Raw genomic sequence first — 288,358 nt, 5'->3', positions numbered from 1 at the left:
TTCTGTACATTCTAATTCCGTTGTTTTCATTCAAAATCTGTTCTGGACATTTCAATTCTGGTTTTTTTATTCTAATTCCGTTGTTTTCATTCAAACTCTGTTCTGTACATTCAAATTCTGTTGTTTACTTTCAAACTCTGTTCTGTACATTCTATTTCCGTTGTTTTCATTCAAACTCTGTTCTGTACATTCTATTTCCGTTGTTTTCATTCAAACTCTGTTCTGTACATTCTAATTCCGTTGTTTTCATTCAAAATCTGTTCTGTACATTTCAATTCTGTTTTTTTTTATTCTAATTCCGTTGTTTTCATTCAAACTCTGTTCTGTACATTCAAATTCTGTTGTTTACTTTCAAACTCTGTTCTGTACATTCTACTTCCGTTTTTCATTCAAACTCTGTTCTGTATATTCTAATTCTGTTGTTTTCATTCAAAGTCTGTTCTGTACATTCTAATTCCGTTGTTTTCATTCAAACTCTGTTCTGTACATTCTAATTCCGTTGTTTTCATTCAAACTCTATTCTGTACATTCTAATTCCGTTGTGTTCATTCAAACTCTGTTCTGTACATTCTAATTCCGTTGTTTTCATTCAAACTCTGTTCTGTACATTCTAATTCCGTTTTTTCATTCAAACTCTGTTCTGTACATTTCTATTCTGTTGTTTTGATTTAAATTCCATTGTTTTTATTCAAACTCTGTTTTGTACATTCTAATTCCGTTGTTTTCATTCAAACTCTGTTCTGTACATTCTAATTCCGTTGTTTTCATTCTAATTCTGTTGTTTGTTTTAATATTCCATTGTTTTCATTCTAATTCTGTTGTTTTCATTCAAATTCCATTGTTTTGATTCAAATTCAGTTCTATTCATTCTAATTTCATTGTTTTCATTCAAATCCCGTTTTTTTCATTCAAACTCTGTTCTATACATTTCAATTCTGTTGTTTTGATTCAAATTCCATTGTTTTCTTTCAAATTCTGTTCTCTACATTCTAATTCCGTTGTTTTCATTCAAACTCTTTTCTGTATATTCTAATCAGTTGTTTTCATTCAAACTCTGCTCTGTACATTCTAATTCCGTTGTTTTCATTCAAACTCTGTTCTGTACATTCTAATTCCGTTGTTTTCATTCAAAATCTGTTCTGTACATTTCAATTCTGTTTTTTTTATTCTAATTCCGTTGTTTTCATTCTAATTCCGTTGTTTGTTTTAATAGTCCATTGTTTTAATTCAAATTCTGTTGTTTTCATTCAAATTCCATTGTTTTGATTCAAATTCAGTTCTGTTCATTCTAATTTCGTTGTTTTCATTCAAAGTCTGTTCTGTACATTCTAAATCCGTTGTTTTCATTCAAACTCTGTTCTGTACATTCTAATTCCGTTGTTTTCATTCAAACTCTGTTCTGTACATTTCAATTCATTTTTTTTCCTAATTCCATTGTTTTCATTCAAACTCTGTTCTGTACATTCTAATTCTGTTGTTTTCATTCAAAGTCTGTTCTGTACATTCTAATTCCGTTGTTTTCATTCAAACTCTGTTCTGTATATTCTAATTCCCTTGTTTTCATTCAAACTCTGTTCTGTACATTCTAATTCCGTTGTTTACATTCAAACTCTGTTCTGTACATTCTAATTCCGTTGTTTACATTCAAACTCTGTTCTGTACATTCTAATTCTGTTGTTTTCATTCAAATTCCATTGTTTTGATTCAAATTCAGTTCTGTTCATTCTAATTCTGTTGTTTTGATTCAAATTCCATTGTTTTTCCATTGAACTGAATTTGAATCAAAACAGTGGTATTTGAATGAAAACAACAGAATTAGAATGAAAACAATGGACTATTAATACATTCTAATTCCGTTGTTGTCATTCAAACTCTGTTCTGTACATTTCAATTCAGTTTGTTTTATTCTAATTCCATTGTTTTCATTCAAACTCTGTTCTGTACATTCTAATTCTGTTTTTTTCATTCAAACTCTGTTCTGTACATTCTAATTCCGTTTTTTTCATTCAAACTCTGTTCTGTACATTTCTATTCTGTTGTTTTGATTCAAATTCCATTGTTTTTATTCAAACTCTGTTTTGTACATTCTACTTCCGTTTTTCATTCAAACTCTGTTCTGTATATTCTAATTCTGTTGTTTTCATTCAAAGTCTGTTCTGTACATTCTAATTCCGTTGTGTTCATTCAAACTCTGTTCTGTACATTCTATTTCCGTTGTTTTCATTCAAACTCTGTTCTGTACATTCTAATTCCGTTGTTTTCATTCAAACTCTATTCTGTACATTCTAATTCCGTTGTTTTCATTCAAACTCTGTTCTGTACATTTCAATTCTGTTTTTTTTATTCTAATTTCGTTGTTTTCATTCAAACTCTGTTCTGTACATTCTAATTCCGTTGTTTTCATTCAAAGTCTGTTCTGTACATTCTAATTCCGTTGTTTTCATTCAAACTCTGTTCTGTACATTCTAATTCCGTTGTTTTCATTCTAATTCCGTTGTTTGTTTTAATAGTCCATTGTTTTAATTCTAATTCTGTTGTTTTCATTCAAATTCCATTGTTTTGATTCAAATTCAGTTCTGTTCATTCTAATTTCGTTGTTTTCATTCAAAGTCTGTTCTGTACATTCTAAATCCGTTGTTTTCATTCAAACTCTGTTCTGTACATTCTAATTCCGTTGTTTTCATTCAAACTCTGTTCTGTACATTTCAATTCATTTTTTTTTCTAATTCCATTGTTTTCATTCAAACTCTGTTCTGTACATTCTAATTCTGTTTTTTTTTTCATTCAAACTCTGTTCTGTACATTCTAATTCCGTTGTTTACATTCAAACTCTGTTCTGTACATTCTAATTCCGTTGTTTACATTCAAACTCTGTTCTGTACATTCTAATTCCATTGTTTTCATTCAAACTCTGTTCTGTACATTCTAATTCTGTTGTTTTCATTCAAATTCTGTTCTGTACATTCTAATTCCGTTGTTTTCATTCAAACTCTTGTTAAGGTTCAAAATATTGGGGATGGACACCAGAGCAAAACCCCACAATAATAATACTGGTCCGGCCGGGTTGAGTCAAACGATGATTTAATGATCACACACGTGGGAGATGGACACTGTATGCAGACAGTCTCAGATCTCGTCTCAAAAAACACATCACCATAGTTTCATGAAATCAGGGTATTAGAACGCCCCTTCATGCGTAGTGACAGGTGTAATACAATCAATGTTGACAATTTTATTTAACACAAAGAATAACATTGTCTCCTTCCCGAGGGCAGACGCTGACTGCCCCCGTCTCCTGGAACCGTCTGTACCCTGCTAAGACACAACATGGCAGCTACAAGGACTCTCTCATTTATTAAGACCATCAGTGTGTATTGCTCTAAATCAAGTATATAATATTAACTGAATATTGCTGGATCAGCTATTTCTACTTAAAACATATTAAAACATGACTAAGCACAAAATCACCAAGAATAACATCTTATAAGTGCTGTGTAAGCGCGTGCGGCCTTCCAAGCTCAAAGCCTTTGCCCTCCATAGATCAGCCAGACTCGCGCTGGCTGTAGCTTTTAACCTTTAATTAACTTGAGCACAACTCTAGAATAAGCAACGAACTGCAATGTGTATGGAATGATCATGGTTACATCTGCAATGGAAAATCATGTTATTATTCTGGTACCTGTAAGGAAAAGATCAAACTAAAGTTATAACAATCACTGTAATGCAAAGGATAATGTAAGGTCAATTTATGTTTAATGCAAAGCTGGTTATATACTTCTGATGAACTAATAATGCCATATTAAAATATTAAATGATAATGAGAAAAACATCCCCTCCTTATTCTACAATTCCCTCTGTTGACCTCTGGAGAATCCAGAGGTCACAAACAGTTGTGTCCCTCCTTGGCCTACACATTCAGTTCTACATGCATCATTGACATCATGGACATTGGAGTAATGACTCCAGGGTCCACTGCCCTCACAGACATACTTTTGACCATTCTTCTGGCACAAGGGATGAGACAACAACAACAAATAACCATAATACCCACCACAACAGACAAAGAAAACATGACCGAAGCGATAACCCCCTTCCACCGTCCGAACACTGAGGTCAGCCAGCCTTCCAACGGACTATCAACACCGGAGTGATCATGCATAGTTTCAGAAAGGCTCTTTAGGCCCTCCAGAGCCTTGGTTTCCGACTCATCTGGAGCAGTGTTATTTGGAATAAAGGTGCAACACTGATCGGCAAACATAGAACAAATGCCCCCTTTTTCCGCTAACAACATATCAAGGGCCATTCTATTCTGCACTCCCATTAACGAGGTCGGACCCACCTGCTCCGCCAACCCCTCCATGCCGTCTCTGGTCAGGTTCGAGAGTCTCAGTACATTATAGTGAACATAATTGATCCTATCTACGTTCTTGCGTTCTTAATCCTTTTGGATCAACCCCCGCTGTTTCCACCCCCAGAACCAAATACATAGATTGTTTGCGATGCCAATTCCCCAATGATAAGGTTAACGCGTTTCCAGAGGGGCTAAAATCCCTCTGTAGTTTAAGCTCGTTTTCTGATCCTAATTCTAACGGTTCCCTTACCTGGTCCCAATTACGGCACCAGCTGTCATATGGACGATTTCCCCTCTCACAGTGCGTACTCACTGAAACTCTTCTTTCATCACCAGTGTCTGATTGTTGTGATGGCATGGTTGTATGTGAATGTTATGGTGTAGTAAAAAGTTCAAAGCCCTTTATCAGAGCCTCTCTCTTGTTCTAGGTGTTCAGTGTGGTACCGCTCCTTTTCGTTGGCGCGGCGATCTCCTCCTAGGCTGCTCTTCTTTCTTCGACCTTCCGGGTAGACCACCGGTCGGCCCGTTGCACAGGTGTGAGGGTTTATTCTGCCTCTCAATTTCACCTGTGATGGGTGGAGATTGATCCTTCCCCACCAAGCCCTCGTGCGCGGCCGCGCACTGCGTCCAGTGATACCAGGTATCGCCTTTCCCCTTCAGTTGGACCGCTGTCGCCGTCCGAGCCGATACCTCATATGGCTCAATCCAGCGGGGTTCCTTCCACTTGCGTTTGATGACTCTCAGCCACACTGTTTTCGCGTCCGGGACCTCTCCTTCTCCTGTGGGCCCTTTTACAAGCCGCCTGTTTTGTGAAATTGGACACAAGCGCCTTTAACTCGTTCCAGTAGTCTGCGTGGGACCGGTTCCCCTTTTTGTCCCGTTCAACCGAGCCCACCGTCCAAGGTGCCGGAAACTGTCTCCCTGTTTGCAGCTCATATGGTGTAAAACCTGTGGATTAATTAGCAGAACATCTTATGGTCATCAACGCAACCGGCAGGGCTGCGACCCAATTTAGCCCTGTTTGCGCGCAGATTTTTGCCAATTTGTTTTTCAAATTTAGGTTCATTCTTTCTACTTTTCCCTGAGACTGAGGATGATAGACCGTTCCAAATTTATGCTGGACGCCCAACATTTTTCTACTTTTGCCAAATCTTGATTTTTAAAATGGGTTCCATTATCTGATCTAATTCTTTTGGAGAACCCATGACGGGGAATGTAATGATTGATTAAACACTTAATGACAGTCTTAGCATCCTCCTTTTTTGTAGCCCAGGCCTCTGGCCAGCCGGTCAGAGCATCAACACACACTAACAAATATCTTACACCGCCAGGCCCGGAATCAATCATATCAGTGAAATCAATAACAATCTCCTTTCCCGGCCTCTCAGGGGGCCGAAACTTACCCACTTCCGGTTTTACTGCTGGCTTAGGCTTGTGTGCCCCACAGATTAAGCACATCCTGGCTTTTTCTCTTATCATTCCTCGCAGCTCAGGATGCCACCAATGACACAAGTTTCTCTCCATCTGGGCAATCCCCACGTGGGCGAGTCCGTGGGCTTCATCCACCTTCTGTTCTGCCATTTTGGCTGTCAGCACGGGGCGCCCGTCTGGCCCCCTCCACAAATGTCCATCCTGCCAGGCTCCTTTGTTTTTCCACACCCCCTTTTCCTCTGGGGATGCCTCCTCCTGGGCCTGTTTGACTTCCCCAATCAGGTCAACAGATATCTCCTCTTCTGGAGTTACCTGTATCATTTGTCTCCGTCCTTTGTAGCCTGCGGCCTCCTTCGCGGCTTCGTCTGCTCTCTGGTTTCCTTTTTCCACCATGCTGGTTCCTTGGGAGTGAGCTTTGCATTTTATAATACTCACCTCCTCTGGGTCAGCCAAGGCCTTTTCCAGTTCCTCCATTTCATGTTTGTGGGAAATAGGTGCATTGGTTGCTGTTCTGAATCCTGCTCTTTTCCACTGAGGCAGCTCCACATGCGCTGCTCCAAATGCATATGCCGAGTCGGTGTAGATGTTCACTCTCCTATTCTTGGCTAATCTCAAAGCTCGAGCAAGGGCTATCACTTCAGCTCTCTGGGCCGACTGCTTTCCCTCAATCCTTCCTGACTCTCTGACCTGATAATCTCCTTCTACTCTGCAAACCACCGCGTACCCTGCTTTCAGTCCTCCTTCGTCTCGGTGGCAACATCCATCGGTGAACCAGTCCTCAGTTCCCGGTATGGGTTCGGCCTTCAGGTCCTCTCTAATCTTTTCCTCAATCTGTGCTCTTTTGGCGCAGTCATGTGGTTCCCCTACTCCCATTAAATCTGCCATGTTAATTCCTTCATGTGTGAATGTCAAATTTTGGGGCCTCTAAGACTTTGCTCAGTCTCTGTTGTGCCCGTGGTGACATACAAAATGCTTGTGAATTCACGTATGCCACTATGCTATGTGTAGTAAGTATTTTTAGTGGGTGTTCTCTCACTACATGTGCTGTTTTTTGGATAATTCTAGCGACCCCTGCTGCATGTTGTGTGCATGTAGGATGCTTTGCTTCTGTTGGATGTAGTTTTACACTAACATACATGAGCACCTCTCTACCCCCCCCCCCCCCCCCCTTTTTCTGAAACAACACTCCATTTACAATTGAGTGTGTTTCAGAAACATCCAATTAGAATGGCTCATCATAATTGGGTGTGGCTAAATCTGAGGCCCTTGACAAATCCTGTTTTACCCTAATAAATGCGGCTTCAGCTTCAGGCGTCCAAGGCAGCTCAGCCTTAAGGTTTCGAACGCCAACTTGCTTCATTAGGCCCCTTAAAGGGGCAGTTTTGCCTGCATAATCCGGAATGAACTGCCTGCTGTAACCTGTTAAACCAAGAAAAGAAAGCATTTCTCTCACAGTTCGCGGTTTTGGGTGTGTCAGAATTTGGTCTCTGTGTGTGTTCATCAAACCCACTGATTTGTGTGTGATTACCCGGCCCAAAAAGGTCACTTCAGGGCAAACTAACTGCAGCTTGTCTTTACTTACTTTAAAGCCGCACTCCGCCAACGTATTCAACACAACGAACGACGCCGCTGTACAATCCGCTGCTGACGGGGCTGCAATGAGAAGATCATCAACATATTGTATTAATGTACAATCATCAGGCAAATTACATGACGACAGGGCGTCGTTGAGCACCTGATTAAAATGCCTGGAGAAAGTGCAAAGCCTTGTGTCAACCGTGTGTATCTGAGTTGTTGGCCTCTGTATGTGAATGAAAAAATGTCTCTGAGTGACTCATGCAGAGGAAGACAAAAGAATGCATTTGCCAGGTCAATGCACGTGAACCACTTTTGGCCACATGTGATAGCTGATAAAGCTGTGTATGGATTTGGTACTGGTGCAGTGGTGGAGAGTAATATTTCATTAATGGCTCTCAAGTCATGTGCCATGTGGTATCTTCCTGTTCCATGTTTCTCCACTGGTAGAATTGTTGTGTTCCACAGTGAGGGAGAGGGCTCTAACACCCCGGCCCTTAACAGGCCTTCTATTGTTTCTGTAATTCCTTCCTCTGCTTCAGGTTTGTGTTTATACTGTGGTCTATTGATTGGTGCGTGTGACTTGAGCTGGAACAAAACAGGAGGACACTTAGCTAGGCCAACGTCCGTGGGCCCTTTTGACCATAGACTGTCGGGCAGATTTGACAGTCCAGCAACTGCGTGAGGATGATCTACTCTCTCCTCACCATGTGTTTTTGAAATTTCTTTATGTTCCAAGATCACTGTATCATCACAGGCACAAGTTATGCAATAGGTTTTACAATTTCGAGCATAAGATAAGTTAGGAATTTGGGTTCTTTGCCACCCTGTGTCGTCCAGTGCTCGCCTGACCATCGGACCTAGATCACCTGCACCATGGCCTTGGTGGATCGCCAATGTAATGTGAGGGGTTGAATTTTCTTCCACATTGTACCAAAGCAGTTGTTCATCAGTTAATTTCACAGCCGCGGCTACACCTGTCATGGTTGGCTGTGTGGCAGGCGTGCAAGCAGGAGTGGTGGATCCAAAATGCAGGACTCAGACACAGAAGTTCAACTTAAAGCGCAGCTTTATTGCTGGAAACCCTCTTACTAACTAAAGGCATCAAAAGACAAACAAAAACGCTGGTGGACTAAAACACTGAAGCAGAAAACACTGAACTGGAACTGGAAACAAAACACTGGTAACACGGAGGCAAAACACACACAGCTTGTTGAGGGTACGACGCCACACTGACACAGAGAAACACAGGGTCTAAATACACTGGGAAGTAATGAGGAGAATGAGACACAGAAGGAGAGCACAGCTGGGGGAAATTAGAACTGACGAGACAAGCAAGGCAGGACACATTCACATAAGTCACGGACCTTCAAAGTAAAACAGGAAGGATCACACAGAGACGCGAACTTGACACAGTGGAGACAGCAACTAAGAAACACAGAGACATAAACCATAAGGCAGAGGACTCTAAGAACCGAGAGGCACAGAGGGGAACTCAAACATGCAGACACAGACTTACACAGAACAGAGGGGACATAGAGAAACATGAAGGGCAAGGGATCGAAACTAGAAACTCACACCAAGTACAATAATACAAAAATCACAAAGAGCTAAAACGCTGGGTCAGGAGACCCAGGACCCTGACAACACCTTCTGGTCCGATGTAGATGTCATGTGTTTGCACATTCAGAATCAGAATCAGAATCAGAATACTTTATTGATCCCTGGGGGAAATTATTTTTTTGTTACAGTGCTCCATTTTAAACCAACATTAAGACAAGACAGACAATACGCTAACTAAGAATAGTACAATATATACATATATATACATACATACATACATAAGTCACTTATAAATAAATATTTGGAAAAGAAACATGTGTAGTTGTAGCAGCAAACAGTGTGTTAAGTGGATGCGTTGTACAGGGAGATGGCCACAGGCAGGAATGATTTCCTGTGTCGTTCAGTGGTGCTTTTCGGTAATCTCAGTCTCTCACTGAACGAGCTCCTGTGACTGACCAACATGTCATGGAGTGGGTGGGAGGTGTTATCCAACATTGTCTTTATCTTGGACAGCATCCGCCTCTCCGACACCACCTTGAGGGAGTCCAGCTCCATCCCCACAACATTGCTGGCCTTACGGATCAGTTTATTAAGTCTGTTGGCATCTGCGACCCTCAGCCTGCTCCCCCAGCATGCAACAGCATAGAGGATCGCACTGGCCACCACAGACTCATAGAAAATCCTCAGCATTTTCTGGCAGATGTTGAAGGACCTCAGTCGCCTCAAAAAATAGAGACGACTCAAAAAATAGAGACGAGGAGGAGTGTGTAAGCTGATTGGAGAGACGTGTTGTACGTTTATCCCGGATGGATATACGACTGGAGGAGACATCTATGAGGCACTGCAGAACTTAACTGCTCTGCAGAAATATGTGGCAGACCACACATCAGGAGGAGACGCGTCACAAGGCTAGATAGCCTGGTTGACATCTGGACCATGGTGGAATATGTTCTTACGGTTTTTGACTCCCATTCTTACATTATTGGCATTGCTTTGCTTGTTTACAGGTTGCATTTTGCCATGTGTAAGATCGATGGTGAATAAAATGATTGCTAACACCTTTACCAATTACATACTGTTGCAGCAGAGTGACATGGATACTAAGGCTGATATGTGTGTATGAAATGAAGCCTGCACTGAAAATGTTGACAAGTGGTGTAGAGCTGAAGATATATATATACGCCGTATAGCCTTAAAAAATGACAATACAGGGTGGTGATGTTGGGTTTAGATTTTATTATTGTCATTTGTATTAGGAAACATTTAACCATATATGCTTAGAGGTGTATAATCAATTGTGTAGTGATAAGTTGTGTGATCTTTAACAGGCTACAGAGGCTTGGTGTGTATTCCACACTGGAATGCACACCTGCATCTTGGGGGCATGGGAAAAGTTCGCATCTTGTCTTATTGTTTTATGGTAGGATTAACGTAGCTACGTCTGTTCTAGTCTGAGTGCTTTTCTGTTTAGATGTGTCACGATCCTGGGTCTTAGGACCCAGTGTTTTGAGTTTTAGTTCATTTTGATGTTTATAGTATGTTTAGCTCATTAGGCCTCCTATGTTGATTTGCTTATTAGTTCCCCCTTGTGTTTCAACCCATGTTAAGTCTCCCCTGCCCTTCATGTCTCTCTGTGCCCCCTCTGTTCTGTTTATGGTGTGTCTTTGCATGTTTGAGTTTCTTGTTTTCTGTCACCCTGCATTGTGCATTATGTTCTCATGGTTGGTCTTTTGTTACTCCCTCTAGTCTAGTCTCTTGTGTTCAAAGCTGAGTATTTCCCTCTGTGTATTTTGGTTCTTAGACCTCTGCCTTGTGGTTTGTCTCTGTTTCTTAGTTGCTGTCTCCACTGTGTCTAGTTCGCGTCTCTGTGTGATACTTCCTGTTTTACTTTGAAGGTCCATGCCTCATGTGAGTGTTTCTAGTTTTGCGTCTCTGTCTCGTCCAGTCCTGATTTCTCCCAGCTGTGCCCTCCTTCTGTGTCTCATTCCCTCGTTATCCCTCTGTGTATTTAAGCCCTGTGTTTCTCTTTGTCAGTGTCGTAGTCTCCATCATAGCTGTGTGATTTTTCCCTGTGGCTCCTTGTGCTTTAGTTTTTCCAGTTTAGTTTATTTTGTATTGTTTTTCGTGTCCCACTCCACGCCAGCAATAAAGCTGTGTTTTTTGAGTTTACCTTTTGTCTCTGTGAGTTTGCGTTTGGGTCCTCTCCTGCCTGCCACACAGCCGAACCATGACAAGATGAACTGCTGGACTTCCTTACCGGGGGGGTCTAGTCTACCCTCTTCCTGACCAAGGATGTTTGATGCTTTCATGTTATATGACCCTTTTGACCACACACACACACACACACACACACACACACACACACACACACACACACACACACACACACACACACACACACACACACACACACACACACACACGTGGTGGAACGACGCTTGGCTCCAGCCAGGTCTCCCTCATGCATGAGTAACCAGAGAACTTTGGTGCCTTGAGTCTTGTTTTTTGCTGTGTAGCAGATTGTCCTTAACGTTCCAGTGAATAGATTTATGCTACAAACCTATCAACTGAACTTATGTGTCTTGAGTTTCAGTATGTTTCCATTATTTGCCTGTAAAATGAATGTGTGACAGTCACAGTAATGAGTGCTTCTATTTTTGTAGGACACAGAGACGACCACCTGGTGGAGGCAGGTTAAGGCTTTTGTCGGAGGAGCAAGAGAGGGAACTTGTAAACATGGTAATTGCAAATAATGTAATCCGCCTGCAAGAGATTCAAAGGAGAGTGATTGAGGATGATCATCTTTTTCGAGGCATAAATGCCATCAGCCTCTCCACAATTGACCGCATCCTCCGAAAGAATCAATTCCGGATGAAACAGGCATACCGAGTCCCTTTCGAACGAAACTCTGACAGAGTGAAAAACCAACGTGTGGAATATGTTCAGGTATGAGTTTTGATACTGTATAAAGTATTGTGTACCATCACAGCATGGCAGTTTATGCTGCCATTTCAGCACTCTTGAACTGTGGTTCAGGGTACCGATTGACTCTACTGTGTTATGTGTTTTGCAGAGAATCTTTGAGATTGAAGGACGGCCTGTTCCCCATGAAATAATCTTTGTGGATGAGGCAGGTTTTAACCTGACCAAAAGAAGGAAAAGGGGGAGGAACATAATTGGCCATCGGGCTATTGTAAATGTCCCTGGTCAGCGTGGGGGGAATGTCACTATGTGCGCAGCCATCAGCCAACGAGGGGTACTCCACCGCCATGCCGTACTAGGACCCTATAACACTATGCTTCTCCTTGCTTTTCTTGATGGTTTAAGACAACATATGTTCCAGCTGGACTACAGGGAACCAGCACAGCCAGAGCAGCCTCACTACGTTGTTGTGTGGGATAACGTCAGCTTCCATCGCGCTGCTCTGGTTCGTGACTGGTTTACCAAAAACCCAAGGTTTTCTAATATCTTTCTGCCTGCATACTCTCCCTTTCTAAACCCGATAGAGGAGTTATTTTCGGCATGGCGGTGGAAAGTGTATGACCGAGAACCTTATGTCCGTGTTCACCTCCTTCAGGCCATGGAAGAGGCCTGCCTAGACATATCAGTAGATGCATGCCAGGGGTGGATCAGGCATGCAAGAGGATTTTACCCCCGCTGCCTGGCTGGGGCCAATATAGCCTGTGATGTGGATGAGATTCTCTGGCCTGACCCAGACCACAGACAAGATGCTGAGGTGGGATAATGTTTCTGGTGTGTGTTGTACTGTATAGTACATGAATGACAATGTGCCACTGTACATACATTGGTTGCATCTTTTGTGTTTATCATGTGACAAGGGTTTTGAAGGGGAGAACCATAAGCAACCTATTTGTTTTGGAACTATTGTTTTGAATTAATTGTACCAGTGTGCAAAACTCTGTTGTAGTGTGTGTGTTTTTGAGGGCTTGTGTTTGATGTCTGAGGGCAAAGTTTGGTTTTTCAGCAGGAGTGAATAGTTTTGGGTGTAGAGCTTCATTTTGACCTGGAAATAGGATGTCTGGGAAATTGAGTGAGATGTTATGAATTTGTGTTTACTGTTGTGAGGATAGGAAGCGTAGTTTCAAGAAATGTGCTTTAGCAATCGAGAAAAACTGTAATATGCCTCTGCATCTCTGCACTAAACTTCCTGTTTCTCAGTCTGGCTGAGCACTTGGTTTGTGGGTCAAAGCTGGCCTTCTTTTATACAGGCCTTTATTATTAAAATACATAAAACAATATAATCAGAAAATAACCACTGAGAACATATTTATTCTTTAACAGCATTTTTGAAAACACAGCTGTTTCTATGCGTTTGGGCCTTTTGTCCACACGTAAACGGCGTTTCCAATCACCCAAAACTGAGGACGTGTGGACGAGGAATACAGAGTTCGTCAAGCAACATCACAGGTACGTGGCTTTTTTAAAGTTTTTAAGTTTTTACTGTTTGTTATTGTTTACATGAGATGAATTGCAGAATGGCAGATAGAGACAAAATACTGTTACTGTTAATCTTAATATCTTCAGTTTTTACATGCTTACATATAGACTACACATGGAGTTACTGTCCTTCCATTTTGAAAGGCAGAGGCGTCATGGTGTAATTATTTTACTTGCAGTTGTTTTCTCCTGTGTAATAATATTCAACATTGCTATCAATACCTTTTTTTTTCAAATGTGTCTGTGTGCAAAATGGGTTCAAAATCATAATATATAACTGTGGGGTCCTGTTTGTCCATAGTTTGGACCGGGGGAACAAATCGAGGCAGGATCAGCCTGATATTATCTGTATCCCACTATAACTTTACTGTATAAAGAGCTAACATCCCCAAAATATCCGGAGTAGTTAGTCATTACAAGAAGTGTTTGTGCACTAAAAATCTAGAATGTGGGATACTGTTTGTCCGTGATTTGGAGAGCCCATCACGTGCTCCCAACAGGGAAAACTAATTCTGCAGGGAGACCTACCTTGGATCTTGTGCAGGTGAAGCCAAATGGAAGATATGCTTCACCATATTTTCTAGTCTTTGGCTTGGAAGAAAATTGGTTTGGAAACCAATGCTTCATGTACTGCTTTGCATTTGGGAGCCACGTCAAAAAAACCCGTCTATTATGCTAGCAGTGTCCAAGAGTTGTTTTTTTTACCCCCCCACCCCACACACACACACACAGGCTGACATCTGGGGCCAGAGCTAAGAGTGTTGTGGGCCAGCAGTGGACCACCTCTGGCAAACATAATCTGAGCCACCTGAGGGCCATCATTCTTTGCGGTATGTGGGCCAGATTACGTGTAGATGTGTAAGCACATTGTGTGGGCCAGATCTGGGCCATACCAGTTTTGCTATGTGGGTCAAACAGCTGGCCTTACCTTCCCAAACGGACCAAACTTCATGAGTGAAGGGACAGAGGTCTTACAAGAGTCGAAGATTCCCACTTGATCGTCGTCTGTCAACTTTGGCAAAAAATTAATGGGACTGATGTTGAAATTCGGCTCGAAGGATCAAACTGTTAGAAACATTCTCTTATAAAGTGAAACACACAGAGTAGTGAGCGCCAACACATTTATTTTACTTGCAAGGAAGCAAAAGCACACACTTTGAATGTCTATCCAATTGCTTGCCTGGGAAATCCCATGAATTTCATTTATACAGTTCTTTTAATGTTTCCCTTGGAACAGATATGCGTGTGTGACACTTTTACAGATACATGGTGTACTAGTACATGAATTGAATTGTACTGTGGATAAGAGATAGCAGAGGAGCCACAACAAGGCCTGAAAAGAGGACAGATTGAGAGAGAGATTCAACCTTTCAGCTTATCAAAAAGTGTGTCGTATAGCTTTAATAATTTTCCTATCAATGTGAAAAGGAGAAATCTGACTAAAGGCAGAAAAGTCACAGCTGAGCAGCTCCTGTCACAAAGGTGCTCACCGACCTGAGTCTCACATATGTAAAATGTTTTTTAGTGACTGCTCGGGGCTCTCCCTCCCTCACTGAGCTCCATTCCCTAATTACTATTCCAGGAACTTGCCAGCTCTGTTATATCACAAAAACACATTCACTGCTTGATTGATTGAACCATTAGACTCTGAAATGCTGAGTGTTTTTTTTCATACCGTTGTAAGCTTTATTTGTGCTCTATGATTTTAAAAAAATGTATGCTAGAGGCATACATGCTAATTCTGTAAAAACGTTTTTGTGCATTAAATAAAATGGGAAGCGGAGTATCACACATCAATATTCAAGGTGCTCGTCTATCATCAGGTAGTTTTCCGTTGCTCATGCTTTGATCTAAGTACCCCTTGAATGTCGACTGTTGACGCTTTAGGTTCATGTGCAACTATTGAAAATAGATATGTATAATATCCAGACTATGGATAGTGGGAGAGAACTATAGTTTTCATTAATGATAAGATTCTTTATTTGCAGGCTTTTTATGAATAAGTACAGTGATCAGCTATATAAAATTTTCTACAGTTTTTGTGTGAGCGCACAAAGGTATTGTATTCCTGAGGTGTTCTAAGATGGCTTAGAACAGCGGTCCCCAACCCCCGGGCCTCGGTCCGTGAGTCGTTTGGTACCGGGCCACGAGTGTTGAGGCTCAGGTGTGAAATGTATGGTTTGCAGGGTTTTTATCGGTTTCCAGCGTTATTTTGTTATCGTTTTTATCGTTAACTCGGTTTTCCTGAGTCTTTTCACGTGTGTTATGAATAAATCTTCTTTTTTCGGTACCGGTACTAGTTTTATTTTGTTGTATTTATCCACGACACCTTAAAGGCCGGTCCGTGAAAATATTGTCAGGCATAAACCGGTCCGTGGCACAAAAAAGGTTGGAGACCGCTGGCTTAGAATACCTCAGGACACTCCAATAAGAAATGGAGGATGTCATAAGGAAGATAGATCTCATAAGAAATGTTTTGTGCAATCACAACCCAGATCCGGAAAATAAATATATGACTATTGTTAGTCATGAGCATTTCTGCTTATCGCACACCTCTTGCCATTATCCAAACAGCTATGAATAAGTACCCAGTATTTATTTCACAATACTGCAAAACAACATCAAACACCTGAGTTTCTCAGTATCAGTTTTCTGAAGACAATTTTAGTCAAAGGCATTATTGACCACAGAAAGCAATACCATTCCTATTCTGGCAAGTAGAACTGATAACCTAAGCAAATTTAAACGTTTGAGGAAGTGAAATCAAGGAGCAACGATCTGAATGGTGTGACTGGTTAGGGCTGATGAGAAGAGAAGAAAAAAGGGGGAAAATAGAGCACAGGGAGACAATTAGTTATTATGTGGAAATTATTACTACAGATTTTTTTCCTAATTTATCTTATATGACGAGGACATAGATTTGTGAGCTGAATGACAAATATTAAATTAAATTTTGCATTTGTGTTAATGTAATCAGCATTAACCCAACACTTCAGAGCAATCAAAGTTTGCCTTTTTATATCAAATATTATGTACTTTGTTTAACAAGTGTGACGCTTGTTGAATGAACTAACTGCATGGTCACAACATCATGGCCCTCCAGGCAGACGTATTTGCTTGCTCTGCTATCAGTTTTGATTGGCAAGCCTCAGTCCACCAGGATCAGCAACAGGACTTCAGGCAGCATTATCACAAACACTGACGTCCCACAGGGTTGTATCCTCAGCCCAATCCTTTACATCCTGTTCACCCACAACTGTGTCACCTCCAACAAAGAGAACACCATACTGAAGTTCACGGATGACACTGCAGTGATTGGTCACATCACTGGAGGGGACAAAGCGGCTTATAGGAGAGATAGCCGGTCTGGTGTCATGGCGTGAGGACAACAACCTCACCCTCAACACTGATAAGGAGATGATAGTGGACATGAGGAAGAAAAAGAGGCCTCACCAGCAGCTGTTTATCCAGGGGCTTGAAGTGGAGAGGGTGAGCAGCTTTAGGTACCTGGGCATCTACATCTCTGAGGACCTCACCTGGACACTGAACACCACACAGCTGGTCAAGAAGGCTCAGCAGCTGCTGTATTTCCTGAGGAGGCTGAGGAAATTTGGTATGTCGGCCAAGATCCTCAGCAGCTTCTACAGCTGCAATGTGGAGAGCACACTGACCAGCTGCATCACTGCATGATACAGCAGCACTACCTCTGTGGACCGCAAACGCCTGCAGAGAGTGATAACACCTGTGGAGAAGATCATCAGGACCCCGCTGCCCTCTCTGCAGAGCAGCTACCATCACAGACTCTGGAGGAGAGCTGCCTCCATCCTCAAAGACCCCACACACCCACAGCATGGACTGTTCACACTTCTGCCCTCGGGATGAAGGTTTAGAAGTGTGAAATCCAGAACATCTCGACTCAACAACTCCTTCTTCCCCACTGCTGTCAGACTCCTAAACAGCTGTCCTATTCTAACAGTGATAATTTTTAACAGTAATAATTTTTGCATATCGCATCATCTTACATATTAAGCTCATAGCTCTTTTGCATACTGTGGAGTATACCAGGCCCAAGCACACACACACGCAGATCCGTATTGCCAAGGACCACATTTATTGATGTTTACACAGCAGACAATATGACGCACAGACTGACAGCTCTCGATCCCAGCTGATGTGTGTCTCTTTTCCCTTAGCTCTCTTCCACTCCTCTCCGCCTCACTATATAAAGGGAAGGAAAACCACCATCAGTCCAAAATCGCCTCCTCCCCTCCAGCCGCGCCCCGGACCACACCTCCGCCACACACCCCCACCGCCCGACTGAGGCCGGGAAGCCCACCGGCCGAACCTACTCCCCCCCCCCGCGAGCGAGAGAGGAAATCGGCCACTGCCATCTGCACCCCTGGCCTATGGACCACCTTGAACTTAAAAGGCTGCAAAGCCAGATACCACCGGGTGATCCGGGCGTTGGCATCCTTCATGCGGTGGAGCCACTGTAGCGGGGCGTGGTCCGAGCAGAGGGTGAATGAGCGCCCCAGGAGGTAATAGCGAAGGGAGTCGACCGCCCACCGGATAGCCAAGCACTCCTTCTCCACGGTGCTGTACCGTCTCTCGCGTTCCGCCAGCTTCCGGCTGATGTGAAGAACGGGACGGTCGGCCCCCCTCACCTGCTGGGACAAAACGGCCCCCAGCCCTCTGTTCGAGGCGTCAGTCTGCAGAACAAAAGGGAAGGAAAAGTCAGGAGTGTGAAGCAGCGGCTCCCCACAGAGCGCCTTTTTCACCTGCACAAACGCCGTCTGGCACGGCCCCGTCCACTGGACCAGATCTGGAGCACCCTTCCGGGTAAGATCGGTTAAGGGGCTGGTCAGCTGCGCAAACCCTGGCACGAACCGGCGATAGTAACCCGCCAGCCCCAGAAACCGTCTCACCTCCTTTTTAGTCTTGGGGCGCGGGCAGGATGCGATCGCTGCCGTCTTCTCCACCTGTGGACGCACCTGCCCGCCCCCCAAGTGGTACCCCAGATACTGCACCTCCCTCCGTCCAACCGCACACTTCTTCGAGTTGGCCGTGAGCCCCGCCTGCCTCAGGGACTCCAGGACCGCGGCCACCCGCTGCACGTGCTCCGCCCAGGTGTTGCTGTGGATGATCACGTCATCCAAGTAGGCAGCAGCATACGCAGCGTGCGGGCGCAGCACCCGGTCCATGAGGCGCTGGAAGGTGGCAGGGGCCACGAACAAGCCGAACGGAAGCGTAACGAATTGGTACAAACCGTACGGAGTGGAGAAGGCCGTTTTCTCCTTGGACTCGGCAGACAAGGGAATCTGCCAATAGCCCTTGGTTAAATTCAGGGTTGTGAAAAAACGGGCCTTGCCCAGCCGATCCAGGAGCTCGTCGACCCAGGGCATGGGATAAGCATCAAAACGTGACACTGCATTCACCCTGCGATAGTCGACACAGAACCATATAGCCCCATCCTTCTTCACCACCAGAACGATGGGGCTACACCATGCGCTGTGCGACTCTTCTATCACTCCCATCCTCAGCATATCAGCCAATTCCCTCTGCACGATTTGCTGTTTATGCTCAGGAAGCCTGTAGGGCCGTGAACGCACCGTCACGCCAGGCTGCGTTACAAAATGATGCTCAATGAGAGACGTCCGGCCGGGCAGGGGGGAGAACACGTCAGCAAAACGCTGTTGTGGTAATTATGTTTTACGGAGTCGTGGCTCAGTGAGGACATCCCGGACTGCGCGCTCAAGCTGGAGGGCTTTCATCTGCTGCGCGCGGACCGGCAGGCCGCTCTCTCCGGTAAAACCAAAGGTGGAGGTGTCTGCTTCTACATCAATAGTGGCTGGTGCACAGATGTAACAGTGATTGCTCAGCACTGCTCTCCCTCTCTGGAATATCTTTTTATTCACTGCAAACCGTTTTATTCTCCGCGGGAGTTTGCTTCATTCATCCTGGCCGCTGTTTACATCCCGCCAGACGCGGATGCGCAAGCAGCTCAGTGCGCACTCGCAGAGCAGATTCTCCACACGGAGCGGACATACCCGGACTCTCTCATCATTGCTCTTGGGGACTTTAACAAAGCCAATCTGAGCCATGAGCTTCCGAAATACAAGCAGTATATTAAATGCCCGACCAGAGAGGAGAGGACATTGGACCACTGCTACAGCACGATCAGCGGGGCCTATCGCGCGGTGCCGCGCGCTTCACTCGGACTTTCTGATCACGTCATGATCCACCTAATCCCCGCGTACAGACAGAGGCTGAAGCTCTCCAAACCTGTCGTGAGGACCAAAAAACTGTGGAGCAACGAGGCTGTGGAGGAGCTTCGCACGTGTTTGGAGACCACAGACTGGGACACATTGAAGGCTGCTTCTAACAGCTTGGACGAGTTTACGGACACTGTCACCTCCTATATCCACTTCTGTGAGGACAGCATTGTGCCATCACGCACCAGGGTGAGTTATAACAATGACAAACCCTGGTTTACCCCTAAACTCAAAAAGCTGTGGCTGGAAAAGAGTAAGGCGTTCAGAAGCGGAGACAGGGACTGCTACAGAGAGGCCAAGTACAAGTTCACTAAGGAAGTGGACATTGCCAAACATCAGCACTCTGAGAAGATGCAGCAGCAGATCTCAGAGAATGACTCGGCCTCTGTGTGGAAAGGTTTTAGGAATATTACAAACTACAAGCCTAAAACCCCCCACTCCACTGACGACTTGCTCTTGGCCAACACCCTCAACGACTTCTACTGTCGTTTTGACGAGCCATCAGGCAGCCTTCACAGCTCCAACGACCCCAACAATAGAGGCACTTTGGACACCTCTTTGGACACTTTGGACACCCACCTCTCCCCCCTCCATAGAGCCATCACCACCTTCAAACTGTTCACCTACAACACCCCCCTCCTCACCCCACACAAAAGAGGATTTCACACCACCTCCTCCGACCACAACTCTTCATATTCATGAAGCAGATGTGAGGAAGCAGTTTAAGAATCTGAATGCTCGGAAAGCTCCCGGCCCAGACGGTGTGTCTCCTGCCACCCTCAGACACTCTGCAAACGAGCTGGCCCCAGTGTTTTCTGGCATCTTCAACTCCTCACTGCAGGCATGTCATGTGCCTGCCTGCTTCAAGTCCTCTACCATAATCCCTGTCCCCAAGAAACCTAGGATCACTGGACTAAATGACTACAGACCCGTGGCTCTGACATCTGTGGTCATGAAGTCATTTGAGCGCCTAGTTCTCTCCCATCTCAAGACCCTCACGGCCCCCCTCCTGGACCCCCTGCAGTTTGCATATAGAGCCAACAGGTCTGTAGACGACGCCATCAACATGGCCCTACACTTCATCCTGCAGCATCTGGACTCCCCAGGAACCTACGCCAGGATCCTGTTTGTGGACTTCAGCTCTGCCTTCAACACCATCCTTCCAGACCATCTCCGAGGCAAGCTTTCCCAGATGAATGTGCCTGATCCCATCTGCCGGTGGATCACTGACTTCCTGACGGACAGGAAGCAGCACGTGAGGCTGGGGAAGAATGTCTCGGACTCCCGGACCATCAGCACCGGCTCCCCTCAGGGCTGTGTTCTTTCTCCTCTGCTCTTCTCCCTGTACACCAACTGCTGCACCTCCACCCACCAGTCTGTCAAGCTAATCAAGTTCGCAGATGACACCACCGTCATTGGGCTCATCTCTGACGGGGATGAGTCTGCCTACAGGAGGGAGGTTGAACGTCTGGTGTCCTGGTGCAGCCACAACAACCTGGTGCTGAATGCCCAGAAGACAGTGGAGATTATTGTGGACTTCAGGAAGCACACAGCCCCACTCCCCCCCATCATCCTGACTGACACCCCCATCACCTCTGTGGACTCATTCCGCTTCCTGGGTACCACCATCACCCAGGACCTGAAGTGGGAGCCCACCATCACCTCCGTCATCAAGAAAGCCCAGCAGAGGATGTACTTCCTGAGGCAGCTGAAGAAATTCAACCTGCCAACACGGACGATGATGCAATTCTACACTGCAATCATCGAGTCCATCCTCACCTCCTCCATCACCGTGTGGTACGCTGGAGCCACTATCAGGGACAAACAGAGACTGCAGCGTGTTGTGCGCTCTGCTGAGAAGGTGATTGGCTGCAGACTCCCATCTCTGCAGGACCTGTACACCTCCAGGACACTGCGGCGTGCAGCCCGGATCTCAGCTGACCCTTCTCACCCTGGACACAGTCTGTTTGACCTGCTCCCCTCAGGCAGGAGGCTCCGGTCCATTCGCACCAGAACCTCTCGCCACAAGAACAGTTTCTTCCCCTCTGCTGTTGGACACATGAACAATAACCACATGACTGTCCCCGCCACTAACACATGACCCTACGCTGTGTCACTGCATCATTTCATGTCTGGCACTGATCACCACCTGCACTCATGTATATATCTTTCTACGTAGCACTCATAATTCTTATTCTCATGTATATATCTCATGTATATCTCATGCACATATCTTTCTTTCTACATAGCACTTTAATTCTTATTGTTTGCACTGAAGCACCGCAGCAATTTCCTAATGTTGTAAACCTCAACATCTGGCAATAAACCCATTCTGATTCTGATTCTGATTCTGATTGTAACACGACAACGTCCGCTCTCTGGGCCTGTGTGAGATGGTCATCACAAGGGAGGGAGGCGGGGATGATGGAATTTGGCACCTCCGGCCCCAACTCATCTCTCTCCTTAACCAGGCTTACCAGAGAAGCGGTTTCAACCTCTCTCCACGCTTTAAGGAGATTGAGGTGATAAATCTGCGTGGCCCCTCCCCTGTCCGACCGAGCGACCTCATAGTCAACGTCCCCGACTCGCCGTGTGACCACAAAGGGTCCTTGCCACTTGGCGAGCAATTTCGAGCTGGAAGAAGGGAGTAATACAAGCACTTTGTCTCCCGGTGAAAATTGCCCGAGTCTAGCCCCTCTGTCATACAGGCGTTGCTGACGCTGCTGAGCCTGGAGCAAATTCTCCCGTGACAACCTCCCCAAAGTGTGGAGTTTAGCTCTCAGGTCCAACACGTACTGAATCTCATTCTTGGCGGGGCTCGGACCGTCCTCCCAGCTTTCTTTAATCAGGTCAAGCACCCCGCGTGGCCTCCTGCCGAACAGCAGTTCAAAGGGAGAAAATCCCGTGGAGGCCTGGGGCACCTCCCGCACTGCGAATAACAGAGGGTCTAGCCAGTGATCCCAATTGCGTTCATCCTCGTTAATGAACTTACGAATCATGGACTTTAAGGTCTTATTCAGCCGCTCCACCAACCCGTCCGTCTGAGGGTGGTAGACGTTGGTCCGAATAGATTTAATGCCCAGTAATTCGTACAGTTCCCGCAGTGTACGAGACATAAACGACGTGCCCTGGTCAGTCAGTATCTCTTTCGGGATTCCGACTCGGGAGATGACCTGAAACAGTGCCTGCGCCACACTCTTTGCAGAGATGGTGCGCAGCGGGACTGCTTCCGGGTACCGCGTTGCATAATCCACCAGGACTAACACAAAGCGGTAGCCGCGTGCACTCCGGTGAAATGGCCCGATGAGGTCCATGCCAATGCGTTCGAACGGGACCTCTATGAGTGGAAGCGGACGCAAAGGCGCTTTTGGTATGGCCAGCAGATTAACAAGTTGGCAGTCCGGGCAGGACGCGCACCAGCGGCGCACATCCGCTCGGATGCCCGGCCAATAAAATCGGGCCGTTATTCGCTCCAGAGTTTTTTCGTATCCCATATGCCCTGCCATAGGGTTATAATGAGCCGCCTGGAAAATTGTTTCCCGGCGGCCCTGCGGCACCAACAGCTGGGTGTGCATCACCTCCGTGCGAGCGTCACGACTCACACGGTATAACCTATCTTTCGACAAAATGAAGCGTGGGTAGGTCCGCACGGCTTCAGGGCGCACCACGTGACCATCAATCTCAATCACTTGGTCAAAGGCTGAGCGTAGGGTATCGTCACGAGACTGCTCCAGTGGGAAATCACCCGTGGGGGGAACTTCTGGAGCCGGCGGGACTACCTGTGAAGGACCCGCCGTCTCCCCCTCCCCAGAGTCAGTGTCGGACGACCCCGCGTCACCACTGAGCGCCGCGCAGACACTACATGCTACTAGCGGTCGTGACCGCACCCCCGCGTACTGTCCCAACAGATGACAAAACCCCGGCCAATTCGTGCCCAGAATTAGGGGATGCGACAGGCGCGGGCTAACCGCAGCCGTTATTCTATGCGTTTTACCCTTATACTTCAATAACAGCGGCACTATGGGATACCTGTGAACATCACCATGCACACACCTCACCTCCACCCATTCTGCCTCCAGCAATGCCCCGGGGCGAACCAAACTTTGGTGCACGAGGGTCTGCATGCAGCCCGTGTCCACCAAAGCATGGCGTATACCCCCTCGAGTCCTTACCGGAATGCTGTATGTCCCTCCCGGACCGGGAGAGGGCGCTGGGGCACCGGCAACGCGGAACACCTGCCCCACCTTCATCAGAGGACAGTCCCTCCTCAGGTGTCCCGGCTGTCCGCACTTCCAGCACTCCTGCCCCGGCGTCTGTGCTGCTCTCCGTGGCTCAGGGGCAGCGCTGCTTAGGTCCGGTCCCTGGGAAGGCACAAACGCAGCAAAAGGATTAGTGGGGCTCAACGCCAGCGTCCGCTCTGCCTGCCCTGGCACAGGCATCCAGCGCCTCGGTGCCGGCACCAGGGCTTGTCTGTTCGGCCTCCGGCCGCTGTCCCCGGGCTCCCCCGCTCTAGCGGCAAGGTGGTCCTCCGCCAACGTCACCGCCACCTCCAGACTCGCGGGACGGTGGCACCTGACCCATCTCGCCGTCTCTGCAGGCAGCCCCTCCACGAACTGCTCCAGCACCACTTTGCCCACCAGCAGCGTCTCGCCTTCTGACGATCCCGGCTGCAGCCAGCGTACGGCCGCGTCATGCAGCTTCCGGGCCCAAGCAAACGGCCGATCCGCCACGGCCAGCCGACAGGCCCGGAATCGCCGGCGATGATCTTCAGCGGTGAGCCCCAACCTGTCCACCACCGCCCGGCTCATGTCCTGGAAGCTGCCCCTCGAAGCCGGCGGCAGACCCAGGGCCGCCGCCCGAGCCTCCCCTGACAACAGAGGAAGCAAACGCGGAGCCCACTCCGCCTGCGGCCACTGGCAGGCCTCCGCCGTGGCACGAAAAGTCTCCAGAAAAACCTGGGGGTCGTCCCCGTCCCCCATCCGGGGCACCGCCACCGACAGTGGTGGGGGCTTCGGCGGGGCAGCGGCGGCAACCAGTCGCTCCAGAACCAGAGTCTGCCGGTCCGTCTGCTCCTGCAGCGCAGCCAGGTGGGCCCGCTGGGCCGCTGCCTGGTCGTGGCTCATCTTTGCCATCTCCGCCAGCATCTGCGCCAAATACTGCAAAGGCTGGGCGGGCGGCGCAGCCTGCGGGTCGGACATCCCCACACCGGCAGGCTCCTGGGTTTCGGCACCACTTGTGGAGTATACCAGGCCCAAGCACACACACACGCAGATCCGTATTGCCAAGGACCACATTTATTGATGTTTACACAGCAGACAATATGACGCACAGACTGACAGCTCTCGATCCCAGCTGATGTGTGTCTCTTTTCCCTTAGCGCTCTTCCACTCCTCTCCGCCTCACTATATAAAAGGAAGGAAAGCCACCATCAGTCCAAAATCGCCATCAGCTGTTCTTACCAGCACCGCCCCGTCGAGCTCACTGCACCACTCCTCCCCTGCAGCCGCGCCCCGGACCACACCTCCGCCACACATACATACATCTACCTCACTCTGAAATTTTGCCTTCATTTATTTATACTATTTGTATTTTATCTGTTCTATTTGTACATATTAGCCGGGCTCTTGTTGTCTATTTTAGTGTGTGCATGTGTTTTTTTTCTTTTTTTACTTTGTAGTAGAGATGGCACGATACAACTTTTTTATGTCCGATACCGATATCATAAATTTGGATATCGGCCGATACCGATATGAATCCGATATAGTGTGGTTTTTAATCAATAAAACTGTTTTTATAATATCTTGCTACATTTTGTATAAGTTTAAAAAAAAACACTAAAGCTATTCTGTTATACCTGTATGCAAAAAATACACTGCACCCAAAATATTTCATAGTTCAGCAAAACTGATCAATCTAATAAATTTAAACCTGCTCCATCCTCCCTATTCTGGTATTTTAAAGAGTACGCGACCTAACTAATAAACTCCCAGCAAAAAAAAAAATAGGGAACCACCCCCCACCTCATGATGCTTAATCTATGTAATCAACTTTAATTTGATACAGTGTGAAAAAAATGCACAGAAATCATTTATTTATTTTTCAAGAATAATTAAATAGATTCAACATCTTTCTTCAACAGAACTGCACAGATGGTACCTTCCCAAAGGAAAAAGTACTATAGCTGGTATATTAGACTTAACAGTTACTATATATAGTAATGGACTTCTATACTTTTTACATCAGATTAAAACTTTGGGTGCAAGATTCAGATAATTATTTAATAACAGCCAGACATTTTAAATGAGAATAAGAAAGAAAAGTATGTCTTTGTGCCCCCTTTTCCCTGTTCCTCCCTTCCCTGCCCTATCGACCCCCCTGGCCAAACTTTGCTAGATCCGCCCCTGCACAGTTACGTCAGCTGCGTAGAAAAAGATCCTGGTGTAGAAAGTAATATTAAATAAATTCAAGCTTAAACGTGCTGATGTTGTTCAGCCGCTGCTTTCTGGCACGAAGTGGGCCAAAAACAAACAGGAGAGACGGACAGAAAAGCCGATCAGCTGATCATTAATCAGTTTCAGGGTTGAAGTAGCAGCAGGAGAGAGAGAGAGAGAGAGGCAGTCGCTCCATATATCGGTTGTTAAGCTTAACGCTGGAACGCTTCACAAACATTCAGAGATGGACTTACACACTTGCTTTCTTCTCTCTGGGATCACTTCCTCGGAGATGAAATGCTGGGTTGGTAGCGAGGCTACAAATACTCAACCAGACCGCCAACAGGTCTCGCACCCCACAGCCGCTCTATCACGTGACGCATACTGCTCCGACGTGCTATGGTTATGAGCCAAGTTACGCCATGTCGCAAGTTTTGTGAGGTGCTTTTTTGATATTTAATGGATCGGATTACATTTTTTATTTCTCTCCGATTTCCGATCCAGTAATTTAGGTCAGTATCGGACTGATAGCGATAGTAATATCGGATCGGTCCATCTCTAGACACATCTGCTTACCTGTATCTTTTGCTCATTTCTCCTCCTCTTCTTTTCTCTTTTTTCTAAACTGAGCACCTGATGGCTTTGAACTTTTCTTGTCCATCTTCCATTGGTTTGAATTTTGCACTCCAGTATGAACACAAATCCCCCAATCCCCGAGAATCACCACAACATAACCTAACAGACCTACACCTTAGTTCACAGATTCACTTTGTCTAAGGTTTATTTCTGAGATTTTGCACAACCCAGGATTCAAATCATGAACACATAATGGGCTTGGATTTACATCATTATGAATGAAATGTGCTCTATTTGGCAGCAGCCCCTCCCCCCCTTTCGACGGGTTGTGTGTGACTTTAAATCATCAAACTGTAAATTATAAATTTTAAATTGTTATTGATCCTTTACTCCTGGTCCTAAAGTGTGTATTTATTTTCTTACTCTTCTTATATTTATTGTTTGTTTACTTGCACTGCTGTAACTGGAGCCTCGTCGTCTCGTCTCTATATGCTGGACTGTCTGTAGCGGAGATGACAATAAAGTTTACTTTGACTTCAGCAGCGAGCAGGCGCACCGAGGGCTCTCGCGCTCACTTTTCGTGTAGAATTTCGAAAAAACATCGGTGCAAATTATAAGTCTGTATCATGATGTCTGGTGTTTTCGTGTTTGTTGTTTTGTTTTTATTTTGTTTTATTTTGCGAGTTGGTTATTAGATGCTGCTCCAGCCGGTCAGTGAATCCACTGCCGCCCCGCCCTCTCCTCCCTGTACCCTGTGAGTACGAGCAATTTTTTAAATTTTTTTTATTTTTTTTGCAGATGCCCGTATCGCCCATATCAAAAACCGCTACTGGCCATACTGATCCCTTGGATGACGCTGATTGGCTTTGGGTAACGCTTATTAGTTGTTAAAGTTTTTTCAGAATGAGATATGTACCCCCATGTTACAAGTCCATTTCTTGTCAAAGACCATGTTCATAAATAACTGAGCATGTCTTCAATTGCAGAATGCAAACACAAATTTTAATCAAAATTTACTTATGCTAAATATTGGCTGCGCTATAACCCAAATGTGGCTGAGAATAAATGTGCAAACTGGAGCTACACTACAGGATCAGACTGTGGCTCCACAGACAATGCTTCTTTAATCAGTAAGAGTTTATTTTTTCCCCTTATATTAACAGCATGAAATAAAGAGCATATAGACATGGCTGGAACGGTTGCATAACTGGCACTGAATATCAACATATGACTCTGGGCCAGTGACCTTTATTTGCTTACCCAGTCTACAGTCTCTTCAAGGTAATTTTCAAGGTAACTTTATTTCCAGGGTCCAGGACATTTCACCAAAGTATTGCCCCCCCCCCCCCCCCCCCCACACACACACACACACACACACAGCTGTAGTAGTCACTGCAGCCCCTTAAATATTCTAATATCTCTGCCATTACAATATACAATGTAAGAAATCAAACACAAAGCTGTAGTGAACAGTACAGCAGCGAAATGTCAAAGACCCTGGTGAAGACATGAATAAACACAGGAAACTAACAATATCAAAGCTAGCTTGCCAGTTAGTTTCTCTGAAACCCAGACCATCTCCAGTGTCAAAGATCTTGTAATAATACATTTGGTGAGGAAGGGTACACATGTTATCATGTGGTTACTACAGGGAGCAGGGAATTAACCCTTTGAGTTAAAGCTGAAAGTCTGCACTTCAATCACTATTTGATTGTTTCATTTAAAATCCACAGCGGTGCTGTAATTATTAAATTTACTAAAAGAAAAAATGCTAACTTTCACAGTCTTGAGAGTGTGTGAGGGATGTTCCTTGAGAAAATGAGGTCCTCTGCCCTCTTCCTTTGTGTAGGGCTCTGGTCAAAGAAGTCAAAAAGAAAACAAAAACACTTTTAAATAGTGTTTATGAAGCAGCTCCAAATTCACAGCTTTTTCCTATATAATTCCATCAATATATGATTATCATTGGAGATAACTGGGCCACTTACACCTGTCTTTCAATGTTTTAATATCTTTTCATTTGAATCTGGCTTATCAGGACATTCAAGTAGAATATGATATCCACCTACCACCAATATACACAGATTCTGTAAAAGTTAACACACTAAATGTCCAGTTGTGAAATATGATGACAGACTTTACTTATCAGCTTTCTTTCAATGAGTTCATCAGTTGAACTGGATAACCTCAAACTTAAACAAAGGAGAACATGTCGCAGTTGAAGACTTACATCATCATCGAAGATTTTATGAGCCTAGTCAGCCCTCCTATGCCACTCTTGAATTTGTACAGCTCCATGAACCTCTCCATATTGGTCAAGCACAGCAAAAAAGGAACCATTTCAGGTCAACAGATGTAAGACGGGCAAATTCTGCTTCAACCTGAGCAACAGAAGAAGAGGGGTGGTGAGTATAGGCAAAATTAAAAAAAAAAAAATGCTTTCAGACCCAAATTTAAGCAAACCGTCATCTGAGGACCCTTAGAGAAAACACAAACACACAAAAGTAAACAAGCAAAAAGATGCCCTTTACCTGCCGTTCAGCGAACAAGGAAGTTCAGAGAACAATAAGCTCTGTCTTGAAATCTTTTAAAGTAGAATGATTGTGAAAATGACTTATGTGATGTAAAACTTTAGTAAATCTGCGATGTAAAAGAACACTGAGTAAAAGGACAAGTAACAATTTCCTTATTCCTCAGATGTTTACCTTGATGAGCAATATACTGCTTTAGTCCAACTGCCTCATTAAAGTTATACAACAGGCTTTTTACATTAAAGCCAGCAAGTCCATTACATACTCCTTCTATGACCCCATGATCTCATAAATTAACTTGTAAGGCTTTTTTAGATCTGAAATACTGTGCACATTCTGTGTATATGCAGGGTAGTGGACAGCAATTTACACAAACAAAGTGCAAAGTTTGCAAGTCGACCTAATTTAAATGACAAAGACAGATGTGATCATCTACAGTAGATCTGTGAAAATAAATTAATGGCAAACCTTCATTTATGGATGTTATTACAAACACAACAGCCTAAACAGTCTGCTTTTGTTAATGCTTTTGTTGGTAGCATGTCTGAATATTTAGTTTATGCCACCTGGATGTGATTATCAATAGTGCAATGTTACTTCTTAAAAAGTACCTTGACACTACACAGAAAAAAACCAAGTGTCAATTTTACACTTAGAGTTGATTTTAACTCTTCTTCAGATAACATTTGGTCCCACTCAAAATTAGAGTTAAATGGCCAGTGTTAACTTTTCAGTGTTAATTGTACTCAATTTAGTGTCAAAATTAACAACAAAACATTATTTATTTTTATATTTAACACTGAGGGTTATTCACACTGTTTAGAGTAATTACACTTTATAGAGCTATTTTTCCTCCAAATTTAGTTTAATAATAACACTGATGTGTAATAATATATCATTTTTATTTCTCTGTAGTTTTATTTTTTCATATTCATCTTATGATGCTATATTACTAAACTGTGATCTATGCTATATTATGGAAATAACAACAAACATACAGGTTAAAGTAACAGCATTTATTCTGGGGGTGGCTGTAGCAGAGCAGGTCAGCCACTAATCAGAAGGTCGGTGGTTCGATCCCAGGCTGCCTCCTGGCTGCATGCCAAATATCCTTGGGCAAGATACTAACCCCGTGTTTGCCTACTGGTGGTGGTCAGAGGGCCCGGTGGCGCCAGTGTCCGGCAGCCTCGCCTCTGTCAGTGCGCCCCAGGGTGGCTGTGGCTACAACGTAGCTGCCATCACCAGTGTGTGGATGACTGGATGTGTAAAGCGCTTTGGGGTCCTTAGGGACTGAGAAAAGCGCTATACAAATGCAGGCCATTTACCATTTATTACGTTTCTCATTTCAGTGTTATTTAATTACCTTAACAAACCCTTACAATTCACATTAGCATACAGTTCTATGGTGCTCACTAGAGAAAGCAATATGACGTTTCTCCAATGTCATAGTTGTTTGCAGAAAAGTGAAAAAGTTGGTCAGGGATGAACTGTATGATGTACCACAGACATGGGCCCAACAAGTTCATCAAGGGCTCCTACTGAACCTGGCACTTTACATGGAAGTGCAAGCTTGTCAATCACAAGGTGTGAATGGTGCTTCTTGTGGATCCCTGACCAAGAAGGTAGGGCTGATGATGTTGTCTAGATGCTGCTGTACACTGGTTCCAGCCTACAACAACACATTAAACAACAGTATTAAGTGACTATCCTCTGACAGTAGATTAGCTCACCTCACTGTCCATGAAAATAGAGGTGATGGAACGTATATTTTAAACAACGCACCTTTGGGAATTTGATGAGGTTATCGACAGCTTGAGATGCAGACACCTTTCCTGGTCTCTTTCGCCTTTGTGCAGATGGTGGTAGCAGATGTAGCAGCAGCAAGATAGTAGACATGTCACTGTCCCAGACTACAGACGAATAAACAAAGAATTATTCCAAAAATGCATTCAATTGACAGAATTACCTATATAACCAACAATGGCAAATAAAAACAGTCACAATCATACCATTCTCAACTTCAGTACCTGACTCAGCATTGCACATTAACTCCAAGAGCTCTGAGGTGGGAACAAGTCCATGACTTTTCTTTACAACCTTTGCTTTGAGATTGATGGGCCACCTCTCCAAGAATTTGCTGGCAGTGACCTCACAAAACAGGAGTCAGAAATCTTGTTCTATCTGTATTGCAAAAATACAGAACATAGAGAGGTGCAATGAGTGACACTGCAAGCTTCATGGAATATTTCAGTGATTCAACAAATGAAGATGTCTTACCAGTCCTGGTGTGTCCAGAAACCACATCAGGCCTATGAAGACACCTGCTGGATTCTTTTCATTGCTGACCATTAAATGAAGGTAGCTTTCTTTTCACGGATGTCTTCATCAGCAGAGTGTCTCAAAAGAGCAATAGCTGCTCTTACATCCTCATCTGATAACACTGTCTCAGTGGTGAGTGGTCTGGATCAAACCATGGCCTGGCCCACCAACTTAAGAAAAAACAATTTGATTGAATCCTGCCTACAAATTACATCAGTATCATTTAAATCACGTGTCAAAGTCAAGGCCCGTGGGCCGCATCCGGCCCGGTGTACATTTATATCCTGCCTGCGAGATCATTTTATATAGATGTACTATTATTGTTATGCATGGCCCGGCGATATGAGGCGCTAATAATATACAAACTACAGATTCCATAATGCAGCGCTGTAGCCTCCTTGCTGAACGCTAGGCTACCTGGGAACATTCCCGCGTCAATCAAGTCAAACTTCTGTTATAGAGATTGACAGACCACGAGACTTTCACGCATTGCATGCCGGGAACTCGTGCCAAAACAATCCAAGTACCGGATCAAATGCAAGCAATTGCAGCACCACAAAACGTTCATTCTCCGGTTCCAATACCTTCTTGGTTTTTCTTTGCCCCCCAAAAAAGTTATGTACAAAACGAAGGAGAACTGTCACGGCTGGCGGGGTGAGCCGTGTGGTGTGGAGGAAAAGGAGGACCCAAAATGCAGCAGTGACTGATGATACGAGTGATGTTTATTTACAAAGTGGTAGTGGCAGAAACAGGCAACGAAGCATGAGAAATTACTAATGGAAACCTAAACTGGGAAACACTAAAGAGCAAACCTGAAATCATAACGGAGCAGAGAGACGTAGAGACAGGAACACCATAGAACGCAGAGATACATGGATGAATGCAGACGAGCCGACAACGAACACAGACCGACACCCACTAAATATACACACACAAGGTAATCGGGTAATCACACACAGGAGGGAAGAACAGCTGAACCTAATACACATGATGACCGGAGGAGACAAGCTGAACACCATGACAACAGACACAGACTTTCAGAACAATACAGGAAATCTAGAACCCGAACCGGACACAAGGAGGGAGGACACAGAATAACTAGAACAGAGGGACATAATCCTAAAACGCTGGGCCAACGACCCAGCACCATGACAAGAACAATGCCGGTCCGTACAAAGACAGACTTGATAAAAAGTCAAAGAAAATATACGAGGACAAAATCAAAGGAGTGAAAGGTTTAGACCCTTACGAGCACACAGAGGGACAAAATACGTCAGCGTGCTGCCCAACTTCACCACGATCAGATTTATAATTATACGGTTCTTGGAGTGAGTGCATACACTCATGAAGTTTAGTAACTTCAGGTCACTGCAACAAGCCCAGGTAGAGTTTACCGACGGATGGGTGCAGGACCTTGAAATGCACCGTGTAGAAAGTAAAGACCATCGTACGTATCATAAGTTTACCAGTCTCACAAATCGTCGTCATAAATACACATTCATTAACCGTTTATTAATAGGACCTTTGAGCTCAACGGTAATTAATTAGTAGTGGAAATAATTTCTGGTAGCATCACAGAAATGTAGCAGTGACAATAATATTGTATGCTGTAATCGCACTGGACAATTAGTGATACAAAACTACTGTTTTATCCTGTGAATAAAAGTATATGTTTTTGTCAGTGTACCATAATAACAGAAGCGAAACGCAATATTGTGTCAGGACAATTCACTGTTTATGCACAATAAACAAAGGAGCATAGCGCCACAATTTCTGTTCAGCGCCAGACTTGCACACAACCTATATCACCAATTATGTTATGAAAAATGACGTATTAACTACAACAGCAGACTGACCTTTGTGGAAATGCTTGGAGCAGACTAACCTGTGAGCTGGAGTGTTTTGGGACGTTATATTTGGTCTTTGAATGGCTGCAATCCAGTCGCCTCTTTGTTACTTCCAAAAAATATGATTGTTTGCTTGCAGGACACCAGGAGAGATGAGTCCTCCGTCACAGATGCTGCAGGTTCAAGCTCATTGCATCTCCAACCCACATCCACTGCCACTGTACTTAAGGGAAGTTAAAGACTTTCTTCTGCACCTATTTGGATCACCTCGATCCATGACAGTCATTCAGGCAGTAATGCCTGGACTGGAAACAAGCCATCCTTAAAATATTACAACATTCCAGCTCCTGTGTTGGAATGAAAAACAAATGTGTTGTTTAAATCAGAGACTGCACTTGTGACAGAACAACAAATATTTTATTTTGATTATATAAGTAATGCAAGTACAAAACAAACTTGTGGTAGGCCTAAACTTATTTTCTTAATAATTAAATCTGAGACTTTGTTTCATTGTAAGATTATAACAGTGATGGCAATCTAACTGTTTGTTGTTCAGCAGAACAGTGTCCAGTATGTTGGCTGTTATACTTTGTTGTGTTTGAAAATAAAAGTTGGGCTGATTTTAACATAATTACAAAAAGTGTTGTTAATTATATTTAATCATATTCAGGTTACCACACAGTTTTTTCATTTAGTTGAACTTGAAATGTTTGTCAGTAGGTAAACAATTAAAGTTGTACAGTCAGAAATATCAATTTATTCTTAATACTGCAGACTTGCAATGTGTAAGTTGTCCTAACAGTCATCTTAAGTAAACTTTACTTAGTTTTTTTGAGGCAACGAGTTTCCTCAATTTTTTTGAGTTCTGGGAACTAACAAGGCTGTACAGTGTACTCAAAATGAGTAAGTTGCCCTAACTTGGTCATCTTACGTAAACTTGATCCAATTTTTTTGAGTTCTGGGAACAAATGAGCTTGTACAGAGTACTCAAAATAAATAAGTTGTCCTAATTTAGTCATTTTGGAGCAGCAGCGCCTCTTCTTTCTCAGGAGACTGAAAAGATTCGGCATGAGCCCCCGCATCCTCAGGACCTTCTATCACTGTGCCATTGAGAGCATCCTCACTGGATGCATCACCACCTGGTATGGCAACAGCACCGCCTACAACTGCAAAGCTCTCCAGCGAGTAGTGCGGTGCTCTGAACGGATAATTGGAGGTGAGCTTCCCTCCCTCCAAGACATCTACAGGAAGCGGTGCCTGAGGAAAGCGGGGAGGATCATCAAGGACTCCAGTCACCCCAGCCATAAACTGTTCAGACTGCTTCCATCAGGAAGGAGGTTCTGCAGCATCCGGTCCCGTACCAGCAGACTGAGAGACAGCTTCTTCCACCAGGCCATCAGACTGCTGAACACGTCATAGACACCTCACCTCCACTACTGGAACTTTAACATTATGCACTCCATACTGTACAGTAATGCCACTGTTTTGCACATGTCTCAACTCTGTATATTTTATTTTATTTATTTTATATATTCTATTTATTGTTTACTCTATTTAATTTGTAAAATATGTGTACACACACACACACACACACACACACACACACGTAGAAAAATATTTAGTATACACATCCAGAAATGCATATACTATTATATATTGTACATATATTTATTAGTTTCAGATGTAGCCATTCTTGTATTTTGCTTGTTTACATTATTGTATTTGCACAGCTCTGTTGCTTGTGAAGCTCGCACACAAGAATTTCACTCACATGTGCTGTACCAATGTACCTGCACATGTGATGTGACAATAAAAATGATTTGATTTGATTTGATTTTTAGCTAAGCTTTACTCAATTTTTTTGAGGCAACGAGTTTCCTCAATTTTTTTCAGTTCTGGGAACTAATTAGATTTTACAGTGTAGCAGTATGTCGGTGAGTCTGGTGTAGAAAAACAGTCTTTGGTTCCGCTAACTCTACGGGTGAAACATTCATACTGGCTAACTTAGAGGAAATGCTGCGAGCGTTACAAGAATCTGATTGCTCAGGAACACAAAGATCGCTAGGTAGGACGGTCAGTGAATAACTTGGCACCGAGGTGTCACACGGAATAACGTCTTTAGAGTCCAAACACACAGTGGCGGAGTTATCCAAGTCAGGCAACACAATGGCAGGCAAAACAGAGTTACTCACAGTGATGGAACAGTCATGGGGTCCGGGATCAGAAAACTTGGGCTGGGTGTGTGACTCACAGTCACTCTCTCCCACGGGTGCAGCCAGCTCAGCTGTACTGCGGCGCTGAACTACTTCAAGGGGCTTCACTGAAGTCTGCACTGGCACAGGGGGCTGCACTGATGGCTGTAGCAACGGTTGTGGTGAGAGTGGAGTAGGTGACTGCACAGGAGATTGAACTAGAGGTGACTGCACAGGAAACTGAGCTAATGGTTCTGTTGCAAACTTAGTTGCTGCTGATGGAGCAAACAGCTGTGCTACAGGGAGCTGGGACACAGGAAACTGAGCTAGTGGTGGTGAGAGTGGAGTTGGTGGTAGAGGAGGAGACTGTGCTGACCGGACGGGAGGAGACTGGGCTATGGGCGACGGAGTGGCACACTGAACTGAAGGCGACGGAGCTACAGGGGACTGGAGAACAGGAGACTGAATCACAGGGGACTGGAGGACTGGAGACTGGACTGCAAACTGAACAGCAAGCGAGTGAACTGACTGGACTAGAAGCTGAACAGTAGGAGAGTTAACTGACTGGGCTGGCGAAGCTAATGGCTGAGCTGAGGGCAGATTGTAATCCACAGAGGAAAACATGGCTTTACTCTCGATGGGTATGTTATCATGATGTCTAGGATCTGAATGTTCGAGCGGAACGAGAAAAAGACAGTGTTATGATCCAATGTTGTCAGTGTTTGTTTTATGTGTGACTCCTCCCACCAGAGGATGGATGTGGGTTTTTTCCTCTCTCTCTTAGGAGGTGGACAGACCTGGGCGTGCCTGCTGAGTAGTTGGGTGGAGTCTCTTCCTGTCCTTGGATTGGATAATTGGCTAATCACCTCCAGTACTTAACTACCGGATGACAACCACCTGGTCCCCTCTCTACTAGCCTCCACCATCCAACAAAGAGCATGTGTTTTTGAGTCGTTGCTGTGTAGGGTGTCTGTGCCCAGTGATTTGCAAGTATAACCCTGTGTGTGTGTCTGGTGTTAGTATCTTAATTTTGTAAATAGCTGTAAATAGATTTGTAAAGTAGCAATTGTGTATATTGTTCACCTTGTATATATTCTTCACTGCAGCAGCCTAGTAGGCGTGAGAAGCCATTTTTGTTGATTAAGTTTTCTCCTGTTTTTCATTTAGAAAGTTAGGTAAGTGAATTGTCTTTTGTTTGGTTTTGTGTAGGAAAGCGTAGGGACCATTAGGGAGTTTTGTTTGTTATTTTTGGTACTGCTCACTGCTGAAGCAAATAAATGGCTGCTTAGCACTTTAAAAGATACGACTGTTTGTGTTCTTTCCTGGGTGGTGCGCAAGTGGGGCCAGTTTCTTGTTGCGTTCAATACACGCCTAGACAAAGAACGTAACAACAGTCACTCTCACCAACGGGTGCAGTCTGCTCAGCTGTACTGGAGCGACGGCGGCGTGAACGGCGTTTTTGCCGAGAAGGGGGAGGAGATGAACCGGGCCGCGAATCCTCCAGCAGACCGGGCTGAACATCCTCCGACTCTTCATACTGGAGACGCAGCTCCGGGCGAATGCGTACGGTGGAGACGAGGAAGTCCTGGATGTGGGGGTGTAGCGCGCCGAATAGCCATGGGAGTCCGGAAACCATCCTCTGTAACCGGATGGCTACGATCTCCCGATACTCTTCCCCTGGCAGCGCTACCCACTCCTGACAGTGTAGATTAAATCCACCCGGAGCTCAGCAGAGGGACTGTGAACTGCTGGGTCCAGGTCGTGGTCGCATTCTTCTGTCATGATTCGGCTGTGTGGCAGGCAGGAAGTGGACCCAAACGCAAGCTCACAGAGGCAGGAATGAACTCAAAACACAGCTTTATTGCTGGAGGGAAACGGCGAAACAAACTGATAAGAAACTACACTGGGAAGCAATACACTAGCACACAGAGGAAAATTCCCTTTTGCACAAGTATGTGGTGGTGAAAAGCATCCGAGTCTTGACAGTGTGAGATCACACTAAACAGAAAAGTGTGCAGCAAGAAAAGACAGAAAGACTTCTGTGTTGTTTGTGTCCAAAACCTTCCAAAGGTTTAACTTCTTTATCATGGCCTAAACTTTGTCTTGAACATTGAATATAGTTGCAGAAATGCCTTGCAATCCGAGATTGAGCTCATTCAGACAAGAAAATATATCACACAGATAAGCCAGGCACGTAAGGTACTCTTCATCATGCAAATGTTAAGACAGCTCAAAGGGATGGTCACTGAAGAAAACTTTAAGTTCATCCCTCAGCTCAAATAAACAGGTCAGCACTTTCCCTCTAGATAGCCAGCGAACCTCTGTGTGGAGTAATAATGTCTCATGCTCGCTGCCCATCTCATTGCACAACGCAGCAAATAAGTGGGAGTTCAGCAGCCTGGCTTTCACAAAGTAAACCATTTTTGGAAAGTTGGAAAGTTTACGCGCTGGTAAAACTTCAACAGAACTATCTTCATGTTGGCTTTATTAAAGTCACCAGCCACAATAAAAGCAGCCTCCGGGTGTAACGTTTCCTGCCGGTCGATAATGTCAGACAGTTCGTCCAGTGCCTGTGTGGTTTCAGCGTGGGGGGGAATGTAAACAACGGTACAGAATAGTGCTGTAAACTCCCTGGGCAGATAAAAGGTTCTGCATCTGATCATAAGGTGTCCAAGGTCAGGAGAGCACCCCGACGAAACTATCTGTACATCAGTACACCACCATTTGTTGGTCATTACGCACACACCACCTCCCCTACATTTTCCCGAGTCCCTTGTTCTGTCCGGGCAGTGAGTGGAGAGCTCCTCAAGGACAATGGCCATGTCAGGGACGGAGGGGTCTAGCCATGTTTCTTTGAAAACAAAGACGTTGCAGTTCTTAATGTCCCTTTGGAAAGTTATCCTGGCCCTTAGTTCATCCAGTTTGTTTTCCAAGGACTGGACGTTCGCTAGAAGAATGCTGGGAAGCAGGGTGTATGTTGTCTTTTCCTCAGCCTGACCAGAATCCCGGCTCTTTTTCCCCTTTTTCTCCAGCGTTACTTCTGCCCAGGTAGCCAAGGTGAGTCAGCACCATTCACAAAAAAGTTGGTTTGTGAAGGTCCGGATTGTGAGTTTTGTCGAATGTCCAGGAGAGTTTGTCTTCTGTAGGTGATAAAAGCATCACAGGTTGCAAAGAAACTAAGAAATAACATAACTAACATAAGAAAAATGCAAAATGTAGGGTACGCATACGCTAGTTTGGGAACTACTGCTATAGAGATTACATATTGGTTAAACGAAACACCTGGCTGTTTCTTTTGTTGCTTTCTGTTCTGTGATGGGGTGAATTTAAGTGCCAAAAGTTGTGAATCAAAATTAAATGTGTACATTTCACAGTTTGAGCACACGAAAACTGTGGAAAAATGTTGAGTTTGACAAAGTCGAGCCGAAAGCCACCTCAGAAACTACCTTAAACCCTCAAGTCATGCAGGATTTGGCACGACTCAGAGCTGTGCAATCAAAAAGGGAATTTATTTACAACATCGCGTTAGATATACATATAAACAGTGATCAAGCGGAGCGTTGCAGGGCTGGGGGGTTACACGCACACACTCCTCTTTGTACAGTCTGTCACACAAGCACACACAAATGTTCAGAGTTAGGCAATGTAAAGGGTAGCAGAGATGAATTTAAAGTTAAGCTGATGATGCTGAGATTTATTCACTGAAATCCACCAACTGCATGTCTAATATAAAGACAGCATAAACAGGTTACATAAAGTTTAACCTGTTTATCCTGCACTAAACTGCAGAGCTGCACAGTTACTGCCTCAGTTTGGTTTGCAGAATGTTTAACGGTATAAAAAAAACAATGTCACACATACTGAACTTAGAACTTAGTGAACTTTGCTCTCTTTCCTTTCTCTCCATGTAAAATACAGTAGCTGAACCTTTCGCTAGCAGATACACAGTGCGACAAACTCCATAGCAACAGTTTGTGTGTTTGTTGAGCTGGTAGAAATATTGCTCACAAAAAATATTGTTCACTTTATATTCACCCTTCTTCTGTAGGACTAGTGACCTCAACATCAAAAAAACACCATCCCACTGTAACCTGTGACTATGGAAAACAGTCTTGCCTCCTTTATCTCTCTTTATGTGACACCTCTTGGCGATTAATGTTCTTACAGTATTGTCTTTCATGCATTATTGTTTACATTCAAATCAGTTTGATGTTTGAATACCCAGAGTGACAAATAAGTAAGTCTCCTCAAATGTCTTTAAACCAAATGTAATGAGCCTATTTTGAAAATGTACGGAGTAGAAAGTACAGATGTCTGTTTAAAAATGTAGGTACTAAAGTAAAAAGTAAAGTACAGATATCTCAAAATTGTACTTAAGTACAGTAACAAAGTATTTGTTCTTTCTTACTTCCCACCTCTTCTAATAATAAGGAAGCAGGACTGATTTTAAAAGTATTGTCTCAGCACAGAATTACATGTCAAACCTGTATATGTGACTCACAGGTGCTTGCAGGTGGTTAGAGTCTTTCCCAGCTACCACTGGACAAGACAGAAGGTATGCTGTGGACCCCGTCTGCCACAGGACTGGACGCTGGTTTAGCTCACTGTGTTGAGCAAGCATGTGGGCGCAGCACCCCCAGGCTTGAGTTCGACCCACGGCCCTTTGCCATGTCTTCTCTTCTGTCTTCCTCTGCTTTCCTGTCAGTTCTTCACTGTCCCTATCAATAAAGTAAAAAAAAAATTCACAGGGCTGACACAGAGAGACAGAGAACCATTCACACTAACATTCATGCCTACAGGCATTTAGGCTCACCAATCAACCTAACCCTACTAAGTTCCTGTCTTTGGATTGTGGGAGTAACCTGGAGAAAGTGGTGGGTGGCCAATGGGAGCCTCTTTACTGTGAGGCAAAGTTGTGAGGTTAGGGTTAACCATTATTCCACCGTGCTGGCCTAAACGTCAGTCCATAAATTAGAAAAATGTACTGAGTTAAACAGGCAAGCCATCAGGACACGTCTCCTCTCCCTTATCGTAGTCCGGGTCTTCTCTCCCAGATCTCTCCATAGTTGCACTGCTTCAATCTTTGGGCTGAAGGTAAATTATGCCAGTAAAAACTGTGATTACCACCTGATCTATTTTCCTCTTTTCTGATGTGTTATTCTCAATCATATACTCAACTTGATTATTTCCCACCATTGGCCCTTTTTACAGGCACACATCTTGCTATAGTAAATAGAAAGTAATTAGAAAGTATTTTAACTTGTATGTATATAACTTGTATTTATTTACTTGTACTTTTTCACTGATAACAACCACAGTCTAGTGAATGTAAAATTGTGATCAACATAAAAAATGTGGAGTACTGTATTTGAGCTGCCTGAGCCAGTGATATCATTAAGTACATTATTGTTCCAATTGTAGAAAATTTGCAATGTGTTCTACAGTAGCAATAGAATAGAATAGTTGGTTATTGTCATTGTACGAAGGAATTTCAGGTGCTCCACACCAGCTGTGTGGCTATAAAATATAAATAGTAAGATAGCAGGAATAATATTAAACAGGATATATACATAAAAAATATAAACATAAGAATAGGAATATATACAAAATAAGAGAAGTATAAACAAAAGAAGACAAAGGCGCACATTAGAAGAACAGGTTAGAAAGTCCTTGGAATAAGTGCAAAAGGACTTGGTCTGAGTGTAGAGACCGTGTGTGAGTGGCCTCAGTGATGATGGCTATATTTCTTCAGCTTGCTGTAAATTGTTGTATAGCTTTAATTTGGACCATGATGCATAATTGTATTAATTTTTCTATCATGTCCCGAAGACACAAAGCCACTCCACCAACTGTTCCATATAAGTTTTGAGTGGGTCACTTAGCCTTGAGTGCTCAGTAAATTCATCATCAGCCACCCTTTATCTAATGCCATTCTATTCTGGTAAGTCATCTCAGAAGTTGCATGTAGTTGTTCAGAGAGCCCCTTCACTAGATCCCGAGGGTGATTCAGCAATCTCTATTGATTATAACAAAGAAAATTAATCTAATCTACAATTTTTTTCTTTTAAATTGTCAGCCACCAAAAAATGACTGACTGATGAGAAGTGGGCTACTGGAACAAGAAGGCATCAGTGGGCAAGAGACAAAAATTGGGCGCTGTTGGAGTGCGCTACACAAGTAGTAACCCCAGCAGAAGGGGTTACATGAATATGATGAGTGACCTATGGAATCTTCGATATCCAACATCCACACTGACGGCAAAACAACTAGTAGCAAAGATGAACAGGAACATGACTCAATACATAAGCGGGGCACAGAAAGGCATTGGCAAGATCACCAGAGACACAAAACACCAGCTCCTGGTAGACAAAGCAGTCCCCTGAGACTGCAAGACTAGGGTGACCAACAAGAAGGCCTGTGACTCAATGCCCCACACCGCATAGGCCTGAACCCCCTCAGTGAGATCATTGACAAGACTGGCTACAGATACTGACTACTGAATGGAGCAATTGTCAGCCACCCCCTGTACATGGATGGCATCAAGCTGTATGCCAGAAGTGAATGAGACATCGATTCACTGATCCAAAACACCAGGATATACAGCAATGACATGGAGCTATATCTATGAAGCGCCTTGAGGCGACTTTTGTTGTGATTTGGCGCTATATAAATAAAATTGAATTGAATTGAATTGAATAGAAATGTAGTCGGATAATAACAAACAGAGAGAAGGTAGTCAGAACTGAGGGGATCAAACTACCAGAAGGCAACATTGCATCCTGTGGGACTTCCAGATACAGACGGACAAAATGGTGGTGGCTAACCAACCGGACATAGTGGTGGTAGACAAACAGAAGAAGACGGCCGTAGTGATCGATGTAGCGGTTCCAAATGACAGCAACATCAGGAAGAAGGAACACGAGAAGCTGGAGAAATACCAAGGGCTCAGAGCAAAGCTCAAGAACATGTGGAGGGTGAAGTTAACAGTGGTCCCAGTGGTAATCGGAGCACTTGGTGCAGTGACACCCAAGCTGGGCGAGTGGCTCCAGCAGATCCAACATTGGAGATCTCTGTCCACAAGAGCAATCCTAGGAACAGCTAAGATACTACACAGGACTTAAGCTCCCAGGCCTCTGTTAGAGGACCTGAACTTGGAGGACAGACCGCCTGCAGGGGAGAGCAGGGAATTATATAATATACAAGCAGAGTCATTTGTGCTGGGCCCTTTAATTACTGAATGAATGTTTGATACCTGTGCTTCTATTCATTACACACATTTTAACAATAACTTAATCGCCATAATTCCAAGTGTAAAAAATGAATATTGTATATTATTTATGTTTTTATTTAATTATTATATAAACAATGCACAAATATCTTATTTGAATGATTGCTGTCATATAGATGAGAGAAAGTGAGGATAAAACACAGAATGAGCTCCACTGACTCATCTGAGCAGAGAGAGGCAGGCCAATACTGTGCTGTAAACTTATAGTGTAGTTTTCAGCTCTGACGCGGTCTGCTTTCTAGTTTTCTTTCCTCGTGTTCAACAGTTAAAACCGTTACATAATTCACCACCACAAAGAATATAAATTGATTTATTGTGAATAAGATGACCAAAACAGAATTAGAATTTTACACAAAAGCATTGAATGTTTATGTGTTTCACAAAGCCCTGCTTTGCCCATTACTGATAGAATAGAATAGAATAGAATAGAATAAACCTTTATTATCCCACGAATGAGAAATGTGGGTGTTACACAGCTCTTGTAGCAAGTGGAATATAAAATGTAGAAGGAAGAAACAAGGTGGTCCTATTTACATAAGCAACTGAAATTCATATATGCATATAACAATGTACAGAAATATGTATAAAAATAGTACAGAGTTGTGCACATAAGTGTGTGTGGGGGGTGGAGTGAATGATTCTGGTGAAATGTACAGTGAACAAACAAGCTGAGTGAGTGAGTGATGAGTGAGATAACCATGTGTTACAGAGTCTGACAGCTGCTGGTAAGAATGGCCTGCGGTAGCGCTCCTTCCTACACTGCCTACATGCCTAATCAGATATTTACAGAGAAATACTCGGTATTTAATTCAATTCAATTCAATTCAATTTTATTTATATAGCGCCAAATCACAACAAAAGTCGCCTCAAGGCGCTTCATAGATACAGAGAAAAACCCAACAATCATATGACCCCCTATGAGCAAGCACTTTGGCGACAGTGGGAAGGAAAAACTCCCTTTTAACAGGAAGAAACCTCCGGCAGAACCAGGCTCAGGGAGGGGCGGCCATCTGCTGCGACCGGTTGGGGTGAGAGAAGGAAGACAGGATAAAGACATGCTGTGGAAGAGAGACAGAGGTTAATAACAGATATGATTCAATGCAGAGAGGTCTATTAATACATAGTGAGTGAGAAAGGTGACTGGAAAGGAAAAACTCAATGCATCATGGGAATCCCCCGGCAGCCTACATCTATTGCAGCATAACAAAGGGAGGATTCAGGGTCACCTGGTCCAGCCCTAACTATATGCTTTAGAAAAAAGGAAAGTTTTAAGCCTAATCTTAAAAGTAGAGATAGTGTCTGTCTCCCGAATCCAAACTGGAAGCTGGTTCCACAGAAGAGGGGCCTGAAAACTGAAGGCTCTCCCTCCCATTCTACTTTTAAATACTCTAGGAACAACAAGTAGGCCTGCAGAGCGAGAGCGGAGCGCTCTAATAGGGTGATATGGTACTACAAGGTCATTAAGATAAGATGGGGCCTGATTATTTAAGACCTTGTATGTGAGGAGCAGGATTTTGAATTCAATTCTGGATTTAACAGGAAGCCAATGAAGGGAAGCCAAAACAGGAGAAATATGCTCTCTCTTTCTAGTCCCTGTCAGGACTCTTGCTGCAGCATTTTGGATTAGCTGAAGGCTTTTCAGTGAATTTTTTGGACATCCTGATAATAATGAATTACAGTAGTCCAGCCTGGAAGTAATAAATGCATGAACTAGTTTTTCAGCGTCACTCTGAGACAAGATATTTCTAATTTTAGAGATGTTGCGCAAATGGAAGAAAGCAGTCTCACATATTTGTTTAATATGTGCGTTGAAGGACATGTCCTGGTCAAAAATGACTCCAAGGTTCCTCACAGCGTTACTGGAGGCCAAGGTAATGCCATCCAGAGTAAGAATCTGATTAGATACCATATTTCTAAGATTTTCAGGGCCGAGTACAATAACCTCAGTTTTATCTGAATTAAGAAGCAGAAAGTTAGCGGCCATCCAGGTCTTTATGTCTTTAAGACATTCCTGCAGTTTAACTAATTGGTGTGTGTTATCTGGCTTCATGGACAGATAGAGCTGGGTGTCATCTGCATAGCAGTGAAAATGTATGCTATGTCTTCTAATGATGCTGCCTAAGGGAAGCATGTATAATGTAAACAGAATTGGTCCTAGCACTGAACCCTGTGGAACTCCATAATTAACCTCAGTGTGTGAAGAGGACTCTCCATTTACATGCACGAATTGGAGTCTATTAGATAGATATGATACAAACCACTGCAGTGCAGTACCTGTAATACCTACAGCATGTTCTAATCGCTCTAATAGGATATTATGATCAACAGTATCGAACGCTGCACTGAGGTCTAGCAGGACAAGCACAGAGATGAGTCCACTGTCAGAGGCCATAAGAAGATCATTTGTAACCTTCACTAAAGCTGTTTCTGTGCTGTGCTGAGCTCTGAAACCTGACTGAAACTCTTCAAATAAACCATTCCTCTGCAGATGATCTGTTAGCTGTTTGACAACTACTCTTTCAAGGATTTTTGATATGAAAGGAAGGTTGGAGATTGGCCTATAATTAGCTAAGACTGCTGGGTCTAGAGATGGCTTTTTGAGTAAAGGTTTAGATATTCATTGTTTATGTTTAAGTTCCTTTAGTCATCTTAAGCTCCGTTGTTCAGTTATAGTTCTTTGTTTATAAGATCCCTTTATTTCATCACCACCGTGGTTAAGTCTCCTCTAACCTGTCACGTGTCATGTCTGCGTGTCCTGTGTTGTCAAGCTCATGTCATGCCTGTATTCCATTGTTCCTATTTTACTTTGAAAGTTATGTTTCTATGTTCATCGTGCTTGGTGTTACTTTTCCCTATGGTGTCATGATGTCATTCCAGTCAGCTGGTCTCAGAGTTCTTACTAATCAGGTTCAGGTTCATGTTCCTGTTCAGTTCCATGTCCATGTCTTTTGTTGCAGTTTTCATATTTATTTAGTAGGGGTGCAACAAAACAGATCCACTGAGCACTCAACACAGACAGCATCGTCAGAAGAAAAGTTGATAAAATAAATTTAAAAATTTTGTATTGTTCGATACATATGCGTACCGAACCGAAAGCACTGTATCAAACGGTTCAATACCGATACATGCGCTCGACTACTCCGCCTAGGCTGCACTGTCGAGTGCAGATCCACTGAGCGCAGCACAAGCTAGCAAGACAGAAGCTAAGCTCGTTGCAACATGGCAACTTCCTCAACGCTACCCCAAACTGAACCTCCCCCACCCTCATTCAGATCTGGCGTTTGGAACTATTTTGGTTTTCATGTGACGTATGACCCTGATGGTAAGCGCGTCATGAACAAAAGTAAAACAGTATGTCGGATGTGCCACGCAATGCTCAATTGGTGGGAACTACTGCGTCAGCGCAGTTAGCTTGTTAACGTGTTGACGCCGTCCAGCCTCACGCACTGGGCGATCCGCGGTAGCTCGTTAACGGAGATTTGCCGTGTTATGGCGTTAATGTCATTTTATGAGATTAGTGCTGACAGCACTAGTGGGAACACAACGAATATGACTGCACATTTACTCCGACAGCATCCTAGTGCAAAGACAAGTGGAAGCAGACAAAAACAACAAGCAGGCATGCTACAAACTTTACCCGAGTGATTTAGACAGCCGTTAGCACAGGAGTCTCCTTATGGGGACCTGATATGTTTAATATGCTGCTGAGAATATAGCCCAGAAGAAGCGTATAGTAGAGCTTTTATTTTGAAAGAGCCATTTCTCTGTAATAAACTCTCTTTTCCAAAGATGAGGGATTTCTCCATCAGATAGATTTATTTTTTATGACTTTGTTGTTTCAGCAACATTAAATTTAAAAACTGTACTTTTGAGTTAACATATATATTTATAATTTTAATAAATGACAAATTAAAAAGGCATGAACATTTTTTTGTATCGAAAAAATATCAATCCAACCAACCAAAGTATCAAACTGAACCGTGATTTTTGTGTATCGTTGCACCCCTAGTATTTAGTTATCTCCCAGTTTAGGTGTCAAGTTAGGTTTTGCCCAGTTCGCTCTTGGTTTGTTTTTGTGTTCACATTTTGTCAAGCCAAATAAACGGCTCGCCTTTTGTTTAATCTTAGTTCCATCTCCTACCGTGTCTGCATTCGGATCTCAGTATTCACTTAAACGTATGCACTGTCATGGTCGGCTCCATGACAGGTGTTTGTTCCTCTGTTTTTAAGAGGGTTGCTGATGGCGGTTCTCTGCAACAGTATGGGGCAAGATGTAGACTTAGGCCTGGGGGGGCTTGAGTAATCATCTTGCAGCCTCACATAGATTTTTCTCTCTATTTTAGCTTGCTCATGTTTTTCAGCTTTTTCTAATTACATGTGCTCATCCATATTTATCTAACTTGCTCTCACTTTTGCTGCTTTATCCTTTATTTTCCCCACTGTTTACATTTCCAATCATCTGTCTCCTCAAACCTGAACTGTGTTTGCCTTAAGGGAAGAAGCACAACTTCCCCCCATTTTTTTTGTAATTTTATTTTTGTTTTAGTTTATTTTAGTTTTATTTAATTGTCTACTTTTTGAGTCACCACACTATTCTGTTTATGTATTTTATTTTATGTATTTATTTAATTTTTATTTGTTTTAGGATAGAGTTAAGAATGTCCTAAAGCCACCAAGAGAAACATGTTTTTAACCTGGTTACATTTCAACTGACTTTTTTTACTGAGTGAATGAACAAAATAATAAAAGAGGAAAAATAGAATAGAATAAAATAGAATGCCTGCTTATTGTGCGTGCTCCACACCAACTGTGCAGCTATAAAATATAAATAGTAAGATAGCAGGAATAAATATCAAACAGGAGATATATATATATAAATATAAACAAAATAGATATATACAGACAGGAGGAATATAAACAAAACAAGACAAGGGCACACATTAGAAGAACAGGTTAGAAAGTCCTTGGAAGCAGTGCAAAAGGACTTGGTCTGAGTCTGTGTGTGAGTGGCCTCAGTGATGATGGTTACTCAGACCATGGGTCAGATAGGTGAGCAAGGTGGGTGAGGGGGGTAGTATTTGTTAACAGTGTGAATGGAGCAGCAGCTGTTAGTGGGTCTGCAAGTGTGGGACCTGATTGACCTGAGGCTGATCATTTATCAGTCATTTGTTCATTATGTGCTCACAATAAAACAATCTATGTAGAGACAGTGGCACTCGAGTATAGACTATATTTGTTCTTTTTCAACTGAGCCACAGTATGTAGACTCATACCACTTCATATTCATTTTTGTGACTTTTGATTGAGAAACATTTTAAAAAACAAGCAAAAAAAAAAACCAAACAAAAAAACATTGGTGGTAGACATCTTGTAGTTCCCCATATATTGTTCCCATTTCTTACATAAGCTAGAACAACAGAAATATTGGTTGCATAATTCTAGAAGACAAAGAAGATACGTCACGTACAACTGTAAAAGAAAAAAGTCATTAAAGAGCTCAGAAGGGTTAAATATGAAATGTTTTCATATTGTTTGACCTTGGATGAATTTGTGATTGTATGTAGAACAAAAACATTAATCTAGATATCAAAATAACATTTTTTTTAAGTGAATACAATGAAGAATTAAAGATAAATGTAAAAGAAATGTGAGTAAAAAGCCATGACAAGTAAGCCATTCATATGGCTTGCCTGACACACCCACCTGAGCTACCGAACCAAAAAGCTCCGCCTCAGTCTTTATATCTTGAGGCTAACTTCAGGCTATAAAAAGAAGGATCAAACTGTAACAAGCGCACACTCTTTAAGTTTGCTTGGTGATCTCCTTTACAAGTAAAGTTAGCTTAATGCTTTAATTATTGAGAACACAGCATTGTTTCATTCGAAAGCATTGTTGAGCTTTTCTCTAACTTGCGACCTGTAAATCTCGAGCAGAACCATGGCAGGAGACCGGTCAGATCATCGGGTGCTGCAGTATGAACAAAGTCTTGTAAGTTTTCACTTGTCACCATATGAACTTTGTGCACTTTTCCCACAGTGCATCCACTTATGAGTGAAACGTGAGTAAAGTGTGATCAAAGCTGGACTAGAGATGTAATGAGTGAATTGTGATGCGTAACTTGTGAAAAATAAGTATATGCATGTACTTTTTGTCTGTGTGATTCTGACAACTTTTCTGGGTGATTGTATGTTTGAGAAATTATAAGTTTTAAATGATGCCCCACCTCTGGCTTTCGAGTAAAACGTCTGTGGAGCCATTTTGTCCATTTTTTCAGATTAACTGGTCTTTGATTAACTAGTGAGAGTGAAATGGATCAAAGGCATAACATCCAAAATGGCACAGGAGCCAGAAGAAACAAGAGTCCTTCTACATTAGAGAGTATGCATATATCCATACCTTAAAATGGACATTAATATCTTTAGGGCTAGGTTCTATCTTCTGAACCAAAAGCCCAACTTTGTTTAAGCAGCATATATTTTTCTTATGAAATCAGTTTTAGCCCTGCAAATATTCCTTTATTCATTTTTACTTTAATAGATTATCTAAATAATTTGATTGAAATAGGTAATGTTTCTAAAAAGTTGTCTAGAACTGGGTACGCCATGAAAATACAGTACTTGCCATTCTTGCAAAATACACATGAACCTGTTGACATCAACTATGCAGCAATTTCATTTCCAGCAAGTGTCTCACAGCCTACGTTGTTGGTGCGGTGACATTAAAAATGATTTTTAGCAAACCAAAGCAAAAAAGTGGTTCTCAAAAATGTAAAGAGACAAGAGAGCAGGATGAAGATACCACCAGGTGTACGGATCTGAGCAGTGTTGCAAGGCCCAAAGTTACAAAGTTCTGATTGGCAAGCAGTAGCAAACTTTGTGTTTTTGTAAAGGACTAAAACGTTGCACCGTTCATGTTGAAAATATGCACTCGTATTTTATTACATGCATGCGATATGTCGACAAGTTGGTAAATTGGAAATGACTGTTGAATGAGGAATTCTAGAAATCAGTTTGTTAGCAAGACTCAACCTGTTTTAGGCGTGTGGTAGCCTATTTGAAGAAGACTGTGTGAGTTTAAGAGCATAAGAGTAACTAAAGGTGTCCGTTCACGCAACCTCTGACTGAGGTGCTGATAAAAAGCATGAATGATGACAACTGCTATATCTTATTTATGCTCTTACAGTGTGAATGTAAGTGAGACAGAGAATGAGAGAGAGAATGTAAGATGGTGTGATTGCTCCTGTACAATGTGGCAGAGAGGGGCCCCAAAAAATATCTGCCCAGGCCCCAGAGACAGTTATGTCACAGAGTTTTTACTGTGGACTTGCTTTTCAGGAGCTGAAAAACAGAAGAAAAAAACATTGTGAACATATTTTCTTTAAAGAAATTTCAAGTTATATAGCTGAGACTGCAGCTACAGCACCAATGCCTGCTCATAATTTCACCAAAGCTAATTAAATCTTTGCAAAATGTTTTTGATGACACTAACACCGTTCACACACACTGTTATGTAATTTGAAGATTGTCATACAATTTATATTATCTGCACTCAAAGGGGCTGGATGCTGGTCCATTAGTGCTGCTGTGTACTCACTGGGCACCAGTGTTGGGTAAGTTACTTTAAAGTAGTAACTTAGTTACATTACTAGTTACTTCTATCAAAAGTAACTCAGTTACTTCAAGTTACTCGTTACTTTCAGAGTAACTAGTTACTAGGGAAAGTAACTTTGGTTTTACTCAGAATTCTCTTGTTAATGTGTTGCTTCCGTAACTGGATACTAGAGCAGGGCGATATGACCAAAAATATTTATCACGATATACATTTGAAAATTTGCGATAACGATATAATTGACACTAGACAAAATACTTTACAACTCCACAACTTTATTAGTGAAAAAAACCCATCAATGTATTTTCACTTAAACAAGCAGCTGTTTTTTATGTGCATAAAAGTTATATAAAAATGTAACAGTGCTAATTCCTTGCTGACAGTTTAACCAAAAGGCATTTCCAGTGGAAACTGGCCGACATATCCTCAGCATAACCATGTATAATATCCACAGAACTTAAAAAGAGGTTACACACACACAATACGGTAACATTATGTTGAAGCACAGTACGTATCACTCTGCGAGGCTCCGCCTACAATAGCCGTAATGCTCCGACAATCTATCAAGCGGTGCGGCTTCGTAGCTTAGCAAAGTCGTACTGAAACATCTGACAGATTTTCGAGCGCCGTGCACATAAAATCGTTTCGAGGTCAGTAAACACAACCAGAGTTCATACATAAGGCACACGGGATTATAAGGGGCTCTGTCGACTTTCAGAGAAATCAAAGGATTGATTTTAAGTGCCCCATATTTTCCAAACAACACGGTAATAACGACGGCCCGCTAGCATGCGCTACCAAAAATAGTGCTTTGTTGTGTATCTGACGGACGAAAGCTAAACCAGTTCCACACCAGTGAAGTTGCAGCATTTTTACAAACCAGTTCTGGTTCATCCGTTTCATTCATCGATCCACTTTCGCTCTTCTCATTCTGCGTCGCCGCCATGTGCGTATGTAAACCAAGGCACTGCGCATGCGCATTTTACCCATATTCTATCGCGATATGTCATTTTCCTATTGTTGCCCAAAATTATACCGGTATTACCGTAAACGGTATGATATAGCCCAGCCCTACTGGATACCCAGCCAGACTGCCAGGCTTCTAGCTTGCCTACTTGCCACAAGTGCACTGTGCCACCTACCAATAGAAAGAAAAAAAATAATGTGCACACTTCCACGAGAGAAATCCCACGCCTGGACCGTCGTTGACCGCTGCCATGATTCTATCCTAGCTTTTTACATCCAACACAAAAACTGCAGTCGTGGTGCTTTCGATGGTACTCAGAACTCGGAAATTCTGCCTTCTGAATAGGAAGATGTAGGTAACACCAGACTGCAGATGAGCTGCATACAGGGCTGGACTGGGACAGAAAATCGTCCCAGGCATTTTGACTAGAGACCGGCCCACCATTATAGGAAAAATCATAAAGCCTTTGAATGAAAACAAACACTGTTGTGACAGTGATGTTCACTGTTCTGATGGTATATATGCATCAATCTATCAATTGTTTGTTCTAAGATTCAGATAATTATTTTTTAAAAGTGAGACATTTTAAATGAGAATAAGAAAGAAAAGTATGTCTTTGTGCCCCCCTCTCCCTGTTAATGCCCTACATGGACCCCTGGCAACACTTTGCTAGACCCGCCCCTGCACAGTTACCAGCTGTCAGCTACTTAGAAAAGGATCCTGGTGTTATTTGTCTCTCAGAAACAGTTCATAACTTCCCTTCAACTCATCCATGTCACCTAAAAGGTAAACCTGTTTCTCCATCACCTGCTCAGCTCTGATGGTTCAGTAAGGACATCTCCTGGTTTCATCTTCATGTTTCCCTCTCACCAGATAACCAAACCGACATCATGACCAGCAGCTTTACAGCTGTGGCTCCAGCCAACATCAGCTGATACTAGAAATTAATATTAAATAACTTCTAACAACAGCTGATCAAGCTTAAACGTGCTGCTGTTGTTTAGCGCGACATCCGCTGGTTTCCTGTTTCTGGAGCAAAGTGGGCGATAAACAAACAAGAGAGACGATCAGCTGATCATTGATCAGTTTCATGACTGAAGTAGAAACAGGAGAGGGAGGGAGGGGAGAGAATGAGAGGAGAAGAGGCAGCTTTGTGTCTTTTTCATTGTAGCTGAAGTCCGGGACAAAATGTTCCTTTTCACCTCAATACGAAACCCGTAATATTTTCTCTGAATACCAGACGATTCTGTTTTTTACGGGACGGTTGGCAACTCTAATAATTAACCTACGAACAAAATAAAGTTCAACATCAGTAACATAGCACCACCCAGCTGTATAGAAACTCCGTCATGCTAGCTAGCACGCAGTACGAAAAAGTCAGCATAACGAAAATAAACTCGCCCTAAACTTGATTTATATGTGACTCAGATACACTGCAGGTCATAACTTCTTACCTGGAGTTCAGTTCACCTGACACTCTCGGACCAGTGGCTGCTTCGGGTCTCTCCTCTTGCCTCCCTTTTCCTTCATCCACCTGCTGGCCTCCACCACTTGCTAATGTTATTGAATCTGTGGAAGCTCCGCGATAGCCACCACACGAAGTAACGAGTAACGAGCCTATCTAAATCCCAGTAACGAGTAACGCGTTCCTGGTTTTGGCATAATAACTAGTTACCGTGCTTGTTACCACAATAATAACATAGTCACTGTAACGCGTTACTTCATAACGCGTTAGTCCCAACACTGCTGGGCACAAATCTGGACCTGTTTAGCTAATAATATGCGTTTTATGTTCAGTACATCATGTGCTCTGCTGCTCACTTATAAATAAACAAAACAGATACAATGTTAACATGAATTTATTTTCCTAGATTATTTCTTTCTTCAAAAACCACTTAGGAATCAATGTGCTACTGTTGGAGTATTTATTACTGCTGCAGTATGTTTATAGAAAAATTATAGACTTCAAATGAACAATGTAAATATGTAACCACATAATAGTAAAGAAAAGAAAAGAAAAGACTCTTAGCTAGAAGCCAAATCCCTTTCAAATTGTGTCAACTCTGTCTTGTCTTTTAAATGTTGGCCTATTCTTCACCTCTCCTGCTCTTTTATCACTCTGTGACACACTGAAGTCCCCAAGTGCAAGTCGATATCTGTTATAAGCTTCTTCTGCAGATGGGTTTCCAATTACGCAATTCCCAGTTAGTAGTTCACCTTTTCTTTGTAATTAAAAGCACCAATTTATAATGCAGAGATCGCACTGCAGAATTAATATCAGCTCAGAACAAAATCTACAGTTCCCATCTTTCTAGCTCAGTGAATGTGACCCACAGCAAAAACTGCATCGAGCCATTGGTCTGATGCCTTACACAGACATTTCCAGGTATAAGATAGGACATTAAGAAATGGTTTATACTCTAAATCGGTCATGTCTACACAATTCCAAATCCATTGAATCAAGTTGCAATTGGCACTCATTTTTCATACATGACTGAGCCTCCTGGAATTTTACTGAACTTAGTGACAAAACCTATGTGGCAATAGCGGCTAACCTTGATATAAACAGGACTTGCACAAGACTTCTCAGCTTGTAGTGAGGAGAAAAAGCAGGAGTCAACTTTTTTCCTGACACGAATGTAACAATAGACACAATGGGACCTGAGTCAACAAACAAATGTGACTCAAAGCTTCTTTGAACTAAATGACCTGAGTGTGTTTGTGGTTAAAACACACTCATGGATGAGTGTGTGTGTGTGTACCATGTTTATATATCTGTGGGGACTATGTGGTTTTAGTGTCAGGGCTACAGTTAGGTTAGGGTTAGGCATTCATTGTTGATGGTTAGGGTTAAGGTAGGTGGGTAAGGAAAGCATTATGTGAATTAGATGTCCCCAACAAGATATGAAAACACAACTTTGTGTGTGTGTTATTTAACGTGCATGCTGTGTCCTGTATGTTATCAAGGGAAACCTCTCTGTGAAGGAGCAGAACCCACTTTCCAAAAATGTGTAACCTGCTTAACAGGTACAGTACTTCGTTTCTGTCCGAAGTATAGATTCTAAGTACTTTAAATCTCTGCATTCAGTTGTTGAAACAAGCCAAACTAACACACAATGCAACCATGACAGCCACAGAGTAAATGGGAAAGTTCTATATATCCTTTTGCCACACCAGCCAATACTTTGTTTCATATTCAATGTTCCCATGCACAACCACTCACAAACAGGGTTGTAGTGAGTTTTACACACTTGTGAAACTTAAATCTATTAAGTTTTGACTAAATTACCTGAATTGTCATTATAAATTTCAGGCAACCCTGGTTTGAGCATTATAGACAAATTTGAACATAAGTCAGATCTGTATTGTCAGGACAATGAGTGAGCTGCAATATAAAGTACTGTGCAAAGGTCATGATCGATCCTTCATGTTTTTGTTTTTCTGCTTTCTCGGAGCCAGACTGTAACGAGTTCAAGGAAAAACGTGCTCTGTAATTCAACTACCACAAAATATTTCATAGGAAAATATTTATTATGAGCCTGCTGGATGGTTATGAAATTTATGGTTCTTTGGGGTTCTTAGAGGTTGGATTATTTTTAGCAGAGAAAGCATGTGGGGGAATATTACACAAATAATGCCTGGAGCAGGCTCTGACTCAGGCCCCTAGTGATCCTGCAGCTACTGTACCACTTTCACTATATTACATTTTCAAATAGTTACACAGTTATGGTTCTTGTTATTTAGGCTGGTGAAGTGTTACACCTTAACCACCACAATCAACTATAGCTCCATCCATGCAAGGGAGACCTCCTACCCTACGCAGGCGCGGTCCTAGCCTGTTTGGTGCCCTGGTTGAACACTCCCTCTCAAAGACTCATCTGTTTACCTGCATCTTTTGCCCGTTTCTCCTCTTCTTTTCTCTTTTTTCTAAACTGAGGACCTGATTGCTTTGACCTTTTCTTGTCCATCTTTCATCAGTGATTTTGCACTCCAGTATCAACACCCAACCCCACAACATACACTAATAGACTAATAGGCCTACACCTTGTATAGGGTTTCTTTTTTTCTGGGATTTCACACAACCCAGGAAAAATAATTGATACATAATGGGCTTGCATTTACAGCATTATGAATGAAATGTGGTCTATTTGGAAGCAGCCCGCCCCTCCCCTGTTGACAGGTTGTGTGTGAGACTTCAGCAGCAGCAGCAGGCGCAGCGAGGGCCCTCGTGCTCACTTTTCAATTATATGTGTGTGATAGAATTTAGAAAACACATTAATGCAAATTATAAGTCTGTATCATAATGTCTTCAGTGTTTGTGTTTGTTGTAGGGCTGTCAATGTTAACACGTTAATGTGATTACAATTTTTAACGCAATCAACCTATCTGCAGCACAGAAGGGACAAACTTTGGACAAACTGCCTGAAATGCGTTGACAGAGACATTTCAGAGATTTTGAGTCATTCTGCGCTCCAAATGGTTTAATTGTGTTAAAAATTGTAATCGCGTTAATCATTCAAATTCAAATTCAAATTCAAATTTTATTTGTCACGTACACAGTCATACACAGTACGATATGTAGTGAAATGCTTGGACAACTGCTCGTGACCTAAAGAAAACAAAAAAGGAAAAGGCAATGAATAAGATAGGAAATAAATATGAAAAATTAAAAAGGGTAAATTTAACTAGGAAGGAATAAAATATAAATTAAGGTTAAAAATGAAATAACTGTACAACACAAATTAGAATGAAGGGTAAATTTAACTGGGAAGAATAAGATAAAATATATAAATTAAAGTTGAAAATAAAATAACTGTACAACAAAATACACAATACACAATATAGAACTATATAAGAATGTATGAAGAAATCTAAGTATAAATAAATATATACACAATAACAGCAGCTGTACCAGTATTAACTGGAAATGAAGAATATAGTGACCAGTGTTGTGCAAAAACAAAGTCCAGAAAGTCCAGTGTGTGTGTAAGGACCATATGTGTGGGTCAGTACTGTGTGGTGGTGTGATTGAGAGACCGTATCGCCTGCGGGAAGAAGCTCCTCCTCAGTCTCTCTGTGTTGGTCTTCAGGGAGCGGAATCGCTTTCCTGACCTCAACAGAGAGAACAGTCTGTTGTTGGGATGGCTGAGGTCCTTCACGATCTTCCTGGCCTTGGTCCAGCACCGCCTGCTGTAGATTGAGTGCAGGTCAGGGAGCTCGGAGCGGATGGTGCGCTCAGCTGACCGCACAACCCTCTGTAGAGCTCGTCTGTCCTGCATGGTGCTGTTCCCGAACCAGGTTAAGATGTTTCCCGCCAGGATGCTCTCTATGGTGCACGAGTAAAAGTTCCTGAGCACCTTGGAGGGCAGTTGGAAGTCTCTCAAGCGTCTGAGGTGGTAGAGACGCTGTCGGGCCTTTTTCACCACGGTGTTGATGTGACAGGACCATGACAGGTCCTGCGTGATGTGAACTCCGAGGTATTTGAAGCTGTCCACTCTCTCCACTGGGCACTCGTTGATGACGGGGGTCTGGTAGTTCCTCTCCTGCTTAGTGCTGAAGTCCACTATCAGCTCCTTTGTCTTACTGACGTTTAGAAGGAGGTTGTTCCTCTGGCACCAGTTCTCCAGATTCCTAATCTCCTTCAGGTAGGCCGTCTCGTTGTTATCAGAGATCAGGCCCACCACGACGGTGTCGTCAGCAAACTTGATGATGGTGGTGGAGTTGGTAGTGGCCACACAGTCATATGTGTACAAAGAGTACAGCAGGGGGCTCAGAACACACCCCTGGGGGGCTCCAGTGCTGAGAGTGGTGGAGGCTGAGACATGTCCGCCCATCCTTACTGCCTGTGGTCTGCCAGTTAGGAAGTTGGAGATCCACTGACACATAGATGAGCTGAGTCCCAGATGCTCCAGCTTGGTGGTGAGTGTGGAGGGAATTATGGTATTAAATGCAGAGCTGTAGTCTATGAAGAGCATTTTAACATAATTCCCCCTTCTAGTGTCCAAGTGAGTGAGTGATGTGTGGAGGAGATGAGAGATGGCATCGTCTGTGGAACGATTTGGACGGTAAGCGAACTGTAGTGGGTCCAGTGTGTCTGGTAGTGAAGAAATGATGAAGTCTCTGACCAGGCGTTCAAAGCACTTCATCACTACTGAGGTGAGGGCTACAGGGCGATAGTCATTGAGAGAAGCAGGGTGGGGTTTCTTCGGGACAGGAACAATGATGGACTCTTTGAAGCATGTGGGGATCACCGACTGAGATAAAGAGATGTTGAATATCTCAGTGAAAACAGGAGCTAGCTGGTATGCGCAGTCTCTTAGGATACGACCTGGGATGCCGTCTGGTCCTGCTGCTTTCCTGGTGTTCACTCTCTTGAAGGCTCTCCTTACTTCATGCTCGGAGATGACGAGCACGTTTCCGGTGCTGGCAGTATCTTCCTGTCTGCAGCCGTTAGCGCCGCTAACACTAGCATTGTTGGAGACCTTAGCTGCAGCCTCGAAGCGAGCATAGAAAGTGTTCAGCTCGTCTGCCAAAGTCACGGCCGCGTTCGTCATACCGGTTGTTGGTGCTTTATAGTCCGTTATTGTCCTTAGTCCCCGCCACAGGCTCCTAGAGTCACTCTGTTGGAGTTGTGACTCTAGTTTCCTCCCGTAGCGCTGCTTCGCCTCTTTCACCGCCCTCCGCACGTTATATGACACGGCTTTGTACGGGTCCATGTCCCCCGTTGTGAGTCCCGTGTTGTAGGCAGCGGTGCGGGATCTCAGAGCGTCGCGGATGGTTTTATCCACCCACGGCTTCTGGTTGGGAAACGTTGTGATAGTCTTTGTCTCCACGGTATCATCCGCTAGTTTCCCGATGAATCCCACAACCGCTTCCGTAAACACGTTGACGTCATCGTCGGAGCTGTTTCTGAACATGCCCCAGTCTGCGTCATCGAGTGCGTCCTGTAACGCGGCCACCGATTGATCCGTCCAGCGCGCGACCTTCCTCTGAACCGGAACTTCCTGTTTCAGCCTTTGTTTGTATTTTGGCATGAGGAAGATGGCGGCGTGATCAGATTTGCCAAACGGGGGGCGGGATTGTGCCTTGTAGCCGTCCTTGACCGTAGTGTAGCAGTGGTCCAGTGTCCTTTCACCCCTGGTGGGGCAGGTGATGTGTTGATAAAAGTTCGGCGCTGCGCGTTTGAGGTTGGCGCTATTAAAGTCCCCCGTCACAATAAGCGCAGCGTCCCGGTGTTGTGTCTGGTGCTGTGTGAGTGCCTCATGCAGCTCGCATAAGGCGGTGACCGTGTCCGCTTGTGGTGGAATATAAACGGCACTTACAATGACCGATGTAAATTCCCGAGGTAGATAAAAAGGACGACACATGATGGACAGTAGTTCCAGATTTGGTGTGCAGGAGCGTGTGAGAGGAACAACGTTCGCACTGTTGCACCAGTTGTTGTTCACCATTAAACACACGCCGCCTCCCCTTGACTTCCCCGAGTCCCGTGTCCTGTCCATGCGGTGAACCGAGAAGAACTCGGCCGGCTGGATGGCGTGGTCCGGCACCGCTGGGTTCAGCCATGTCTCGGTGAAGCAGAGGAGATTGCAGTCCCGAATGTCTCTCTGGAACTTTATCCTGGCCCTGAGGTCGTCAAGCTTGTTCTCCAGTGACTGGACGTTGGCGAGCAGGATGCTAGGCAGAGGTGTGCGGTGTGCACGAGCTCTCAGCCTGTTCCTGACGCCGGCTCGCTTCCCTCTAGGCCGCCGCCGCTTCCCTTTGTTCTCCCTCGAGATCTCACTTTGATGATGACATGATGACAGCATTAACGTTGACAGCCCTAGTTTGTTGGTTTATTTCAGTTTAGTTTTGTGAGCTGGTTATTAGATGCCGCTCCAGCCAGAGAATGCCGCCCCGCTCTCTCCTTCCTGTGTGGCAAGCAGCAGGGGCACCTCGCAAACAGAGGGTGCCTTTACTCTCCGCAAAAGTACTCGGCCCTGAAAATCTTAGAAATATGGTATCTAATCAGATTCTTACTCTGGATGGCATTACCTTGGCCTCCAGTAACGCTGTGAGGAACCTTGGAGTCATTTTTGACCAGGACATGTCCTTCAACGCACATATTAAACAAATATGTAAGACTGCTTTCTTCCATTTGCGCAACATCTCTAAAATTAGAAATATCCTGTCTCAGAGTGACGCTGAAAAACTAGTTCATGCATTTATTACTTCCAGGCTGGACTACTGTAATTCATTATTATCAGGATGTCCAAAAAACTCACTGAAAAGCCTTCAGCTAATCCAAAATGCTGCAGCAAGAGTCCTGACAGGGACTAGAAAGAGAGAGCATATTTCTCCTGTTTTGGCTTCCCTTCATTGGCTTCCTGTTAAATCCAGAATTGAATTCAAAATCCTGCTCCTCACATACAAGGTCTTAAATAATCAGGCCCCATCTTATCTTAATGACCTTGTAGTACCATATCACCCTATTAGAGCGCTCCGCTCTCGCTCTGCAGGCCTACTTGTTGTTCCTAGAGTATTTAAAAGTAGAATGGGAGGGAGAGCCTTCAGTTTTCAGGCCCCTCTTCTGTGGAACCAGCTTCCAGTTTGGATTCGGGAGACAGACACTATCTCTACTTTTAAGATTAGGCTTAAAACTTTCCTTTTTTCTAAAGCATATAGTTAGGGCTGGACCAGGTGACCCTGAATCCTCCCTTTGTTATGCTGCAATAGACGTAGGCTGCCGGGGGATTCCCATGATGCATTGAGTTTTTCCTTTCCAGTCACCTTTCTCACTCACTATGTATTAATAGACCTCTCTGCATTGAATCATATCTGTTATTAACCTCTGTCTCTCTTCCACAGCATGTCTTTATCCTGTCTTCCTTCTCTCACCCCAACCGGTCGCAGCAGATGGCCGCCCCTCCCTGAGCCTGGTTCTGCCGGAGGTTTCTTCCTGTTAAAAGGGAGTTTTTCCTTCCCACTGTCGCCAAAGTGCTTGCTCATAGGGGGTCATATGATTGTTGGGTTTTTCTCTGTATCTATGAAGCGCCTTGAGGCGACTTTTGTTGTGATTTGGCGCTATATAAATAAAATTGAATTGAATTGAATTGAAAAGAAAACGGTTCGGTGCCTATGCAGTGCTCAAAATGCTTTGGCATGATGTCAGGGCAACATGGGTGCGAGCAACTTTTTTTTGCCGATGCCCATGATGCCGCCCCACCATGATACCGCCCCGGGCAACGGCTTATGTCGCCCATATCAAAAACCGCCACTGCCCCTATGCACGGGGGCCAAATATGGATTTTTGCAGATGGAAATGAATTCAGACAAGAAGTCAGAAGAAAGACACAATTCTGATTTACATCACACCGCCCATTTTTGGGACATGTTTAATGTGTTTGTCTTTTGAAAGCTAAATGGATGCCGGTGTTTTTTCGCAGATGTATGGGCGCTACACCCAGGAGCTCGGGGTGTATGCCAAAGAGGAGGCTACTCGGCTGAAGGAAAGTGGGGAGAAGGTCAGTCAGCGAAGCCGGACACTGGAACACGACAATGGACGCTGTGCCAAGTGTAAGAGTCAAACCACACAGCCAGCATGGAATATGAAGGACAAGCAGCAAGTGTTATTATTCCTGTTTCTGAAATTAGTGCTCGTTTCGTTATTTTATAGAAAACCTTCTTACCATTTCTAACCATGTGATGGACAAATGCCTATTCACACCACAATGAACAAAATTAGTTTAAAGAAAAGAAGTGCCGTGATACAGATTTTCTAAACCCTATTAAAATTTGGACCTTTTCATCTTTCACAAAAGTGTTCACACAGTCTAAATTCCTGTAGCGATAGAGAGCAGAGTCACCATAGCAATTTGTATATGGTAGAAATCCACACCGTGTATCTTGCCATTTGAATATTGGCATTACCACTGAATGAGGCTCAAGACTTAACTGTTCAGGTTTGCTTTTTGACCATTGAACTAAGCCTCCTGTAGTACTGTAAACATCATTGAACATGGTCATGTTTTACTGTAGTTTGGCCATTTGCACACTGACTGGATGGCGCTCAGACTGAACCAAAACCCCCACTGACAGCTCTAGTATGGAACAATTCCATTGTTATCAAATATGCATTACATGGTCATATGGGATTTTAAGTGGTAGAAAAACATAAAGGATTATTAACCAGTCTTTGGCGATGGCACAGCTCAGGGCAATCATTTCTTTTTGTTGTGAGTCCAGTTCAGAGAAAAAATACAAAGAGTACTCCGTGAATTGCTCAGAATCCAAGCCTTGAGAGAAATTGTTTGAACATTAGCTTTCCGTTAAAAATGTAATACTACAATCACTTTGATGTCTCTAAACTAAACCCTGTGCCTTAGGTGTTGCTTGGGAAGCATTGATCCTACTGAACAGTTAGATAAAGAAGCTAAACAATATCTGCAGTGTCAGGCAATCATGGCAAAAGCATTCCTTGCAGCATTTCATACAAATGATCCACTGCCTTTCTTACCGTACTGTTGGTGTTGTCAGGTAGCTACAGTAACGAGATTATGTAGGACTAAATGGGATGCATTGAAGCATAAAACAAACACAAGTTGGAAAGTCTCTGATGTTCAAGTGGAATCTCCAAGGCACACATAGACTGTCAGTTTTAGTCTGAGAGTCGACAGCTGTGACAGTCCTAATCATGGTGAAGCTTTAGTGATACAGATGTTGTCTAAATCCAGTATGCCTGGATTGAGTTGGATTTCACGCCCAATTCATCTGAGTCACCTACAGATGAGTTTGAACTCAGGATAAATTTCTGTCAGTGATCATTTTTCCACTTGTCCATTCATCCATTCTCTTCCACTTATACTTGTGAAGGTCGCAGGGGGGCTGGAGCCTATCCCAGCTGTCATAGGACGAGAGGCAGTGTATACCCTGGACAGGCTGTACCCTGAGTCTGTCGCAGGCCAAACATAGACAGGCAGACTAACCATTCACACCTAGGGGCAATTAGGAATTAGCATTTATTACCAATTACTGTGGGAGGAAGCCGGAGTACTTGAAGGGAACCAACGCAAACACGGGGAGAACATGCAAAATCCATACGAAGAGCCCCTGACTAGGTGGCTCCAACTAAGAACCACGCCACGCCACGCCCCTATTCACACCAACCCTATCCGTGTCCTCCTTCAGAGCATCTATGAACCTCCTCTGTGATCTTGCTCCCGTCCTACTGCATGGCAACTCCATGTTTGTCCAATATTTCCTTTATCCTTCCTGTAAGCATGGCCCGACCATCTCAGCCTAGAGTCTCTAACCTTGTCTCCAAACTGCTCAACCTGAGCAGTCTCTCTGTTGTAGTTAATTCTAATTCTATCCATCCTGCTCACTCCCAAAGAGAATCTAAGCATCTTCAGCTTGGACTCCTGTCTTTTAGTTAGTGCTTCATCTTCACTCTTTCCACTTTTGTTCTCTCACTTATCGCCACCACATTGTTCATTGCTTTGGATGTTTAACCCAGGTATTCAAAGTCATCTACTTTCTCTTTTTCTAATGCTTAAAGCTTCACTATTCACTTGCACCCAACTCTCACTAGATCATAATGTTGTATACAAACATCTTAATCCACCTTCCTCCACTCCTCCACACTTATTGCAAAATTCTCCCTCCTGTATATGGCAGTGGACACCCACCCAGCACCTCCTCATCACTTGTGTTCTCTTCACTTCACTTCCATTGTCTCCATCTTTGTAGCCATGTGTCAGTCTATGAAACCAGTTGGTCTTCAATTCTCCTGTCTCTTTCTCTCACTGCTGATATCACAAACTCCCAACACTCACACAGACATTTATGCAAACTCAGAATATGCAGCTGTGCCCAAAAAGGTGACCAGAGCTACATTTCTCTGCAATTTTGAGAAGCAACATGTAACATAGTGGATAAATAATATAGAATCAGTGTGTGGGGTATGGAGCCCCGCAAGACCTCGCAAAACAAACTCGGGATCTCGCAAAAGTTTTGTGAAAACGTCGTAGCACTTTTGCAAATATATGATGTCTTGTAAACCGAGCAGATATTTGATGTTTACACAGCTACATTCACGCCTCAAAATATCTTGAAAGTTTATTTTGTGACCCAGAAAGAGTAATATTGCAACTAAGTAGCAGCCGCCATTGTGGGAATTCAACTTTTGCGAGATCTCGCAAAAGTTCATCGTAATTCTTTTCTCCCATGTCCCTTGCGGGGCTCCGTAGTGGGGAAAGGTTTCAGAGAGCACGCAGAGGCATAAACACATCAAAGTGATAACAGTGTGTGCAGTGTGGTTCACAATGACCCTTTACCTGAACATATTTAACTGCAGCTTTCCCCTCTAACGTGTCCTGCATCTTTGACATTGTCACAGTGTCCCCGTTTTAGTTATTTTAAAAGTTTCAAATATCATCAAGGCAACGTACCAGAGAGTGGGCAATTGGATTGTGATACAAGATGCCCTTTACTTCGGTGTGGACTACATTTAACAAATAAGTAACTTGTACAGTTAATGGACTGCTCTTCCATTTAAATGCACTCAGCCAGCATACACACACACATACACACATATTATTACCTTCAGTTCTTGATTTGATGAAAGAACAATATGTTTGCAGTGTTGGGAGTAGCTGTGATTCTGATTACCGGCAGCTGATGCAGGGCAGTTTTCGAAAAGCAAATGAAGGACCTAATAAGTTAGGTTTTGAAATAAATGTTTGACAGGGAATTCTTGGATATGCTTAAATGAAAAGGCTGAATGCCATAAAAGTCAGCCACAGCACAATTATTTGGCGTATTAAAACATCGGCATTTGTTCTACAAGCTCAAGTGTAAAAAGGAAGCAGGGAGATGAAAGCAAAGTAAGTGACTGCACACTAGGGATGGGTATCGTTTAGGTTTTATCTGATACCGGTGCCAAATCGGTACTTTTGAAACGGTGCCGGTGCTCAAACGGTGCTCAAACCGGTGCTTAAAGAATGGAGAACACAAACTTTGTCCTAAACCTCTCATGTTTAACTGTTTTCCACTTTTTCTTTGGTCATTTTAGCCTTTTTGGCCAGGGTGAAGGGAGTATCTGCCATCAAACAAGAAGACAGCCGCATGTAGCTATGATGATGTTTGCTAGTTCACCTTACATGCATTAATGTAATAACGTGGTTAGCCTACTCAACGTAAATTACACACAAACAACATTAAGCTACTCGCGCAGAGAAGAACGGCTGCTGCTGCATCATCATCCTCATCATTTCTGCTACACTGGCAGGGCTAGGGGCCAGGACTCTCCTCTTCGGGTTTTTGGGGGATGTTGCTCCGGGTCCGATAACAGGCAACCCACCCGCAGTAGATGTGCTCGGTGTGAGGTCTCGCAGCAAGCTATCAAATACGGCGCATTTCTGGGCTTTTAAAAAAAACGCTATGCGTCGCCAGGTGTTTCATCAGATTTGAGGTGTTACCTCCTTTGACAGTATCACAGTATCAGCTTAAAGCACTTGTTGCTGCTGAGTTTGCATCTTTTGCTGTGAAGTACAGCCAGACTTTTGACGGCTTCGCCTTGGACATTTTTAATCTGTAGCTCTGCTCTAAAAGAACGTACGTACCTGGCCCCGCCTACTATCCTCGGAAACGTAAAATTATTGGCTAGAATCTAAAGTGTATCACAGCTCAGGAAAAAAAAGCACCGAAATAAAGCACCGAAATGTGCGCTGCTTTTCGGTCTGGTTACTACCGTTTGTCAGAACCGGTACCCATCCCTACTGCACACAATCGTCTTTTTCCTGCAAGTACGATAAGGGTGGGAAGAAAGAAATAAAGAGAAATGGTTTTCACCAGGAATATAAACTTCTGAAAATGTCTTCTTTATTTTTTACAAAAAATGCCCCAAAACAAATTCATAATTACTGAATTTCCCAGAGGAACGCACCTGAGAAATTATTAAAGATTTATCTGATCTGCTTCTTTGTTATTGGGCATGGATCTGTTTATATTTGGGCCAAAGATAAGAAATGTGGGATAAATTACAAACTTTTGCATCTCTGGTTTACTAACTTGTAAAATGCTATAGAGTACAGAGCAGTGGTCTTTTGGGCTAACAACATGTTTATTGCTGTTCAATATTTCAAAAGCTATTGTGATGAAACACAGCTGTTATTGGAAAATGTAGAATAAAGTGACCCGTACTAATCTCTGGGTGCTGTAGTCCTAATGTATTATGCTGTGTTCTTGATATCCCATTAGTCGGCCCATTTCGCTGGCTGAGGTTCCTGATCTCATTGATCGGGGAGGACTGGATCTTCTTCTTCCTGTTGGGGATCCTCATGGGCCTAGCCAGCTGGGCAATGGAACTGGGCATCAACATGCTCCTAAAAGGTGACAGAGAGACTGGGTTGGTTTTGTTTGTTTGTTTTTAAAAATGCAGCATCACTACACACTAACATAATAACACATTTTGGGAAGGAAGGAGGTAAGTAATATCCAGAGATGGGCAGTAACGCGTTATTTGTAATGCGTTACTGTAATCCAATTACTTTTTTCAAGTAACGAGTAAAGTAAGGGATTACTATTGCAAAAACGGTAATTAGATTACCGTTACTTTCCCATAGGAACGCTGCGTTACTGCGTTACTGCGTTACTAAAACCGTGATTTTTTGCGAGAATGTCTCACGACAGTGACGTAAGCGAGTGTGACGTTAGTGACAACAGCTGTGTGCAGATCAACAATGGATCACATATCGAGTGCAGGAGAGAGTATGAGCGTGCAGCGTTCAAAGCGTGCAAGTACTGACCTTACTTTGAGTTTGATTCCATAAAAAGTGACAAAAACATTAGTGTCTGTTGTGCGTGGGAAGAAAACTTCTTTTTACAGCGAAAAAACCCTAAACTTCCAACAAGCACCGAGTAGCTACGACGTAATGGGAAACTCACAGAGAAACTCGCGGATTCTTCCACTGACCGCGGCACACCTGCACCAGGGTAAACCTCCGCCTGCCCCACTCCTGCTTTACAGGTGAAAATAGAGCAACAGGACCGCTGAGTCTTTGACTTTATTTATTTTCTGCTGTGTTTTACTTGCATCTATTTGAAAGACTGAGTGTAAACGCAAAATTAAAAAAAATTATGTGCTGGAATGTGCAGAAAATAGGTTTAAATGTTAAACAAATTTCTTCCAGTCAGAGAATGTTGCATATAATTAAATTTTTGCTTGATGCATAAAGTTAAAAGATTAAAACTGATAAAACAAGTTTTAAAAAGAGACTTTTCCATTTGATTACATTTTGTATGATGGATTATGTAGAAAAAGTAGAATTGGGCTGAAAGATCTATCACTTTATCACCTACTCAGGTTGTAAATCGTGTTTTTAAAAAGTAACTAAGTAACTAAGTAATGAATTACTTTTAAAAATAATCAGTAAAGTAATGGGATTAGTTTTTGGGGGAAGTAATCAGTAATTAGTTACTGATTACTTTTTTCAAGTAACTTGACCAACACTGGTAATATCTAACAACTACAGGAAACTGATGGTGAGAGGAAAAGATGAGTTGATAGGATGGAGGTAGTGGTGAAGGGTGAGGTCAAAGGATGGAAAAGGGCTGAATTTATTTGAAGTCTTTCACATTCTAGTTCACATCAAATAGACATGTATCACATGTATGCAAATGTATACAAATCTATTCAGAATTTTAAAATCGGACAGTGAAAACACAAAATAAATTAAGAAAAATATACAATGGAATTAGACACTGGAGCAAACCATTAGATGTGGCACATATTGGAAAGGTTTTAGATTTACTTCTTAGTGATGGAGACCAATCTTAAACCAAGTTGACATAAAAAAAAATTTGGAATTTGACAAATGCCTGGCAGGAAACTTTGTGTTCAAGTAGATGCATTGGGAAAAAAGCTCTGTGATAGGGCAAAGCCAGACTGGGTAAGCATTTGAGAGAAACTAGAAACCACAAATAAATGGTAAAAAGCTTTGTTCTTATATAGCTTTAGCACTCATAGCACCTTAAACAACATGTTTCACACACACGCTTCTTTTCCTACACGTAAGTTCTTTCTATCTATGTGTAACACTCACACTCAGACAAATGCATCAAAGGAGCAATTTGGGGTTCAGTATCACATTCCTCTAGTATTACAATTCCTTACCATCCAATGCCATGGCAGAGCAGCTTGACTCCACCTCCAGTGTACCTGGCCTGGCCTTCAATCTGGTTTCCTGCACGCATAATGTAACGACCTTCGTTTTCCCCATCACTTCAGCCAAATCTCCTCTCAAGTTTTTTGACATATACACATATGGTAAGACATATGATGGTCTTACCAAAATAAATTATTTATTCTCAATGATCCCAACTAAACCGCCACAAGATTGGTTCAGATCTCTAGATTCATGTATGTCCAAATTCCTTTGGAAAAATAAACCCCCACGTGTAAGCTTAAAAACACTACAAAAGACCAAGGATAAAGGAGGACTAGAACTGCCTAACTTTCAGCACTACTTCTTAGCCAACAGGCTTCAGTTTATCTCAGGATGGCTAAAACACACCCTCTTAGATGAACCTTGGCTAGATGTAGAACAAGCACTCTGCAATAATCTAGAGATCTCAGACCTACCATTTATCAGCTCAAACATCCAACGACATGAATGCTTTAAAAGCATCAACATCAGCTCTTCTCTGACAGCATGGTGGGAGTTTCTAAAATTGACGGCGTCTTCATTAATCCCATGCAAACGTACACCTGTCTGGAACAACCCTGACATATTACAAAACAATAATATGATAAACTTTTCAGATTGGAGTGATAAAGGAATCAAATATTTAGAACATATACTAGAAGGAACAGAATTTATTTCATTTGACGGACTAGTTACACAATATGGGATCAACAAGAAAAGATTTTTAGAATATCAACAAATTAAATCCATAGTAAAAAAGAAATTTAAACCGGGTCAAGTTGAACTACAAACACCACCAAGTGTGGTTCAATTTCTTACTCTTAAACCCCCCAAATTACTATCCAAAATATACAGAATGCTTTCTAAAACAGATGAATCAATATCACTTCCTATTGCAAAATGGGAAGCGGATTTATCAGTTAACTTAGACCTAAACTTCTGGTCTCAGATTTGCTTAAAAACCTTTCATCTAATTAGAAATCCCAGTCTTCAATTAATTCAATACAAAATATTACATAGAGTGCACTATACAGGTCATCGGATGTTCAAGATGGGCTTTACGTCTACCAACAACTGCTCACACTGCCAAACCAATTCACCGGACAATTATATCCACGCTCTTTGGTTCTGTCCACCAGTTCAGAAGTTTTGGCGCGAGATATGTGAAGACTTATCGAAGTGTCTGAAATGTAACATTCCAACTTCCCCCTTAGTGTGTTTGTTGGGCAGCTTAGATAATGTCACTTCAGAAAAGAATATAGCCCATATGGTTTTCACTGCCCTATGCATAGCCAAGAAAACAGTCCTCATGAACTGGAAAAATAAAAATAATCTTAATTCTAACCAATATAGAAATTATCTATTAGATTACATTAGTCTCGATACAGCCTCTGCCACCACATCAGATCAATTGCTCTGGGCTCCTTTGATCAGCTCCATCACCTAGTGGGGGTGGGGGGGTCATAGTTTGGTCCCGCCTTCACTGTTGTGATTGGTGTGGGGGTAGGGACAGGCTTAGGGCGTCGGGGGGTTCCCCGGAGGCATCTTCCTTGGGGGGCTCAACCCGGGGTAGCGGTCATGTCCGGTTAGGGGCTCTGTTGGCTCTCAGGTGACTGTTTCCTCGCGGCTGCGTGCAGCGGGGCTAGGGGAGGGTCTGTGCTGACGGACGTGGGTTACTGACCTGGTAGTCTGGCTGCCCCTGGGTGGGTCCGGGATGGGCGTGAGGTTCTGGGGGCGCTCCGTCTCTGGGCTGGGACCCGGACCGGGCCTCGGGGGCTTGGGTCCTGGTTGGTGTGTTGCCGGGGTTGTGGGCGGGTGGGTGCATGGGGGCCCAGCCCTGGAGCAGGGTGCCGCCGGTGCGTCGAGCCACCTGGGGGGCTCTTCAACTGGTGGGGGAGATTGTCACATCTTGCAGGAGCTTTCCTCTCCTCAGGAGCTGCCTCTGCAGGAGGGGGAGATACAGGAGAGGTGGAGGAAGATCTCAGCCTGGGTGTTTATTGTCTTATGTAGTCTGGAAGATGAGTGGATGGTGGGGTGGGTGCAGTTTTCTCTGTGGTGGGGTTGGGTGGACTGTCCCGGGCTCTGTGGGGCCGGGCGGCGCTGCTGCACTGGGCCCGGTCTGGATGGGCCTGGGCCCCCTTTCCCTGGCGGGTCGCGGAGTATGGGGGTGCCTACTGGGGTCAGCGGGGGAGCTGGCCCCAGGGAGGGGTCACTTGCCCCTCCCTTCCTTCCCTCCCCATCTCCAGCTGCCTCCCTCTTCCCGCTCCACCACAACCACCCACACATGCAGGGCCTTGGAGTAGGGGTGTGTCACCAGGGTGCAGAGGAGGCTACCCCCCCCTCTGTCCCCTTCTGGCTGCCTCTGCCTCAATTTTATCCCACAACTTAGACATTCACATTACTCACACTCTCATTACACATACATATAGGATCTTGGGGGTGGGGACGATACACGGACTCCAAAGTACCATCAGGGTGTACACCCCACCCCTGGCATCGTTGCCCACCTCTCAATTTTAAATACACGTAGACATTGAGGGCTAGCAGGAGGGACCATGCGCTTACCTGCTGCTCTCTGGCAGGTAGCTCCATGCCCTCCTGGGTTTTAAATGCACCTTAGAACACACATGCATCAACACTACAATGAGCGGGTGGAGGGAGGTTCGGAGTCTTCTCTCACCCCCGTTCTCTGCGACCTGCTGGAGCAGGGGGGCTAGGACTAGGAGGAGGAGTTGGCCGTCCGACTGCGGTCTGGAGTGTGGAGCCTTCCTGCTGCTGCGGAGTCGGGGCGGTCTGCCTCCCCCCACCGCAGGGAAAAGGGAAACACCACCTGGGTCTGGGTGCAGTTCCCCCCTCCAGGGGCGGGAGCACCTAGACCCGGTTTGTAGAGTACGCTTGGGGAGTGTGATCGTGTGTACAACGTCTCTTTATGTCTGTCTCCACGTTGGTTGAGTGTGGAGTAAGTGCATATGAGAGCATGAGGGTGGGAATGGATGTTTGTATCTGTGTGTGCCTGTATGTCTGTGTCTATATGTCAGGTTGGGTGTCAGGCGCCACCTCTCTGGGGACATCTCAGGCCCTCCAAGGTTTGGAGGCCTATCTCCCCCTACCACCACTTCCCCTGCCAGTGGCGGACCCCCTCAGACATCGGTGCGTTGGTGGTTCTTTGTGTCCGGGGATGGGCGTCCAGGTACACACCGGCTCACTCCTTGGCGGCCGCTTATCGGGGCCTGGAGCCTGGGGCTCGCTCGGGCCACTTCGGAGGTGGGGTGCCCTCGGCCTCTCGGCCTGGGGCTTGGTCACTCAGGCGCAGCTGGCTGCCGGCGGAGCTCACGGGCGCGTCACTGCAACTCCCCCTGGCTTCTGCTCCGCGGCTGCTGAGTGAGCCCTCATCTGGGACTCTCCTCAGCTCTTTCTGGGACAGTGGCGCAGCTGCCCCTCTGTTGGTCTTCCTTGGTCTCTTGTGTTCTGGGGGCCTCTGGATGTCTGGAGTTTTGATCTCCTCCACACCTGCTTCATGCCCTGGAGGACGGGGCTGTGGCCCCCCCACACCCTCTAGCAGATTATTACATGAAGGAACCTTTTAAAAAAAACAAAAAACAAGCGCGTCCATGCTCACAGGTGTACACACGGGTGATCACACCCACAAACTACACCCTTTTTGGCTCCTACCTCAAAGCACACTGTGTTCTGTTGATCTTATGTGCTGCACAATAATGTTTAACATTTAGTATTTACTGTCATATTCCCATATATCATTGTGATGTTGTTTATTCTATTACTCTTGTTCTCTTCTGCTTGCTTTCTTTTTTCTTTCTCAGCAGGTGATCCAGGTGATTGATATATGCATTTTTTTTTCTCTGCCCGTTCTGTTGGTTTTTGTCTTTTGCCCTTCTCCCCCGTCCCTCTTCTCAGCTGTTTCTCTTTCCCTCTTTCTTTCTCCCCTTCTTTCCCCCAGTCAAGTCTGTCCCGTATTCAGTAAGTGAAAATAAAATAAACAATAAAAGGTGAATCAAATGGACCATTACGGCAAGGCTGGGATGGTCAGTTTGGTAAAGTAAATCCGTTGGGCATCTTTCTTTGCCTTTAGACAACAATTCTGATGGCAAAAGAGCCAAACGGGACAGGCCAAAAAAAAAAAAAAAAAAAAGACATATACATTTCTGCATTTCCTTTTTTCTCTCTGTACATCAGAGCACACATTGGAGGGGCATAGTCGATCAAAATGCAGAAACTCAGCAGTCCAAGGGGGGGCTTTGTCTGAGCCCCCCAATATTGTTGGGCAGATGTATGTTATGATACGTGGGGCGATTGTGGCTCAAGAGTTGGGTGTTCGTCTTGTAATCAGAAGGTTGCCGGTTCGGACAGTCTTGGTCGTTGTGTCCTTGGGCAAGACACTTCACCTACCGCCTACTGGTGTTGGCCAGAGGGGCCGATGGCGCGATATGGCAGCCTCGCCTCTGTCAGTCTGCCCCAGGGCAGCTGTGGCTACAGCTGTGGCTACCAGTGTGTGAATGTGAGAGTGAATGAATAGTGGAATTGTAAAGTGCTTTGAGGTTTCTTGAAAAGTGCTACATAAATGCAATCCATTATTATTATACCTAGACTACCCAACCATACAAAATCTATGTCTGACATACATGTAGATGCAGTTCTACATAAATATGTAAACAAAGGAGGCAAAAGCGAGGCTGCAGGGCAGGCCCACTAGCACAGCTAAAGAAAAAAAACACTGTTTCCTGTCCACATTAGATTCATAGCCAACAAAATTGACTGAAATACAGACTATAGTTCGGCTGTAAAATCTAGTATGGTAATCTATATTAAGTAAACTGAACTCAATTTTTCTCACGGTGTTATTAGAACTCAGTTTAAGAAAGTTACCAGTGTGTTTTATTCAAAAAAGCAAATCAAGCTCAGTAACTCTTTTTTGTGTGTTAAAGGTTCTCCAAGGGATAAAAACTAGAAGGTACAGTAGACAGGAATGAAAGAGGTATTTAACAGTGTAAAAAGGAAAAAGTTTGGTGTAAAGAAGTAAGTAAGTAATGAGAGCAAAGGGGACCAGGGAGGAGGAAAAATAAGTAAGCAAACTGTGCAAACCAGAAAGTTGAAATTAGACACCTGAACCTTTGAAATTCATCAGAAATGTCAAATCTCACAGGTTGAGAAATTCAAACACATTTCTCCGGCTGCGTGTTTTATACTTTCAGAAAGGGAAACTAACCTCGACCTGCCAGTTCCTGTTTTGTTGTATAGGTCTGTAACTGCACTGTAAATCTGTGAGGATGGTTTTACACATTGGGCCTGGTCTGTGTGGTTTGTGTGTCCACAGGACAGAAGTGGGTATATGGCAGACTGGACAGTAATGGGTTCCTGCAGTACCTGGGCTGGGTCGGCTATTCTGTTGCTCTCATCGTGTTTTCTGCCGGCTTCACCCAGATCGTCTCCCCACAGGCTGCTGGTATGTAAACAGATGTGGCAAAAGTACACACTTTCTTTACTTATGCAGAAGCACAGACACCAAAATGTAAAAAAAAAATACTCAACTACTGAAAAAAGTTCATTTCTCAAGTAAAAGTGAAAGAGTACTTGATCTCAAATGTACTCAAAGGAAAAAAGTAAAAGTATCTCTTTGAAGGATAATTCTACTAACCATTTTTGTACAAGGTAACTGAACCTTGTGCTATATTAATATACTGATGAAACAATACTACTATATAAGAATACAAATACTATTCAAAGCTAAATTCTACTTCCATTGACTGTGGTTAGTTTGATATGTAAGAAATAAAAAAATAATTTTCAGTTGGCCACATGGTGGCGGGTAACTTTGCCTCCACACCTGCACAACAAAATAAGAAAATTCAGTGGTTAAAGTGGGATTCAACAGGTGCAGGCACACTGGGATCTATGTAGTGTCTCGGCATATGAAAAGGAATCACAATTGTCAATAATTTCTAATGTAAGCTTCAGATTGTATTAGTGTACAGCTGAACTGCTGCTTTTTGTGGATGTACACAATTGAATTCAACAGGATCTTGGCTCATGTCCTTCCCCTACACTGACACTGTACTGCTTCCACTATTTTTATACAAGACATATGGTTTGGTATAAAGTTGGATTTCAGTGACTCTAAGCATCATCACCTTAAATTCAAATTCATCTCTGCTATACTTGATGTAACCTAAATCTAGCTAAAAGACTAGCTAGCAACTCATTGTGCGACAAACTGCACACATACATTTTTTATTCAAGTAAAAATCTCATTGAGATTCATTTTCAAGAGACACCTGGCATCATGTGTGATGTCTAGTACTTTTTCCATTAAAATAACATCTGTAAATCTTGTCCATTGTTGTTCATTGTAATGTAAACAATAATCTTTTGGGGTCTAACAGAAAGTTTTGACAATCAGCCAGCTGTAAGAGTCCGTTGTTGTCCCCTACAGGTTCAGGGATTTCGGAAATGAAGACCATTCTACGAGGAGTATTACTGAAAGAATATCTCACCTTCAGGACCTTCGTGGCTAAAGTCATCAGTCTCGCTTTTGCCTTGGGTAGTGGTATGCCCCTTGGCAAAGAGGTAAAATAGATGCATACACACAAATCAGCTGCACACTCTTTAAATGTCTTCATGTACTGTTGTATGTTGCTGTGGGTAGGCGTCCATTTTCTGTGTCTGTCTGCAGTCACCATCCAAACCATCAAATTGGGAATAATTACTCAGTAGTTTGAAGGATCTAACATTCTAAGAGCTACATGTCTTTATCAGTGAGTTTTTGAGGGGCAAAATCCCATTTATTTATGATTTTCAACAAAATTGAAGCTGGCCCCAGGGAGGGGTCACTTGCCCCTCCCTTCCTTCCCTCCCCATCTCCAGCTGCCTCCCTCTTCCCGCTCCACGACAATCACCCACACATGCAGGCCTTGGAGTAAAGGTGTGTCACCACGGTGCAGGGGAGGCATCCCCCCCCTCTGTCCCCTTCTGGCTGCCTCTGTCTCAATGTTATCCCACAACTTAGACATTCACATTACTCACACTCTCATTACACATACATATAGGATCTTGGGGGTGGGCACGATACACGGAGTCCAAATTACCATCAGGGTGTACACCCTCACCCCTGGCGTCGTTGCCCACCTCTCAAGGTTAAATACACGTAGACATTGAGGGCTAGCAGGAGGGACCATGCGCTTACCTGCTGCTCTCTGGCAGGTAGCTCCATGCCCTCCTGGGTTTTAAATGCACCTTAGAACACACATGCATCAACACTACAATGAGCGGGTGGAGGGAGGTTTGGAGTCTTCTCTCACCCCCATTCTCTGCGACCTGCTGGAGCGGGGGGGCTAGGAGGAGGAGTTGGCCGTCCGACTGCAGTCTGGAGTGTGGGGCCTCCCTGCTGCTGCGGAGTCAGGGTGGTCTGCCTCCCCCCACCGCAGGGAAAAGGGTAACACCACCTGGGTCTGGGTGCAGTTCCCCCCTCCAGGGGCAAGGGTACCTAGACCCGGTTCGTAGAGTACGCTTGGGGAGTGTGATCGTGTGTACAGCGTCTCTTTATGTCTGTCTCCACGTTGGTTGAGTGTGGAGTAAGTGCATATGAGAGCATGAGGGAGGAATGGATGTTTGTGTCTGTGTGTGCCTGTATGTCTGTGTCTATATGTCAGGTTGGGTATCATACGTCACCTCTCTGGGGACATCTCAGGCCCTCCAAGGTTTGGAGGCCTATCTCCACCCACCACCACTTCCCCTGCCAGTGGCGGACTCCCTCAGACATCGGTGCGTTGGTGGTTCTTTGTGTCTGGGGGTGGGCGTCCGGGTACACACCGGCTCACTCCTTGGCGGCCGCTTATCGGGGCCTGGAGCCTGGGGCTCGCTCGGGCCACTTCGGAGGTGGGGTGCCCTCGGCCTCTCGGCCTGGGGCTCGGTCACTCAGGCACGGCTGGCTGCCGGCGGAGCTCACGGGCGCGTCACTGCAACTCCCCCTGGCTTCTGCTCCGCGGCTGCTGAGTGAGCTCTCATCTGGGACTCTCCTCAGCTCTTTCTGGGACAGTGGCGCGGCTGCCCCTCTGTTGGTCTTCCTTGGTCTCTTGTGTTCTGGGGGCCTCTGGATGTCTGGAGTTTTGATCTCCTCCATACCTGCTTCATGCCCTGGAGGACGGGGCTGTGGCCCCTCCACACCCTCTAGCAGATCATTACATGAAGGAACCTTTTAAAAACAAGCGCGTCCATGCTCACAGGTGTACACACGGGTGATCACACCCACAAACTACACCCTTTTTGGCTCCTACCTCAAAGCACACTGTGTTCTGTTGATCTTATGTGCTGCACAATAATGTTTAATATTTAGTATTTACTGTCATATTCCCATAGATCATCGTGATGTTGTTCATTGTATTGCTCTCGTTTTCTTCTGCTTGTTTTCTTTTTCTTTCTCAACAGGTGATCCAGGTGATTGATAGATGGATTTTTTTTGTCTGCTTATTTAGTTTTTGTTTTTTGCCCTTTATCCCCGTCCCTCTTCCCCGCTGTTTTTCCCCCTCTTCCTTTCTCCCTTTTCTTTTCCTCATTCAAGTCTGTCCCGTATCTAGCAAGTGAAAAAAAAAATTATAAAATAAACAATAAAAGGTGAATCAAATGGACCATTACGGCAAGGCTGGGATGGTCCATTTGGTAAAGTAAATCCATTGGGCATCTTTCTTCGCCTTTAGACAATAATTCTGATGCAAAAGAACCAAACGGGACAGGCAAAAAGAAAAAAAAATTGACGTTTTGATCCACATTCTACTGTTGCTGACTTGCACGTTTTCAGTGAGTCACAGCATTAAGACACCACCACGAAGAGACAGCCCTTTTAATATGGAATGACAGCTTTAAGATATCCAAATAAAGAGTAAAGATCCCTCAGAAGACAGGCTTACACTCGGACCACATCTGGTCCTCAGAAACCCACACAGAGTAAATCGAAGCAAAGTGCTGGAACACCATTGTGCTTATATGAAATTTAAATTTAAATTAGATTTTCACCTGAGATCACTTCTCATATTCTGCAACTGGCATAAAAACCGCAACATGTGTATGTGTAACTGTTGACAGACCGTCAAACAGCAGCTAGAGAACCTGTTTTATGCCTTTATTTTTTCCTTCTGTCAGGCTCCCTTTGTACACATCGCCAGCTTGTGTGGCGCTCTCCTCTGCAAGTTGCCTGTGTTTCGAGGAATCTATGAAGTGAGTCTTACATCTTTTTCTTTCTCATGTTTTATTGAATTCATCCACTGTTGATTTTATTTTTTTTTAATGCTTTGCAAATGTCCTACACATATTTTTGCCTATAAAATACCAACAGTCATATTTCTATTCAGGCACTAGTGAACTGTCTCAGAGATGTACAATTATGGTTGGAGAGAAACTTATGGAGAGAAATTATTTTATTTGGGCATCCCAACCCATTTGACGGGTATGACAGTGCTTGGTGTGACTTTTGACTGTGCTTTAAAATTTAATAAACAGATCAGCTCTGTTGTTAAGACAAGTTTCTTTCAACTGAGTCTCCTCAGCAGGGTGAAGGCCTGCCTCCAACCACACGGCTTAGAGACAGTAATTCAGACTTTCATTTGCTCTCATCTCGATGATTGTAATTCTTTACATGCTGGCTCTGCTCAATCTTTACCTCGTCACCTCCAAGTCGATCAAAATGCAGAAGCTCGCTTTTTCACGGGAAATAAGCAGTGTGATCATATTGCAGCTATGCTGGCCTCCGTAGACTGGCTTTAGTGACTGTTTCTATTTAAAGAATACTTTGTGTAACCTTTTGTTGTTTAAAAACATGGTATGTAAATATACTTTGACTTGACTTGATTCATCGGTCAGTGTATACAGTGGCTAAATACAAAAGCATTTCATATCTATTTCATACTGTGCGCACAATATCAAAGAATACAAGCAGAAGTGTAGCTTCCAAAGTCGTGATGAATTTCTGATGATGATTGAGGAAACATAGTCTGTGTATAAGCTGAAAACTGATTCAGAAGCAATCTATGGTTTGGTGAAGATTTTAGCTATAATTTGCATGCTCTTTGAAGAATAAATGAATCTACCAGTGTTGATCAGCTCCAATGCCTTCTCTGGAACACCACGAGATTCTGACAAATTTAGTAAAACCACAATGACAAAACTGACTAAACACAGGAGAAAACACAAACACAGACTAGACCTGAGAGAAATAGGAGGACAAGAAAAAGTTGATAACTAACAATATCAAAATGAAAACATAAACTAGGCAAAAGTATATCCAGACTAAAAACAAGAGCAATTTCAAAATAGCTGGGAGAAAAGCCAGGATCATGACAAACAGATGTGCCAAAAAAGCTTCATTGTGTGGGGGTAAGAAAGTATAACATACTATGGCTATAAACTTGTGTGCATCAGTTTCATGTTTTATACTTGGACTATGTTACACTCCATTGTCCCTTTTAAATAAAGAATTATTATTAGTATTATCATATTTTACAATTTAATTTTTCGAACCTTTTTACCTTCAAAGCGAAAGAAGATACAATTTCATACAGCATATCTTTGAGCAGAGAATTACCGCTATTCATAGTAAACACTTAAAATGGTCTTCCACCTTCTTACGGTTACATTGTAATTGTAGCTAATTTAATGTAGTCTAATCTATCCAATATTGCCTAAATGGTGAGTAGGTTATTTATTTCTGTATTCCACATCTATTTATTCTAAAGCTGAAATGTAATCACTTCCGTGTGATTTCAGAATGAGTCCAGGTACAGAGAGATGCTAGCAGCAGCCTGTGCTGTGGGAGTAGGCTGCGTTCTTGCTGCGCCCGTAGGAGGTGAGGTTCATCAAATGTGACGTGGTAACACTCCGAAGTAAGCTAAATCTGCAAACACTGTTAAGGCTTTAAGTTGAGCAGTGTAATATATAACATGTAATATGATAAGCTTTATGTTGCTGAAATCTGTGGAGCAGTTTCAGTAATGTTTCACAAGCTATCTTGTAATTGAGGGTTTCTTTTTTCACGCCTATGTATCAGTGCCAATTTCTTCAAGTTCAAGATTTTTTTGAGCCTCTCTTGTTAAGTCATGTATATATACAGCTCGCCATGAGCAAATCTATCCAAGATGAGCTGGAAGTAAATGACACTGAGATCTGAGTGAAGATGCTGGCTAGCAAATTCAACAGACAAAAGAAAATATTGTTCTTCAGCACAAGTGCAAGACGGGTTTTTGAAAAGTCAGTGTAAGTTTCAGAATATTTTAAAAGTCAGTTCCAATGCTCATGCCTTGCGTTGTTTGTGTGTTTCAGGTGTGCTCTTCAGTATTGAAGTAACATTCACATTCTTTGCTGTGAGGAGCTATTGGAGAGGGTTTTTTTCCGTCACCATCGCTGCCTTCTTTTTCAGGGTATTGGCTGTGTGGTACAAAGACGAAGGTATGACTGTGTGGCCAGATGTTTTTACCAGGTGTTTTAAGGAATTCACAATGTCACACCTTTTAATACTAAAAACAGCATTGATCATTAAATGAAACCTTACTGCTTTCATAGATACAACAGCGCTAATTTATGTTGAATGAAATTGCAGGCTGTTTGCAGTTATGAATTCAGGAAAATGTGGACTCAAAGCTTGTTGGGACTTATGAATTCCTAATTTGACAGATGTAGTCTCTTTAAAAATGTCAATTTAAAAAGTAAATCACCAGACCCTGAACACAGAACGCATAAACAAATGAAGATGTGTCTCCACGTTACTAATACATGTAGCTGTGATTTGTATATTAAGATAAGATAAGATAACTCTTTATTGTCATTGCACAGTCATACATAGTACAGTAGTACAATGAAATTGGAAAAACTGTCCTACGTCGGCACTACATATAACACAACACGACACGATATGACACATCACAACGTAACAAACAACACAACACAGTATATTAACTTAGTATAAAAAAGAAGAATAAGTGTATGAGAAGAATAAGTGTATGATGGTATATTTAAGAGACAAGTCAAAGTAAACGCAGCAAAATGAATCACAGTGGAGCTGCAAGTTTCAGTTTCTAGTGTTCTTCCCCCATTATTTGTGTAGTATGATCAAACATGGCTAGGTTTTGAGGTTTGCTCAGTACTTTCTCAATAAACTTCAGCAGGATCATTTTTTATGCATTCACCTAACAAATGATAGATTACCTAATTTGTTTTTGGGACAAGACATACACCACATGCCTGTTGCATCAGAAAGAGCTGTTCACAATGCTCAGCCTGAAACTAGCTTTACTCTCCATTTTCCATCAGTTATTCAACATCTGTAATACCTAATGTTATTGCTAAAGTTTGGATACTTGCACCTCGAAGTTTTGATGACTATTCAGTGATACACTAGCTTGTCCTCTTGGTTTTGCTTTCTCTTGCACCAGAGACCGTCACAGCCCTTTTTAGAACCCATTTCCAGGTAGACTTTCCCTTTGACCTCAAGGAGATGCCTGCCTTCGCTTTGCTTGGGTAAGTTTCCATCTCTAAACTTGAAATGCAAAAATTTGCTTTAAAAATAGTAAAATTGAAAAATACCCACTAGTTCCAACTCATCAGCTAAGCATCAGGAAAAAGATGTGCATATGAAATACTTTTTGTTGACTGAGGTTTTTAGCAGTCATTTAAAAGCCATTTGTTCTGAAAGATATTCCAACATATTATGATTGCCGCATATATTCTGATATTATTAAGGAGCACTACTTAAGTAGGTTTGATTCAGTTTTATTTATGTATTCACAACAACAGTCACCTCAAAGTGCTTTATATTATGAGGTAGAGACCCTACATTAACAGAGAGAAAACCCCAGCAATCAGATGACCTGCTGCGAGCAAGTGCTTGGCAAGAGTGGGAAGAAAAAACGTCCTTTTAACAGGAAGAAACCTTCTGAAGAACAAGTCTCAGAGAGGGCAGCCATTTCCTGCTGACTCTTTGGGGGTGAGGGGAGAGCGTAAAGTGATGTTGAAGTGACATCTTTTATAAGTAAATTTGGACTGAAGGCTTTGTTTTGTAATGCCAGGCTTTGACCTTTTTTCATGTCTATTATACTTTATGTCACAGTTTGGCATGGCAAACCGTGGGGGGTGTGGGGAAGGAGGACCCAGGCGCGGTGCTCTATGTACAAGCAGTGCGTTTATTTACAGTGATGGAACTGATACACAACAATAACACATCCCCGTGTGCTCCCGACTTCCACTCCGTGTCTTCTCCCAGTGTTTGTGCTCATGTGTCTGCTCCCTCGTGCCAGTGCACTCTGTGACTGCTGCCCTCTCATCCAGCAATCCGTCCTGGGAAAATAGAGGCAGTAGTTAGCACCCTCAGTTCACTTGGCAAGCTCACACTCACAAACAGACCAGCTGAAGAACTGACGGGAAGTCTCACGAAATGATCCCGTGTCGGTGGGAGCTCCAAGACTCTCTTAAGTAGCTCCCCCGACGAGGCCTGATCAGCAGCAGGTGTGTGGCTTCGGGTATGGCCAGTCCGCCAGCAGGGCCACACCCACCAGGCCTGAAGGCGCCCGCAGAAACACATACACACACATACAAGCAGGGATAACGAGGGACGGCAATACAAAATATATATTATAATATTAGTCCATAACTGCTCAGGGATCCTGGGTCGCTCAGACACTTTATATTTATACGTTTAGTGTGACATCAGTAAGACCTCAGTATACGGGCTATTTATAGTCCAAATGTGGTTCCTGTGGATCTTTTCAACTCAAAACTAAGACTAATTTTAGACGTTTAATATTCCTGCATGCATAGGCTCTGTAGTCACATGTTTTCAGAGGCATGTTTTCTGTAGGGAAACAGTTATGTGTTGAATGCAGAGTGATCAGCATACAGTGATACAGCATACAGGGAGGGGCTACTTGCCATGTCCAATGTCTCCACCGCAGGGAAAAGGTGTTACGGTCATTGGGGGGACTCAAACGCAGGACTACTTGCTCAAAGGAAGAACAGAGGGTTTTATTCACAAACACCAGGTGAAGTGTGTGACAGTGACTAAGTGCTATATACAAGCGTGCAGGGATTAGGGCTCCAGGGAATCCACAGTGAAAAGCAGGGGATCACTATCACTCCTCTTCAGTCTCTCTTGGCGTCTCACCAGTCATCCATTCTTCTCTCGCACCAGAAACTCTGGACTGTGACAAAAGGGTAACATCTCCTGGGTCTAGGTGTGGATTCCCCTTCTAGGGGCGAGGGTACCTTGTATAGAGGCTGTTTGTGGAGTGTGATTGTGTGACAATGTCCATTTGTCTTTACGTTGGGTGAGTGCTGAGTAATTGTATATGTGTGCATGCAAGTTTGTGTCTGTGTCTATATGTCAGGTCGGGTCTTAGACTCCGCCCCTCTGGCAACACCTCAGACTCTCCAAGGTATGGGGGCACACTCCCGGCCTGGCGCCCGTGGCTCGGTCAGGCTCCAACCGTGGGTGGGGGGCTCAGTCCACTCTGGCACAGCTGGCTGCCGGTGGATCCCGCGGGCAGGCCACTGCAACCCCCTCTGGCCTCTGCTCCGTGGCTGCTGAGTGACCCCTCGTCTGAGGCTCTCCTAAGCTCTTCCCAGGAGGCTGGCACAGATGTCCCTCCTCAGCTCCTCCTTGGGCTCCCACACTCGGGGGCCTCTGGATGTCTGGGGCCTGGATCTCCTCCATGCCTGTTTCATGCCCTGGGGGACAGGGCTATGGCTCCCCACTAGCACATCGTTACATGGAGAAACTTTTTGAATACAACCGTGCTGATCCACACAGGTGTTCACAGACACAAACTACATCTTTCTTGGCTGCTACCTCACAGCACACTGTGAGCTGTCCGTCTTGACTGCTGCACAAAAAACTTTGAAAATTCAGTATTTACTGTTATTTACGCTTAGCTAGGTTAAGTGCTAAGTGGGTTGCAGTAGTGTTGTGTTTAATATGTTGCTCTCTTTTTGTTTGTTTCTCTTTTTTCATTTTTTTTCTCTCAACCGGTGATCCGGGTGATTTTTTTAAAGTGTCCTCTCTCACTGTCCCTCTTCCCCTCTGTTTTTTCCTTGTACTTTCTGTCACAACTTCTCTCAGTCCTACTTCCATCACAAACATACTCGCTTCCTATTACACAGTTCTTCACAATAAAACACGATAACAACCTTACTAAATTAAAAATGAACCACACATAAAGCAAATGCACTTTTAAATGTATTAAACACATTGTACTCCTTTGGCAATAATTACAGATTCTTTCTAAATACTTTAACCATTACTGTTTTACATTTTAACATGGATTTCAATGTGGTTAATATCTATTTATAACAGTTTTAACCGGTTACAAAAAAATCAGTTGATTCCCAAACCATAAAGTAATGCTTATCTGTGCCCAGGAAGCACTGTTGCTGTCTGAAGCTCAGTAAGGCCAAACACAGTCAAGTCAGGAACTTGTGCATAAAACGTGAAGTGTTATGCACAAAGATAAAACTTTTAGATATTTTGTTTTACATTTCAGTTCATAAGTGCACAGTCTGATTTACAGGTACAAAATATTTATGACCTGAATTTGAACCCATATGAAGAAAAAAAAAATCACACAACCTATTAGTTTTTCCAAAAATATATAAACTGAATTTTAAAAACTTACATTTTCTAATTGTGAATTGTGTATAATACACATGAAAATGAAATACAATTATTAGCAAATCTCAAATCAATATTTTATTCACAATATAACATTGAAAGTTATCAAATGTTATATGTATATATGTTAATATTTCATGAAACATGTTTCTTTTTTGGGTGGTTGGTTTTTGGGTGTCACTGTATGGGTAAACTGTTGTGAGGCATGACTCATGGGTGGGTATTACGCAGTACATGTGGGTGCACTCACCTGTTCACCTCGCCTGGTGTTTGATGAGGAAAAGGATAGGGTGAGCATGGGGTGAAACCTTCTGCTGACTGCAGTTTGATTCAGTGGGTTGATGTCGCAATTTGGTGTGATAATTGATGCAGCATTCTGTTGGTTTGTAGTTTGGTATGTTTGTGCAGTCTGTGCATTTGTGTGTTTTGTATCCCATGTACTGATTCATGGTTTGGACAGTGTAATGGTTAAATTAATAGAACAAACTCAGAATGGCATTTGATGTGTTTATTGGTGTGTTGTTTAGCCATTGGTTATGGAGTAGCTAAGCAATAGCTTATGTTGAAGTTGATAGCAGCTATAATTCTCAATTCCCGTGGTTGGAAAAACAAGTGATTAGTTTTGTTTAAGAATTAAAAGATCTCATCCAGGCAGTTTCTCTGATGTGAAGATGGGCAGAGGTTCTGCAAAACCGCAGAACAAGATTTAGTCCCTCAATATAAAAATCATATTTCTTAATGTCTTCAAGGCATTAACTTCTTTCTCTTTTTCTGCAGTATTATCAGTGGTTTTGGTGGGGCTTTGTTTGTCTACCTAAACCGACGGATTGCCCTGTTCATCAAGAAACAGAAGCTCTTCAACACATTCCTCATGAAAAAGTAAGTTGGGATTTTTTTAATATGAGGCAGTGAATGCAAAGCATTGTTGCAAATTTATGACAAGCATGTTAACTTGTCAGGAAAACTGATGCAGCCCATCTGCTTCAGTCTGCAGTCAACATGTTGTGCATTCAGACATGTTTTTCTGTAGACCTTTCTCTTTTTCATACCATTCTCTTTGAACCCCACAGATGTTTGTGTGGTTTAGTTCTATTACGTCAGCAGTTTCTGAAACACTCAGACTATGCCAGTCAAATTTTTTTAAGGAATTAAAAAATAAATAAATTCAGTATTCATTTACCGTAATTGTCGGGCTATAAGCCGCTACTTTTTGCACAAGCTTTGAACCCTGCGGCTTTTAGTCAGGTGCGGCTTTTCTATGGATTGTCTATGATTTTTGTGATATCGTAAGACGATTTGTTTTGTTTGTTCCGCTGTTGTACGGCACTACATTGCCTGGCGGAAGGATCGGGGTTCAAGAGTGGTATGTTGGTCACATGTCCGTCCGCCAGGCAACGTAGTGCCGTACGAAGTAGCGCGAAAAACAAACTTCAAAGTAGCGCTACGCGTTCAGCGGGAGGCGTGGATACTAATGTGCCACAAACAGGACTTTAATATCACCAACCATTCCCATGTTATTACGGTGTATCCATATAAATGGCCCACCCTGTACTTTTCAACTTCTTCTGTGTAAATGTCAGCTTTCAACAGTTCTGCACTTTTGTTTTCAGGTGAAAAATTCTGTATTTTCCAGCTCATTTAACATTTTTAACTTAACATTCAGCTATCAGCATCCACACTTCCATTTGATAAGAAAATGCATTTTATAGTTTCACTTGTAATTTACTCTTAATTTAACTACGTAACTCTAGAAGCCTGCACAGCACAGTCAGACATAATAAAAGGGACCCAACGTTGAAGCATAGGCTGAGACTTTAGGAAAGCATTTCCTGAAGCCTCCTAATGTTAGCCCACTTTACCCATTCCAAAACTAGTGTTGATGTGTGTTCACCGGGCTATATCCAGGTTTCATCATCATCATCATCATCATCATCATCATCGTTTATTTGTATAGCACTTTAAGAACACACCAGGCAGACCAAAGTGCTGAACAACACAGATCAAAACAACAACCAAATTAAAAATACCATAAAATCATTACATACAATAAAATAAATAAGAAGGTGTCAGTTTCCTACAGAGTTAAAAGCCAGGGAATAAAAATAGGTTTTCAATCTGGATTTAAAGACCTGGGCCCTATTTCAGGAAGCCGGTTTAGAGCAAAATCTGAGTAAGTATACCCTGAGTTAACGAAAACTCTGGGTTTTCGGTTTCACAAAGCGAGTTTAGATTAATTCTGAGCGAGTTACTATGACGACACACTCCGTGAAGCTAACCTGCCCCCTAGCAGGTTTACTACAACTAACCCTGACCTTCTCCGCCTCTTTGTCAGAAACCTGACTGTAGGAAGTGTCGGACATGGCGTGCCCCTTCCTTGAAGAGCCAGTAGATGTTGAAGCCCAAATTCTCCGCAGAGCTCTCCGCCGGGAGAGAGTGATTAGAGCGCATTTGGACATTTTATCATTTCCTGATGATTTCCTGTGTGAACGTTACCGTTTTTCAGCACAATCTATAATTTATTTGAATAACATCCTCAGGCCTAATATTGCTCATGTGACACATCGCGGACATTCTCTCAGTTCTGTACATATTATTTGTATTGCACTTCAGTTTTTTGCAAACGGGAGCTTTCTGTATAATATTGGTGACGCTGAGCACGTTTCCAAGGCTACCGTCTGTCGGGCAGTCAGGAATGTTACAGTTGCACTGAAACGTCTCGTGTACTCGTTTGTGGTGTTCCCCGGTCATAGACCCACAAGATTTATCAAAGAGGGATGCCACAAAATTGCAGGTAGCAGGATGAACGAAACTTAATTCATGATGTGGTGATACTTGAACTACTACTTAAATTTTACATTTATTCTCACGGTTCCCAGGCGTGATTGGCTGTATAGATGGCACTCACATTCCAATCATTGCTCCTTCAGTAAATGAAGGAGACTATGTGAACAGGAAGTCTTTCCACAGCATTAATGTACAGGTACATAGTTCCCTGTAGCATTTCAAACTAACAAATTATTTCATTATAGTAATCGATGATAATTTGTGTTCTCTGCACTGTGAAGATCATATGTGATGCTGCCAACATTATCACAAATGTGGGAGCCAACTGCTCAGCCTCTGTGAGTGGTGGTGGTGGACGACCTCCACCTGTTTTTCAGGCCTCCGCTTTTTTTCTGTTGGCTATAACGGGTCACATTTGAGCATACAGAGTAAGCAAATATGTACTTGTAATGTGCTCAGATAATTTCAATAAGTGCTTACAGAGGGGAAATTAATGTAGCCTCTAACTGCAATCGATTTACATCGGACAAACAGACCAAGCACTATGGCTCATAATACAATTACACCTTACCTGTTTGGACTATATTTTTATATTTCATTTTTACTTGCTGCCAGGAACGTTTGGGGCCTGTTGGGTTGCACCTGCGCTCACATCACATCACAAAATCAAATGTATGAAATAAAAAATAAAATAAAATATAATAAAATAACGTGTTAAATGGGTGGAAATCCCTAGATCAATGTTTAAATTAACACTCACGCATTGACTCTGTCGGCCATGTTTTGCCATGCATGCTCCCTTTCTTTTGCAGCTGAGGCTGTGTTACTTTTTTCCCGCAAAATTTGCATGTTATCGCCCACCCCCGTGACATCACGCTCCAAAGCCCTATACTGCCATCAGAATTTCGGCCTCAAGCGCTGTAAAATACATTGACCGCGCCTTCTTTCCCTCCGTCTCCATGGTGACTCGCTTAATCTGTACTCCACTAATCAGGGCTTTATGTATCCTCGTGTGCGCGCTTAACTTGGGGTTAAAGCAACTCTGCGTTGATTGAACTAATTGTTATCAGCCTTTCTGAAACCGAATATTCCGAGTTGGACAGTTCGGGGTTACTCAACCCTGAGTATCGTTTTTTTCACTCTGAGTTTTCTAAACCGGCTTCCTGAAATAGGGCCCTGCACTGATGACGCTTGTCTAATTTGGAGGGGAAGGTTATTCCAGAGCATCGGAGCTGCAATTGAAAAGGCTCGGTCTCCTCTGCATTTCAGCCGCGACTTAGGGACCGACAGCAGCAGCTGCTCAGCTGAACGGAGCGAGCGGGGAGGAACATGTGGCTTCAGCAAATCAGATAAATAGACAGGAGCCAGACCATTTAAAGATTTAAAAGCCAATAAAAGGACTTTAAAACGAACCCTAAATTCAATAGGAAGCCAATGCAAGGAAGCCAGAACCGGAGTGATGTGATCGAATTTCCTACTACCAGTTAAAAATCGCGCCGCCGCATTTTGAACTAACTGCAGGCGTGACAAGGTGCCCGACCCAACCCCTATTAAAAGGGAATTACAATAGTCCAGACGTGAGGTGATAAAAGCATGAATAAGAGTTTCCAAATTGGGTTTGGAAAGGAAAGGCTTAACCTTCGACAGGCGTCTGAGGTGATAAAAAGCTGATTTCACCACCCCACTTACATGACCTTCAAAAGTAAGCGCAGAATCAAGTTTAACACCAAGATTAGTGATTGAACTTTTCAGATGAGAGGTCAAATCATCAAAATCAACATCTGGAGAATCAGTAGAACGATGCGGGCCATATAAAATTACTTCCGTTTTGCGACCATTAAAATTCAAAAAATTATTTGCCATCCATAATTTAATATCGCTAAGACAGTCAAGCAGTGATTGACATGGGGAGGTATCCAAATGACTAAAAGGTAAGTAAAGCTGACAGTCATCGGCATACAAATGAAATGACACTCCGTGTTTACGAAAAATCGCACCAAGGGGGAGTAAATACAGCGAGAAAAGTAATGGCCCAAGGATAGATCCCTGGGGCACACCCCAAAGCAGAGGGGCCACAGAGGAAGCGGCCAGCCCCAGCTTGACACAAAAACTCCTTTCGGAAAGATATGATTTTATCCATGACAATGCCAGATCACAAATTCCCACACAGTGATGTAAGCGGGAGATCAGCAGGTCGTGGTCCACTGTGTCAAATGCAGCTGTCATATCCAATAACACAAGCACAGCATATTTACCACGATCAGTAGCAACAAGAATGTCATTCATAACTTCATACATCTGGCTATTGATTTCAAGAAGTTCAAGAATATGGAGGTAGTCCTCCTCCTTCATTATTCCACTCACTTTGTATAATGTACCAGTACCACTGGCAGCAAAACTACTGTACAGAGCCCCTCTGATGACATGGTCCAAAAAATAAATATCTTGTGGCCGCAAAATACTACTTCGTGGGCACGAAATGGGTATAACATGCCCACGAAATACTTATTTGTGGCCACGAAACACGTGACTGATAACCGTGATCCTTCCCAGGCCCTTGCAGTTGGTTGACAATAAAATCTATGTAAAGCAACTGGGCCTTCAATATCCTGTTTAAATGTCTCTCCATAATAATGGTTCCTTGCATTGCCAGGCTTTTCAAAATGCATTTGTAGCTCATCCCCAGCCTAAAATAAAACTCAATCATACTGTCTCTGTCCACAGTGCATAGGTTTAGCCTACTCTTATGCTTATGTCTCTACGCAGCTGTCCAGGAATTGTATCAATATGATGTGCGCACGTTATCTATTTCGTTGCCACAAATGCGTAATTCGTTGCCACGTTATACCCAATTCATGCCCACAAATTAGCATTTCGTGCGCACGTTATGCCTATAATACTACTACTAAATACCTATAATACTACTTCGTGCCCTCGAAATAGTATTGCGTGGCCACAAATAAGTATTTCGCGGGCACGTTATACTATTTCGAGGGCATAAAGTAGTATTTTGTGGCCACAATTTATTTACTTTTTGGACCATGTCATCAGAGGGGCTCCGTACAAAACAGACCCAGGGCATGTTTGACAGTTGGTGCAGTTCACATTAACTCCTTCAAACATACCGCTCGTCATTATAGCCAGCCAGTTCGATGTTTGGTCATCAGAAATTAATACTTTTCTCCATAAGGCTTTTGGCTTGTCCATGTGGTCAAGCTATAGATTTCAGTTAAGCTACCAAGAGTCTAGTCGAAGTTCAACTGTTAAAACACATTCGACCAAATATTAATAGGGGCATATGTATATTTGTGTCTCTGCATACTTTCGATCCTATGTGTATTAGAGAAAACCCCAAACACATTCAAACCTGTGCACAAAATTCCAGTTTCTTATATTCATTTAAAAGGAATAAATGACAAATCATAGATTGACAGAATGATATGGTAAAGCTCTAAACTCCACATGCATAAATACATTGAGCTGCTGACATGTGATTGGATAATTTGAGATTTGCCTTAAAAATAATTTTCATAGGTATACCCAGCAAGGTGGCCTGTAAGTGTATTATTTTAAGTTAAACAAACTTGAGTAAATAAAGGAAAAAATGTACCTATAAAAATTAATATAATATAGTGATTGGCTTCACGTTGCTTTTTCACCCATGCGTGAATAACTATGGTTTTCTCAGTAACTGTTAGACATGCATTATTCCCTGTTTATTGTTTTATGTTATTGTTTTAAAGCATTTCATTGTTTTACCCTTGCTTACTTGTTCTTTCTGTTATATATCTATGTTCTTAGATGTCTTGTGTATCCAGTGATGGTCTCTTTCCTCATTTCGTCACTATTGTTTCCTTCTGGTTTTGGACAGTTTATGGCTGGAGAGGTAGGTTCACAAAGCCCATGAACCATATATTATTTTTATTACATATACTCATCACTCTACAGTTATTACAGTAGACATCAAAGAATTCTTTAAAAAAATATGCAGGGCTTTTTCTCTTTATTCTAATTAAGCTAATTTTGAAATGTATCTAAAGATGGTTTACATATCATACATGTTGTATGGTTTGAAAACAGTCTTTATCCATCTTAAATCATTTAATTATTGATATACCAAATTATTGATATATCAATAAGACTTAAAATTCAGCCCGTTCTTGTTAAATTGAAGTCATTCATTATATAATAAAATACATCATCAACTAACTCAAAAAAATGAAAAAATTTTCTGTGGATTACACATCATGGAAATGCTAATGTTAAATAAAAGGATAATATTGAAACCATTAGAAATTATCTTCTAGGGTTTCAAGCCAAACACTGAATTTTGAATGAAATATGTCTGTGAAGGTTCTCAGTCATCCAGGTCATCGTAGTCAAAGGAGCTTGCAAAGAAAAGCGTCTGGGCTTCTTTAAGTTGCTTGAAGACGTTTCACCTCTCATCCAAGAAGCTTCTTCAGTTCTAAGGTCAAATGGTGGAGAGTCCCAGATATAAACCTAGTGGGAGTTTCCCCCCACAGAGGGACAAAAGGACCCCCTGATGATCCTCTAATCGCCTGAGCCAAGGTGTGAAACTGGGCGTGGGTCCCAATCAGCCAGAGTTTCGGGTGAGCTCATTGTAAAACCTGGCCCCACCTTATCATGTGATGTCCTGAGGTCAGATGGCCCAGGATGTGAGTGGGCGTTAAGGCGTCTGGGAAGGATCTCAAAACTGGATTATAAATGGCAGAGAGTTGGTGTCGTAAACCCCCGCCTCTGTTCAAAGATGGTCGCTCACAGTGGACATAGATGCTTCTTTCACTCCTCTTTCAAACCATCTGTCCTCTCTGTCCAAAATGTGAACGTTGGCATCCTCAAAGAGTGACCTTTATCCTTAAGATGCAGATGGACTGCTGAGTCTTGTCCTGTGGAGGTGGCTCTTCTGTGTTGTGCCATGCGCTTGTGAAGTGGCTGTTTGGTCTCTCCGATGTAGAGGTCTGAGCATTCCTCTACATGGACACCAACTATCTGTCATGTGTTTCTGTTTCTATTATCTGTGAAAGAGCTCCGACTCAGTCACAGTCGTAGTAATTGTATTTTTTTTATTTGTTTAATTTTCCAAATTTTCCAGCTGACACAGAACGAGGCTTTGGTCACATTACTGGACAACCGCACATGGACTAAAGACGGCATCGCTGAAGAGTTTGACTACATTGGAAACGCACGAGTCTGGATGCACCCACAAGTCACCGTCTTCGGCACACTGGCCCTTTTCACCATAATGAGAGTAAGGTGAAAATATGTGTACAAAGCTGTAGGTTTGATTTATGCTAGTAAATGTGTCTGTCTGCAAGTTTTCATAATGTATAAAATGAATTTGTCATTCTATGTAAAGTATGTTAAATTCATGCACAATTCCTGACAGGATTTATTATACATACACGGGGTGCTATCCCCCCTTTTTAATCCAGAGGTCCACATTTACTTACATGTGAATGTGTTATTAATGTCTTTTTAAAAGCTTTCCCATGTTAATTTTATTTGCTGGAAAGAAAATATGTCCCTCTGCTGGTGCTGCAGCTTACTGCGAGTGCAACTAGTGCATGCATGTCCATTTCATGCTTTGGAGAGGCAAAGTGTGAAATGGAAACAGTGGACTACTCTATGTATTACATGCTTTGCTTTGATACTAGGTTGGTCTGAAAGCTGCGTGTGCAGCACACATGCATTTAAAGAACACTGACGGTAGGACATGATTTTCTATCATGGTGTAGGAGTGTCAGGTGCACACTGATATTGGCTCTGTCACACCGATCTTGCTAGTGAGCTGATGTCAATGTTAAACGTATAAGCTGCATTCTTGTCTTTGAATAAGAAACTTTGAATGATTATTTTATGGTTAATGGTTCCAAACATCTTAACATAAGAAGATGATCCAGCTAGGCTATCATTTTGACTCTAAAGGGGTCGGCAACCCTGGGCATGCGTGCCACAGCTGGCACGCAAAGGGTTAGATGATGGCACGACACACAGTGAATTAATCTGAGAAGGTGCATTAAAAAATAATAATCTATGGACGGGCCACTGGTGCACATCACTAATTAGCTTACATTAGTTGTGCCACTTCCACATTCCAACACTTCAAACGTTCAAGAGCTGTCTGCTCAGCGCAGCATCAGCACCACGAATTCACAATGCAGGTGTTTGGACCAATGCTTTCTTTTCTGATTAAACCAGAAAGCTTTAATGGGCAGCTGGATTTGTCTCGTGCATTTTCACCTGCTGGACATCACTACCTGACAAGTGTAACTGTCTTCAGAGCATTGCACAGGCCTTATTGACAGTGTTTGGCTCCACATATCTGTGTGAGCAGACTTTCTATCACACAAATAATGTTCTCAGCACCTCCCATAGCCGTCTGACTGCCGGACACTTGGAGACCTGTGTCTCTGAGTGGGAGACCATAGACCACAATAACATGTATTAACAAACATGCCTTAGTATTTTTCCTTATCACTTTTGTGAGTAGACCATAAATAGCATTTGTATTTTCTGTCGTACAGTTCCTTTGCTGTTATAGAGTTCTTGTTTTGGATAAAAAGTGTTTTTTTTTATTTGCTTTTTGTTTAAAACAGCTGATCTGCACTTTGCCAACATCTGCGAACAAATATAGTTCTTTAAAATTATTCTATATAGCGTGGAACTGTTGAGCATGATTGCTAATGCAATGGTTGATATGGCACATTGACTTCTGAGGAAACGTTCTGATAATGCTACTCATTATCAGAACGGTTGCCGACCCGTGATTTAGACCAAGGGTATTCAACTGAAATTTAAGGATGTCTGGTCAGAGAAAACTTCCTCAGTCAATTTACTATGCAAGCTACAATGCATGTGACCAATTTGTGCATCTCCTGTGTTAGGGCTGGGCGATATATCGAGTTTTTTAAAAATATCTATTTATTTTCATGCGAGATATAAGATGTGACAATATCGTTTATATCGATATAGTCTATGTTACGTTATAATTATACTTGTGGAGCCGCAGGTTTGCCTCTTTCGTCCACTTTTGTCTCTACGCTGCGTTACTCGGCCTCGCCTCTCCTTCACTAAACACAACTCCCCCTCCCCCATAGCTTCACCTGCAGGCAATGACAAGATGAAAGTGGAAAATCTCCGTTAGCGAGTTACCGCGGATCGCCCCATGCATTGGGCTGGACGGCGTCAACGTGTTAGCGAGCTAACCGCGCTAACGAGCTAACCGCGCTAACGACATGCAGCCCACAGGGGCTGCACGGCCTAAAATCCTTTCATTTTCTCAAAAATCGACAGCGCGCCTTATGTATGAATTCTGGTTGTGCTTACTGACCACGAACTGATTTTATGTGGAACACAGCGCTCAGCAATCTGTCAAAAAATGTTTTAATATGACTTTGCTAAGCTACGGAGCTGCACCGCTTGATGGATTGTCGGAGGATTACGGCTACCGGGGAGGAGCCTCGCGGAGTGATACGTACTGTGTGTGTATAAGGACCATAAATGGCACCTGTTCAGAGACGTGGTGCAGCTGTGAAATCTGTCTTTGTTATTATGCTCAGCGTCTATTAGTTTACATTTTGACTGCATAATTGTGAGCTTTTTGTTATGCACAAAAACAACATTTTCTTTTATTTATGGACCATGATTATTTAATAAATACTGATAATTTATTTTTGAGTAATTTCTTCATGTACATCTACGCTGTATGTAAATAAAAGTGCCCGTGTGACAGCTGGGACACAGTGTGACTAAGAACTCTCTTTTTGTTCTTAACTTATGGCTTTAAAAAAAAATCGAGATATATATCTTATATCGCCATCCAGGTAAAAAAATATCGAGATATGCATTTTGGGTCATATCGCCCAGCCCTATCCTGTGTGCACACACTGGCTACAATAAGCCTATAGAAAAGAGCTGTGCAAATTAAAATAACCCTACAGTAAATCTAAAAAACTTTGAGCAGAGTAAAACAGAAATCGCGCATTGAAACCAAATAGGTCAAGGTCTGTATAAAGTAGCATCTGGGTTTAGACTGCGGTCTGCCTTGTGGTGAGCTGGAATCTAGAAACACACCAGATAATACCATGCAGCTCCTGGAATGTCACCCTATTCTTTCTGTTGATGTCTTCTTCTTCTTTTAGTTCTGGATGTGTGCCTTGGCCATCACCATGCCAGTGCCCTATGGAGCCTTCATGCCAGTACTTGTCATTGGTAAGATGTGTGTTTTTCTGTGAAGAAGAACAGATGAAACACATTTGAAGGCGTTAACACAAGGCTCAGGGGTGAACAGTCATTTGCCATGACTGTGAGGGGAGAGAAACAGGATAAAGGCACAGTTGAAGACAGCCAGAGATTAATAAATAAAAATTGTAGTTGTATATATACACACAGAATGAAAAGAAATGGGAAAAAGGAAAGACTCCCCCAGCAGGCTAGACCTAAGGCAGCATAACTAAGGAAGGATTCAGGGTCACCAGCCCTAATGATATGCTTTGGCAAAAAGGAAAGTTTGAAGCCTAATCTTGAAAGTAGAGATGACTAACTGAATGCTTATCAGGGAGTTTTTAGGACATCCAGATAATAACGACTGACAGCATTCCAGCCTAGAAGTAACACATCCATGAATTTGTTTTTCAACATCACTCAGACAAAATATTTGTGTAGCATGTTTAAAAAGTGAATAAAGGCAGACCTATATTTTGTTTAACATGTGCATTGAGTCAGTTTCCTCACTGTGTTACTGGAAGTTCAAGTAATGTCATGCATGCCTAGCTGTGAGTAATCACCAGTGGACAAAAGAAGTATTCTTGAAGGGTTTAGCTAGTGGTTGTGTGAAGTTGCTTGCTTGCTGTCATTATGCAAAAATGGTAACAGAGAGGTTTTTACGCCAATACTACAGAAAACATTGTGAATGATTTGGTTACTAGCAGATTGCTGGGGTTGACAGTAGTTTGCAGTAATGATAGTCAAGAAGAAATTGACTTGCCTACAAACATTTGCCAACTACCCATCGAGGAGCACTGAAACTGTAGAGTGGTAAGAAACCTCAAAACAGAGACCTTCAATACTCCTTCAACAGGCATCTCCGAGAACGTTAGAGCACTTTTGCAAATATGTGATGTCTTGATAAATCGAGCAGATATTTGAAGTTTACACAGCACCATTCTCGCATGAAAATATCTTAAAAGTTTATTTTGTGACCCAGACAGAGTAATCTTTCAAACTCTGCCACTCTGTGTTCCTCCGCCACTGCCTCGTTTGAGTTTTGGGCGAAATGGATTCTGGGATATTGCATTTCGTCATTTCAAGCTGATGGGCAAGCCATAGGCAACCGTGTCTTGGCTGGCCTCACCCTGGGGACCAGCATGGGTACTGGAGCAGACTGAATGGCAATCCCACCCGAGTAGGTGCGGGTGCAGGAGTAGGCTGCCCTCACATTGGAAGACAGGACAAGCACTGGCAACAGCTGGGCGTCAGCTGTCCCCGCCTGAATAACAGAAATGGGTGCAAGAATGTTTTTGAGCTGAGATTATTTCAATGATTTTGGTGTTTGTGAAGCTGACTGCAAAGTAAGTGAAATTATTGTCTCAGAATTGGACAATGTTCAAGGTGACGTTTAGGTCTTTGAGTCAGCAGAATATATCACTGGGTTTTCTGTTCACCAGCCCGGTGACACTTAACGCACTGTTTCCAGTCCTGTAGAGACTGAGTTCTTGGTTCCCCAGTCGGCCTTTTCCAAGACTAAAATCTGTGAACTCCTTCATTTTCCAGAGTTCTCCAGTGGACCACATTGGAGTCTTTGCAAGGTTCATTTTGGCCCCTGAACCAAAGTTTGACAACCCTATTTTAGATTACTGTAGTGACTGATTCAATAATGATTTCAAAACTCAATACTTTTTTTGTTTTAGATAAGTTTTATATTTTGACTTAGCAATTTATTTTTGTCAGGCTGATGGTGCTCAAGCCACAGTGATTTCAGTTTTCTGTGCACATGTTTGAAAATTCTTGCAAGTCTAAGAACTGCTGATTTTGATAAACAGCCACATACTGATTGTGAATCTCTATCTCCTTCCACATTTCAGGGGCCAGCTTGGGGCGTCTGGTTGGAGAATGCATGGCATACTGGTTCCCGGAAGGCATTCATGCAGGTCATGCTATCTATCCCATAGTGCCAGGAGGCTACGCTGTGGTGGGTAAGTTAGCGACTCTCTCCTGACTACATTCTACTTAAAATGACAAATACTTTCTTTGGTACAAAGTAAATAAAATAACATTCTTAACATTTTGGAGACCCTTGTAGCTCACAAAGAACCCTATGCACACACCTCGGGAGTTTCGTGAATGTTTCAGCACTTTTGCTTTCCAGTGGAGACACTGTAGTGGCGCATGATCTGAACAGAGGATAAAAGAGTCGCCCAGGAGGTAGTAATGAAGAAGGTCAACCAACCACTGTATTGCCAGATACTGCTCGTCCACAGAGCTGTATCTACCTTCCCGCTCAGATAGCTTCTGGCTTATATAAATGACCAGACAGTCAAACCCCCTCACCTGCTGGGACAAAGCTGCCTCAACTTGGAAGGCCTTAAACAGGCAGGGGTCTCAAACTCAAATGAGCCGCGGGCCACTTCTGGCACCGTCATCTCATTGGAGGGCCACTTAAGTGTCCAAGTAGTACAAAAAAACAAAAACACCCACTAATATTTCCTAAAATCTAGTGTGTTGTTTGTTTTATTTAATTCCAAATATTGTGTAACAAGACAAAATTGCAAACATGAAAACAATTTTTTTCTCACTCTTAACTATCTGAATCCTTTCAGTTTCATTTGTCATATGCAAGTTAGCACAGGGTCAGCATTGCAATGAAATGTATTTGACGAGTAGAAGACAGTCACCCAGCAGTATAGCACAGTATAGTACAGTAGTTTCAAATAAACAGCTCTTTCTGGCCAGACACGTGGCAGCACTTTTGCTATTTTGTTTGTATTTAACAAAATAAAAATGCAGGCATAAGCATACACATTAGTTTTCGACTACAAGTGAAAATTTTCCTTCCAAATAAATCTCTCACTGAACTAACACAGCCCTCAACATGTTTGCACTCTCTTGTTACCTCGGCCAGGCCAGTAACTAGCTTTACTTTGCTAGCGAGAGAAAGAAGCGTTGAAAGGCTGCTCCAGCAGAACTTTATTGTTTCGGAGGAAAACACGAACACAGTGTACAGTCGAGTCTTAATAGCTTACTGGGCTCGTCAGGCACTCTTTTTGGCTGCAGTGGTTATTTTTATATTTACATGCTTCCATCTCCCAAGCACCACCTCACCTCCTCTCTGGTCGTGCAACATGGGCAAGATACGATGGCTGTCGTTTTCTCTATCTGAAGGTTGCCTGCAGATAGATACTGTACCTCTGTCCAACTGTACACTTCTTTGGGTTGGCTAAGAGCCCCACCTGCCTCAGGCACTCCAGGACCATGGACTTCCATTGCATATGCTCCGCCGAAAACTGATCTGGTCTGTAGCTGTCCAAATGGAAATATTGGCTTCAGGCCCACTCCAACGTTCGAGCGGGGAGCTAGGGCTGGGCGATGTGACCCAAAATTCATATCTCGATATTTTTTAGCTGGATGGCGATATAAGATATATATCTCGATTTTTTTTTTTTAAGTTTTAAGTTTTAAGTTAAGAACAAAAAGAGTTCTAGTCACACTGTGTCCCAGCTGTCACACGGGCACTTTTATTTACATACAGCGTAGATGTACATGAAGAAATTACTCAAAAATAAATTATCAGCATTTATTAAATAATCATGGTCCATAAATAAAAGAAAACAATGTTGTTTTTGTGCATAACAAAAAGCTCACAATTGTGCAGTCAAAATGTAAACTGATAGACGCTGAGCATAATAACAAAGAGACAGATTTCACAGCTGCACCACGTCTCTGAACAGGTGCCATTTATGGTCCTTATACACACACAGTACGTATCACTCCGCGAGGCTCCTCCCCGGTAGCCGTAATCCTCCGACAATCCATCAAGCGGTGCAGCTCCGTAGCTTAGCAAAGTCATATTAAAACATTTTTTGACAGATTGCTGAGCGCTGTGTTCCACATAAAATCGGTTCGTGGTCAGTAAGCACAACCAGAATTCATACATAAGGCGCGCTGATTTTCCGCTTTCATCTTGTCTTTTTTTTCTTTTTTTTTGCCTGTCCCGTTTGGCTTTTTTGCATCAGAATTGTTGTCTAAAGGCAAAGAAAGATGCCCAACGGATTTACTTTACCAAATTGACCATCCCAGCCTTGCCGTAATGGTCCATTTGATTCACCTTTTATTGTTTATTTTATTTTCACTTGCTGAATACGGGACAGACTTGACTGGGGGAAAGAAGGGGAGAAAGAAAGAGGGAAAGAGAAACAGCTGAGAAGAGGGACGGGGGAGAAGGGCAAAAAAGAAAACCAACAGAATGAGCAGAAAAAAAAAATATATCGATCACCTGGATCACCTGTTGAGAAAGAAAAAAGAAAACAAGCAGAAGAGAACAAGAGTCATAGAATAAACAACATCACAATGATGAAGCAGGTATGGAGGAGATCAAAACTCCAGACATCCAGAGGCCCCCAGAACACAAGAGACCAAGGAAGACCAACAGAGGGGCAGCCGCGCCACTGTCCCAGTAAGAGCTGAGGAGAGTCCCAGATGAGGGCTCACTCAGCAGCCGCGGAGCAGAAGCCAGGGGGAGTTGCAGTGACGCGCCCGTGAGCTCCGCCGGCAGCCAGCTGTGCCTGAGTGACCGAGCCCCAGGCCGAGAGGCCGAGGGCACCCCACCTCCGAAGTGGCCCGAGCGAGCCCCAGGCTCCAGGCCCCGATAAGCGGCCGCCAAGGAGTGAGCCGGTGTGTACCTGGACGCCCATCCCCGGACACAAAGAACCACCAACGCACCGATGTCTGAGGGAGTTCGCCACTGGCAGGGGAAGTGGTGGTGGGTGGAGATAGGCCTCCAAACCTTGGAGGGCCTGAGATGTCCCCAGAGAGGTGGCACCTGACACCCAACCTGACATATAGACACAGACATACAGGCACAGACAGATACAAACATCCATTCCCACCCTCATGCTCTCATATGCACTTACTCCACACTCAACCAACGTGGAGACAGACATAAAGAGACGCTGTACACACGATCACACTCCCCAAGCGTACTCTAAGCCCCGGGTATAGGTACCCTTGCCCCTGGAGGGGGGAACTGCACCCAGACCCAGGTGGTGTTATCCTTTTCCCTGCGGTGGGGGGAGGCAGACCGCCCCGACTCCGCAGCAGCCCCACACTCCAGACCGCAGTCGGACGGCCAACTCCTCCTCCTGGCCCCCCCGCTCCAGCAGGTCGCAGAGAATGGGGGTGAGAGAAGACTCCAAACCTCCCTCCACCCGCTCATTGTAGTGTTGATGCATGTGTGTTCTAAGGTGCAATTAAAACCCAGGAGGGCATGGAGCTACCTGCCAGAGAGCAGCAGGTAAGCGCATAGTCCCTCCTGCTGGCCCTCAATGTCTACGTGTATTTAACCTTGAGAGGTGGGCAACGACGCCAGGGGTGAGGTGTACACCCTGATGGTAATTTGGACTCCGTGTATCGTGCCCACCCCCAAGATCCTATATGTATGTGTAATGAGAGTGTGAGTAATGTGAATGTCTAAGTTGTGAGATAAAATTGAGGCAGAGGCAGCCAGAAGGGGACGGGGGACGGGGGCGGGGGGGGGGGGGGGGGTAGCCTCCTCTGCACCCTGGTGACATACCCCTACTCCAAGGCCCTGCATGTGTGGGTGGTTGTGGTGGAGCGGGAAGAGGGAGGCAGCTGGAGAATCTTGTCATTGCCTGCAGGTGAAGCTATGGGGGAGGGGGAGTTGTGTTCAGTGAAGGAGAGGCGAGGCCGAATAACGTTGCGTAGAGACAAAAGTGGACGAAAGACAGGCAAACCTGCAGCTCCACAAGTATAATTATAACGTAACATAGACTATATCAATATAAACGATATTGTCACATCTTATATCTCGTATGAAAATATATCGATATTTTTTTTAAAAACTCGATATATCGCCCAACCCTACGGGGAGCCCCTCCACAAAGTGTTCGAGTACCCCCGTCTCCACCAGAGCCAGGGCCGGGCCACAACTATAGGGCGGTAGTCACCTGGCAACTGCGCCAAACAAGGCGTCTGGCATAAGAGTACGGCCGGTCCTCATGCCCCGTCAAGTCTCCTGTGAATCGTTGGAGGTGGTCCTTCAGTGTGAGCTCCAGCTGGTCAACATTTTCCCATTGGCCATCTGCAAAACAACCCCTTGCCATCACAGGTGAGCTGAGAGCCGCCAGCTGAGCTTCCTCATCAGCAGAGGCAGCAGCCACAGTGTCCAATCTTCCTTAAGTGCACCCTCTCCCATGTGGTATAGAGTCACCTCCACATTGGGAGTAGTGGTGGTGCCAGCAAGGAGCCAACCCTACAGCTAGGCTCTCCACCACATCCATCTGGCACTTGGACTAGTCCTGCAGAAGGCCACGAAAGTCACGCTGTATGGTCACCATTTGAACTAGTGCCTCAACTGGCTAGGCTAGTTGTTGGTCTGCCATGCTGCAACTGGGTTTTTGGCACAACTGTAGCACACAAACATTTAAGCAGTAATTTCTCTCGCTGTTCCTCTTCCCAACAAAAGGTGCTGCAGCTTTGTCCGGAGCAGTCAGCCACTCATTTTCCACCGTGGTCATGGTGCTTGAGTTGACTGGACAGATCTCCCACCTTCTGCCGGCCCTGATAGCAGTGGTCCTGGCCAACCTTGTGGCCCAGTCCCTGCAGCCCTCCATCTATGACTCCATCATCAAGATAAAGAAGCTTCCCTATCTCCCAGAGCTGGGCTGGGGTCAGCACGAGTATGTATACACTGGAGAAACACAAGCACACAACTGTCATGATAAATAGGTTTTGGCCTTTTGAAAAACTAGAAGTGGGAAACATCAAACAAGAATAATTTTAACTGTTTAATTATTAAAAGCTAATAATAACTGCCCCCCAAAAAAACAAACAAACAAAAAACTAACGTATTACGTAGGTAATTAAGAACATTTGGAAATGCTTGAAATCAATGTACATAAACAATACTAAGTTAATATCTGATCAGGTATTTGGTGACTGAAATGATACAAATTTCATAAAGTTGTCTTCTTCGATGTTCAAGTCGAAGCTGGTCAGTCACAGCGGTTGGCTGCTCCTCATTGGGCCCGATTCTCCTCCCATTAAAATGGAGCTGCATGGAATTAAACAAGAATCTATAAAAAAAAAATCTTCCTACAGAACTTTGTTGCTGCCATTTATTTCCCTAAAAGCATGCTCATGTTTTTCCTACTCTCGCGAGTCCTTCCTATCTACAGCAGATTAATAATCCTCTCCGTTCTCATTTCAGGGTGTATAACATTCGTGTGGAGGACATTATGGTGCGCGACGTGCAGTACATCACACTCAGCTGCAGCTACAGAGACTTGCTAAACATCCTAATGAAAAGTCGACTAAAGGCTCTACCCCTGCTCAAATCAGCTGGTAAGTCACTGCTACACACTGTGATGTTCATATAATAACTCACTACCCCCATGAATAAACACATACATGAACAATAGATACGTCTGTTTTTAACATGACTTTATCTATTAGAATCGACGATGTGTTGCACTGCATGAGGCAAATGGTGGTCACACCAGATACTGACCGGTTCTGGGTCCCCAGACCCCCAATAGCGCAAAAAACTGCACATTCCAGGGTGGCCTTTTGTTGTGGGCAGTCTGAGGTACACCTGTGCACTACTCATGATGTCAGATCAGCATCCTGATGTGGCACACCTGTGAGGTGGGATGGATTATCTCAATATAGCAGATGTGCCCACTACCACACATTTGGACTGATTTGTGACCACTGTTTGGGAGGGATGGTTATATTGTGTATCTGGAATGAATTTTAGGTCTCTACGTCCATCCCATGGGGAATGGGAGCAAAAACAAAAGTGTTGCGTTTATATTTTTGTTGAGTGTAAGAGGCAACTGTACAAGTGGAGGACGAAAGAAAAAGAAGCAGGCCTAAAAAATATATATATGTGACCTTAGGAAAGAGGACATGCCTCAAGGACATGGTTGGGATCGCCACAGTTAGCTCACTCCTTATTTCTAAAACAAGTTTACACACTCTTCCCTTATCTCACATAAAAACCTGCTCCTTCGCCCCTTTTTATCCTCCTCTCCCAGAGTCAATGATCCTGTTGGGTTCCATTGAGCGTACCCAGCTCCAGTCGCTGCTCTCGCAGCAGCTCAGCTGTGCCAGACGTCTGCAGTGCATCAAAGAACGAGGCGCTGAGGCGAAGAAGCTCCTCTCCACTGAGTCGAACCCACCCAGCAATAACAACAGCAGCCTGCAGACAGGCCCGGAGGAAGGCCACATCCAGGTGAGAGGTCACAGGAGGACGCATGCTTTGTGAAAGGAGCTCTAATATGAGTGACAGATTCAACATTTTCTTTCACCTGAAACATTAGACTTATCTGCATGTTTGTTATGTTCACCCATTCACCTGCTCATGCTTCATTGTTTTTTTCCTCAGTTCTCACTCTTCCTCTCGCTCCACACCCCGTCTGGTCCATTGCTTGCTCATAGCAATTGTTGTGTATCAAAGTGTTGAATTGAATGAATGCACGAGGTCATTTCTGTGTTTGCAGAGGAAATAAACTGAAATTGGCAGACAGGTTGCAGATAGATGTCTATAGATGAAAGATGTTTTGTTGCAGCTGCTGCACTGCATTGCTTAACATGAGTGAGTGGCTAAGCAGAACGTCCTCAGGCATGGATGTGGAAGTCGAGCAGTCTGCTGTGATACTGTCTGCTTTTGATTTGATATTGTCTGATATGTTGATAAGCATATTTTCTTGGCAAAACATGATTTTTTTTCTGGCCTTTTCAAAAATCCTCAGTATACGTAGAGAAGATGTTGTCAGGGAAAGGAAAGTCAGCAGGGGGACTGACTGAGGTCATACATTTGAGGCCAGACTAATATGAGAATTCTTAGTGTAGCTCTGGTGCTGCAGGTTTGCTCTCTTCATTCGTGTGCTCGTGTTTCTGTTGCATCAGCCCACAGTAGTGCACGTGATTGTGATTTTGTTTAATCAGTCTGTGTGTGTGTGTGTAGGTCACTAATGAGGAGCTGAACCCGCCGCCTGTGGTGGAGCGACCCACTGAGCTTTCCAACAGTAAGAACTACACTTACCTGTGCAAATACATGCACACAGCAGAGTTTCAGAAGACCAGATTGATGTGGCTCGAAACAAAAGGAAATAGAAATTCAATAGAAGTGTGGGTTTTGCTCTCTCTGTTCCTTATGTGACGAGCAGCTCCTGAAACTGTTTGAATTAAATAGGTATAAACACACTGGTTTTTCTAGCTCACACTTTAAATGTTTGCTTTGTGGCCACTGATTAAAAATACAAGACAAACCAGCTAATTTCACTCCCTGAGCTCACTAAGCTGGACCTCCTGACTATGTTGCGGTCTGTGTGTCTGTGTCTCTGTCTCTGATGCAGGCTCACGAGATGAATCAGGAGTCACACTGAGAAGCATTTTCTGTGCTAGTTCAGATGCAGAAGAGGTAAGAGAGTGACATCCCACCCACACACCCACACTTCCACCCTGCAGAAAGGTGTCCTAACATAGCCCGTCTCACTCAGACCTCTGGAGTATTTTGGCAGATTGCTGCAAAGCACAGCGTTGGTAGTTTGACACTGGACGTCATCATCAAACAGCATCAGCTTTAAGTTGCAATGTTGATGTCCTTGTAGTCACTCATTCAGTGACTCATGTCATTTTGTCCATCTTCTGTGCACAGACATAGTGCTAAATGTTTATGGAGGTAACAACCTGCTGAGGGCTGTTGTTTGCCTTTACCTGTGTTTGTGGCATTCACACTGAGTTGTGTTATTGGGTTCAGTGTACACGCTGACTATCGTTGCTTTCTGTTGCTTCTCAGGTACAAGATGATCGAGATGTTCAAGATCCCACTAGTGAGGTAAGATGTTCAGACAATCCACACAGACAGAGCAACCAATGAGCAGATCACAAGCGGTCGCAGTAGAGTGTTCGTTGCTCTGGGACATGAGAAAATGGGGGGACTACAAAGGTTTCCACCCAGCCCCCTGTTCAGATTTAGAAATGAGGAATTCTCTTGGATAAGAGGCGAAACATCTTCAAAAACAAGAGTTTGAAAAGAAGGTGATGGAACTGTTTTCAGATTGTCTTAAATGGTAAATGGCCTGTATTTGTATAGCGCTTTTCTAGTCTCTAAGGACCCCAAAGCGCTTTACATATCCAGTCATCCACACATTCACACACTGGTGATGGCAGCTACATTGTAGCCACAGCCACCCTGGGGCGCACTGACAGAGGCGAGTCTTAGCCAGCAGTGTGACAGCAAATTGCTCTGTTGGTGTTTAAGATAAGATGAGGCCTAATTATTCAAAAAATACACTTTAGGCCAAGAATGACAGGTTGTATTACTGTAAGCGAATCATTTATTACAAACTAAAGTCATCTTAAGGGAAAATAATGTAGATCACTAACTGCTATGAAGTGATCAATCCAACACGGGATGCTGAAAAGGAGTTTCACTCTTGTTGACTTGCAGATTACAGACTGGGAGGCAAGGCAACTTGATGAGAGGGTCAACTTCAACAACTGCAAGATTAACCCTGCCCTGATCCAGCTGCTGGAGTGTACATCACTGCATAAGGTTTGAATTCTGAATACTGCGACAGTCAGTCTGTATGTGTCTGTCACAGTGACAGCAGTATTTTCCAGTGTTTTAGGGTTAGGGGACAACGGTTGACTTGTATTTGATCCTTTAAAGAACGTACATATGATTTAAAATGATAAATCAATGCAAGGTGACCTAAAATGAAAAGATCCACAAACAGTTTGGCAGAACAAAATGTATATATTACATCCTATATATAATATTATAATACATATATAATATTACATCATGTCTACATATACACACTGCAATTTCAAACTGCACCATTTCTGTTACTTTCAAAATAAGTGTATTCCATAACAAAGCAATTGTGGCAAATGTTTTTTGCCGACTGGGTGATGGCTCAACGTTGTCCTAACAATGATCAATTAGAGAAAAACAAAGATTTGATGTTATAAGAGCAAAGTGAAAAAACAAAGGAAAAACAAATACATCTCAGATACAGATCAACTGCAAAGAAAAGGAAAAAGAATAACTATTGTTTTGCTGAAAAAGGAAGGTCCTTATGAAAACTACTAACTCCAAAACCAGCATGTGTCATTAACCAATATTAGTGCCTTCACAGATGTGTGCTAATGGTCCTCATCGAGCTGCCACTTTAACTGTCTGCTAACAGCCCTCGGTTATAGACAAACATGACCACGACTGAGAAGTCAACAGATTCTGCCTTTTAAAGTTGAAAGACATCATCCAACTTTCAGCACCACTTATTTAAAGATTTAAGTCGGTGTATACTTTTGAACACGTGTGGAGAAAATCCTAAACAGATCTGAACTTGTGCACCCAGTTCCTGCTTTTTAAAGACGCTGCTCAATCATTCAACAGTTCAAAGAAACCATTAAAAGCCACCATGATATTCATGCTCATGATGTGTTGTAAACTACTGACCACAGTTGTATGTATGCTAACCGCAGCCCATATTACTGCCTCACTAAACTTAACAAAATAGTAGCCTATATTACTTCCGTAACACACATAATACACCCAATAAAATCCTGTGTGCAGGTCACATGTGCAGATTAAACAAATGTGTTTTGATTAGCTTCAAACATTTCTTAAAGCCATCAAGTCGAGTTAATAGAGAGTCTTCTGTCCACAGGTGTACACGGCTTTGTTAAGCATGTCGGTTCCCCCTCGCAAATTTCCCACAGTGGAAAAAAAAAATCCCATTTAGCTGAAAATGTGACAGGTTGAATGACTCAAATGTGATTAGATATTGGTGAAGTTTGGATAATTAAGATCAGTGGTGCATTTTCCAAACTGGACTTTAGGTAAGAAGAAAGTTTTTACCTACAGACCTCTGCTGTTTTCCTACAGACCTACACCATCTTCTCTCTGCTGGGCCTCGACCACGCCTACGTCACCAGGATCGGACGCCTCATCGGGGTGGTTTCCATCAAAGAAGTAATAGTCTCTCTTTACAGGACTTTTGGGGTGTATGGGTTTGATCACTTAATCAGCTGCGCTCCACCAGCAGAGTTGGTAAAAGTACAGACATTCTGTACTCAAGCAGAAGTACAAATACTACTATTAAAAAATATTACTGTAAAAGTTGAAGTACAGAATCAACTTCTTTACTCCAGTAAAAGTAAAAACGTACAGGCTCTGAAAAGCTCTTTGGAGGATGTTTCTGTTTCTGTGCAAAGCTAACTGAACCTTGTGCTATATTAGCATAATATTAAAATAATATCAGTAGATGTTAATACAAACTTTATTAAACTCTAAATATTCTCATCTTGAATCTGAAGTAAATAGAAAGCAGCTCTATTTTCTTATGCCTACATTACAGTTGGGGACTGTAAACAGGGAAATGTGCACCGTCAGAGGTTAAAGTGGGGGAAACTAAACTAAACTAAACTGGTTGTAATGGTTCAGTGTGGGGAAAAGAATCAAACTCACATTCATTTCCAGTAGATTTTCTTAGTGTACAGGCTGTGATCAGCGGAGCTGCTGACACACCTGGATTCAACCAGATGTTTCCTGCACTGACTCTACACTGTTTATGCCGCCTTTACGTTAGACTGGATGAAGTTGGTGTGAAGGTGGAATTCAGTGAATGAATCTGTGCTACACTGTGAGCTAACTGTGACCACGAAACACAGCCACTGTGCAGCAGTCACTGTTCTTTACTTTAAACCAATCACAGTGCAGCAAACTAACCTGTTTATCCTGCACTGACCTGTGAGTGACAACAGTTAGTCTGCCCGTCGTTCTCATCTTTCTCCATCTCTGAGTGAAGCTAGCGCTCTTTCTTTTCTCTCCCTGTGAAATCCAGCAGCTGCACTTTAGCTGCAACACACTGTGAGACAAACGGCACACAGTTTGTGTGTTTGCTGAGTTGAAAAGTCACAATAACTTCACAATTTAAAAAAAAAGCTTATGCTCACTCCTCTTCTGTAGGGCTAGCTAGATGCCAAAGTATCACAACCGCAAATTATGGACCTGCAGTAGGGTTGCCAACCGTCCCTTAAAATACGGAATCGTCCCGTATTTCGAAACAAAAGTACACGTCCCGTATTGAGCTAATAAGGGACGCACTTTGTCCCGTAATACAGTGAGAATCAAAAGTAGTCTATAAATGTTTATGGAATTAACACTTTGTTTGAAAACATAATTCCCAGCCCCTCTCCTGCTTTGTGACCAATGAGCTGACAGCACACTTATGACAATTCGAGTATGACAATTCAGATTACCGCTCCTCTCATTGGTCGAGGAAAGGTCGGAGAAAATACCGGAAGACAACAGATGACCACAACAAGAAGCATGGTCAACAGGGGAACAAACGCCGACTCTGCGGTGCAAGTCTCGGACGACAGTAAACCTAAAGCTGGGCAGACACTGTGCGATTTTTTTCAGTCACGTTATTCAGCTCCTGCTCAAACTGCACGATTGACTCGCAGGGGTTAGAAGTTCGTATGTCACGATGTACTCTCACACTATACCGCCCGATGCTCTGATGCGACCTGAGTGCTCACACTGTGCCTCCATAACATGAAGGTTATAACAGAAAATCTGTCGCTCGCTCTCTCTGTCTTTCACTCACACAGACACACCACCACCATCAACTTTGCTAAATTGCTAATGAAAAACATTGATCAGCTGTGACTGAGCAGCATGTAAATCCAACTATTTTCACGGTTGTTGTGGTCGTGATAATTTTGTGATGCCACATCGAAAAGGCTCGGATGAGCTTTTCAAAGTTCTACAAGTTGTGCCTCCATCGCTTGTGTCCAGATCACACGCTGCACTGCCGTGCTGCTCCGTCTTTTTCACCAACGTTTACGTGTTTGCGCGTGAGCAGTGTGAGCGCCTGTGGTGACACCCTCACGAGCGATTGATGATCGGGAGCTGGTCGTGAGGTGTTAATCACTTCTCGTTACCCCACGTATACTACACGATGCACGATGAAGGCCAAAATCGGTCCGATCACTCAAAAATCGGCTCAAAATGGGCCAAAAATCGTACAGTGTGAGCCCAGCATTAGAGCAGCAATGTTTGTTCCCCTCAGAGAAAGGGAAGAATGGAAAAAGGAAAACACCTGGCTGGAAAACGTTAATATGGGCATGTGCAGTGAATATCAGCGCTATGTGGCCAGAAGTGTGATAATATAATTTATTTTGTGTAATAAACAACTGCAAGGATAGATGATTACAACAAATAGATGACTAATACATAAAAGTAATACATAGATGAATAATGATGATGAGTTATGATGCGTAATCATGGGAACAAGCGGGTTTACAAACAGGAGCAGCTGATTAGCATTAGAAAAGCTGAAATAATACCTCAACTGAAGCCAATTGTACTAAATGCACTAAATGTGCACTGTTACAAGAATATTTTTCTTTCTATTGTTTTCTATTATTTTAAGTTAAGCAGGACAGAGTGCTTTTAAAGAAAGATTTACTTATATTCTCAAAAGTTAAGCATGACAGGCTTCTGTTTAAGAAGGAGACCTGTTTTATGTGTTAATGTTGTCATTTTGAGCTAAAAATAAATGGCTAAATGATCATTTGTTTCACATGTGTTCATATCACAAAGAATAGAATATGCATCTACTTAAATCAACTTCAAGTCAAATGGTTAAAAAAATAATTTCACACACAAAAAAAGAGCTAGAAAATTCACCACACTGGGAAGGGTGAAGACAATTGGGTCGCCCGGCCCTGGCCACGAGGTGTCCCTTATTTATTTTTCAGGGAGTTGGCAACCCTAACCTGCAGTCGTTCCGATGTTGAAAGGAAAAAACAAACCAAAAACTCACCACCGTCCCACTTTTAAGCCCTGACTTCTCTATGACATTTCCTTGTGATTAATAAACAAACAGACATCCTTTCATGTGTTTCTGTTTAGACTCACACCAGTTTGGTGTTTGGAGGCTTGCAGTGATGTGAAATAATAACTCATATCTGTTACAGCAAAAGCAATGAGCCTGTTTTGAAAATGTAAGAAGAACAGATTTGTGTTTAAATATGTAGGGAGTAAAAGTAAAAAGAAGTCAGAAAATTAAGTCCTCTGGTAAAGTACAGATACCTAAAAATTGTACTAAAGTATAGTAACAAAGTATTTGTACTTTGTTCAATTCAATTCAATTCAATTTTATTTATACAGCGCCAAATCACAACAAAAGTCACCTCAATGCGCTTTATATTGTACAGTAGATACAGAGAAAAACAATCATATGACCCCCTATGAGGAAGAACTTTGGCGACAGTGGGAAGGAAAAACGCCCTTTTAACAGGAAGAAACCTCCGGCAGAACAGGCTCAGGGAGGGGCGGGGCCATCTGCTGCGACCGGTTGGGGTGAGAGAATTATGTCCCACCTCTGTCCAACAGCAAGAAAAAACACAAACCCAGTCAGGGCAGATAAACCCATCCTCTCCCAGTCTGCCCGTCTTTCACACAGACACTGTCACATCTCTGATCGACGGACGGCTAAACTCTCAGAGCACATTGACAGGATCTGCAGCACTTTTACTCACAACAGCCAAAACATCCCATATTTAAAAGAAGCCAATTAAAGGAAAAGCTCTGAAAGACCAAAACATTGAGGTACACCCTTTTTAATAAAGAAATTATACAGCTGAAAAAAAAGCATTCTTATTATGTACTGACAGAACAACACATTACATATGTTCCTTTAATCCGGGGATAATAGATTAATATGCACATAAAATGTACACATCATTGCTTTTATTAGATATGAATTTTTATGTGCTGTACATATAAAGTCTTCAGGCATGAGAAACTCTGAGCCTTAAAAAGCAGGTCGTGCAACTGGCACTACTACTACGTTGTTTCTTTCTCTCTACTGTCACCACCTCTTTCTCCCTTTAATGCTATATGACTATGGTGGTGATCTGGCACCATATAAATTAAACTGCAATCCAAAATAATAAGATAAGATAACCTTTATTAGTCCCACACGTGGGAAATTTGTTATGAGCTTAAAGCCTTGAGTTATGTTTGTGTTTGCATGGCTCAAACAACTTTATTGGGATGGTACTCACCTGGAATTGAACAATTCCTGCCTTCTTTCTTCATCTAGCTCCGTAAAGCCATAGATGGCTCAATGACTCTGAAAGGTGTGAAGGTAGCCCCCCCTATGGCCACCTTCAGGAACAGCAGCTTGAGCAGCAGCCAGAATGAGACCACCTATCTCCAAGCTGTGAGGCCACCAGAAGAGCACGTCACCGATGCACCAAAGCACGTCTGCTGACGTGACCAACGGCAAGTCTCGGGAGGAGAAGGAGGAAATGTCAAAGTGCTCAAGTCTTTAATCTCCCAAAGCTACACGTGCAAAAATCAAATACAGACAGTGCAATGTGTATAGGTCTGTACATTAGGGGGGCAGATGCCTCAGCTTTTGTGTTTTCCTGTTTCCACTCTCATTCCTTTCTTCTTCACTGACATACCTAATAGTCAGGTGTTAATTGTCATATATTATTGGTTATGTCTTAATAGTCAGGCTGAGAGCTGAACCTGTGCAAGCAGACGTGCTCCCTGCCAGTGATGGAAGCACCTTTAGCTAATTTCATCCTGTCGCCACAGCTCTCACAGGCATAGAAACACACCTGGATTGTTGTCCAAATGCTCATTTCACAAGTGCCTCCTCTTCGTTATCACCAGGAATAAGCAGAGAGTGTGAGTGTGATAAGTGAGGTTTTCCCAAAGGAGAGCAGGGGCGCGGGGAGTCAGTTTGACCACATTCCACTCGTACTAAAACTTTAACCACATGTGAATTTTCCACGTACTATGTAGTATGTTCAGATTAAGGCTTAACTGTTACAATTTCATTAAAGATGAAGGATTTGAACTAAAAAAAATTTGATGTGATATTTTTCAGTTTTCAGTTTTCAGTTTTCAGTTTTCAAAATAGTTGCTTCATATTTACTGAGGGTAAAAATTGCTTCTTTTTGTGTGGAGTTTAACCCTCACCCAACCAGACCGAGTCGAACAATATCCTGACCTATCTCACCTTTACACCAAAATCAGACATTGTGTTGTCAATCAACAGTGAATAAATGCATGACATTTTAACAAACCTCTGTTTTGTTTAAGAGTTCTTTCTGTCTCTACATTTTCATCAGGATTTCTGCAGCTGCTCGTCTTTGCCGTCTGCCCTCTTTCTACCCTGTAGTAACAGCTGGAGTGAAATTTGTCTTTCCAGATGGGTTTAAATGTGTTACGTCTAAAACATTTGCTGATACGTGTTTTCAGCAGTCATTCACACTTTTGCAAAATTTTGAAAGAAAAAAATTGTACATTAGTAAATCAAAAGTTGAAAGTAATTCAAAGCAGGACTACTTTGTCAGTAATGTCTTGTTCATTACCTTTTGCAATATTAAAGGATTATGATTGTAATAATTAACAGCTGCCTTGCTGCAGGCGGTGATTACAGAGAGTTCAGCAGGCTTGACTTGGATTTTTAGACACTACATGCTATTTCTGTCACAGTCTGTTTGGCTACACTCAAGCAGCAACCTTTCACTTGCTAACTGAATGCCTACACCACAACACTGTGGCGAAAACCACTTTGTATAACACTAAGCAGTCCTTAAATTGTCTCTTATGATCACAGCCATTTTTTATGAGTAAATATCACAGAAAAACCAAAAACTGCATCAGGAACTAGTTCTTACTCTGCAGCATGTGCACATCTGTGGCTGCTCCAAGTTTCCTGCAGCATTCTCTCCTTGTAAAGCAGTATTTCTAGGGGCCACTGGGAGGCAGCCTGTCATTGTCAACATGACAGCAAAAGTACTCCTCAGTTAGTGTAACTTTGACCTGTAACGCACAGGAGTAACACAACACCTGATTATAGTTGTGCCCAGACGTGCACAACTATAATCAGGCTGTCAGCTCACACTTTTTATACACCAAAGATACATCTGCAGACACTGGACTACATTCTTGCTCTTTCTGTTACGACCCGGCACAGGGGTAACAGGGACTGAACATGAAGCTGCAACTTCCCACTCCAACCACTCCTAAGAAATGCCAGCAATAAGGTAATTGAAGGAGCTAGCAGCAAATTATTTACTTCAGACGTGAGCCATGAAAAAAAAAAAACAAAACCCACCAACAACACAACAGACAACAAAAAGCTTTCCTATTAAAACAAAAGCAAACAAGACCATTTCTAACCTACTCTCCTATAAAAACATGGGGGAAAGGGTTCAACAAAAAAGGCCTTCTCACTCCTACTGAATCTGCTGCAGTGCTCAGTATATACAATGAAAACTAAATTACAAGCAATGGTTATACAACTATTTTCAGAAGGTGCTCTTCGCACAAGATGTTTCAGTTACTGACAGCTCACACCTTCCAAAAACACTGCAGCTCAGGTTTTCCACACAAAAGCTCAACTACAGAGAACCAACTGGCACTTTGTTGTTGGTAGCTGTCACGGTATGGCATGGCACACCGTGGAAGGAGTGGGGAAGGAGGACCCAGGCGCGGTGCTCTATGTACAAACAGTGTTTATTTACAGAGTGAAAACAACGTAACAATAAATCCTCGTGTTCTCCCAGACTCCCGTGTCGTGTCTCCCGTGAATAGTCCGTGTGCTCTCTGCTCCCGTGTCAGCACCCCCCGGTGCTCGCTGCTCTCCGTGCCTTCCACGCTCTTCCTGCGGGAAACAATAGCGCAGCTGTCAGGACACTCAGAAATGGCAGGCATACACTTTCTGACTAAACTTAGACAGGGTGACTAACGTGGAGTCTCAAGCAATGATCCCACGTCAGTGGGAGCTCCAAGACTCTCTTAAGTAGCTCCCCCGACGAGGCCTGATCAGTAGCAGGTGTGTGGCTTCGGGTGTGGCCAGTCCCCTTGCAGGACCACACCCTCCAGGCCTGACGCCGCCTATAAACAGGTGCTCAGCCACACACACACACACACATATATACACAAGCACAGAGAAGGGAAGCAACACCAAAATGCATATAATAATACTAATAATATAATTCATAACTGCTCAGGGATCCTGGGTCGCTCAGACCCAGGACCCTGACAGTAGCGGAGTCAAGGAGAGGGGCGAGGTGGCTGTCAGCTGGAGTTTAAGGTCAAAGGTCAAGGTCAAATTTATTTATATAGCACATTTCCACACAGACGATGCTGCACAAAGTGTTTAACAATATAAAAATGCCATTAAAAGGAAAAAGTGTAGAACAATAATAACAATATGAAACAATGATAGGACAATCAAAGAATTAAAACAATAACTAAGACGATCTAATATTTAGGGGGAGACCATTCCAGAGTCTGGGACCTGCCACAGACACGGCTCTATCGCCACGAGATGTGAGACTAGTCCGTGGGATGGACAGCATTAGTTTTGAGCTAGACCTCGTAGTTTTTCCTGGAGCATAAACAAAAAGGAGCCCAGACAGGTAAGAAGGGGCTCGGGCATTATGCGACTTAAAAACAGAAAGTAAAACTTTAAATTGGATCCTGTAGGAGACAGGAAGCCAGTGTAGAGAAGCTAAAACTGGGGTTATAAGCTCTCTCCGTTTGGTACCAGTTAGCAGGCGAGCAGCTGCATTTTGGACCATCTGAAGACAATGGATGAAGGCCTGGTTGAGACCAAAATACAATGAATTGCAGTAGTCCAATCTACAAGTAAGGAAAAGGTGAATGACACGTTCAAAGATGTTAGCCAGGAGGTAAGGCTTTACCTTCTTAACTGAAAGAAACAGGACTGGACTACTGCGCTCACCTGCTTATTCAATTAAGAGCCTGCTGTCCAGTAAATCATCCAACCCCAGGAGCACACACACACACACACACACACACACACACACACACACACACACACACACACACACACACACACACACACTAACTTGTCTTTCAGTTAACTACATCTGTGAACTGGCTAAACTCAAACACCAGCTGTACAGAAAGGTAGTGACTTTGTTGTAGACATGCTCACATTTAATCTAATATGAGGAAAGTGTTGTCAACAATAATGGAAGGCATCAGAGGGAGAGTACATGGATGTGCAAGGAAGAAGATAGGTAACGGTAGAGGGGAAGGATATGTACTAATAGGAAGGGAAATCATATGATCCCCTATGAGCAAGCACTTTGGCGACAGTGGGAAGGAAAAACTCCCTTTTAACAGGAAGAAACCTCCAGCAGAACCAGGCTCAGGGAGGGGCGGCCATCTGCTGTGATTGGTTGGGGTGAGAGAAGGAAGACAGGATAAAGACATGCTGTGGAAGAGAGACAGAGGTTAATAACAGATATGATTCAATGCAGAGAGGTCTGTTAACACATAGTGAGTGAGAAAGGTGACTGGAAAGGAAAAACTCAATGCATCATGGGAATCCCCCAGCAGCCTACATCTATTGCAGCATAACTAAGGGAGGATTCAGGGTCACCTGGTCCAGCCCTAACTATATGCTTTAGCAAAAAGGAAAGTTTGAAGCCTGATCTTAAAAGTAGAGATAGTGTCTGTCTCCTGAATCCAAACTGGAAGCTGGTTCCACAGAAGAGGGGCCTGAAAACTGAAGGCTCTCCCTCCCATTCTACTTTTAAATACTCTAGGAACAACAAGTAGGCCTGCAGAGCGAGAGCGAAGTGCTCTAATAGGGTGATATGGTACTACAAGGTCATTAAGATAAGATGGGGCCTGATTATTTAAGACCTTGTATGTGAGGAGCAGGATTTTGAATTCAATTCTGGACTTAACAGGAAGCCAATGAAGGGAAGCCAAAACAGGAGAAATATGCTCTCTCTTTCTAGTCCCTGTCAGGACTCTTGCTGCAGCGTTTTGGATTAGCTGAAGGCTTTTCAGCGAGTTTTTTGGACATCCTGATAATACTGAATTACAGTAGTCCAGCCTGGAAGTAATAAATGCATGAACTAGTTTTTCAGCGTCACTCTGAGACAGGATATTTCTAATTTTAGAGATGTTGCGCAAATGGAAGAACGCAGTCTTACATATTTGTTTAATATGAGCGTTGAAGGACATGTCCTGGTCAAAAACGACTCCAAGGTTCCTCACAGTGTTACTGGAGGCCAAGGTAATGCCATCCAGAATAAGAATCTGGTTAGATACCATATTTCTAAGATTTTCAGGGCCGAGTACAATAACCTCAGTTTTATCTGAATTAAGAAGCAGAAAGTTAGCGGCCATCCAGGTCTTTATGTCTTTAAGACATTCCTTGCAGCGGGTATCATAAGCTTGCTTCTGCCGGGAGCCTGCATCTCGGAGAGCCTGCCTGGTCAACTGATGCACCTCTTGGAGCCGGGCAAGGAGGTTGTGGAGGTAGTCCAACCCGGGGTCCCCGCGCACTTCCTGCTCGGGGGGGGGGGGGGGGGGGGGGGGATCCAAACACCAAGTCCACTGGGGTACGAAGCTCATGACCGAACATCAAGGCCGCTGGAGTGCACTTAGTAGATTCCTGGACTGCAGAACGGTAGGCCATTAGGACCAGGGTAAGGTGTTGATCCCAGTCACGCTGCTGGCGGGAGGTCAGGATAGCAAGGTGGGTGGCCAGGGTATGGTTGAAGCGTTCCACCAACCCATCGCTTTGGGGGTGCAGTGGCGTCGTCCGGGTCTTCGTGATACCCAGCCACTGACAGACCTCCTTGAAAACCGCAGCCTCAAAATTCCGGCCCTGGTCGCTGTGCAGTTCCTCAGGTACCCCGAACCGGCAGAACATCTCGTTGACCAGACGCTCAGCAGTGGTGACAGCTCTCTGCTCAGGGACTGCATAGGCCTCGGGCCACTTAGTGAAGTAGTCCATGGCAACCAGGACGTAGCGGTTCCCCTAGTCAGTGGTGGGGAAGGGTCCCAGGATGTCCACACCAACCCGCTCCATGGGAGCCCCCACCTGATACTGCTGCAAGGGGGCATGAGAGCGTTAGGAAGGCCCTTTCTGAGCCGTGCAGGCATCTCACCGATGGACATGGAGCTCTACGTCCTGGCGACACCCGGGCCAGTAGAACCGAGACCGAAGTCGCCGCAGAGTCTTGGTAACTCCAAAGTGTCCTGCCCCCGCCGCACCATGGACCAGCTAGAGCACCCTGGACTGCAACTGTTGAGGTACCATGAGCTGGAAGACCTCACGGTGACCCCTGGGAGCCTGCCAGCGGCGATAGAGGAGGCCGTTTTGGTTTGTGAGGTTGGCCCATTGGGAGTAGAGAGCCTTGGTCTCGAGGTCCAGTGCAGATACCTCTGTCCATGATGGTCTCTGACCGGCTCCAATCCAACACTGAACCTGGGAAAGGGCAGGGTCTTGGTTCTGGTCGTGTTGCAGCTGTTGGGGATCCATGGCCTCCAGACTCTCAGTATCCCCTGCGGTGGACTGGGCCTGAAGACTGCTACAATGCCCACCCGGAACAGAGTCATTCTCAGGGCCACCCTGTGGTGACGTGATCACTGAAGTCATGCCCTCCCAGTCCTCCAAGCGTTGGCAGTACCTGCACTGTTTTTCCTCACAAGGGCGTCGGGAGAGAGCATCTGCATTGGTGTGGAGACGTCCCGCCCGGTGATGAACCTTAAAGTGGTAATCTTGCAACGGGCTAGCTGTCCCTCCGGTTCTTTAAAGCTGAACAGCCAAGTGAGGGACGCATGTTCTGTGCGGAGGAGGAACTTCTTCCCATAGAGGTAGGGTCTGAAATGGCGGAGACCCAGGATGATGGCCAGCAGCTCTCGACGGGTGACACAATAGTTCCTCTCCGGTCTGCTGAGGGAATGGCTGTAGTAGGAGATGACCCGCTCCCCCTCAGGGCCTTCCTGCGACAGTACAGCCCCCACCCCTGTGTTGCTGGCATCGGTGTCCACGACAAAAGGGAGCTGGAGGTCTGGGTAGGCTAGCACCGGTGCCTGAACCAGTGCAGATCGGAGCCAATCAAATGCCACGGCACTGTCCTCAGTCCAGTGGAACTCCCGGCCCTTCTGTGTGAGCCAGTGGAGGGGGCTTGCAATGGTAACAAAGTCCTTGACGAAACGCCAGTAGTATGATGCCAGGCCAAGGAAGCTCCGCAACTCAGCAGTGTTGCTCGGAATGGGCCAGTCTTTCACAGCGGCCACCTTCGCAGGGTCAGTGGAAACCCCTGCTCCACTCACAACGTGACCCAAGAAGGTCGTCTCCTTTCGGAAGAGGTGGCACTTTTTGGGGTGGAGGCGAAGGCCAGCCTGGCGGATAGTATGGAAAACAGCAGTCAGGTTAGCCAAGGCTTTCTCGAAGTCTGTCGCATGGACAAGGAGGTCATCCAGGTAGACCACACAGCGGTCACGGGGAATGTCAGCCAGAACCCTCTCCATTAGGCACTTGAATGTGGCTGGGGCATTGCAGAGGTCGAAGGGCATCACCTTAAACTGCCACAGTCCCTGGCCAATGGAGAAAGCAGTCTTTGGGCGGGCCTCTGGCGTCAGCTCCACCTGCCAGTAGCCACTGCGCAAATCGAGGGAACTGAACCAGCAGGACCCAGCAATGGCGTCGAGGGCATCGTCTATCTGGGGCAATGGGTAGGAGTCCTTGCGTGTGATGCTGTTGAGTAGACGATAGTCGACACAAAACCGCCAAGTACCATCCTTTTTCCGAACCAGTACAGCCGGGGCTGCCCAGGGGCTGTTTGTGGGTTCGATGATGCCAGCCTCTGCCATTTCCCTGATCTTTTGCTCTGCTGCGGCACGCTTGGCAAGGGGAAGGCAACGAGGGCGGAGGCGGATGGGCCGTGCAACCCCAGTGTCAATGTCGAGTTGTACCAGGCTGGTTTGCATGCAGTCCTCATCCTTGGCCGCAAAGATGTCGGCAAACAAGTCAAGTATCTCTCGCAGCTGCCGTCGCTGATCAGCTCGGAGACCCTCGCAGCTCCTCTGGTATAGGTCCTTGACAGCTTGCTTGGTCTCTGTAGACAGTTGCGGTACTGCTGGTGAAGGGGAGGCCCCTTCCCCCACCAGCGGCGACAGGTCCTCAGGCTTTCTGACGCTGGCTGAAAAAGTGAAGGCAGGCAGCGGGACTTCCTTTGTGGTGTGGAGCTTCACAGCCTCCGTGCCCAGGTAAAGGATTGCTCGGGACACGTCCACTGTGACCTCCCATTTGGCTAGCAGGTCCAGACCAATGATGCATTGGTCCTGGATGCTGGCTAGCCAGAACTGGTGGTCCAGAGTGCAGTTACCAACAGTCACCGGGAGGGATCTTTCCCCCTTAACTTTGGCACGCTCCCCCGTGACTGTGGTGATGTGGAGCTGAGTAGGCTGCCAATCCTGTGGTCTTGGGCCATCGGTACCAGGGAGGACTCCAGCCTGTACCAAGGAAAGCGTGGATCCAGTGTCTATCAGGGCTCTACAGGTGGTGCCGGCAAGGTCACAGTCCAGATACAGTCCCCGTGTCTGGCCGAGCCGGCCAACCCGCAAGTGTGATTTGGAGGACAGAGTGGTGGCAGGGGGCAGTTCCTCCGTTGTGCCACCCCGCCTTAGTTTAACGGCAGCTGTGGCTGGGGTGCCAGGCTTTGTGGGCTTGGTGCTGGATAGTAGCGTGCGATGTGGCCTGGTTATCCGCACCGATGGCAGTTACCCCTGAATTGGCCTCCTGCTCGTCTATTCCCTCGCCAAGATCGCCAGGGGGGTGTGTTGGTGGTTTGGCGGGGCTCCTCCTCCTGGTCGCTCCTTTCGTAGTCCGTTTGGCGCACTTGATGACTTATGCCAGGGCTGCATGCACCTGGGCTGAGCACATGCTCCACTCTTTCGGCCTCAGTTAGAGCTGCCGCCAGGGTTTCTTGTGCATGCAGACGGATGTGCTCTTGTAGTTGTTTTGACTGGAGACCCCAGACAAACGCCTGGAGAGCAAGCTCTTCTTGTGCTGCAGCATCAAAAGCAGGGTACCTTCTACGTGCATAAAGATGTAGGTCGGCAGCATAGGCACCCAGACTCTCCTCTTGTCTCCGTGGGCGGCTAGCAAGTTTATCTCGGGCATCATCTGCATGTGTACGGAGGCCAAACCTGCTCTGCATTGCTCTGGCAACAGCAGGCCAACTTAAACACTCTTCTGGCTGAAGATCTGTGAGGATCTGCAGGGCCCTGCCTGCCAAGGTGAGGGCGACTTGGACAGCTGTCTCCTCTGTTGACCGTCCGTTTAGCTGAGCTGCCAGCTGTACCTGGATAAGATAGGTCTCTGGAGGTGCCTCCCCATTATAGCGTGGCAGCTTCATGCTCCCCTGGACAGGAGCCCCTGATGGCAGCGGCGGCTGCACTTGGTCCTGGAGACAGTTGGCCTTGTCCCCCTCAGCTGCCAGCAATGAGGGTGTGCTGCTCCCAGGCATCACCATGAGTGGAGGCTGGCTGGCTGCTCGTTCTCTTGGAGACTGCAGCATGCCTTGGCGGCTCCGACAGCTTCCCAGTGGGCGGGGGTGTGAGGCTCCATCTGGTGAGCCCCACAGATCTTTCCCTAGCTGGCTTGCTGCTGCCCGGGGCTCTTCCCGCTTCTTCGATCATGCTCCATTCAACGCTTCCAGGCGAGTGATAAGCTCCTCAATCTTTCTTAGCTCATTTTCCTCTTTCAGAATAGTGGCCATGCTCTTGGAATCCCACTTCTGACACCAATGTGGCATGCAGAGGAATCTTTACAAAGAAGCTCACAGAGAGCGACTGAGCTTGTTGTATAGGATAAAGGTCTAATCATCTCTTAGTTTACTCAGATTGCACAGAGTGTATATTTGTTAATAATTTGAATCATTTTGGATAAGGATAAGTGTAAGATAATGGGGAATTTCAGTTTTTACTTTATAATTTGTTTAGCGTAAGATTTACAGTTAAATTGTATTTTTTCTTGCCTTATTTAATTTTTACGTACTGTTCCTTTAACACACGGTAACTGTGCACGGGGGGAGCGTTCGCGACGGGCAGTGTGCAGCAACGGGGGCTTTAACTAGCTGTGGAGAAAACCAGTTTCTTACCGTGTTTGCTGTGTACAGGAACATTCAAATGGATCACTGTATTTCAAAACTGTGGAAATAAATGTTTGCCTGTTTGTTTTTCGACTACAAGCGGACTTTATGGATTATGTTCAACTGCACTAAGACACGTGTACAGCTAGACTACCAGCTAGTGCTTCCGCGGTAATACTTGTTATTCAACCCCAAGCTAGTAGGGGGAGCTCTAAAAACTTGCTGGTGCTACAATGTGCCTCAATGTTCAACAACAGCACAACAGAAGTCACTCATGGTACAGCACTCTCTCTACAAAACAACAACTGTCAGTGATTCTGCACCACAGCGTAAACACAACATTCAAGATAACAGTTAAAAGTAACGTCACCATAAACAATAAAACAAGAACATCTAAACAGCAGCACATGTCCCAAGGCATGATGGGAGAGAACTAGCTGTTCCCCCAACACACCACAGAAGAAATAAGTGATGAGAATGCTGTTATTTGCATTTACCAGCTCACGTATGTCAGACCTTTTGATAAACAAAATTCTAATGAAAGTGAGAACATGTATACTGTTACATCTTTCAGAAAATGTTTTGAAATTGTGGTGCACAGTTCAGAATAAATGTTTTTCAAAAACCATTGCGTCTTTTTAGTAAATGTTTATTTCCAAAAGAAATGTCTAGAAGTTCAGAACAGTAAAATTCCCGCTTTTTAGAATTAATTAGAAGATAACTCTTACGTAGTTAAACTAAAATACTCTTTGAGAGTTAATATATAAACTCTTAACACCTAGTTAGCATTAGTAAGTGTTAAATTATCAACTCCAGACAGATTTAGTGTTTAACACTAAATCAGAGTTAACGTACCAACTCTCCAAAAAGAGTTAAATTAACACTCTCTGGTGTGGACCCATATAGACACTTTAATAGTGTTGAAATCAAATCTGACAGTGTTAATTTGGACATGCTGGATTTGCTGTGTCGGGCTGCACCTAAGCAAGAAAAATAAATAATGCAAAGCCCCTAAACAGAGCCCAGCAGTTATAATACAGAAATGGTAGCAAACAGAATGGTTTCTCTTTAAAATGAGTAAGCATGCCAGCAATCTAAACTTCTGAAAGAAAATAAGAAACTCTTGCATAGTGCTTTATAAGACGGCTTCAGAGGTTTTGCATTGGAGTAAAATTATAACAAACTCTATGCTATCAGAAACTATGGATGTTTAAAAAAAACTAACTCACATGCAGAGCTATATGTTTTTCTTCTAAACAAATAGAAAGAAGGTTAAATAAAGTCCTGTTTGATTTTCTTAAAGACGTTGGTTTAAGGGCTTTGGACTAGGATTAGGATCATTGCTGATGATAAATTAGATCTCAGAAAGTTATTTTTCTTCTCTCCTGTGTCACTTTAAAAATCTTTTTTTGTTCATTGAATTAATGTCAAGGTAAACTTATCCCCTGTGATCCCCACTCCTGCACCTCCCACCCCCTTGACACCACTGACTGTTTCTTTAGGCCAGCTCTCTGAATGCCTTCAGGGAGTGTTTTTGTCTCTTTTATTGCTGCTGGAGGTAATGATGAGAATGTCAGAAGTGAAGCTGAAGCGAAGTAGGTGGTTTGGGAACTAGACCCTTGAAATTACACCTGGAGTTGAAAGGAAGCTGACAGCAGCCTGCAGATGACCAGGCAGAGATGCTGACACAGAGTCAAGGAAACTGGGCTCTGATGTTGTTGTTGTGTCTCACTAAAAGGGCCAGACACTGGTGCCTCCACGTGGCTCACCCTGTCAGAAAGCCGTGCTTAGCCTTGGGGATTGATAATGATGGCTGCTGAGCTCCATTCTTATCTGCTCACAATTATTATTTAGCGGCTGACATTTAAGGGGAATGAAGTAGATCATTATTTTTGCCAAACTCCAGCAGTGTCCTTGTTGTTGTCACACTCTTGTTTTGGTTTCTCTGACTTTTTGGTATCTTCTTCTTGTGCACTCTGCACAGCCTATGTGAATTTATCAGACAACTCCAAGGGCGATAGATGATGGAGGGATAACTGTAAATCCTTTCTTCAGACTTAGCTCATTTCTGAAAAAATTTGATCTGCTGCATTTGCAGCTTGGCTTAAGACTGTCCCATCGATTGAAGCCCAAAGTCTTCTGTTTAGGCCAGACATCCAGGTCCCTGTGTTTAGATTGGATCAATGAGCAGAAAATTATTCAATCCAATGACTATTTGTGTAATTCCATTCTTTTTAAATGGGAATGCATACACATTAATGCATTAAAGAATTGTATCTTTTAAAATAGGTAGATGGTTCAATCTCTGGCTGCTCCAGTCTCCAGTTTGCATTCCTGAGAGTGTGAATGTGTGTGAATGCTGAACAGAAAACACTCAGGTATAGAAAAAAGTGCTCATATGAACGGGTGAATGACACATGCTTTGAGTGCTTAAGTGGAAAAGCGTCTCTTTCTCTCCCCTTTGGCTTTCTTTCCTCTTGTCTTTGTGCAGATAATCGTCACTCGTCTATCTAAAAATAGATGTAGTGACAGAGGTCTGTCAGCTAAACTTCATGGTAAATCTGTATTTCTGAGCCAGATCACAATCAGGAAATTACGTGGGTTACAATTGCTCCAGGACAGTAACAGTGACAGACTAAACTATTTAAACAATACACTATCCCCACTCAAAACCATCTATTTAAATCTGCATATTCACTGTGAACCTATTGTTTGTTTATTCTATTTTGTGCTTTTGTTTTTATTGTTCTTCATTTTGTCATTGTTCTATTATGTGTTCTATTCTATTGTAAAGTGTCCTTGGGTGTCTTGAAAGGCGTTTTCAAATAAAATGTATTATTATTATAAATATGTTACAGATTTTACAAATGTATGAAATAGCTCTAATGTATACAAATATGATATATACAAATCACTCAATTATCATTATGGTAACGTATGATAGGGTAAATAGAAAACAATCTCCTGGATCTCTTTCAGTTCTTTTGTAAAGCACAAATGAAAAAGTTAAAAACTCTATTTAAACCACTGAAAGTTGAAGGCACACGTCAACCAGTATGAAATATGTAAAATATTTACTTCTCATTTTCCTGGAACGGGGAACAAAGGTGTGTGCTGTCTGTGGTGTGGCTGAAGATGGGTGGGGCCTCTGCATCGGCAGCTATTTAACAGATGCTGACTCTGAGGAGCATCATAGTCAGTTATGGGTCAACCTGGGATTCTGAGTTGGACATGGGCGTTGTGCGCCTTTGTCAGCTGGGCGCATGTGGGCCAAGCAGGACCTGGACCGTAAGTTTGCCTCTATGATCGATTCTTTTTTTATGTCCTGTGAAATTTGTAACTGGTGCACATGAATTCTGATTTGAGATTTTTTCTTTTTCACATCCATAGAGGTAACTGCTGTATGTGTGTATCTCTGTGTCTGCAGGCAATATCTAGTGGCAGTTCCTGCAGTTCTTGAGTCTGGAGCTGAGACCAAATTCTGTGTCAGCGTTCTGGAGCTCACTGAGCCCGTGGTTGTGAATGTCACCCTGAAATCAACAGCGAAGAGCGCAACCCTAATGTCACTGCACACGTGCATTCAAGATGTTCATACCTGCATTGCTTTTTCGGTGAGCTTCCCAAAAGAAGCATTTATATATATATATATATATATATATATATATATATATATATATATATATATATATATAGCCCGTTTGTTTTTGAAAGAATTTTTCTCTCTTTTGATCATCCACATGACTTTAATAGAAAAGCTGGAGAGCGAAATGTGTGAGGTCCAAGTTAGTTTCGAAACATGTGCCCACTTAGCAACTGGCTAAAACATATAGCCAAACAAATATCCTGTGCTTCCAGGTTCCTGTTGTGACAAATGAAGAGGTGATGGATTTTCAGGTGAAGGTTGAAGGAAGCGGGTTTCAGTCAGAAGAAGTCAGAAAAGTCCTGATCAGAGCCTACAAACCGCAGACATTCATCCAAACAGATAAACCCATCTATCTCCCCGGACAACAAGGTAAAAATGAGCAATCATGCTATCTGTCCCAACAATGCAGCATAAGCATGATATGGAAGTATAAGTAATGTATCCCCAAACATCAACAGTTTTAAACTCAGAGAAGCCATTAGAAGTTATATAATATAATTAATAATGAATATAATGAGCTTTAGGGTTTGTGACACTGCTAGAGATCATTTTTCACGCAGTCTCTTTGGATGTGTCTTGAAGTGCATTTCAGAGTTGTCACACTGGACTCCAAGCTGAGACCTGCTAGTACACTGGTGAGTGTTTAAACTTTGTTAGGTCCTATTTACGGACAGCTTATGCATTTGAATGAATGCAATGAAAATGAGTTACTTCCATGAATTTTGGATTACTTATCCAGTGAAGTCGTAAGAGGCGGTTTCTACCTCCCAGCTGTCATTATGTAGCTTACATAAATCTTCATCTGAATTCATCTGAAGCCGCTATCATTTTAAAGTGTGGAGCACTCACAAAAAAGCCTAATAACTGTAACACTGCAAGATGACATGAAACCATTGTGCTCTTTGAACCTTTTTCCCTTCCTTTGTTGCAGTATGACATCATCGAACTGGAGGTAAGAACACAGTAGTGCATTTAAAAATAAATAAACAATATGAACACACAAGTCATAGTACTATGTTTATTTTATTCATGTTTTTATTATTATTGTTGTTTTTAACAAATCATGGCATTAATTTAAAGAGTTTAATGTGTGAATACATATAATATACACGCAGTGTTGGGAAGGTTACTTTTAAAATGTATTCCATTACAGATTACAGAATACATGCCCTAAAATGTATTCTGTAACGTATTCCGTTACGTTACTCGATGACAGTAACGTATTCTGAATACTTTGGATTACTTAATATATTATCATGCTTTTTACAACAACGTGAATGTACTATTGCTGTGTGATTTATTACTATTACTGAAGGTCCGCGACTCCGAACTGTAGTAAAGGGACCTCTGACTAATACGGCGGGGTCCCTGTCGGCTCGTAGCCGAAAAATAGCTTTACTTTGTTGTGTGGGTCAACTTTTCTTGCGAGAGACAGAGAGAGGCGTTGAAAGGCTGCTTAATGTTTCGGAGGAAAACACGAACACAGCGTACAGTCGAGTCTTAATAGCTTACTTACAACTGGGCTCGTCAGGCTCTCTTCTTGGCTGCAGTGGTTATTATTATATTTACATGCTTCCAGCTCCCGTTTTTGCTCGATGACAACTCGTACCTTTCCACTCCCCTTTTCCTCCCTCCTCGCGCTCACAGACACATAACGTGTATGGCAGTCCATTCTCCCTGCAGCACGGACTACACTGCCCATGATGCTACATTCTTTAGAGCTATGCTTGTAGCATTCTGCCTGTTAGCTTAGCACAACAACAACAACGAAAAGGCGCTCTCTCACCCAGGAAACACACAGTCGCAGAGACTGTAACCATGGCAACCGTAGCGCTGCCGCCTGGAACAACAGAACGTAGCTGTCAAACAAAACCCAAACAGTCCTGACCCGCGACAATATGAAACAGGAAAGTACCGCCGTGTAATCCATTTATTTCAACAAAGTAACTGTATTCTGAATACCAGCTTTTTAAACGGTAACTGTAATGGAATACAGTTACTCATATTTTGTATTTTAAATACGTAACGGCTCTACATGTATTCCGTTACTCCCCAACACTGTATATACGTATGATTAACACCTTTCAAAGTCAAATTGAGAGAAGTAATAATTCTTTGACCCACGTATTTGGTTATTAATTATATTCTTAATTATATTCTTTCATTTTGCATGTAACAGGATCCAAGCGGGAACAGGATCGGGCAGTGGCTCAAGACAAATTCAGATAACAAAATACTGCAGCTTTCATACTTCTTGAGTTCTGAGGCTCGTGAGGGAATATACAAAATCACTGTGACCATGGGTGAATCCAAAGTATATTACACTTTCACGGTGGAGAAGTATGGTAAGTTGGGCTGATTGTTACACTCTTCCCATTTGCAGTGAAGCTTAAACACTGACACGGACACTTTGTCCCCAGTTTTGCCCAAATTCGATGTAACTATAAAAGTGCCTGACGAAGTGAGTGTTGGAGATCAGAGCTTTAAGGCTCAAATATGTTCAAAGTAAGTAAACTGACAGATGTCTACTAGATTTTATTCTTATTTGTTTTATTTATGTATTTATTTTTAATTTTAACAGGTATACATTTAAGCAGCCGGTGCCAGGAAGGGTCACTGTAGGTGTGTGCCGACCTACTCTGGGACATTTTCACGGTTCAGAGTGGATCAGAGTTGCAGAGCACATTGATGAGAGTAATTCACATGATGACACAAATCCTGTGTGTCACTCAGAGACGAAGCAGGTACAGGTTCAGTTTCATCACTGCAGAAACAAAGTTCGCATAGAGGGTGTTTTCTTCTTTATTACAAATTTCTGCTCAAGTTTGTTTGTGCGATTAAAATAAATTAGGCAGGAATTATAACTGCTCCCTTATTCACAAACATTTCATTTAGTTGAGTGATGTTTTAAAGGCACGAGGCCTTTCCTGGCGCAATCCCAAAGAGATTTATGTCTCCTCCTGGAAGCAAACCAGAAACATTTTTTGTTGGGAATGTGTAAACTCCTGCACTACGCATTCACTATATACATAATTTATACAACCACTACAATGTTACCAAACGTAAACTTGGTGTGGAGTATCCCTGCAAAGCTACAACTCACTCTCAGACTACAAGTATCCGAGTATTTTGTGCCTTCTTCAGTATTTCCGTGTTTCAGAGGGAACTCTCTTAAATTGTCAGTCACATTTCAAATTAAAATGTTTTAATCTCTAAAATCCTTGTAAAAATATTAATAACATTTTTTGGTTTGACCTTTTTGAATTGTTTGACTTCACGGCAACAGCCCAAAGCAAAACTCAAACTCACTAAAAGAAAAGCAGCAAATTTCAAAGAGTCATTTGTCAAACTAGTCCTTGTAAGTGTGCACAGACCAGTAGTGTTTAGATATTATCAGTCATTACTTTAACGCAAAAGCAAAGAAGATAGTAGTAATAGTAAGTGTAAGGCCGACTAACTTAAGGCCCTTGTATTTAGGGCCTTCAGCACTAGGCTTGTTTTGTCTGAAGACTGTCTGATCCACTGCTTTAAATGTGCATATATGTGATGTTTGTGTCAGATCTGAATGATTTGCTTTGCTAAACTCTTGGAGCAAACTCGGATGACGGGTATCACCATGGCTGTCGTGCTGAGAAACGGCTAATATCAACTTTTATTTTGTTTTCACAATATATTCTAGGCAGATAAGGAAGGCTGTACCACTTTTACCGTCAACATGTCAAACTTCAACAAAGTTGATTCAACAGCACTGAACGATATCCTGGACATCACCGTTAAAATGGAAGAGGAGGGCACAGGCAAGACTATATTCATATTTAGTTTATTGTAACGACGCACTTTGGTGTATTGTAACAATATATCATATCTATTGCTTTTTTTTTCAGGTGTTTTGATATCACAAAAGCAAAGCATAACGATTTCATATGTCCTTGGAAGAGTGTCTTTTGTTGATACTCCCGACATTTATGAACCAGGAACAAATGTGCAAGGAAAAGTAAGTGTTTTTCTCAGTTATCATCATTTTGTAATACAGCTGAAATCCTGTGGATCCACACATCATCGTTTTCCTTTCAACAGGTCAAAGCTGTTTATCATAATGGTGAACCCATTCCTGACCGCATCGTGTACCTCTTTGAGGGAGACATTTCCCTGAGCTCAATACAAAATGTAAAAACTGACGAGAAAGGTGTTGCCGTGTTCTCACTTAGCACAAACGAATTAAAAGGTGACGTCCAACTCCATGTAAGTGAAAAGCTGCACTGACATTTATAATATAAATATATATATATATATATATATATTATAATATAAAATAGCTGTGATTTCATGAACAGCTAAAACTTTCTGCCCAAATGTTCCCCTCCTTCGTTCATTTATGTTTTGTTCCACAACCAGGCAAGCCTGGTGCCGACTCTGGATTATGCTGGATATAGAACTGCTTTCTTTGAGGTTGGAACTCACACTTTGTCCATGGTCAAACCGTCTTCTCCTGATGATAAAACAGTTAGCTTCCTGGAGGTAAAGACGAAGGACAAACCTCTTCCGTGTGAGACAGAAGAAGCCATATCTATCTGGTACACGATCGTGGGAGAGGCCCCAGGCTCTGTGGATCTGATGTATCTGGTGAGAAAATACATAGTAGAAAGACGCATGTCAAAGGCCTTAATGTTATTCAATGACAGCGTGGAGTTTGAACGTTCTGTTACACCATGATAAGAACCTGTATGGTAACATTTTGGTATTATTTAGGTGTGATCATTTGTAAGCGCTTGACCAAGAAAGTCAAAGTCACACCATTGAAAAAAGTTTGTTTTTTAATGTGTAGGTGCTTTCATTAAAATTTAAGATGAATAGCTTTAACAGTCACGTTAGTTTACTCAATCAAGTCACATGAAAGAACCAAAGCAGAACGGCAAAAAGAAAGGAAGTGAATATTTGCTGCTGACTGTCTCCTTGTGTCATTTTCTCCAAAATTATCAAGGTCTTGTCCAGAGGAGTTATTTCCGTTCACGGACATCAAGAGCTTAAAGTTACATCTCAAACAGGTGTGCTAAACATGGCTTTGATCTTGACTTTCAAATTTTCCCAGTAAAGTAGCTTTTGATGCTCTGTGTTTCAGTGAATGAGGGCGAGGTGTCCTTGAAGTTGACTGTATCTCCTGAGATGACACCAGACATCCAGATTGTGGCTTATGCTGTCCTCCCCAGTGAGAATGTGATCGCTCACAGTGCTGAATTCTCCACTGAGAAGTGCTTCACTAACAAGGTCAGTAAAGATTACTTAGTCGACGCTTTTACAAAATTATCAATATCAAGATAGCCAATAAGGCTAACCTGAAATAACATTTACTCGTAGGTGTACCAGCAAAAATTCTTTCATGTCATGGTTAAAGATTTCTGGAGCCATCACATGCAAATCAGACTTGGCCATAAATGTTTAAATAGTTAACTTTCCACAAGCAAGCAACACATTGAGTAAGCATGGTGTTTTCATGTTACCATGGTCACACGGGCCATGAAGTGACACTTTTTATATGGTTTTCTGTACCTATCCATCGGTCACCTGTCCAGCTCAATGTTCAAAGTATTCAAACAGAAAATTACAATGATGAAAAAAATCTATAAATAATTATCTTCTTTTCAACTTAAAATAGATTTTTTGAAATTGAAATGTTGCTAATTTTACTAAAACTAATTTTTAGTACTTTGCAAAGTGAGTAACCTCAACTCAAAAAGATTATTGTTATCATTTTATGCCAAATTGTAATGTTTCCATGTTCATTATTTTAGATTAGATTTTACAAAACATTACAAAACCTGAGGTCATTTCGAATTACAGGTGTTTATTTATACAGAATACAGTCAGATCCATTTGTATCACATGATTTTACTTGCCAAATATTTGTTCAAAGTTCACCTTTGTTCACCACCAGAGTTCACCTCACATATTAACATCTGGATGGTTTCATTTGGGTTTTGTGTGCATCAGGTGTCGGTACATTTTGTACCACCTTCAGCTGTCCCAGGAGATGAGACCAACTTCCAGGTGACGGCCCTGCCGCACTCTCTGTGTGGTGTGAGTGCCATCGACCAGAGTGTCCTCATCAAGGAGCCGGGGAAGACTCTGAATGCTGAAAAGGTAACAGCGTTTTTAACGACCACCAGGTCAGGTGGGATGTTGGATGTTGAAGGCTCAATACCAAATGCACAGCCCCTCCTTTTCTCTTTTGAACAGCTGGCAAGAGTAAGAGTGTACAGTAGAAAGATCATACATACATATTTTCTTTCAGATTTATGACTTGCTTCCTGTCAGGAAAGCAACCTATGTCCCATATGAGGTTCAAGATCCTATAGAGTGCATGGAAGTGAGACCAAAAAGATCAATTCTGCCGTTTCCTGAGAGTGGCAGAAATGATGCCCACACTGTTTTCCAGGTAATCTGCATACGTACCTGTAAGTCATATTTAGTAAAAAGCTTTTTGTTGTTTTTCCTGTAATGAACTATTTGTATGTGCTGGATTATGTAGAGTGTAGGACTGAAGATGGCAACCAACTTGGTTATTCAGTTGCCTTCATGCCTCAAGTACAAAGGAAGAGAATACTATCGAGGTGACTTTGAAGAGTGATGCTGATCATTTGAAAGAAAAATGAAGCAGTTATCTTTATGGTTGTTTCAATCTCTTTTTCTGCTTTCTTTGTAGACCAGTGCTTTTGGAAGGGTCCTTATCAAGTATACAAGTTGGACATATTAGAGAGAATACCAGATGCAGCTGCCTCTGGTGCTCCGGCACTTCCTCCTGACATTTCACCCATAAAAACAGTCCGTACTTTCTTCCCAGAGACTTGGATATGGGATCTGGTAGACGTTAGGTGAGCTTGTGTTGTAAACTGATTTGATAAACATTAAGTGCTTGAGAAAAGTCTTTGAGTGCATAATGAAACCAAAGATTCACCAGTTCTCCCATCAAGATTTGGAGTATTTTTATGTGCATTTTGTTTTTTGATGATGAAGGAAGTTATAATTTAAGGAGTTTTTGCAACTTCAAAACAGGGAAGGTCCGTACTACAAGAAAAAGCTTTTGTGTTTCTGTGCATGGAGTGAAACTGTAGAACAGTCTGAATATGGAATTAAAGCGACGTCCAAACATAAAACTGTTCAAAAAGAGTTATAAAAATATGATCTTCTCAAACTATAAAGAAAAGGAAAATATTGAAATTAAGTGAATGTCTCTATTTAAAAAAAAAAAAATCATGATGTGATATTATAGTGTATAGTATATCAGAAATCTGTTCACTATTGTTGTTACAGGTTATATCAGTAAGGAAGCAACTAAATATTAACTGATCATTTATGGCAAAGGGGTGGGATTAAATAAGTGTTTCCTTCTTCCCTCTCGACATGTAACTGAATCAGAACAGTAGCAATATTGAAATGTGCTGACTTTTGTTTAGTATTTTTTTCTCTCTTATTTTCTTTTCTAAATGTACCTGTATATTGTTTACCTGTTTGAAATAAATTAACAATCACTGATTTGGAATTGTAGCTTCAGTTAACCTCTCAAGCCTAACTGATCTCCTGCCTTTTGCCCCCATATCAGGGGACGTTGGGGCTTAAGAGGTTAAACATTTGTGCTGCTATTGTTAGAAGTTCTTCAGCAAAAATGTGTCCAATACTGCATCATTTAAAACACACTGCAAAAACGTTTTGTTGAGTATATTTTAGCCCCTGACAGAATGTTCTTGTGTGTTTGGGCTGATTCAGAGAATCGGGCACAGAGGAAATGACCCTCACCGTCCCAGACACCATCACCACCTGGGAGACGGAGGCTTTCTGCTTGTCTTCTGAGGGTTTTGGTTTGGCTCCTCGTGAAGATTTGAAAGTCTTCCAGCCCTTCTTCCTCGAGCTCACCATGCCCTACTCTATCATCCGGGGGGAGTTCTTTGAACTGAAGGCAACTGTCTTCAGCTACCTGACCAGCTGCATGATGGTAATCTGTGCTGCTAGTTAAACTCTGACGAGCAGCAAAGAATCACAGAATTACTAAAGAAAAACTTCAGTATTTCTGAGATGAATGAAAATACTGAGCACATTTAAACCTGTTCCTCAAAAGAGTCTATATTTAAAATGTATTGTTTGTCCCTGGAACAGATCACTGTAACACCAGCATCTTCCTCACTTTACACCCTCACCTCCCTGTTTGGTGACCAAACCACATCTTGTTTGTGTGCCAGCAAGCGCAAGACCTTCAGCTGGAGCTTGACCCCATCGGCCTTAGGTGAGGGTCAAGCTTTGGAGCAAATGCTAGAGGGTCTCAGTGTGAAGGAGCCATGTGCCCCTTTTCCCACCACTTCTCCTTTGAATCATTAGACACTGAGATCCCTTGAATAACGAGGGTTTGATCGTTTGCAGGATTTTGAAAGTCATTTTCGCTGATGTGTTTTAGGGGTTGTGGAAGTGACTGTGTCTGCTGAGGCAGTGGCTTCAGTGGATTTATGTGATTCTGGGGCCGTAACTGTTCCAGACAGAGGTCGCATCGACGTGGTGACAAAACCCCTCATAGTGAAGGTTGGTGCCATAAACACAAGATGCTAATGTGTTCACCACCTTAGTTTTTGGGGGGGAGAAAGTCAATCCATCTTGGTATAAATGTTAATGCTATATCTTCATGTCCCTCAGCCAGAGGGAGTTGAGGTGACAAAGACCTTCAACTTGCTACTACTCCCAGAAGGTCAGCATGGTTTTCTAAGGCTATCGCCTAGTAGAGCAGTTTTCTTTTAATACCACTATTTCAATAAATGTTAACTTCATTTCACTAAACTAATAGAAGAAATGACCACACTTGTACTCTTCCCCATGTAACGTGGCTGTTTTTGTCTGTGTGCAGGAAAAACTGTGAGGGAAGAAGTTCTGGTTGAACTTCCGTACAATGTGATTGAAGATTCTGCCCATGCTTTTATATCAGTCCTGGGTAAACCTACTACATGAAAAATTACATATGATATATAAATAATGTTTCAATTAATATTAAAAGACTATGCTGTGAGGCTGTTTTTTCCTACCTATTGCTCTATTAGAAGTTCATGAGTTGATTTTAAGCTTAGCAAGCATACTCAAAGTACCATCGGATTACAACAAAGTACTGCATTTGATGTATTTGGTATTTTTCTAGGTTGTTGGCATGTTTTCACTCATTTGAAATTAGATGATGGGTTAGTTACATGTTCAGCTTTAGTGAGACTTTTTTCCATCAGGTGACATTCTCGGTCGGGCTCTGAAGAACCTCGACAGTCTGCTGCAGCTGCCAAGTGGATGTGGAGAGCAGAACATGGCTCTCCTCGCCCCCAACATCTTCATCCTCGAGTACCTGAAAGACACACAGCAGCTCACCTCAACCATCGAGGAAAAGGCTACCAGTTATCTAATCACTGGTGAGTGCAGCACTTCTCTAAAGCTAAAGCAAGGAAAGCAAAAGTCATGCCTAGGTTAGGACATTTCAAAGCCAGATCTACCAGCTGAGTTAAACATACTTTAAGTAGAAAATGTTGATAATAAAATCTTGAAGTTTTGTGAACCAAACTAAAAGCTAAAGATATTGCAATCAATTTAATTCAATTCAATTTTATTTATATAGTGCCAAATCACAACATAAGTTGCCTCAAGGCGCTTCATAGATACAGAGAAAAACCCAACAATCATATGACCCCCTATGAGCAGCACTTTGGCGACAGTGGGAAGGAAAAACTCCCTTTTAACAGGAAGAAACCTCCGGCAGAACCAGGCTCAGGGAGGGGCGGGGCCATCTGCTGTGATTGGTTGGGGTGAGAGAAGGAAGACAGGATAAAGACATGCTGTGGAAGAGAGACAGAGATTAATAACAGATATGATTCAATGCAGAGAGGTCTGTTAATACATAGTGAGCGAGAAAGGTGACTGGAAAGGAAAAACTCAATGCATCATGGGAATCCCCCGGCAGCCTACGTCTATTGCAGCATAACTAAGGGAGGATTCAGGGTCACCTGGTCCAGCCCTAACTATATGCTTTAGCAAAAAGGAAAGTTTGAAGCCTAATCTTAAAAGTAGAGATAGTGTCTGTCTCCTGAATCCAAACTGGAAGCTGGTTCCACAGAAGAGGGGCCTGAAAACTGAAGGCTCTGAAGGATTTTCTATATACAAATCACACACATGCTCATAACTAGATGAAGAGGAACACATATACACAAAGTAGAAAAAGGCAAATGAATTACACTTCTTATTTTATTTTAAAATGTATATTAATAAAATATGAGCAGAATTTTGAGCAATTTGGACATTTCATAGGTTTTATGTTAAAATAGCAAACCAAAACACCTTTTTAATGTTGTGAGAAAAACACTAGCTCTTATCATTATGCATGATGCTGCAGTTCTACTTATGCTGTAAAGCAAACAGCCAATAAAGCGTGTTCTAATGACAAACACATCAGCTAAAATGAAGGAGAACTTCATTACTTTAAGCCAGTGCTTGCCAGGTGAAAACTACTGTGTGTATATGAAATTGAATCTGTTCAAAATTAAAAGCCAACTCTAAATTGCAACACAAAACAAACAACAAACAAAAACCACACACACAAACATTGGTAAGTAGATAACAACTAATGCCAGCCATACAATCAATCAAAAATTCCCCTTGAGTTGGGGAACAGGCTGACAAAAAACAAGCATGTTCTCAGAGAAACATCATCATCATCATTTAAATCTGTTATCTCAGGTTAAAATGAACTGTGTCTATTTACTGTTAAGTATGTTCATACATAAGTTTCTGGTAAGAAACTCAACTGTCAAATTTATTCAGATAGAATCGATACATACAGACTTTTATCTTTTTTTCCTCAAGCCGCACTCCGAAATATTCTTTTAGGAGCCATTGTGCAACATCAAGATGTGTCTGATTGTGTGAACTCCTCTGTAACAGATCCTCATTTATATGTAAAAGTACCACAACCACAGTGTGCAGAGCACAGAAAGCCATGCAGCTTTCAGCTTATGATGACGTATCCTCAGTGTAGTGCTTCAGACATGTTTGCTAGTCTCTCCCTGTCCTATTTTACACCATGGAGCGCTACTCTGCGATATATTTACTCTGAATAGGAACCTGGATTCAAGAAATAAGTGCTTAAAGTTCTGGTTCTGGTTTTGTAGCGTCATCTTGTGACAGTACAGTGGTTGGTTGCAGCTTGCATTGGTTTATGTTAGCTAATTAATCACGTCATCCTTTAAAAAACTTACGTTCATCACCCTGGGGACCATTTTCTGCCACGCCCGAAAAATGCTATAAAAAGATTATATATTCATATTTTTTTCCACTTTAAATTAGCCAGTCTTTTAAAACTACTTCTCCCTGAACTATCCATGTAAAGTTTTAATTATATTTCGGGGGTTTTAACCCTTTTAATTGCAGTTTAATTACATGAGCGCACCGTTTTTTTTAGCCCCCCAAAACAAAACGAAATATTTTTTAAAAAAAACATTTGAAGTAATATTTGATTGTTATTATAATTAGGCCTTTAGATGGACTAAAGATTGGCACCAACCTTCATTTCGATCGCCTTTTTTTTTTTTTTTCAGGACCAGAAAATGGTCTCCAGGCAGCAAATGCTCCTCCTCTAGGCCGAAATCAGTGCATCCTCCCGGGTTAACTCCCGACGATGACCGGGGCATGTTGCGTCGGACCCCTTTTTCCAACACACACGTCCGGTACCACGTCACAACAAATACGTCATTTCCTGTTGATTAAAAAAAAAAATGCACCCTCAAACGGTCCTAGGGGCCGAAAATGGTCCCGCCCGATCAGCGGGCGAAGCCGCTGCTGCACGCCGGAAATGAGGCTTCGTTTCCCGCAGGCCTGTTTAAGCAGTCCGCTGTTTTCCAGCCCGGGGTCAAATGTGGAGCAAGGGCGCCACCCGGTGGACAAATAAAAAAATTACAACTCTAAGGCCAGTACTGCAAACGGAAACGGAAACATAACCGATCACGATCGATTTGACCGTAATTTTTTTGCCGTGAAAAATAGCGTTTATAATGGGTTTCAATGGGGCACAAAACGGTCCCTAGGGTGATGAGTGTGAGTATTTTTGCTGCTAAGCCGTGTTAGGCTGATGTAAGAAAATCAGACTGAAAATTTGAATTTTTTACAAAAACGAAACCGGGTGGCAAGTTTGGCTATGCTACACCCAACACAGCGGAAATGGCGTTCATACGAATGAAAAAAGTGGCACAAAAAGAGCCCAGTATGACGTGAGGGATAATTATTAATCTCAGAACTGACGACTCACTGGGAAAAAAAGAGACTAAAACTAAAAAATTGGTCACTTTTGTACTGCCGCTGACTGCATTCAGTAGTTTTATGTTAGAAACCAATGTACCATTCACTTTCATTCGGTTTTTTTAAGCAGTAAGTTGTTCTTTATTGATAGCTAGCGATATTGAAATGGGAGAATTCACCTACTTGCTGTCAGGGTTTGTAGATCACTTGTGCACTGGTGGTTCACCAGAATAACGAGATGGAGTCTGATGTTGTTCACTCTGCACAGACCAGCGCAATCAGCCATGCTTTTTTCTCAAGCCCATCCAAACAGCTTACAACCTGATATCTGTTAGCATGTCTGCAGGGAAATCTCCATGTTACACCCTCCTTCACTTACATTTGGGCTTTGCTTTTCCTCACTTCTAGTATGAAGTAATCACTCAGTGAGATAAGAATTTCTAAACCAAAATAAGAAAATAAGTTTTCCAAAGAGTGTGGTATCTCTTTCTCAGAGGCTCATGTTTTTGTTTTTCTGTCACGTACATCAGTTTTCTTTTCTTTTACAGGCTACCAAAATCAGCTGACATACAAGCATACTGATGGTTCTTACAGTGCATTTGGAACAGGGGAGGGAAGCACTTGGTGAGAACATCACTCGTTATTCACACAGTTATATGGTGTCCCACATTTAAGACACAAGAGAAATTGCTGTGAGTTTGTTGCCTCTTCATGAAATGTGATTCATCCTGTTATCATTCTCACTCGCATTTCCAAAAATATTTAAATTACATTTAAACGGTAATAAAACTGTAGTTTTTTGTGTGTTTTTACTTGTTTTCAGGCTGACTGCTTTTGTGGTGAAATGTTTTGCACGAGCTGAGAAATTCATTCACATCGATCCCAGAAACATTGAAGAGTCTAACACATGGCTGGAAAATCAACAACGAGAAAATGGCTGTTTTAAAATGTCAGGGAGACTCATTCACATTGGCATGAAGGTACACCTGTATAGCATGAAACTGCCTGTCAGAACTTAGAAAACTGTTACTCATAGAATAATCCATAAATAATACCAGCCTAGATCACATTACAATATGTAAACAATGACTGGATCTGGAGGTAGAAGCTACATTTATTAGCAGTGGCTGTCCTAGCCTGTTTGGCGCCCTGGGCGAACACTCCCTCTGGCACCCCCCCCCCCCCCCCCCCCCACACACACACACACACACACACACATGAAGTATGCATTGTATGCAAACAGCTACCAAACAGCCATCATAATTCGCCACACAATGAGAACTGGACAAATCAACAACTGACAATTAATATTAAAATCTGTAACATGATGTATTGTTTGGAGTTTAGTCTGTTACTGTTGCTATTTTTACCATTTATTCTTGAAGCAACTGTAGCCCACATAATTTCCTTAGGGATTAATAAAGTATTCTGACTCTGATTGGTTCAGGATGAGCTGCCATTATCCAATCACACGTCTGCTTACCTGCATCTGTTGCTCGTTTCTCCTCCTCTTCTTTTCTCTTTTTTCTAAACTGAGCACCTGATGGCTTTGAACTTTTCTTGTCCATCTTCCATTGGTTTTAATTTTGCACTCCAGTATGAACACAACTCCTCGAGGACTCGAGGATCACCACAACATAACCTAACAGACCTACACCTTAGTTCACAGATTCACTTTGTCTGAGGTGTATTTCTGGGATTTCACACAACCCAGGATTCAGATCATGAACACATAGTGGGCTTGGATTTACATCATTATGAATGAAATGTGCTCTATCTGGAAGCAGCTGGCCCCTCCCCTTTCGATGGCTTGTGTGAGACTTTAAATCATCAAACTGTAAATTTTAAATTGTTATTGATCCTTTACCCCGAGTCCTAAAGTGTATATTTATTTTCTTACTCTTCTTATATTTGTTGTTTGTTTACTTGCACAGCTGCAACTGGAGCCTCGTCGTCTCGTCTCTCTATTTGCTGGACTGTCTGTAGCGGAGATGACAATAAAGTTTACTTTGACTTCAGCAGCGAGCAGGCGCACCGAGGGCTCTCGCTTTTTTTTTTTTTTAATATAGAATTTCGAAAAAACATCGGTGCAAATTATAAGTCTGTATCATGAAGTCTGGTGTTTTCGTGTTTGTTTTTATTTTGTTTTATTTTGCGAGTTGGTTATTAGATGCCCCTCCAGCCGGTCAGAGACTCCCCCGCAGCCCCGCCCTCTCCTCTCTGAGCCGCAAGCAGCAGGCGCACCTCGCAAACGGAGGGCGCCCTTACTCCCAGCAAATGGGCGATAGGAAACCGATCGGTGCCTATGCTATTCCCAGTATGCGCTGGTTGACGTCAGGGGAGCATGAGTACGAGCATTTTCTTCTTTTTTTTTCCCGATGCCCGTGATGCCGCCCCCAACCACGATGCTGCCCCGGGCAACCGCCCATGTCGCCCATATCTAAAACCTCTACTGTTTATTAGAATATGTAGGACACATTTTTGAAACACGACACTCACACCGTCTACAATATGCGCAGGTTAGAAATTCACATCCCTGCACGTTGGAGGCACATTGCTGATAAAGTTTCTTTGATGGTTTTCTATCCACAGGGTGGCGTGTCAGACGAAGTCACTCTCACTGCGTACATCACTGCGACGTTTCTGGAGAATAAGAAATATGCAAAAGTAGGTAGATGCCCCTGTGGCTGAAAGAATTCACATGTGTGTGCTCTTCCTTTGGAGATGATGACGTATCCTGCTGAACTGAAAAGCTCACTAGGTCACACCACGGGTTTATAATGCTGACATCTGTGGACAGAGAGCCGTGGCGTGTTTGCCTTTGTCTTTTGGGGGCTTTTCCCCCCTGTTTGACTTTAGTCTTTTGATGTGTAATTTGAATTTATTTTTCTATTCATTTGTGGTTATTATTTTATAGCAGTATGACAGAAGAAGTTTTAAGGGGTTCACAACAGAAAGTATAAGATCAAGGCCAATTGCAACGTAACTAAGGGCTCACCTGATCCAGCCTCAACTATCAGCTTTATTTAAAAACAAATCTCATAACAAAAACATTTTCATTCTTCACTGTGATAATTAAAAAGTCTTTCACTCACTGACTGCTATTATGCACATAAAAGACATCAACATCTGTTCTGTTTTGCTGCAGGGAGATAAGACCATGTTCACTGACATACTGCTGACATGTAACTCTGAAACTTGTTCCTGTTGTTTTGATCAGTATACTGAATTTTGTTCTGACACATTAATTGTGAAAATTGTTAAAGAACTCTGTGGTGAAGAAGAGCCTGGCTTGCCTCAAAGACTCCATGAATGACCTCAGCAACACCTACACTACAGCTCTGCTGGCGTACGTCTTCACCCTGGCAGGAGACGTGGAGACCCGCGCTCACCTTCTAGAGTACCTCGACAAGGTTGCAGAAAAGCAAGGTGAAGGTGCCTCATGCAGGAACCCATCAATCCCTCGTCATCAGAAATGCAGCTTACGTCGTGTCTCTGTGTCTGTTTGTGTGCGGCTCTCAGGCAGTTTCATCTACTGGACTCAGAAATCAACAGAAACGTCCGCCTCCCTGTCAGTGGAGATCAGCTCCTACGTGCTGTTGGCCCAAATCAGTGCTTCCCCGACCAGTGAAGAACTGGCTTATGCCTTCAGCATCGTGAGGTGGCTGACTGAGCAGCAGACCTATTATGGAGGCTTCTCCTCAACACAGGTAGTGAACTCCCATAGAGTGTATATAAAAGCCTCAGTTAGGTCAGCCCAGGTAGTGATTGCCCATGATTGCAACAATGTTCAGTCCAGTGTTTACTGTGTGTGAGTGAGAGAATGTTCATATTAATATGAATATACCGTATTCAAAGTAGTTTCTGTTTTGTATTTGCATCTTATATAGGACACAGTGGTGGCTCTTCAGGCTCTGGCATTCTACTCCACTGAGGTGTTCGGTTTTAAGGGCTCAAGCAAAGAGGGCTCAGAAAAAGGAGGCTCAAGCAAAGTGGCAGTTGCTACTCCTGGTGGCCAGGTTACGTTCCACGTCAACCGAAACAACAGACTGCTCTACCAGGAGGAGATAATAGTGGAAAACATAGCAGGGAAGTACATCGTGGAGATGAAAGGCAGCACAAGTGTTTCTGTGCAGGTCAGTGCCCATATCAACCTGGTTGTTCCAAATAAAGATGAAGTCACTGTTCACTTGTCATTTAAATTAAATAAATAAATGTTAGCGTAGTCAAAACTGTAGCCAATGGCGATTTTTTTTCTTTTAAGCCAAGTTTACTCTGTGTTACTGTAATTATTCTCATATAGCGCTTTTCTACTAGTACCCAAAGCATTGTATACAACATGCCACATTCACACCTATTCTCACAAGCACTGTCTCTAAACTGAGTGCGCTTCTAACGCCATTCATACCCATTCACACTCCGATGGATGCATCGGAGAGCAACTTGGGGTTAGTATCTTGCCCAAGGATATTTGACATGCAGACTGCAGGAGCCAGGGATTGAACCACCAACCTTCCGATCAGTAGGTGACCTGTACCTCCTGTGCAGGAGCCACCTAATCTATGCTACATACTACATCTGTTTCTTCTAACATATTTTATAGGAAAATAGAGCAGAAATCCTAATATAAAATCTTTCTTGGTTAACTTTGTTTCAGATTGCTGTTCGGTACAACATCCCAAATCCTTATGGTTCCTCAACTCTGAGCGTGGAGGTTAACGTGCAGTATAACCACAACAGTCAGTCTTCCCGACCCAAACTCACTCTGCTGATAAAGTCCCAGTAAGTACTCAGTAAGCACATTACTGCTACAGTAGAGGAATGTAAGGCCCTGCTGGATGTGCATCTGAGAAATGTAGTAGTTTCTACTCCAAACCCCAACAACAACCTTCCTTTCCAATCACAAACATAGTGATTGGTCTGGAGGGCGAGGCTAGTCTCAGTTATGCTAACCGATCACACAGCAGGCTGCAGATACTGTAAAATTGATGGACATTAAAGTGCAAGTGTAACTGACTGCTGTGGCGTAGTTGTTGGAAACCTATCCAGGAAGTAGGGTTAGGTATTGTTTTAGCAGCATGCTAAATCAGCAGATAGCCTATGCTTAGCACCAGTCAGTAACATGAGTGATTCTTTGCAGATACACTGGAACGCAGAGCACTACAAACATGGTGATCCTGGATATCAAATTGCTCTCTGGACACGTCCCAGACCCGGAGTCTTATGACAAGGTCAGTTATGACGTTTTCCTCACAGGAATTTTGTAAGAATTCCCACAGTGAGAGTGAAGATAACTGAACTAAACATTGTCTTTTCACAGCTCAAAGGTGCCCAGCTGGTGGATCGTGTTGAACAAAGGGAAGATCATGTTGTGGTGTACTTACGAGAGGTGAGAGGACATCACAGTGAGAAATACCAGATGATGATCTTTGTACTTGTTAACGAGTGCGTTGTGTCTTTTCCTGTGCAGTTAGTGAAGGACACACCTGTAGAACACAGCTTGGACCTCATAGAGGAGTTCCCAGTGGACAACCTGAAGCCTGCTGTGGTCCTGCTCTATGACTACTATGAGCCAAGTAAAACTCGAGCACAGCACACCAACACATGTTGCTCCTTAGTGGAGCTGTACAACAAACTGAGCAGTTAACAGGACTTGAAGCACTGAAGTTTTAAGTGTGTTGGACATGTAAAGAGAGTCACCCTCAGTCTTTTTACCGGCTCTTTTTCTCTCTCAGGTAACCGGGCTGAAGATGAATACCTCTATCCACACTGAGAAGGTCAGCTGTCTGAGAGGGAATTCCTCTACCCGTGAGGTAATACTTTAGAACTACAAACAGGAACACCTACAGGAAGCCTTTTTTTTTTTTGCCTGTCCAACAAATGTGCACCAATTTGACAATAACCTGATATTTTAATACAGTTTTTCAGGTAAATGAAAAAGCAACAAATAATTACTGTAGCTTCACTAAATTATTGCTTCTTTTGCAGCTTGAAGAGAGAAACCCTGACGTCATCATCAATTTCAGAATAATTTCACATCCTTTCGCTTTTACCATATTTTTTTGTGTTTATACAAATAGCATATTGTTGGTATTGTGCCACACTTAACATACAGCTGTGTATGTATTGCACATATTCAGCATGAAATGAATGCATGATGGAAATATAATAAATAGATCTGAATTCTGCTCTTAAAAGCGGTCTCTGTTCTTCCATGCTTCACATCATGTATTTAATCCATACGCCAATAAACTCAATGGTGCAAGTTGGTGGATTGGGGAAAGTACAAATGCAGATATTTCCTGAGTTTTCATCAAGAGGAATAAGGTGCTAACTTTTTTTATGTTGCAGTCAACTTGCAGTGTTTGTACAAACATGCTGCTAACCTGTACCATTATGGACTGATTCTTACATAGTGCTTTTCTACTCTCCTGGAATACTCAAAGCACTATCCAACACACCCATGCAGACTGGGGGAGCCAGGAATTGAACCATAAACCTTCCAATCAGCAGATGATCTGCTCTACCTTCTGAGCTACAGCCACCTAGTTTTTCACTTCTGGTACAGGGTTTTCATACCTGCAACTTTGGTATCAGGTGCCTTTTATGCCTATGCCCAGTGGATCCACGCGGTTTGACATAACACTATAAACATTAAAACAATGAGTACGTCTGCAGTGGATTTCCTTTTTTAGTTTGTTGTCAAATGTAAAACCAATACAAAAAATTTCACAAAACTAAACACAAATCAGGAGACTCAACTCTGCAAACCTCCAGCTTCCAAGTCAAAACCAAATCCCTATCTTCAAATCGTTCAGTTTTTGCGATGTTACACCTCAAAATTCAATTTTATTTATATAGCGCCAAATCAACAAACATCGCCTCAAGGCGCTTTATATTGTACAGTAGATACAGAGAAAAACCCAACAATCATATGACCCCCTATGAGCAAGCACTTTGGCAACAGTGGGAAGGAAAAACTCCCTTTTAACAGGAAGAAACCTCCGGCAGAACCAGGCTCAGGGAGGGGCGGGGCCATCTGCTGTGATTGGTTGGGGTGAGAGAATGAAGACAGGATAAAAGACATGCTGTGGAAGAGAGACAGAGGTTAAGAACAGGTATGATTCAATGCAGAGAGGTCTGTTAACACATAGTGAGTGAGAAACGTGACTGGAAAGGAAAAACTCAATGCGGGTATAGACCTATAGTAAACGTTTGACCTCTGTTATTGCCAACAAAGGTTATGTTACAAAGTATTGAGTTGTATTTTTGTTATTGACCAAATACTTATTTTCCACCCTGATTTACGAATAAATTCTTTACAAATCCTACCATGTGGATTCATGGATTTTTTTTCACATTCTGTCTCTCACAGTTGAAGTGTACCTCTGGTGCAAATTACTGACCTCTGTCATCATTTTAGGTGGGGGAACTTGCACAATCGGTGGCTGACTAAATACTTTTTTGCCCCACTGTATCTACCACAGGTGTTTAACTGGATTTCACTCAATGACCAGGCAGATTTTTTGTTTTCCTTTTTCTTTAATCTTCTTTTCGGCCACAATCAGCCATAGGTGAAAAACCTTTAAATACAACCCAAAACCCCCGAATACAAATTATTTTGTTATCACACATCCACACATTTGCAAATATTGTAAACAATCCCAAACACATTTTCCTTATTTAAACACATCAATGCAGTGTGTAAGCTTTGTAATACAACATTTACTTGAGTATTTTTAAACGCTCAAATTATGTAATTCTCTAACAACTGTACATGTACCTTGAGAAATACTGCTTTATATTACAGCTCTAAGTCAAGTAATCAGTCTGCATTCGAACTTAAGCAGTAACAAAAGTGTTTGTAATCAGCTTCTCCTAACCATATGTCTTCCATGTGCGGACCAACAATAAATAATGGAGCCGCTCGTGCACAAGCGACCAACTCACAGCACAGCGCTAATACTACGTAAGCTAGCGGCAGCCGCGATTCTTTAGCAGCTCACTTCAAAGTCTTTTACCATAGTCAGCAACCATTCCCTTACCGGCTGCCTCCCTGGCTTTGTAGATACTTCAGTTCCACACAATATTCGTGTTGGCGACAACTTGTTGAAAGAATTTTGCTGGGCTTTCCCCGAAAGTGGCAACTTCCTATCGCTCCCCAGTTTGCCTTTATCCTTCCCGACGGAAACCCAGACACAAGATTAGTGTGACTGTCACATTTACTTTTTTGCCTCAGGGCTCTCCACCTCTTACTCGGTTTGACTTGACAATGGTGTTAAGAAATCAGTTTTACCCCGGTTCTTTTATTCGTCGAAACTTCCAGAGACGGCACCGGAACTCAGTAGTCATTTCACAAAACCTTTATTCATCTTTATTCATCTTCATTTAAGCATGCACTTCTAGAAGGGAAGACGAGGCCGGTGTCCCTCTGCAAAATCTTCACCCCTTTGTTAGTTACAGCCAGCTTTATAGAAGCAACCCCATCATAAAACCCCCTACGGTGTGCTGCAAACTCTGTCTGTGTCTATGTGCACGAGCACATGAATGCCTACATGTGCGCGTTCCCACGTGTCTATGTGAGTGCTCGTGTGTGACTGTGTATGCATACCTGTGTGTATGTGTGAGTGCACATGAGTGAATGTGCGTGTGGATGTGTGTGTGTGACAGTTAAAACACTGTGAGTGTAGGTAACTCCCTAGAGGTCATAAAACCCATCTCCCTTCCAGACCACAGTTATCCAGTTACAAATGTTGAGACCCCCACCCAAACATCCTCTGGGGAAATTCCACTCAGTGGGGAAGAGATCTCCTACAATCTACTCCTAAGTTCACAACACAGTCAGCCTTTATTATATTGAGGGCAGTGTCAATGTCTCTACAATAGTTCTACATTCTATGTTAACACATTTCTAAACTCTAAAATAAGCTAAACACTGTTACAATGGAGAGAGAGATACTGATTGAAAAAGGTCAAGATATTTTGGCAAAATTGACATTTTTAGTATATTAATACGACCAATTAAAGATATAGGTAGTTTCATCCATCTGTTTAGAAGTGTAGTAACTGACGTCGTCAAGGAATTATAATGAGATAATTTCACACCCAGATAAGTAAACCCATGTTCAGATAGCAGAAAGGGAATATTGATTGGTGTCACGGCTGGCGGAGTGAGCCGTGTGGTGTGGAGGAAAGGGAGGACCCAAAATGCAGCAGTGACTGATGATACGAGTGATGTTTATTTACAAAGTGACAATGGCAGAAACAGGCAGTGAGGCATGACAAAACAACTGAAGAAACCTAAACTGGGAGAACTAAATGACAAACCTGAGACCATACAAAAGGGGTGCGGGGCAGAGAGACGCAGAGACAGGAACACCATAGAACGCAGACGAGCCGACAATGAACACAGACCGAAACCCACTAAATATACACACACAAGGTAATCAGGTAATCACACACAGGAGGGAAGAACAGCTGAACCTAATACACATGAGGACCGGAGGACACAAGCTGAACACAATGACAACAGACACAGACCTTCAAAATAGAATAGGAAATCCAGAACATGAGCCTTCAAAGTAAAGCAGGAACACACAGACTGATTTACAACACAACACGGGGACATGAACAGAGCACCAAGGACAGACACAGGTAGGGCTGAATACACACACCAAACTACAGGTTCAAATTCAAATTCAAATTCAAATTTTATTTGTCACGTACACAGTCATACACAGTACGATATGTAGTGAAATGCTTGGACAACTGCTCGTGACCTAAAGAGAACAAAAAAGGAAAAGGCTATGAATAAGATAGGAAATAAATATGAAAAATTAAAAAGGGTAAATTTAACTAGGAAGGAATAAAATATAAATTAAGGTTAAAAATGAAATAACTGTACAACACAAATTAGAATGAAGGGTAAATTTAACTGGGAAGAATAAGATAAAGATAAATATATAAATTAAAGTTGAAAATAAAATAACTGTACAACAAAATACACAATATAGAACTATATAAGAATGTATGAAGAAATCTAAATATAAATAAATATATACACAATAACAGCAGCTGTACAAGTATTAACTGGAAATGAAGAATATAGTGACCAGTGTTGTGCAAAACCAAAGTCCAGAAAGTCCAGTGTGTGTGTAAGAACTGTATGTGTGGGTCAGTACTGTGTGGTGGTGTGATTGAGAGACCGTATCGCCTGCGGGAAGAAGCTCCTCCTCAGTCTCTCTGTGTTGGTCTTCAGGGAGCGGAATCGCTTTCCTGACCTCAACAGAGAGAACAGTCTGTTGTTGGGATGGCTGAGGTCCTTCACGATCTTCCTGGCCTTGGTCCAGCACCGCCTGCTGTAGATTGAGTGCAGGTCAGGGAGCTCGGAGCGGATGGTGCGCTCAGCTGACCGCACAACCCTCTGTAGAGCTCGTCTGTCCTGCATGGTGCTGTTCCCGAATCAGGTTAAGATGTTTCCCGCCAGGATGCTCTCTATGGTGCACGAGTAAAAGTTCCTGAGCACCTTGGAGGGCAGTTGGAAGTCTCTCAAGCGTCTGAGGTGGTAGAGACGCTGTCGGGCCTTTTTCACCACGGTGTTGATGTGACAGGACCATGACAGGTCCTGCGTGATGTGAACTCCGAGGTATTTGAAGCTGTCCACTCTCTCCACTGGGCACTCGTTGATGACGGGGGTCTGGTAGTTCCTCTCCTGCTTAGTGCTGAAGTCCACTATCAGCTCCTTTGTCTTACTGACGTTTAGAAGGAGGTTGTTCCTCTGGCACCAGTTCTCCAGATTCCTAATCTCCTTCAGGTAGGCCGTCTCGTTGTTATCAGAGATCAGGCCCACCACGACGGTGTCGTCAGCAAACTTGATGATGGTGGTGGAGCTGGTAGTGGCCACACAGTCATATGTGTACAAAGAGTACAGCAGGGGGCTCAGAACACACCCCTGGGGGGCTCCAGTGCTGAGAGTGGTGGAGGCTGAGACATGTCCGCCCATCCTTACTGCCTGTGGTCTGCCAGTTAGGAAGTTGGAGATCCACTGACACATAGATGAGCTGAGTCCCAGATGCTCCAGCTTGGTGGTGAGTGTGGAGGGAATTATGGTGTTAAAAAGGTTCAACCCTAAACCAATACAAAATCAGAATAAACACAAAGCACAAAAATGAACTTCAAGGAAACACAAAACGCTGGGCCAAAATGACCCAGGACCATGACAATTGGAGGATTTTGTCGTTCGTTTTTATTCAAAAATAATATTTCAGATTTATCAAAATTTATTTTATAACCCAAAAATATACTAAATGTATTAATGAGACTCAATATGGATGGTATTGATTTATTTAAATGAGTGCAGAACAAGATCACATCATCTGCATACAGTGTTGGGGAGTAACGGAATACATGTACCGCCGTTATGTAACCCTGAGTAATTTCCTGCACTTATTTCCTGCCATTGAACGCATCACAAATACATGACTCCAACCACATGACTTTGCTCAGCCAATCGGATGGCATGTAGGTCATAGTAAGCCTGTCCCGGCTTCCTCCCGTCAGATGCGTGGAGGCAAGCCAGGTGACAGAGCTGTTGCAGGTGTGTATTGGCAAACATTTGCTTTTCCCATTTTAATGCATTTTTTTAACACCAACTAACTTATGCAACTTAGATGCTGATTACTGTGAGCCAGAGCCATAGTGTTGTTGTGCACTGAACAGAACGGAATTGGCCAGGTGAACCTTGTTGGGGTATGAAAAAGGATGGCGAGCCAATGAATGGCTAGGAGCAGGACACATTCTGCAATTGACGCTTCCACCGGTTGGGTAGGAAGCTATCAAAGACAACGCTCTTTCCCCATTTTCCAAATACACTGACTTCCGCAATCATACACACCATTCCCTTCATTTATGGACAATAGCGCTTGGACATCTCTCATGGACATTCAGATAAAACTCATGGACTTCAGTGTGGATCAGTGGATTTGATATTAACATGTGTTGTTTATGGGGGAACTGGGTTTTTTTTGAGACCCTGTATTGCTTGGTATAAGCCAGACAAATCTGCTTAGTTGTCTTTGTGCACCCTCACTGTGTTTTTGATTAATTGGATAGCTGCAGCAGGAGTGATTATTTAAGTTTTCCTTTTCTTGTTATTCATTTTTTTTGGGGTTTGGTTAAATACATGGTACCTGCAAAACCATTTTTTGTGTTGTGTGTATTTATTAATTACTGCCCATCAGCTCCAGTAGCGTCCCTAAATCTTCTGATTAATAATAACCATAAAATTACACTCAATCCCTAGCCTGTATTAATTCATTAGCGCTACGTCAGTGTTACAGTTACGTATTTAAAATACAAAATATGAGTAACTGTATTCCGTTACAGTTACCGTTTAAAAAGGTGGTATTCAGAATACAGTTACTTTGTTGAAATAAATGGATTACACTGCGGTACTTTCCTGTTTCATATTGTCGCGGGTCAGGACTGTTTGGGTTTGTTTGACAGCTACGTGCTGTTGTTCCAGGCGGCAGCGTTACGGTTGCCATGGTTACAGGGCAACGCTCTCTCTCTGCGTGTTTCCTGGGTGAGAGAGCGCCTTTTCGTTGTTGTTGTTGTGCTAAGCTAACAGGCAGAATGCTACAAGCATAGCTCTAAAGAATGTAGCATCATGGGCAGTATAGTCCGTGTTGCAGGGAGGATGGACTGCCATACACGTTATGGGTCTGTGAGCGCGAGGAGGGAAAAAAAGGGGAGTGGAAAGGTACGAGTTGTCATCGAGGAAAAACGGGAGCTGGAAGCATGTAAATATAATAATAACCACTTCAGCCAAGAAGAGTGCCTGACGAGCCCAGTTGTAAGTAAGCTATTAAGACTCGACTGTACACCGTGTTCGTGTTTTCCTCCGAAACAATAAGTTCCGTTGGAGCAGTCTTTCAACGCCTCTCTCTGTCTCTCGCAAGAAAAGTTGACCCACACAACAAAGTAAAGCTATTTTTCGGCTACGAGCCGACAGGGACCCCGCCGTATTAGTCAGAGGTCCCTTTACTACAGTTCGGAGTCGCGGACCTTCAGTAATAGTAATAAATCACACAGCAATAGTACATTCACGTTGTTGTAAAAAGCATGATAATATATTAAGTAATCCAAAGTATTCAGAATACGTTACTGTCATTGAGTAACGTAACGGAATACGTTACAGAATACATTTTGGGGCATGTATTCTGTATTCTGTAATGGAATACATTTTAAAAGTAACCTTCCCAACACTGTCTGCATATGGGGCAATACGGTGGCTACTTTAATTCCTGATATGTTTTTATGATTCCAAATTGCCATTGCAAGAGGCTCAATTGCCAAGGTGAACAAGAGAGGTGACAAGGGGCACCCTTGTCTAGTTCCACAATATAATCTGAATGGTGCGGAAAAAAGACCATTAGTTAAAATCTCTTCTTGAGGATTGGAGTATATCAACTGAATCCATTTAAAAAATCTGTTTCCAATACCAAACTTTTCCAAAACTTCAAATAAGAATGCCATCATAGCTGGACTGGCCAGCGGCCCACCGGGAAAATGGCGATTTTTTGTTTTTATGGGCTGATGGATTTTTTTTTTGTTTTGTTTTTTTTTTTTTTTAGGAAGGGTATATATAATGAAAGGTGTTGGATTGGCCAATTGGTCATGATCGACTCTGGGCTGGACCAATTGCAAGCCGGGAACTCGTGGCAAAACAATCCAAGTACCGCATCAAATGCAAGCATTTGCAGCACCGCAAAACGTTCATTCTTCGGTTCCAATACCTTCTTGTTTTTCTTTGCCACACAAAAAAGGTATGTACAAAACAAAAGGAGAACAATGCCGGTCCGTACAAAGACAGACTCGACGAAAAGACAAAGAAAAGATACGAGGAAAAAATCAAAGGAGTGAAAGGGTCAGACCCTTACGAGCACACAGAGGGACAAAATACGTCAGCGTGCTGCCCAACTTTCACCACGCTCATATTTATAATCATACGGTTCTTGGAGTGAGTGCATACACTCATGAAGTTTAGTAACTTCAGGTCACTGCAAGGAGCCCAGGTACAGTTTACCGACGGATGGGTGCAGGACCTTGAAATGCACCGTGTAGAAAGTAAAGACCATCGTACGTATCATAAGTTTACCAGTCTCACAAATCGTCGTCATAAATACACATTCGTTAACCGTTTATTAATAGGACCTTTGAGCTCAACGGTAATTAATTAGTAGTGGAAATAATTTCTGGTAGCATCACAGAAATGTAGCAGTGACAATAATACTGTATGCTGTAATCGTACTGGGCAATTAGTGATACAAAAAACCTGTTTTATCCTGTGAATAAAAGTATATGTTTTTGTCAATGTACCATAATAACAGAAGCGAAACGCAATATTGTGTCAGGACAATTCACTATTTATGCACAATAAACAAAGGAGCATAGCGCGACGGTTTCTGTTCAGCGCTAGACTTGCTTGTAACCTATATCACCAATTATGTTAAGAAAAATGACGCATTAACTACAACAGCAGACTGACCTTTGTGTAAATGCTTGGAGCAGAGTAACCTGTGAGCTGGAGTGTTCTGGGACGTTATATTTGGTATATCCAGACCATCCGTCGGCTCTTACTTCGGAAACATGGCTTAAAAAATTTCTCTTCAACGATGTAATCCGATAAAAAAAACGATCTCTTTACCCGTCGGCTTCCCGTGGCTGTCATGCGACCGGCTATTGCAGTTAATAATACAACAGCTTCTTGCCATTTTTTGGGTTTCTTTTTATCGCTGTGTAACTGAGTTCAATTGAAAGCCTGCGTGCGCTAGTACCTCTTGCCACAAGTTCCCAGAATCCTTTGCGGTTTTACCCCTGAGTGACGTCACATTTTCAATCTTTATCCTGGTGGGCCGGTCTCTAGTCAAAGTGCCCGGGCCGATTTTTTGTCCCAGTCCAGCCTTGATGGCCATTCAATCCTGTTGATGGCTTTTTCTGCATCCATTGAGATTAACACATTGTCTCTGGTCTCTTTTTTCTCATAAATGATATTCATGACCCTCCGTATATTGTGAAACCCCTGCCTCCCATCAATAAAGCCGTTCTGGTCTATATTAAACAAATATGTAAGACTGCGTTCTTCCATTTGTGCAACATCTCTAAAGTTAGAAATATCCTGTCTCAGAGTGACGCTGAAAAACTAGTTCATGCATTTATTACTTCCAGGCTGGACGACTGTAATTCATTATTATCAGGATGTCCAAAAAACTCCCTGAAAAGCCTTCAGCTAATCCAAAATGCTGCAGCAAGAGTCCTGACAGGGACTAGAAAGAGAGAGCAGATTTCTCCTGTTTTGGCTTCCCTTCATTGGCTTCCTGTTAAGTCCAGAATTGAATTCAAAATCCTGCTCCTCACATACAAGGTCTTAAATAATCAGGCCCCATCTGATCTTAATGACCTTGTAGTACCATATCACCCTATTAGAGCACTTCGCTCTCGCTCTGCAGGCCTACTTGTTGTTCCTAGAGTATTTAAAAGTAGAATGGGAGGGAGAGCCTTCAGTTTTCAGGCCCCTCTTCTGTGGAACCAGCTTCCAGTTTGGATTCAGGAGACAGACACTATCTCTACTTTCAAGATTAGGCTTCAAACTTTCCTTTTTGCTAAAGCATATAGTTAGGGCTGGACCAGGTGACCCTGAATCCTCCCTTAGTTATGCTGCAATAGACGTAGGCTGCCGGGGGATTCCCATGATGCATTGAGTTTTTCCTTTCCAGTCACCTTTCTCACTCACTATGTGTTAACAGACCTCTCTGCATTGAATCATATCTGTTATTAACCTCTGTCTCTCTTCCACAGCATGTCTTTTATCCTGTCTTCCTTCTTTCACCCCAACCGGTCGCAGCAGATGGCCCCGCCCCTCCCTGAGCCTGGTTCTGCCGGAGGTTTCTTCCTGTTAAAAGGGAGTTTTTCCTTCCCACTGTTGCCAAAGTGCTGCTCATACACTCAAAAAAAATGAAACGTTGACTTTAATTAAAATTATTTTGTCAACAGGTTCCACGAAATTGAATTATGTTAGTTTAAAGCAAAAATCTTTAGTTCATCTAATTTAAAAAAACTACTTAAGATTAACAAGACATATTTAAGACTAACTAAATCAAGTTATGTTGTATGAACATAGATGATATATTTTCAGGTTAGATAGTTTAGATTAGTTACTTCAACACATTTCTTATTTGTGGCAGTAAAATGTTAAATTTAAGTTAGATTAATTCAAATATATTTTCAGCCACCTTGTGCTTTATTAATTAGTTTTACATAAATCTATTTTGTCAACAGGTTCCACACAAATGAATTAAGTACATCCAACTTATTTTTTAAAATTTATTTTATTGCCAACACATTCAGTGAGCATTTGTGTAAACCCAGTCCAAAATAAAACACAACAGCTCATTAGGGTTAGTAATTAACAGTATGTAGACAGATGCAACATCAAGACTTTAAATTAAATGTCTGTATCTACCAGAAATAGAAGAGAAAAAAAACGCATTGAAGATCCATAACACATTGATAAGATGACACTTGAGTTATGCACATGTGATGCTAGTAAGGTCTGTGAGTGTTTTTTTTCTTTTAGTGTCTAAAATGGATAGCAAAGTTGCTATTTGCAATGATTGCTTAGGGTCAGTCCAGTAACACAATGCCAATGAAGTGCTTTCCTTTAACAATTCAAAGTGAAGTGTCCACCTCAACAGCCACAATTTAAAAAAAAAAAAAAAATGTAACAACAACAACAACAACAATAATAATAATAATAATAATAATAATAAATAGTCCACTGATATTAGCAATCAAAGAAAATTACATCACCATCCCAAATAAAACTTTAACAAAACATGCCAACATTATGGTCTAACAATAAAACAGCTTGTCAGCGTTCAGTTTTTTTGCAACAGCACAGCAGTAACCATTTAACACTCGCCACTGTCAACATTTATTTTACCAGTGTTTGGGCAAAAAACTTCAGATGGAAACATTTTAACATGGAAACAATTGTTCGTCTTTAAAAGTCCACAAAATATACATTCATCCTGCATTCCCAACTTGGATGATCTGATATCCTCGTGTTGGTGTTGTTCCCAGACCATCATGAAAATGTTGTTCCAGATTCAACATTGCAAGTGACCAATCACATTGTTGTGACGTTATTCTATTCCAAGCCATTCGTGCATTTATGAAATTCCAATGTTGCAAGGACAATATCAATTCTGCTTACTGTTTATTAAAGGGTTACGGTTAGGGTCAGGGTCAGTTGATCGGCGGACAGAGGCGGTTTCTCGCAGCTTAAGTACAGTTTTTTGTTTTACGCCGGTTTTTCCCGAAGTCGCAAAAGTATGACGTCACAACATTCTGATTGGTCACTTGCAATGTTGATCCTGGAACAACATTTAGTATGATGATCTGGGAACAACACCAACACGAGGATATCAGATCAACCTCCTAACTTACCCTTATTTTTAGTATGTATTGCAATTACCTTTACAATGCACACAATGTAACACAAACTGAATATGAACATATTTCTACCTCATAACAATATGCCTTGAACGTGTTAAGATTCAATATTGAGGAAGGGTACAAGAGGTGATCGAAGAATAACCACACCGATCCGGCCGGGTGAAGTCAAACGAAGATTTTAATGAATACACGCGTGGGAAGAAAACTCTGTACGCAGACAGGAAGTAGTCTTCGACTTAATCAAAGCATGGACAGATATTTTATAGCATCAGGGTTTATTTAGTGACGCCCCTTCATACGTCACAGATACATTTTATACATAGATCAGATCAACATCATGACTTTTCACCTAGAAAATCATCTTCTATTTTCATGGCTAGCCCTTCCTGTCTACCTTTCAATTCTTGTCTTGTTCCTCTTTCTTGCCGAGACACCAAGAAACGGTTCCTCTTTTACCAAGACAATTTTGCAGTTACAGCCAAACATAACTAACCTCTCCTCTAAATAAATCTAATTTAAAGTGTGTGTGTGTGTGTGTGTGTGTGTTGACCTCACATGCTCTTTGTGTCACCTCTTACACTTCTGACCTTTTACCAGACCAGAAGCTCACTGAGACTATGTGTATGTCTTCTACTAAATAAATGTTTTAATCAAGAACCTCTACTAAAACCTTAATATAAAATGATAAAGCTATCTGTTACATTGTTAAAGCCTCGTCTTAGCCTGCGGCTCAAAATAACTTCCTACTTCTTTCTGCATACAACTTCCTGTCAACCTGCAACTCAGTCTTTCTGAAAGAGACACTGTCTAAACTTTGGAATGCAATATCCATGCTGCAAATTATATTATTAATGCAATAACAATTATTTAACAATAGCAGTAAAATAATTTCCCTCCTCGACACTCCCCCTTTTGACCTCTGAAAACCAGAGGTCACAATACATTGTGTCCTCACGCAGACCCTTCTCTGGTGGTCTCGAACCTCGAGATCTCCAGGATCCTCGCCCCTCCTGTGGTCGCCGAGATCAGTCTTCTGCAAAGGAAACAAAACACCTTTTCTTGCATCTCCCTAACTTATCCTATCTGGGACTCTTTAATTAAAAGCCTGATCCTAATTATCTTCTTAACTTATTGACTTGTATTTATGTATACTCTTCAACGTTACTCATCACTTTAAAATTCTTTTAAGCGCTGGTTTCACGTCCAGTTGCTCGCTCTACTTTCCCTTATCTGATCATCAACATCCTATGCACAAGTTGTCGCTGCTGCAAGTTAATCTACTCCAAAAGAAAACAACCACTTCAATCAATTAAGTTTAAGCATATAAGCAATTACTCCTGTATACATTTCATCATAGCTAAATGCTGCCTTGAAACAACTCCTATGTGTTAACACTAACTTCATTTTAAAACCTCACATTTCCTATGTTATCACCTGTTTTGGTATAACCTTTTTATTTCATTTTGCTCCCTTAATGTAACAATACCATCTAATTCTAATGTATCAGACTTAACCAAAATATGCTTTCCTTCCTCTTTGGTCCTTCTTTAAGTTCAGTTAAAAGCTAAATGAATTTAAGGCCTTTTGCCTGGAACCAATACTGTCATGTGTGTTTCTTAACTCTGTGTCTGTAAGCGTGTGCAATCCTTCATGAACTCATATTATCCTCACAGTAGATTGGCTAATCATAGCGCTAGCCAAAGGCTCGTGACCCTCCAGAGACAAATTTGAGCCACAACTCCTTTAAAAGCACAAAATGCAATATGTATAAAATAGTTATAACTGCACCTGAAATACAAAGTTAACATCATCATAAACATCTTATGGTCATCAAAGCAATGGGCAGGGCTGCGACCCAATTTAGCCCTGTCTGCACAAATTTTAGCCAACTTGTTTTTCAAATTTAGGTTCATCCTCTCTACCTCTTGCAAATCTTTATTTTTGAAGTGAGTACCATTGTCTGATCTAATTCTCTTGGGAAACCCATGCCTTGGAATGTAATGATTAAGCACTTAATCACGCTTTTCGCGTCTTCACATTTGGTCGCCCATGCTTCGGGCCACCCAGTCAAAACATCCACACCCACCAACAAATACCTCACCCCACCTGGGCCTGTATCAATCATGTCGGTATAATCAATCACGACCTCTTCTCCTGGCCTTCCTGGCATGAGAACCTTACCAGCTTCAGGTTTTACTGCTGGCTTTGGGTTGTGTGCCCCACAAATTAGGCACGTTCTGGCCCTTTCCAGTATCATCCTTCTCAACTCAGGATGCCACCATCGGCACAAATTTCTCTCCATCTGTTTCACTCCCACGTGACCAAGCCCGTGAGCCTCATTCACCTTTTGTTCCGCCATTTTGGCCGTTAAAGCGGGACGCCCATCTGGCCCCCTCCACAAACCGCCATCTTGCCAGGCTCCTTTGTTTTCCCACACCCCCTTTTCCTCTGGGGATGTCTCCTCCTGAGCCTGTCTAACTTCTTCCATGCTGTTAGTGCTAACCTCCTCTTCTGGGGTTACCTGCACCAGTTGTCTCTGTCCTTTGTAGCCCGCTGCTTCCTTTGCGGCTTCGTCAGCTTTCTGATTTCCTCTTGCCACCATACTGTCTGCTTGTGAGTGGCCTTTGCATTTTATAATACCTACCTCGTCTGGGTCCTCCAGGGCCTTTTTGTGACAGATGGGTGCATTAGTGGCCGTTCTGAACCCGGCTCTCTTCCACTGAGCCAGTTCCACATGAGCTGCTCCAAACGCATATGCTGAGTCAGTGTAGATGTTCACTCTCATGTTTTTAGCCAACCTCAGGGCTCGAGTTAGGGCTATCACTTCAGCTTTCTGGGCCGACTGTTGTCCCTCGATTTTTCCTTCAACCTGGGCTTTCTTAATACAGTCATGTGGTTCTCCTGACCCCATTAGGTCTGCCATATTTATTCCTTCATGTGTGAATATCAGATTTGGCGCCTCTAAAATTTTGCTGAACCTTTGTTGCGTCAGTGGAGTCATTGTGAATGCCTGTGAGTTCACATAGGCCACTACACTGTGTGTAGTAAGCACTTTCAGTGGGTGTTCCCTCACTATATGTGCTGTTTTCTGAATTATCTTTGCTACTCCTGCTGCGTGTTGTGTGCATGTGGGATGCCTTGCTTCTGTTGAATTTAATCTTATGCTAACATACATAAGTACATCCCTACCTCCCCCTTTTTTCTGAAACAACACACCATTCACAACTCCCTTTGTTTCTGAAACATCAAGATAAAATGCCTCATCATAGTTAGGTGTGGCCAGATCTGTGGCTCTTGACAAATCCTATTTTAGTGAAAAGAACGCTGTCTCTGTGTCCGGCGTCCAAGGCAATTCAGCCTTCAGATTTCGAACACCAACTTTCTTGATCAAGTCCCTTAAAGGGGCCGTTTTACCCGCATAGTTCGGAATGAACTGCCTGCTGTAACCTGTCAAGCCAAGAAAGGAAAGCAACTCCTTCACAGTTCTTGGTTTTGGATGTGTCAGAATTTGGTCTCTGTGTGTGTTCATTAGCCCCACTGATCTGTGTACGATCACCCGGCCCAGGAATGTTACCTCTGGCCGGACCAACTGCAGTTTTTCTTTGCTCACTTCGAAGCCACACTCCGCCAATCTGTTCAACACCACGAGCGATGCTGCCGTACAGGCCGCTGCTGACGGGGCTGCAATAAGAAGATCATCAACATACTGTATTAATTTACAGCCCCCTGGCAGTTGACATGGGGACAATGCCTCTTTCAACACCTGATTAAAAATTCCTGGTGAGAGTGCAAAGCCTTGTGGTAGGCGTGTGTACCTAAATTTGCGGCCTCTGTATGTGAATGAGAAAATGTCTCTGAGTGACTCGTGCAGTGGGAGACGAAAGAATGCATTCGCTAGGTCAATACATGCGAACCACTCTTGGTCTTCAGTTTTGTGCTTCTATTATGGTCTGTTAAATGGTATGTCATACTTCAGCCGGAACAGGACAGGCGAACAGTTAGCTAGACCCACATCTGTGGGCCCTGCGGACCACAAAGTACCAGGCAATTTTGAGAGCTCAGCTACTGCATCAGGATGATCCATTCTTTCCCTGCCATGTATTCTGGAGATTTCTTTATGTTCTAAGATCACTGCATCGTTGGACAAACAAGTTATGCGATATATTTTACATTTTGGTGCATACCAGACATTTGGAATTTGGGTGCCTTGCCAGCATGCGTTGTCCAGCGCCCGCTTGACCATTGGTCCCAGATCTCTTGGCCCATGACCCTCGTGGACCGCCAATGTAATGTGAGGGGCTGAATCCTCTCCCACATTGTACCAAGGCAGTTGTTCATCAGTAAATTTCACAGCCGCGGCCACACCTTCTGGTCCAACATAAATGTTATGTGTTTACACATTCCACGTCTGTCCCTCAAGATCAGACTGGAACTGTTCCCGATAGATATCGTTATCTTCCCTATCATAAAAGAGTGTAACGTGGAAAGGATCTCGCGGTGGGGAATAGACGGCCAGGCTCATTATCCAGGGTCTCCATAGCTGATAATGTCTCAAAATGCCTTCTTCCACTAGCCTCCCCCAGTAGATTTCGGCAGTGGGTTGTTCAGAGTTCTGGACTAGATATTGAGTCTTTGAAGGTGATCCCAGTCTCACAAGCAGGTCCCTGCCCATGAGATTTTCCAGGCACCTGTGAGGACACCACATATTGGTGCTTCAAAGTCTGTTTTCCCAGCTGTGTCAATGCTGGATCATCATCATTGACAGCATAGGTTCTGCCGTCCCCACGCTGTTCAGTTTCTCCGGGCTCCATCAGTATTGCTCCCCCTCCCAGCCCCAGTCGGCTACTGGGTACTGGGGGGCTGGTGCTGCATTTGGGTTTGGAGCTTGATGTGCTCCCCTATAAGCAGCTCTTTGTCTTGGGCCTCCTCGTGCCTGGGATTGATAGCCTCGCCCCTGATAGTTCTGCGGCGGTTCAGGGCAATCTCGGGCCCAGTGTCCTTCTGCTCCACATCTCAGACACGCAGTCCAAGACACCCTGCCAGGATTCCCCGGATTCCGAGCCCTTTGTCCTCCCCTCACGGATCCACCACGCCCTCTCTGCGGTCCACCGGTCCCCCAATTCCCTACTGGTTGACGCTGCCTTGGTGCATTGACGGGCCAACGGTCATCAGGGTAGAGACCCGGATCCTGGTCTGGCCAGTCAGGCACAGGATCGCGCTGAGACCATGCCACCATTATTTTCCTTGCGCTCTCTTTATCCTCTTTCTTTCTGTCACCTGCCTTGTTTCTCGCCTCCGTCAGCTGTATCTTTACCAGCTGCGCCTGTGCCTCCTCCAACTCTTTCTTTTGTTTGTTTGCCAAATCCTGTTCCCGCTGAAGTCTGTGGGTCACATGTCTCTCCCACTGCACCGAGTCTGCAACGGCAAAATCTGGATTCTTTTCCAAATCAACTGCAACCTGATTGGGCAGCCCTGCCAGCACCGCCGAACGAAACCACGCTCTACTTTCACCCTCCTTCCCCGGATGTATTCCTGTTTCTGACAACCATTGTTCCTTTGCTTTAGCTAAAAACTCTCTGGGTGTGTTTTTGGGATCCCAAATAATTTTTGGAATGGCTCCAGAGTTAGGAGTTGGATACTTCTCCCGGACTGCATCTGCTAAGTCATTCTGCACCTCATGGTATTGTAGGTCATTTGCATATCTGGTTGTTTGAGCTATCTGCTCTACATCTGCTAACCCACCACCCAGCATACAACGTCCGGCCAAAGCGCGAAAATCGCCCAGCGCTAATTCTTCTCCTTCGGTCAGCGCGCCCAGCCTTCTCAACCAGCTAGCTCCTCCCTCAGTTATTGGTGGAAGTTGTTTAACCAATGCTTCCAAATCTCTCACCTTATAGGCGCGATAAACTGGTTCGTTCTTTGGACCTGCTATTAGAGGCAGATTTAAACCAGGGTCAGGAGCTCCTTGTTCAAAACTCACTTTTCTACTCTTCCTCGACTTTCCTTTTCCCTTTGAGCTCCTAAATATGGGCTGTCTCTGTGCTTGGTCTCTCTTCACACTTCTTTTCCTCAAAATTAGGCTTGTACTTGGTTGGGGCTCAGGTCCTCCATCTTCGTCCTCCTTATCGTCCTCTTCTTCTGATGACGTCGCACGGTCTTCATTCTCCTCTTCTGGCCCTCCCTGCATTACTCTCTGCTTTATAACCTCCAATGCCGTTAATGCCTCTATGGACGCACGTAGGGCCTCATGCATTTGTCCACACACTTCTCCTTCCCAATGTTCTCCCTTGGTTATCACTCCTTGTGGTATTTTGTCCTTCATTCTAGGGGTCCTTTTGGCCTCCCCATCCTGCTTTGGCTGTTCCACTGTAGACACCTCGGCCCGTATGATGTTTCCACTATCCACCGAACTGGGAGGCAAGGTCGAGCCTTCATCTGCAGCTGAGGCTATCATTCTCCCTCCCATATCTTGGGACTGACATTCCACTGCCCTTATCCCTTCTTCGGGGATATTCAGGGGAGTAGTAGTATATTCAACATCTGCTATTCCGCCAAGGACAACTCCAGTCTGTCCATCAGGACCACGAACTTGTCCCCCTCCAAGGGTCATTACAGGCATGACATATGGTGGTGGTGGTGCACAACGTGCCAATTCAGCCCAAGGATATAGTTTCGGTATGTAATACCTGTTAGCCTCTTCTACCTTCGGAGTCAAGTCCTTCACTTGGTCCTTTAGCTTCTTATTTTCCTCCTTCAAATGTATCAAAGACTCCATTATACTCACCATGTCTCCTGATTTTCCTGTGTCATCCTCCTCCTCAGTCATCCAGGAAGAGGCTGCCCTCCACAGGAACAGCCACTTACAACACCTGGCATGAGTTTCTTTTAGATCCTTAATTTCTCCTCTGGCTTTCCTGTTCACTGAATGTCCCTTGGACTCCTCTTCAAATTGTTTCAATTTCTGTTCACATCTCTCTCCCTTAGTTTTTAACACCAGGCTCAGAGCTATTTTATCACCCAGCCCTTTCTGTTGAGATGTAATAAGTTTACTTACCTCAACCTCCATCGCTTGGCACTCTTTCTCTGCTGCTTTTAATGCTCCAGGTGAAGCCAAACGAATAGCTTTCTTAAGCTGTTCAAGCTGATCCTTCAAAGGTTTGCATCCCCTTTTCCCACTAGGTGTCGCACTCGAGCTGTCAGCCATTCTCTGAAACACAGACTTACCTCTTCCAATGACGTTGGTCGACTCCACCTCCTTGGTCTAGGTCACCCAGACACGCTTAACTTTCGGTTTCAGTCTTCGTCTCGCTGTTCTCGCAACCACTGGCTCCTCTTCCCCTGCTTGGTGATACACAAAGTTTAACCCAGCACTTTAGACGCTGTCCTCGCGTTCTCAAGCGTTGACACTCAATCAAAATTATTCGCCCTCAAAGTGTCAATATATGACACCAGCAACCCTTATGCGCAACGCGCTCACCTCCGTATACTTACCTCTCCAATAGTTCCTCGGATTAGTGTTTTTTCATTTATTTTAAACCCATTAACGGCGCTGCGCGTCCCTTATATACTTTACAGCAACACACCCTCAAGGGTCCCTCAACTTGTCCCGTACTAATAAGTCTAAAACCAAGAAATCACCTTTATGACATTATGTCAAAGCTTTCTCCATGTTGCACAGCCTGCCACAGGTTTAACAAAAAAATCGCTGCCCGAGAAGGGTCCCACATATCAAGGTGGTCGTTTTCACAAACTTCCAGCAGACCCTCAAATAAACAAAAACAACGACCCAGGCAGGCTTCCCGTTCAGCCTCCTCAATTTCTATGCACACTGAAAACTCATGGGGAGATTCTTCTGTCTCCCCGTGTCCTACACAATTCACCTCCAAATGATCCCCTACAATTGAAATTTCAGTGTGGAATGACGCAGAGATTAACATTTCCTTATTTATTCACTATATGTAACCTGAATTTTCTCTCTCTTATCAAATAACAAAGGTTATCTTTACAATTTGTTATTGAACTACTAATTAAGTTGCTTTTTATGGTGTCAGTGATAAACTGCCCCTAAAAAGTCCACTTTATTGCGTGCTCATTGAGTTACTCCTATCAAAACTATTTAACAAGTTCAATTTGCACATACTCATTAATTTGTCACGCTTATTAGTGGCTCATGGTTGCTGAAAGCCTATGTCTGACTTGACCACAGAGTTAGAGCATCATTCAATCCTCTCAGGATGACCACTCCACTTACTCTGCATCCAGTCAGCTCATGAATTAACAACCCTTGCAGACTGTAACCCTTTTATTTTTTGTCTATACCTTCAAATCCACCTTAAATCTTCTTTACCTAAACGTTGGTTTTAAACACAAACAATTCTTATATTCTATTTTGAAACGCTGTCACCATTCATATATTTACAGTGTTATTATTTACTTAGCCAGCATTTTAATTGCAGACATTTATCCACATTTGCAAACAATAGTTATAGAGCTGAATGACACACAAAACCGAAAGCATAGTCCTCTCATGCGCTCTGCATCAGCTGCCTCATTTGCATGCACACACACTCTTCATCTAAGAATAGCAGCAGGCAGTCAGTGCATTGCTGACTCGACCCACAGAGATCTTTTTTAATACAGAGACGTCTTATATTTACAACTGCACAGATTTTATGCCTTTTAACACCTACCGAATTTCGAAAAATTTAAGTTAACGGTCTAACCGATAGAAGTCCAACTTTTTTGTAATCAATTAACCAGTATCTGTCCAACAGTTTCTGGCCTCATCTCTAAAGTCCCTAACTCAATTTAAAAGTGTCCAACACCCAAGGTCCAACCTTTGCTGCCCAAAAAAGCGCAGATACCGTTCCAAACGGTAAGGAGACTCTATCTCCTAGCTTAATTCCGGGATGCCCTGTACCCCACAGCTAAACCACACTGAACTAACCCTCTTCGCCGAGAGGTCAATGTCGCGCGTCCACGACAAGGAGGGAGCGTAACCTCCGGGCTCTGCGCTTCCTACCAGTCCAACTGGCGTTCTTGAGTAATTTATAATACTTTGGAACAACAGTAAGACACCCAACCAAGTGTAAGACTGAAGCAGGTCCAACCTTATAACCAAAAAATAACCAAATTCCCTAACCTACTAAACGGTCCAACCGCATTCAATCATTACCAGCAGTCCAACTGCTTTAAATCCTCAGATTCTTATCAAAATCAAAACAGACATCCACCAGTAACTTCAGTGAGTAGACTTAAATTTTATCATATCCAATTTGGCACACTTTGGAAATAATTCAACAGGTAGTGCCTTACCTTTTGGATAAGCCGGCTTATGCCCACTCACTTAGACCACTGGAATTCACGTCTGCCCGTCAGACCACCCAAGACCCCGGATTTCTCCGTCCAAACCTCCAACTCTCCTTCCCCAATAACCGGACGAAGCCCCCAAATGTTAAGATTCAATATTGAGGAAGGGTACAAGAGGTGATCGAAGAATAACCACACCGATCCGGCCGGGTGAAGTCAAACGAAGATTTTAATGAATACACGCGTGGGAAGAAAACTCTGTACGCAGACAGGAAGTAGTCTTCGACTTAATCAAAGCATGGACAGATATTTTATAGCATCAGGGTTTATTTAGTGACGCCCCTTCATACGTCACAGATACATTTTATACATAGATCAGATCAACATCATGACTTTTCACCTAGAAAATCATCTTCTATTTTCATGGCTAGCCCTTCCTGTCTACCTTTCAATTCTTGTCTTGTTCCTCTTTCTTGCCGAGACACCAAGAAACGGTTCCTCTTTTACCAAGACAATTTTGCAGTTACAGCCAAACATAACTAACCTCTCCTCTAAATAAATCTAATTTAAAGTGTGTGTGTGTGTGTGTGTGTGTGTGTTGACCTCACATGCTCTTTGTGTCACCTCTTACACTTCTGACCTTTTACCAGACCAGAAGCTCACTGAGACTATGTGTATGTCTTCTACTAAATAAATGTTTTAATCAAGAACCTCTACTAAAACCTTAATATAAAATGATAAAGCTATCTGTTACATTGTTAAAGCCTCGTCTTAGCCTGCGGCTCAAAATAACTTCCTACTTCTTTCTGCATACAACTTCCTGTCAACCTGCAACTCAGTCTTTCTGAAAGAGACACTGTCTAAACTTTGGAATGCAATATCCATGCTGCAAATTATATTATTAATGCAATAACAATTATTTAACAATAGCAGTAAAATAATTTCCCTCCTCGACAAACGCTAATATACACACCACCCTTCAACATTTCTGGTGCAGTATCATCTCTCAATTAAATCCTTTAAATCTCAATACTTTTGATTGTCTCTTAGCTTTCAGTCTTGAGGTTAACTGAGATTCAGTGCATATATCCCACCCATTAAGAGTGCACATGCAGAGGCCAGGTCTTCCAGGTCATGCAGGACACACTAGATGGTTATACCCACATCGGCTGGAGGAGTGCTGGCATCAGCTCTTTCGATGGTAAAGATAGCAAGGGTAATTTGTTCCAGCTCCCTCTGAACAGCTGTAGCTTAGACACAAAAACATAGAAAAATGGCATCCAGTTTTAAAAAAAGAAAGAAAAAGGGCCAAAGCTACCCTTTAATGACGTAAACACAATATTAGGAACATGCACCCCAGTGCGCCACTATTTTAGACTACAGATTCAACGATAAATATAAATAGTTTGGGTATACAAGAAGATTCCCCAAAACATTTAAACAGGTTCCATGCAAATTACAACAACAACAACATTACAACATGCAACAACATTAGTTATTCAAAATTTGGTTTAATACAGATAAAAAACTAAACTAAAATTACCAACCAATTATTCTTTGAAGAGGATGCTTGGGTCTTCATTCAGGTAAAAAGGTAGTGCCCTGAGGACACACTCCCTCCCCTTTTCAATGGTTTCCTTCTGTAGAGAGTGGCAGAGATACAGGAAGAGAAAACAGATATACTTTAGGATGACAGAAACTCACATTATACGCAAAATGAATGACATATCCACTGCACAGATAGACATGTACACAAGACCAACTAATCATCACATGGACATGAATAGTTAACCTGTTGGGCAGGGTTTCCACCACATTATATATGTCCATAATGGAGGTAAAGACAAACTAATACATCATCTTTTTTGCATTCAAAACATAACATAAAAACATTCACTTCTGGTTTAACCTAAATCAAGGGATCAGATTTTACATATGTTTAGGTAATTTTAATTTTCCAACGTTTTGAGTACCAAACTTTGTCTTGCTTAATATAAATGTAAGTGCACTGTGCAGCTACCATACACTAGCTGTTTAAATTTGAAAATGATCTTATTAGCCATAATATTTTGCTACCAACAGAATAACGCACCTGTGTGGCTGGGGCCAAAGTTTGTCTAATTTTCTTCCCTGCAACGCCTCCTTTTTTCTTGAAGACTTTTATGAGCTGGTCAGTGTATTGGTCAAGTTGTGTAAAAAGCCTTGGAACATGTGCAGCAGTAGTAATCCTCACATATTCTGCTTCCACCTGAAAATATGTCAACAAACACAACATACTGTACTGTAAATATACATACTATATGTACACATATACAAACTAAAACTAATGTAGTAAGACCTCATTAAAGCTATAATTTTAACACAAACATTTACACAAAATGCTAATGGAGCCATTACAGCTTTTATTGTCATTTATCAAGTTCCAAAAAATATTGATCACAGCTGATCTGAAAAGAATTTCATGCCTCAGGCCCTTGAACTGCAACCTTTACCATGGTTCAGATGTGGAGAAGAAATAACAGGGGCATGGGATGGGTCACAAAAGAAAACTTAACTTATAAAACAGTTTTGTTTTTAAAAGTATAACAGTTCACATACCACATACAAGCTCAGCAATACCACATACACCACATCAGTATAGGAGGGAGCAGGTAAAGGCAGGATCTGAAATTTATAAAGTAAAACAAGAAATTCATTACTTAATTTCAAGGAGCAAATTATTGTTTGAATTACAACTAAATAAAATACTACTCAGAAGAAAAGCAAGAGATTGACACTGCCATGTGCTAACTTTCTATAGAAGCAATTATCACCAGGTCTGTCGACCTCCATTGTCTGTCCACTCATATGTCTTGAATAATTTTATTAAAAAAATTAAGTGTGTACTTTCACAAACTGTAATTTATAACTACATTGATATGTATAACTCCGCTAGGAAACATGCTGTATTTACAGACCATTTTTACATAATACAGATTACTGATAGAGCAGAACAATGGTGTCACAGTGGCTTTCGCCCTTGACTTTTTGGATTTTAAATGTCACTTTATGCTATCCTTGCTATCCTATTCGATATTTCCGACTCTCGGATTACAGAAAAGGAATCCCAAGAAAGCAAATGGAAAAATAACCCCTTGAAAGAATAACCCCATGAACCCCTGTAGCTAATCCCTTAATAAAACAAAAAACAATAAAAATGTTTCTTACACAGTCCACAAAATAAGCATGTCCAGGACCCAGTAAAACTAATGTAAAACAAGCACACGCAAACGATATAACATGTCTTGTAAGACAAACGCAAAATATAACCATGCTGGACATATAGATACTACACAACATAGTCAAAGAAAAAAGTGGTCTTACCTCTCAAAGAAACAGCAGCTTGGCGCCAAAACAGCCTTTTTCAGTTAACTTTGAAGTCTTGTGCATGAGCAGGCACAAGCCGTGAAACCTTCTTGTTCTGCGCGGTTTCATTACAACTGTTTTTGCATTACTGCCACCTTGTGGATATACAAGGTATATCGATCCTAATTGACTTAACTTAAATGTTATGCGATCAAGTAACACATTAGTATTATGTACGTTGAATAATAGACACAATTACGTAGACTTGATTAGAAAAACACATGTTAACTTAACAAAAACATATATTTTAAGTAAAATGAAAATAAATAATTAATATACACTGAACAATCCACCTCATTCATTTTTTTGAGGGGTCATATGATTGTTGGGTTTTTCTCTGTATCTATGAAGCGCCTTGAGGCGACTTTTGTTGTGATTTGGCGCTATATAAATAAAATTGAATTGAATTGAACTGAACTGTAAAAAATGTCTGAGCCTTTCTGTGTTGACTGCGACATCACTCACGGCACAAACAACAGAAACTAAAGTGCTTTAGAGACTTTCACACTGCAGGTTTCCAGAAAACACAGTTTCAAAATACATGAAAGCTGAAATCTGTGTTAACTCATTTTTGCTGCCTTTAAAGGCTAACAGTATCAGTACTGGTTTTGGTAATACTGTGTATGGCACAGCACTACTCCCACTCCTGTGGAAGCTGGTGTGAGTGCGTCTGCTGCTCCATGCAGGCAAAAAGAGAACATGGAGTCAAGTGGGGGTGTTTCTGTTAGTGAAGCATCACAAAGAGCTGCTCTTTTTACTTCTTACCTAGCTGATGTTGAGAGCAGGCTGCAGTCGCATTACATTTTGGACAAAATTAGTGAGAAGCCTCATTTTCAGCCATCCACTGTTGTAGACGGGTTAGCCACACACTTAGATCTGTTAGATGCTTGGGTGTAGTCTCCACATAAAACCAGAGACTCTGCTGCTGGTATTGATCTGTTGAAGAGTAAAGACATAAAAGTCAGACTGTCTGTCTGTACTTTAAACTGCATTTAGAAATTTAAAGCGTTTTCATCTTCAAATTTTCACATAAATCGAAGATCCAATGGTTCCAAACATTTTCCATCTAATTTGAACAAATGATTGATCATTCATCCATGTGTCCTGTATCTAAAGCTTTCCATGGGTAAGTTTGACTGCTACGCTAATATCTTCCCTTTGCCCGTACATTACTGTTGTCTTCTTACTGGGGAAGAAGTGTTTTCATTGCATATGTTGCACTTATGTTCACTTGTAAAGTTATACAGTATCCTACAAATGTGGCACACTACTGGCAGACAATCAAATCAACATTTAAAGTTGAGTCACACAAAACTACATAACTGACAGCAAAACCTAGAATCGAATGATAATAATCACCAGATTGTGACCGTGTAAGTCCTGAGACAGACTTGGATGATGTAACATTCACTTGGTGTCTTGGTGTTCACAGCTCATTGGCCGTGTTTATCAAACAAACTGTGACTGACTTCTGCTCATTCTAGCAAATGTTGGTGTTGTGCAGTCACTTTAATATAAATATTACAAAACTCCGATTGTACATGGGTCACTCAATCCCCACAATTTAAAAAAACAACAACCATGGTACAGTCTAAACTGCAAATGGATTGAGTTAAAAACTATTCAAACCTGTGCTTTATCAAAAATGTAAACAAAACCTCAGAAAGCTCCTCCTTCTTCTTCTTCTTTAAAAAAATAGCTTCCTACATCATCACACTTCACAAAAAGATTCTAACCACAGAAGACGCTGGCGTGTGTGGATCTTGTTGTTTGGGTTTTCTCGTTGCATGGTAGAGTGTGATCTTTCACTATGTGCAGTAGATAATGAAACGTTACCCTGAGCCATGACTCTTAAACTGTGGAACTACTTGTTGTGCCACAGAGGCTCTTTTTCCACTTTTTTTTAATAATCATGCAGACAAAGAACTTCAATGAATATGAAACATTTGTTTTTAAGCACTGCACAACCTCCTCTCTCTCTTTTTACCACTTAATTTCTGTCAAACATGTTGCTGACATGAAAATGAGCATGTAGACTTTTCAAAGATGTTGTGTTTGTAACCTTTTCAGTTGGATAGCACTGCATTGTTTTCAATAACATTTCATAATGCTACCCTGGGGAAGGAGATCCAGGAAATGAAGACATAAGTTCATATCCATTAGTCCTGATGCATTAATGTAATGACTGCAACAGGCATTGTTTCCGTTTCCAAGGCTGAGAGAACATGCAGCTGCACAACATGAGGCAAACCTGAGAGTGTGAAATATCTGAATTTTGTCTTTTCATTAATTCAGCATTATTTAATGTCATTAATTTTTGGATTATGATATGGGGTATGCCAGTCTCATCCTTGATCACACAGTCTGGATACATATCATTTACAGGGTTTATTGCAATGTGTGATGCACAACATCAACATAAACTGTTGATGGTTACACTGTACCTGCAGATATGTCTATATCCTTTTGTGTGGATACTTGTGTTATCGTGCATTACATACAGTCCCTGTGTAAGCACCTCTTAAACTTATTTTATCTTTATTTTTCTTATTCTCTTATCTGAAGAATCTGAACGTAAATATCTACAAGCTGCCAACAAGTGATGCCCAACTGGGTTTCAAGATCTATCTTAGCGTATATTATAAACATGTCAGAAATAAAGTCAGCAAATAATGTGTATGAACAATATTTCAATAGTTTGTATTAAGGGCTGTTTGGATCTGCTGTAAATGTCCATCCAGACACCACAGAACACAGAAGTGCCTCGCCAGGTCAAAGCTGTTTTTGAAACATAAAGGAAGAATATGCAGGTGTTTATTTTTCACATTGTCTTTTGATGAATGTAGACCAGAGTCTGTCCCTTCATGGTGTGTCAAAATGATTTTAACCACCCAACCTTTCCTTAGGGAAATCAAGTGAGACCAAAAAAGACCTTAAAAATAAATAAATAAAATGTGCAGCAGTAAATGTAGAGATAATGTTCAACTGTGGTACTATCAACACCTATGGATGCGCATGTGCTTGCTTAGTGCATGGAGAGCTTTATCTGTCACACACAACAAACTCTGGTGAAAGTGTCATCTGAGTTTGTGCCTCTTTGGTAGATTAAAAAAGTAAATAAAGTGCCGCCCTTCGCTTTATAGTTGAGGCATATAAGTGGATGCTATAGGGTGCAAAAGTGGAAACATTAGAAAGAAAGTTTAAATAAATCTAGAAATCTAATAGGAATAAATGAATAAATAACTGACTACAAGAAAAATTAGATAAGTGTGGATAGATGAACTTTTTTGGCATTTTATAAATTGCCTGTATTTTATGCATTTTGCTCAAAACCTTTAAGTCTCCATATAAAACACAAGCAAAAAAACTTCTTTTTTTAACAAGCGATTTCAATATCAATCCTCTAAATGCCGAGTGGGGGACAATGTGTGCACTGCAGCAGCACTTAAACTCCACCCCAGCTGCTGCTTCCATCATGCCCAATCCTGCCCATTACACGGATGTTTTTCTTTCCCTTTTCATTTCTGCCATCCAACTCTTGCAAATCACTCAAGGCAACCAAGGAAGACCAAGGGTAAGACACACTACACTTACACTCACATAGATCACCCACTAATTCAGGCAGAGCTGTCCTGTGCGCCTGTTCAGCCGACACGTGTGATCATGTGCACATTTCAGCTGTGACCACATCCAGCAAACATTTCTGCCTTGAGTTACCATAACGGGTCGGTCCTCACGGCTTGATTTAAAAATAAATCAATAAAATATCACAATGAAATTTTGAGACGTAACTTCCCCCGGCTCGACGCATCCCTCTTCTTGAACGTCACTTGTTCCTTGTTAGAAGTTTTTTTTGCGCATTTGTGCGGCACAAAGGCGTCGTGTTATTGTTCTTATACTGCAGCCGAAACTGTTCTTATAGAATGAATCAGACAGACTATACGCCGCAGCAGATTCGCGTTAGTTTCAAAGAGCCAAAGTTGTTCTGTCCTGGCAGCGCTTGCACATTACCATCGCACTCTTGTCTTTTTGTACAATAAAAATTAAAAGTTCATATCTCCAATTCTCACATCTGCAGATTCCCAGTTTTCTCCTCCTGTCAGTTAAACTAAAATCAGCTGGTTGAAGCACAAGTGCGCAGAAAAAAGCGCGTTTGTTTGCGGTTTTCTTTTTATGCTCTTTACGTGTCGTGCAGATACTGAAGACGCTTTGTGACGCAAGTATTGACAAACCCAGTACTGAATGTGGATTTGTGTTCTCCTTGGGTTCTAAGGAGAACACAACATTTCAACATTTATGTTTAGGTCCTGATCGTACCTGTGTTGAAGTTACTGGGCCCTGTTTTCTCTGCATACTATGTGATTATGTGGTTGTATTAATGAGGAGACCCTGAACCCCCAAGCTAACCCATGAGCTACGATAAATGAAGGTGGCTGTAATAACCAGTCCCTCTCCATTCTGTTCGGGTTTAGTTTAGTCCATTCTGTCTCATTAAAATTCTACATTCTAGCCATTTATCTGCACCAATAGTTGGGTTGCGGTCACGTGGTTCTGATGACGTGCGGAGGCAGCGCGATTTTTGAGTGGAGGGCGGAAGTAAACATGGAGGACACTGTGGAGAGTCAGGAGAGCAGCTATTGTGCAACTTTAGACCCCGTTTCTCGGGAGAGATATAAACAGATAGTTAAAAAATATATCGGACGTGATCCGTAAAATGTCCGAATACACCACAGAAGTAAAGGATTTGCCTACTATCGAGGCTGTGGATATCACCAACTACTTGGTCCTCCAGACTTCTTACTACACTAGGCAGCAAATGAAAGCTTTCAAGAGTCTGGAGGCGTACAATTTTTTTGTCAGCGGGTGGGTCCACAACCTTGGAACAAAACGTCTCCGTGATGGATACAGTTTGGTGTTTGCAAGGGTGAGTGTTTGTTCTTATATTGCTTTATCTTAAACACGCTAACAGTTAGCGGTAGCGGCTTTAACGTCAACAAACATGCCACATCCTTAGGACTTCGTTAGAGTGACAGTTGTTTGTTTCAAGGTAAACCATTCTCAGCGGTCTAACGAGACACCTCTGAAGACTTGGGTAATTGCAAAGGAGGATGGAGAAGTGATTGCAGCTCATTGCAATTGTATGGCAGGGTTAGTAGCCTGTTCTCCACTGTCACTAGGCTCAAATCCGGGCTCTCAGCCGTCTGTTGCATATCCAAAATCGCCTCTGCACATCGATGCTGTTCTGCCTTAAGCTTCATTCTTTTCTCTCGTTTGAGAACTGATTCCGATCTGGGTTTTCGTTCATAGCCGAGATTGACCGTCGGAGCCCAGTCCTCCGACTCTTCGTCATCCAAAGCACTTGGGCAGCCTATAGTCCCAATCAAGTCAATATTAGACTACTAACTTAAAAGCACTAAGTAAACGAGAATTTAACGACAACCTAATGCTAATAAGTTCGTTTGCAAACATAACATTACCTCTGACGAAGTGGTCGCTGCAGACACGGGCATTGGCAGACTCTGCTCCTCCCGACTGTAAACGTAAATTTAAAATCCATTTTTTCCTACGTTTTTCGGTTAGAATTTTCCATTTTTCTCCTCTTCGTTGGGCTATTTTTGGTACCCTAAAATACCGTTTATCAGTTTCTCTGGTCGACCTACTGGAGCATCCGTAAACACAACAGGACATAGGCATTTTGCGTACTGTCTGTCTGTGATTTTGCGCTTATCTTTTTCACTTCCGACCGCCAGTCAAATTTCGCGCTTTACGTCGACGTCACGTCTACGTCAAATGAAACCTAGCTATTACACACTGATGTTACGCGGTGCTCTGCTGACCAAAGCACATTATACAGTATGTCTCAAGCAATTTTTTCCATGCAATTTTTAAGTCTATCTAGCTAACATTCAGAGACAACTTGAGGATCAGTAAGCTGCCCAAGATTGGGCTCAGAGATTGAACCATCAATCTTCCAGTTTACTGGGGTGGCTGTAGCTCAGGTGGCAGAGCAGGTCAGCCACTAACCAGAAGGTCAGTGGTTCGATCCCGTGCCAAATATCCTTAGGCCCATCCTAACCCCATGTTGCTCTCCAATGCATTCATCGGAGTGTGAATGTGTATAAATGGTAGACTACTTAGCACTTAAAAGCTCAGAGAAAAGTGCTTGGGTGAATGAATTAGTTGTGTAAAGTGCTTTGAGTGCTCAGACAGAGTAGAAAAGCGCTGTATTTTTTTTAGATGACCTGCTTTGAATTCCAAACACTCGTAACGGCATTTAGCACAACCGCATCAGGCACGATTTTTAAATGTTTTTCCACGTTAAATTCAGCACAAGTTGCAATAAATTGCTTGGGGAGGTTACTTAGGAAATCCCTTTTTTAATTCTGCAAAGTACTAAAGAACATGTGTAGTAAGTTCTAAATGTCAGTTTTACAGCTTGAATTATTCCTTTTTGTTTATTGGCTCTCCTTCATGAAATAACCTTTGGTGTCATTTAAACTTTACCCAGATTATCTGAACATTGTAGTTCTTCACTTGGAGAAAAGCAGAGCATTGCTGCACTACCCCTACGACAATAGCACCATCCCTGCCCTCCTCCATTATTGGAGGGCAGGGATACCTACTGAGCTATCCCTGCCCTCCAATAATGGAGGAGGGCAGGGATAGCTCAGTAGGTAGAGTGGTGGCCCCATGATCGGAAGGTCGGGGGTTCAACTCCACTGAATGGCTACCTTGAGGTACCGTCCCTACACAATGCTCCCCGGGCGCTGCATTGGTGGCTGCCCATTGCTTCACTGGGTGAAATGCAGAGGAACTATTTCCCTATGGGGACTAACACATACACATTATACATTATTATTTGTATATTGTGTTTTATGAATTATGGTAAATGGTCTGCATTTGTATAGCGCTTTTCTAGTCCATAGGACCCCAAAGCGCTATACACTACATTCAGTCATTCACACACTGGTGATGGCAGCTACATTGTAGCCACAGCTGCCCTGGGGCGCACTGACAGAGGCGAGGCTGCCGGACACTGGCGCCACCGGGCCCTCTGACCACCACCAGTAGGCAAACATGGGGTTAGTATCTTGCCCATGGATATTTGGCATGCAGCCAGGAGGCAGCCTGGGATCGAACCACCAACCTTCTGATTAGTGGCTGACCTGCTCTGCCACCTGAGCTACAGCCACCCCACAGCCACAGAATTAGTTGTCACCAGTTAGTTACCACCTTCAAATAATGTACCGATTCTGTTTTTGGGCTGTGCCACGTCATATCGTCAGCATAATATCAATATATATTTGTCATATCAGTGGGATGGAGTGCCCTTGTGCACAAACAACAAAACAAGGCCAGAAGTGTCTGAGAGTGAGAGCCACTGCACCGTCACCGTCTTCCACATGTAGTTTTTTGTGATAGTGCTTCTACATCTTCTTCTTCAGCATGTAAGGATAGACTAGAGCACTTGTAGCCATATGCGTCCGTTCTCAGAAGACGTGCAACCTTGTACTCATGTAGAAAGTACAGTAAACCTTAGCTGAGCACGCCTTGTAGCACAATCCTACTTAACCACACTTGATAATGCTGATATTGGGTGTCAAATTAGATGTGGATTAGATGTCACTGGGCTAAAGAAACAAAAGCACATGCATTTATGTTTTCCATGGCAAACATTGGATGGTCACAGTTTAAAAAATGTTTGCTGGGTTCACTCTTATTTGATGGTTTTTATATTCCTATAAACTACCAAAGATGTGTTGTGACTGACTAAATTCCTTTCATAATTCAAACTGTAAAAAACAAATGTTTTAACCCTAGAACACCATCACTAACGCTGGGTGATTTTTACCAAATATAATATACCCAACAAAAAGTACTTGTCATCAAAATATATAAAATATATGACAACACATGACAAATTAGAGTGGTTTTCTTGTATTTTCAGCTGTGCCATATCTAAGAAAATGGAAAAAAAAAGTTTCATGGGGGGACCCTAAAAAATGCTCCAAAATTTCTGGAAAATTAGCAGTTGGAGAACAAAACAAATCCTAAACAAAAATATAATGATGCTGGAAACTTGGTCTTTGGTCCACCCATTCATGGGATATTTGAGTCTTCCCTGGTGAAGGCACAGTCTCCTTGACACGTGAACAGCTGCAGGAGAGAGAAACAAAAAATGGCATTTTTTGAGTGGGTAAAAATGACCAGTTGACTAAAAATTTTTTTTTTACCATATGAATTCACTTGGAAATCACCACTTGTTGATATTTATTTATAACCACTGCACTAAATAAGGATAACGTGCAAATTCCAGGACCACTCTTACTTACCTATTCCTTACATGCAGTCAGTACACACAGGGTAGTAATGGCGTGGACACACCGGTCGACGGCAGACATGGCACCTGTATCGCGTCTTCCTGTCCAAGCCTGTGGGGCAGTCAGCACACCTCACTAAGGGACCACTGCTGCCACTGGTCCTGCCTCACCTTCAAGAGTGCCAGGGGTAGGGATGTCGAGCACGCTACAGATCAGGACTCTGAGTTGACGTGACAGATTTGAAGAGGGGAGCCTCTGCTCTGCCCATGGTTTGATGAGTGCCAATGCCAAAGCCTGCATATAAGGCCTCTTCTGCATTTGGTTTTCACCTCTCTTCATTGCATTCTCATTGTGAATGATCCATTAGTTTATCACACCAGCATTGATCATGCCATAGAACACGCAAAGGGGCCATCTCTTGGTTTTTCTTCCACAACCATAGTGAGCGCACATCTGGTCAAAAGTATCGACACCTCCCTTTGTTTTGTTGTAAAATTCAATCACTTCAGGCTTACGAGTGGGTCCTATGCTTGGTTGTGTATGCATGGATGACAGGAGCAGTACAACCTTCTTTTTTGAAGCTTTGTCAGGGAGGAAGTACACCAAGGTTAGTTCTTTGGTAAAGAGAAATGCACTGGAGCTAACAATTGCCAAGTTAAACAAACCTTACCTATGTGTTACTCACTAGCTGGGATGCCAAAGACACTAAACCTGCAACAGGGTGACAGCTGTAGTTGAAGAGGGACAGTAAATATGGTGAGCCTGAATGTTGTCACCCTTGAAATGCGGCAAGATCACCTGATTTTATACACTAACACTATCACCGGGTGAAATCCACCCAAAACCTACTTTACCCTCTATCACTATTGCCGGGTGAAATTCACCCAAACACATGCCTGTAGGAAAAAGCGGGATTTGGGGTAGGGAAACACCCACGCCTTCAAAGACGTCAAAGACAATGCTGAAGCTACCCAGGGACCCACCACACTCAGACAAACGCAACATATTGAAAATTATGTAAATACATTTGCTCGGGTGAAAATCTCCCGGCGATAGTGTTCTAGGGTTAAGGTAAAGACTGGATAAAATATCACTGATATGTTAAAATAATAAATAATATTACAGATACTTTTTTTCTCAAGGCAACAGCATCACGCTTTCTTTCTGTTTTCTGTCAAACACTAGATCTGGAAAATGCAAGTCCCAGGGGCTCTTCTCTTCCTCGTCATGGGTAAGCTTACTTCACTGACATCTGAATATGTTAGACTATTTGAAGGATCTGTTTAGACATATAAATTAATACATAGTACGTGTAAATCTAGGTACTAGTGAATGAATGTCTAGTTGTAACACATTGCTTCAGTTTTAAAGGTAATTTGAAAAGAATTTCACATATTTTAACTCTTGGGCTCAACAACCCATAAGAACCATTATCAGCTGAAAACATTGTTTCCAGTCATAAGGGGCGATCGTGGTTCAGGGGATTGGGAAGCTCATCTTGTAACTGGAACACTGCCAGTTGATCCCCAGCTCTGTCTGTCAATTTTATATAAATGCAATCCATCATTATAACATTGAAGCAGACAACAGCCAATTCCAGGTCTCAGGGCCGCTGTACTGCAGGTTTTAGATGTGTCCAGCTGATTTCAATGGCTAAATGACCTCATCAACATGTCTTGAAGTTCTCCAGAGGCCTGGTGATGAACTCCTCATTTGATTCAGGTGTGTTGACCCAGGGTGAGATCTAAAACCTGCAGGACACCGGCCCATAGATATTCAGCAACAGATCTGCTGTAGTGTTCGAAGTCATTTTGCTAATCATAAGAATATGCAACATTATTTAGAAGCAGGCTTTTACTAGCAGTTTGTAAGGAGGCCCACAAGAAAATCTGAATATTTAATCAGAAATAAAATCAGAGTGAAAACTGGTGTTAGAAAACACTGGATGTGATTTTCAGCCCTGTGTCCTATCACAGATGACAAGGAAAAGACATAATTTAAACGTAATATTGTGCTGGATAAATATTTTGCAAATTGGAAGAAAAAAACTTTTTATCTTAAGTAAAAGTAATAATCTTACGGAAGTAGCTTCATATTCATACATCTGCTCACCAGATACTTCACGTTAATTACACCTCGCTAGTACTACAGGCAACAGGTCGAGCTAGTGCTCATGGTGAAATAGAATAGAATAGAATGGCTCTTTATTGTCACTGTTACAAGAAAGGCAGTTTGTGTATTTCACACACATGGAAAGATGCCAATAGCTTATGTATTTACAAAATAATACAGACAAATTTACATTTACACAAGAACGATATGTACAAGTTATATATACACCTGCAAACATACGGATACACTCATGCATACATGCACACATATTTACATATATGTTCCAACGTTCCATTGATCGTCTGTCAGATGTTCCTACAACTTGATCTGAGTCCACCTGTGGAAAAAAGTCAGTTAATTGGACATGCTTTTGAAAGGCACAGGCCTGTGTATATAAGATAAGATAGATAAGATAAGATAAGATAACTCTATATTGTCATTGCACAGTCATATAAGGTCTCACAGTGGAAAGTGTCAGAGGTGTGAGGTGCTTGACTGGCAGGTCTGGAGAGCTGTGTGCCTTCAGTGCAGTGTTGCCAACTCCTCAGTAAGGAAAATCGCTTTTGGCTGTCCTAAAAGTCGCTAGAAGTCACTAAATGACATCATTGCCTAATTTGCATAATTGGTCATGCTAATGTAATTGTAACCTACGTTTTTGGAGACAGAAATAAAATCATGGAAGAGACATAAAGTGAGTTAAATGCATTTAGAATTTAATTGTCACCACAAATTAAATTTCTTTTAGCAATTATTGTTGTTTTTAATGTCACCATTCCAACCCTGCTCCTTTACCCGGGCCTGGACCAGCAAAAGTGACTCAAAGTAGGCATTCTGGGGGAGTTACTTTGTGTGTGTGTGTTTATAAGTAGTTTTAAACTTTGTGATCCACAAAACAACAAGAAAAGATTGCGTTACAGTCAGTGTGGGAGCAGCGGCTTCGCTCATGCGCGTTTCATTTGCGGTTTGGACGCAGGTGTGAACATCTCCTGCCCTGATAGCAGCTGCGTGAGGACTATCTTCTGCCCATGAGTGGCACAGGCGAGGTGCCCACGGCAGCACCCGCTGCTTGTTGAGAGTAAGAGCGATACGCGCTTTCATGTCAAAAAGTTGTCATAAATAAGTCTCCAATAACAGTAGAAAAAGTCACCAGATTTGTGGCTAGTCACTTTTTAGGGAAAAAGAATAGTCGCTAAGTGGGTCTGAAAACTCGCTAAATATAGCGACAAAGTCGCTAAGTTGGCAACACTGCTTCAGTGTCAACAGTGTGGATTTTGGAGTTGATTGGGGTTTTTTTAAGGAGTGAGCGAGGTTTCACAGGAGAGTTGGCTGAGGGTAACAATCACCTGCAGGCTTCCTCTCATAATCCAGGGTATGGCCTTGATGGAAGGAGAAAAAATGAAAGGAATAGTATGGATGGTAGGTGAGAGGAAGTGATTGGTGGTCCAAGTGAAGAGAATGAGAGGGCAAAGGTGGGGAAGGGTGGAAACATGCGCAGAGCAAGTGAAAGGAAGAGGAAAAAGAGAGACGTGAGGGTAGTACAGAAGAAACCGATTTGTCAGAAGTAGAGCAGGGCGATATGACCAAAAATATTTATCACCATATACATTTGAAAATTTGCGATAACGCTATAACTGACGATATAATTGACACTAGACAAAATGCTTTACAACTCCACAACTTTATTAGTGCAAAAAAACCCATCAGTGTATTTGCACTTAAACAAGCAGCTGTTTTTTATGTGCATTAAAGTTATATAAAAATGTAACAGTGCTAATTCCTCGCTGACAGTTTGACCAAAAGGCATTTCAGTGGAAACTGGCCGACATAATCTCAGCATAACCATGTATAATATCCACAAAACTTAAAAAGAGGTTAAACACACACAATACGGTAATATTATGTTGAAGCACAGAACGTATCACTCCGCGAGGCTCCGCCTACGATAGCCGTAATGCTCCGACAATCTATCAAGCGGTGCGGCTTCGTAGCTTAGCAAAGTCGTACTGAAACATCTGACAGATTTTCGAGCGCCGTGCACATAAAATCGTTTCGAGGTCAGTAAACACAACCAGAGTTCAAACATAAGGCACACGGGATTATAAGGGGCTCTGTCGACTTTCAGAGAAATCAAAGGATTGATTTTAAGTGCCCCGTATTTTCCAAACAACACAGTAATAACGACGGCCCGCTAGCATGCTCCACCAAAAATAGTGCTTTGTTGTGTATCTGACGGACGAAAGCTAAACCAGTAGTGATGTGCAATACCACTGATTTCCTTTCCGATCCGATACCAAGTAATATTCAGGGTGGTATCGACGATACTGATCCGATACCGATACTTTGTACAAAAACTTATTTTATTTATTGTATCTCAAATTATAGCGTCATAATGATTACAGGACATCAGATTATTTGTTCTTATCACTTAATAACGCAGAGTTCATCATATAGAAATAAAAAAAAAATGAAGTTGTGCCTATTTGAACACGTTGCCTGCCTGCAGCACTAAAGGACTCTGTGAGAGACGTCTGTCTCGCCCTAGCAGCACCTGTCCCTGTCCTCCTCTTCAGTTCGCCTCAACATACGTTCGTCATATTCTGTGATATGATTTACTCTGAGGTGTTTGACAAGGTTAGTGATGTTGCCACAACCATACATGCCAACCCTCCCGATTTTTCCGGGAGAATCCCGAATTTCAATGGCCCTCCTGAAAATCTCCCGGAGCCACCATTCTCCCGAATTTCTCCCAATTTTCCACCCGGGCAACAAAATTGGAAAACCATATTGCATATTCATAGCGCGGCCCAGCCAATTCCAGTTTACAACAATGGCGGCAGCTACTCAGTTTTAATATTACTCTTATTTGTCTTTCTGGGTCGCATTTTCAGGTGAGAATGTAGCTGTGTAAACTTCAAACATCTGAGCCGACCGACACATCGTCTTCAACCCCCCGCGGTCTTTCACTGCTCGCGTTAAACATGATATATAAGTCACTTTGCTAACTTAAAAATGTTCTTGTTTGGCTTTTTCAGTGTTTTATTTGTTCGTGAGTAAATCAGTTTGGCTGAGATTAAAGTTATTAGATTAGATTAAATTAAATTTAACTTTATTAATCCCTCGGGAGGGTTCTTCCGGGTTTTCACACAGCTGAATAAACATCAAACAGAAAACTAATTAAACAAAGTGTGAGACGGTCGAGAGTTTATGCCAGCGCCCGGTTATATTTTAGATAGCAAGGAGCAGACGGCAGAGTTTCACTCCACTGAGGGAGCTCGTGACGTACTACCCGGCTTTCTTTAGACCGCGAAGGGCGGGTCCTCAGGTGGAAGCAGCCTCTGAATTTGGACACCCCCGGTGTTTCCAGGCCGGCCAATAATAACGGTGACATTTAACGTATTTTATCCGATAAATAAACACTGTAAAATTATCCCCCCCCCAAAACAGCCCTTTTGAATGTCTCCCTAATTCTGAGGTCTCAAGGTTGGCAATTATGGCCACAACACCTCACTTTTTTGCCACATGTATCGCAAACTGTCATGGTCCTGTGTCTGAGGACTCAGTGTTTTGTGTTTCCTTATGCTTTTGTTCATTCCGAGTGTGCATTCTGTTGTGATTTTGCCATTTGTTAGGTTTCTGTTCTTTGCCTGCCTGCTCCCACTTCTCTGTGTTCCCTCTGTCTGTCCATGGTGTCATTGTGTCTGCTCATGAGTCTGCCTGTCAAGTTCAGTGTCCTGTCTGGTTCTCTGTGTCTGTTAGTTTCCTGTTTTACTCTGAAAGTTCATGTCTCATGTCAGTGTGTTCAGTTTTACCTCTCCCCTGTTTCGTTAGCCTAATTGCTCCCAGCTGTGTCTCCCCTCTGTGCTCTGTTCAGGTCCCTGCGTTTTTGTTGCAAAACAGTCTGTGTGTTTCCGGTTTTACTTTGTAGGTCTGCCTCTCATCATGTCCATTAGTGTCAGCTGTGTCCACCCCTGCATGTCATCTCCTCATTACCTAGTGTGTATTTATAGTGTGTGTTGGCTTCTGTTCATCGTCGGATCGTCTGTGTTTCTTGGTGTAACGACGTCGCTCTGCATTCTCTGCTCCCCGTTTCATGCTTAGGTTTGTTATTTAGTTTTCCCAGTCTAGGTTTTTCAGTCATTCGTCTTTTCTCACTACCTGTTCAGTCGCTCCACTTCTGCAAATAAAACTTCACTCTCATCACCAGTCAACTGCCTGCATTTTGGGTCCTTTTCCTCCTATACCACACGGCTCACCCCGCCAGCCGTGACACAAACCACGTCTCAGCTGTTTGTGGAGATAAAATACGTCCGCACAATTACACTCAGCCATTGTTATACAGCCGTATTTCGCACATGACTATGAAAGGCGGAAGAGGAAGTAGTTCCTTTGAATGTAGACAATCCGAATGTTATAGTTTCTTTCCACCGTGTTCCTGTTAGTGATAAACTACAAATTTACCCTAAATTACTAAAATATCGATATTTTAATGTGAGAATCGATTCTAGAACATAAATGTTTGATATCGGAGGAATCGATATTTCAGGATCGATCTGCACATCACTATAAACCAGTTCCACACCACTGAAGCTGCAGCATTTTTACAAACCAGTTCTGGTTCATCTGTTTCATTCAACGATTTGCTTTCGCCGCCATGCTTTTTCCGACGTGTGCGTATGAAAACAAAGGCACTGCGCATGCGCGTTTTACTAATATTCTATCGCGATATTTCATTTTTCTATTGTTGCCCAAAATTATACCAGTATTACCATGAACGGTATGATATGGCCCAGCCCTAGTCAGAAGACAAATCTGTAAATGTCAGTGCAAGCTTTGAAGAAGAGGGCGTAAAGAAAATCAATCCTCTTAAGTTGAGAAAAACACTTACAGCACAAGTTGGACAAATCAAAAATGCTAAGATTCTTGAAGATTGGAATCTGCTGATTGGTTGTAACACAGAAGCTGAGGTGGTAAAAGTGAAGAAACCTGTGGGGGTTTGTGTTAAAACAACTGTAAGAGTAGTAGAAAGAGAAATAATGGAAATAAAGGAGCCATTGTAGTAGTGCTGTTAAATGTAAATATGAAAGAAATGGGTGAGAATTTATAACTCAGAAACAGGGAAGTTAAAGGAGTAAGACTAATGACAAGAGGTCCACAGAGAGGAGAAACAGAACCTGTGGAGGTGGAATTTGAAACAGAAGAGGTACCACAGGTGATCTTCATTGGATTGATGCGTTTCAGTGTGATGGAGTTTGTACCCAAACCAATGAGGTGTTAGCAGCAATTTGGACATATTGCTAAGATGTGTAAAGGAAAGAGGAGATGTGTCCGATGTTCTGGAGATCATCAGCAAGGAAAATGTGGAGTTGGAGTAAAACCAAAATGTTGTAGTTGCGGAGGAGAACAGTGTTGCTTTTTGGGGATGTGAAGTGCCGAGGCAGCAGACAGTTGCTCAACAAACGAGGATCCTGCAGGAAGTGACAGGTGCAGAGGCGTGTTGTTGAGCAAGAGAGACCGAGTGAAAAACCCATGATAGGGAAGAAACGAGTAATGAAAAAGGCTGTGGACACGGTTGAAAGAAAAATGGAGGAAGACAAGAAGAAGATGGTGACATTTATTGTAATAAATGCAACATGAGTCCAAGACGGTAACGATTCAGATTATTGTGAAGGCGGCATGTCATAGTTCACCTGATATTCTTCATATCTAAACTGTAGTTGGGCAAGTCAAGAAGGGGAATGTAATGGTTCAGTTTATACCCATATTAATCCTACAGTGGAATGCAAGTCGTCTTTTGTCAAACGGTCAAGATTATAAACAGTTTATATACAATCAGACAGAAAAACATGGCATAATTTGTATACAGGAAATATGGTTGAAGACTTTTTTGGACTTTATTTGGATATACTGCAGTTAGATGTGATAGGAAAGAAGGGAATGGAGGCGGGTGTCACGGCGAGTGAAAAGAGCCGTGTAGAAAAGGAAAAGGAGGATCCAAACGCAGGCAGTCGTGAAGGTGTAAAGGTGATTTATTGAACACAAAAAGAGAGGCAAACGGCAAAACGGAGAACTAAACTATACTGGGACAACTAGACTACTGAGCACGAACACGAACCTGAACATAAAGGAAGGAAGACGATGGTACATGATGATGACGGCAGGGAACACACGGATGAAACATGGTGGATATGCAGACGGACCAGCAACTACAATGACAGAGGACACGACTTAAAATACACACAGAGAAACACAGGGGAATTACACACAGGTGGTGGACACAGCTGGGAATAATCAACAAGATGAGACAGAGGTAAAACTGAACACACTCACATGAGACGCAGACCTTCACAATAAAACAGGAACAAGAAACCATCACACTAAGACGCAGACTCGACAGAGAGAGACAGACAGAAAATGACACATGAAACTAAACCCACACAAAACATGAGAGCACAAATCTTAAACCCAAATAAACAGAAACATGGAACTCTAACAATAATAATAATCATCACACCCAAAACCACAACAATCATTCAAAAAATAAACTAACAATCAAAACTCAAAATACTGGTTCGAAACTGACCCAGAACCGTGACAGCAGGTGTGTTTCATTGAGTGTAGTATTCCATATAAAATAAGAGAAAGGGGATTTGGAGTATGTAGGAATGGAGGTATGGATTGGAGGGAAGGTATTTTATGATCGGTGCACTGATAATTTGTTTAGGGACGATTAAGACAACACCAATATGTGCTTTACAAGTACAATCCGAAGAATTGTTACAAGGCAAGTGTTAAAGGTTAATTATTGTATAAATTTGAAAGGTCATAATAAAAGTCATCGTATTAGAGAAATGTTAGAAAATTGTTGGGAAAGAGGAAAGGATAAAGTAGTTTTGGGTGGGTTGGTGATAATGAAGCTGGAGCATTTAAAGTTTTAAAGCATTTAAAGAATTCAGTCAGACAGTACAGTGGCTTTCAGGCCTACGTGGACATGGCAATACATTAATGTAGGCAAATCATTATTGGATATAAAGAAGAGAAAAATTACAACAGATATTTGTCAAGAATGTTAGAATAGAATAGAAACCTGCAGTCAGTTTGGACTGAAGAAGTCACTTGGATGAGCGACGAAACGTTTCTTCCACTGAAAACGTCCAGATGAACAGAATCAACTGTTTTTACTTACCTGGATGACTGAGGATTATCTACAGACATCAGATTGTAACGAGGCACAGGTCTAAGGAAGGTTACAGAACAATGTCTATAGCCTTGAAGGTTTCAGTGAGCACAATTTGGAACCACCAGGACTCACTAGAGCTGGCTGCATGGCTAGCAGGAGGGACCAGGGTAGAAGGGTCTTACCCAGGGAGGTGACCACGAATCTAATGGTCACTCTCACAGAGCTCCATTGTTACTCTGACAAGAGAGGTGAACATTCCCGAAGGACGTCTATCTCTTTTTTTTGGAAGCAGAAACTGGGAGAGGCTGGAGGGAAAGACGTACACAGCAATGGACGGAGACATCCTTGATGATAACCTGCTCCAGAACGCTCTGGACCTCAGGCTCAAAGTTTGATCTTCCGACTGAACACTTTTTGGAATAAAGCTGTAACGTGACAAAATGTGGAGCAAATGAAGTGCTGTGAATACTTTCTGGATGCACTGTAGACTGTGGAGTTTAAATGATTCTCAGTTGGTACTAAGGGACCCAAAGTGTGTGCAAAGATTAACCCATCCCTACACAATTACACCATGAACACCAGCCTGAACTGTTAATGTAATGATACATGATATATGTGGTTTACACTGAGCTCTGAGCCTACCATCCAAATCCCACAGAAGAAATCGAGACTGCGTATTGTTTGCGTAACAATGCAGTTCAACGCCCACTCACATCTTGCATCAGGTGATCTCAATAGGTCCCGTGATAGATTAAGGCAAGGTCTCACAATGGTTTCACCCGAAACTCTGCTGATAAGGACCCATATCCCTTTTCACACCTTGGCTCATGTGATGAGACACAACTCCCACTAGGGCTTAACTACCTGGGACTCTCCACCATCCAGTGTTAGAACTGAAGAACCTCTTCGAATGAGAGGCGAAACATCTTCAGGAAACTTAAAGAAGTCCAGTCGCTTTTCTTTCCAAGCTTCTTAGACTACCATGACCTTGATAACTGAGACCCTTCACACACACTACTTCTGCCTGCAAAGCAAAATTGTCACGTCCAAATTTCCATTTGTGTTAATGTGAGATCTGTAGTGATTATGGATGTATTCATTCATTTTCTCACTTAAGAGATTGTCAGGTTTGCTGGTAACTTTCAGTCTACGAACAAGAGCAGCTTGAACCCTCTATAACAGCGGTCTCCAACCTTTTTTGCGCCACGGACCGGTTTATGCCTGACAATATTTTCACGGACCGGCCTTTAAGGTGTCGCGGATAAATACAACAAAATGAAACTAGTACCGAAAAAAGAAGATTTATTCATAACACACGTGAAAAGACCCAGGAAAACCGAGTTAACGATAAAAAGACAACAAAATAACGCTGAAAACTGATAAAAATCCTGAAAACTATACATTTCACACCTGAGCCTCAACTCTCGCGGTCAGGTACGAAACGACTCACGGACCGGTACCGGTCCGAGGCCCGGGGGTTGGGCACCGCTGCTCTATAAGAATGGAAACTATTGAAAATAAAGTTCCTGAACAGCTGAATGTCCTGCTTTTTTTTTCAAAAATCAAAGTGAGTTTTTTTGAACACTGAAGCAGGACTGGGCAGGACACCGGCCCTGAGGCCTGGAGTTCCCCACCCCTGCTCTAAAGTGTGTGAGCTAAATGATAGTTCATCAGCACTAGAAGTTCTAAAGTTTAGTTTGGGGGAACTATTAGAACTGGAGTTTTGTATATACATCTGAAGAACGCCTTGACTGTGACTGTGTATGACATGATGTATCCAAACATCTGATTACAGGCTCTATCTCTGCCAAAAAGGTGGGGGATTTTGGTGTGTTTACTGCTTGCATCGACACAAAGGAAAATAACAGTCTCAGGTTCGAGCTTTCAGTGTTAATGCCACTATCACATCGAATGCATATGCTGTACTGAACCCTAACATTAAATGGAGTGTGCCTTATATTAACCATACCATTTGATCTTTTCAAAGATTGCAGTGCTACTATCAAGACTGTTCACAACCTCCCTATATGCCCTTCAGCTGTGAATTCAAGACATCGAATGGAGGTATACTGGCTACAATGAAAAACACGATGTGCAAGAATTACACTGTCCCATTAACAGAACACAGTCTTAGCGAGTTGCAAGAGACTGGTAATGTGACAAACTTCACATGCACACTGACAAGAAACAAGAGGACTGAAACGAAGAATATCACCATAGACTACAAGGCACACAAAGAAAAACGTAAGTATTCATTACACAGCAGCCCAACTCTGCCCCCAGATTTCTTAGCAAGATGTTCTTGTCCCGGTGTGCCAACATTTTATTCACCAGATGACCCAGAATGGGTTCCATGGTTAGGAGAGAAATGTAATACTTTTGCAAAGGAGATCAACTAATCAATAATCATTACTTTAAAGATGCAACGCAGTTGTAAAAAGCCTAGTTGGAACTACCACAAAGGTCATTTTGAGCACCTTGGGAAGTGTTGAATGCCCGTTTATAGACAGACATTGTCCACTTTGGGATTGCATGTGTGCAAAATTTCACAAGCATATAGCCACCTTTAAACTGATGAGCAAATTTCACAGGTGGGTAGAGACAGAGACTCATAGCGAGGATTTAGTTCAGCAGGTGATCATTTAAAGGTCAGTGGCCCAGCCAGTCTTAAATCTTCACTGTAATCAAAATACAAGAGAAAGTGATTCATTTCCTGATTTCCTGTTGCTATAAATTGCTAATACTACCCAGTCATATGCAAAATGTTAACAAATAGTTTTTCATCCATTGTGGGTTTTTTGTTTTGCTTTTGTTGATTTGTTTATTTCCATTGTAAAAACTTACAATAGCTAAAACTGGAAAATGAAATCAATATTTTGTGCCAGTATTGAGCCCCAACTGTGCTTGTCAGTGTAATAATTTTGCATAATTGACACAAATATCAAAGTAAGTTGATGCTTGCCGGTGTCCTAGTATTTAAAATGGATTTATCAATAATTATTATGTAAAAATTTTTGAAAAGTGCTCTAATGCAGCGGTCCCCAACCTTTTTTGCACCACGGACCGGTTTATGCCCGACAATATTTTCACGGACCGGCCTTTAAGGTGTCGCGGATAAATACAACAAAATAAAACTAGCACCGAAAAAAGAAGATTTATTCATAACACACTGAAAAGACCCAGGAAAACCGAGTAAACCATAAAAACGATAACAAAGTAACGCTGAAAACCAATAAAACCCTGAAAACCATACATTTCACACCTGAGCCTCAACTCTCGTGGCCCGGTATCAAACGACTCACGGACCGGTCCGAGGCCCGGGGGTTGGGGACCGCTGCTCTAATGCATCCAAAGCATTTTGAATATGTTCTAGGCTTTAGGGGACGATGGTTAGCATACAGTTGACAATTTCCTGGCAAACCAGCTTCCAGTTTGGATTCAGGAGACAGACACTATCTCTACTTTTAAAATTCAAACTTTCCTTTTTGCTAAAGCATATAGTTAGGGCTGGACCAGGTGACCCTGAATCCTCCCTTAGTTATGCTGCAATAGACGTAGGCTGCCGGGGGATTCCCATGATGCATTGGGTGTTTCTTCTTCACTCACTATGTGTTAATAGACTTCTCTGCTGAATCGTACTTGTTATTAATCTCTGTCTCTCTTCCACAGCATGTCTTTATCCTGTCTTCCTTCTCAGATGGCGCCGCCCCTCAAGGTTTCTTCCTGTTAAAAGGGAGTTTTTCCTTCCCACTGTCACCAAAGTGCTTGGTCATAGGGGGTCATATGATTGTTGGGTTTTCTCTGTATGTATTATTGTAGGGTCGACCTTACAATATAAAGCTCCTTGAGGCGACTGTTGTTGCAATTTGGCGCTGTATAAATAAAATAAAATTGAATTGAAAAATAGCACACTCGATAATTAATCAGATATCAAAGAAAATAACTGCCAGGTTTAACAATTCTGAATAACTAGTGCTTGCAATGTTACTGATTTATTTATTTTTAATACATCTTTACAGTAGAATAGATCTGCAGGTGAGAGACAGAATTTGTGGTTAAAATAATCTAAAATAAATGAGCTCATGTCTTTTTCTAATCACGTTTCCTCGATCCTAAAGCTTGCCAGATACAACACTGAAATGAATATGAGTGTTGTCCACTCATGCATGGTGTGGAGTGCCGCAGTTGAATCCATGCAACTTGATGTGTCAAGAGAACAGATCAAAGAAGTTAAAAGAACTCGAGCTCAATAAAAGTGCAGTTAATTCATTCAAACTGCAGCAGAAAGTGTTAACTGTGTAGCAGACGCATCACTGTCAGGCTCCATCAAACAGGATGAGACAAGCTGTGCTCTTCTTATCCTTACAGAACAAGTCCCAAAGTGCTGTGCTGCAAGCCCAACCTCCCTGTGGCCTGTGGTGCTCCTCACTCTGTGGAGAGTCGTTGACTCCTGATGAAGCAAGCATGAAGGAGGGTCTCTGAACGCTTTGACTAACACAGATGTATCTGTTCCATTTAGGCATTTTGAAATTTAAGAAACTTTCTTAAATACATTTCTATGCAGGCTTCCATTACTTGCCTGATCCCCAAGTACATGCAATAATGCAGTATGTTAACATATAAACTGAATTCCAACTATGATATATGATAATATGATATATTAAAGACTTATGAATTAAAAGCATTAACTCACTTCCGCTGTATCATTATTGCTTTGTTTTTTAATAGGACGTTTGGGCGTCATTGAAACCAGCTCCTGCTGCACATCGCAACACAGTATTCAAAAGCACCTTAGTTTTCCAGCATTAAGAGTTTGTGGGAAAACATAGATGTGAGGATAGGGAAGCTCAGCGTCATAAAGATCTGATAGGAAGGAAAATGAGTTCACTGAGTGGGCGAAGCTGTATTTTTGTCCTTCTGTGAGCTCCAAAGATATTGGGACACTGTGCAAAATGGAAATAAAAACAATGGAATGATCAGCAAATCTTAGAAACCCATATTTTATTTACAGTACAGCATAAAATATACACCAGATGTTTAAACTGAGACATCATACTATAGCAGGAAATTTGCATATTTTAAATTTGATGCCAGCAATACGTCATAAATAAACTTCCAGAAGTCTCTTATGGACTGTTGTTAAAAGACGAGAGGGTAATTGCTGCACTGAATATAATATGGCTATGTGGGATTCTGTTTTATTACACAGTGTTCCAGCTTTCACTGTGGGTCATGATATTCACTGTTCTCTGGGCTTCTTGCAACCTTTCATGAAAGCACTGAGTCTAATTCTTACCTTTGTGTAGTACAGAAACTGACGTTTGATTTTTCTTGGTAAATTCCTCTAAGCCAGATTGTTGATTGTTAGTAGGTAATTACTCTTAGCCTTTGCCTTTACAGCATGACTGCCATGCAGAAGTGTTTCTCTGTGTAACCCTGAATTGACTTAAAAAATAAATCTAGAAAAGAAAGGCATGTTCTGCAAAACACTGGGGGGAGGGGGCTGGAAACATAAGTAACTACTGGATTGTGACTGTAGATTTAAGTATGTCCTGTGGAAGGCAGGATGGGACCTGCTGGTTCTGTCACACAGTCAAAATGATCCGGCTCTTGCTCTCCAGCTTCACAGGGCTAAAGTGTAGCGATGTAAAGCGCTATACAAATACAGTGCTTTGATTTTAGCATAAATGCACATTTTATATCGCGAGCCAAACAGGAACCACAAAAAAAAGGGCCTTGTTTCATCTGCAGTGACCTAAGATGACTGCCATGAGTAGATTTATTACATATCAAATAAATCTGTGGAAAATTGATCAGATGTCTTTAAAAAAAAAGAAAAAGGTCATGTTGTAATATCATAATTTGACCACTAGGTGATGACAATAACCACGTGAAGTATCAAGGTCTATGAGACGTGGACGTTACGTTTTTTTAATATTATTATTATTTGAAGCCAACGGGAGAAAACGTTTTTATTTGTGTAGGTTTTTTTCATCAAAAGAGCAAGTATCCTGTTTACTACCCGCTCCATCTACAAAAAGGCTTTTGGAGGGTTAGGGATGTAACAGTGACGTGTCCGGTGCTTCTTTCCTTTTCTTTATTTCTTTCGCCAGTCCTCGAGACCTACTGACCTGCAGCGTTTAGATGCATCCTTGTTCCAACACACCTGAATCAAATGAATAGCCGGTTACGAGGCCTTTGATGGCATGCTGAAGATGTGATTCAGCTGTGTGGGAGTAGGGATGCGTCTGAAAGCTGCAGGGCAGTAGCTGGCGATCCCTTCTTTAATGGAGTGGAGTGCTGAGAACAGCTTCTTCTGTTCCAAAAGGCGCTTTTTCGAATCTCTGGGGTTTTGTTGGGATTTCTTTTCTGTTCGTTGTTCCTCCACGCCGACATTAAACACCACAACTTTCACTGAAAGCAGTGTGGCGCTGTAAGCTGGCGACTTCGCCACGGAGGCAGAAGCCTTTAGAAGGCACTTTACCTGCAGGCACACCCGCGCTGGTTTAGCTCAGTGGTTACTTCTCAGCACCTTTGAACCGCTTTACTCTCGTCAGAGGGATCGAACCACGGGCGCTGTCCAGTGTTTTACATCTATTTTTCTTCCACTCACAGTGGAGGAGGAAGTGATTCCTTAAGCTTAACTAGTGTTCCCGGTCACAATTGACCGGTCTGTTTTAGCAGCTCTTAAGTTAGCATAACAAACATTTTTCACCGGGAACACCACAGATTGATTGAACACAAGGTTGATTAAAACACTCAATAAAAGAGGTGATCATCGCCTTTTCAAGTGCATAGTGTGGAAGATGTCATAAGGCCTTCAGGCAATCGGATATTTATGAGTGTTTTAAGTTGTAAGTCGGTCAGATATGACACGACAGGACAGACGGCTTTAAAGGGCTCTTTCCCCGCTGCTGCCTCCGCGTTAGTTTAGCTCAGTGGTTACTTCTCAGCATCCAAAAGCTCTTCCAGCCTTCGTCAGAGGGTTCGAACCACGGGCGCTGTCTAGCGCTTTTACCTCGCCTGGCCCGAGCACTCATATTTTTTTTCGTTTGAACACGTTCATAATGCATCACGCTTAGTATTACATCGAGTAATAACTACAAGAATAATAATAATAATAATGCATTTTTATTGCAACTAAAACGGCATTTCCGCCAGAATACTGGAGACCCATGTTGATTTCTGTCATTGTTTATTTTGAATGTTGACCCTCTGCGGATGTAGTGAAGTCATTGAAAGATAAAGGCAACACTGAAGTGACCGAGGGACACCCCACAGACGCCTCCACACGCTCTGGACATCCGAGCTGAACAGTGAACCCTCCTGGCCGCAGAGCACACACTTTCAGGTTACCTGTGTCAAGCTGGTACGCGTTAGGTCTTCCGTGAGGTCCTCTTTCGTGAATGCAGTCAAATGTACCAATTTACTCTGAATAGTGACGCAAGTATATATTTGGAAGTTGTGTAACATAGACTCATTTTTAACGGAAGTGTAGTTATTTGTATATTGTTGCTGTTACTGATCTGGAAGCAGCCGACTTGATCTCCTGTGGCGCATGCGTAAAGCTGAAACAGCTCTGTTGACAAATATCGGAGGAGGGACCACTGTGTAAGTAGATCTTTGTTCAGTCTGGAATATCTTGGCCATCATTTAGAACTAAGCGCATAATTTGGACATTAGAATGTTTTTTATAAAAACGTCGTCTTTATTAGCGAGGGCAGACACTGTTTTCACCGAGGCAGCAGGAAGAGGAGTGCTTTGTTAAACATCTGCAAAAACCGCTGGGGCCGTACGGTAATGTAACAGAAAAGACAGGATCCTCGTCGAGTCGCAACGAGACATTAGATTTCCGCCAGAACTGTCAAATTAAAAGCGCTGATTTGGCGCACACGTCGAAACTTCGCTCAGTCATAGCAGTAAAATACAAATATAAGCTAGATATAACGTGCTATAGTGTTAAAGGAAACACTGACTACAACAGACACCGACGTTGAACACTTCAGTGACTTGCCTTGTTTGCTGCCACCAGTGTTGATGCTTTAACTTTGAAGGCGACATCTGCTCGTTTCCTGCGCACAGACCGTGACGTTCGCACGGTTTCTGCTCCTTCGGCATTAACTGCTAGCTACCGCCAACGTTTTTCTAATGTCGTTTTAGCTGCAATCTCCCGCTTTAAGCGTGTGTTCGCTCAAACGACACCATATCGACACACGATATTTTATAGTCGTGAGCAAAGTTTGTCCCACGTCTTTGTCAAACTCATGAACTTGTTTCAGTCTGGCTGTGGGAGCGAGTGAAGGCGGTCTCCTCGTCCAAGAGCTTCCCGAGCAATGAAGAGGTGAGTGGGGCGTTTAAATGCGCCATTGTTGCAGTTACGACAAAGTCAAGGACTTGTATTTAACAGGGGAATGAGCTAATTTATGTATCCTCTGTTTCCAACGTGCGAAGTCAGCAGAAAAGCCCTGAACAAGACGGCACTGTTACCGTCAACGAGGAAGGTAAAGAAAAAAAGCTGTGTGTGTGTGTGTGTGTGTGTGTGTCACTGCCTTTAAAGTTTCCTATTAACACTGTACTAACGGACTGCCGTGGTACTTCTATGTACTTTAAACAGTCCGATGCAGACTCGGCCGGTTCTGCCTGAGAGTACAGTTGAGTTGATGGGACTTGGAGTCTCCTTTGTCCTGCTGCTGACAAAGATACAGTCAGTATCTCCCAACTGAAAGCAGACCGAGCTTTCATTTTGACAGTTATGATGAGTTACACAGCTATGTGGCCAGCTGGCTAGATATCTCGTCCTCACCAGCAGTTATTAAGTGAAACTGCTTCATTATTCATTAAGAGCCGATCAAACAGGCAGGCACACACGTATTTTCACTGCTGGCACATGGCTATGGATACAAGGAGCTTTTAGGTTGGAGGAGGTGAAGGAAGTGAGTTTCCTTTTTTACACACAGATTTGTGGAGAAGCTTAATATTTAGCTAGCTGGTTAACCTGAATTCCATGTGATTGTAGCTGTGTAGTTTATCTTAAATAAGGGTGATTCCAGGATACACTGAAAGACAAAGAGGGATGACATTAATAATGGATTAATAAAGGAGTGACTTCAGCTGACCTGGAGCGACATGATTGTGTTGTTACTATAACATTTCCTTTAAGTCTTTGCAGTTTTGTAATCTTCCAGAGCATATCTGGTTGTGTGGGACAGCCAAATCATAAGTAACACAGTTTCAGTCTTTTTAAACTGCTGCTGTGTCCTCAGACTTATTTCTGATGGTTCTAGGGCTGTCTTACATTTTATACGTTTGCTTCTTCAGGGTCCGTAGCTACCGCTGAGGATCCAGCAGCTATTGCTACTATTCAGTCTGCTGCCACCTTTACTGACCAACCCATCAAATATCTGTTCAAGACAGAAGGAGCGGGTGGACAGGTAGGACAGAGTGCTGAGAGGAAGGACTTTCTTTCATTCTGTCACTGTTTGCCTGTTTGTTTTCTGACACTTCTAATTTGAATGTAGTTCACCTAAGCACAAATGCACAGGTTCCAGCTTAGAAGTTCAGGTAGATTGGAGTGTTCTCCTGAGGTTTACCTGTCATCTCAGAGGTAATGAGACATCAAGCACTCAGTGTAATGTGTTGTGTTGCAGGTGACCTACAGAGTGATCCAGGTGGCAGATGGCCAGTTGGAGGGTCAGACAGACGGAGCTGCAGCGGTCAGCCTGGTCGCCGGTTTCCCCGCGACCACTCAGACTGTCACACAGGTGCCAACAATAACTGACAGCTAACTGTAATCTTAGGAGGTTGGAAGAAAAAGGTGTCGTAAACCATTGCCTCTGTTCAAGGATGGTCCTTCACACTGCACATGGATGGCTTCTTACAGTTCTCTTTCAAACCATCTGTCTTCTCTGTCCAAAATGTGAACGCTGGCATCCTCAACAGAGTGACCTTTGACCTTTAGATGCAGATGTACAGCTGAGTCTCGTCCAGTCGAGGTGGCTCTTCTGTGTTGTGCCATGTGTTTTTGGAGTGGGTGTTTATGATGAGTTACACAGCCATGTGGCCAGCTGGCTCGATATCTAGCCAGTGTAGAGTACTGAGCATTAGAGCAGGGCGATATGACCAAAAATATTTATCACGATATACATTTGAAAATTTGCGATAACGATATAATTGACACTAGACAAAATACTTTACAACTCCTCAACTTTATTAGTGCAAAAAAAACATCAATGTATTTTCACTTAAACAAGCAGCTGTTTTTTATGTGCATTAAAGTTATATAAAAATGTAACAGTGCTAATTCCTCGCTGACAGTTTAACCAAAAGGCATTTCAGTGGAAACTGGCCGACATATCCTCAGCATAACCATGTATAACATCCACAAAACTTAAAAAGAGGTTAAACACACACAGTACAGTAACATTATGTTGAAGCACAGTACGTATCACTCCGCGAGGCTCCGCCTACGATAGCCGCAATGCTCCGACAATCTATCAAGCGGTGCGGCTTCGTAGCTTAGCAAAGTCGTACTGAAACATTTGACAGATTTTCGAGCGCCGTGCACATAAAATCGTTTCGAGGTCAGTAAACACAACCAGAGTTCAAACATAAGGCACACGGGATTATAAGGGGCTCTGTCGACTTTCAGAGAAATCAAAGGATTGATTTTAAGTGCGCCGTATTTTCCAAAAAAAACACGGTAATAACGACGGCCCGCTAGCATGCTCCACCAAAAATAGTGCTTTGTTGTGTATCTGACGGACGAAGCTAAACACCTCACCCCTGGCGTCGTTGCCCACCTCTCAAGGTTAAATACACGTAGACATTGAGGGCTAGCAGGAGGGACTATGCGCTTACCTGCTGCTCTCTGGCAGGTAGCTCCATGCCCTCCTGGGTTTTAAATGCACCTTAGAACACACATGCATCAACACTACAATGAGCGGGTGGAGGGAGGTTTGGAGTCTTCTCTCACCCCCATTCTCTGCGACCTGCTGGAGCGGGGGGGCCAGGAGGAGGAGTTGGCCCTCCGACTGGGGTCTGGAATGTGGGGTCTCCCTGCTGCTGCGGAGTTGGGGCGGTCTGCCTCCCCCCACCGCAGGGAAAAGGGTCACACCACCTGGGTCTGGGTGCAGTTCCCCCCTCCAGGGGCAAGGGTACCTAGACCCGGTTCGTAGAGTACGCTTGGGGAGTGTGATCGTGTGTACAGCGTCTCTTTATGTCTGTCTCCACGTTGGTTGAGTGTGGAGTAAGTGCATATGAGAGCATGAGGGAGGGAATGGATGTTTGTATCTGTGTGTGCCTGTATGTCTGTGTCTATATGTCAGGTTGGGTGTCAGGCGCCACCTCTCTGGGGACATCTCAGGCCCTCCTAGGTTTGGAGGCCTATCTCCACCCACCACCACTTCCCCTGCCGGTGGCGGACTCCCTCAGACATCGGTGTGTTGGTGGTTCTTTGTGTCCGGGGATGGGCGTCCAGGTACCCACCGGCTCACTCCTTGGTGGCCGCTTATCGGGGCCTGGAGCCTGGGGCTCGCTCGGGCCACTTCGGAGGTGGGGTGCCCCCGGCCTCTCGGCCTGGGGCTCGGTCACTCAGGCACGGCTGGCTGCCGGCGGAGCTCACGGGCGCGTCACTGCAACTCCCCCTGGCTTCTGCTCCGCGGCTGCTGAGTGACCCCTCATCTGGGACTCTCCTCAGCTCTTTCTGGGACAGTGGCGCGGCTGCCCCTCTGTTGGTCTTCCTTGGTCTCTTGTGTTCTGGGGGCCTCTGGATGTCTGGAGTTTTGATCTCCTCCATACCTGCTTCATGCCCTGGAGGACGGGGCTGTGGCCCCCCCACACCCTCTAGCAGATTATTACATGAAGGAACCTTTTAAAAACAAGCGCGTCCGTGCTCACAGGTGTACACACGGGTGATCACACCCACAAACTACACCCTTTTTGGCTCCTACCTCAAAGCACGCTGTGCGCTGTCGATCTTACGTGCTGCACAATAATGTTCAATTTTTAGTATTTACTGTCATATTCCCATAGATCATCGTGATGTTGTTCATTGTATTGCTCTCGTTTTCTTCTGCTTGTTTTCTTTTTTCTTTCTTAACAGGTGATCCAGGTGATTGATAGATGGATTTTTTTTTTGTGCCTCTTCCCCGCTGTTTTTCTTTCCCTCTTCCTTTCTCCCTTTTCTTTTCCTCATTCAAGTCTGTCCCATATCTAGCAAGTGAAAATAAAAAATTTATAAAATAAACAATAAAAGGTGAATCAAATAGACCATTACGGCAAGGCTGGGATGGTCAATTTGGTAAAGTAAATCCGTTGGGCATCTTTCTTTGCCTTTAGACAAGAATTCTGATGGCAAAAGAGCCAAACGGGACAGGCAAAAAACAAAACAAAACACACTGACAGCCAACTGAATAAGAATACCGTTCTAGTAGAGCTGGGCGATATAAGATTTCTTCATATCACGATATGTTTTTTTCATTTCAGGTGATAACGATATCTATCACGATATAAGCCAAATAACTATATTTGTAAGATTTAAATGTGCTGTTGCTCACAAGTAAAATGTGAAATAATCAGCAGCTTGTTTTTAAATATTTATTTCCCATAATAAGTTCAACAGGGTAGATGTACTTAAGGAACATGAGACTTTTTCAGATAAATAAAGGCAAATATTGCAAACTACACAAAAGGCAGCCGCTAAAGCGTTTAAGTTTCAAAATAGAACAAACGAAACAGACTAAATTGTCAATTCCACTTAGAAACAAAATATTAATTCTAAAAATAAATCTTAGTTTGTTTTACAGAAGAACAGACAAAACTGACTAACTTTTGTCAATATCAAATAAACTGAGAACTAAAAGGAAATTCTCAATCTCTCCTTGTTGTATAGCTGAGCTTTTCAAACAGTTTTAACAGTTACTTTAGTCTGACAAAAGCCGAATGACGAATTAGCGCTTCCAGTCAGAGACTGAGGCTACGTCCACACGTACACGGGTATTTTTGAAAACGGAGATTTTCCGTTTTCGTTTTAAAAAATAATCCCGTCCACACATAAAGGCAGAAATGAAGGAAAACGCTGCTATGAACATGCCAAAGCAGCAGGTGGCGCTAGATTCCTAACCGTGCAGAAATGTTGGCCAATCAGAAGTCTAGAAGCCTCGGTGGGAAAAAGTAAACAAAGCTGGGGCATAGAAGCAGAACCGAGTCGTATGTGTGGAGGGACAGTAACTGTGTGTATATGTAAGCATTTAAACACTGCAGAGAGTAGAATTAACAGTATTGTAGAAATTCATTTCACCGAAACAATAACGTGTCACAGTGTGACGCATGCACCAGTTTATTGTATTTCCAGACTTGCTTTCGGCACAATTTACAGTGCAGCTACTCTGTTTTTGTCAGACTTGAAATAGCCGAAATACCTTCACACTACGGAGCTTCTATGGCTCTTCCGTTCGACAATCTCTCCGGCGTTGGAACCATCATCTGTTTTCTCTTCGGTCACGCTCGGTTGATTTTTCTAGTCGGCACACTCATTTCCTCCATTACGCGCTGGCTCCACTACCCGCTGGCTGCTTCCCAAACAAACACACGTGCGGCTTGGCACTTGTGCTGTATGTAACAAGTCACGCGACGTGCGCTGCGGCTGTGATTGGTTCGGCTCTGCGCTACTTCATTTGGATTGGCTGACCTTTTTTTTTTTTTTTTTTTTTTTTAAGAGGACAAGAGCGGCGAGGTCTATCGCGATAGCTTAATTTCTCTATCGAGTAAAAGTTATTTCGCGATACATATCGTTATCGTTCTATCGCCCAGCTCTAATATATATATATATATATATATATATATATATATATATATATATATATATAAAACGTTCTGTAACTGTAACTTCTGTCGGTGCTGTGCTTTTTGGAAACCGAATTTCCCAGAGGAACCCACCCGAGGGATTAATAAGGTTCCATCTTATCTTATCTTATCTTATGAGCGTCCCAACCCCTTGAACCACGATCGCCTCGTCGCTTTAAAGGAAACAGTTTGGTTCACTTCCATCTACAGTTTTATTCTGGAGTGTCACTGGGTAGCTCTGCATAATTCAATTCAAAATAATACTAATAACACCCGCCCTGTGGAGGGTCATCCTCTGTCTGAGACCAGCTGCTCGAGCACCCTTACTTCCCTCTCTGATTGGCTGGCCTTTGTATGCAGAGGGTTTGAGCAGGAGGTGGGCGGAGCTTCTGTGCTCAGAGCTGCTGCTGTGGGTCTGAGATAACTGTATCAGGGTTCATTGCTCAGTGACGTAAAAAAACTGAATCATTTAGAGCGTCCTAAAAAGCTAAACTGCTGGCTCACAAAAGAGATGTGTGCTTTGATGAAGTTTCACAGGAGCCTTTATGGCTGTGCCACTGTGTATGTGAGTCACTGAAGTCTGTGGGATTGGATATTTTTCAGTCATATTTACTGTCTTTACTGTTCAGGCCGTCTTCTCACAGTCAGAGGCATTGGAGGGAGATTGCAGCGCTGAGACACAGTACACTTACTACCCTGCCACCATCGCAGATGCCACCACTGGTACCATGGTAACCACCGTGCAGGCGTCTGACACGCTTCTGGGCCAGACCACGCCCACAGGTAATCACTGCGTATCCATCAGGCCTGGATGTTTGTGTGCTCTTCAAAAATACGCTGTCACTGCTCTTAGTAAGTTCGTGTAAGACATCCATGAGTCAGAAGTAGGGATGGGTATCGTTTAGGTTTTATCCGATACCGGTGCCAAATCGGTACTTTTGAAACGGTGCCGGTGCTCAAACGGTGCTCAAACCGGTGCTTAAAGAATGGAGAACACAAAATTGGTCCAAAAACCTCTCATGTTCAGCTGGTTTTTTGTAAAAATATAACAATGTTAGCCTTTTCTGCAGCTATGGGGCATATATGGTATCACTCTTGGCTGGAAGCAGTGCTTAAACAATGGAAAAAACACAAACTTTGTCCAAAACCTCTCATGTTTAACTGTTTTCCACTTTTTCTTTGGTCATTTTAGCCTTTTTGGCCAGGGTGAAGGTTCATGTAGTTCACCTTACATGCATTAATGTAATAACGTGGTTAGCCTACTCAACGTAAATTACACACGAACAACATTAAGCTACTCACGCAGAGAAGAACGGCTGTTGCTGCATCATCATCCTCATCATTTCTGCTACACTGGCAGGGCTAGGGGCCAGGACTCTGCTCTTCGTGTTTTTGGGGGATGTTGCATAACAGGCAACCCACCCGTAGTAGATGTGCTCGGTGTGAGGTCTCGCAGCAAGCTATCAAATACGGCGCATTTCTGGGCTTTAAAAAAAAACGCTATGCGTCGCCAGGTGTCTCATCGGATTTGAGGTGTTACCTCCTTTGACAGTATCACAGTATCAGCTTAAAGTAGGGCTGCTCAATTAATCGAATTTTAATCACGATTACGATCTGGGCTTTCAACGATCATTAAAAATGACTGAGCCGATTATTAGCCCCTCCCTCGTTTATCCGCGACACCTTAAAGGCCGGTCCGTGAAAATATTGTCGGGCATAAACCGTCCGTGGCGCAAAAAAGGTTGGAGACCGCTGATTAAGAGGACCCGAGGGAAGCTCGGAAAGCTAAGCAGAAGTTATTTGGAGAGGAGAGTGACTGCTGTTGGTTGAAAAGAGAGGTAAAAAAACTTCAGTGGTGTTGCACACTATGTTATATTATTTTTTAAAGTCATTGTTAACCCTTTAAAGCCGGTCAGAGCAGCACGCTCCGTGTTGTGTAACTATTTTTAAATCCCTGTAGAACCTGAACCGTGTAAGCTAGCGCAATAATTTGTTTTGCATATGAAACCGGAGGAGTTGTACTTACAACTTATGCCATCAGCTTGTCCTCGGTCACGGTTTCCTTCCCCATAAAGCTTTGCAAAAACTGCATTAAAAGCTCTTGCAGGAACAAAAACATAATATTCCAGAAACACGCTTTGCCGATCCGATCAGCTGTTCGTAACACTTCCCACAGTGAAACAGACGTCAGCGCGAACTGTCGCATGTCCGCCATTTCCTTTGCCGAAACCGGAAGTGACGTCATTTTCGCGGAAATGTAGTTTTTTACTTGTAGGCCTTAAAAGCCTATACTGGTCATGTTTGACTTTTCTGAATAGTTGCTGGGATGCTTAGAACTCGAATTGCACTGCTGAAAATAGTTTATTTTGATGCACCTGCTGTTTTCTTTGCAAATTTGCATCATAGGATTGTTTTTTGTTTTTCCTGCAGTATATAAAAATTGCTGTATCTCCAAAATAAAACTATGAAGACACTCAAAATAAATTTCCTGTTGTTGTAAACTATTTTTTGCAACTTTTTTGCATTTAAAGTTTTGAGGGATAAACCTCTTAAATTTCTCCAAGTAGAAATATATGTAAAAAAAAAACAAAAACGATTTTCAATTTTTTTTGTAGTTTATTGCACTTTTTTGCAATTAATGTAGTTACTATGGACTTAATGCATACATATTATTAAAATATGGGCTATAACAGTTGTATAGCAACTTGAAATGCTCCCATAAATGGCACTACAACATGTAAAAAAAATAATATAAGCTCTGGCGGACTTGGTTCCATAGTAGGTCTTAAAGGGTTAAATAAATATCATCAAATAATCGAGATCTCAATTTCAGTGAAAATAATCGTGATTATCATTTTTGCCATAATCGAGCAGCCCTAGCTTAAAGCACTTGTGGCTGCTGTGTTTGCATATTTTGCTGTGAAGTACAGCCAGACTTTGACCGCTTCGCCTTGGACATTTTTAATCTGTAGCTCTGCTCTAAAAGAACGTACGTACCTGGCCCCGCCTACTATCCTCGGAAACGTAAAATGATTGGCTAGAAGTGTATCACAGCTCAGGAAAAAAAAGCACCGAAATAAAGCACCGAAATGCTTTTCGGTCTGGTTACTACCGACACCGGTACCCATCCCTAGTCAGAAGGCTGAAGAGGTCACATTCTTCGTCTTATCCATTATAAAGTGTTTCTCATGTGCAATTACAAAGTAGAAAAATCCAAATCCTCACCTTATTTAAATCTACTGGCCACATTCTCACCATTTTTAGCACGTTTGATTTTCAGACCTCTCAGTCCCATCATGACCACTGGTTCATTTTACTCATGATTACATCATTGTTTTAGTGTGATTTTATTCATGTACTACCCCCAGTGGTAGGCGGTCGACTGGTCTGCGTACAGTGCTGTGGAACATGAATTTGTCCCCTTACCAATTTTAGTTGTTGCATCTTTGTCACACGGAAATGTTTCTGATCATTAAACAAATTTTTATATTGGGCAAAGATAACCAAAGTTTAAAAAAAAATTTTTTTTAAAGATGATTTAATTGTTTATTGGAAAAAACGATATCCAGACCATTCCCCCCTCTCTGAAAAAGTAACTGTCATCACGAATCAACCACAGTCAGACCTGCTCAGTCCAACTATCGAACAGAGCAGCACATGGTGCCACAATCTAAAGAAACAGCTGAGAAACAAAGTCACTGACGTCTGTCAGTCAGGAAGGAGTTATGAAGACGTTTCTAATGATTTGGGAAATCCTTAGAAATGTCTTTATAACTCCTTCCTGTGCACACTGAGAGCCATCATCCATGGATGGAGAAAGCTATGCTTCCCAGGAGATGCTGGCTCTTCAGATCAACCCAAGAGTGACTCATCCAGGAGCTCACAAAAGACCCAGAAATCCACCTGAACAACTGCAGGCCTCACTTGTCTCAGTTAAGGTCAAAGTTCATGATTGAACAATAAAAAACAGTGCTGAGCAAAAAGGTCTGGATAGACTTTTCTCTTCATAAATGACATTATCCTTTAGAAACTGCTTTTTGTATTTACTCTGGTTATTTTTGTCTAATATACAAAAATAGAATAAATCATGAAGAGGCGAGAACTTTTTCAGAGTGCTGCATATGCAGAGCGAGGCAGTGAGAGACACTGCGGACTTCTTTCATTTCCTGCTGAGCAGTACCAGTCCACTGGTCTTCACTCATAACTTCATTAACTTCCCCAAAGTTGAACAATCAGCATTTTGACATCCAGCACACACGTGAAACTTCCAGGGAGCAAAGATAACAAGACGCAGCAGTCTGCAGCAGTCACATCGTTTTCTGTTTGAAAAGCATGAATCTGATTACACCGGTCCTCTGAATCTGGCTTTATTGATTTACAGGACAGCTTTATGTGATGATGTCACCACAGGAGGTTTTGACGGGGTCCAATCAAAGGACGATTGCACCTCGAACTCAGCCGTACATTGCGTAATTCCATCTCACGTCTCCAGAATTAGAGCACTTGATATTTAACTTCCCAGTTAGCTGAAGCAGCTCAGTATCTTTGTTGTTACGTGTTTTCTAGGAAGCAGGACGCTCCACGGGCCTCCAGAGATGAGAAACGGCGAGCCCAGCACAACGAAGGTGAGCGCAGACATGCAGCGGTAGCTTGATCTGGCTGTTGTGACAGTGTAAATAAGCGAAATGTTTCACCGACAGTTGAGCGGAGGCGCCGGGACAAGATCAACAACTGGATCGTGCAGCTGTCAAAGGCCATTCCAGACTGTAACGTCGACTACACCAAGACGGGACAGGTGAGCGTTCAGGTACACGGTGGCTTCCAGCCCATTTGAGTAGAAGCTGAAGCTTTATCGTAACTCCCGTTTCAGAGTAAAGGGGGGATCTTGTCCAAAGCCTGCGAGTACATAAAGGAGCTGCGACAGAGCAACCTGAAGCTTGGGGAGGACGTTGGCGTTCTGGATCGTCTAAGAGTTGACAACCAGCTACTGAGACAGGAGGTGTGTCTGCTTCAAGACTAAAGCTGCCCAGCGCCCCAGTAACTTGTAGCTGCTTTGTAACATTCACCTGAAGTTTGAACCAGGACTGCTTCCATTCCAACTGTATATAATACTTCATTTGATCAATGTCCACATGTCCCACAGAATGGCAGGCTGCACTTTCTGAAAGGCTTTAAGACGACGTGAATACATCTAATTACTGCTCCATTTTCTCATGATTTATTAGTTTCCACTGTAACCCCTATCAAAATACAGTCGTCATAAAGTCATGGTGTTTTATTCCAGATGCAAGGGTAAGCCGTTTATTCATGCCTGCTGCATTTCTGCTGTGTACTTGCTCAGGTGGAAGACTGGAAGTCCAAGAATCAGATCCTGAGGAACCTCTTGCGACAGCACGGCATTGTGGGATCGTCCAGCACAGAGCCTCAGTGAGAACCCTGCAGTGATCAAACACGTGGGCCAAAGGAGTACTTGAAATGCTTTGGAGATACTTCATTTGTGATCAGTGTGCATGAAACAGGGGAAAGAAGTGAATATTGTCATTAATATTCAAATCCAACTTCTTTGCTAAATGACATCTTTAAATGTTGTTTTCCGAGCTTTTTACAGCATTCTTTTATCTACAGTACAATCATCATATTGATTTAGCGAAGCCCTCATTTAACGCCTCCCTGCACAAACATTATGATTGTTCATTATCGTTAGCCTCCAGTACAGTAAGCTCACTTTTCTTTCCTTTCTGTGTCCGTGTATCACACACACTCATTCATATGTTCACATTGTTTATCACTTTGATCAGTCGATGCTATGAGTTTGTCATCCAAGAGTCTGACTCTTTGCTTTGTATTTTTAATGTGTCATGAAGCCTCACTGGGGACATTTATTACATTGCAACAATGTAACTAACTAAATAAATTGGAGGGAGGGGGGGGGGGGGCATTGCATAGTAGGTAGGTTATGTATGTCTTTATAATAAAAACAAATATTATGCTACATGTCACGAGCCGCTCTCAGCTGTGATTAATAAAGCTTATGAACTGGTTAAAAGACTTTAGAAAAGCCATTTCCTTTCTAAAGCTTTTATTTTGAAGGCCCCGCTCGGAAGTGGGCGTCTTTGTGGAAGCTAAGGTTTAAGCACATACCGCAGACATTCCCTACACACACCCTCAGTGTTTAAAGGTTCCAGAGGAGCCCCGGGACCGGCTACGATGATCTGTATCCTGCTGGTAGCCGGGCACGGCACCGTGTTAGAGGCCCAGATTAAGGTGAGTCGGTTCAACGTTGCAGCAGCAACAGTGCAAAGTTCACGTTAGTTGTGAAGCCGCCGAACTGCCCGAAACAAGCTGACACTTTGGCGCCGCTTGAACTCTGGCTAGTGTTCGTACGTCCCTTAGCATGTTTACGAAATATTAACCATGTAATGGGAAATCCGGCTGACAAACCAGCGCATGTTTTGTGTCTGCAGCCCCCCCTACAGGCCGTTGCGACGATAACATGGCAGGGTTTTTCTAAAGCGGCGGTGCGCGATAAAGTACTGATGGGACATTCAGTGTTTAAATATCGTCTTTACTATGAGAGACGCTAACAGAGATGGCTTATTTCACTAGTTTGGCCACTGCGTGTGTGCTGTCCACTACACGCCTGTAACTGGTAAGACTTTTCTGTCATAAGGTACAAACTTTTCTGCTCTTTTTTTCAGTGAAGTGTCATTTACATGAAAAATGTATTTTCAAGAGAGATTTTGCAAAGACTGCAGCAGAAATGGCAACAATACGAACACGACAGTTCATTATGGGATCAAAAAGGACTGGAGTGGTTTAATGCAGGTACAACAGTGCTGCTGTCGGTTTACCAATGCAAGCAACAAAGCAGGACGTGAGCTGCGTCCAGTCCTTGTTTGGTCCTCAGGTATACAAGTCCACGTGATTCTTTTGAGCAGAGGGGGGCTCGCAGAAAATCTCTGTATTTCATGTGAAATAAATGAAAGGTGTAAAAACGTTCAGGTAGTGTGCAGCGCTGTTAGTGTAATCCAAGTTTTAGCTGCTTTCACAAAACCTGTGATGATAGAATTTGTTGAATTGGTTCAGTATCCACGTAAGCCACAGAGATGTTACCACAGCATAGCCCATGTTGTTGATGTGTTGCTACAAAGGTGATAATTAGGCCTATTGACTTAGCCATGTTTCATGCCGAATGGGGAGGCTGTTAGCAGGTTGTGGTTTTTGTGTAGTAAATCTTCCTTTTGCTGCCAGAATGATGAAACAGGCCTGTACAGCCACCTGAGCGGGGTACCTAAGGCCTTGCTTCCTGGAATTGGAGGAAAGAAGATCCTTGACTTTTGGTGGGAAACTGTCAACATGTGCGTGAGCGTGATCCACACGTGATCCGGAGAGCTTTCATGTTCCTCTGCATCTCACTGACGGTGTCTGTCTGTGTCTCCAGGCGCCAGCTGTTCACAGAGGTCTATCTGGTTACCAATGCTGATAAGTGAGTGGCAGTGATTGCATGGATTGGCTGGTGTTTGGAAACTTTGCCATAGTTTTGCTTTTCCTTCCACTCCTGTTCTCTGAACCCGACCAGGTACAAGCACTACGAGCGCTGGGCCACAGCTACCGACTTCCCTGTGGAAAATATCATAAATGACGGCAGTACTACGCTGGAGGATCGCCTCGGGGCCGTGGCTGACCTGGAGTTGGTCGTACGCAGCCGGAAGCTGCAGGACGACATTATGGTGGTATGATCGCTCTGTCCGTGCCTAATGGACTAAATAACACTGAACAATCCCGAAGCCTGCTATTCAGCGTTTCTTCTCTGTGTGAGCAGATTGCTGGAGACATGCTGTGTGCAGACCAAAACTTTGACATTGCTCAAGTTATTCGCTTCTTCAGGTCAAAGGTGAGATTTTCATAGTACAGGTAGATGCCATTTATCTTGTATGAACTGACACCAAGCCTTGTGTTTCCATGACAGACTGCATATAAAAGACCATCACAGTGATGGTACCTGTTGGTCGAGTGTGTGGTTATCATCTAACTGTAGCAGATGTTAAAGTTTTAACATTTAATGTAGTCTTTTGAGTGGACAGTGTGAACTTCTGTGAGGTATATGTTACGCCCCTAGTCTAGGCGTGTAGAGACGTACATAAGGTTGGAGGAGAGAGAGACAAATCCCCGCCCTGGTTCCCAAGCCAGACATCCAAAACCAGTTGTGAGTAAAAAAGGTGATTTGTATTACAGGTAATGAAGCATAGCTCCAGGGTGAACCCAGGCCAAAGTAATAAACAAAACCAACTAAGTCCCACCAGAGAAAACTAACTAAACCCTAAGAAAGAAACAGAACAAACAAATGACAATACTAACCCTCGCTCCCTAACCCGGAAAACAGGAGAAAACTGTTTCAAAGAAAAGGCGGCTCCCCCCTTCTGCTTCAGAGTGCCTAAGCACTAAGTTAACACACCAAGAGCGGCTCTCACAGATCACGCTCACACACATGCACAGTAACAGTTTAGGCTGGGAAACCAGGTCAGGACCGCGTCGGCTGTCAAGCTACTCGCTCGCCCCACTCTCTCTCTCTCTCGGGAGCTGTCAGAGCGGCTTTTTGAACGTGGTCACCTGTTCCATGGTCCAATCAGCTGCTCACTACTCTTCATTAGGGGAGGGACCTGTAAAGAGTCTTAAACACAGTAAAGAGACAGAACAAACAGCCCACACAGTGTTCTTATGGCCACAGCCGTAACAGTATAGCAGTGGTGTGGTAGGAGATACTACTGTGGATCAGTATGGCCGACATAGTTTGACTGACATCAGCTGATATGATGGGTGATATTTATCTTGTGCCAAATGTGCAAAGTTGAAGTGATGAAGCACCTGTCAGCTGAAACAAAGGTGAGCACATTAAACCATATACATATTAAATCATATTGCTATTTCAGTGCACGCTAGAAGAAACATGGGAAATATGTTTGCTTGTGTTTTTTAAAATCATTTCACAGTGATATGGCTGCTGTCTTGTACAGCGCAGCTGTTACTTTCAACTATTTAAAGAGAAACAGCCTTCAATCATGTTATGAATGTTGCTGTTTGTCCACCAGGGGGCAGTCTGCCACTTCCCTGTTGGCAACAAGTAGCCTATTATTTTTAAACTTCATTATCAAATTATCTTCATAAGGACTCATAAATAACTCTAATGATATCTCTTTATGTTTTATGTGTTTTTAAAAAGATCACATTTAAAATAGTCACCTTTTTTAAATCACCAAATATTGGTCATAAAATCGTCTATCAGTCCGATCACCGTGTTTGTTTAATGGTTTGTAACACTGACAGCACTCTGTGACTTTTGTTTTCATACAAATCAAACATTTGTCACAATGAGGTCATTTTTAAAAAAAGCAAAGAATGAATTCAGCACGGTAGCGTGGAGGTTAGTGCTGTCGCCTTACAGCAGGGGTGTCGAACTCCAGGCCTCACGGGCCGGTGTCCTCGATCCAACACAGCTCATTTAAATGTGTTGAAGTTCTCCAGAGGCCTGGTAATGAACCAGTCATTTGATTCAGGTGTGTTGACCCATGGTGATATCTAACACCTGTTGGACCCCGGCCCTCGAGGCCTGGAGTTCCCCACCCCTGCCTCACAGCAACAAGGTCCTGGGTTTGAATCCACTGTATGGGCGGGGCCTTTCTGTTTGGAGCTTGCATGTTTTCCTGTGTCTGTGGGTTCTCCCCGGGTACTCTGGCATCCTCCCACAGTCCAAAGACATGCAGTTAGTGCGGTTAACTGGTGATTGTGAATTTCCCATAAGTGTGAATGGTCATCTGTGTTAGCCCTGCGACAGACTGGTGATCTGTCCAGGGTGTATCCTGCCTCTCGCCTCTGTGGTAGCTGGGATAGGCTTCCCCTGTGACTCTGATAAAGATAAGTGGAAGAGATTGGATGGATGGGATGAATTCCACAGAAGGTTACACAGTCGTAAGTTGGTTATTGGCTATGATATGGGCTTAAGAGTTAACAGTTCGTAGCTTTTGTGCAGCAGTTTTGCTAATAAGCCCTTTTTGTGGATTAAGGGTGAATTATGTGTGCTAGCTCACCATGTTGTGTCTCCACTGCAGCCTGGTGAGCTGATCATATACTACGAGCTGGAAGAAGGAGAGAAGAGCAGCTCCAGAGGCATCGTAGAGGTCTGCCATGATTCCCACAGGTGAGGTCGGTGCTGGCAACATTCCTTAGAAATGCTGGTCCATGGTGACATGATAGCATCACACAGCAGAGTTGTTGTCGTTTGATCACAGTTAACTCCGTGTCCTGCTCAAAAAGCCAGTTTGAGATGATTTGAGCTTTGTTGTGTTATACTGTTGGAAGCAGCGATCAGACATAAATACACTGTGGTCATAAAGGGACATGATCGGAAACAGCACTATACATGATGTAGCCGCTACTGAAAATATCCCCCACACCCTAACAGCAGCACCACCTGCTTGAACTGACTGGACAACACAGGATGGATTCAAGCTTTCATTAAATTACACCAAACTGTGAGCCAACATCCAAATGTTGTGACACGCCTCAAGACCTGGGGCCCGTTCTTCGTGCCTCGCTTACTACATCCAAGATCAAATCATCGCGCTAACTGTGAGCTCGCTATTCCGGTTCTCCGAACACACCTGTTGTTGACGATTAGTACAGCTGGATGAAGTAATGTGAGATCACTGGGTGGCTTAACAGGGGCTACGCATCGATAGTAGAAACATTGATCTGCAACCCTTTGATTGGTCGGCGAAAATGTCGAAGGAGAGCGCTCGGTATTTTTCGGCAGCAGAGCAAGAACTCTTGATTGAGGGATTTCAGGAGTTTCAGAGTTTAATTAAAACGCAAGGGAACACTGCAAAGGCTGCAAAAGCAAGGAGAGAGGGCTGGCAGGAAGTTGCTGACAAATTAAACTCGTAAGTGATTTAATAATAACAATAATAATGGAGTGGATTTATACAGCGCTTTTCAAGGCACCCAAAGCGCTTTACAATGCCACTATTCATTCACTCTCACATTCACACACTGGTGGAAGCAGCTACGGTTGTAGCCACAGCTGCCCTGGGGCCGACTGACAGAAGCTGCCATATCGCACCATCGGCCCCTCTGGCCAACACCAGTAGGCGGTAGGTGAAGCGTCTTGCCCAAGGACACAACGACCAGACTGTCCGAGCCTTCCGGTTACAGGACGAACTGCCAACTCCTTGAGCCACGATCAACCAATTTGAAATTTAACAAAACAAACAAAACATTTATGGAAATATTTGTGGCTGTTTGTTGTTTGTTTTGTTCTACTTGAACACTGAAGTGGCCCTTACATGAGAGGAGGGTTCGGGTTAGCTCATCTAAGTGTGAGACCTGCTGTAGCCATCGGCTTTAAATTTTGACCTGTTGTCCATTCACAGCGGCTCTTCTGTGGTTCACTTACTGTTGCTTTCCCATCAGTTCAAAGGAAAATGCAGACTTACGATTGGCTGTGAAATATTTGTGTTAATTATGTTATTAATTATGTTGTGTTAATATTTGCAGCTGAGAGTGAATGCTTTATATGCTGCACTTTCTGAATCAGGGTAACTCGCTTCTTGGAAAAGCCACAGGAAGGGCAGACGGCGTCCCAGCTAGCCAGCGTGGTGTTCTACTGCATCCAGAGGGACACGCTGTCCTACATGTCGGACTTCCTGAGCCAGCAGCCTCAGACCGTGGGCAGGGCTTTTGGACAGTTCTGGGTTCGTAAAGCTAAAGCAGCTCACGTGCTTCTTTCCATGCAGGCAGCAATGTGCAGGAACAGTTTTGAACTCAACTGCCTTTTATTCTTGTTGCATTGTTGTATCTAAACCCATCAAATCCATCCAACTTTATAACAAGCTAAAAAAAGTGAAGACTTACTTTAATGGCTGTTTCTCCTCAGGAGTGGCTCATCAATGAGAAGCAGCGCCACGTGTTTGGTATGAAGCTTCCTACTGGCTTCCAGCTGATCGGACAAGTGGTTTGTATTCTTACCTCAGCTCGACACTTCCCTCTGCATCAATGCAAACAAGCTGGAGACGAGTGCTCGATTTATTTTATACTCGAGTTTGTCAGCAAATGAGGCCGTACCACAGAGAATCATGGCTTCTGCATTAAGGCTGTTTGCAGTGAACAATCAAGATGAGTAAATACATTTAAGCTGCAATGTTGTGGCCAGAGGAACAAACAGTAACTCAGTCTCAGAGTCAGTTATCCTGCAGGTTCAAATGAATAAAGTTCAAATTTGGGCTGTTTTGAGATCAGTTTGGCAGTTTTTCAAACATGTAGATTTTATAGGTCATCAGAGAACATTACACACAATCAGACATAATGAACTTCACCTGCACAGTCAGCCGTGTTGAATCTTGGTCAGATAGCACTGAGTGTAGACTGAGGAGTGGGTGAGGTAGGTGAAGCTGAAGCCATCAGAAGCAGGTGATAGTAAGTGCCTGATGTGGAAGAACATGTTCAAACCAAGAGGCACAAGTTGCCTGCCTGCAGTCAATGTATCACCGTGAGTAAAGCGTCTATAACCCTAACCCGAGTTACTGGTTCTGTTAGCTCTATGAGGATGTAACATCCTGGACAGGGAGGAACGCTGGTTTGAGCGCCGAGTCAAGGAGGCCATTTACATGAAAAAGGGAAAGACCATCTCTGAATGGAGGAGGGGCCTAAGGGTACATCTGTCACCATCTTACATGCTGTGATTGCCGAACCACCTCAGCTGGCTCCTTTCAATGTGGAGCAGCAGCGGCTCTACTCTGAGCCCCTCCCGGATGGCCGAACTTCTCACCCTATCTCTAAGGGAGAGGCCAGCCACCCTTTGGAGGAAGCTCATTTCTGCCGCTTGTATCCGCGATCTCGTTCTTTCGGTCACTACCCACAGCTCGTGGCCATAGGTGAGGGTAGGGACGTAGATCGACCGGTAAATTGAGAGCTTTGCTTTTACACTCAGCTCCCTCTTCACCACGACGGACCGGTGCAGCGTCCGCATTACTGCAGCTGCAGCCCCAATCCGTCTGTCGATCTCCGGCTCCCTTCTCCCATCACTCGCGAACAAGACCCCGAGATACTTGAACTCCTCCACTTGGGGCAGGAACTCATCCCCGACCCGAAGTGGGCACGCCACCCTCTCCGTGAATTCGCTACCGCTACCAGGTGTGTTGACCCAGGGTGAGATCTAACACCTGCAGGACACCGGCTCTCGAGGCCTGGAGTTCCTGCCATAACCCCACCTCTGCTAAACTCTACACTTGGCACAGTGCAGTACTAGTACTGTGCCCCTGGCAACCGTCAAACCCAGACTTGTCTATTGATGTTTAGTAGTGAGGAAATTTCACAGCTGGATTTGTTACACAGGTGATATCCTGTCATGGTACCACACTGGACTTCAGTGAGCTCCTATGAGCGACCCATTCTTTCACAAATGTACAGACCCTTTCCAAAAAATTAGAATATCATGGAAAAGTTTATTTATTTCCATAATTCCATTCAAAACATTAAATTTTCATAGATTATAGATTCAGGGCCCACAAACGATTTCAAGTACTTAGTAGTTTATTTGTACATAATTTGGGCTTCCAGCTCATGAAATCCATGAAAACATGATTTCGAAAAATTAGAAACTATAAAGACATGAGCCCAAATTTTACAGGGCATGAATGTTTTAAACTGAGTTTTACACATAACTCATCTACTAACTCAGACCTTCCCAAAGTGTGGGGCCCGCCAGAGCCATTGCAGGGGGGGCGCGGCATGAAAAGGGGGAAAAAACAAAATGCCTATACACTGCTAGCAAGGGCTCCCACACAAACGCAAAGCAGGAGATGAAGCATCGCTGAATATGTTTCCAAACCAATTTCCTTCCAAGCCAAAGACTAGAAAATATGGTGAAGCACATCTGCCCTTTGGCTTCACCTGCACAGGTGCTGAGGTAGGTCTCCCTGCAGGTTTTCCCTGTCGGGAGCAGCGCTGGGCTGTTTAAACCACGGACAAACAGGATCCCACAGCTGTTTATGTTTTTAAACCCATTTTGCACAGAGAGACATTTTTTGAAAAATGTATTGACAGCAATGTTGAATATTACAGTATTACACAGGAAAAAACAACTACATGTAAAACAATCACACCGTGACGCCTCTGCCTTTGTAAATAGAGGGACAGTAACTGCGTGTTTATGTAAGCGTGTAAACCTGCAGATAGAGACAAAATACTCTTAATCTGACTATCTGTCATTCTGCAGTTCATCTCATGTAAACAATAACGTGGCGCACAGCTGACGTGAAAAAGGCACATACCTTTGACGTTGCGTGACGAACTCTGTATTCCTCGTCCACACGTAAACACAAAAAAGGAGTTTAAAAAATCTGTTTTTGGTGATTCGAAACGCCGTTTACGTGGACGAAACAGCTGCGTTTTCAAAATCACCCGTGTAGGTGCGGACGCAGCGTAAAAGAGTTGGTAGTTTATTTTCTTACTACCTGCAGATTACTTGTATTTGCTTAATTGTTTACTAAATGTTTGAGGTGTGAAATAAACCGCAATGGCGCAAAATATGGGCGTGTGTGGTTGGAGGATGTTTGCGAGAGGGGGCGAATATTTTTCTTGTCAAACAAAGGGGGGCCCAGCAAAAAAAGTTTGGAACCACTGTACTAACTCAAAGCACCTGCACAGGTTTTCCCAGGTGTCATTAATTTGCTTCACTTTGATCCAGTTGTCTCAGTTAGGTTCAATATGGGGAAGACTGCACACTTGACAACTGGCCAGAGGAGCATCAATGGTACCCGCCATAGGATGGGTAAGCCACAAAAGTTTATAGCTAAGGAGGCTGGCTGTTTAGAGTGCTGTGTCCAAGCATATCAATGGAAAGTCTAGTGGAAGGGCAAAATGTGGCAGGAGAAGATGCACCAGCATTCAGCGGATTATCAGACAGAAGATTCAAGAATCTGGTAGAGACCCAGAAAGAGTGGAATGAGGCAGGAATCAAAGCTTCAAAACCACTTCTGAGCCTGAGCGACTCAACTGGGCCAAGGAGAAGATGGACTGGACTGTTGGCCAGTGGTCAAAGGTCCTCTTTTCTGATGAAAGTAAAGTGTGCCTTTCATTCAGGAATCAAGGTCCAAGTGTTTGGAGGAAGATGGGTGAGGAACAGAACCCAAGTTGTTTGAGGTTCAGTGTCAAATAACCACAGTCAGTCATGATTTGGGCTGCAATGTCCGGTGCAGGTGTTGGTAAACTCTGCCTTCTTAAATCCAAGGTTACCGCAACAGTCTACCAGAGTGTTTTAGATGACTTTATGATTCCTTCTGCTGAGGATCTGTATGGAGATGCAGATTTCATCTTCCAGCAGGACATGGCCCCTGCCCATACCGCCAGAAGCACCAAAACCTGGTTTGATTGCCATGCCATCACAGTGCTTGACTGGCCAGCCAACTCACCAGACCTAAACCCCATTGAGAATCTATGGGGTATGAAGAGGAAAAGACCCAGACCCCAAAACAAAGAGCTGACAGCAAGTACCAAGGAAATCTGGGCCTCCATAACTACCAGGCAATGCCACAGGCTGATTGCATCAATGCCACATCGAGGCAGTGGTTAAGGCGAAGGGATTCCCAACCAAGTATTGAAGATTGACATATCATTTTGAAAATACCACATTTTGATTAATTTGATGTTATCCTAATTTTTTTTTTTCCTGCAAAAAATGAGAAGTGAATGGTGAGGTCTTCACAGTATTCATTTTTTTTGAAATCATGTTTTCATGGATTTCATGAGCTGGAAGCCCAAATTATGTACAAATAAACAACTAAGTACTTGAAATCGTCTATGAGAGTTTAACGTTGTGAATGGAATTATGGAAATTCCATTCAGAATATCATTTTCCATGATATTCTAATTTTTTGGAAAGGGTCTGTATGTAGAAGCAGCCTGCTTGCCTTGGTGTGTGATTTTATGCAGCTGTGCCCATGACAGTGATTGGAACACCTGGTTTGGACGGGCGAGTCAATATAGTGTACTCTCGAGTACCTGAAGCTAGAACTGCGCAGGATGGATCCTCTTTAAGGGAACCATTATTGTCTGGGGTAAAAAGAGTAAAACAAAATTGCATTTAGATTTTACATTAATGTAAAATCTATCTTAAGTACATTTCTGCGTACAGTTACTTTACTTCCTTTTTCTGGTTAAATTTCAGTCTAACACCACTTTCTCTCACAACATCTCAGGGACTGTCAGACTACACCAAGTGGCTCACCCACTACTCCACCAAGCAGCAAGGCAGCCCTGCTAAACCTATTACATGCCGGTCATACGCCAGGTAAGAAAGCATGGACACGCAACTGCCACACTTTGGTATAAAATACTTCCCAAATCTCTGACGACTCCCAGGGTGGGACTAATGGGGAATCCCTCAGATGGCTTCAATGGAAAAACAATCGCCATGACCATCGCTAACTTCTGGGCTGAGGTTACTCTGCTGGAGACCCAGACTTTGGTAATACAAATGACCACATTCTTATAAACTAAAACATCTCCACTCTGTTCTAAAGTATTGTGACCTTTGTAGGTTTTAGTCCCTCATCCACTCAACGACCCCACAGAGTTTGGCAGCCTGCAAGATCTGTTCTGTATCAGCAGGAAGGAAGGGTGTGTATGCAGCCAGCTGACTGAGCCCAAAGGCAGGATGGAGGCGTCATAGTGAGGAAGTCTTTGTCTTTATTACTGATTGCAGGTACCTGGGGGGTCTTCGACTGCTACAGGCGACATGTAAGAAGTTTTACCAGTTCTGCTCCAAACAAGGGTGAGGGTACCTGCTGCTATCCGTCTGTGTAGATCACAGGTGTCAAACTCCAGGCCTCGAGGGTCAGCGTTATGTAGGTTTTAGATGTGTCTTGATCCAACACATCTGATTTAAATGGCTAAATGACCTCCTCAACCTGTCCTGAAGTTCTCCAGAGGCCTGGTAACGAGGTAATGTGATTCAGGTGTGTTGACCCAGGGTGAGATCTAAAACCTGCAGGACACCGGCCCTCGAGGCCTGGAGTTGGACACCCCTGGTGTAGATGATCTCTAATGTACTCTGTGCGTGTCTGCTGATTCATAAGAGCTAAAACACTTCATAACAAAGCCTTGTCTCTTATTGAAAGCAGGTGAAGAATTACCTGCTTTGACATAAGAGCTTGTAGAGAAAATGTAATGAAAAAAATGAAAAAGTAATTAATAACAAGCTGCTAATGTCAGATCTCACATGCTTACACAGTGGAGACTAGTGGACAGTTGTAACACTTACAAGGTACATCTGAAGGCAATACTCAGATCTGATGCTCAAGGGGACCATACTTTCCTTCAAGACAATGTTAGGATGTATTTATATCTCTGTGTGACTGAAAAGCCAGTGTTGCTCGTGTAACTTCTAGAAAGGTTAATGACGAGAACTCGCAGCTGTTGAGCTGAACCGCAGTTAGCACCAAGGTGTCAACAACGAAACCTGGGATGTGACGTGGACGAGATTTACAACAAAAGTCTCCACAGCCTATGTCAGCATGGGGACAGGAAGGTTGACTTGGACAAAGCAACCAATCTCAGTCAAAGCTGTGTCACGGCGTGCTAGCCAACCACCCTCTGAATGTAGACCGATTAGTTATACTTCTTTGCTATGTGGATTTATTGGATTTTCATCATTTGTTTAGTGCCGTTGATCATGTTAGCCATGTAGTATTGTCTCTGATATGACTGAGCTTGTGTAACAGGCTGTAGATTGTATGGTTAGCCTGTTAGCTGTAACTGAGCAAATGTGTCAAATCATTCGTCTAAATATTTGAATGTTTTCAGTCTGTGCAGACTGTCTGTCCTTAAACGTTTGTGAACGAGTTCACTGAATGTGCGTGTGCTGCTATAACACGGGCCGTCAGTTTGTGACGGCATTTTGCTACATCAGACCGTCGGCACTTGTGTTGGCAGACATGCTGGTATTAGCTAACCGTCCATTCATGAACTGATTGAGTTTGATCATAAAATTCAAGCTACTCCTGGAGTCCAAGAATCCATCCATCCATTCGCTTCCGCTGATCCTTTTCAGGGTCGCGGGGGGCGCTGGAGCCCATCCCAGCTGTCATAGGGCGAGAGGCGGGGTACACCCTGGACAGGTCGCCAGTCTGTCGCAGGGCCAACATACAGGGACAGACAACCATTCACACTCACATTCACTCGCACATTCAAACCTAGTGGCAATTTGGATTATCCAATTAACCTATCCCCACAAGCTGCATGTCTTTGGACGGTGGGAGGAAGCCGGAGTACCCGGAGGGAACCCACGCAAACACGGGGAGAACATGCAAACTCCACACAGAAAGACCCCGGCCTGATGGTGGAATTGAACTCAGGACCTTCTTGCTGTGCGGCAACAGTGCTAACCACCGTGCCACCGTGCTGCCTGAGTCCAAGAATAAACATGGAAATACAAAGTCCAGTTTTATTAAAGTACAAATACTCACTTACTTTCAGTAATACAGACACAACTGTAAACGACTGCATGAGTTCACTGTTGAATTGTCTGAGAGTGCTATGGTTGTAGACAGGGCCGTGCAGAGACATTAGAAGGGGTGGGTACTCAAGCCCCGCCCCCCACATGTGCCTGGTTGTAGATATGTGGAAAGGTTCAAATGCCACCAGAACCCTGTTAGCTGTTTACAGGTTTGGATCACACAGGCTGGTTTTCAAAGCTCATCCAATGCTCTGCATTCTTCTCTGCAGGATTGCTTTGACAAAGCAGAACTTCACCCTGAAGTACGACACCAACATTCCCCGACAAGTGGTAAGGATCCCTTCAGATACTTCAGAGTGTAACACGTAAACGGTTGTGGCCTGTTTGCATCTAATTCAGTCTAATGATGATGTCGTATATTTGTGTTTGTGTGAAGGGCCTTGCTGGAAGCAGGTGAGTATTTTTGCTTTGTTTTGAAATGGCGTACCATAACTCAGAGGTCATTTTGTGCACTTTGTAATGTTCTACTTGTTTATGATTCTCACAGTGCCATCGTCTCAGCTACTCTGAAGTGTCTCATGAAGTTCTACAACATCACAGATAATGTGAGGACATGTGACCAGTCTACCTACACACATATCTGCTTCCCTGGGTGAATGGGTTAAATGCAGAGGAACTATTTCCCTATGGGGACTAACACGCACACTTTACTTTATCTGAAATACAGGGTGGGCCATTTATATGGATACACTGTAATAACATGGGGATGGTTGGTGGTATTAAAGTCCTGTTTGTGGCACATTAGTATATGTGAGGGGGGAAACTCCTCAAGATGGGCGGTGACCATGGTGGCCATTTAGAAGTCGGCCATCTTGGATGCAACTTTTGTTTTTTCAATAGGAAGAGGGCCATGTGACACATCAAACTTGGTAATGTCACAAGAAAAACAACGGTGTGCTTGGTTTCAACGTAACTTTATTCTTTCATGAGTTATTTACAAGTTTCTGACCACTTATAAAATGTGTTCAATGTGCTGCCCATTGTGTTGGATTGTCAATGCAACCCTCTTCTCCCACTCTGCACACACTGATAGCAACACCGCAGGAGAAATGCCAGCACAGGCACACATGGAATTCAATGGAAAGGTGGCGTGTGGACAAAGAAAGGCATATTTGAGTTCCTGAGTGCAGATCTGGGTCTTCTTCTCTAAAACTGTACTGCACTGAATGTCGTCCTGAGTCACGTTTGTTTTGGTTTTTATTAATGCTGCAGGATCTTCCCAAACCAATCAGAGCCAACTTCATCCTCGATGTGGAGACGGATGAGCTGTCCATTACTGCTGGGCTGCAGGACCGAGTGGTACAGGTCAGTCTGATGACCCACGGTGCGTGGACCTGCCTGTCAGTGTTAACTGTGAAGTGACAGACGGTACTGTTGTGTCTTGCAGGTGTATGAAGGCTTAGTGTACATGGATTTTAGCAAGGAGCTCATGGAAGAGCACGGCTTCGGTACTGACCTCCCTGTCAGCGCGCCATGAACGTTATATCCTGTGTGTGTGTGTGTGTGTGTGTGTGTGTGTGTGTGTGTGTGTGTGTGTGTGTGGGGGGTTTCGGGAGACCTTTATAATCTCCTGCGTGATGTTAGTGCAGGACGTTTGCAGTTCTCAGTTTTTCTTATCGTTTGGATTTATTGTCATTTGATGCTGAAATTGTCTTCGTGTGTGTCTGTGCGTGTTTTCCATTATCAGGAGCCTACATTCCTATGGACATGAGTGAACTTCCACCGTTCTGGCTGGCCTACCTGAGCGACCCCAGTGACTCTGGCCGTATCCATAGCAACATCCGACAGCGCTGGCTCAGTGGTACGTCTCCAAATCAGACGTTGTTCTTTTGAAGGCAGGAGGTGTCGAATGGTGCCGACGTTACAGCTGCTCAGCAGATGAATCCTACTGATGGTGATGATCTCGCGGTTTCCTGCTATACTGGTGCTCTGTAGTCACCTGCCGTGTTTCATCAGTATCAATACTGTTTCACTCAGGAGTGAGTCCAGTTCACGTGACCAAAACTAGTGACATTTCCACCACACTCCTATTTTGGAGTAATCCCACTATTCAAACCCATTGCTATAATCAGTGTCATGTGCTGTTCACTGGCAGGAACCATCCTGATACAAAGTCCGTGTTTTCTACAAATAACCCTTTGAAACGAACCAAAACCCTCCACGCTCAGGTCCAGGTCATTTCTATAGGGCAGAAACTCAGCTTCAGACTTGAGAGGTGATATCTCTAATATGTTCGTCTCAGACAATAGAAGCCGAACATACCTGCTGCTTAATGTTTGTGCCAATCAAAGTTGGATTAAAGGGACCAATCAGACAGATTCCACTTTCCACTGTACAGAAATTGGCTGTAGTTGAATTGCAGGCACAGCAGGGGATTCTCACAGGGTCATCCCCAACGATCTGTTTTATCAGACAGCATCAGTAACGTGCCGAAAATGAAATGAAGCCTCAGCTGTATCCTTAAAAACCATGCTCGCTATGTTTAGGCCTGCATTTCCAAACTGTCGCTCGATGTTCGAAGCAGAAGTCTCTCAGCACGTGTAAGCTGCTCCTACAAATGCTCTGCTGCTGCTCACCTCACAGACAGGATCTTTTAAAAGACGTTGAATTGTGTCCATGGTCTGAACAATAACATGTTAAAAATGACCAGAATAAAACATTTGAGACCTGATCAGTCAGACAGATCCACCCAGGAAGTCTCTGTCCCAGTATAAGGTGAATGGGATTGTTTTAAACTGAAAGTGTGTTTGCCAGAAAACACAAATGCACACCGGTCCATGCATTAGACTGCTTCTGTGTTTTGTGTCGTCCTGCAGGGGAGCTGCTGGTCATTGAAGCCATGAGGAGATTTGCTGAGCTGACTGATCAGGCCAGGTTAGTTTACAGCCTGTTACTCTGTAGCTCCTGTTTTCATGCATCCCTGTTCAAATTCAACTAATTTAACTGACTCATTAAAGTCGCAGGTTACTAAATGTATCCTATGCAGTCTGATTTCACCGGGGTCTGTCGCTTAGCAACACGTCAAAGACACACTGTGTGGTCATCAGTGTTGGGGTCATTGCACATGCTACACTGAATACATTTCTCTAAAGTAATGCAGTATGTTACTTAATTACTCCCAGGAGAAAGTAACTTGTTACATTATTTTTGCGTTTCTCTGTAAAATGTCTCAGAATTTTCTGTCAGCAGGACACAGACACAGACACACACACACAGACACACACACACACACACACACACACACACACACAGACAGACACAGACGGACAGACACAGACGGACACACACACACACAGACACACACACAGACACACACACACACAGACACACACACAGACACACACACACACACAGACACAGACACAGACAGACAGACACACAGACAGACACAGACAGACAGACACACACAGACACACAGACAGACACACAGACAGACACACACACAGACACACACACAGACACACACACAGACACACAGACACACACACAGACACACACACACAGACAGACACACACACAGACACACACACACAGACAGACACAGACGGACACACACACACAGACACACACACAGACACACACACACAGACAGACACAGACGGACACACACACACAGACAGACACAGACGGACACACACACACAGACACACACACACAGACACACACACACAGACGGACAGACACAGGCGGACACACACACACAGACAGACACACACAGACAGACACACACAGACACACACACAGAGACACAGACAGACAGACAGACACACACAGACAGACACACAGACAGACACACAGACAGACACACACACAGACACACAGACAGACACACACACAGACACACACACAGACACACACACACAGACACACACAGACACAGACACAGACACAGACAGACAGACACACACAGACACACACACAGACACACACACAGACAGACAGACACACACAGACACACACACAGACAGACAGACACACACACACACACACACAGACAGACAGACAGACACACACACACAGACACACACACAGACAGACACAGACAGACAGACACACACACACACAGACACACACAGACACACACACACAGACAGACAGACACACACACACAGACACACACACAGACAGACACACACAGACAGACACACACACAGACAGACACAGACAGACACACACACACAGACACACAGACACACACACAGACACAGACACACAGACACACACAGACACACACAGACACACACACAGACACACACAGACACACACACACAGACAGACACACACAGACAGACACACACACACACACACACACACACACAGACAGACACACACACAGACAGACACACACACAGAGACACACACACACAATCTTTCTCTTGCCTTTGTGTTCGTAGCCAAATTCTCACAGCATGAAGCAAAGATGAAAACCAGAACATGCAGGGGTCAGAGCGGTTGCCATGGTGATCCGACCACTCCTCAGTGTGTTACCTGTGGAGGTTCATGGTCTGGCGGTGCCACGTGTTGAGGCTTTATTTCCTCCACCACTGCCGGCACAAATGTACCCGTGCCAGCTTGTGGCATTCACAGCATTTTAATATAAAGTTTGGTGTCACGTGACTTCCTCCCTCAGGACGGCTTTCCGGGACAAGGACTGGAGCCGCCTGGTTCAACTGATGGACCAGAACTTTGAGCTGCGCCGGTAAACGACGCGTTTTGATTTGAGGCATGCATTCTGCACTCGCTGTATTCAGAGCTAACGTTAGCCCTCTATCCCACAGGTCTATTTACACCGATGACTGTCTCGGCCCCGGGAATCTCAAGATGGTTGAGCTGGCGAGGCAGGTGGGTGGTGTTTAAAGACCGCGCTGCATCAGGCTGTGTTTCTGTGTCCGTGCGTTCCTAAAGTCTGCGCTGGTTCTTGCAGTTTGGATCGGCAGTGAAGTTACCCGGCAGTGGGGGGGCGGTGGTGGGTCTGTGCCTGGACCAGGCGAGGCTGGTAAGAGTGCGCTGTGTGGAGGTCTCTGTAGGAACCTCTTAAATCTTACATGTGACAAATGCCTCGCTGGTAAATAACAAAAACTCAAACTAACATCGGTAAACAGTTGAACCAGGCAGGGATAGCTCAGTGGTGGCCCCATGATTGGAAGGTCGGGGTTCGATTCCCCTGAACAGCTACGCTGAGGTACCCCTGAGCAAAGGTACCGTCCCTACACACTGCTCCCCGGCACCCAATGGCTGCCCACTGCTTGAGTGAACGGGAATTTCCCCACAGATCAATAAAATATACATTATTATTATTACATTATTAACCTCAATATAACCAAAACGAATCTGTTTAACCCAGAAATGTAAAACTAAATGTGATGGTAGTGCCCACCGATAATAACTCTGGCCTGGAGCTTTGTATTGATCTCGGTATTTCATCGTCTTGATTATTTAACTCGCTGCACTGAAAATTGGTGGCTTTGGCTCCAGTGGAGCGCTAACTCGCTAACTAGCAAACACAAATCCAGAGCTACATGTCGTTCTTGTTGCACATGTGGAGCTCTGTGACTGCTGAGGCGACTCCACCAAAACTATGGAGGGATTTTTCCAAATATTTAGAAACTATCAATCTACAGCAGGGCTCTCACACTAAATGAGCTGAGCTCAAAACAAACAAACAAGAAAACAAACACAGATTTCTGTACTGTTAGTTTGTTTACATTTCAAATATTGTATTGCACTGTAACTGAAGCCTTTCATTGAACAAACACACGCACTGGTGCTCTCTGTGCACACGTGGCAGCAGTGCTGCTGTCGTTGTGTTTAACAAAATAAACTGCAGACATGAGTGTGAGTCTGTCACTGAGTAACACAGTCGCAGCATGTTTGTGCTCTCTGATCATATCGGCTTCTGCCAGTGACCTTGACCTCAAGGTCGGAAGTCAGTGTTTCTGAAAAACACCATAAGATTTATCAGTGCATCTACTGGAAGGCTGAGACACTGGCAGAAAACCAGTATTTTCCCTAAGACGACAACCCAGAGATCCCAGATGTGGGAGGAGCTCCTCCAGGGTCAAGCGTGCAGACAAGCACACGGAGGTCACACAAACTGCTGCGCGTCATTCGGAGTTGCTGCATTTCAGTAAAACAAACTGGTCTCAGCATCGTTTTTTCACTGTGATTTTCAGAGTTTCTTTATTCAGTCTGCAGACGGGTGATTTTCATTTCCATCCTTTCATTCCACATGGTGACCAGTGACCAGTCTAGAATACAATAAAATAATCCTTTAAGTGTCCCACAAGGGGAAATTTGGACGTAACAGCAGCAAGAAAGACCTATACAAACAGACAGCAACAGGACTAATTATAAAATGACAACAAATTATACTGTCTGGTTTCTGTGATAGCTTATTCGATCAGTTGTTAATGAACAGCAGGGTTTGGGGGGATTGTTACCCTGCATGGCAGTGTGTGTACACCCAACTAGTTATGGGTTTTTGGAAAATCCCAAATGTAACACGTCATTTGTACAGTGACTGTATGTTTCTCACCCGGCCCCCAGCCTCCTCCTCTGGTGGGAGACTGAGGAGTAGGGATGGGTATCGAAAACCCGTTCTTGTTGAGAACCGGTTCCCACTGTTTCAGTTCCTTGGAATCGTTTGCCATTTTTGCAAACGATTCCCTTATTGATTCCAGTCGCCCCGAATGACGTCATCACGTTGCGGAGCGTCATTTACCTGGCAGGAAACACGGCGCGTAAGCGGCTCAAACGCTCAAAAGTTTGGTTAGACTTTACGAGAACGGATGACGACAGGGCAACTTGCAATACTTGCAAAGTAGATGTTTAAGGGAGGAAACACTACGGATATGCAAAAGCATTTGCTCACAAAACACGTGATAACCTTAAATGAATGTCGTGTTTTTAATTCGCTCCGGACTCGTGAATCTCAACCCAGCAGCAGCGGTAACGTTTGCACGTCCTCTCCCGTTAATGTGGCAGGTAAATAATCAACAACAGTGCATATTATGTTAGCGCGATCTGTCTTATTACAAAACCATTACTGTGCATTTAGTGACCATGATGAGAGAGACAGACAGAGTCTGGCTCAGATGCTGGCAGTTCTCACTGCAGTCTGCCGGCAGCGTCTCCTTTCAGGCAGGATAGACGAATGTCACCGAGCAGTGACTCAGTTTGTGGTCAAAGGTTTGCACCCGTTTGCCACAGCAGATGATTTTCAGTAAGTGAATGTGTTTAATTGTAGGCAGGGACATTACTGGATATTCTTGTGTAATTGCTACAGAATAATTTATGTTATACTTTGTTATTGCTACAGAAGAATATTTATTTTATTATTTTACATTTACAATGTTTTTTCCTGGGGACCCTGTGACACCCCATTGAAGAGCCGCAGGCTGGATCTCTTAAGATCTCACTGTTGGGTTTGTAAGGCCATGTTACTAAATTTCTATCTTGTTCAAAGAGAAGATATAAAACAAAGTTCTAAGCTAATCGACCTCAGTGTTCTCCTTTTTTTAAAAGAATCAATAAGAGAATCGAATCGTTAAACAGAATCGAAAATGGAATCGGAATCGTGAAAATCTTATCAATACCCATCCCTACTGAGGAGCATCTTAGGTCACTCGTGTCGCTGGGGCCTGTTGAAGTTGTGTATGTGGAGCCCTCTCTCTCCCTCTGATGCAGTCTGTGTTTGGCCCGCTAGGTGGAGATGAGGCGAGCTTTCCAGGAGGCAGGCTGTGTGTTCTGTGTCATCTCACCATATAACCCATCTGCCAGCGCTGTCGGTGGCCAACACTAACCTCACACGTCTCCACACGTCGGCTCAGTTGGGGCCAATTCACGGCCGTGGCACAGTGCACGTGTCTGAAAGAGCTCCGGTGTCGTTTCAAAGACTAAAATCACTACAGTGGAGAACAAAGCTTAGATGGCATTTATGCATTTTAATAATTTTGTGTTTCATAGAATTCAAAATGTGCCAGAAGTGCAATAAAAATAATTTCCAAAGCCCTAACATATCCATGTTTGTTCCTCACAGTCTGTGACCAGAGCTCCAGCAGGTCCGACTGTAATACCGCCAAGTGTTCATGATAATGAGGGGAAATAAAGTGATACTGATGAAAGAACCAACAGTTAGTGTCTGGTATTAAAATGTGTCCGAGTTGTTTTCAGTGCAAAACAATCATTTTATAGGAAACGGTGTCTGGAGCCTGTCGGTGCCGCCCAGCACAGACGGCCCCGCTGCTGTTCTGCTTTAATGGGCAGCAGTGGACACATGACGCACTGCTGTCCTACATACGATCACGTAATTGTGTATAATCCAAGTGTATTTTTACACACAATAAAGGCAGCTTTCACAGCGGCTCGTGTCTGTTTCACGCTATAGTAAAGCCGCCGGTGTCGGTGCGTGAGCTGCGCTGTGCTGCTTCCTCCAGTGGGCGGAGTAGCGGGCTCTGCCTGGCCGCGCAGCGCTGCGCTCTCTGCCGTGCAGTTGCCGTGATCTCTTCACTCATGCGGACCCAGCTGAAGCTCGTGGACTAGCCGGAGGTGAAGTGCTGGACTGAGTCAGACTGCAGTGGGCTGAGGCCGGTTGAACATGGCTGCTAAGGAAGACCTCTACAGCAAAATCCTCCCTCGGAGGCTCCGGCAGAACCGAGCGGGCTCGATGAAATGCAGCTCCAGCCTGGACGTGCTGCTGTCCATGGGCTTCCCCAAACCAAGGGCGTAAGTAGTCCGTGTATGTGCGTGCGCGCGGGTACATGTTTGTGTGTCCGCTGGAGGATTACACGAGAGTCACAGCGGGCGGTCCACAGAGCCGTGAGCACCGTGACGGTGAGCGGGCGGACGGACGGGTCAAACGGCATCAGCGCGCTCCCCGCACAGCCTCACTCACAGCGGCTAGCTGCTCTCCCGTTTCCCGTGCGTGTATGACATTTTACATAAATATAAATATAATGTCCACTGAGCGTGGGTGAGTGAATCATAATGAACAGAGGTTAGCAGGAAGGATGACTGGGTGGTGTTTAAATCTTGGCTCTCAGCTGTGCTGGGATGTAGTGACACAAAGTGACGACATTAGAAGTTGAATTATTTCTGAGGTTTTCTATGGTCACGTCATGTTTCATGTCAACTGTTCACAAAACTGGAGTCAGGAGTCGTGTGTGTGTGTGTGTGTGTGTGTGTGTGTGTGTGTGTGTGTGTGTGAGCGCGTGCGGAGGGGGTCTCATGGATCACCCTGTGTCCTGGGCCTTTACTGAATGGAGGGACTGTCTTTGACTTGGCCAGCTCGACGGGTTCACATCTGTCCAGTCGGCTGCAGGCACTCACTGTAAACACAACCCTACTGTATGCTGTACATCACCACCACGAAAGCAGCCCTCCGCACTCAGACCCTGAGAGAGGCTGCGAGGATTTACTGTCACCTCACATATTTACAAACATAAAAGCAGCAGGTTTTAGTTCCAGAGCTCTAAAAAAGCAGATCGTGATTAAAGGAAACACAATAAGACACCACATGTTTGAGCTGAGCAAACACACAAATATTTGAGTGGATTTCCGCTGATAGAATATAAATAAGAATTAAATAAACCGACCAGGAAACTCGAGTGATTTGTCAAACTGTGAGGTCCTAAAGCTTTACTGACTGAACAGCCTCTGTGTCAGTGGTGTGGGCACACAGTCAGTATATATGTCACACATACAGCAGACCTGGGCTTAAACGATGCCTCCTGTCAGTAGCTCTGATGTGCCTGATAAACTGAAGGTGGATGTAGTCACTGTTTGATTTGTGACGTTCCGGTTTTGAAGCATCGATCTGAGTGTTTTTACCATCGCCGTCTCAGCTTTTTTGAAACCAGATATGAAGAGTGCGAGGTGGATCTGCCCGTGAAACCAAAGTGCGCTGCACGCTCATACTGTAGCGGCCTGTCAGGTTATTATCCCGTTTCACACTAACAGACACTTTTGAACTACGTGAAGATCGTGATGCATCAATGAAACTTGAAACTGCTAACTAGTCTAGTCAAGCTGTTTGTACAAGCAAAGCTTTACGCTGCTGGAGGAGTCGGCCCTGCCAGCCTTGAGGAAAAATGTGGGTTTAAGTAGTTAATGGTTCGTTCTTCAGACGTGGAAGCCTTGTCCATGTTTTCCATTTGCCCTAAAAGCGGCAACGACACGTCAGAGGAAAAGGTGGAAGTTCACCGCGGGCGCAGGCCTCCGCATTAGGGCACTGTGTTTGGTTTGTGACGTGAGGAGACAGAAGCATGTAGCGCTCGCAGGCTTTGTTCCATTTCTAGTGAATTTGTACGTCTGCCGGCTTACAGGGCGGGTGTCCTACAGCTGGGCAGTTATTGTACAGCTGGTTTCTGACAACGTTTTAGAAACAGCTGCCTGATGCAGCCCAAAATAATGATTGTGTGGTCAGAAAACCAAGACAGTTATCAAAATCAGACTAAAAGTGGTTGGAGCTGAGCTGGAGGGCTCAGAGGAGAGCCAGTGCTGTAGTCTGGGCATAAGGAAACGATGGCGACCATCGGAGCATTGTACTGACTACAACACAATTATGGATGCACTCGTTTTCAAATTCTAGGTTAATATTGATGCTGATATTAGAAGACGCCGGTGCTAATGGCGTGCCAGTGGTTTCATCACCGTTTATCTGATGTGTTGTTGTTAGTGCTTACTTCCCTCTGAGGAAACAAAGAATGCTGAATGGGCCGTGGTCTGAAAAAGCACCGTACGCCTACATATAACACCGTATCAAGGGCAGCAACTGATTTCTATTGTAATCTGTTCATTGTTTTATCTTTAAAATGTTAGAAAACAGAAAGAATATTCTCCATGACGTTTCTTGTCATTGTTTCGTTCCACATCTACAAACATTTGCAGTTTAGTGTCGGGGAGGTTAGAGGTTTGTGATGTCTGGAAAAGCAGAAACTGTGTAACAGTGACTGAAACTGAATTAATCTTCATACTTTAAACCAACAAAGGCAGCAAATGTTTGCTTTCCTGTTTGTTTCCTTGTCAGTTAAATAACGTAGCTCGTACTTTTTCAGGACTTACACGTACACGATGAAGCAGTAACTGTCAGCTGACTGGTTCTTTCCCGTGTCACATGATCATCACTTTGAATACTCCATGAATCATGGCCGTGTGTTTTCATTAACACACCTTACTTCCTGTTTAACATTTTCCAAACGGTGACCTCTGACAGCCGAGCTGCTCCAAACAGCAGAAATCATCTTAATCTACATTACGAAGCAAATCTCACAGTGCTCCAGCTCTGAGAGGGTTTCGTCCAGGCACATGTCACACATCATGTGTGTGTCAGAGGAAGTGTGCTGTGGTTTGATGAATGGACACAGAAAACAATGACAGGCCCTGCAGGCAAGCCAGCGCTGGTGTAGAACCCACTATCACAGCCCAGTGATATCAGCCTGTGACTCCTTCGCCTTTATATGGTCGCCTGCTGATCCCTCATCTCGGTTTTGTTGAGATTCAATCCATCTGCTGTGGCTGCGCAGTAGGGCTGCCACGATTAGTCGACTAGTCACGATTGTGTCGATTATCAAAATCATCACGACTGATTTAATAGTCGACGTGTCGTTTGAAGCTTTGTAAGATCCCAAAAGACGCAGGAATAATAGCAGGATTTAAGAGTGTAATAACGGACTGAAACAGAAGATGGCAGCACTGCATGTACAAGGATGCCAGCTGCCGTTAAACCCCGAAGAAGAAGAAATAGCGTCCCATAATTCATAGCGCGGCCCAGCTCAGTTTCCAACAATGGTGGCAGCTAGTTAGTTTTAATGTTACTCTTATTATTCTTTCTGGGTCACAAAATAAACGTTTAACATATTTTCAGGCGAGAATGTATCTGTGTAAACCTCAAATATCTGCTCAGTTTATCAGGACACCACATATTTTCAAAAGCGCTCCGACGTTTTCGGAGACGTCTGTTACCCACTAGCTTGATAGCTAGCCGGGGGTGAGGCTAGCTAGAGCCCGTGAGAACAGCGGACTCCCGGTGTTGTGCCAAAAAGTGATTTCCAATGTGTCTGTGTATTTTTTATGAGTAAAACCTTTACATGTGTTGGTAAATAGACTTCGGTGAACAGGGTTTACAAAGGGGTTATAAATTGAATTAAAAGATCAGTTTTTCAAGTATCTTTATAACTCTGTGTTACTGTACTTACATTATAACAAATTCGGTCCTTTATCCCCACTTAAAATATGTTTACAGAACTATTGTAATTAGTTTGCCATTTCTGCTGTTCTTTTGGCCAACTTACTCTTACAAAAGACTTTTAATGTTGATGAGAATTGCATAAATAAAAGTAATATAAAAGTCACTGCCAAAAACTGATTGCGACTTCTACCTTGTTACACAAATGTTGTTTGTGGCCCAAGATGACTTTATGTTATCCATGAAGGATCCATTTGACATATGTTTCACATATTATAGCCCGACAAGTTATTTATAGCAGTTTAAATACGACCAATCACTATTTGGCACAACACCGGCAAATCGTTTTCAAACCCACCGCCGTCTTTCGCTACTCAGGTTAAACATGATATATGAGTCACTTAGATAACTTAAAAATGTTGTTGTTTGGCTTTTTTCAGTGTTTTATTTGTTCCTGAGTAAATCTGTTTGGCTGAGATTAAAGTTTTTACACAGCTGAATAAACATCAAGCAGACAGCTGATTATCAGAAGTGTGAGATGCTCCAGAATTTACTCCGGTGTCCTGTTATATTTTAGATAGCAAGGAGTTTATTAAACTTCACCGAAACAATCTGCAGATTTGATTAAACTTTAATAAACTATCATCTTGTCTTTACTTTTAGTTAGCACAAACACTTCAAGCTGTAAGCTAATGATAGTTATATAAGAGCAGATGCTGCTGGTGCAAGAAGCTGCACGTTTTACGTCCAATGGATCTGATTAGTCGACTATCAAAATAATCGTTTGTGGCAGTACAGGGATATGTCGTCGTCGTCTCCCGTACGTCGACTCCAAGTGAAATCACCGAATCGATCGCGTACGGTTTTCTCATCTGCAGAGAGAAACGGGCTTCCAGGAAGTCACGAGGTGCCTCTCTTCAACTCTTTAAATGACAGCCTCGTGCGTGTTAGCTACCTCTTAGTGCAATGTTCAGTTATACATGAAACAAGTCAGGCTTGGTTTCACTACAAAAGTCTGAAATGTGAGCGTGTTGGCTCAGGATGGTGACAGAACTAAAGAACGAGCTGGCTCACTATCAGCTGCACGGACAAACTGTCTGCGCAGTGAGAAACAGATGCTGTCAACACGAGCCATCAGAAGTTAAGCTACAAGAACAACAACATCCTCTGATTGTGTATCTGAAGCCACCAAAGTTACAGTTTGGTGACTTGGTTATTTCACATGAAAAGTCTGTTTTCATTCATTCAGAGGCACGTGCTGGTAGATGGTGATAATGTAGTCCAGTATGTGTTAGCTTTCATGCCCAGTGCGCTTCAAGCCTCAGTTATAAGCAGCAGGGCTTTAAAAGGCTCAGAATAAGACTGTGGCTTTAACCTCTGCTAGTGTGCATTCATACAAAGTAAAGTCTGTGCAGACTTTGTGCGTTTCATCCTTGAGTAAATAAGTGATTTTCTTTTTTTGGAGGCAAACACGTCTTCGGGGGAGTGAAAATCTATTTTTTATATAGAAAAAATCTAAATAGAGTTTAGTCATCATGTTGTGACCTAAGCGAGCCACACACACTCGCCTGTGTCGCTGTCGTGTAAGACATTAAATCTCACACGTAACTAAAACTGGAATCTAACGTTTCTTTTCGTTGAGACGACTGAAAGTTAACGTGTCGTTTTTTTACCCTGGGTTCATCAGTAGTTCAGATTGACTTTGCTGTAAGTGTGTGTCTTTGTTGCATTCATGCCTCTGTTGTTCACTGATGAAAATGAATGTAAAAATGTATTTTTTATGAACCCTAGGTCCAATAACATGAACAGCAGAGAACTTTAGTAGTGGAAATTTCTGTGCTCTGTTATTAATATGATGGAATCAGCATAGTGAAATCATTAATTAATTAATGAAAGATGTTTGATAAGAGGTGAGAGAACGTGAGGCTTTTAAAGCTGCACTGACATGTCCATAATATTTAACCCACACACTGTGACTTACTCTTTAGCATTTTTCCTCATAGGAATTAACATGTTTTGTTGGAGAAGAATAAGACAGTGGACACGTGTGTCAGGTTTTTGTGTAGTACATTAAGACTGACTCTGGTTTTTCTCGTGCACGTAGGGGATGTAACCTATATAACTGTGGCTTGGCGTGCATCTGCCATCAGCCTACAAAGAAGAACTTGAGTTCTTATGTTCTGTCAGATGGACGCCTACTCACTTCCTGTGAAGATAATGTGGTTTTTTACATTTGCTCTACTGGTCATAAAATTGCGTTGTCTTTCTGAGGACTGCAGCGCACAAATGTGTGCGTCCTAGGCTCCAAACCCGTGTCTTTGCTCGACGCTGCTGATGTGTTTCTGTTGCTTCACACCAGCTGTCAGCAGAGGAAATGTGTTTTCTGTGTATCTCAGTTCAAGCGTCGCACATTTGCTCTTTTAAAAGAAGGAAAGAAAAAACGCCTGCACATTGTCCAGTCCTAGCCCGCTGCACACAGCCGCTGCAGAGAACCACAAAGTGCTGTGAAGTCGGTAACGCTCATGAATTATTGAGTCATTCTCTTTGAAGTGCACATGAATATGAAGGTTCCCTTTGTCTCCATCTTTTCTGGAGTACTTAAAGATAAAAACACAAAATCCAAAAGATATCTACCTGACATGTCATCATTACGCGGAGGAGCGTCTAACAAGGTCACATAAATGACATTAGCCTCCTTCCTGAAATAGGAGAGGTGCATCACTGTGCACAAGTAGCACTCCTGCTCAGTCATCATATCAAGCTTCATTTGAAGCTCTGTCCGGAAGCAGGGAAGCAGACAGCACTATCAGATTATGGGGCCATTGTCTCCGCTCGGATATCTCACTGTGGATTTATGAAATTCGAGGTAGTGCAGCTGCCGGGGGGAGGAAGGGAGGAAGGGAGGGGGGTGCTTTGCATTTCAAATGAGCTCCAAACAAATGGCCAGCTCCACAGTAAGAATGCACTGCTTCGAGCGGTAAAAGCAGAAGCTCTGTGTTAATGTGGCCTCGGACACAGGCGAGACCCTACAGCAGTGTAACAGTTAGCACTGCTGAGGGCTGGCGCTAGGAGCGCCGCAGGTTTCCTGCATGTGTCCTGGCTCGCAATGTCATTTCCTGAAACACCCAAAATGAAAGTTCTCAGTTGTGAGATAGCTTGGCCAAAGTGGCTGAAGAACATCAGGAGACCCAAAATACTGACAAAAAGTTAACTTGGTGCAAATAAACTGAACTTAAACCAAAGTGCATGTCACGTGCACTCGGCTGCGCTGAACTGGTCCTCCAGCATCTCCGAGCACCATGTTCTCCTGTGGACTATTCAATGGGCAAGACTAAACACACAGTCGTGATCATACACTTATGATGTGACTTTGTACCAGCAGTGAACACACACGTCTATGGTGTAGCCATTACAGTTTGCAACAATATAACATATAACTCCCAATAAAACTGACTTTATTAAATTATCCCCGCCCCCCACTTTACCTGCTCCCTTCCTGTGATATCAGCACTAAACAGGAAGCTATAAAGACAGGAAGTGAGGCAGCACTTGGTTCCTGGAACACAGGTAAGTAAAGTGAGTTCAAACCAAGTAAACTGGACAAACTGAGAACTGAAATAAATCCTATCAATCAATAATAAATCAATCGTGCAAACATAAAATAAAGTTTGGCTTCATCAGAACAAGAATGTTTGCTGTCCTCAGCCACTGTCACATCAATGTTTTCACAAACGTGTGAAGAGTGACTACATGCAACGGTATCATTACCGCAGTGCTGCTGTTCAGTGTGCTTGCTCTGACATTGGTTAATGCCCTAACCCTGTCCCAGTTCTGTCCGTCCCAAAATGAAATTCTCGGGGTCATCACTGATGACAGCATAGCATAAGAGCCTCTGACAATGATGCTTTTCACGATGGTCCGTAGTGGTGACAAGCTCCGCCCACTGATTCAGTCTCCTTCAGACTTCTTGGGTGGATCGGGTCAAAGGTTTTGAAACAGGCAAAAGGACACAAGGAGTCACAAATGTTAGCTCAGAGCTGATTATTCCCTCCTCATCATTAGACTTTTTAGCAAGAGGAAGTTTGTGAAAACAAGTGTACGCAAGAAAGTTGTGCAACACACTCACGTGGTCTCACTCTGGAGTTTGTTTCTTATCCTGCTGAGCTCCGTGATCGAGACAGTGGCCGCCGTCTTGGCTGTAAGGGCAGAAAATGAACTGCAGATGGATGGGCTGTCTGTTTTATGGAAGACTTGAAAACAAAGAAAAGAATCGGACCAAATAATGTATGTGGTGTTATTATGTACGTGCACACGTTTGCAGTCAGACGAACAGCGAGGCCGCTCTGACACGTGCTTTGTGTGCACTGGTAAAACAAGCCCGTCCATCAGAGCAGGCGGATAACAGTTCAGTTTGATTTTAAACCATGAGGTGTAAATATGACTGTGGTGTCTTTGTGACGCTGCAATCTGCATTTCTTCTGCGTTCATGATTGTATCTGGTAACCTGTGGCTTTAACACTTATCTTGTCAATATTCAAACTGGGTCCGGCGGCTGGTATTCGCAGCTCAATGTTGTTAGAATACGTTCATGATGCAACTGCAGCTTCACACTGTTTTTACAGCATGCTGAAGCATGTCAGTATTATAGCTGTGGTGTTCATTAGCACAGAGACATAATGAGTTGCTAGCAGAATGATTGTTGAGCTTGTTGAACCGAATGACCGTCTACGTGGATGATCTCATATTTCAGTGCTGCCGTGACCTTCACTTTAGATTTTCAGTGCCGAGCTAAAACTGGTGGGATTACCCCAAATTGAAAACGCACCGTCTGATGATCTGAAAGAGCTCTACAGTGTGGGTTTGTGTACATGCAGCTCGGGTTTCCCTCCAGCTGACTGATGACCAAAAACAATACTGCTAAGGTTTTCTCCTGTGTGCTAGTCTCACACCTCTGAAGGCAATACTCTGGTGTGCTTAGTAATAGCAGAATCTCACTATGTTCCAAACCAAGTGTGAACCTCAGATGGATCAATGACTCATTGCCTGTTTGACTCATTCAACATTTATTCTTTTACAGTTAAATAAGGCAGAGCAGTGATTCCCACATGTCGAGTTACCCAAACATGTTAGAGGCCACACAACTATACGTGCCTTTCTCTCTTTAAATAATAAGGATATCCATGATCAGCTTTCTTCTAAATAATCCATTTGCTCTTACTTTGAAAGAAGAAGTGAGACGCTGGTGTTTTTTCTTGCTGACCAGCTCATTCAGCTGTGCTGAGGTCAGTTTTAAACCAGAACCTGCAGCAGACGGAGAGCTGCAGGACGACTTCTGTCGAGCTGTTTTAACTTCAAGAAGCTCGTTATTTTCGTTTCATTTAAGAAAAGGAGTTGTTCTATAAAACAATATTTCCTGCACATTGTGCAGCCGTAAAAACAAACAGCAGTGAAATAAACTCCAGCACTGCGAGCCGCAGTGATGTGTGGTAGGATGGGCGATGCACTACTTTACATTTTCATAAATTTCAGAAATCTGTCTTGTGGTCGTCCTTCTCAGGTATCAGTCACAATAATCGGTGACATTTATTGGACTAAAAAGAACAAGCAGTGGGTTTTCTGTGAACCATGAGTATAAGAGTGGGAACCAAACGAGTGGGCAAAAGACACTAGGCTGGGGTCAGGGACCAAACCGGAGGTTCTTGTTATTTGACTGTGAGGCGTGTCACCGAGGACAGCTCTCTGTTCCTGCAGACCACATGAGTGTTGTCAGGGTGAACGAGAGGCCAGGTGGCAGTGGACTCTCGTGGCTCAGGACCTGCACGGATAAGCCCATAACAGACTCGTCTCTGTCGCACACCACTGAGAGCGGATGAAAAACCATTGGAGGCAACCAATAATCATGTGTTTGCACAGTCAGCAGTGGTGAACTTTGTACTTCCTCTAGATGGCAACCAAAGGATCAACCTGAGCTGTTGCATGCAGAGGTTTGGGCCTTCAGGCAGGCACAGAAAATCTTCACAGCATCCAGGCTGAGTCGGACTTTTGTTGGCTGGTTTGACGTGCTATTTCTCTCTCAGTTCTGACCTGTGATGCATTTTAAAAAATACTTGTGTTTCTTGGGGAGGATAAGCGACCTCTTTCACAGCTTTGATAGCTGACAGCAGCATCTTTCAGGAGCTGTATCTGGCCTCGTTGCTCACGAGCCTCCCCTCCACGCTCTGCAGCGCATCTCTTTCTCAGCTTTGGACTGTATGCTCAAAATCCATAACCCACGCCAGAGTGTGCTTTTGCTACTTTGTGCTTTCATTTGCAGCGCAGGTAGGGAGGGTACGGCGGAAGCGCTGTCGGCCGTGGTGCTTCTGCCTCGGCCAGAGAGCCTCTCTCGTGACCGCCACGCACAAACACAAGCACGCAAAACTGATCTGTGAACACAGTTGCTGTTTTTATTTTGGTCCCGTAAAGCGGGCCACTACAGGGTTGAAGGGATCAGGAATTAAAGTAGATTTGATGTAGCATTTAATCTCATGCCCAATTTGATGTGGACGCTGTGTGCGCGCGAGTGTTCGTGCACACATTTCAGTCTGCGGGGCCCGTGCGCTGCTGCGTGCGTGCGCTCGTGTGTCATCTGCTGTCAGCGGCTTTTACATGTTTGTGTTGTTGTGTGCTCGCTGACGACCGAGCCATCTGCGCCCGCAGTAGCTTTGCCAAGCAGCGTCTGGAGAGGCTCCAGCAGCCTGCGTCCTCCAGTGCCTGCCGTCTGCCCGGCGCGTTCTCGGCGCTGAGAACCGGCAGGAAGCTGCCAGTGTTGGAGCAGCTTCCAGCTCTGTTCTCCCCCTGCTGAGCTCCACTAATCCTCCTGGACGACTGGATTGAAATGACTGGAGAAGAAAATAGATTTGATGAGACATTTAATCACAGGCCTGGGTGTAATAAGTTTTTGGTGTTACGCGCAGTAAACGTCAATTGTACTTGTGATAATTTCAGACCAAAGCAGGGTCTCGTCTTCATTTTGAAAATCGTCATTAGTTTTTACCAGCACTTAGCTTTGTCGGCACAACGCAGCCAAATGCACCCGAGCAAAGAGCTGAGGAGACGGAGCCGCTGAGGAGAGCACGCCGCAGCCTCGCAACGAACTCGTGCAGAGAAGCGGCACAGCCCCACGCTGCTGCAGGTCTAATGTTAGGTCATATCTCATCTTCTGGGTGTAGTTCAGTTTTTGGGTTCTTCTCTTATTTATTTGTCACATGTAAACAGTGTTGTTTTAATGCACCATTTGAAATGTGCTTGTCCCTCCTTAGGTGTGCACGTGAACTACACACGACTCTAAATACGACTAAACATAAAAGAAGTAAAAGGTGGGCTGTTCTTCTGCCCCGAACTGGACAAGAAAAGTTTAATCAAAGCTTTGAGAATGAGCATAAATTGAGTTTGTTTTCATTGCGATCCTGTTGTGTCGTAAATACGCTCACAGAAGGTCAAAGTGAGCCTGTGATTACGACCCGTAACGTGACTTCCTGTTAGCTCAATGCCCGGCTTTGAACAGTGAAATATGAGTCCGATTTTTCTTTCCGTTAGCATCTGTGTGTGAACTCATTTATCAGTGTATGAATGGGTGCATATTTGGAGTCAAATCAATGAGTGAACAAGCGCTCTGGGCGGCTCCAACAGCTCTGTCTCCCTCCAGCACGGGCCGCTTAGGATTAATGAGTGTGGATGACAAACAGCACAGAAAACAAGTTCTTGGAGAAAGATGCTCATCGTTTTCCCCAGAGTTCGTTTTCACCGTTAATAACACGCAGGCCGAGTCTCCCTTATCACTGCGGGGGGAAGCGGTGTTGGCTCTGCAGACAGCACAGCTCGCATCACCGTAGAGCAGAGCCGACGCTCAGCCTCTCTGAATATAGTTCCAACACCTGTAGGCCATACAGCGACACAAGAGTGCACAATTACTACAAAATGAGGCACAGCAATTCTAATTTCCAGATTTCAGTTTTTCACAACATAAAGCTTTTTTCACCAATACCTGCTGTAAATAATATAAACATATAAACAGTGCAAACTATTTCCAGTGAAAAGATATGCTGTAAACTTTATATTCATCTTTGCTCCAAATGGCACAGCAGCCTCAGAGAAAACAGAACGAGGCATCTTCAACATATGTTCATACAAGGCAGCTCAGTTTACCATAAGTTGTATGGGTGTGCATCTGTTTCTGCATATTTAGCAAAAATGTGCCATTTCTTCACTCAGTGAGGTGATGGTTCAGCTTCAGCAGCAGTTTGCTCTCAACTGTTCAGCAGTGAACAGGAGTCCTGCATGACTAAGATTCCTTCACAAGCTCCTGATGCAGGAAGAGCTGTATTGATTTTGATCGATAGCTTCTTGATGTGAGGAACGCCATGCAATAGATCCACACCTCCAGTGAATGGACATGAAAGGTACCTCTCCAGCCCTGCTTCTGGCTTTCCTGACCCCATGGATCCATCATCTTAGTCGGTTAGGCTGCTGTTTGTGCTGGCCTCATCCAGCTCTGAGTCTAGGTGATGTCTGATGAAGTGGAGACCTGTGGAAAGATGTAAGGTTTTCAAAAGAATTAGCTCTGGTCATTATAGTGCTGTACACACTGCCAAGCTGCAGATGTTTGGCAAGAAGATTCAATCACACTGGAGATGTTTTTGTAGAAAAACAAAATCCTGTCATTCATGTCCCGCACAAACAGTTTGCAATGAATTCCAGATTAAGTTTAAAATAAGAACGCGTGCAAGGCTAAGCAGTGCTCGCCAATAGATCCTCCTGTTTGGCTGTTACTCTGGGAAAAGACGAAAGACGGTGATGGAAGCGCGACTGGAGCTGCGATGTAGCCTCTATAATATTTATATTGTACGAACGTGATAATTCTGTATATTGTAATAACCTGATATTATATTGTTCAAATGTGAAAGGTATAGTGTTAGAACAATAAACTTTTCACTTTTCTATGTTTCTTTTGCCTGGGTGGCAGCTCTATGCCTCCGTATCCGAGGCTTTTCAATGTGGCCTCACAAAATTATCACGACTACAACAACCATGAAAAGAGCTGGATGCTGCTCAATCACAGCTGCCTGGTCAATGTTTGTCATTAGTAATTTAGCAAAGTTGACGGTGTGTGTCTGTGTGAGTGAAAGACAGAGAGGGAGAGCGAGGGACAGATTTTGTATGATAAGCTTCATGTTATGGACGCACAGTTTGATCACTCAGGTCGCATCAGAGCATCAGGCCGTATAGTGTGAGACCTGCATCGTGACCTATGAACTTCTAACCCCTGAGATTTAATTGTACAGTTTGAGCAGGAGTTGAATAACGTGACTGAAAGAAATCGCAGTGTTTGCCCAGCTTAACGCAGACTGTTTAAACTAAACATCCTTTGTATGTGAGGCCAAGGCTGTTCATCCTCTTCAGCTGTGGCGCAGACGACTGGCTCTGCCATGTTTTCTTCTTTCCGTGTGTCGCTACTTTGAAACGCTTGGACCGCTCTGTCCGCCACAGTTTCAAACTGGTCATGTGACTGCATGGCCACATCTGATTGGTAAAAACGTTACAGAAAACTCCACTGGCGGCATGTTATCTAATGTGTTAAATTTATTCTTTTTTAAAGTAACAAGTCGAATTTTGCAAATGTAGCGGAGTAAAAGTACCGTTTCTTCTTTATAAATGTACTCAAGTAAAAGTAACGAGTATCGTGCAAAAAAGGTACTTTAAAAGTACATTTTTTGCAAAAACTTACTCAAGTAAATGTAACGGAGTAAATGTAACTCGTTACTACCACCTCTGCTACTGGTTTAGTTTCACTCACAGGGTTGTTGTTGAGAATATCTCCACTTTTACTGATAAACACATAAAGTAGTTATTCAAATTAATCATGATGTCAAAAACCAGAAATGATTTCATCCTGTTTTATCTTCTGTTAGCTGTTACAAACTGTAGCCCTAACCTGTGTGTGTGTGTGTGTGTGTGTGTGTGTGTGTCTGTGTGTGTGTGTGTGTGTGTGATACAATATTATCGCAATTTTTTAAAATATTTTGCGATATTCAGATTCTGTACATAAAGGTAAACTTTATCAATATTCATTTTATCTAATATCAAAGTCTCACACTCAGTCTTTCTCTCATTTCAGTTTTATTGTTGACAAACTGAACGGTTTGTATTACAGTCTAGTCCAGCTTAACTGAATGCAACCACCTGGTACAATTATAGCTATTCTGAACTATGCAATATGAAAACTATGCAGCCCATTCAGCAACTGAAGAATTTGAAAGTAAATTAAAATAAAATATAATTTTACATTAAATAAAAAAGTTTTAAACTTAATTAAAATAAAACATGTCTTAAATTAAAATAAGTAAACTGTCGTGTTTATTGCTGCCAAAAACAAGTTAAACACATTTGACAGTGTCAGGATTCTTGCTCAGAAAAAGGATCAACATGCTCTGAAGTCAGAGCACAAAAACCTTTTTTTGTAACAAAATATCGATTTCTGCCGTCCCTGCATCGATACAAAATATCACGATACTACACAGTATCGATTTTTCCCCCACCCCTAGTGTGTATCGTAGCTGGCTAACCCTGTAGTTAGCTAGCTACGATACAAGCATGTGCAACAATTTTCCTGCATGTTCTTGTGTGGCTTAGATGGCCTGTGTGTGTCTCGTCATGTAACGTGATAAACATTTCTGTCCTGCACAGACGAATCTGAATGCACTCGTAGTTTCATTTGTTCATAAAGATTTGTTTGTAGTGTGCGAGTGTGTTTTCATGTAGTTGTAAAGCTGCCAATCAAACTGAGCTGTGGCAAAAATAAAGAAGTACATATTTAAAGCTGCACATGGTTTCTGATGGTTTGCACTGTGCTCGAGTAAACACTTTGTGAGCTTTTGTGTGGCTGGAGACTCCCTGGAACAATGTACAGTAACACAGAAAAACAATTCTCAGTTCTATTGTTGTGAGGACGGAAGTTTGTATCCCCGTCCGCTACACGCAGCACAATGCTGGCTCATTATAGCAACACAGTCTGTGAGAACAAACGCACACTTAGCTCAGCGCTACCCTGGAAAAACCAGCAAGTCACCACTGCACAGACGTGCTAAACACGCACTCTGCTGGTTTTTGAAGCAGGGACGCAGTTTAGTGAAAAGTTAACATATATAAACATGCTCAAATGACCTTTTCCAGCTGTATGAGATGTGGAAGGGAAACATTAGATGGAGAAAGAAAACAACATAAACCGAGCTGACGGACGCGGTGCGGGCTGTCGTGGAGAGAGTCTCACAACTTTGACATTTTAGCCTTTTTGTGTTTGTAGAACAAAAGCAGGACCAGAGCTTTGTGACATGAACAGCTGCACACAGGTCACCTGGAACATGTTACAACTGCATGTTGACACGCAGCACTAGTTCTACGAAACAAACCAAACTATAAAATGTGTTGTTTCGTCAGATTATAAAATCAGCTTTCGATAGGGCCATTCGTCTGATGTTACTGAAAAGGCTGCTACCAATGAGCTCACGAATGTAAAGCGCTAATCGCACCAAGCTGGAGGAGAAGAACGGCCAAAGCAATATCTGCAGCCCAGGACTGCTGGAGATTATGTGAATTAATAAGCATGAATCCTTCCAGTGTACGGTGAGGCCAAAGACAAGGTCTTAGCCTCAGCGTGGGGAGGAGGGGGCTCTGGGTGAGAGACCCTGGACACGGTCTGCTTACCGTTTTAATGACTGAAACCTCCACCCTGTAAAACTGTGCCTTATTCGAAGGTGGTGCTTTAAATCCTTCACCCTTTAAGGTGAAATTCAAAGATGCTAGTATCAGTTTAGTGTAGGGCCACATAAATGGTCCTCGAGCTGGGGGCTTTAATCTGACAGATCAAAGTGCTTACCGCTGCAGCTGCAAGCTTTAAGGTCAAAAGGCGTTACTGTGTGTGTGTGTGTGTGCGTGTGTGTGTGTGTGTGTGTGTGTGTGTGCGTGTGTGTGTGTGTGTGAGAAACACAATAGGCAAAGGGAACCCAGTCGTGTGGTTTTACCTTTGCGGTCACTGCGGCGACCGGCCTCGTGTATCTGTTTCCCCTCATGTGTATGTACCCCTCGCTGCCACGGTCATGCATCTGCAGTAATTGTGTGTGGTCGCTTGCATGTGGGTCTCTGAAAATGTGTGTATTGTCAGATTTGTAAACAGGAAGTGTGAGGATGCATGCAGCCAGAGGACACAGAGCCATGGGATTTCCCACAGTGACAGGACGGCTCAGCTGAATGAGGCTCGCTGCGAGTGGGTGGTGTGTGTGTGTCTGTATGCATGTGTGTTTCCTTTCACATGGGTGGGCTCACTTGTGGTGGATGTATGTTGTGGATGGATGATAAATTGCGTGAGACCAACACAGAGTTTAATTATTGCAGTGAAGCCTGTTCATGTGGCTGGAAGTTTCCAGCTAAAAACGAAAGAGAATCAATAAAGCGTCACTGTGAACACGAAGGCAGAGGAACGGCTCTGTCATAGCGTTCGCTGGCATGTAGGGGAACATGCATCAGAGCTGCATTAGTCAGTGGAAGCAGGCGAAACAAATTAAGGCTCAGCAGTTGTCAGACAACACAAGGAGGGTCTCTGTGGGGCATCCACACTGTGGGGACAGGTGCTCTCTGCCTGTGCAGAGAAACCGTTTTAATGGTGTTCAAACTGCATCTTTTTTGATGCAGACTCAGGTGTCAAAGCGTACAGGAGTTGTTGTTAAATGACACCTTTATGGGGGAAGAGTGAAAGCAGACGAACAGCACAGATGATTTAAAAAATCAGCCCTGGTTTAGCGTGAAGCTAAAACGCCACGCCGCCTTGCTGCACGGGTTTGTTCTCACACATCTTTGTCTTTGGTTTTATAATTACTAAAATGTGATTCATAGTTTCTCATTCTAAGACAGAAAAATAGATCATTTAGTTACCGTGTGAGGTCCAAGCTATCACTGGGTTAACCCTCTGCTATCAGGATACTTGTAGTTTTATATGACACCAACAGAATCAGCCCAGCTGGTGTTCATTCAAATCTTTTTTTTACCTTTTTTCTTAAAGCTCTTATTTGCTTTTCTTTTTTTCCTCCAAAACACCGGGTTAGGCTGAAGGTCAGTGACTCCTGCTTGCCCACAGCCGTCCTCCTGCCTGCCCCCACAACAGCTGACCTGCTGGGTTTGTCCAGGATAAAAGCAACAATACTCTCAAATGTACAGTGGTAGACGTTAAAGTGTGCGAGCGAGTGTGCCGTCTAACAGCTGCTGTACAAAGACGGTGCCTGTGGCTGCCTGAAGCTTTGCCGAGGCTCAGAGCAGAATTTCAACCTGCAGCGGCGTGCAGCCTGGTGACATTTGTGCCGTGCGCGGCAGCGCGCCTCGTGCACATGCTGCACTGCTGCCTCTGCTGTCTTTATCGGTGCTGTCAGAAAAGACGCGCTACATCAGGCGTGAAGACGCTGTGAAGCAGATGAACGCCTTCACAGAAACACATTAAACACGGTGGGGATCATTTAACCAAAGCTGTATTCACAAAACCCCCTTTAGCAAAACAAGCGCATGTCAGCACAGAAGTGGGAAAATGAATAGCAAATTAATATGCACCAGTACATTTTTTCCAGCGTGGTATGGAAATATTAATACCAGCACACGTGTGTAGAGTCAGGAACATCCTGCTGCTCAATATTGTTGAAAGTGGTTCAGTCACAAAGCAGCATTTTTATTATTTACATGACAATCTTTCCATCGTCCAGAGACTTGGGATTACACTGATCCATGGAAACGCGTTTAAATCCATACTAATCATTCACACACATCGACTGTTAGCTACACATTTAAGTGTCCTATGATAACAGGAGCTAGCTTGGTCTGATGGTTTTATTCACATTTTGGTCTCCAGCATAACCTCACATATTTCACACACACACGTTTTCTAAGCTGTTTTGTTTTTAAGGCCGTAGTTGACACAGAGCATTACGGCGAGTCTGTGCAGTCGGGGGTATTCCTCCCACTGAACACTGACTCATGGTGCTCCGTGATGGCAGTAGAGCTGCAGGTTGTCTGTCTGCCTGAATAATCGATGGAACAAATGTCTCGTACATTAGTGGATGAATTATTTATGCTAGTAAAATGTCAAACATGTCAAACATAGTGGCCTTTTTAGGCGCATCAGTAAAAGTGCAGTTCAAACAGAACAAGAGAAACTTCAAAGCTGAAAATACCTCACTGACATTTCTATTTTAATTCTTTACATTAGAACCAGATTCATACATTTGATTTCAAAAGCCAGTGTTCTTATACTTTTCTCGACAGAAAGTAACTTTTATTTCTTATTATCATCATTATTTTTATTATTATCTGTTTGTGAAAATTAAAGGGAGACAGTTTTGATTTAGCAAACAACAAAGCTAACCTGATATTAATTTCAGGGAAACGCTGCAGTTATATTTGCCCACATAAATAGTCACTTTTAGTCGCTTTCATATGTGATATTACTCTGGGTGTTTGCAAAGCAAGAAGCTGCACATAAAAAATGGAAATCTTAAAGCTTTTTATTTGTATTTATAAAGAAGTTTAACTTACAACTTGTTCTATAAAATTCATTGAATATGAAACAGAAGAAAGCTGGAGACATTTTTCTTGCTTGATAAATTAGAGGCTGCCTTTTCTACAGCCGATTGTATTTTATTTATTTTTCAGAGTTAACCACGACTGAAGCTGTGCTAATGTTCCTTTTCTTTAGAAGTGGCATAGATGGTGTTTCAGTGACACACACTATAACACACACTCCATTTCACAGAGATTATTAGGTTAACAGGGTGATCCGAAGGGCCAGCTCTGTTCTAGGATGCCCTCTGGACCCAGTGGAGGTGGTGAGTGACAGGAGAACGGCGGCTAAGCTGTCATCCCTGATGGACAACATCTCCCACCCCATGCAGCAGACTGTGACAGCACTGAGCAGCTCCTTCAGTGGGAGACTGCGGCACCCACGGTGTGGGACGGAGAGATTTCGCAGGTCTTTCCTCCCCACTGCTGTCAGACTCCATAATAAAGACTTTAACTGATCAAGCACACACATCCATACATATGCAATAATACTAAGTGCAATAATCCTTTCTGTCATCGTTGTATTTTTACTCAGTTGTATATAGTATTTGTATTTGTATTCTATTTTTATCTTATTGTATATTTATTCTATTTTATTCTACTGTATATAGTATATTATTTTATTCTATTCTGTACAGTTGTGTACTGTATTTATTCTTATTGTATTCTAATTTTTGCCTCATAACTTTTGCACTGTCCACTTCCTGCTGTGACAAAACAAATTTCCCACGTGTGGGACTAATAAAGGTTATCTTATCTTATCTTATCTTAAGTTTAGCTCGGCGTCTCAGCTAAACTCATGCAACAAGCTCAGAGTTGAAGACGAATCAGGCAAAAAACAAGAATCTGAAGCGAGTGCACGTAAACCAGCTAGTTAACAGGAATCTGCAGGTGTGTGTGTGTGTGTGTTTGTACTGTTGCAAACAATCACACTATTGACCACATATTTATTACAAAAGGGTCTTTTTTTCCATCAGCCTGACAAACCAGAACCCACTTCCTTTGGCTTTTAGTCTCAAGCTTTTTGCGTCGCACGAATTATTATCGTTGTGATGTCATCAGTCTTTCTGTTTAACTTGCTATTAATTACATTCACCTGTTTGGGGCATGCTGTGTTCAGCGAAGCCTTACGTGCTGCACGAGCTGCAGGTCGGCGCAGCGCTGCGTGGGCGTGTTGCTCTCTGCCTGTCTGTTTCTCTTCCTGTCTCTGTGAGCTGTTAACAGAGGATCTCTTTGCAGTTGGAAAACTTGCTTTCACATCTCTGTGGGTGCGAATGAGCGAGGGTTTTTCCTCCTAACAAATGCCTTTAAGCTGCCAGACTGAGCCTCGATGTGTTATTTACAATATCAAACATTTGTAGAGCTGAAGAAGTGTTTTTAGCCTGAAAATAATCTGCTCTGTGTGCATGCAGGCCATGTTTATCTTTTTCAACACTGTTTGGGAAAATGATCACATGGGGACATTTCCCCCCAACGATCTGTTGTTCGCTCTGCTGCATGCTCACAGGTGGAGGGGGTTTTGAGCTTTTCTCGGGACTGTGTGGTGGTGGGACAGCTGTGGAGCAGTCAGTGTGTCATCGGGATGCAGGAAGTGGTCACAGCCAGGGCTCCAGAAATACACGGGGCCCATATTTCTCTTATAGCAAGCATTCTTAATAGTTCTGTGACTTCCTAGTGAAATTTTCAAATGTTTTGGCTAACCATTGAATCTAAGGTTTGCTATGATGGACGTCCACCCAACAAGAACATACTGGAGTATCATTCAGTTACAGATTTCTTTGGTGATCTCTGTAGTTTGTCCCCTTCCCCCATTATTGTTATTATATGACGAATGAAGCAGACATAATATCTGAAACTGTTGATGTTAGGTTTGTAGCTTGAACCTATTCGCTGGAACGTTAAGACAATATAATTACGCTGCTAAGCAAGACGCAAGTAGGCAAACTTCTTCATGGTACTCGTGCACGGGAGAGACTGGACAGAGCGCCGTCCCTTCGCTTGACCCCAGTAGCTCTCGTCCGTTCCCCCATACACTGTCCTTTTATTGAGGTTACATGAATATGCATAGGTTCATTAACATACGACGTCTACATACACAAAGAGTACCTTGCCTGTGTGTGTGTGTGTGTGTGTGTGTGTGTGTGTGTGTGTGTGTGTGTGTGTGTGTGTGTGTGTGTGTGTGTGTGTGTGTGGACTGCTGATCAAAGGGTCAAACATCCTTGGTCAGGAAGAGGGTAGCCTCCCCCTCCCCCTAGATGGTTCATCCTAGATAACACGGTGAGGAAGTCCTGCAGTTCATCTAAACAAAGAGCACTTAGACTAGAACAGACGCAACTACATTAATCCTACCATAAAATAATAAGACACGGTATGACCTCTCATGCTCCCAAAGTGCTGTCTAATACACACAAAGTTTGCAGACTATCAAGGATCAAAACCTCTACCAATCTACAACTAATTACAAAACTCTAAGCATATAGAAGTAAATATTTCTAAGCATAAATGACAATCAACAATACAAATCTAACAGTTGAAGTTATATTTACACCTTTTCACTGAAAGCTTACGAGTCAGTACGAGCGATGGAGACTTTATCAGAGTGACAAAACGAGCTCTCAGAGAGGCGGCAAAAACATTTGGAGGGGCCCGAAAACACCGGCCAAGCTCAACAACGGCAAAAGACTCAAAGGAACGTGGAAGATGACTAACGTGTGTGATTAAAGAGTTATTTCTTAAATTATTATTACTTATAGCTTAACACCGTCTATCCAAGTCACAAACACTCTTAAAGAGCAAGTCTACAACCAGGAGACACCTTCATGAATGGAAAGATGGGGGTTACCATCACCGGCTCCACTCAACAACACAAAGGCCACATTAGACTTGTGATCTGAAGCATAGCCAATTACCTGTCAGATGGCGGAGGCAATGCTGATCACGTCTGGCTGTTTATTAATGATGTGACCGCTGATGAACAGAGAGCTCCACGCTCAGATTCAGCCAAGCGCTGCAAAATGAACTGGACAGCAAAGAAATGGGATACTCCAAGGCAGTCACCTGATTTCAACCCAACCACGCAATCAAGCAGCAACTATGGGCGTGTGTGATAAAGACATAGCAGAGCAACAGAGGAAGCTCAGCATGGTGATTTCACTGGTTTCAGACTGCAGACAGTCATTAAAAACAGAGTCTGTGCAGTTTTGAGGCATTTTGTATTAAAGTTGCTGTAATTCCTAAAAAACAGCGGAAAACATTTCGTTATCTACCGATTGATGTTGACTTTGCAGTGCAGCGCTCGCTCCCCTCCAACTATTTTCTTATTGCCATATTGTCTGTTTCATATACGTTTGATGCATCGTGCATGTCTCAAAGTTGCCTTTCTGGAGACTAATGCCATGTTGGAATCCTTTCAGTCTGGGTCTAAAGCGCTACACAGCACTGAAACTGTGCTCATAAAAGTTCTTAATGATCTTTTACTGATTACCGATTCTGGTAATCCCGTCATTTTAGTGCTTTTAGATGTAAGTACAGCATTTGATACAGTGGATCAGGGAATTCTGCTATCAGGATTGGAAAACTGTGTGGACATTAAGGATACTGCACTTAAATGGTTCAGATCCGACCTAACTGATAGGAGTTTTTCTGTCAGGCTCTTCTTCCACATCCACCCCCTCACCTGTGGGGTCCCACAAGGGTCAGTCCTTGGCCCAATACGTTGATTATTCTCAAATCTATTTTCCCCTTAGAAACAATTCTGCAGACTCCTCTAAAGTTTTACTTGACTGTCTTGATGACAATAATCTTGGTTCGCATTAAATTTTCTGCATATAAATGATCAGAAAACAGAGACCATACTAATCGCCCCCTCTGACCCCTGTTCGTCGCTTAATGTTGACTCAAACATCGAGTGTTTCTCGACAGCTCCTTCTCATTTGACAAACAAATACATTCTGTAATTAAAACCAGCTTTTTCCAGCTGAGGGTCGTTGCAAAAACCAAGACCATGTTGGCATTTGCCGACTTTGAGAGAGTGATGCATGCATTTATCTCTTCTAGGCTGGACTGCTGCAATAGTCTTTGTTTTGGTATTAACCAGGCCGTACTCTCGTGTCTGCAGAATGCGGCGGCCCGACTCCTGACAGGCACTCGCAAATTTGATCATATCTCCCCAATCCTGGCACGTTTAACCCAACCCAAAGAATAACCCAAGTCGAGCCCTCAGGTCTGCAGATAAGTTGCTTCTGACTTTCCCAGAACGAGACGTAAAAACGGAGGCGAGCTTTATCGATCGCTGCACCCAAACTCTGGAACATGAGAATGATATGAATAAATTTGATTTGATATTCACCACTATTATCATTTCTGGTTCATAGCTTTAAAGTGCAGTTATTTGGCAGGACCTCACTTGGAGTCCAGTAATAAAGTAAAACTGCAATGAAAGCGAGCAGCCGAGCTGTTTATGGGTCAGTCAGACATGGAGCTGACGGCTGTGCCTTTGTGCTGCTCAGCATTAAAATGATGAGCGTAGAGGGGCTGAGAGCGTGTGAGCAGATTTGCACCATCATCATGAAGTCTGCGGGCGTGGTGAGTAGCTGGCCTTTGAGGCTTTAGCGAGGCAGACCCAAGTGATCTCACCCCCTTTGATCAGCAAACCTCACGCCAGGCTGCGCTAGCATCGCTGCTCTGAACACACTGCCTCTGATTTCTTTCATGATGCAATCTGACATTAGCTCGTTCCCAGAAAAGGCTCCACACTGTGTTTACCCAGGCTTCTCCTCCAATCCTCGCTCGCCTCTAATGGACGCGTGTGACTCGGCAGCCCACGGCTCTGGAAACCCTGAGAGGCAGCACGAGGAACAGGAAGTGGAGGCTGTCGAGGGGAACCCAGACACAGTTTCACTTTTATTTTCTTTTAGTTATGAAACAAATTTGAAAACGTTTCTTTGATCTAGTTCAAACTCAGAGAGCTTTCACATGTAGAAATCAATACTGCAGCTTTGAATGGCTTTAAATATAAAACTGTGTCACTTTTTTTGCCGGTTCGAGCCCCGGCTCGGACAGTCTCGGTCGTTGTGTCCTTGGGCAAGACACTTCACCCGTTGCCTACTGGTGGTGGTCAGAGGGTCCGGTGGCGCCAGTGTCCGGCAGCCTCGCCTCTGTCAGTGCGCCCCAGGGTGGCTGTGGCTGCAATGTAGCTGCCATCACCAGTGTGTGAATGGGTGGATGACTGGGTGGATGACTGGATGTGTAAAGCGCTATACAAATACAGGCCATTTACTATTTTTACCTCAGCTTTTCGTTTGAATTCTCCGCATAAGTTTCCGTAACGAGTGGCTGCTGACTTTATAAACTGACCTCACTGCTTTAAATGTGCACCCAGACTCTGAAGCTCTAAGCTCTGTGACGCGATCATGAGGGGGCGAGTTTAAGGTGCCGCTTCATGTTATTGCAAATGTTTTGGTTCTTTGAAATAATTGTTGAAATGATTGTCACAGCAACAGATTCACAAAGTCATCTTCTGAAGCTACGTTTCTGTCTTTGGCCAGTCTGATGTGCACTCCTTGAAGAAGTGTGATTTGTTCGAAGTATCCAAACCGAGTTCTCCTGCGTTTTGTTAAGTCCTAAATCAACTGTGATTAACTGGATTTTTTAAAAAGCTGCATTTTGCATTTACTCACATTATCATTATCAACACATGTGTTTGATCACCTGAAATCTAAACATGTGACAGTTATGCAAAAATAAACAAGAATGGGGCAAACCCTTCTTCACAGCACTGTAGTTATGTTGCTCGTGTGATTTCTAAACGTCACAGCGGTTTGATGCAGATCGAGACGGGTCTCCATGTTGGAACGCCATGTTTGCTTTTCCCCACACGTACCAGGGGCCGTCCTCGCCACAAACACGCAGCCGTTACTCACCTGCTCTTAGAGCAGACGCCGTCACTGTCACTCACATTTTCTTCACACATCTGACTAAATAAACTCGTGTTTTACTTACAAAGAAATGCTTTCAACTGTAGCTCGAGTCACACCGAGGAAGTCTTATTTGAGCCCTTCTTCTAACTTCCTGGATGTTTGTACATTCATGGAAACAAGCTGTGCTTGCAGCCCACATGAATGTTTTACACTTTTTAATGTGAAGAAGAAGCCGTGGAGCCTTTTTTATCTGAGAACTTCCTCTGATCGTCATCCAAACTCAAGAGTGCGACCGGCACCAATCTGAGATTACGTATTATATATGATGTGACCATAGATTAGATAGTTTATTATATATTTATTTAGCTGGTGTTGTCGTTCTCTCCTTCCTGATTCTTTTGAGGCTCGTTCGTTCGAACTAGAATAAACAAAGAGGCTTTTTCTCAGAAGCGACTGATGTCTCTGATGTTATTATAATCGTTAATTTCTGGCTTTTTACTTTTACTAAATGTGTTGAAAACAGTTGCAGCAGTTTCATCTGATGCATGTTTTTGGTACTTTGGTCTCAGCTGCAAACTTTAGCATTCACCAGTCAGCAGCATCATTTTAAAAGGTGGAAACAAAGAAGGAACCATGCTGTCACGGCGTGGAGCTTCTTAGGACCATTACAGTACTGGGAGATGTAGAAAAACAAAACTGAATTGTATCGAGGTCAAAGGCCACCTGTGCGAGCTGTTGTACCAGTATGGCGTTTAAAAGCTCGCAGTGGTGAATACGTCCGTGTGATCTGAGGACACATCGATCTGTGCTGTCATCCAGTGAGTTGTAGAGTGTGTTCCTCAGAGCTCAGGGAAGTTTGCCGGTGTTTCCTGTTGTCTGTTAGTTGAACTTCCCTGTGTGTCATTGCTTAGATTGAGTTCAGCTGTGTCTTGTTACTGTGACGGTTCCACTCTCCCTGGTTGCCTTCTGTGTGTGTTTAAACCTTCACGTTGCTTCTTTTCTGTGTCGCTCTTATTTGCTCTCTTCTCTTGTGTTCTTGGACGTTTCTACGCTCTGGCTCTGCGTCGGCTGTTTGTGGTTTCCTTGAGTCCAGTGCAGCGTCTGCGTTTTATGGCTTTAGTGTCTTTTTGAAAGCTGTTGTGATGCAAAAGCTTTTTTCCTACTGAGCTGCCTTCTTGTCATGACAAACAAAGAAGCAGGAAACTGTCTCATGTTTCCAGTTCTGACTAATAAAGCCTGTATAGGATGGTTGTGATGCCATGTTTCCGAGGTCACATTTTTCAGTGCTTTAATGCTGATATGCAGCATTTACCTCATGGAGCATTATTTATGAGTGCACTGCATGTACGCTTGAATCTGTTCATTATGTCGTAGATATGACAGAGTGTCGGCTTGACGGTGTAGTCGAACACGTCAGCACCGCGAGTGTTTCACAGAATCCGCTTCTGCTTTCGCTGTAAGGGCTGTGAAAGCCTGATGTGCTGTAGTCACAGTTTGTGTTCAGACTGAATGCCAGCCAGGTGAAGCGTCTGTAATGTCTCCAGCCCTGGCTCACTTTACTGTGTGTGTGCGTCTTCAGCCACCGCTGCTCGTCTCACATGTGTGCAGTGATACGCAGGTCTTACCTGTGGGACACGAGCAGCTTCGTCAAACCCAAACAGCCCAGCGTCTCTGCTGTGGTCTCAGCTGCAGCTTTTTGAGCTCGCTGTGGTGAAGCTGTTTGTCTCTTCCTCTTCACAGAGCATCTACCCAACAGTACTGCTTTGTCCTGCTCTGTGCGTGGGGCGTCATGAAAAGCTTTGTGTTCTGGGATACGTACGGTTACGTTTAACAGCTCGGATCAGGTCAACAGCTCAACCTCAGTGCAGTCTGCTTCGCTTTGACTGGAAGAAATTCTCAATCCACAACAAAGTCATCAAACGCAGCAATTTAAAGAGCAAACTTATTTTAGTAAGGTGTACACTTTATGTGTCCTTTCCGATAAAATGGGTGAATAATGGCAAATGACGTGTTTTGTTGTTTGTGTAAAGGCTGCATGTGCAGTCTGTCTGCAAACCAAGTGAGAAGTTATTTAGAACAGAAGTCTGAGTGGACACTGTAAGGTCTGCTTGTACCGGGCAGGAAAAACATCATCTTTCATATCTGCGGTGAGGAGACGACGCAAAGATCCTGATGCAACTACTGCTTTATTAAGCTGGCAGGAATAGTTTTGTTGTGGAGGGTGAAAAGCAGCCTCAGCATTCATTTGGAGGCTAGTTTGCTCACCAGCTTTGTGCTTTCAAACCTTCGGACCGTGCCGTATGCAGTACCCCTGTGCCACAGGAACAATAGCTCGTGGCATACAGAATAAACTTCTGAATGCCCGGAGATGAAAACCACATTAGCGTGTTCAGATTCGTATCTCCGAGCGGTGGCTAATTCCACTCTCTGACTGTAATTTGAATAATCTGATGCGCTGCCGTTTCTGCTTCCTCGGCAGCTTTAGCTCCAGGTTGGGCTGGAGGCGTGAGAGGGTACATTTCGGTTCACTCTGTGTAAGTGGCTCTTTCATCGTCACTGCTCACTGTGGCCTGCACACAAACTGAGGATGCAGACTGTTACTGCAGCCTACTGTCCTTCCCCCTCTCTGAATTACAAAGCAGAAAACATGAAACACAACCATGATGATCACTCCAACGGTGAGTAACACTTTTACAAGCAACTCTTAAGTGTCAGTTTATTGTAAAGAGGAGTCAGCCCTGTGTGGTGTTCACACTCTGAGTGAAAGACGCTAATATCATCCTACACACGCTGCGTATCATCTTCCATGTTGCTGCTGGTGAGGAACTGACGCTTCCTCTGACTCGCGATCCGTGTTGGCGTCTCATCTTTACTCACATTTGGTCTTTCTCCATCCCCGGTGTGACACAAACATGCAGTCACTCACGCATACACCCTGACATTTAGAGCCAACAGCAGGAGCGGAAAGAATTATAAAAATGTTCAGTTCGAACGTTCATAAACTCTGATTTTATCGGTCATGGGACAGGGAAAAAAGGTGCTCCCTCTTTGTAAATGTGCCCAATACAAAAGTACATCAGGAACAAATGGTCGTCACCACTGAGCTGCAGCCATGTTTGTTTAGTTCAGCCCAGAATGTGATGCCCACATATGTGTGGGAAAAAGCTGGGAGGATAATGACAGAGACATAAACAGTTACCCGTCTCAGTTACAGAAAGACATTCAGCCTTGCTAAGTTTTTATTTTGTGTGTGTTGGCTGACTTTGCGTGTCGATTCAGAGTCGGTGTGAACAACGTTGTCTCTTTCCCCCGTCGTCAGGGCGTCAGCCCCCTGGTACCTGTCCAGCACCCGTCAACATGAACAGCAGGTGATGAAAGTGTTTCTCCATGTCTGCTCTGTGTGTAACTACATAGACAATTATGCCAACATGTATTTGTTTGAATAGCTTTCATCCGTGCCTTGTTTTAATGTTTTAAAACAAAAGTTTCAAATCACTTTTTCATGCTTGGATGAAACATCGGCCTGCATTTCTGTGATATTCTCACAAAAGTAGTACAAAAGTGATTCTGTGTAGTGATGGGATTTCCAACTCTTTTTAGAGAGCCGGCTCTTCAGGTTGTTTTGTTGCTTTAATTAATTAATTATCAACAACAATATAAAATTATGCACAAAAGGAATTAGTAATGTAAAAAAACTTGGTTTTCTTTATGTATGTTTATATATAAATATTTATGGGGACCCCTAGAGACGAAACACGTACAAACTCCAAAACACATTTCTAGCGTTAACTGAACTTCCGAAACAGAGCTATATATATATTTTTTTTAAAAAACACCCAGCACACCCCTGCGGGCGGTTTATCCTTCAAGCTCGGGTCCTCTACCAGAGGCCTGGGAGCTTGAGGGTCCTGCGCAGTATCTTAGCTGTTCCCAGGACTGCGCTCTTCTGGACAGAGATCTCCGATGTTATTCCCGGGATCTGCTGGAGCCACTCGCCTAGCTTGGGAGTCACCGCACCTAGTGCTCCGATTACCACGGGGACCACCTTTACCTTCACCCTCCACATCCTCTCCAGCTCTTCTCTGAGCCCTTGGTATTTCTCCAGCTTCTCGTGTTCCTTCTTCCTGATATTGCTGTCATTCGGAACCGCTACATCGATCACTACGGCCATCTTCTTCTGTTTGTCTACCACCACTATGGTTAGCCACCACCATTTTGTCCGTCTGTATCTGGAAGTCCCACAGGATATACATATACATATACATACATATATATATATACATATATACATATATATATACATATATACATATATATATACATATATATATACATATATACATATATATATACATATATATATATATACATACATATACATATACATATATATATATATACATATATATATACATATACATATATATATATATACATATATATATACATATACATATATATATATACATATATATATATACATATATATATATACATATATATATATACATATATATATATACATATATATATATATATATATATATATATATATATATATATATATATATATATACATATATATATATATATATATAAAATATATATATATATATATATGTCCCCATAAATTTTTTTTTTAAATATATATATAGCTCTGTTTCGGAAGTTCAGTTAACGCTAGAAATGTGTTTTGGAGTTTGTACGTGTTTCGTCTCTAGGGGTCCCCATAAATATTTATATATAAACATACATAAAGAAAACCAAGTTTTTTTACATTACTAATTCCTTTTGTGCATAATTTTATATTGTTGTTGATAATTAATATATATATATATATATATTGTGTAGCCACCAGGTAACAAAAGCTCAACACGGCCTCTAGCATCCTGGAGCACTTCTGTTGTGTTTTGGAGTGTGTATGTGCTTTGTCTCTAGGGGCCACTGTAAATATACTTTTATTTATTCACTCCACATAAAATGTAATAAATAAATTATAAAATACAAAAAAACAACTATTTACATTTCAACTTTTAACTATTTAAATTTTCAGCTTTTTCCTTTTAAACAAATTTAAAGTGAAACAACACAAAACACTACAAACTACAACACAATTAAATATAAATTAAAATATGGAAAAAAGGGGAAAAAAGAACGCCCAGATCTTTAATTAAGGGAAAGGTTGTCATTTAGAAATATTAATATCACACTCAGCTGACTGTGTTTTATCTTCCCATTGCACTGATAGGTGGACAGTTCTCAGGTGCCTGTGCATGTTGTTTGTGGAGCCGGCTCTATATGACATCCTTTTTTGCAGACTCTACACTCTGCCTTTGTTTTGTCATAAGATTGAAATGGCTCCAGACTTTGCTTCTTTTCTTGGTGTCACTCATTTTCTTTACTGTACCTTTCCAATGTGACGGTGTTGTCTCTTGTTGCACCCGGCTCTCTTTCTTTCCCTCTCCCTCCTGCTCTTGTTGTGTGCTACTGCTGTTGCGAGTGTAACTACCGCCTCGCCCCCTCAGCCCAGATTTGTTTCTTATTGGTTGTCTCTGGAAAACAGCGTTTAATATGATCGTGCAGCACTGGGACCATTTTTGTCTGGCAGAAAATAAACATTTTTAAACCAGTTACTGTGCCATTTGCATAAAAAAGCTTCATCATTATTATAAAATACAAAAATAGAGTTTGCTGTTTGGACCACTGATTAAAACCTGAAGAATACCAAAGACTTCCTTTTTCACTGTTTGTAGAAACCTCGATGTTAGGTATGCTCAACAACTTTTCCATACTCTTTTCTTTTCGAGCCCTCGTGTGCGTCCACATAGGTGTGGCTGATTTCTGTTTTGTTGTTTAGCCAGAAAGTTCCTCAGGATGCGAACAAGATCATCTTGTTCCTTAACTCAAAGATAAACAAAGAGCAAAAAAAGCCCTTTGTGGCAGTCTCTGAGTGCTGTGGTGAACTTTCTTTAAGGTGTACGTTTCATTTTTCTTCCTCTCTTCTTTCACAGACTCAAAGCTCTGGTGTCGACTGGAGGTCGGAGTGTCCAAGCAGCATGTGACTGGTAGGTTCAACTAAACGTGTATACAGCACATTTCCATCATGTGTACAGGACACATCACCAGGCAGTGAAATGTATCGTATACCGCCCTCTGCTGGACAAGTGTGTTAAAACTGTGTTAAATAATTGCAGGTCAACTGCAGCTGAGTGTAAATCAAACACTTTGTGGAAAAAAGGACGATGCAGACACAGATCTGTGTTTTTGTCACAGCAGCTCACTCTGACAGCAACACTGGTTTCATCAGTGTCTGAACAACAACCCACTACCTGCAGTTTGTTGTTACCAATAACTTTAAACTGGAAAGCGTTCGGTACTTAAATAAACCAGTTCACACTGTTACATGGGACACGTACAGCTATACTACAGTATGCAGTCAGAAATAACTCAGTCCAAGTTGACCTCAAACATGAGTGTAACTTCATCTGTTCAAGTAGCTGGTTGGCTCAACAATATTAAAAAATATTTTATAGATTTTTGTTCAGTCAGGTTTGAATTTCATGTGACTGGTTTTAAATGTTTGTTGTATTAATGACAGACTGCATTTTGTATTCTAGCATATATATCTCAACTGAACTGAACTACTCATGAGTGAAGTACAAGAGCTGTAATATTCTTACTCTTTAGATTTGAAGCACTGGCACAAATGCGTCGTTCTGCCAGTCTGAAGCTAGTCCTCGTTTCTTTACATTTTGCTTCCAAGGAGTCGTTTGTCATTTTTCAAATTTGGTCTCCGGCTTTCTGACAGTCTTTCCAAGTTTGCCTTTGATTCTCTGATTTTCTCGCAGTATCTGAAGAGTATCAGGCAGCCGTGTCATTAACCATGAACCTGAGAGCTGCATCTGGCCCTTCAGCTGATCGCCTGCTGACTCATCAGTGGAAAGTGGCTGTCACAGGCTGTATCCCAATTCAGGGTCTGCAGCCTTAAAGTACGCAGCCTTAACGGTCCACAAGGGCCGCGTACTCAAAGACCGCTAAGGCCGGAAGTGCGAGGCTTGTGAAATGGGACGGTCTAGCCTTCGTTGCGCTGCCCAGGTTGCCTAGCAACCATGATACTAACAGCTGGAAACGTGTCATACAGCTGTGTTTGACAGAAATGAAGGAGAAAATCTTTTGTTCATTTCTTTGTTCCCACATGAGCTTTGATCATTCTCTGATTAAGCTCAGCTATTGAACGGCGTATATTTTAAAGTAAAGGCTTTAAAACCAAGTTAGTACAAACGTCACTGATGTCACATGACTTTGCCGACATGTGGCCAACAGGAATGTTTAATGTTCTTCGTTATTAAACATTTGCACATAAATAAGTGACATAATATTCAGTACTTACTTAAAGTTTAATCTTCGGGCGCCCCTCATCCGCCGTTTTTTTTCGGCAAAATTATCCACACCCACCGCCGCGCTATGCATTCTGGGATATGTTGGGCCACGAAGTCTACACCGCCACGTCCTTAAAATTCAGGGAAATGAAGGACGCATTTGAGGGCCGCATTTCGAGCAGCCTTTGAATCGGGACAGCCTTCGTCGCGTTGCTGTGATGTAATCGGCCTTAAAATGCGGCCTTTAAGGCTGCAGACCCTGGATTGGGATACAGCCACATAGTCTTTCTGAAGGCAAACAGACTAAACTGGGCTGATCACCAGTGGCAACAGCTCTGATGGAGTGATTAGTCCAAATGTGCTTCAACATTATTGACAATGAGCAGAACAAAAAGGCTGCCAGCATCCGAAAAAGGGCTTCTTATTCCTAAAGACAACTTAAAGAAAATACAGAGCAGGTCATCTGCTGATCGCAGGGTTGCTGGTTCGACGCCTGGCTCCCACCAGCCTGCTCTCTGAGTTTAAATGTGTGTGCATGTTAGAAAGCACTAAAAGCATAGAAGGAAGTGTTCGTGTGGACGTGGCATGTTGCATAACGCACTGTGAATGTGTGCGTGAATGGGTGGATGACTGGATATGTAAAGCGCTTTGGGGTCCTTAGGGACTAGTAAAGCGCTATATAAATACAGGCCATTTACCATTTACTATGTAAGAATCAGTCCTTTTACCATTTATTGACCTTCAAGCCTGTTAAACTGTACTCCGTTTTTATCTTATATACTGGATTTGCATTTATGTCTGCACATGTTTAAATTCTCACTTAAAGGATAGTGCCTTCCTAGTTTAAAATGCACAGTACTGTAGTGAAAGCTATGCTCCTGTATGTCTTTCTATTGTGTTTGACTTTGTGTTTTGTAGGTTTGGAGGGACGGTGTGCTCAGCTTGTTCGTATATTGTGAAACTGATTCACGTGGGATAAAAGTTGAGCAATGAATAAACAGTCATGATTAAAACAGTTGGGTGTGCGTCAAACTGATGGTCTGATAAGATTTTAATAAGTCACAATCAGCTCTGACAGGATGTGATGTGTCACAGGCATTTATCATTTACTGCTGCACAGAGCTCATCTTCTCTTAATCCCTCTGAAGAAAACGGCAACGCTTTCTTTACAGATCATGAAAGTTTGCATAGAAGTGCAGATGACCAGAATCGTGCCCACTCAGCCATTGTTCACAGTGGGCATCGTGCGTCCTGCCACACACAGGAAGCATTTTCATTTCCACTTGAGAACGTGTCTGAAGTGGACGAGCGTCCGCTGCGTGGGACATATGAGAAAAGACATCCCGGTTGATGGCAGGAGATAATCTGAGAAACAAGAAGCCGAGGACGGCGCACTGTAGAATACAAAGCCCAGAGATGCACGAGCCACGTTCGCTGGATCGAAGATCCCTGTTGTGTGAGCCGATAAACAGATGAGCATAATCAGGAACAGCAAACACAATAGTGGCGACTAACCCTCTTCTACCCGACTGTCAGAAAAACACGGCTGATTTTCAAATTTAAAGATGGATAGAGAAAAATCTATCTTTAGAGGTAGAGGGGGCGGGGTCAGGAACACAGCACCATCAGTATTTGTGCAGTGCACGTTAACACCTAAATGATTCGTGTGCAAAGACGGCCTCGACTCACTCGATTCTGCTTTTTCTCATTTTCATTTGATTGTCATTTCACCTCAACCGATCGCAGCAGATGGCCCCGCCCCTCCCTGAGCCTGGAGGTTTCTTCCTGTTAAAAGGGAGTTTTTCCTTCCCACTGTCGCCAAAGTGCTTGCTCACAGGGGGTCATATGATTGTTGTGGTTTTCTCTGGAGGGTCTTTTCCTTACAATATAAAGCACCTTGAGGGGGCTGTTGTTGTGATTTGGCGCTGTATGGAAATGAAACTGAGTATTGTCAGGGTGGTCAGTGCTCACGTTCTAACAGTCAGTGTTATCCTTGTGGGCCTAAAAACAAACACTGTTCTGGGCCTTTTAAGCTCTAGATGTGGAGGATAGTGTTCATATGAGGGTATTTGGCTGTTCCAATAATCTGAAGAAAAGTAGTTTTCTTGAAAGCCAAAGAGTACATTCAGTCGAATACCACTGTCCATGCTCCTGGCGAGAGCAGCGTGATGAGCCAATAAGCAGACGAGGGGGAGCATTTTATGTCCCAGAGTCTCTAAACAGGAAATGTTCCACTTCGAAGTGAGCTGCAGGGCTCCGGCACTAATCTGGCTGCACAGCTGAAATAATCCACTGTCAGATATGTGCACTTACCCGTTTCTTCTTTCAAGGTTTCATGTGAAAGTAAATGTACGACATGTCACAGCAGCACGATGTGAGACGTTTCCATGTCACACACAGGCTGTTTTCACACGTGGACGACCCGTTCTTGGACGACCCGCTGCCGAGAGAGTACGTCCTCTACCTGCGACCCAGCGGGCCCCTTCAGAACCAGCTTTCCCATTTCTGGCAGCAGAGCCGGATCACCTGTGGCAAGAACAAAGCCCACAACATTTTCCCCCATATTACTCTCTGCCAGTTCTTCATGGTGAGTTATACTGGATTTAACTTTCATGGTTGAAATTCAACAATTGTAGTCGTCGATATCTGGATAGATTATTTTCTTCTTTGTCCTTGTGCATAAAGTTATTTATCTGAATAGTTTAAGGTAAGCTTTGGCTTATCACTGAAACAGCATCAACAGTGTTAATAGGAAAATACATGTGATGGTGCCATCAGAGCTCGTAGTGTCTGCTAACGACCAGCTGTCATGGGCTACGTTCACAGTGCAGGCGAAAGCGCATCAAATCCGACTTTTTTGACCCTATGCGACCCGTATCCAATCATGTTGTGACAGTGTGAACGGCACAAATCAGTCTTTTACGTCACTGACACAAGACAGGCGCCAATCATCCGCACCGGAGAAATTGATAGACTGCTGCAACAACACCTACTAGCTCTGTAGCTATGGGCTCAAAATGTGGTCATAAATATTTTGTACTTGTAAAAAAGATTTGTATGTGTAAACAGAATTTGTGTGTAAAAAAAGATTTGTGTGTGGACTTAGCCAAAAAAAAACCCCTGCAAGTTACAAGTACGAATTTTGACCCTATTTTTCTTCCTTTCATCTGATTGGCCAATGTAACAATCCAATCAGAGAACAGATGGGTTTGGCTGTCGGAGGGGCGCTTTTTTGAACTGCAGGTCCTTGAAGGGTAATCTCTATATAAATATCTGATAGCAGCTAGGTCCCCTAACTTTCAGTAGCTGTTGAAAGGATAAAGTTGTGCTATATCAGTGGTTAGAAATAACATTATTACTTTAGGATTAGTCTAACACAAAGTCAGGGCTGACCCGGGACCATTGCTGTGAGTCACAGTGCGCAGCATAAAGGTCCTTTCACATCGGACGCAGGATGTGCTGCTAATGCTAACTGCTAACTAAAAGCAAAGGATCCAGGATTTGTTGCTGGCTGCTGGGCTCTGTGGGTTTTTGCAGCAGCTCTACCTGTACTAGATGCACCTGCTCCTTGTCGTTTTCATCTCTGACTTTATGTGAACTACAAGAGTTTCTGGGGTTTTTTGCTAGTTCTTCAAATGTTCAATAAAAACATGTATGCTAATTCATAACGAAGAAAGCTTTGTGATGAAGACTGTCATTTCCAAAACACTGCCCGCCCCCCCCTGCATCCGCAGCGCTGTTGAAAAGGCTGTGGTAGTCCCTATATTAAACACGTAGACCTGTGACACAAAAATCACCAAACTCGGACGACCACAGACTGTTTTCCTTCGTGGTGATGAAGGAAAACGCTGGGTTGGCATGTAAAAGGGCATTTATTCCCTTCAAAGACCTGCAGTTCAAAAAAAGCGACCCTCCGACAGCCAAACCCATCTGTTCTCTGAATGGATTGTTACATTTGTGATTGACATGACATGGACCAATCAGCTTAAAGGAAGAAAAATAGGGTCAAAATTCGTAGTTGTAACTTGCAGGGGTTTTTTGGCTAAGTCCACACACAAATCTTTTTTACACATACAAATCTTTTTTACAAGTACAAAATATTTATGACCACATTTTGAGCCCATATGTAGCCGCCATTTTTACTTCCGTAAACAGAGCGCGTTGTGTGTGACGTCTTCTTTTGCGCATGCAGGCCGCTTTGAGGGCTGTAAACCGTTCACACCAGAGCGCGTTTGCTGTCACATTTTATTTGTAGTGTGAACAACCAGACAAAAAAATCGATTTGATCAAAACATCAGAATTGAGCATAAAGACCTGCAGTGTGAACGTAGCCTTAGAGATGAGTAAGAACTGAATCGTAAAAAAATTGAAGAACTAATTGAAGGATAAGCTTTATTTGTCAGTTGCAGTTGCCTGTATGGTCGACTGGGTCTGTCGACAATACAATATACAAACTTCCATTGGGGAGACAGGTCAGGCGAGGCAGCAAAAAAAGGGATAGACAGTGAGATATGTAACATATAGGGGCAAAGTCAGGAGAAAAAAAGGGTTCTGCCCATGATGACTTCCAACCAGTGAGTCGTCATGAGGAGAAAACACAAAAACTCCATAGCACGTAAAGAAGCACAGATATGATGTACACAGTCGTCACGGACGCTGCGAGTCCTCGCGCCTCCAGCTGAGCCGCTGTCTCCATGGGGGAAGTAAGCATGGGAGGAGGCGTTGGATCCGGGGAAGGGAGTGTGGTGAGTGCATATCAGTATCAGTGTGCATGTGTGCGTGTCGGGGTGTGTGTCCTGAGTTCAGCCTGAGAAAGTGTCCTTTAGCCTGTTGGGCTAAGATCAACAGTCTGCAGCCTACGCAGGTGGCCTTGAGTCAGTTCGTTCTCGTTCTCGTATCTCCCGGAAGAATGTTGTTGTTCTCCTCGGCATCAACCTTCAAGCAGCTGGCGCCGTCGGGGTGGGGGTATAGCCGCATTATAGATGTAGGTAACTGGTTTTAGGTCGAACTGCACCCATTTTACACTCGTTCTAATGTCCATCACTGGTCTCCAGGTGTATCTCTCTTTGAAGAGCCGTGAGTCCTCCAAGATCTTTCCCATATTTCGTTCAGTAAGGACAGTCTGAGCACTCACCGCTCTTCCCACAGTTTCCATCAGAGCGGCGAGCCTTGTGGGGTTTTGAACAGCAGTCACTTCTTTCTTCACTTTCCGGTAAGCCAGGGCCAAGCCAGCTCCAAACAGCAAGAGCCCTGTTATCATGGGTCCGAATAAGTAGATGTCTTCAATGTCCTCGATAGACAGTCTCGCCAGGCACACGACCCCCCACTTCTGCCACCCGTCCATCGTGTGTCCAGCAGGGAACGTCCTTCTGGGACACTCTGGCTCTCCCGAACCCAGGCTTCTCGTCGAGAATAGAGTGTCAATAGCATTAAGGGACCAGTTGATCAAATCCATAGTTCTTCTTTAGTTTTAGAGAACAAGAGTGAGAAAGAGACTCTCTCAGGGTTAGAGTCAGACAAGACAAGGACATAGAAGCAGCAGCAGGGAAGATAAGGGAAGGAGAGGGTGAAAGATGCGTCCGCCTCCTCCAAGAGCCAGAAGAGAGATCTTTGTACAAAATCTTTAAGATTGAAGACATTTCTGGTAAATACGAATATCTGAAATAGGGAGGAGGGACAATAAGACAAGTGAACTGAGTCAAGGCAAATACAATGGTGGGAAAACATCAAAGGAGGAAGTTAAAAAAGGAAAGTAATAAACCACATGAAGCCACAAAAGAAGCTTTCAAAACAAGAGGAAATAGCGTAACATCCACACACGTGAGAGTTTTGTGAACTTTACAAAAAAGCGAACTACACAAATGTGTAGCACTCTAAAACTGTATGTTGTCGTTCTGCATGTTTACATCTTCTTCACAGCAGATATTTCTTAATGAGCAGCATCATTGTTATATTCCAGAGACTCCACAGATGTGCATCAGTATGGCACCCAGCCCTCACTCTGACCATCTCTTCTTGCTTACACAGTGTGCAGACCACAAAGTAGAAGCTCTGTGCGAAGCCCTCCAGGCCAGCGTACAGCAGTGGCGGGGTCGGTTTCCCAGCCCGCTGCCTTTGGAGCTCTACACATCTTCTAACTTCATCGGTCTTTTCGTGGAGGAGCAGGTGGCCGATATCCTCAAGCTGTTTGCAGCTGACTTTGCTGCAGAGGCTGTCAGGAAGGCAGGTAAGAAGTACGAGCGTGAGGGATATCTGCACCCACAATGCTTTCTGATATTAAAGACGTGTGTCTTCCTGTCAGTCTGTTCCATCTTTCACAGTGTGTCACCGTCTGTCAGCATCACTTCACTGTTGTCACAGAGTAATGCATGCTGACTGCCTTTGTGCTTGTTGTGAACGGCGTTCTTAACAGCTTATTGAAGGCCTCGCTCATTCTGTCACTCCGAGTACAGCGGGCGCGCCCACATCTTATCAGAGCGGATGCTCTGTTATATTTTGGTTGTTTAGCATTAAAGAAAAAAACAGACACAGGTTTCTTCAGATTGAAAGCAAAGCGCGCCTTTGTTCTGAAAGCAGTCCCTGTGTGACATGTCTCCTGTCCCTCTGTCTCTGTCAGAAGTCCACGTGGAGCCTCACAAGAAGCAGCTCCATGTAACTCTAGCCTACAACTTCCCCAGTGATCACCTCCCCTCACTAGAGAAACTCGCTAAGGGCATTGAAGTGAAGCTGGGATGTGATTGGCTGGCTGTTCTGTTCTCCCGGGACATTCGTTTTGCTAACCACGAGGTAGCTGATATTCAGACTAAACCCCGCATGCTCCAGAACTGCACACACTGAGGACAGCTATTGAGTAGTGATGTCTGTATGTTCTGCTTGTCTGTGATTGGCCGATGCAGACCCTGAGGGTGATGTACCCCTACGTGCCACAGAACGACGATGAGCTGGAGCTGGTTCCCGGGGATTTCGTCTTTATGTCTCCCGTGGATCAGAACAGTACCAGCGAGGGCTGGGTGTACGGGACCTCGCTCGCCACCGGGCTGTCCGGCCTGCTGCCTGAGAACTATGTGAGCCTGGCGGATGAATCTGACACCTGGGTGTTTCATGCGTAAGTGTAGCACACGAGGAACGTTGCTGCTGAATATTTATGAGCGTGCACATTCACTGATGACTGTAGGCTTTGCACAGTGCGTCTGCAGCTAGCCCAAACCAAAGAATCTGTGCGTAACAAAACCACGGCGGACCCGTCCACATGTTCGTGCTTTTCAGCGTCTTACACACTTTATTGGCCGCACGCGGTTGCTGTTCACAAACTCGGCTGCAGCTTTACAGCTCACAGCTTGACATCCACATCGACTACAACAGCACTGACTCAGACAGAGCACAGATTTTAAGCATGATTGCAGATGCCGCCCAGGTGCATCCATCTCACCTGCAGCGGCATCACAGACCACGCCCCGCCTCGCTGTGTTTCCATATGGCAACGTTAACCTTACTTCTCAGGATCCAAAGAAACAATCAGTATATTTAAAGGTTCACATCACACACGTCTCTCAGCTCAGTTCAATTCCATTTTATTTGCGTAGCACCAGATTTACAGTGACAGTGTTTTTCCACCAACCACAGCTCCCACTCGTTCTTCAGCTGTGAGGCCAGTGACAAGGGCAGTAAAGACAGAGGCCTGTTCGATGGACTGTTGGACAGCCGCCGTCCCGATAGCACAAGTCCCGGGGACACGCCGTCCAATAGTCTCATCTGTCATCCAATGCAGGTACTCAACCTGTGAACTGCGCACTAAATGTTGCTGTCATCTGTCCAAATGTTCAAGCGCCCTGTTACTCGGATGTTCAGCAGGTCCTGCGGATCAGCGGGGGTCACTCTCGGCAACCCAAGCGGACTCTTTTCGTGTGCCGCCACGGTGAGAGGATGGATGTGGTCTTTGGCAAACACTGGCTCTCCCTCTGCTCAGATAGTAAAGGTGAGCACGTCCACACACCTTCATTACTGTCTTTGTCCATCTCACGGTGAGGTTTGGACATGCAGCGGTACTTTTCTCCCCGCCTCTGCAGGTAGATACGTACGTTCCAACCTGAACATGCCTCCCAGTCTGCCTCTGTGGGGAGGACAGAGAGACTATGACATGGATGCTCCCATTACTGTGTTTGGATCCACCCAGGCCCGGCTTGTGGGTACGTGACTGGTGCAGATGTGAATGGTGTAAAACACCTGCTGCTGATGAGCAGGCTGACATTTTTGTTTTTGCACGTGTGCTTTGCTTTCTTCTCCAGGTGAAGCCCTGTTAGAGAGCAACACAGCCATAGACTTTGTGTACTGCTCTCCCGCTCTGCGATGTGTTCAGACTGCACAGAACATCCTGAAAGGTAAAAACGGGTCCGGCCTGTGCACCAGCGGTCGCGCCGACACATCGAGATAGTGCGTTTCTTTTTTATCTACGACATTTGGTTTGTGCAAACAGGTTTACAGCAGGACAGCAAGCTGAAGGTGCGAGTGGAGCCGGGGCTTTTCGAATGGACCAAGTGGGTGTCTGGGAGCTCGATGCCTGCGTGGATACCTCCCACCGACCTGGCTGTTGCACACTTCAGCGTTGACACAACTTACAGGTGATGACTGCCGAGCAGCGGCTTTTGCTTGTGTGGGGACTTTGGATGCTAACTGTGCTGTGTTAGAGTTGCATACTTCACACCTCTAATACGGAGAGAAACTAAGACGTATCTATACAACTGTAAATATAAATCCACACAGAAAGCAATGGTATGAATGCTGGTCATGTGATGATGGGAAGGTTGGTGGTTCGATCCCTGCCAGTCTGCATCCCTCTAATCTACAAATATACTAACGCCAAGTTGTGTTGTATGAGGCGAGAGAGAAGCTCTGTATCAGAATCAGTCCATTTACCATGAACTGTATTTCACTCACAGTAGAGCGCAGAAAATATATCAGATGTTAAAAAAGAGAAAGGACCATTTGAAGAATAATATTAGCTCATATTTTATTTAATGGCAGCAACTCTTCTAACAACAGTCCATAAATGTTTGGACGTGAGGAGAGCAGCTGCTGGACCTGTGGCCGAGGTTGTCCCGCTGTGGTCTCACAGAGGATCGTAGCTGCTCGACTCTCCTCGGTCGTGTCGTCTTCTTTGTTTCATGATGTGGGTGGCTGTAGCTCAGGAGGTAGAGCAGGTTACCTACTGATCGGAAGGTTGGAGGTTCGATCCCAGGCTCCTCCAGTCTGCATGCCAAGTATCCTTGGGCAAGATACTAACCATAAGTTGCTTTCCGATGCATCCATCGGAGTATGAATGTGTATGAGTGTAGTTAGAAAGCACTCAGTACAGAGGTAGTGCTTGTGAGAATGGGTGTGACTGGGTGAATGTGGCGTGTTGTATAGAGCGCTTTGAGTACTCCGGGAGAGTAGAAAAGCGCTGTATAAGAATCAGTCCATTTACCATGTTCTCAATGTTTCCGCTGGTGGTCTGCAGGCCAGTTCAACACTTGTACTGTGAAGCCGCACTGTCGTAACTCTGTGTGGTTTCACAGAAATATGGACCGTTCTTCCCTGGAAAGGACACGGTCGGGATGGCAGCACATGTTGCTGTGTCGTTCCACCATCTCCTTCATCCCATCAGAGGTGGAGACTTTTGAACTACGTGATAACAAGCCAGCCGCTGCTCTTTAGTCCACAGGACATTACAAATGTTTGATCTGTCTGATCACAGAGCAGTTTTCCATCTTCCGTCGGTCCATGTTGAATGAGCTTGGGTCCAGAGATGATGTGTGCACAGCTTTAACCTGCCCGCGTGGCACAGCGGGATGTGTTCTGGAAGTGTTCTTGAACCCGTGCACAGAGTCGTGACTGTTTGCATTCGTGATATTCAGCCTTGTGCACAGCCGCTGCTCCAGATTCTCTGAATCTTTCTGTAGATGATATACAGCGGCTTGCAAAAGTATTGGGCCCCTTGAACTTTCCCACATTTTGTCACATTACAGCCACAAACATGAACCTGCAACATGCACCTGTGTGTAATCTAATGTCAGTACAGATACAGCTGCTCTGTGACGGCCTCAGAGGTTGTCTGAGAGAACATTGGGAGCAACAACACCATGAAGTCCAAAGAACAGAGCAGACAGGTCAGGCATAAAGTTACTGAGACATTTAAAGCAGGCTTAGGCTACACAAAGATTTCCCAAGCCTTGAACATCCACGGAGCACTGTTCAAGCCATCATTCAGAAATGGAAGGAGTATGGCACAACTGTAAACCTACAAGGCCGTCTTTTGGGATAAAATGAGCTAATATTTTCCATAAAATAGAAAATGTCTTAGCGTAAGCATTTGACTTCTGTTGTGATTAAAATACTGTACAGGATTAAGAGGTTTGCTAATCGTTGCATTCTGCTTTTACGGATTTTACACTGAGTCCCAACTTTTGGGGGGTTGAAGCAGGAGCAGCAGGGTTTGTAACACGCCAGCAGGAACCCTGTGTATGTCCGCCTGGCCTGCAGAGATCTCCTCTGTAGTTCTGATGGACTGAAGGGTCCAGAGCGAGTCTTACGCCATCTCCCAAACTGCAGTCCACGCCCACTCAAAGGCACAAAGAAGACACTTACCACTGCCTAACATGTTTCACTAATTATTTATCTCAATGCAGACCTCTGATCCCAGTCAGCAAGCTCACTGTGTCCGAGTCCTACGAGAACTACATGAGTCGGAGCTATCAAGTAACCAAAGACATCCTGTCAGACTGCAAAAACAGTGGTAAGAGACACACAGCAGAGCTGCTGCAGATGTGGAACGTTTAAAGATCAGCATGTTCATGTCTTTGTGCATCCCGCCTGGGTTTCCACTCTCCGTAGGAAACAACGTGCTGATTGTAGCCCACGCTTCTTCCTTAGAGGCCTGCACGCGCCAGCTGCAGGGCCGCAGCCCACAGAGCGCCAAGGACTTCATCCAAGTCGTCCGAAAGGTCCGCTCACACACCTCTTTTCATGTGGTGCATCTGTTTTATTGTCTTTGTTACATTCCACCTTTCTGCCCATCCGTCACTGCTTCCGTCTGGCTTCCCAGCCTCCTTCCCAGCCCAGATTTATCTACCTTTAAAATCAGGATCAGATCAACCGCAGCTCTTATTACGCTGCCTTGACGACGTTAAACAGTGGTTATTATTAAATTTTTTACAGCTAAACGAAAACAAAACTGAGGTTGTCATTTTTGGCAATTTCAATTATATCGACAGCACGTTGGGTACCCTCTCCTCGTATTGTAAAACACATGTAAAAAACCTCGGAGTTTACATTGATGGTTCTTTTAAATTGAATAAGCAGGTGAGTGCAGTAGTTCAGTCCTGTTTTTTTCAGCTAAGACAGCTAGCCAGGATAAAGCCATACCTTCCGGCTGACGTCTTCGAGCGTATCATCCACCTTTTTCTTACTTGCAGATTGGACTACTGCAATTCATTGTATTATGGCCTAGATCATGCCACCATCCATCGCCTTCAGATGGTTCAAAATGCTGCTGCTCGCCTGCTAACCGGTACCAAACGGAGAGAGCATATAACCCCAATTTTAGCCTCTTTACACTGGCTCCCTGTCCCCTACAGGATCCAATTTAAACTCTTACTTTTTGTTTTTAAGTCACTCAACGCCCGAGCCCCCCCCTACTTGTCAGAGCTCCTCTCTGCCTATGCTCCAGGAAAACCCACGAGATCTAGTTCAAAACTATTGTTGTCCATTCCACGGACTAACCTCAAATCTCGTGGTGATAGATCCTTCTCTGTGGCAGGTCCCAGACTTTGGAATAGTCTCCCCTTTAATATTAGATCTGCTCAAACTCTTGAGCAATTTAAATCTTTACTAAAGACACACTTTTACGCTCTGGCTTTTAACACATTATGACCCAAGCATTTTGGATTTATCTGAATTAGTTAGTATTGTTTCAATTCTTCTATTTTATTGTTTCTATGTTATTATTGTATTACACTGTAGTTTTTAATTTTATTGTTATTGTTAAGCACTTTGTGCAGCATCGGCTGTTGGAAATGTGCTATATAAATAAATCTGACCTTGACCTCTCCTCCAGCCCATTTGTGCAAAAACAGGAGTGCGTTCACTGTATAGAGGGAAACACAGTCAAAGCTGTATTTCTTTGACGGGTTTTGGAGGATCAGACAATAACAAACTGTGAACGGGACATTTCTGAAATCATGTGATGAACCAACACGAGCCCTACTGTCTAACATGGTTTCAGTTTAAATAAGGAACATGTGCATTTACTCTAAATTATTAGAGCTCATGTGCACAATTTCTACCATCATGTCTTTGGGTTCCTACCAGACTAAACTTCCTCTTTAGATAACGTTTGTTCTCTGGGTGGCTCATTGGGGGGAAATGAGTTGATGTGTCTCACGTCACTGAGGCTTTAGTGTTTATCCAGGGTGTTAATGTGAAACAGTCAAACCAAACATGGCTGCGGAAGATTGGAAATGCCCAAATGACAACAGATAACGCAAAGTCAAAAAGTGAAGTGCGTGTGTTTCCCTCTGGTTTTACTTTGGTTTCTCTTTTCAATTAAACGGAACAAAAGAGCAGTTTTATGTGTTTTTAGCAACGGTAAACTAAACGCTGCCGTAGCTTTGTGCCATCACAGTACAGGATCTGTCCACGCTGCAGTTCATGTTCCTGATGTTGTTCACTGAGGGTCATTAACTGCTTCTCATACTCTCACTGACTGTGCTGCGCTCTGCTGGATGACACTGTGAAGTATAAAACAGCTGATGATGTCAGAAAATAGGAAATAAATAAATCAGTTTGCACTAAAGTGGAAACTTAAAAGGATCAAAAAATATTCTTTATAAATAATTAATGAAACAGTAATGTGTGTTTTTGTTAAATACAAAGAAATGATACAAAGATTATTATCCTTGTATTTCCCACATTCACGTCACGTGCTCTGTTAGTGTGAGTACACATAAAACAAAGTCTTGTAACATAATATCTATGAAGTCGTGGCTTCCTTCCTGTTGGAGGTTAAATGAGGAGCGCTACATTTGGGAACACGGGAAAATCCAGGAAACAATAATGAAAATGTTACAAAGTTTTTGTGTCGGACCGCCGTCATCTTTAATCTACTCTCCGAGTCACGTTTCCTTTGCTCTGCTTGCTCCTCAGATCCCTTACCTGGGCTTTTGCTCCTGCGAGGAGCAGGGGGACACGGGGGTGTGGCAGTTAGCGGACCCTCCCATCCTCCCCCTCACACATGGGCCAAACCACAGCTTTGACTGGAGGGAGACGCTCCTGCAAGAATGACGGCCCAAGCAGACCCTCTTAACCTGATGATGTACACACTCGGCCTGCAGTGGCACCGCCGCCCCACCCCCACCCTTCCTCCAAATACTGGAACTTTCCGCCCGTCAGCAGAGAGCGCCTCGGCTCTCTGCCCCAGGTGACAACGTTTGGCAGCGTGTGTTCGCTCAACATTAAGCACGCTCAAATATCACCCACCCAGTCTCAGGAAACGCATCAGGATCATAAGACGGCGGTTCTCTATTAAAAATGACGTTTGACTGATTTTAGTGAGAACTTAGAATTTGATCTATTGAGTTGTGACGTTAGCACGCAGTAGCATTCTGGCTATAGGTGTAAATGTTTTTGCTCAAAGCGTGAAATTACAATCAGTTTTAAACACGCCGATGTTTTTGTAGTATTACATTTGGATAGGGCCAAAAGATTAGTTACAGTAGACTGACCACCTCCATTTACAGTAAGTCCAAAGATTTCCCCTTGAATGGGGCAAAGAAAGGCATCAGATACTGTTTTACTCTAACTTTACAATAAACAACATCATTAAAAACATGGCTTTATGTAAACACATGTGAACACTTTTTGTTCTGCAGTGGAGTTTCTCAAAGTTTCATGAGACTGTGGGTTTGTAACCACGGAGCTCCCGATCAGAACAACAGCGTAGTGTTATTGGAGCTTTCATGGAGTTGGCGTCCCGTGTCCTGCCGCTGCCACGTCACCAGCTGAGGTAGAACGTTTACGCCACACCTCGTAGTCTTCGTCACACCCTCCCGATGCCCCCGTACAATGCATCCCCCCACTGTCGTCTCCATATGTAGCACACTGAGGACAGCGGTGTCTCTGCAGCAACATCACGACCTGCAATACCGACAATCACAAAGTAGCTTCTTAATTCTGGTCCAGCAGCAGTTTGTTGTTCAGACGTTCTCAGCGATCAGAAACGTCTTCCACTTTTATTTGTATTTATTTATAAGCCTTTATTGTTACAAGCAAAAATAATAAAAACAGCATGCAAGAACTTATGCTCTGTATCTCAGGTGTTGACTACATTTAAGACACACACAGTGTGTGTGTGGTCTGAAAACTGTTCCACTGATTGACTGTGATGTTGCCCCTGTCTAAGATTAAACTGATGTACCAACTGCCATCAGCAGCTGTAGCAGAAACGACGTATTCACACATCTGCTCTTTCATCCCGCTGCGTTTGGGGAATCCTGGCTCATGCTGCCAATGCAAAATGAGTTCCCACTGCAATGTAATGCTGGCGTCTTCGTGCATACTAGCAAAGTAGTCTGCGTTGTTCCAAGTGCAGAGCAGCTTCCATTGCTAACACGAGAGCTAAGGCTGCGTTCACATACAGCATCATGGTGTTCATCACCAACGCCACAGGAATAGCTCGACAGTTTGAAAAAAGGCTTCTCAGCGCTGATCATTTTAAAGGGTCTCTGTGTAGAAACGTGTGTGCGGAGAGTTCAGCCAAGACTCAACCAACGTTTAGGAGAACTGCTCCTTTAAAGAAGCAGTTTGGCACAGCTGGCAAGTGTAGCCGTTCCCTGCACTCCAGCTGCACGGCTGCCATGTCTGCTACAGACAACAGAGCTCCACTCACATCACAGGTAAAAGCAGCTGAAACCAGTACGGTGGATAAAGAGAATTCAAGACTAATAACAGCATTTAGTGATTTAATAACCTGTTATATGCTTGACTTGTTCTAAACTGTTTCTGTTTTGTAAACTGTATCACTTTCAGATTTTTAAACCGGGATAATCCCTGATTGACTAGCATTTGTCAAACTGTAAATTATGAAGAGCTAACAATGAATTTTGCTCTCAGAGTAAAGAAAGAAGCTGCAGGAACATATCTGCGTTGTAAAAACCGTATGACCAGTCTGCAATGAAACCTCTCAGTGAGAAGCATCAGTCAGGAGGAACATAGCAGCGGCGACACGACGCGATGCTCGTGAAAACTTCACATCAGACCCGCTAAGCACTTGTAGCATTGCTGAGTTCAGTCACTGCACAGTGGTCACAGATGCAAATGTGTGAGGGAAGAGTCACTGCTCCCACACGAATGTGAAAGTTTCTTCCTGTTTAATAAACGTCAGACATTCAGGAGCAACATAAAGTCTTAATCTGTGTGAAAAGTGACGAGGAAGAAGCCATGGTGTTCCTTTACTCTTTATTTATTGTCTGATTATATCACCAGATGTGTACAGCAATTAATTTAAAGAAATGTTGGCCTGTAATTTAAACTGTGCGTGCGTGTGTGCGTGCGTGTGTGTGTCTGTGCGTGTGCGTGTGTATGTCTGTGTGTGTGCGTGCGTGCGTGTGTATGTCTGTGCGTGCGTGCGTGCGTGTGTATGTCTGTGCGTGCGTGCGTGCGTGTGTATGTCTGTGCGTGCGTGCGTGCGTGTGTGTGTCTGTGCGTGCGTGCGTGTGTCTGTGCGTGCGTGCGTGTGTCTGTGCGTGCGTGCGTGTGTCTGTGCGTGCGTGCGTGTGTCTGTGCGTGCGTGCGTGTGTCTGTGCGTGCGTGCGTGCGTGCGTGTATGTCTGTGCGTGTGTGTGTGTGTGTGTATGTCTGTGCGTGTATGTCTGTGCGTGTGTGTGTATGTCTGTGCGTGTGTGTCTGTGCGTGTGTGTGTATGTCTGTGCGTGTGTGTCTGTGCGTGTGTGTGTATGTCTGTGCGTGTGTGTCTGTGCGTGTGTGTGTATGTCTGTGCGTGTGTGTGTATGTCTGTGCGTGTATGTCTGTGTGTGTGTGTGTGTATGTCTGTGTGTGTGTGTGTGTATGTCTGTGCGTGCGTGCGTGTGTGTGTGTATGTCTGTGCGTGCGTGTGTATGTCTGTGCGTGCGTGTGCATGTCTGTGCGTGCGTGTGCGTATGTCTGTGCGTGCGTGCGCATGTCTGTGCGTGCGTGTGCATGTCTGTGCGTGCGTGCGCATGTCTGTGCGTGCGTGCGTGTGTGTGTGTATGTCTGTGCGTGCGTGTGTATGTCTGTGCGTGCGTGTGTATGTCTGTGCGTGCGTGTGTATGTCTGTGCGTGCGTGTGTATGTCTGTGCGTGCGTGTGTATGTCTGTGCGTGCGTGTGTATGTGCGTGCGTGCGTGTATGTCTGTGCGTGCGTGCGTGTATGTCTGTGCGTGCGTGCGTGTATGTCTGTGCGTGCGCGCGTGTATGTCTGTGCGTGCGTGTGTGCGTATGTCTGTGCGTGCGCGTGTGTATGTCTGTGCGTGTGCGTGTGTGCGTATGTCTGTGCGTGTGCATGTCTGTGCGTGCGTGTGTGCGTGCGTGCGTGTGTATGTCTGTGCGTGCGTCTGTGTGCGTGCGTGTATGTCTGCGTGCGTGCGTGCGTGTGCGTGCGTGCGTGTGTGTGTGTGTGTGTATGTCTGTGCGTGCGTGTGTGTGTGTGTGTGTGTGTATGTCTGTGCGTGCGTGTGTGTATGTCTGTGCGTGCGTGTGTGTGTCTGTGCGTGCGTGTGTGTGTCTGTGCGTGCGTGTGTGTATGTCTGTGCGTGCGTGTGTGTCTGTGCGTGCGTGCGTGTGTGTCTGTGCGTGCGTGCGTGTATGTCTGTGCGTGCGTATGTCTGTGTGTGCGTGCGTGTCTGTGCGTGCGTGCGTGTATGTCTGTGCGTGCGTGTATGCGTGCGTGCGTGTGTGTGCGTGCGTGTATGTCTGTGCGTGCGTGCGTGTGCGTGCGTGTATGTCTGTGCGTGCGTGCGTGTGCGTGCGTGTATGTCTGTGCGTGCGTGTGTGTATGTCTGTGCGTGCGTGTGTATGTCTGTGCGTGCGTGCGTATGTCTGTGCGTGCGTGCGTGTGTCTGTGCGTGCGTGCGTGTATGTCTGTGCGTGCGTGCGTATGTCTGTGCGTGCGTGCGTATGTCTGTGCGTGCGTGCGTATGTCTGTGCGTGCGTGCGTATGTCTGTGCGTGCGTGCGTATGTCTGTGCGTGCGTGCGTCTGTGCGTGCGTGCGTGCGTCTGTGCGTGCGTGCGTGTATGTCTGTGCGTGCGTATGTCTGTGTGTGCGTGCGTGTCTGTGCGTGCGTGCGTGTATGTCTGTGCGTGCGTCTGTGTGTGTGCGTGCGTGCGTGTGTGTGCGTGCGTGTATGCGTGCGTGCGTGTGTGTGCGTGCGTGTATGTCTGTGCGTGCGTGCGTGTGCGTGCGTGTATGTCTGTGCGTGCGTGTGTGTGTCTGTGCGTGCGTGTGTGTGTCTGTGCGTGCGTGCGTGCGTGCGTGCGTGCGTGCGTCTGTGCGTGCGTGCGTCTGTGCGTGCGTGCGTCTGTGCGTGCGTGCGTCTGTGCGTGCGTGCGTCTGTGCGTGCGTGCGTCTGTGTATGTCTGTGTATGTCTGTGCGTGCGTCTGTGTATGTCTGTGCGTGCGTGTGTGTATGTCTGTGCGTGCGTGCGTATGTCTGTGCGTGCGCGTGTGTATGTCTGTGCGTGCGTGCGTGTGTGTCTGTGCGTGCGTGCGTGTGTCTGTGCGTGCGTGCGTGCGTATGTCTGTGCGTGCGTGTGTGTATGTCTGTGCGTGCGTGCGTGCGTATGTCTGTGCGTGTGTGCGTGCGTATGTGCGTGCGTGTGTGCGTGTATGTCTGTGCGTGCGTGTGTGCGTGTATGTCTGTGCGTGCGTACGTGCGTGCGTGTATGTCTGTGCGTGCGTACGTGCGTGCGTGTATGTCTGTGCGTGCGTACGTGCGTGCGTGTATGTCTGTGCGTGCGTGCGTGTATGTCTGTGCGTGCGTGCGTGTATGTCTGTGCGTGCGTGCGTGTATGTCTGTGCGTGCGTGTGTGTGTGTCTGTGCGTGCGCGTGCGTATGTCTGTGCGTGCGCGTGCGTCTGTGCGTGCGTGTGTGTCTGTGCGTGTGTGTGTCTGTGCGTGCGTGTGTGTGTCTGTGCGTGCGTGTGTGTGTCTGTGCGTGCGTGTGTGTGTCTGTGCGTGTGTGTGTCTGTGCGTGCGTGTGTCTGTGCGTGCGTGTGTGTGTCTGTGCGTGCGTGTGTGTGTCTGTGCGTGCGTGCATGTCTGTGCGTGCGTGCATGTCTGTGCGTGCGTATGTCTGTGCGTGTGTGTGTCTGTGCGTGCGTGTGTGTGTCTGTGCGTGCGTGTGTGTGTGTGCGTGCGTGTGTGTCTGTGCGTGTGTATGTCTGTGCGTGCGTGTGTGTCTGTGCGTATGTCTGTGCGTGTGTGCATGTCTGTGTGTGTGTGTGTGTGTGTGTGCGCGCGCATGTCTGTGTGTGCGTGCATGTCTGTGTGTGTGTCTCTGTCTCGTGCGTATGTCTGTGTATGTCTGTGTGTGTGCGTATGTCTGTGTATGTCTGTGTGTGTGCGTATGTCTGTGTATGTCTGTGTGTGTGCGTATGTCTGTGTATGTCTGTGTGTGTGCGTATGTCTGTGTGTGTGTCTCTGTCTCGTGCTGAGGTATAAAGAGCAGCTGTGCTTTTTAACGGCTGTAATATTTTCATAGTGATTCGTGTGTGAGCGTCAGCCTACAACTGAACGATGATCCTTTGTGTTTTGTTCTGATGGAAGCTGAAAGAGAAACCTAATTTTTCTCCATAACTGAAGTTTTACTACATGTGTGCAAGTTATTGTCTGTTTGACTTGATTGATTTGATGCAGTTACTGTAAAGGAAAATGAGTCAAATAAAAATCAATACCTAATCGTTTTGTGAAGATTGATTGTTCATAACCAGCAAATCTGACTGAAGACTGCTGGCTCTTAAATCCGTTTAGGCTCGTATATATTGACACATTGGTACCACTTTTGTTTTTTCCTGTAATACTTATGTGATCAATAGAGGCTGCGAGAGAAAAAATGATGTCCAGCTCATGAATTTGCACAGTACTGTAATTATAGAAAAACAAGAAAATACTGTACATGCAGACCGTCCTGTACATTTGCCTCACAGTTAAAGTGTTGGTCACTCTGGGACTTTTCCCTAAAATACCTTCATCAAAATCTTTATGGCCTCATGCTCACTAAGGCCGGCGTTTTTTTCCTTTCTTAGATTCAATTAAAGTCAATTTTATTTATATAGCACCAACAACAGTCGCCGCAAGGCGCTTTATATTGTGAGGTCGACCCTACAATAATACATACAGAGAAAAACCCAACAATCATATGACCCCCTATGAGCAGCACTTTGGCAACAGTGGGAAGGAAAAACTCCCTTTTAACAGGAAGAAACCTCCGGCAGAACCAGGCTCAGGGAGGGGCGGGGCCATCTGCTGTGATTGTCTTCCTTCTCTCACCCCAACCAAACTGGAAGCTGGTTCCACAGAAGAGGGGCCTGAAAACTGAAGGCTCTGCCTCCTGTAACACTGATGTAGCGCTAATGAATTAATACAGGCTAGGGATTGAGTGTAATTTTATGGTTATTATTAATCAGAAGATTTAGGGACACCACTGGAGCTGATGGGCAGTAATTAATAAATACACAACACAAAAAATGGTTTTGCAGGTACCATGTATTTAACCAAACCCCAAAAAAGAACTAGAAAAATTTGCATTTCCTGCGAAAATGCAGTGTGGATGCTTAAAGCTGAAGCTGTATGCAAAAAGTAGCTGAAAAAGCTGAAAAGTTGCAGAAATTGTAAAAACTTTGCAGAAGCAAAAGAAGTTTGCTAAAATGGAATAACTTAGCAGAACTGCAATATCTTAGAGGAAACATAATACTTGGCAGAAATACAATAGCATAGCAGAATTTAGCAGAAATATTGTAACTTACCAGAAACATGATAACTTCTCAAAAATACAAGAATTTAGGAGAAATAGTATAAGATAACAGAAAGAATATATTTAGCCAAAAATACTTAAACATTACAGAAACACTATGATTTAGAAAAATAGTACAACAGAGCAGAAATATTGTGATTTACCAGAGACACTGTGATGAACTATGAATATTGTAATTTTAAATTGAGACTATGTTTTAGCACAAATATTATAATTTGGCAGAAATACTATAATTTAGCAGAAATACTATATTAAGCACAAATCCTATAAAAAGCAGAAATGGTATGATTAAGCACAAATACTACATTTAGTAGAAATACTTTGTTTTAGCACAAATCCCATAAAAAGCAGAAATACTGTACTATGATTTAGTAGAAAAACTAATTAAGCATAAATACTACATTTAGCAGAAATACTATATTAAGCACAAATCCTATAAAAGCAGAAATAGTATATTAAGCACAAATCTTATAAAATAGCAGAAATAGTATGATTTAGCACAATAGTAACAAGTTAAACAGAAAAATTGGAAAAGCAAAATGGACAGCTGAAAAAATGCTGAACATGCTGAGGGTCCCTCAAATATACTTGTTAAATGACAAAAATCTGCAAAAAAATTTATTACAGCCACACAATCACAAATATGTACACATGAGGAAACACACATGCACAGAGAGACCCACACACAAGATCCAATTCAGTCAACCAGTCTAAATATATTGAATTTAAATCTTAGAATGAGATCATCCCATTAAAAGCCTTTCTCTCTCTCTCTCTCTCTCTCTCTGTCACACACACACACACACACACACACACACACACACACACACACACACACAGGGAGAGAGAAGTAAGTTTCTAGGTCAGCCTGGGAGCTGGTGAATTTGAATCCACCAATCAGAGAGGCTGTGCACTTTTCCCCACCAAAACAGGTGCATCTGTTTACACATGCAGCAGCACAGAGAGACACAGGATTTTTGCAGTCTATTTCTCATAGTGACGACTCCCCTCAAACAAATGACCATAATTTCCTAACCGTAGGGGCTAGAGCGGTCATTCTTACACCGTTTTGTTCAGAAGAGATGGGGGAATCTTCAAGTGTTGACAATTTAATATTAAAATATGAATTTTTAGAGATATATGACATGGATGACTTGTTGACTTAGAAGCCACGAATTCCCCAATATGCAAATTTGAATGCCTGAGACCACATATGTGATTGGCTGGCTGGGAAGCCGTGCAGGCCCTGATTTGTGGATTTGAATTCCTCAGCCCTCAGATATGATTGGCTGGCTTAGAAGCCACGAAGGCCCCAATATGCAAATTTGAATGCCTCAGGACACTTATTTGATTGGCTGGGAAACTGTGCAGGCCCTGATTTGAAAATTTGAATGTCTCAGTCCTCACAGAGGATTGGCTGCCTGGGGACCTGGCAGAAATATATAGAAATACTATTATTAAGCATGAATACTACATTTAGTAGAAATACTATGTTTTAGCACAAATATTATAAAAAGAAGAAAAACTATAATTTAGCAGAAATACTATATTAAGCACAAATCCTATAAAAAGCAGAAATACTATAATTTAGAACAAATAGTATAAAAAGCAGAAATACTATAATTTAGCAGAAATACTATGTTAAGCACAAATCCTATAGAAAGCAGAAATACTATAATTTAGCAGAAATACTATGTTAGGCACAAATCCTATAAAAAGCAGAAATACTATAATTTAGCAGAAATACTATATTAGGCATAAATCCTATGAAAAGCAGAAATAGTATGATTTAGCAGAAATACTGTATTTAGCACAAGTACCGAAAAGTACCAGAAATACTATGATTTAGCAGAATAGTAATAACTTATTGAAACACAAATGCACAGAGGGACACACAAACACAGGCTCTAATCCAGTCAACCAGTCTAACTATATTCAATTTAAATCCTACAATGACATGCTGCCAAATAAGGGCAGGGTCCTCTCTCTCCCACTAGACACACACACACACACACACACACACACACACACACACACACAGAGGGAGAGAGCTGCCGAATTTAAATCCACCAATCAGAGTGGCTGTTTACGTTTTCCCGCCAAAACAGGTGCATCTTTTTACACACGCAGCAGCACAGAGAGGCACAGGATTATTGCAGCCTATTTCTCATAGTGAGGACTCCCCTCAAACAAATGACCATAATTTCCAAACCGTAGGGGCTAGAGCGGTCATTCTTACACCGTTTTGTTCAGAAGAGATGGGGGAATCTTCCAGTGTTTACAATTTTTCATTAAAATATGAATTATTAAAGATATTTGACTTGTAATGCACCATAACTGAGTAGAGCGAAGCAAAAACTGCCTTGACTTGCCCTCAAACAACGCTTTCTAACTCTAAATCTATTTGGAGTATCGATATCATTCTTTCACCGTAAGAGACAGCAGGCTTTGGTGAACAATCATGGAAATTTTCAGGTCTCTGTGGAAATCCAACAAAAAGTTATGACGAGAGAAAAAAGTGGTTCATTTCCACAGTTTGAAATCTGAAGAAATCTGAGCGAAGGACGAATTTCCTACCCTCAAACAAGTCCAACTCATTTCAGAACGGTAATAGGTGAGAAAGAAATTCTTGAATTGTGAGCGTCAGGGGTGTCTGAAGATATTCGGGGACAAGCCTCATGTCTTAACTTTGCTTCGTTAAGGAGATATGACGATTCGAATATGCCTCTCATTACAGAAATCCAGCGGTGATTTTGAACAAGCTCTCCATTCACTTTATATGGAGAGTTTTCTGACCTTGTGTTAGTCTGAGGAGATTTGCAAAAATTCTATAAATCCCACAACAATGATGGTGACATTTTCTGAAAGCCAGCAAAAATACCTACGTTTTGATGTATAATTTGTGGAAGTTGAGTGAAAATTGAGCAAGTAGCAGGAAGTTGTTCGGACATGAAGTGAAAATTGCAAAACCTTCAGTGGCACACTGGAAGCCAAGAGCATAGCAACCATAACAACACATGTATTTTGTGAAAAATCACAATTTTGCAACTCAAAACTTTAAGAGGCATAAAAGTAAAACAGTAAAAGATTTGAAAAAGCTGAATCATACCTGAATAGCCCAATAATTTGTGAACATTTTAAAGTTTGAATGGTTGTTCTAGGTGAAAATATGAGGAAGTAGTTAAGTTTCAAAAACAAGCAAATTTTAGCAGAATTGCTGAAGTTTCCCATTCATTTCAATGGGACAAATTAAAGGAAAAAAGTGGAATATTTTAAAAAGTATAATAGTTAAAAATAGCAAAAATCGTAGCGTAAATTAGCAGAAATAGCAGAATAGTTTAAAATTTGAACGGTGAAAATCGGCTGAAAATTGTGGAAGTAGTTAAGTGCCAAAAAGTGTACGGAAGCAACTAGAATAATAATAATAACTAGAAAAATTTGCATTTCCTGCGAAAATGCAGTGTGGATGCTTTAAAGTTGAAGCTGTATGCAAAACGTACAAAAATACAAGAATTTAGGAGAAATAGTATAAGATAACAGAAAGAATATATTTAGCCAAAAATACTTAAGCATTACAGAAACACTATGATTTAGAAAAATAGTACAACATAGCAAAAATACTGTGATTTACCAGAGACACTGTGATGAACTATGAATATTGTAATTTTAAATTAAGACTATGTTTTAGCACAAATACTATGATTTGACAGAAATACTATCATTTGGCAGAAATACTATGTTTCAGCACAAATACTCTGGTTTAGCACAAATATTATAACATAGCCGAAATACAATTATATAGCAGAAATGCTATATTTAGAAAGAAAAATATAATATAGTAGAAATAGTATGATTTAGCAGAAATACTACAATATAGCATAATAACAATGATTTAGAACAAATACTATGATTGAGCAGAATAGTTATAACTTAAGAGAAAATACTGGAAAAGCAAGATGACAAGCTGAAAAAAAAAAAAACGGAACATGGTTAAGTTCCCTCAAAACTAATTGTTGTTCACCTGTGAAAAAAAATAAAGAAATAAAAATAAATTTAAAAAACAAGAAGGAACAGCCAACAGATACACACAAAATCAAATATGTATACACAAATGCACAGAGAGAGACACACACGGAGGGTCTATGCCAGTCAACCAGTCTGAATATATTATAATTTTTTCCAACAATGAGATGCTGTCCTAAAGAGGGTCTCTCTCTCTCTCTCTCTCACGCACACACACACACACACACACACACACATGGAGAGAGAAGCATGTTTTCAGTCAAGCAGCCTGGGAGCTGCTAAATTTGAATTCACAGAGGCTGTGTACTTTTTCCCGCCAAAACAGGTGCACACACGCAGCACAGAGACAGGATTTTTGTAGTCTATGGTCGTGTCCAAATTCATGGGCCGCATCCTCCTGAGGACCCGGCCTTCGTGGTCTACGTGGGCCGGGTCCTCAGAAGGCATAGGCCGGAAGGCGTAGGCCGGAAGTAAATGGCCATGAAATTGGACGGTCTAGCCTTCTGATTAGCGTCACCGCTGTCTCGATGGAGTTTAATAAACTCAGCCGTCTGCTCCTTGCTATCTAAAATATAACAGGACACTGGTGTAAATTCTCGACCGTCTCACACTTCTGTTTAATCAGTTTTCTGTTTCACGTTTAGTCAGCTGTGTAAAAACCAAGGAGGAACCCACCCGGGGGATTAATAAAGTTTTATTTTATCTAATCTAATCCAATAACTTTAATCTCAGCCAAACCGATTTACTCACGAACAAACAAAACACTGAAAAAAAGCCCAACAATAACATTTTTAGGTTGTCTAAGTGACTTATATATTACGTTTAACTCGAGCAGCGAAAGTCCGCGGTGATCTGAAAATGATGTGCCGGGAGTTGTGCCGTTCTCGGCCGCATCAGTAACCCTCGAGCTCCCGGCTAGCTATCGAGCTGGTGGGTAGCAGACGTCTCCGAAAACATCGAAGCACTTTTGCAAATATGCGATATCTTGATAAACCGAGCAGATATTTGATGTTTACACAGCTACTTTCTCGCCTGAAAATATATTAAAAGTTTCTTTTGTGACCCAGAAAGATTAGTATGAGTAATTTTAAAACTTAGTAGCGGCCACCATTGTTGGAAACTGGAGTTTGGCTGGGCCGCGCTATGAATTCTGGGATATGGTAGGCCACGAAGGACACACCCGACCCATCCTTCAAATTCGGGGAAAAGGAGGACGCATTTGTCGGCTGCATTCGGAGGAGTCTACGAATTTGGACAGCCTTTGGCGCGTCGCTGTGAAATAATCGGTCTACAAATGCGGCCTCAGGAGGATGCAGCCCATGAATTTGGACACGACCTATTTCTCATAGTGGGGATTCCCCTCAAACAAATGACCATAATTTCCTAACTGTATTGGCCAGAACGGTCATTCTTACACCGTTTTGTTCAGAAGAGATGGGGGAATCGTCAAGTGTTGACAATTTATCATTAAAATATGAATTTTTAGAGATATATGACATCGATGACTTGTTGGCTTAGAAGCCACAAAGGCCCCAATATGCAAATTTGAATGCCTCAGCCCACATATATGATTGGCTGGCTGGGAAGCCGTCCAGGCCCTGATTTGTAAATTTGAATGTCTCATCCCTCAGATATGATTGGCTGGCTGGGAAGCCGTGCAGGCCCTGATATGTAAATTTGAATGCCTCAGTCCTCACAGAGGATTGGCTGCCTGGGGACCTGGCAGAAATATATAGAAATACTATGATTAAGCATAAATACTACATTTAGCAGAAATACTATATTAAGCACAAATCCTATAATAAGCAGAAGTACTATATTAAGCAATATAAATATCCTATAAAAATCCTATAAAAAGCAAAAATACTGTACTATGATTTGGTAGAAAAACTATAATTAATCAGAAATACTATATTTAGCACAAATCTTATAAAACAGCAGCAATGCTATGATTTAGCGCAATAGTAATAACTTAAACAGAAAAATTGGAAAAGCAAAATGGACAGCTGAAAAAATGCTGAACATGCCAAGGTATACTTGTTAAATGAAAAAAATCGGCAAAAAAAAAATATATATAACAGCCACGCAATCACAAATATGGACACATATGGAAACACACATGCACAGAGAGAGACACACACAAGATCCAATTCAGTCAACCAGTCTAAATATATTGAATTTGAATCTTACAATGAGATCATCCCATAAAAAGGCTCTCTCTCTCTCTCTCTGTCACACACACACACACACACACACACACACACACAATCCAATTCAGTCAACCAGTCCAAATATATTGAATTTAAATCTTACAATGAGATCATCCCATAAAAAGGCTTTCTCTCTCTCTCTCTCTCTCTCTGTCACACACACACACACACACACACACACACACACACACACACACACACACGCACGCACACACAGGGAGAGAGAAGTAAGTTTCTAGCTCAGTCAAGCAGCCTGGGAGCTGCTGAATTTGAATCCACCAATCAGAGAACCTGTGCACTTTTTCCTGCCAAAACAGGTGCACGCAGCACAGAGAGACACAGGATTTTTGCAGTCTATTTCTCATAATGACGACTCCCCTCAAACAAATGACCATAATTTCCTAACCGTAGGGGCTAGAACGGTCATTCTTACACCGTTTTGTTCGGAAGAGATGGGGGAATCTTAAAGTGTTGACAATTTATCATTAAAATATGAATTATTAAAGATATTTGACTTCTAATGCACCATAACTGAGTAGAGCAAAGCAAAAACTGCCTTGACTTGCCCTCAAACAACGCTTTCTAACTCTAAATGTATTTGGAGTATCGATGTCATTCTTTCACTGTATGAGACAGCAGGCTTTGGTGAACAATCATGGAAATTTTCAGGTCTCTGTGGAAATACATTAAAAAGATATGATGAGAGAAAAAAGTGGTTCATTTCCAGAGTTTGAAATCTGAAGAAATCTGAGCGAAGGACGAATTTCCTACCCTCAAACAAGTCTAACTCATCTCAGAACAGTAATAGGTGAGAAAATAATTCTTGAATTGTGAGCGTCAGGAGTGTCTGAAGATATACTGGGACAAGCCTTATGTCTTAACTTTGCTTCGTTAAGGAGATATGACGATTCGAATATGCCTCTCATTACAGAAATCAAGCGGTGATTTTGAACAAGCTCTCCATTGACTTTCTATGGAGAGCTTTGCGACTTTGTGTTGGTCTGAGGAGATTTGGCAAAATTCTATAAATCTCACAACAATGATAGTGACATTTTCGGAAAGCCAGCAAAAATACCTACGTTTTGATGTATAATTTGTGAAAGTTGAGTGAAAATTGAGCAAGTAGCAAGAAGTTGTTCGGACATGAAGAGAAGACTGCAAAACCTTCAGTGGCACACTGGAAGCCAAGTGCATAGCAACCATAACAACGCATGTATTTTGTGAAAAATCACAATTGTGCAACTGAAAACTTTAAGAGGCATAAAAGTAAAACGGTAAAAGATTTGAAAAAGCTGATTTATACCTGAATAGCCCAATAATTTGAGAACATTTTAAAGTTTGAATGGTTGTTCTACGTGAAAATATGAGGAAGTAGTTAAGTTTCAGAAACAAGCAAATTTTAGCAGAATTGCAGAAGTTTCCCATTCATTTCAATGGGACAAATTAAGCTTAATATTTTAAAAAGTATAATAGTGAAAAATACCAAAAGACATAGCACACATTAGCAGAAATAGCAGAATAGTTTAAAATTTGAACGGTGAAAATCGGCTGAAAATTGCAGAAGTAGTTAAGTGCCAAAAAGTGTACGGAAGTCCCAAGAGGAACTCAATAGTGTGGATGCTTAAAGCATCCACACAACTAGAAAAATTTGCATTTCCTGCGAAAATGCAGTGTGGATGCTTAAAGCTGAAGCTGTATGCAAAAACTAGCTGAAAAAGCGGAAAAGTTGCAGAAATTGTAAAAACTTTGCAGAAGCAAAAGAAGTTTGCTAAAATGGAATAACTTAGCAGAACTGCAATATCTTAGAGGAAACATAATACTTGGCAGAAATACAATAGCATAGCAGAATTTAGCAGAAATATTGTAACTTACCAGAAACATGATAACTTCTCAAAAATACAAGAATTTAGGAGAAATAGTATAAGATAACAGAAAGAATATATTTAGCCAAAAATACTTAAACATTACAGAAACACTATGATTTAGAAAAATAGTACAACAGAGCAGAAATATTGTGATTTACCAGAGACACTGTGATGAACTATGAATATTGTAATTTTAAATTGAGACTATGTTTTAGCACAAATATTATAATTTGGCAGAAATACTATAATTTAGCAGAAATACTATATTAAGCACAAATCCTATAAAAAGCAGAAATGGTATGATTAAGCACAAATACTACATTTAGTAGAAATACTTTGTTTTAGCACAAATCCCATAAAAAGCAGAAATACTGTACTATGATTTAGTAGAAAAACTATAATTAATCAGAAATACTAAATTTAGCAGAAATACTATATTAAGCACAAATACTATGAAAAGCAGAAATAGTATGATTAAGCATAAATACTACATTTAGCAGAAATACTATATTAAGCACAAATCCTATAAAAGCAGAAATAGTATATTAAGCACAAATCTTATAAAATAGCAGAAACAGTATGATTTAGCACAATAGTAATAAGTTAAACAGAAAAATTGGAAAAGCAAAATGGACAGCTGAAAAAATGCTGAACATGCTGAGGGTCCCTCAAATATACTTGTTAAATGACAAAAATCTGCAAAAAAATTTATTACAGCCACACAATCACAAATATGTACACATGAGGAAACACACATGCACAGAGACCCACACACAAGATCCAATTCAGTCAACCAGTCTAAATATATTGAATTTAAATCTTAGAATGAGATCATCCCATTAAAAGCCTTTCTCTCTCTCTCTCTCTCTCTCTCTCTGTCACACACACACACACACAGACACACACACACACACACACAGGGAGAGAGAAGTAAGTTTCTAGGTCAGCCTGGGAGCTGCTGAATTTGAATCCACCAATCAGAGAGCCTGTGTACTTTTTCCCGCCAAAACAGGTGCATCTTTTTACACACGCAGCAGAGAGAGGCACAGGATTATTGCAGCCTATTTCTCATAGTTAGGACTCCCCTCAAACAAATGACCGTAATTTCCTAACCGTAGGGGCTAGAACGGTCATTCTTACACCGTTTTGTTCAGAAGAGATGGGGGAATCTTCAAGTGTTGACAATTTAATATTAAAATATGAATTTTTAGAGATATATGACATGGATGACTTGTTGACTTAGAAGCCACGAATTCCCAAATATGCAAATTTGAATGCCTGAGACCACATATGTGATTGGCTGGCTGGGAAGCCGTGCAGGCCCTGATTTGTGGATTTGAATTCCTCAGCCCTCAGATATGATTGGCTGGCTTAGAAGCCACGAAGGCCCCAATATGCAAATTTGAATGCCTCAGGACACTTATTTGATTGGCTGGGAAACTGTGCAGGCCCTGATTTGAAAATTTGAATGTCTCAGTCCTCACAGAGGATTGGCTGCCTGGGGACCTGGCAGAAATATATAGAAATACTATTATTAAGCATAAATACTACATTTAGTAGAAATACTATGTTTTAGCACAAATACTATAAAAAGAAGAAAAACTAATTTAGCAGAAATACTATATTAAGCACAAATCCTATAAAAAGCAGAAATACTATAATTTAGAACAAATAGTATAAAAAGCAGAAATACTATAATTTAGCAGAAATACTATGTTAGGCACAAATCCTATAAAAAGCAGAAATACTATAATTTAGCAGAAATACTATGTTAGGCACAAATCCTATAAAATAGCAGAAATACTATAATTTAGCAGAAATACTATATTAGGCATAAATCCTATGAAAAGCAGAAATAGTATGATTTAGCAGAAATACTGTATTTAGCACAAGTACCGAAAAGTACCAGAAATACTATGATTTAGCAGAATAGTAATAACTTATTGAAACACAAATGCACAGAGGGACACACAAACACAGGCTCTAATCCAGTCAACCAGTCTAACTATGTTCAATTTAAATCCTACAATGACATGCTGTCAAATAAGGATAAGCATAAACACTACATTTAGCAGAAATACTATGTTTGAGCAAAAATCCTATAAAAAGCAGAAATACTATATTAGGCACAAATCCCATAAAAAGCAGAAATAGTATGATTAAGCATAAATACTACATTTAGTAGAAATACTATGTTTTAGCACAAATAGTATAAAAAGCAGAAATATTGTAATTTAGCAGAAATACTATATTAGGCACAAATCTTATAAAATAGCAGAAATAGTATTATTTAGCACAATAGTAATAAGTTAAACAGAAAAATTGGAAAAGCAAAATGGACAGCTGAAAAAATGCTGAACATGCTGAGGGTCCCTCAAATATACTTGTTAAATGAAAAAATCAGCAAAAAAATGCACAGGGAGAGAGAAGTAAGTTTCTAGGTCAGCCTGGGAGCTGCTGAATTTGAATCCACCAATCAGAGAGCCTGTGTACTTTTTCCCGCCAAAACATGTGCCTCTTTTTACACACGCAGCACAGAGAGGCACAGGATTATTGCAGCCTATTTCTCATAGTGAGGACTCCCCTCAAACAAATGACCATAATTTCCAAACCGTAGGGGCTAGAGCGGTCATTCTTACACCGTTTTGTTCAGAAGAGATGGGGGAATCTTCCAGTGTTTACAATTTATCATTAAAATATGAATTATTAAAGATATTTGACTTGTAATGCACCATAACTGAGTAGAGCGAAGCAAAAACTGCCTTGACTTGCCCTCAAACAACGCTTTCTAACTCGAAATCTATTTGGAGTATCGATATCATTCTTTCACCGTAAGAGACAGCAGGCTTTGGTGAACAATCATGGAAATTTTCAGGTCTCTGTGGAAATCCAACAAAAAGTTATGACGAGAGAAAAAAGTGGTTCATTTCCACAGTTTGAAATCTGAAGAAATCTGAGCGAAGGACGAATTTCCTACCCTCAAACAAGTCCAACTCATTTCAGAACGGTAATAGGTGAGAAAGAAATTCTTGAATTGTGAGCGTCAGGGGTGTCTGAAGATATTCGGGGACAAGCCTCATGTCTTAACTTTGCTTCGTTAAGGAGATATGACGATTCGAATATGCCTCTCATTACAGAAATCCAGCGGTGATTTTGAACAAGCTCTCCATTCACTTTATATGGAGAGTTTTCTGACCTTGTGTTAGTCTGAGGAGATTTGCAAAAATTCTATAAATCCCACAACAATGATGGTGACATTTTCTGAAAGCCAGCAAAAATACCTACGTTTTGATGTATAATTTGTGGAAGTTGAGTGAAATTTGAGCAAGTAGCAGGAAGTTGTTCGGACATGAAGTGAAAATTGCAAAACCTTCAGTGGCACACTGGAAGCCAAGAGCATAGCAACCATAACAACACATGTATTTTGTGAAAAATCACAATTTTGCAACTCAAAACTTTAAGAGGCATAAAAGTAAAACAGTAAAAGATTTGAAAAAGCTGAATCATACCTGAATAGCCCAATAATTTGTGAACATTTTAAAGTTTGAATGGTTGTTCTAGGTGAAAATATGAGGAAGTAGTTAAGTTTCAAAAACAAGCAAATTTTAGCAGAATTGCTGAAGTTTCCCATTCATTTC

The 288,358-nt window shown here is 43.1% G+C and overlaps 6 protein-coding genes and 3 long non-coding RNA genes across 21 annotated transcripts; 7 read left to right on the top strand and 2 right to left on the bottom strand.

Annotated features, from left to right (window-relative positions):
- The first annotated feature begins 13,079 nt into the window (after nucleotides 1–13,079).
- Nucleotides 13,080–33,982, top strand: LOC145420043 (uncharacterized). The gene is made up of 2 exons (XR_013901325.1): nucleotides 13,080–13,348; nucleotides 33,491–33,982. It is a non-coding gene; the product is annotated as an uncharacterized LOC145420043 (long non-coding RNA).
- Nucleotides 33,983–48,533: 14,551 nt separating this feature from the next.
- Nucleotides 48,534–111,417, top strand: LOC113036964 (chloride channel protein 2-like). Its single transcript, XM_026193612.2, has 24 exons — nucleotides 48,534–48,662; nucleotides 48,765–48,819; nucleotides 60,832–60,961; nucleotides 65,645–65,776; nucleotides 72,923–73,051; nucleotides 74,039–74,172; nucleotides 76,741–76,815; nucleotides 78,361–78,439; nucleotides 78,913–79,038; nucleotides 80,022–80,106; nucleotides 84,026–84,127; nucleotides 89,834–89,918; nucleotides 91,146–91,301; nucleotides 94,195–94,264; nucleotides 96,136–96,246; nucleotides 100,752–100,965; nucleotides 101,496–101,629; nucleotides 102,325–102,521; nucleotides 103,257–103,317; nucleotides 103,648–103,712; nucleotides 104,091–104,129; nucleotides 104,745–104,849; nucleotides 106,191–106,277; nucleotides 110,422–111,417. The coding sequence occupies exons 2-24, from the start codon at nucleotides 48,769–48,771 to the stop codon at nucleotides 110,590–110,592; spliced, it is 2,538 nt and encodes an 845-aa protein (XP_026049397.2). The 5' UTR covers nucleotides 48,534–48,662; nucleotides 48,765–48,768; the 3' UTR covers nucleotides 110,593–111,417.
- Nucleotides 111,418–123,399: 11,982 nt separating this feature from the next.
- LOC113036700 (alpha-2-macroglobulin-like protein 1) lies at nucleotides 123,400–142,414 on the top strand. 2 transcript variants are annotated; one of them, XM_080288781.1, is made up of 36 exons: nucleotides 123,400–123,562; nucleotides 123,702–123,885; nucleotides 124,130–124,286; nucleotides 124,500–124,552; nucleotides 124,849–124,869; nucleotides 126,097–126,262; nucleotides 126,338–126,422; nucleotides 126,499–126,661; nucleotides 127,597–127,714; nucleotides 127,802–127,911; nucleotides 127,995–128,159; nucleotides 128,313–128,540; nucleotides 128,899–128,962; nucleotides 129,037–129,182; nucleotides 129,906–130,055; nucleotides 130,207–130,350; nucleotides 130,444–130,525; nucleotides 130,618–130,786; nucleotides 131,679–131,904; nucleotides 132,066–132,192; nucleotides 132,361–132,482; nucleotides 132,594–132,645; nucleotides 132,802–132,885; nucleotides 133,169–133,345; nucleotides 136,766–136,841; nucleotides 137,041–137,197; nucleotides 138,810–138,884; nucleotides 139,484–139,646; nucleotides 139,740–139,927; nucleotides 140,108–140,353; nucleotides 140,875–140,999; nucleotides 141,358–141,448; nucleotides 141,538–141,606; nucleotides 141,688–141,793; nucleotides 141,953–141,994; nucleotides 142,206–142,414. In XM_080288781.1, exons 1-35 carry the CDS (start codon nucleotides 123,477–123,479, stop codon nucleotides 141,988–141,990), a joined length of 4,413 nt encoding a protein of 1,470 aa, XP_080144907.1. In that variant the 5' UTR covers nucleotides 123,400–123,476; the 3' UTR covers nucleotides 141,991–141,994; nucleotides 142,206–142,414. The 2 variants fall into 2 exon arrangements, with proteins under 2 accessions (XP_080144907.1, XP_026048926.2); XM_026193141.2 differs by having other exon boundaries at nucleotides 123,406–123,562; nucleotides 141,953–142,030.
- Nucleotides 142,415–164,022: 21,608 nt separating this feature from the next.
- LOC113037001 (uncharacterized) lies at nucleotides 164,023–166,454 on the bottom strand. Of its 3 annotated transcripts, none has more exons than XR_003274539.2 (5): nucleotides 166,407–166,454; nucleotides 165,642–165,707; nucleotides 165,136–165,291; nucleotides 164,591–164,683; nucleotides 164,023–164,293 (listed from the first exon to the last, which is right to left on the bottom strand). It is a non-coding gene; the product is annotated as an uncharacterized LOC113037001 (long non-coding RNA). The 3 variants fall into 3 exon arrangements; XR_013901322.1 differs by lacking the exon at nucleotides 166,407–166,454 and adding an exon at nucleotides 166,251–166,398 and having other exon boundaries at nucleotides 164,137–164,293; XR_013901323.1 differs by lacking the exon at nucleotides 165,642–165,707 and having other exon boundaries at nucleotides 164,137–164,293; nucleotides 166,407–166,435.
- Nucleotides 166,455–169,873: 3,419 nt separating this feature from the next.
- Nucleotides 169,874–188,751, top strand: LOC113036816 (uncharacterized). 3 transcript variants are annotated; one of them, XM_026193334.2, is made up of 5 exons: nucleotides 169,874–170,022; nucleotides 175,955–176,000; nucleotides 185,854–185,932; nucleotides 186,046–186,302; nucleotides 188,427–188,751. In XM_026193334.2, exons 1-5 carry the CDS (start codon nucleotides 169,924–169,926, stop codon nucleotides 188,510–188,512), a joined length of 567 nt encoding a protein of 188 aa, XP_026049119.2. In that variant the 5' UTR covers nucleotides 169,874–169,923; the 3' UTR covers nucleotides 188,513–188,751. The 3 variants fall into 3 exon arrangements, 2 of the variants coding, with proteins under 2 accessions (XP_026049119.2, XP_026049118.2); XM_026193333.2 differs by lacking the exon at nucleotides 169,874–170,022 and adding an exon at nucleotides 171,021–171,372; XR_013901321.1 differs by lacking the exon at nucleotides 169,874–170,022 and adding an exon at nucleotides 175,508–175,525.
- Nucleotides 174,371–175,351, bottom strand: LOC145420042 (uncharacterized). Its single transcript, XR_013901324.1, has 2 exons — nucleotides 174,782–175,351; nucleotides 174,371–174,605 (listed from the first exon to the last, which is right to left on the bottom strand). It is a non-coding gene; the product is annotated as an uncharacterized LOC145420042 (long non-coding RNA).
- Nucleotides 188,752–191,401: 2,650 nt separating the features above from the next.
- Nucleotides 191,402–203,946, top strand: usf1 (upstream transcription factor 1). Of its 3 annotated transcripts, none has more exons than XM_080288779.1 (11): nucleotides 191,402–191,669; nucleotides 192,338–192,399; nucleotides 192,510–192,559; nucleotides 193,377–193,489; nucleotides 193,706–193,819; nucleotides 198,530–198,683; nucleotides 202,282–202,360; nucleotides 202,467–202,525; nucleotides 202,601–202,695; nucleotides 202,771–202,899; nucleotides 203,242–203,946. In XM_080288779.1, exons 2-11 carry the CDS (start codon nucleotides 192,392–192,394, stop codon nucleotides 203,329–203,331), a joined length of 891 nt encoding a protein of 296 aa, XP_080144905.1. In that variant the 5' UTR covers nucleotides 191,402–191,669; nucleotides 192,338–192,391; the 3' UTR covers nucleotides 203,332–203,946. The 3 variants fall into 3 exon arrangements, with proteins under 3 accessions (XP_080144905.1, XP_026049368.1, XP_026049369.1); XM_026193583.2 differs by having other exon boundaries at nucleotides 202,282–202,369; XM_026193584.2 differs by lacking the exon at nucleotides 191,402–191,669 and having other exon boundaries at nucleotides 192,126–192,399.
- Nucleotide 203,947: 1 nt separating this feature from the next.
- On the top strand, nucleotides 203,948–224,598 carry gkup (glucuronokinase with putative uridyl pyrophosphorylase). Of its 5 annotated transcripts, XM_026193582.2 has the most exons (23): nucleotides 203,948–204,164; nucleotides 205,152–205,258; nucleotides 205,342–205,386; nucleotides 205,480–205,633; nucleotides 205,723–205,794; nucleotides 208,007–208,095; nucleotides 209,491–209,647; nucleotides 209,830–209,907; nucleotides 214,151–214,242; nucleotides 214,314–214,419; nucleotides 214,492–214,571; nucleotides 214,657–214,725; nucleotides 216,678–216,738; nucleotides 216,845–216,861; nucleotides 216,956–217,013; nucleotides 217,681–217,773; nucleotides 217,856–217,916; nucleotides 218,156–218,269; nucleotides 219,285–219,342; nucleotides 221,099–221,167; nucleotides 221,247–221,310; nucleotides 221,393–221,464; nucleotides 224,174–224,598. In XM_026193582.2, the coding sequence occupies exons 1-23, from the start codon at nucleotides 204,108–204,110 to the stop codon at nucleotides 224,267–224,269; spliced, it is 1,869 nt and encodes a 622-aa protein (XP_026049367.1). In that variant the 5' UTR covers nucleotides 203,948–204,107; the 3' UTR covers nucleotides 224,270–224,598. The 5 variants fall into 5 exon arrangements, with proteins under 5 accessions (XP_026049367.1, XP_080144900.1, XP_080144901.1 ...); XM_080288774.1 differs by lacking the exon at nucleotides 221,099–221,167; XM_080288775.1 differs by lacking the exon at nucleotides 221,393–221,464.
- A 258-nt stretch (nucleotides 224,599–224,856) lies between these two features.
- ubash3bb (ubiquitin associated and SH3 domain containing Bb) lies at nucleotides 224,857–270,913 on the top strand. 2 transcript variants are annotated; one of them, XM_026193581.2, is made up of 14 exons: nucleotides 224,857–225,192; nucleotides 255,213–255,266; nucleotides 258,981–259,167; nucleotides 262,608–262,806; nucleotides 263,197–263,366; nucleotides 263,477–263,685; nucleotides 264,204–264,348; nucleotides 264,432–264,555; nucleotides 264,647–264,766; nucleotides 264,866–264,958; nucleotides 265,054–265,198; nucleotides 267,245–267,351; nucleotides 267,450–267,559; nucleotides 269,760–270,913. In XM_026193581.2, exons 1-14 carry the CDS (start codon nucleotides 225,065–225,067, stop codon nucleotides 269,895–269,897), a joined length of 1,929 nt encoding a protein of 642 aa, XP_026049366.2. In that variant the 5' UTR covers nucleotides 224,857–225,064; the 3' UTR covers nucleotides 269,898–270,913. The 2 variants fall into 2 exon arrangements, with proteins under 2 accessions (XP_026049366.2, XP_026049365.2); XM_026193580.2 differs by having other exon boundaries at nucleotides 264,429–264,555.
- Nucleotides 270,914–288,358: the final 17,445 nt, after the last annotated feature.

Source organism: Astatotilapia calliptera, chromosome 14 (assembly GCF_964374335.1).
Source record: "Astatotilapia calliptera chromosome 14, fAstCal68.1, whole genome shotgun sequence".
Classification (NCBI taxonomy): Eukaryota; Metazoa; Chordata; class Actinopteri; order Cichliformes; family Cichlidae; genus Astatotilapia; species Astatotilapia calliptera.
This window is presented reverse-complemented; position numbering and strand designations above follow the sequence as displayed.

Excerpts from the sequence above, each read along its gene's own strand:
- usf1 (XM_026193583.2), top strand. Across the intron at positions 193,490-193,705 it reads CAGAAGGAGCGGGTGGACAG|GTGACCTACAGAGTGATCCA; the intron begins GTAGGACAGAGT and ends GTTGTGTTGCAG. Across the intron at positions 193,820-198,529 it reads CCACTCAGACTGTCACACAG|GCCGTCTTCTCACAGTCAGA; the intron begins GTGCCAACAATA and ends TTTACTGTTCAG.
- LOC113036964 (XM_026193612.2), top strand. The coding sequence starts at position 48,769 with ATGGCAGGAGACCGGTCAGATCATCGGGTGCTGCAGTATGAACAAAGT. Across the intron at positions 76,816-78,360 it reads TGTTTCGAGGAATCTATGAA|AATGAGTCCAGGTACAGAGA; the intron begins GTGAGTCTTACA and ends GTGTGATTTCAG. Across the intron at positions 103,318-103,647 it reads ACCCACTGAGCTTTCCAACA|GCTCACGAGATGAATCAGGA; the intron begins GTAAGAACTACA and ends TCTCTGATGCAG.
- LOC113036700 (XM_080288781.1), top strand. The coding sequence starts at position 123,477 with ATGGGTCAACCTGGGATTCTGAGTTGGACATGGGCGTTGTGCGCCTTT. Across the intron at positions 131,905-132,065 it reads ACCTGACCAGCTGCATGATG|ATCACTGTAACACCAGCATC; the intron begins GTAATCTGTGCT and ends TCCCTGGAACAG. Across the intron at positions 141,794-141,952 it reads CTATGACTACTATGAGCCAA|GTAACCGGGCTGAAGATGAA; the intron begins GTAAAACTCGAG and ends TTTCTCTCTCAG.
- ubash3bb (XM_026193580.2), top strand. The coding sequence starts at position 225,065 with ATGGCTGCTAAGGAAGACCTCTACAGCAAAATCCTCCCTCGGAGGCTC. Across the intron at positions 263,367-263,476 it reads TTCGTTTTGCTAACCACGAG|ACCCTGAGGGTGATGTACCC; the intron begins GTAGCTGATATT and ends TGGCCGATGCAG. Across the intron at positions 267,560-269,759 it reads TCATCCAAGTCGTCCGAAAG|ATCCCTTACCTGGGCTTTTG; the intron begins GTCCGCTCACAC and ends CTTGCTCCTCAG.
- LOC113036816 (XM_026193333.2), top strand. The coding sequence starts at position 171,163 with ATGTCCGAATACACCACAGAAGTAAAGGATTTGCCTACTATCGAGGCT. Across the intron at positions 176,001-185,853 it reads TCTTCTCTTCCTCGTCATGG|GCTCTATCTCTGCCAAAAAG; the intron begins GTAAGCTTACTT and ends ATCTGATTACAG. Across the intron at positions 185,933-186,045 it reads AAGGAAAATAACAGTCTCAG|ATTGCAGTGCTACTATCAAG; the intron begins GTTCGAGCTTTC and ends ATCTTTTCAAAG.
- gkup (XM_026193582.2), top strand. The coding sequence starts at position 204,108 with ATGATCTGTATCCTGCTGGTAGCCGGGCACGGCACCGTGTTAGAGGCC. Across the intron at positions 205,634-205,722 it reads TGCAGGACGACATTATGGTG|ATTGCTGGAGACATGCTGTG; the intron begins GTATGATCGCTC and ends CTGTGTGAGCAG. Across the intron at positions 214,420-214,491 it reads TGCTGGAGACCCAGACTTTG|GTTTTAGTCCCTCATCCACT; the intron begins GTAATACAAATG and ends TGACCTTTGTAG.